The sequence below is a fragment of the Pempheris klunzingeri genome, chromosome 14 (assembly GCF_042242105.1).
Source record: "Pempheris klunzingeri isolate RE-2024b chromosome 14, fPemKlu1.hap1, whole genome shotgun sequence".
Classification (NCBI taxonomy): domain Eukaryota; kingdom Metazoa; phylum Chordata; class Actinopteri; order Acropomatiformes; family Pempheridae; genus Pempheris; species Pempheris klunzingeri.
The window spans coordinates 8,893,716-9,137,065 of record NC_092025.1 but is presented as its reverse complement, the minus strand read 5'-3'; the positions used below and the strand labels follow the sequence as shown (position 1 = coordinate 9,137,065).

General features: G+C 41.7%; 18 protein-coding genes across 24 annotated transcripts; 8 read left to right on the top strand and 10 right to left on the bottom strand.

Annotated features, from left to right (window-relative positions):
• Window positions 1-12,389: 12,389 nt before the first annotated feature.
• rtn2b (reticulon 2b) lies at window positions 12,390-19,627 on the bottom strand. Its single transcript, XM_070844187.1, has 7 exons — window positions 19,552-19,627; window positions 17,842-18,049; window positions 17,551-17,689; window positions 16,788-16,857; window positions 16,609-16,655; window positions 15,794-15,852; window positions 12,390-15,693 (listed from the first exon to the last, which is right to left on the bottom strand). Exons 1-7 carry the CDS (start codon window positions 19,562-19,564, stop codon window positions 15,585-15,587), a joined length of 645 nt encoding a protein of 214 aa, XP_070700288.1. The 5' UTR covers window positions 19,565-19,627; the 3' UTR covers window positions 12,390-15,584.
• Window positions 19,628-21,527: 1,900 nt separating this feature from the next.
• Window positions 21,528-27,045, top strand: ppm1nb (protein phosphatase, Mg2+/Mn2+ dependent, 1Nb (putative)). Its single transcript, XM_070843447.1, has 6 exons — window positions 21,528-22,282; window positions 22,610-23,181; window positions 25,436-25,553; window positions 26,204-26,318; window positions 26,412-26,475; window positions 26,566-27,045. Exons 1-6 carry the CDS (start codon window positions 21,877-21,879, stop codon window positions 26,581-26,583), a joined length of 1,293 nt encoding a protein of 430 aa, XP_070699548.1. The 5' UTR covers window positions 21,528-21,876; the 3' UTR covers window positions 26,584-27,045.
• Window positions 27,046-28,888: 1,843 nt separating this feature from the next.
• On the bottom strand, window positions 28,889-30,309 carry kcnk12l (potassium channel, subfamily K, member 12 like). Its single transcript, XM_070844160.1, has 3 exons — window positions 30,012-30,309; window positions 29,354-29,898; window positions 28,889-29,278 (listed from the first exon to the last, which is right to left on the bottom strand). The coding sequence occupies exons 1-3, from the start codon at window positions 30,307-30,309 to the stop codon at window positions 28,889-28,891; spliced, it is 1,233 nt and encodes a 410-aa protein (XP_070700261.1).
• A 2,426-nt stretch (window positions 30,310-32,735) lies between these two features.
• Window positions 32,736-36,434, bottom strand: itpkca (inositol-trisphosphate 3-kinase Ca). Its single transcript, XM_070844054.1, has 7 exons — window positions 36,348-36,434; window positions 34,660-34,759; window positions 34,317-34,530; window positions 33,930-34,134; window positions 33,650-33,751; window positions 33,498-33,569; window positions 32,736-33,424 (listed from the first exon to the last, which is right to left on the bottom strand). The coding sequence occupies exons 2-7, from the start codon at window positions 34,706-34,708 to the stop codon at window positions 33,218-33,220; spliced, it is 849 nt and encodes a 282-aa protein (XP_070700155.1). The 5' UTR covers window positions 34,709-34,759; window positions 36,348-36,434; the 3' UTR covers window positions 32,736-33,217.
• ccdc61 (coiled-coil domain containing 61) lies at window positions 35,711-41,749 on the top strand. 2 transcript variants are annotated; one of them, XM_070844053.1, is made up of 13 exons: window positions 35,711-35,902; window positions 37,160-37,317; window positions 37,408-37,490; window positions 38,368-38,528; window positions 38,654-38,806; window positions 38,904-39,111; window positions 39,216-39,298; window positions 39,432-39,652; window positions 39,745-39,823; window positions 39,916-40,113; window positions 40,196-40,229; window positions 40,342-40,408; window positions 40,520-41,749. In XM_070844053.1, the coding sequence occupies exons 2-13, from the start codon at window positions 37,170-37,172 to the stop codon at window positions 40,612-40,614; spliced, it is 1,530 nt and encodes a 509-aa protein (XP_070700154.1). In that variant the 5' UTR covers window positions 35,711-35,902; window positions 37,160-37,169; the 3' UTR covers window positions 40,615-41,749. The 2 variants fall into 2 exon arrangements, with proteins under 2 accessions (XP_070700154.1, XP_070700153.1); XM_070844052.1 differs by having other exon boundaries at window positions 39,216-39,316.
• A 690-nt stretch (window positions 41,750-42,439) lies between these two features.
• On the bottom strand, window positions 42,440-65,033 carry LOC139212763 (transcriptional regulator ATRX-like). Its single transcript, XM_070843294.1, has 35 exons — window positions 64,921-65,033; window positions 62,958-63,052; window positions 62,811-62,866; window positions 61,426-61,454; window positions 60,874-60,995; window positions 60,445-60,561; window positions 59,969-60,078; window positions 59,724-59,791; window positions 57,818-59,604; window positions 56,934-56,994; window positions 52,291-52,445; window positions 51,908-52,063; window positions 51,711-51,819; window positions 51,214-51,310; window positions 50,941-51,126; window positions 50,621-50,765; window positions 50,422-50,531; window positions 50,089-50,232; window positions 49,768-49,945; window positions 49,518-49,655; window positions 49,064-49,239; window positions 48,845-48,962; window positions 48,419-48,549; window positions 48,258-48,331; window positions 47,314-47,408; window positions 47,073-47,229; window positions 46,879-46,970; window positions 46,689-46,794; window positions 46,401-46,578; window positions 45,119-45,310; window positions 44,865-45,008; window positions 44,654-44,725; window positions 44,454-44,549; window positions 43,143-43,271; window positions 42,440-42,889 (listed from the first exon to the last, which is right to left on the bottom strand). Exons 1-35 carry the CDS (start codon window positions 64,938-64,940, stop codon window positions 42,803-42,805), a joined length of 5,730 nt encoding a protein of 1,909 aa, XP_070699395.1. The 5' UTR covers window positions 64,941-65,033; the 3' UTR covers window positions 42,440-42,802.
• A 2,982-nt stretch (window positions 65,034-68,015) lies between these two features.
• On the top strand, window positions 68,016-83,264 carry LOC139212961 (plastin-3-like). Of its 2 annotated transcripts, none has more exons than XM_070843546.1 (16): window positions 68,016-68,075; window positions 73,479-73,583; window positions 73,827-73,978; window positions 76,664-76,793; window positions 76,969-77,101; window positions 77,445-77,526; window positions 77,611-77,776; window positions 77,895-78,037; window positions 79,236-79,331; window positions 79,556-79,751; window positions 80,123-80,201; window positions 80,342-80,459; window positions 80,542-80,672; window positions 81,285-81,408; window positions 81,905-82,029; window positions 82,118-83,264. In XM_070843546.1, exons 2-16 carry the CDS (start codon window positions 73,523-73,525, stop codon window positions 82,248-82,250), a joined length of 1,869 nt encoding a protein of 622 aa, XP_070699647.1. In that variant the 5' UTR covers window positions 68,016-68,075; window positions 73,479-73,522; the 3' UTR covers window positions 82,251-83,264. The 2 variants fall into 2 exon arrangements, with proteins under 2 accessions (XP_070699647.1, XP_070699648.1); XM_070843547.1 differs by lacking the exon at window positions 68,016-68,075 and adding an exon at window positions 73,185-73,275.
• Window positions 83,265-88,797: 5,533 nt separating this feature from the next.
• Window positions 88,798-92,611, top strand: cnga2b (cyclic nucleotide gated channel subunit alpha 2b). The gene is made up of 6 exons (XM_070843800.1): window positions 88,798-88,898; window positions 88,991-89,101; window positions 89,933-90,109; window positions 90,209-90,316; window positions 90,449-90,555; window positions 91,122-92,611. Exons 1-6 carry the CDS (start codon window positions 88,798-88,800, stop codon window positions 92,609-92,611), a joined length of 2,094 nt encoding a protein of 697 aa, XP_070699901.1.
• A 2,081-nt stretch (window positions 92,612-94,692) lies between these two features.
• rraga (Ras-related GTP binding A) lies at window positions 94,693-98,646 on the bottom strand. Of its 2 annotated transcripts, none has more exons than XM_070843363.1 (10): window positions 98,487-98,646; window positions 98,029-98,154; window positions 96,965-97,064; window positions 96,794-96,860; window positions 96,454-96,676; window positions 95,927-96,022; window positions 95,721-95,843; window positions 95,518-95,609; window positions 95,308-95,423; window positions 94,693-95,215 (listed from the first exon to the last, which is right to left on the bottom strand). In XM_070843363.1, exons 2-10 carry the CDS (start codon window positions 98,053-98,055, stop codon window positions 95,112-95,114), a joined length of 948 nt encoding a protein of 315 aa, XP_070699464.1. In that variant the 5' UTR covers window positions 98,056-98,154; window positions 98,487-98,646; the 3' UTR covers window positions 94,693-95,111. The 2 variants fall into 2 exon arrangements, with proteins under 2 accessions (XP_070699464.1, XP_070699465.1); XM_070843364.1 differs by having other exon boundaries at window positions 98,574-98,639.
• Window positions 98,647-100,676: 2,030 nt separating this feature from the next.
• Window positions 100,677-103,736, bottom strand: LOC139212741 (charged multivesicular body protein 1b). Its single transcript, XM_070843264.1, has 8 exons — window positions 103,561-103,736; window positions 102,593-102,690; window positions 102,347-102,493; window positions 102,166-102,234; window positions 101,937-102,044; window positions 101,796-101,839; window positions 101,477-101,549; window positions 100,677-101,369 (listed from the first exon to the last, which is right to left on the bottom strand). The coding sequence occupies exons 1-8, from the start codon at window positions 103,574-103,576 to the stop codon at window positions 101,325-101,327; spliced, it is 600 nt and encodes a 199-aa protein (XP_070699365.1). The 5' UTR covers window positions 103,577-103,736; the 3' UTR covers window positions 100,677-101,324.
• A 3,253-nt stretch (window positions 103,737-106,989) lies between these two features.
• On the top strand, window positions 106,990-109,257 carry LOC139213350 (terminal nucleotidyltransferase 5C-like). Its single transcript, XM_070844027.1, has 2 exons — window positions 106,990-107,560; window positions 108,629-109,257. The coding sequence occupies exons 1-2, from the start codon at window positions 106,990-106,992 to the stop codon at window positions 109,255-109,257; spliced, it is 1,200 nt and encodes a 399-aa protein (XP_070700128.1).
• Window positions 109,258-112,640: 3,383 nt separating this feature from the next.
• Window positions 112,641-129,354, bottom strand: brwd3 (bromodomain and WD repeat domain containing 3). Of its 2 annotated transcripts, none has more exons than XM_070843313.1 (40): window positions 129,247-129,354; window positions 129,021-129,079; window positions 128,893-128,922; window positions 128,643-128,702; window positions 127,132-127,282; window positions 126,883-126,981; window positions 126,614-126,774; window positions 126,202-126,423; window positions 125,974-126,074; window positions 125,799-125,869; window positions 125,394-125,494; window positions 125,243-125,283; window positions 125,040-125,144; window positions 124,808-124,958; window positions 124,571-124,705; window positions 124,359-124,487; window positions 123,893-124,118; window positions 123,638-123,778; window positions 123,226-123,406; window positions 122,983-123,076; window positions 122,707-122,877; window positions 122,465-122,538; window positions 122,177-122,378; window positions 121,904-122,014; window positions 121,708-121,815; window positions 120,192-120,316; window positions 120,016-120,098; window positions 119,817-119,928; window positions 119,610-119,671; window positions 118,284-118,439; window positions 118,071-118,191; window positions 117,842-117,967; window positions 117,657-117,732; window positions 117,498-117,548; window positions 117,261-117,404; window positions 116,939-117,091; window positions 116,686-116,855; window positions 116,284-116,372; window positions 115,641-115,775; window positions 112,641-115,531 (listed from the first exon to the last, which is right to left on the bottom strand). In XM_070843313.1, exons 1-40 carry the CDS (start codon window positions 129,278-129,280, stop codon window positions 114,681-114,683), a joined length of 5,412 nt encoding a protein of 1,803 aa, XP_070699414.1. In that variant the 5' UTR covers window positions 129,281-129,354; the 3' UTR covers window positions 112,641-114,680. The 2 variants fall into 2 exon arrangements, with proteins under 2 accessions (XP_070699414.1, XP_070699415.1); XM_070843314.1 differs by having other exon boundaries at window positions 123,226-123,403.
• A 29,326-nt stretch (window positions 129,355-158,680) lies between these two features.
• npas2 (neuronal PAS domain protein 2) lies at window positions 158,681-173,578 on the top strand. The gene is made up of 21 exons (XM_070843180.1): window positions 158,681-158,801; window positions 160,205-160,261; window positions 161,306-161,460; window positions 161,591-161,682; window positions 162,084-162,173; window positions 162,697-162,817; window positions 164,047-164,160; window positions 164,338-164,456; window positions 165,577-165,659; window positions 165,758-165,864; window positions 166,034-166,181; window positions 166,287-166,371; window positions 166,477-166,603; window positions 168,942-169,039; window positions 169,164-169,250; window positions 169,640-169,822; window positions 170,493-170,801; window positions 171,223-171,407; window positions 171,517-171,609; window positions 171,708-171,918; window positions 173,174-173,578. The coding sequence occupies exons 1-21, from the start codon at window positions 158,746-158,748 to the stop codon at window positions 173,390-173,392; spliced, it is 2,739 nt and encodes a 912-aa protein (XP_070699281.1). The 5' UTR covers window positions 158,681-158,745; the 3' UTR covers window positions 173,393-173,578.
• A 4,731-nt stretch (window positions 173,579-178,309) lies between these two features.
• Window positions 178,310-184,456, bottom strand: radx (RPA1 related single stranded DNA binding protein). The gene is made up of 15 exons (XM_070843691.1): window positions 183,871-184,456; window positions 183,059-183,201; window positions 182,781-182,973; window positions 182,130-182,238; window positions 181,929-182,029; window positions 181,732-181,851; window positions 181,546-181,641; window positions 181,289-181,456; window positions 180,664-180,821; window positions 180,423-180,574; window positions 180,272-180,319; window positions 180,086-180,192; window positions 179,770-180,006; window positions 178,725-178,907; window positions 178,310-178,586 (listed from the first exon to the last, which is right to left on the bottom strand). The coding sequence occupies exons 1-15, from the start codon at window positions 184,454-184,456 to the stop codon at window positions 178,450-178,452; spliced, it is 2,538 nt and encodes an 845-aa protein (XP_070699792.1). The 3' UTR covers window positions 178,310-178,449.
• A 3,286-nt stretch (window positions 184,457-187,742) lies between these two features.
• On the top strand, window positions 187,743-202,083 carry tbc1d8b (TBC1 domain family member 8B). 2 transcript variants are annotated; one of them, XM_070844143.1, is made up of 21 exons: window positions 187,743-187,967; window positions 190,090-190,200; window positions 190,475-190,593; window positions 190,910-191,135; window positions 191,601-191,841; window positions 192,137-192,344; window positions 192,458-192,625; window positions 192,740-192,901; window positions 193,270-193,420; window positions 193,610-193,824; window positions 194,143-194,260; window positions 194,381-194,666; window positions 194,761-194,890; window positions 194,964-195,062; window positions 195,145-195,213; window positions 195,337-195,577; window positions 195,667-195,732; window positions 198,109-198,201; window positions 198,355-198,402; window positions 198,509-198,606; window positions 198,738-202,083. In XM_070844143.1, exons 1-21 carry the CDS (start codon window positions 187,841-187,843, stop codon window positions 199,176-199,178), a joined length of 3,417 nt encoding a protein of 1,138 aa, XP_070700244.1. In that variant the 5' UTR covers window positions 187,743-187,840; the 3' UTR covers window positions 199,179-202,083. The 2 variants fall into 2 exon arrangements, with proteins under 2 accessions (XP_070700244.1, XP_070700245.1); XM_070844144.1 differs by lacking the exon at window positions 198,109-198,201.
• Window positions 202,084-206,712: 4,629 nt separating this feature from the next.
• On the bottom strand, window positions 206,713-209,533 carry gja2 (gap junction protein, alpha 2). The gene is made up of 2 exons (XM_070843184.1): window positions 209,459-209,533; window positions 206,713-208,068 (listed from the first exon to the last, which is right to left on the bottom strand). The coding sequence occupies exon 2, from the start codon at window positions 208,014-208,016 to the stop codon at window positions 206,946-206,948; it is 1,071 nt and encodes a 356-aa protein (XP_070699285.1). The 5' UTR covers window positions 208,017-208,068; window positions 209,459-209,533; the 3' UTR covers window positions 206,713-206,945.
• Window positions 209,534-212,545: 3,012 nt separating this feature from the next.
• Window positions 212,546-215,491, bottom strand: gjb1a (gap junction protein beta 1a). The gene is made up of 2 exons (XM_070843423.1): window positions 215,324-215,491; window positions 212,546-213,282 (listed from the first exon to the last, which is right to left on the bottom strand). Exons 1-2 carry the CDS (start codon window positions 215,349-215,351, stop codon window positions 212,546-212,548), a joined length of 765 nt encoding a protein of 254 aa, XP_070699524.1. The 5' UTR covers window positions 215,352-215,491.
• Window positions 215,492-221,041: 5,550 nt separating this feature from the next.
• Window positions 221,042-241,011, top strand: ophn1 (oligophrenin 1). Of its 2 annotated transcripts, XM_070843700.1 has the most exons (24): window positions 221,042-221,571; window positions 222,602-222,697; window positions 223,153-223,214; window positions 224,000-224,071; window positions 225,436-225,537; window positions 225,634-225,744; window positions 225,926-226,030; window positions 226,133-226,250; window positions 226,341-226,441; window positions 226,554-226,645; window positions 227,853-227,931; window positions 230,607-230,640; window positions 230,827-230,889; window positions 231,510-231,584; window positions 232,667-232,751; window positions 233,259-233,317; window positions 234,410-234,515; window positions 234,669-234,828; window positions 235,205-235,352; window positions 236,185-236,493; window positions 237,213-237,360; window positions 238,855-238,905; window positions 239,727-239,775; window positions 239,893-241,011. In XM_070843700.1, exons 1-24 carry the CDS (start codon window positions 221,418-221,420, stop codon window positions 239,896-239,898), a joined length of 2,385 nt encoding a protein of 794 aa, XP_070699801.1. In that variant the 5' UTR covers window positions 221,042-221,417; the 3' UTR covers window positions 239,899-241,011. The 2 variants fall into 2 exon arrangements, with proteins under 2 accessions (XP_070699801.1, XP_070699802.1); XM_070843701.1 differs by lacking the exon at window positions 222,602-222,697.
• The last annotated feature ends 2,339 nt before the right edge of the window (window positions 241,012-243,350 follow it).

Below are 243,350 nucleotides of genomic sequence, written 5' to 3'. Positions count from 1 at the left end.
ACTAGTTTGTGTGTGTAGAGACTAACTAAAGATCATGTTTTATGTGCTGTCTCTGCCTTACTACATGGCCTGCCAATTTGTTTAGCATTACTAATGTCTTTCCGTGGAGTGGAGGCCCTGGGGGCTCACAAATCATATGTGGATGTCATAGAAGAAAGTTGTTTTTGTTCATTTCCACAAAATCGGCTGCCTTCTGTATCACGTGACATCTGCAGATTTGAATTTGTTGATGTCGCCTACACTGGTATGTTTAAAAAGACCTCTGATTTCTAGATGGCTGAAATTCAAGAACGGTACAGATCCAAGTGAATCCATGAAATTCAGATGGTCACAGTTCTTTTTTCCAAAACTCAGTAGGCCACAGCAGTGGCACATAGGCTAATTTAAAAAAGGATTTATCTCACTGAGAAATCAAACTCACTCATGACTGATGACCTCTCCACACTGATTCATAGTCATTAAACGTATTGCACTACCTTTTGCAAAACTTTATAGCGCACCACCACATAATTTGTTTCCTACTAAAATATCTACCCTCTGTGTCCTGCCATGATGGGAGACTTGTGAGCTTGAGGACTTGACCACTGATGTTCCAGCAACGTCCTTTAAAACTGATTTCCCTGAGTGGGAACCTTAAGAGCATTTCTACTGTATGTCTTTGGCTCATCTTTTATCCCCAGGAGGGGGGGACGGAGAGAGGACAAGTTTAAGAGTCTGCATGTCCACTGTAACAGACTGGGTTTATCAAGCCGTCCGGCCTCGATATGCAAATGTCCTACAAAATTGAAGCTTGAAATAATTTAACTTCTGTTTAGCCTTTCTTAACACACGTGTGGCGTATTGACATAGGGGAAACATTTCAGGTTAGTTTTCCTCTCGAGTTGGCCACAAACACATTCTCCTGTCGTCCACCGGATTATAGTGGATGTGTTTGAGAATCTGCACTCTGGCACCAAACCAGGACTCTTGGGAGTTCAGAGAGCCATCAGCAGGGGCATTGTTTAAAGCAGGCTACAGTATGGCAGCCACCATACGCTGGCCTCCTGGTCACAATGTATTCTGTTACACAAAGAAATCATTCAAGAGTGCAGCCAGTACACCCGACCACAAATAATCACCAATGGACTAATTTCACTGCTCTGTAATCTGTAGAAACAAGACATGACTGTGTCACAGTTACAATCTGAGGCATTAATAGGATTATTGTCGCTTATCCATGTGTGCAAACTGCTTGCTCTAATTATGTTCACCAGTTCTTTTTAAAATTTAGCATCTATTACTTCCAGTGCTACAACAGTAAAATACATCATGTAGACAAATCAGGTTGTGACATACGTCACCTGCCGTTATTAAAACCTCCACTCTGTTTTTTTTATCCTTGGCACAGTGCTCGCTCACCAGAGGAGACAAACAATATTTAGTTGCACTCATTAAATCTTTAATAATTATTGTTTGAGTAGCTATAAATGATACACCCGGTGCTTTTTTTAAAAAAAAAAAAAATTTTCAAGCAGAGGAAAAAACAAAACATTAAATGTTTTCATTTTAGCGCTAATCAAGACATGTCCAACGTTGCAGGACGTACCAAGTACTGTGATTGAACTGAGTAGAGAGTGCTCTGTGTCTCTGGATTATGGAGCCCCGGTAGTTCAGGTGTCAATCTTGGGTTAAACTATCAGATATAAAGCTATAGAATTAAAGGAAGTTCAGTTTCTGTATGCAATCAGGTACACGGATAAGAAGTATTTTGCACATGCACCTCTTTACCAGACAGCATGGAGGAGATCAGTTTCTTTCAAGTACCAGTGTTTGTGAATACATGCCAACGTTAGTAGTATGGTCACATATACAATATTTGCTGCCAAATGCCAAATATTTGTTTAACTTGTATGTATAAATATGATGACGGTGTCTCACATAAGTATTTCTGACTAACAACTGATTTATAAGCCTGTATAAATGACTAACGTATCACTGTTGTATGCAGGGTCTTGTAGCCTGAAATAGAAGTGAAAAGATGCTTTAGGCCACTTTAATATTACAGTAACAGTCGTCAAAATGGGAATTAGCTATATTGTCCTCACTAATTATTGTTCGTGCAGTGAATAGGCTGCATTTCTCATAGTGAGATTTGATAATGCGCCACTGTAACTTGCAGGCAGAGAATTTGACCCTTATACTGCAATTCATGTTGTTTCAACTGTTGTTTCAAATGCTGTGCAGTACAATAGAACTAATTTATCTCCACTGACCGGAGCGTCCCGGTACAGGTACCACCTTAAGCGTCAGTTCACTCCAGTTACAACAACGTAACGCCATAGTTTTGGTTTTATGTGCCCAGGTTTTGTGATTTCCTTCTGAGATTTTTCTGCTAAAATATCTCGGGGTAATCTACAGAACTATTTCTCTGGCAGAATGAACTTCCAGTGATAAAACATTACAGTGCAGCTCACCCAAAGTAACCAGATCAATGTTTCTGTGAGGAGAGATTGCTCTGAATTTTCTCCAATGCAATTTGAGAGGACCTGTACGATGTACAATGTGCTGGGTTATTGGTAGACGCTACTACATGTAATGGAGGATATGTTTCTTTTTAATTTGGGTCAATTTACCCTTGAATGGGATTGTCCAAAATGAAGTATACAGTTGGCAATTTGTGAACCGCAAAACCTCATTTAGGTTGTTCAATTAAAAGTAAGGTTTTTAGGGCAGGCGTGCTGCAGACACCTTTTCCTTCTGGATTTCTCGTCACTTTCACATAAATGGAGAGAATAACAGGAAGCGCAGCAGCTGAGCCCCTCCTTGTGTTTGCTTCTATGCACTAAGACGGAAATTCCACTAATCAATATACTATTTTTGCTTGACTCGTCAGTTTACAGGCCCGCACCTGGATTAATGAAGTTCTTTTGTACTGTGACATTTTGTGTAGAAATCAGTCATCAATATCTTTACCTTTTGAGAAATGTCTTTCACTTTGGGTTGAGAAATACAACTAGTGCCTTAGATACATAGAAGAAATTCAGTTGTGTTCTTATTATTGTTTACTTATGGATGTAAGAACCTGTTTTGAGAATTATGTCGCTTTGTTTTTTTCACTGCATACTGTGTGTTAGGAGGACTCCGTCGTGCCATATTAACTTTTCTGCCCTTGTCACAACAGTTAATGACTCAGTATATTTGCAAACCGAGAGGCATTAGAGAACACACACAAAAAGACGAAGCTTGAATGAGTTTTGACGTAAAATGAAATAATCTCTACTTCACAGGTATCTGTCAGGGGTTTTGGTTTCTGTAGAATCACTGTTGTCCAAAGGACTGAAGAATTAACTTCAGCCTTACGTTGTCAATGAAAAGCACCTTGTGGTCATGTTTGTTTTTTGTATATACAGAAGAAAATGTTGCTGGAAGAAAAAAAAAAAAAAAAGAAATGTCAGTAACAACAGTGGAGCATTATTTTGTCAATCCTTTTTGAGATCCTTTAGTTCAATAAAGCACCTTAGCACCTGTGAGTTATTTTCTCTGGGGGTTTTTTAAGCTTGCCATTACTCACACTGCTCAGTCTCCGCTCCTCTTTGTGCTTCTATAAATGACATCATCTCTCGCTCCCCAACGCATAATGCTGCAAACCAACCCCACCTCCCCCAATCTAGTGCGCACATGTGGGACGCCGCACATGATGTAATTCAAAATCGTGCTTCCTCACTTCGCCTTATCTTCACTACTCTTTAGTATCCAAGAATGCTGTAACATTGAGCTGCTGCTGCTCCTCCTCCGGTCTCTCTGCGCCCTCTTCACCAGTCCTAGTTTGCTTTTGTTCCAGGACAGAAAGGCCCTCGCTCGCTCTCTCTCCCCTACAGCTCGTCTCCTTTGTGAATTCACTCCCCTCATGTCTCTCTCCCACTGTCTACCAGCTGGTAAAATTAAACGCTGAGTGTTTATGTCTGGCCCAAAGTCCCCACTCTCCGGCCCATTGACTGTCCCCATGGCAACAAGCTCATCTGGAGCTGCTGATGGAGGCTGTCTTCCTACAAGCTCTACCTGGTCACAGAAAGCGGAGGGAGAGGGACGCTGGTGGGCTGCGTTGGAGCTGAGAGTTTAACTGTGCGGCTCTGAAAGGCAGCAGAAAGACAGAATTAGCCGCTGGAATTGAAAATGGCCAATTATGCCCCGCTGCAGAACAGAGAGCTCCTCTGGCTTATAAGGACACACCACGCTGATGTGACCTTGACACTGTGTAGCTTGGGCTCCAGGTCCTCAAGACTCGCTTCCCCTGAAAGTCTCTATTTCAGCTGACCTCTCTGTCTTCTGTAGATCTTATCATGGTCGCAGCAGTTGTCGTCATTCTGACCTTGAAACTGGGCGTCTGAAAATACACAGCGGAGCTCACAAAAGTGAAGCAGCTCAGTAGTAATGATGTCAGCCAGCAAATTTGTTTTTAGACACTTGCGTTGAAGATCAGTGGGTTTGCTTTTTGCCTGTGACACAACAGTTTCCAAGGATACTTTTCACAACACACAAAGGAGTGAGCAGGCAGTGTAGAGGGATGCAGCGCTGATGCCTGTGCAAAAGAAACACTTTGATATTAACTCCCCATCAGAGGTGGGATCAGACTGTCACCATCACTGGGCAGAAGATATTCAAATAAGTGTCTGTGAGAAAAATAACAGATTGCTTTAACCTTCCTCCCCCTCTCTACTATTACACCAGCATCTGCTCCCTGTGGGGTCTGTTGTCAGGGCGATACCATGACCCTTGACCCTGCTGCTACAGTTTTAGGATTTGGGGGGAGCCACCGCCACGCCACGCGCTTCCTCACTCCTCATGCCACTGAGGTGTGCTGTGTTTAATTCATGATGAGCCCTTCTGCTATGCTGACCCTCGCTGAGCATCAGCATGCACTTTGCACTGGCTTCACAGTGACGTGTGTGAGTGATTAAGTGCTGAAGTAGGAGAGACAGAAAAAGCCTTGAACTGGAGCCAGATTCCAGTTTGGGGACAGTTGATCCACCACTAACACCACTAATCCCAGCCCCTCCAGAAAGGAATGATATTTGAACCAATGAAATGTTTAAATGGGTGAAAAACATCAATATTTCTCCCAAATAATCTTGAATCATATTTAGTAAACGCATAAACATACACTCCTAAATGAATAAAGCTGAAGCTGCTCCGTGCATTGAGGCTGTAAAGTAGTTTGAATGTCTGTCACCGGGCATTAGAGCAGGCAGCTTGATGAACTGCATTTTTAAAGGCATTTTGATCAACTCAAGAGGCTCTTGTCATAGTTCAGCAGCCATCAAAGGTAATCGAACAGTTAGAGGACACCACGAAGGGAGAGGGGGAGGGGAGAAAAAGGAGGAAGAAGTGGCTTTCAGGGGCGAGCTCAGAAGTCCCATCTTGTCCCATCTGCATCATAATTGAAATGTTATTTAGGATTCTCATCTCAGCACATTATTGATTTTTTTTCGTCCACCTCAACGGCTAAATCAAGTGGAATTGACCATCACACATTTTGCTTCTTTTTTTTCCCACCCCTGTCACCTTTTGTCCTCCAGATCCTTCAGTGTCCCACAATCAGAGTTTTACACATTACTGCTGATCGTCCAAAGCTTACTGTTCTGTGAGTTTAATGCATCTTAATCACAATTAATCCTAATCCCCTCAGTGGACAACGTGGAGCATATGCAAGCATATGGTCAAACAAAGCTAATTCAGCAGACATTACAACAGCAGCTAGTGCTCTACACACACAAAAGACAGAGGAACAACAATGGAGGGACACTGAAGGGTGGAGGGAGGTGAAGATGCAAAGTGAATGATTAGCGAGTAATTGAGTTTCAACATGCGGGACCTTCAATTGAACTAAATTCATCTGCAGCCACCCTATCCTTAATATACATGTTAAATGTGGCTGCACATGTGTTATCCGACGCAGACATGTCTATTCAGAGAACTGCACCTTTTAGTCAGTAGTTTGTAGTGTTTTAAAAGGGGACTTTTCAGTGCCACTTTCGTTTCTGCACAGTCAAAATGAAGCTGCAGCCAATGGGTGTTTAGCTTAGTTTAGCATAAACACTGGAAACAAATGGACACAGCTAGCCTAGCACCATCCAAAGGTGACAAAACCCGCCTACCAGCACATCTAAAGCTCCCTAATTACCCTTTTTGTATATTTTCTATACAAAAACCAAAATGTAGAAACTGGTTTGTGGATTTTGAGGGATTATGTCTTGGACTTCGTCTGGCTGGTTGAACTGGCTGAACCAACTGAAGTTATTGCTCTTATCTAACTCTCAGCAAGAAAGTCGATTTTGTATTTCGTGCCTAATTTTCAAGAATATTTGTCATAAGAATATGACATTTTTATTTTATTTATTTTAGATTTTTGACACAGCCTTAATATTTTCCGGGTGCTTGATCAGACAAGTTTGTTTATATGTCAGTTATCCCAATAGGTTATTTCATGAAGACCCAAGTTTATAATTCAGAGGTTTTCATTGTTCCTTGTTTTATGGCATCTGCATCACTCCATCTCATTTTTCAATAAAGAAAAATCTAACTTGGCTGAGATCCCCCTCCTTTCCTCCTTTCTAACAAGGAGGATAGTCCTTGAAGACATAATGACACATAGATCAGTTTGTATTCTCCAGAACAAACTGTGCTCTAATCAACAAAACTCTGTTGCAGGTTGAAAATGTGAAATGTCAAACCTCAAGAATGCACACACCCTCCCAAAACTCAAAAGAGTAACAGAAGAATAACTTCAGCATTCTTTGCCTGCTGCGTTGTGCACAGTGTGTCCTTAATAAATAAGTATCACATGTTCTACTGCTTTGAATGAACGCCTTTGACCCTGAACATTATGAGCATCGTGTTAATGTACAGCAGGCCCCTCAAACTCTGTCTTCCTCATGTTGATGTTTTTGTGGTTGTTGTACGCTGAGAGTGTCCCTACTGTGTCTCAGACCAGTCTCAAGCAGAGAGGTCAAACTCCATCGCCGTGGCCGGAGCTGTGATGGGCGCAGTCCTCGCTCTCTTCCTCATCGCTGTCTTCATCATCGTGATCCTCACTGCTCGCAAGGCCCCGCCACCAGCCTTCGCAGACAAAGTGTAAGTCTGACAAATAATTCATGCTGCAGAACATGCTCGGCTGGTTAATTAATGACACGATACCTTGTGAGGTTGACTGGAGCCCATGGGTGGGTTCAGGGAGTTGCTCCCTACTCCTGTGGAGAGTGCTGCAGCAGTGCGCGCCCTGGAGCAGGGAGGCTGCAGGACAAGGTTGAGGGGTGGCAGATAATTGCTATCTTGGCAGCAAGCCCTTGTCCTATTTAGTTCAGTCTGTTCCTATAGTGCACCAGCACTTGTGTTAATGTTAGAGCAAAGAAGAATAACTTTGAGGTTGAATCATATACAGCAGGAGCTGGGTCACACTCGGCCAGAGGAGTCCTGTGACTGACAGTAAATGCTTGCCGTGTTTTATGTGTCTCTATTGTGTGTATGCCCTGAAAAACTGGGACAGATGGTAAATTACAGGACCGAAGAGGATCTTTTATGTGCTGTACACATGAAACCTTACGGGTTTGTTTTAATAACTCTGCAGCCCACATTACAACATTAAAGTGTACTTTATGTGTCTGGTACTGCTGATCAACCTGCTGCCCCTCACATGCAAATCATTATTATAAACCTGTGGACCATATCTGCAGGGCTGCCGGTCGATCCCCTCATCCATCCCTGTTAGTAAGTCACTGAGCATGCTCAGTCCAGGGAAACACAATTACATGCATCTCACAGAAGAGCTGAATAAATATTATTCCTGTAGCATTTTACTCAGAATGCTAAATCCTCCCAAAATTTCATTTTAATAGCAAATAAGTCAATCATGTGTGAAAAGGGGAATGAAACTGATTGAGACAAGTTGCAGCTTATAATTGGGAAGCACAAAGCGAACAGTTGATAATCAGGCAGTGTCATACGTGGATTATTATTGGTCTATTTAAAGGATTTTGGGTTACTTCTTTCTGAAATCTCTTTCTCTCGCTCTCCTAAATAAAGCATTTGTTTCTTTACCCAAAACATATTGTTCTTCATGAAAATTGCCCATTACTTTCAGTGACAGCCCCCTCTTCTTGCTGTGCGTGCCTCAGTGACTTTCAAACCGGCCAATTATGTGACAGTGATAGTGATAATAGCCCACCTCCAGACACTGCTGAGCAGCAGAACACGGCATGAAATCAGGGGGAAAACGTTGGTGGTGCATGGGTGTGGGCCCTGCATCACTACACTGACACTACAGGACGGTGCATCTAGCCGAGCGCTGGTCTGTGGTCAAGGCCAGAGACGACAAACTTAGCATCTTAAGTGTGACCGTGGCTGGAAGTCCCAGTGGGATGAAGTGGGGGGGGGTGGGTGGGTGGACACAGGCCTCGTCCCTCTCCTTCATCGCACGGGGATGTGAGTGTAGGAAAGCGTGTCACTGAGAGCACTGACTGTAATCTCTTACCGCTGAGAATGAAAGAGAAAAGAGCAGCATCAAGTGATATACAGTGTTAGAAAATCAATGCCCGTCATGACACCATTTTATGAATGGCCAAGGTCAGAGTATAGGTTTAAGTTTAGTCATGTGATGTGTCTGTAACGAATGAGTAAGCGACTCTGACCGAAGCACCTTACTGTAATTTAAAGGAACTCACACAGTGAAGGATTTCAGAGCAGCTGTCAAAAATCCTCCCATTTACAATCATGTCTGATCACCCTTATATGTTGTCAAATATCCTAAAGCCCATTGGTTTAATGCCATTAGCATCCGTGGATATCGCTGCTTAAAGGGATACTCCACAGATTTATTATTGTATTTCCATTAAGTTTCAAGAGACAGATTTTCAAAATAATGGTGCAGCAGAGGCTGAACTATCCAGATTTTTATTCCTTAGAGTGGCTCAAGCCTTAAGGATCCTACATTTCCCATAATGCATGCAACTCAATAAAAAGAAACATTTGCCTCACAACGTGCTACTTAAAGCAGCCCCTCTCAATATTTTATCCAGTTTGCACTTTAAACTAGTCATTAAATGCTGCTTCTTTCAATCACGCAGTCTTCAGAAACTACTCTTCATTTCTCCGTCTCTTTCTCTGAAGGATTGACCTTCCTCCGACACACAAGCCTCCTCCTCCCTACGTTGGGAGAGCACCGGCTGTTCCTCTGGGTGTCCACGCATCACAAGTGGCCTGGCTCTGTCAGGTAAACCCCCACTCCCTTTTCTTAAGCCCTTTAATATCGCCTCAGTACTTTTAGCTGTATCTGAATCATCGCCGCACCACAAAGATGATGAGTATTGAGTCACAACAGGAAGTAATAACGACCTTTCATGTCATTATCTGTGTTTATGAAGCAGGAGGCCTAATGGCTGTACTCATTTAATATGTAGGATATTTAAATTTTAATCTGTGCTCTCAGCTAAATTTGACTTTTCATGAATTTGCACTTTTTTTTTTAATCTCACCCAGAAAGAAGCTGAAGGGAGAGAAAACTTTTCCTGTGTCTTCTCAGACGATGCTCTGACATGAGAAATCACATGAGAGGATGAAACTATTTGGTGTTTTCTTGTTCTGTTGCCATGAAGGAGCAGGAGCTGATTGTGAATGATTTCATCACACTATCTTTTTTTCTTTCCTCTTTCTTTTAACCTGCAGACCCGCAGGGCCGAGCGCAGGTACGAGTTGACTGACGGGCAGCATCCGCCTGCGACAAGGCCAGAACCCCCGGTGAGACAGAACCCCACCCAGCAGCTGTCCCGCCTGGAGTGGGTGTGTCATCAGAGTGGGACAGACCGGGTGTACATCAACCACCGGGAACACTATGTGTGACAGACATGCCGAACACAGTCCACCGAGCACACGTTAGTCCTTCACTCTGCCTGAGCAACATGGAGAGTACGGCCTTCCAGTGATTCACTGAGCCGTCCATCCTGAGGAGGAAACAGCTGGCAGCAGTAGAGGGCAACATCTCTCTTTGAAGCAGTTTTCACACATTTTCATTACGTTTTCCTCCATGTCGTTAAATGTTAAAGGAGCAGTTCAGCATTTTGTGAAAAGCACTTATTTGCTTTCTTGGGGGTTTAAGGAGATAGACCGATACCACTCTGATCTGTCTGGTCTGTCCATCAAATATGAAGCTTCAGTTTAGCTTAGCACTAAGAATGGAAACGGCGAGCTCGATCTGTTCAAATGTAACAAGATCCGCCACCTAAAAATCCAGCAGCCTCACAGTGATGACCTCCTTGAAGTCACTTTGCCCGTCCAAGACACAGCTCCCCGCCACATTAATCAATGGGGATGTAATATGTTAAGCTATAAGCTTTAGAGATGATGTAGTGATTTTTTTTAACCTTTGGACAGAGCCAGGCTAGCTGTGTCCATCTGCTTCCTGTCTTTGTGCTAAGCTAAGCTAACAGTCTCTTGGCCTCAGCGTCACTGTGCAGACATGAGAGTGCTATCAATCTTCTCATCTAGTTCTCAGCAAGAAAGCGAATCGGTGCATTTCCCAAAATGTCAAGCCATTCCTTTGATATGTTTTCCTTTGTAATTTCTGTTTTGCAAATATCTTGTATTTATCAGTATTTAGTGTTTGATAGCAGTTAGGATACCAAGATGATGCTTTAGAAATCGCTGCCTCCTAACCGGCTTGTGCACTATACCGCACATGAGTAGATGTAGATGGAAAACGAAATCCAAACTTTATTTTTCTTTTTCCCCTGACAGAGAAGCATAAATCTGAGACTCTCAAACGTATCAGTAGACCGAACCACGCCAGATCTGAACTGCTTAAGTCCATCGGGACCAAATGTACCAACTGCATCACAGACCATGAAGGGATTAATTAAGTCCCAGTTCTGTGACTTGCTGTTGTAATGATATGACACAATGCTTTTTGGCAGCAGAGACTTTAGATTTGTAAATGTGTAAATGTAGCCTCTGTCGTAACCTCTCACTAATCAGGGAAACAGTACATTACTGATGTCAGCACTTGTTTTGTGAGTGAAATACTGAATACTATTGAAGTGGATTACATACTTCATACGCCTGTAAAATATACATTGTCTGACTGTTGCCGTGATGAACTAAGTGTTTTGAGTGCCATATTGACATTTTGGGGGTTTTCCCTCTAAGTACATAGCATGCTGTAGTGTTAACATTTCTAGATTAGATGGTCATGAGCTCTTGTCTTGTTTGATTTATGTATTAAAATGCACATTGTCTGCAAATTTGCACCAGTGACAGAATGCCGTGGCGACAGTATTTATCTGCTCTCCCTCTGTGCAGAATCAGAAGAAAGTGTTGGGTAACCTCTTGAAAGCAAAAGGAGATGGAGGCTCTGAGTCATGACATGTGGAAACAAGAAGAGAAGTCCTTGAAGGTTTGAGAGAGAGTTTGCATTGACGTGTTTGAGGGAAATTCATCTCAAGGTCACAGTCACATTGCATCCACTGTGATTCTCACAAGAGAGACAAAAAAGCTGTTTCTATGACGGGGAACATTTTGTGCACGTGATGCAGTGTTTGAGCCGAAACCCACGTTGTATTGACACCACAGTGACGGTTAAAGTGTTTGTCAGGATTCATTTATTTCTTCAGATCAGTCAGTGCTCTGCGTTTCTCCGTCCTCTCGTGAAGGGGGAGCAGCTGACACTTTCCTAGAGCAACATCTAGTGGTGAAATATGTGGGTGCAGCCCCTGATTCACCATCACTGAATATCTAGAGAGTTAATGTGACCCTTGGCTGCTCTTTGTCAAAGAGAACTTCACTGTTTTTGATTTAAACTTGGTAATGTCCCTGTTGATTGTTGATATTAAGCCACAGTTGGGTATTTCACTTTAATTAAAACAAACCTAACCAAGGACTGTAAAGGGTTTTTTGAGTTTTTCCTTCCCGAAGAAGGAGGGTCATAAAGGGCAGGTGATGCCTCGGACTGATCCACCGGACTGATCCATTGGCCTCATCGACTGCTGGACTCTTTATTAGACTGTTTGTTTGCTTACACTTGTTTATTTCAGTGAACTTTGTAAAGCACTATGAGACACTCTGTTGTGATATTGGTCTATACAAATAAACTGAATTGAATTGAAATTGAATTGAATTGAATTAAAGCTGATATTCCTTTCTAAATGGAAATGCCTATATCACATTGACTAGTTGATGTCCATCACAATGGACAGTGCCACTGCCACCTTTCCTACTATGACTGTGAAAAGGGACTTTCACATTATCCTCAATGCAGTTAACACAAGAAACAGGTGACAAAGTGATAGAGGTGTACTTTTGGGGGGTAAAGACCACCAAGCAAACACACCTTCATTTTTAGTAAATAATTCTTTTTATTGGGGAGCAAAATAACAATAGGAAATAACGATAAAAAATAATAAATACTTATAGAAATAAGTCTAAAACAAAAGATAAAAGTGACAATCATCACAGAAAAAAAACAATGCAGGTTAAATCTTGTCATGCCTCACTAAAAGCATTTTTCTCTGGATCATGATTACACTTTTATTTTTATTTTACAGTTGAATTAAGTGACATACACCTAGAAAAAAGATCACAAGATGCCAATCAGTGGCCAAAAACTGATGATTGTACTGATACACATATTACTTTTAATATGTCATATCAGTTACTACATCATGCTTCTTGCATTAGAGCATCGGTAAATGTTCTGTTCACCCAAATTACAAAAAAAAACAAACATGTTTCCTCACTTCTAATTGTAGCAAGTCAGATAGTTTTGGTTATAGGTGTCAAAGTTTTGAAATATCTGTCACAGTGGAATTTCCTTTGTGTTGCTCACAGCTTTGAAAAATTACATTCAAAAAATTGTTAAATCTGTATAATCTATAGCTGTATTCATAGGGACTATTTTGCACCAAAGAAATAAAAGTCTTTCCTGAGGTAATAAAGCCAAAGCTATCTACAGATCTAGATACCACTAGAGGTAAGTTATAATTGGGGTGTACTGACCATTTTATTTTTCATTTTGAAACTACCGAAGCCCTCTTTGCCTGTCCCACTATCAAGGGTTCGAAGATTGTAATGTGAAATTACAGTAAATGACTTCAGTTCATTAAGACATGTTAGTGTGAGTGCAGCTGAGTTTTACGTTCTGAAACACCGACCGCCAGAGAGCACCACATGGTCACCAACATTAATCTGAGGCGCTAACAGTAGCTCGCTGGCTAACCAGCCACATTAAAACAGCTTACTGGCTCAGGTTTGGCAGCTATAACCAAACAGCTGTCGGAATAAAGGAGTAGTTCACCTATAATTTAACCTTTTGTCACTGTCTAGTCAATCTCATGTCAGTTGAAGTCCTGGTAATTTCGAGCCTATGTTCTTACACAGCCAACGCTGTTCTTTCAGCAGATGTCACTGTGTGTGTGTGTGTGTGTGTGTATGTGTGTGTGTGCGTGTGTGCGTGTGTGTGGGGGTCAGACAAAGTTTGAACATCCTCATGAACTTAACTCGTGCAGCACCGTCCAAGTGCTCTGCAGCTGCAGCCGGTTTAAAGTACGTTAAACAATGAATAAAACATTTGGTTGATTTGGAAAATGTTGCATTGGAGTTGTGCCAGCAACCATGTGTATCGAAATGCAAACATCAGATCCTCCCCGGAGGTATCAGGTTGTTATTTTGTGGACTGACAAAAATATCAAAGAGAAACGTCTTGAGTGAGGTGCACTTTTCTTGACCCTATGGGAGTCATCTCCATCATTCTACCTTCAGGATGTTGACTTTGCTGGAAAAGTTCTGAAACTGCACTGGAGACAGAATATGGAATTTAATTCCTAAAGTGGATATTTTTGTATTTGTCACTGACTTCCGCCTCCTTGTCACGCTCTTCCTCAAGCACTTTTCTCTTCACAAGCTGTCAGCGGCATGTTGTGATGCTGCCTCATTTGTTAGTTTGTGTTTTTGGAGGTGAGACATGGCCTCACAAGTTGAGTCCACTGACCCATTTTTTTGTCTCATTCCTTTATGTAAGTACCTGGTTTTGTGTCTAATGTCCGAAAAATATTTCACAATTGTAGATTTCAGTTTTATCTACTGAAATGTCCTCTGAGGACAGGTCATAGTGCAGCCAGTTCACAGAGTTATGCAGCTGAAACAGGGTGTAGGTGTTGTGTCCTCATTAAAACAGTTCTACTTACGTGATTTGTTATAGATGTGCTAGATGTGAGACTAAAACAAATGAGAGCAAATGAAGACGATCCTAATAACAACACATTAGCATTTCTTATTTCATCGTTCCAAGAGTGTTTGCAACAGCAGCTTGAGAAATACGAGACAAATGCATTCTGGAAAGCTTAAAGCGGCTATATTTACTTGTATGTGAAAGCTCATAGTTGTGATCCCACAACACCCAGCTTACCTCGGCTCTACAGAGCATTTTAGCATCTTTCTGCTCATTGTTTTGGTTTTTCAGCCTGCTTAACTTAACTGTTTAGCTCACTCTCACTTTCAAAGCCTCTTTTTTCGCCCGCAGTACAGTTTAAAACCACTGGACACTACCTGTCCAGCCAGGACAGGTAGCAGCCAGCTGGAGACCATAGTGGAGCATTAATCTGCTAAAGATCAAGGTTTCCCTCAAGGAGTCGGTGGTGAGCAAAACACAGGGCGACTATTGGACATTCATTCACAGAAATATGACTCCAAATGAATGCTTTGCCTGCTGGATATGTCATGTGTCACTATAGCAATTTAAAAGGTGATAATACTGGCCAAAGACTATGTTATTGCAGGTTTACACTAACAGTTAAAATATGAAAAAAAAAATGCTGCTGTTTGTGCCATTTGTGTCTGCCACTTGTTAAGAGTTGTTTTGGAGCTACACCTGCTGTACCTTTAATCACTAAAGTGCCCCCAGAGCAGCAGGAAGTCACTGTTTGTACCTGATTGAATACAATTAGCACGAAGAGCAGAGGACAGTGCTCTCATTATTTCTCATATAAGTCTCATAAAAGTTGTAGGGAGTTGCTGCTGAGAAAGCTTTTACTAATACTTAGGTTACTTAGGTAACAGAGCAAGCACCAAACCATTAATGTTAATTAACAGCAGGCGATGTTCATGTCAGGTCTGTTCTGTCCAGCTAATGATAAATGATACTAAATAATGAAAGCAGCAATAATGCCTCATTGTTTCCTTATGCATAATTCTGCTGCTCAGCAGGAACACAGTGCTCACTAGTTGTGTAAAAATAGACCTGTTATCAAAGAAAAAAAATAACAGTGATATTCTGTGCCGTCCCTGCTTAGAGTAGATGACTGCGTGAACTGGTTAGATTTATACTCTGCCCACAGAGAGCATCTCAGTAAATAAAATTCTTCTCCTCATACTCTCCCTCTCCCTCCCCCTGAGTGAATGGTAGCTTTGTTTCAGCTGTCAGGGTCGATTAAATCGTGCTCCCATAAACAAACATCATGGCTGAGAAATGGAAATGTGCTGCCCCTCCAGCAGCCCCACAGAGGATGTACCATTCCAACATTTTCCAAATCCCAAATCCTGGGTGCTTTTAAGGTGCGACCAACATGTTACTTGGACTTTGCTTTCTGTTTCTGGGCAGGTGCAGCTGCTAGTGCAGGTTTTGGGGCGGGTTCAGGGGCCGGAGAAGGTCTCACTGACTCGTACAGACTGAGGCACCTGCAACAAAACACGACACAAGGTAAAAAGACGAAGGGTTAGAAATGTTTATATTTTAAGAGCCCCTAAAAGAACATTATATAAGGAGTAGGTTACTTACTGGTTTCTGATTTTCTTTACAAATGCTTTGACCGCTCTAATAATCCTCCTTATCCGCACCTGCCACCAAAACAACAGACAGGTCAGTGCATTGAGCTGTGTTGAGCTTCTGTTTCTCTGACATCATAGATGGTTCAATAAAATATGTGTTTGATATTTTATCAGCATAAGAGATTCCGTATTTCCTGAGCTTCCAAAAGGGAAACATTGTCACATTTTATGTGGATGTCCAATCAGCATTGTTACTCATAGGTAATTAAATACCTCAGTGTGTGCAATATTCCCCCTGCTGTAAAATCTGTTGTACTTCCTGTCAGCGCTGTCATTAAGTCACCAAAGACCAGGAAGAACTACAGGCTCTGTCAGCTCGGCTAATCAGCCTGTTCTGCTGCAGCGAATATCAGCATGAGTCTTCATTTTTGTAGTTTCTTAGCTGTGTGTGTCCGATGTTAAGCCCACGAGAGCAGAACGCACAGCATTTGGGGGTAGGAAGTTAGAAACTTGCGTTGTATTATGGTAGATGTAGGCACTGCCTGCACGGTTCCACGAGCAGACTAACTCAGCTGTCTTGGTCAATGCAGAACATACTGAGGTATTTCTTTTATGTCTTAGTGGACTACGTTTACCATCAGCATTGACTGGACATCCACATAAAAGTTTTCCTTTAAGTTTACGCCCTCATATATCCAATTACTAAGTGTGAACTGATTAGTCATTTTATCATATTTTTTTAATATCATTACTAGTTTATAGTTGATCTTTTTTCTGCTTGAGTAAGTGTTGCAGTTTTATCATGACAAAAAATTAAACTCTCACCTGTTGCTTTTTGTAGAACAGAGGAATGGAGAAAACAAGGATCACAGCTGTTAAAGACAAAGGAGAAAATATTTCTGTTAGTTCAGTACTATCATACAGGTTTATTCTAATTTGACTGAAGTTAGTTTCTTTGAAGTTGGTTCAGAAAACAACCCTGAATCTCTTTTGGAAGAACTCACCCGCTATCACCAGAGTAAGTCCGTTGGTTAGGATGCCAACATATGTCAGCAGATACAGGAGCACAACAAACTGAAAAGGAAGAGCACAGATAAAATGTTGAATCATCCACTAATACCGTATCAACAAGTATCTCTACGATATGAAGGGATTGACTATACTGTCGATCCCACTGCGAATCAACACCCCCTCTGTGCAGCTCTGGGCACCTTTTACCTTTGTTGATCCACACCAAACAAAAAAAAAACAACACATGTCCATGCAAGCTGATAACACACCACCTGCCCAGTGTTGTGGTAGCAGGTAGTGTGGAGCGTAGCCTTTTAATTCAATTTCAATTCAATTTATTTGTATAGCCCAATATCACAACAGAGTGTCTCATAGTGCTTTACAAAGTTCACTGAAATAAACAAGTGTAAGCGAACAAACAATCTAATAAAGAGTCCAGCAGTCGATGAGGCCAATGGATCAGTCCGGTGGATCAGTCCGAGGCATCACCTGCCCTTTATGACCCTCCTTCTTCGGGAAGGAAAAACTCAAAAAACCCAGTGGGAAAAGAGAAACCTCCGGGAGCACCACAGTGAAGGAGAGATCCAGCTCCCAAGGACGGACAGGCTGTAGCCTTGGACAGACGCACATCCATTGGCTGACAGAACTAACACCTTAATTCTTTGGCCTTTGATTAACATTATGGGCTTTCATCACTCTTTCAGGTTTAATGAATCATTTGGTGCTTTGTCATGATTTTCATCATCACACTCTGACCTTAATAGAGTCGACCAGGCTGTCGATGAAAAGCAAGCGTTTGATCTCTCTGACGGCAAATGCGATCAGCAGCACCACCTCCTCTACCAGTATCACTGTCTCCTTATCCGTCAGAGAGCTGTCGTTATCCAGATATGACCTGCGGACAGGGACACAAACGAACATAAAGAGCTTCGTGCTGAAGTGATGCAAGCGCAACATGATTGAAAGTGAAGGTGCAGCAGCATCCAGTATGGGCTTGACATTAGATGAGCAAATCAAGAATGTCTAGCTTAGCATTGATGGACACACTGGAAGGGGTGGACCCCGGGGTTCCAGCGCAGCAGCTCCAGCAGTTTATAGTAGAGACGGAGGGGGAAGGTGACACACATGACACCCAAGCAGACGTGGGAGAGTACGGTGATGGCGCTGAGCTGGAACACGCTGGCCAGGCTGACCACCAGCCCCGTGAACAACACACCGGTCCTCCTCATGTTCCTCCAGTACACCAGGTCCACAACTGCAACAAGAAGACGGCCACATGTTAGACACACAAATGAGGAGTGTTGAACAGAGGGTAACTGCACTGAAACTTTCTCATTAACACAATATGCATGTGCGGAGGTAATGTGAGCAGCTCTGACACGCGTCCTTCCTTGATTTCTACATTTAAACTTTCAACCGCTCTGCTTTGTGGCAAGTGTTTTTATGGCTCTGTGCTTGTATGGTGGCTCACATGTTCACGTCACTGTGTGTTTTTCAAGAGGCTCAGACTTTATTTCACATGGTTTTCATATCAGTTTTCAGAACCTCTGTGAAAGTGACACCACTTCAAAATGCAGAGAGTGTTTGTGATGCTCACCCCTCATTCAAACCGCCCGGATCATCTTCTTAACTTCCTCTATTTATTACAAACAAACCTGCTACCCAGCTGCCTATATGATATGAATCAAACACATGCTGTGTCGTTCTGTGTAAATGTATCTGGGACGAGAAAAGTCAAGACTGACTTAAGGATGACGAAGAAGCAGGGGCAAAGCTGAGTACATCATGGAGAGGGCATTTGTTAATCTTTTCAGTGTTAACACACAGATTAATGGGACTAACCTATGAGAAAAAACTTTCCTTATATTTTCAAATACACCTTGAGCAGTAGCAGCTGTTTTCTTGCCAAAACAGAAATTTTTCGGGAAAAAAAGATGCCTCTGAATGTGTGCATTGCTTTTAATAAAGCACTTTGGACATTTCTGAATGAATAATAAATAAAGCAATTATTACACTATGAGTCACAGTATGACATTAGATCTTCACACACCAAAACATGAAATGAGCCTCCTAACTCCAGCGATAATCTCAAGGTAATTATCTGATTAAAACAAACACTCAGGAGTCTTACACCGCAACACAGACACACACAGACACACACAACAACAAGTTGTCTTCCATAAGACAATTTACCAGCAACAGAGTCAGGCACTCACACATAAATAAATAAATCAGCAACTGTTTTCATGCTTGTCAGGTTTCCAAAGAAACATATAAGAGAGCATTTTTTAGGTTGTCTTATTTAATTGCACATTTGGAAAGGACTCTGGTGAGGCAGAGGCAGAGATACTCATACTTATGCTGTTAGACACATGAAGTCATTTTCCAAGCATGACATAATAACCATAACCGAACTCTGAGTCAAGTCCTAATGGCAAAAATTAAAACAGAATCTAAGAAATAGCCCTGACAAGTAAAACACTTATCAATCTTCTTTTCTTATGGGACAAGTTGGACCTTTAGGAATGAAACAAACAACTTTCAATCAGCAATAGGGTCTCATTTAGTTGAGCCCCATTCTGTCCACCTGTCCCCCAAATGAAAGACATGCTGCACTCAGTATGTCACTGCTCATCTTGTCTGCATTCACAACTGCTCAGCTGAAGGGAAATAAACAGTTTCTGTCGCCCTCCACCTGGCAGCTGACCGTCTGCTCCTGTTCACTTTACTTAAAGCTGTCACCATTTATTTTCTTACGTTTGGTGGCCATTTCAGCGGCGGTCCTGCTTGCTCCCTTCTATTCCTTGTGCTTCCACTGCTGGCTTGCACTCTGAGCTTTTTTTGGCCTCCTCAGCTCCGTCAGCAATATAAGGCCTGGCTGGCCTAATTTTATCCTGTATTGGATACCCCCTGATTCACACACACACGCACACACACACAAATTGGGAACCTGAGACATCAGCATGTACATGTCTTCAGAGACTCTCCTGGTTCCTCAGTCAGTAGATGGCCCGACCTGCACGGCACATTAGTGAGAAACAGCTTCTAGTGTCAAACTCGCCACCAATTGGGATCAATAAGAACAAAATCACTGCCAAACGCTGCACTCTAGACTAATTAATTTATAATAGAGCCTGAATCACTGCTAGAAACACAGAATATTTACTTTAGTTATCGCATCTTAAATGCATGCCACAAAGATGTTTTTCTCTGCAGGGCTCCTTTCATTTCTGCTCCTTGCGAGTGTCTCAGATGACATTTTCAGAGTCAGACAGACCAAAACCTGGAACCACAAATACCTCACAGTCTGAAAATGCTCCACTATAACTCACACTTTATAGCTGTTCAGATACTGAGTCATTTTTGTCTAAAAGCTACAGTTCTATTTATCTTAGAAGCAGATATTACAATGTTGCAGGCAGATGTCTATGGCACATTACAGTCATATCCAATTGTTATTACAGGCACAATAGGCAACTGTATGGCACAGGCTGTTGTGGAGGATGTAATGTTGCTACAGTATGACATGTCTGCTCGAACTCCTGCACAGCTGTTTAGCTGCACATTTTGCGGCTGTGAATAAAGATGTCAATGTGCCCTTCAAAATAACACTTTCTGAAGGTGTGGGAATGTACCATACCCTCCTGGGTGCTAAGAGCATGCACAAACACAGAGGTTTGTCTGTGTGACAAGCCGCTTTAACACCATCCTGGCGAGTGAATTTAATCAAACATTCAGCAGTAAACAGTTTCTCCGTCCTTTCCTGCCTGGTCACAGTAGCATGAGAGAATTACAGAGGGTGGAGATGTGATCCCGGCTGACTCCACAGATTTAAGCAGTCATTTGGGGAATGGAGCCAAACCAAACAGCTCTATCTCATGTTGTGGTGACGTGTGTAATCATGGAAAACCAAAATCGTTTCTGCGTGTTCAAAATGAAATAAACAGTTAAGACACACAGCAATCTTTCCATTTCCTTTATCTCTATTGAATTAGTTTCAAAAAATACTTTTTTCTGGCCTGAACCTACATATACGTATGTGGCTCATACTATTGATTTCTTTGACATTTATCTTAAAAGGAGCATAAACTTAGTACCAGTAATTTTACGCCCATGATTAATAACCACATCCAGATTATAAAAGGATTTTGCTTTATTACCACATTATATAGTCATCAGAAATTTATTACATGAAAAGAAAACCGGAGGAGCCATTAAACTGTTGAATGTATCATTACATCATTTCATTACAAAACCTACAAGCTAATTATTCCATTGCATCAAATACATTGATGTAGATACATTGAGTCCTTTTATAATATTGCAGCTCTGATTTCAGGTTTTAATGGTCAGATGACTAATCGCGAATCACTGCAGATGTGCTCTGTCACCATGTTTAATGCATGCAAGTGGAATCATCATCTGTGTGCATAATCAAAATAAACTCTTTCTTCCTCAGTGTCTCTTCCTCCCACGTCAGTCCAACACTCTGTGTGCTAAATGGCCGACAGCCCTGTAATCTGCAGCACTGACAGCGCATAATCCCAACCGATCAAAGGTTGAGATTACCAAACAAGTGGGAGGGGCAGAGCTGCAGATAGGAGGACGCTGAGAGAGGGTGAGCTCAGATATGACAGTGACTATGCAAGCTGAGCAGGGATTGGTGCACACAAATAGCCAGCCAATCACAGCGGAGGCAGGGAAAAACAACAAGGCAAAGGGAGAGCTGGTGAAAGAAGGAAGAGCGATGAAAAAGCGAGGGAGAAGGTGAAATCACAGCAGCACAGAGGAGAGACCAAACAAGGAGGAGGAGAAGGATGAGTGGAGGAGAGAGCACTGATCAGTGAGGTCTCCAGAGAGGGAGAGAGGCGAGGAAGGAGATGAGCAGGGAGAGGGGGGTGAGCAGCCAGCACTGAGAACATCCATCAGCTCAGGCAGCCATGCTCTGAGCCCTGGAGCAGCAGGGCTACGCAGATACTGCACAGGCCCACCATCAGGCCTATCTCAGCCCCCCATCCCAGCCACAACCACCAGGGCAGGGATAAAAGAAGATTCTCCTCACATCAGCTGCGCACAAGAGCCATGAGGACAGCCAGGAAGGGCAGCGTGGAGATGCCTGCGTTTATGCGGCAGCTGGTGAAGGAGACAGAGAAGAGGGTCAGCTCTTTCTTCAAAGGGGGCCGTGGAGGAGCAGCAGAGGGAGAGCAGCCAGGGGAGGGGGAGAAGGAGGAGGTCATCCCCAGCCCTTACCTGGACCGGCCGGTCCTCGACAAGCTAATGGAGGAAGGATGCGCCCGTTGGGGCCTCACCTACGCCCTGGGAAGCATGCAGGGCTGGAGGGCCAACATGGAGGACTTCCACAACTGTGTGCCACAGCTGGGTGGAGAGCTGGCCGACTGGAGCTTCTTCGCAGTGTTCGATGGTCATGCAGGCAGCACAGTGGCACAGCACTGCTCCCAGCACCTCCTGGGTCACATCCTGGCCACAGGTAAAAGATATGCAACCCAAAATGAATTAGATTAGTATAAAAGATGTTAAGTGTTGTTACACTTTATTGATTAATTGTAGTGGTGTTCAGCTTTCTTTGAGATATTCTGATCTTAAAACTGGGTTCTTGCTGGAGAAAATGTTCATATTACATGATTGATTGAGATGATTTTTTCCCCCATTATCAGACATCAATACCATGAGTGGTTACTATTATATATTATATATTATATAAATATCTATCCTGTTCTATGTAATGATGTGTTTTTATGAGGTGCCAGATCCAGAAAACACCAAGTATTTCAGCATTATATGTTTGTGCACACAGGTGGAATGGGACCAGAGGACGACCCTGGAAGGGTGAAAGGAGCCATCATCGAAGGCTTCCTGCAAACAGACAAGCACCTTCACTCTGTGGCACGTCGAGAAGGCTGGGAGAGAGGTGGCACCACTGTGGTGGCCACTCTCATCTCACCGTATTACATCTACTTCGCCAACTGTGGTGACTCAAGGGCCATGCTGTGCCGGTCGGGCCAAGTTTGCTTCTCCACCGAGGACCACAAACCTTACAGCCCTCTGGAGAAAGAGCGCATCGAGAGCGCAGGTGGCTCTGTGACCATCCAACGGATCAACGGCTCCCTGGCAGTGTCCCGTGCTCTGGGGGACTTCAGCTACAAGGGGGCAGAGAACCGGTCGCCCACCCAGCAGATGGTGTCACCAGAGCCAGAGGTGTATGTGGTGGAGCGCTCGCCTGCAGATGAGTTCCTGGTGCTCGCCTGCGATGGGGTGTGGGATACCATCAGCAACGAGGAGCTGTGCGCCTTCATCCACAACCGGCTGTGTGTCTGCACTGACCTGAGGGACGTCTGCACTCAAGTCATTGACCTCTGTCTCTATAAGGTCAGAACCTGCTGTGTAAAACCAATGTTTTCTTAATACCTTTGAATAACAAAGCGGTCCAGCACCTCATGCATGTCTACAGTAGTTAAAATGGCTAATCCTTTTAAGTGATTATAACCTGAAAACACAGTTTTAGTGCAAAACGGTGTTATACAATTTTTAATGTGTTGTGGATTTTATGTAATAACATAATCCTTTAAACTATGACTGTGTTGAGTTGGTTTGGCTTGGTCTAAAGGCTGCTGGGTCGGCCTACTTCTTGCGAAAAGGCCTCAGCCTTATTAAAGTAACTCAAGGACAGTTTCCATTTGATTAATCGTGCACTAGTCAATCATGATCAATCTTCTATATGACTTTAATTCAGGCTTTCGAAAACTTACCACAGTCACTTTTCTTAAATGTAACTTTTAAAACCCAACAGCTTAGATTAGACAGGAGTTAGAGAAGGAACATTTAGTAGGATGGGCAGATCTACAAAAGTGTTTGACATAACAATCATTGTATCTTGATACGAGAGTGTGAAGTTCAACAGGATTGTGCTTTATTCTCTCTTTTTTCTTGGTTTGAAGACTTATTAGTCTGGTTATTTCGTTCTACACACAAATTACTTGATCATAAAGATAGTAGGTGAATCTATGTAATATCGTGGTATTAGGTTGCCATTTTGTTTGTATATGTGCATGGTCGCTGGTGCTGTGATGAAAAAGAAGAAGAAGAGAAAATCGTTGGTAAAATCTTAATAAAGCAATACTGAAATATTATCACCTTGAATGAAGGGTATGCAACGCATTTTAGAGGATTTTTCTAATATTTATTGATGTTCTCATAATGTTAAACTGAAAAGGGTGAGAGAGGCTGTCAGTCAGCGGTTGTGTAGAGAAGAAACAAGAGACCTGGCCTCGGAGCTGTGGTGGTGACAGCTGGTCGTCTCATCACTGTCGTGGTCCTCTAGTTGTTAGTCATGTCCATGTGTTGTGTGGGAGAGGCTTTGGGGTAAAGACTGAGAGGAGGAGTGGGATATTTTTGGTTGAATACCATCAACTGCCATTTGGTGCTGGGCAAGTAGTTGCTGAAAATGACACCAATGAGAGCAGTGAGATTTAACAAGAATGGTTCGGGTTGAAACAAAGAGCTGAAAGGTGCTAAAACGCTCCGTCTGGGTGAGATAAAGTCTGGAGTCAGGCGATTATTCTCTGTTGGTGCATCACAATGAATGACCTCTTTTACACAGTAGTCCTTTGTTAACATAAAAATGTCAACCAAAGCTTCACATCCGTGCCCACATGAAGGCGAAGGTCTAAAAGCGAACCGGAGAATAGCACCTCTGGCTGTAATAACGCATTTAGACTGAAAAAGATGCTCTGACTTCTGCTCGAGGTTCATTTCGGTCTCAGTTAGACTGTGGCTGCTGTTCATGGTATAATAGTGTGACAGACCACCTTAAAATAGACTGCAGGGGTGTCAGAACAGGTTATGTGGGATTATTCTGGGTTCCTGTGAGGACTCATTTCAGCCACTCTCACTCGGAGAGTGTCAGATGGTTTATATTCACGAACATGGAATTGCTCATCCTACCGTCCTCATACATAAAGAGTCATTTCAAAGCAGTGAGGGAGAACAATTCTTCCACTATAGTCAGCTCCACTCATATCATAGTTACTAGATTTTAGGGTGTTTAGTGAAGGTCGTTTTTCTCTATACAGCAATCTGTAGCATGAGGGAATTAGCTTGTCAAAACGACTTAAGCTTTTCAGCTGAAAAGCTTTATGTGTTATGTTGTGCCCATTATCTAACTGATGCATGGTCTACTACCTTAATAAGCAAAAGAAATTGTCAGTAAACTCATCCCCCGTTTAAAACCGGGACTCACAGACCCTCAAGGTGATTCATAAAAGAAATTGGGTTTATCTTATTTTCTATAGAGTGAAAATAGCACATCAGGACAAACATGGGCCACATGTGCACACACTAACAGCCATGCTGCACTCTGTTTGGCCATCATGTCCATCATGCCACTCTGTTGCGTAACAGGGCTTCAGCCTGGATATGCAGAATGACCTCAAAATGTCAACGCGTCTTCCACACTCCATTTCCATTTGCTTGTTCCGCTGCCTCTGTGTGACACTGGTGCGCCAACCTTGAGGTGAAAATGATCTATTTCTGAAAGTGTTCACCCAGGATGAAATAATGTTTTATCTGCTGCAATTTGTGAGGTCAGCCATCATCGCTCACCTCTGCTGACTTCCCTCCACAGGGGAGTTTGGACAACATCAGCATCATCCTGCTGTGCTTCCCTGGAGCCCCCCAGCTGTCAGCAGAGGCATTACACCAGGAGGCTGAGCTGGAGGACCTGTTGGAGTCCAAAGTAGCAGGTGTGTGTTCGTTTAATCATGTTAGACGACTGTCATATTAGGCATTTGGGGACTTTTTGTTAAAAAGCCTTATGGGGACTGTGTGCCTCTAAAAGTTTACTGCAAAGACCAAAATCAACTATGATTTGATCCTACTGACTTCAACAAACATTGTCTGTGTAGCCAAAGCATGACAGATCTTATTGCACTGTGCCATTGACCTCCTTTATTGTCCAAAAACTATTAAAACACATCCGTTATCTATATTGTTGCACTGCATAACATCGCCCCTCATTATTGTGAGCACACACACTTTTGTTTTATTTCAATCTCAGACAGTGTCCTCCTGCTGTAAATACTCACTACAACACCAAATGTGTATTAATCCGCAACTCAAAATAGTCCCCAACAAATACACTATTTACTCCTCTTTGAATCGTGTTTGTTAAAATCTACATTTCTGTTTTGGAGATTACTTTTTTTAAATCAAACTATATTTATGTGTGACCTATTTTTATTTGGCTTGGAGCTGAAATTATTGCGAGATGGACTATAGCCATATAGCAAGAATGTAGAGTAACTCCAGGCTCACTCTTTAAGCTGCACGTAAAATTCAAAAACTTTCCAAATGTGCTCATAAGTTTGTTTCTACGTTTTTGCTCTTTTGACAGAGATTTACGATGAGCTGTGTGCCAGGGGGGAGGAACCTGATCTGCTGTCTGTCCTCACAGTCCTCGCCTCCACTGTCATCCCTGGATTACCACCAGGTGGAGGCATACAGAGCAAGTAAGAGACACAAAATGGGCGCTGGTGTGTATCAGTGTGAGCGTCTAGAGCCTGTGCTGGGAAATGACACCATGTTTGTTCTGTGTGTTGCAGGAGGAACTGCATTATTTCTGCTTACTATCAACAAAGAGAGGCACACAGCCCCACAGTACCAAACGTGAGCACACATCAGTCCCATTCTAACCATTATTTCCTCCACTGTGTCCAGTATATTCACCATTATTTTTTCCATCATCTGTCTGTCCAGGGCCTGGGAGGCTCCTGAGAAGTCCGGCGGGATTCTGTGCCCAAGGATCGATGGAGTGGCTGTAATTAATGTCAATATAAAACTGTTTTCTTCGTGTGTGCAATTTGACAAAAAGGGAGATGATTAACAGACAGGGATGTTTGTTTACATCATACCAGCAAGCTGCATCTTGTCTTGACAAATACAATGCAAATAGTTCTAATAAAGTCTGATACATTTTATATTTATACAAGAGGGACATTTTGTAAAACTTACTCAGAGAAACTGATCCAGCAACAAACCTCTGCCTCATATTCAGTCAACAGAAGATGCAGATGATCGTTTCAAATGGCAGTCTGTAAAAATGACTAACAAGCATCTGTAAAGTTGTACCTTTTTATTGGATAAATAAAGTAAGGAACGTGTCTGTATGTGGGATTATATTTCTAAATGGAGTTAATAGAAGAATAGATTTAATAGAATAATAATTTAAATTTTTTTCACTTTCCTCTCCAGGAAAGAAAAATGTGTTGACTGAAATGGAGTCAGTGTTAGCCAAAACCTAGTGTGTGATAACATTCATTTGTTCCAACAGTGCTAACAGCTGGCCAGCTGTTGGGCAAATTTGTCAAATTTATCTCACGGTCAAAAGTGACAGGCAAATAAACATTGGTTAGATATTTAATTCTAGCAATTAAATTTCAACACAAACGCTTACACTCAATCAATAAAAATACATTTCAAACATAATCTAAACTCCTTTGAAGACCTGTTTACTTTTACAAATTGTTTTCTATTTCAGACATGTAGAATAAATGATGTTATTTGTTAAAATAATTTGATAGATAATCATCAAATGAGCAACACAGCATACTGTGGTTTGATTGTGACCAAAAGTTGAACTCAAAGTATCCAAAAATTGGCCAAATACCCTAAAGGTTTTATCTATCAATCAAAATATATTTTACACAAGGTTCTACATTTTGCAATTCTTTCTATATATAATAACCATGTTTCTAGACACATTCTTCAATGCAGTGTATGTGAAATGTGTTTTTCCATGAGTTGGATGATCTGTACTGTGCTGCCTTATTCATCTTTTGTATCGCTGATCAAACAAACACCATCAAGACGGGTCAGTCTCAGGACGGGTTTCATTGCATTGTTACATTGTTTTGGCAAGTAATTTTCTGTGTATAGACATTTCATGTTAAAAGTCATGACTGTTTTAAAACCTTAATAAAGAATATTTGACTGACGATGTGCTGTATTTTATCCACAACAGCTCACTAAAGAACTATTCTTCACAGTGTTTTGACATTAGTAACAGTGAAGATAGTTCACCAAGGGTGACCGCTGGAGGAAAATGGATGATTTTGTCTTCTGAAAAGATCTCTGAGGAGGAAGATTTTCTCCTCACACTCATCATCTGAAGCACTGATGAAAACCTGCGCCACAGAATGACACAGCATGGATTAAAATGGGGTTTCTTGCATAGTAAAGGATCTCCTCCAGCTAGACGAGGAGAGCCTGAATCTCGTTCTCCGCTCTGTTGATGTGGTCCTGCGACTATCTGTACGACACTTATTGACATAAGGACGTCCTCCGCAGGCCACGTTTGATTAGATGTGCTCCATTGAAAACCCTGGATCTCAGCGCTCTTTCATGATTACTATGAATTTCAATGATGTGCATTGATGAAACAAGATGGGCGACTTGTGAGCAATCACCAAATTAAAATGTCTCTTTTTCTGTGCTCGTGAGCTCCTGTAGTGTGTTTAAGAAGCTCTGTTTAATGACAACGATTCCTAATTCAAACGTTTTACATATGCAGTTAATTATCCGAGAGGTGACTGTAGATACTGTGTTTATGCCTGTAAGCTCACTAATACTGACTACCACCTCACATACAACCATGTTTATTGAGGGGCCTAAGGAGCCTGTGTAGCTCTCTTAAATCAGCAGTCTCTTTTAAGTGGTCCTTTACTGCTTCTTTCATCTGATTGCTTTTGTATGAGCCAATCACTTCAGGACATCAGACCCCTCTTCACAGTGATGCTGAATTCTTTAAATCCTGTTCATCTCTTTGCTCTCTTTCTCTACACACAACAAAATATAATCAATTATTTGACGTCCTGAATCCATGCTGGAGGTCTGCCTCTATCTGCATAGACTTCCACTGAAATTCCAATTAAAGGAAAATTATTCTACTCTCAGAATGAATTTTTTCATACTGAGTGGTCAAATGATTGTCTTGAAATTACCCAGTCAGGAAACTGGTTGGATTAGGGCTCCAGTATAGAGAACCCAAAGCAATATACACAAGAATAACATCTTAGCAGTGCTACCTATCCACACTGGTTTCCTGTAATCGATTATTCATAATGGCCAAGGCCCCCACACCACCGGAGAATCCATTTTGATGGCTGTAGCTCTGCCGTGGGCCCTGATGAGCTGTTTCACTCAACTGCTTCTGCAGCAGTGCCAGAGACACCTTATTGGACACCATGAACTCATTGACAGAGATCATCTCTCCTGACAGACGACGGCCCACATACACCCCATCAGCCACCGCACCTGCATCTGTCTCACTGTCACACACTGTCTCCACTGAACCATCCGTGTAGCGGTGTCTTCCTGCGGGGTAATGGGATGAGACAGGCTGCACAGCGTTGCGTTTTAAGCGTTTTTGCTTGAGGTGTGCAGGCAGACGCCTCTGGTTGTGATTTTTGTTCTGGAGGCAGGGGCAGCAGAGCCACGAGCGCCCAGGTGTAGAGCAGGAGCAGGGCTGATGGCGCCCCGAGCAGACCAGCTTACCCACGATCCAGGTGAGTGTTTGCTTGATGACAATGGAAATGACATTGAAAAGTGAGTAGATACAACACACCCCCATTAAGATGAAGAGGCAGTTCCAGAGCCGGTAGGCCTCCTGGGACTCATACTGCTGTCTCTGACTGCTCACCAGGTCCCCGAAGCCGATGGTGCTGAAGGCCACAAAACAGAAGTAGAGGGAGTCCACGTAGCTCCAGTTCTCCATGGAGCTGTACAGAGTGGAGGCACTGCACGCAATCACCACAGACGCTACACCCAGGATCAGCATCACGTAATAGACTGACGGTTTCCAGCCTTCCAGGCTGTCCTCCTCGCCAGACGACTCCTCCCTGCTCGACACTACCCCGACTCCAGCACACCTCAGCCGACGCTCATGAAACCAGCGCATGATGTAAGCTAACATTGTGATGATCCTCTCCAGGAAGAGGTTAAAGAAGAGGATGGTGGCAGCACAGCCAATGAGACCGTAGAAGATTAAGAATATTTTTCCAGCTATGGTTGCTGGTGTGGTCATGCCAAAGCCTGGAGAAGAGAGAATAAAAGGTTAAAAGGTCAAGACTGACAGACAGTACAGAGAGTCATCTAAGAACTTTAAAATTAGCATTTCAGAAAAACCAAAAAACTTCAAGACTTACCTATAGTGGAGATCACAGTGCCAACAAAGTAGAAAGCTCCAGAGAAGTCCCAGCGGGGCCTCAACGTGTCCACTCTGATCCCAGCCCCATTTGCCTCCTCGTACTGCCGCAGCAGAGTGTGCAGAGCACCCAGGTTGATCCGGTATCTCTGGGTGAAGTTGTCCAGCTGCTGCTTCCAGAGGCGGCGGGCGCGCAGCTCAAAGGGATGTTCCAGGGCTGAGAAGATGGCCGCCCCGCACAGCAGGTAGAGCAGGATGAGCCCAGCCAGCAGGCAGAAACGGGCGTTGTCTTCATTCATGGGTGCCCTCGGGCAGCAGCAGCAGCCACCGGCGGCAGCCCTCCTCTGAGCCATGAGCACAGCAGCAGATACACCTCTCCTCCGCCTCCGCCAGTGCTGCCAAGTCACACACTCACAGTCTGTGTTGCAGGCATCACCCGCCAGACAACACACATGTACTGGCCATATAAAGCACTATACATTTGGAGGTTACTGAGGGCTGTAATATAGCCTGTAAGAAAACAAAAGAGACATACATTGGCAATATGTTTGCTATACTGTAAACATTTGCAATTCTATTTTTTAAATAAAAAATGATTGCAACCACTAAAATCTGAGCAAAACACATTAAGCTTTGGTTAAATCAGTATAACATAAAGACATTCATGATGAGAAAGCACTACACTCTAGATAACATTTTAGTCAGCAGTAGTTAATGGCATCTAATCCACACAGAGATCAAATAGTCAAAGTTTAAAGTAAGAAAACCACATAGTACCTGGTCTCGTTGACAGCAGTGTCCGTTCCCAGAGCGCTGCTGGTCTGCTGTGCTCGTTCCATGGATCTGCTGAACAATGCCCAGCGCAAGGAAGCCTCTTGACTTTTTTTTTTTTGAGCACACTGAAAGGCTGTCTGATGTTTCATCTGTCACACACTGACATCATCATCCTCTGCCCTCCCCCTCCGTCTTTGAGCACACCCTGACTGGTGCAGTCATCTCTTTATTTCAAAATCCACTATTCCTCTTTTTTTTTTTGTCTGCATCACAGCTCAGTGTATCATCACCTTGAAGTGCTACAAGTGACAAAAAGTTTGCTCTGTATAATTGGTCCTTTAATTGCTCCTTCAATGAGTTTCAAGTCTGGGTTCAAGTAGAGCATCAGCCTCGGCTCTCCTCTGCCACTGACATTAATGTTTAGTCATGGCCTAAACATTAGAGAGGCATCATGACCAGGAACTATCCAGTTTGCTCAGAGGCCAGCAGATAAGACTGTGGTCGTACTGTGCAGCTTGCAGCCCCTCTCAGAGGGCTTTTTGTTGTTGCTGCAGACTGTGTGGGAGGATTTGCTGGGCATGACTTTCAGTTTTTCTGTCTGTTCATTCCTTTAATCTCATCTGGTGCTGCAGGTAAGGGCAGGGGTTCCCTCTGCCTGCCGTCTGATGGCTGAATGACACGAGCGGACAGGTGCGGAGGACAGAGAGCACATCTGCCTTCATCTCACCAGTCAGCCTTACATCTGGTGTTTACCTTGACAGAGTGTCTAATATTCCGATCCACTCAGGCTCACAGCGCTGCATATCAGTCACTTTGACATGCTGAAATGGCTGGAAATGTATGTAAGTACATCAATATGCACTGATATCAATCAGGGCTTTGCTTTCTGAATAACTGTACAATGGATTTAACAATATCCAATAACTAAATAATGAAATATAACAGTATGTTGTAAAAGGCTTCACAGTATGTAACACAAAAAATATTTGTATGTATAATCCAGGATTTAGACTACTAAAAAATTAAGATGTTACAATTCACTTTTCCCTCACAACTAATTTTAACATCCAATTAACTAAAACACATTTATTCATTTATTTATTTGGTTTATTTAGGGAAAGAGCATGTTGACAAACCATGTTATTAATGCATCTCAAATCATTCTGCAATTTACCAAGCACATTTTTTCTTTTATATTTAATTTTCATGCTGAAGTCACTGAGGTGTCAGGTTCAGGCAGGATAAATAAGGGTGAGTCACACAAATTTTCATACTCCAAGTGACACTTTATAATGGCATAAACTCAGGGGACTTTTTTTTTTAATGATGCAAGTATAAATACTGCAGAACTCTACCCTGCTGCCTTTGGGCCTTAGGTTTGACTTGCAGATGAAAAAGAGTCTACAGCTGATGTCTGATGTCTGCATGCTAACATGCTCACTGTCCCAATGCTAACTAGTTTTGATGCTTAGCAGGTATAATGTTCACAGCATGCTAACATTTGACAAATTAAAATGTTGACCCGTTAATGGTGCTAGATGAAACCAAACTTCATAGCGGTCCAATAATTGTCGAGACATTTCGCTCAAACATCAAGCTCATGGTGGTACTAGAGGCAGGGATCACCAAAGTCATTAGGATTCATCTTCAGGGGACCATGAACGCCTGCACAAACTTGTGGGCCAGACTGTCTAGTAGTTTTGGAGATATTTCACGTCTCTATTGAAGTCTCAAAGTTCGGGATTCTTTTATCTGTGAAATTTAATCCTTGCTCTGCTGCATAAATGGTGAAATTATTTCACAATGTAACGTGAGAACAGAATATAAAATATCATATTAATACTGTGTGATGCATTTAAATAAAGCATTTAAAACTTGTCAAATAATGATGATAATAGTGAGGCGAACAATGAAAGAAATGCAGGAAATAAATCCACTTATTTGAGCGTCATAGTTTCAGCACCATTTTAATGACACAGTGTGACATTTAAACTACTGTTTATCTCAAGCCAGGGGGGGCAGCTGTATCTTTAGCTTATAATTTGTAGTGCAGAGTGTTTCCTGAAATAATGAGAGGGTCATGTCAAGACAGTAGGGTCAGAAAATGGAAGAGTGCTTCGCTCTTACAGGGTAATCTCAGTGTTACTGTCACTGCAGTACAGGTGAGCATTCACTGGTCAAGCTTTACACTTTTTGATGCTGTGGGCCTAATAAATTTAAATCTGTCATTTGATTAATTTGATAACAGATTTTGTAAAAAATGTGTTGTCATTGTAATCAATTACAACCTCGATTTTTTTCCAATAAGAAGTTCATTCCCACAGTTCTAATAATGGAACTGATTCGGAGGTCGGAACATCTGCAGTCATTCTGCACTTCTGAGTGTTGAAGGAAGGATTTAGAGTGTATTCCCACACATGTACTGAGAGGCGTTCAGGTCAGTGGCAGCATGTTGGCCAGTATATCAATGAGGTTGTCCAGACCCCACAGGTAGCCGTCTTCTCGATTGCCCTCTACCCAGGGAGCGCGGTGGTCCACGTTGAGGTGAGGCGGCAAGGCCACTGTCTTTCCAAAGTCAATCATCCAAACTCCTGTTCTGCCGGTCCAGTCGTGCACAAACAGTAAGGAACTGCCCACGACCTGCAGGGACACAGCTGTTAGCAAGAGTTTCACATCAGCTTCACATTCATAGCATCAGCTTTAACTGTCCCACCTCATGTGCTCTGAAGAAGTCTGACTCCTCCAAGACGTGCCGCAGTTGTTTCAGCCGCCTCAGATATCCCCACTGAAGGGAAAGACAAAACATTTACGAGAGGGGAAAGAAAAATCTACAAGTGAGTGAAGGTCAGCGAAGGTCACACTCACCACGATGTTTGTATTGGACTCAACAAATTTGTCAAATGCTTCCATCACTTGGTCTCTACTTTTGGTCCTTTTGAAGTTTGTGTCACATTCTTCATTTGCCTTCTACACAGGAAATGTACAGATTACAGCATTATAACGCAAAAGATGCAGCTATTAGACCATGAACACAAACATTCACTACTGCAAAAAACAAACTCTTTTTAAAAAGATTTTCAACCAAGTATCATTTATTCCATATATGTCTGACACAGCCTACTTTGACGAGAACTGTGAAACGTACCCCGAATCCTTCGATGCGGAAGCCCAGAGTTGTTGTGGAGCTCAGCGTCTCCCTCCACTGCATGTACCTGGTCTTCAGCACCGCCCGCTGGGCTCGTTCTTGCACCGTTGGAGCCTCTGGGTCCACAGCCACCATCTTCTCATACATGTCGTGACGAGGCTGAGGCCGTTCCCGGGCCATCAGCAGCTCCTGCTCGAGGTATGTGCTGTGAGGGACATCGACTCAATGTCTTTATTACTCAAGTTTATCAAATATCATCATAACTGTGAAAAAACAAAATTCCATAGAGGTACATATTGCTTTGGCATAAGACCCAAGAATATATTTGAATGTCATTTCTTGATATAAGGCCTTTTTGAGAATCAGCGTTGCCCCGTTTAAACTCACCGGCTGCCCATCTTGCAGTCCATGATGGCAGGAGTGTTGAAATGGGTCAGCAAGTTATCCATCATGTTGTAATCCTGCTCGTCCCGCTGCACCACACCATAGTAAGCTGGGACAAAGGGCCTCAGGACGTCCTCCATCAGTCTGAGGTAGCACTGCTGCTCCCCCTCACAAAACCTCTTCAGCAGTGTACCATAATCCCCAACATGAAAGCTCCCTGTGGAGACGAGTAAGGGAAAAGACAGACACACAAGACAGCTTAAAAACTGCACTTATTCTATTGCTTTATCAGAATTTAACCCGCTGAGGCGCAAAATGAAAGACAAGTGAGGCCAGATAAACAAACCTGCATGTCCGACCACCTGCAGCCACTGCTGAGGTTTCTTGGGAGTCATAGGAAGGAGAGATGAAGTCCTGCAACTTTTGTGCTTCTTCCATGCGGAGCTCTGCATCAGGAGGGCAAAAAAAACCTCAGTTAGTCATTCTTCAGCACGCACACACTCCAGGACACACTCCTCTGCTGTGTTTTTCTGCTTCTTCACAGAGGCAGAAAGGACCTCAGACTTCAGACTCAGTCACTCGAATTTTTGCCTCATGGGCAAACAACGTCTCCGTGGAAACGGCCCGTCACCAAGACTGACTAAAGACGTGCAGAAGAGAGGGCTCTGATCTTATGCAACAGGTTTATCAAACATTTACAGGAAGCACTTGTTTTCTACTTTTATTAACCACTTAACCAAACAGTGCAAGGCTGAACACACAGATGTTGACGATGAAAATATGGAAGCTGGTTCCACGTTTTAAAATTATGGCTACTGTAGTTACTTTCCAGATCAAGATTTTACAGAGACAATAGGTGATCAGGTTATGAAATATGATTTACTGTCAGAGATTAAACTATCCAAAAAATAAATAAAGCAGTTTAAATTAGCTCCACTTCACCCAGCTACAACAGTAAAATGCTGCTTACAAATTAATACAAGAGTCCATTAATCAAGACAGATGTAATTTATTTTTTTTGCATAATGAGTTCTTTTACTTATTTATTTTTTAAGCACAATTTGCATTTTTCTGCAGCAAAGAAGATGTTCAGCAGTGGATATATAAACAGTCACAGAATATCTTCCTGCATTGAGTACTTTTTCTTTTGATACATTTTTTCTGAGTATATGTATATGCTTTTACCTAACATTTTGGTTTTTTTCATGCATTTTCACAGTATGGTATCAGCATTAGTTCACATTAGTAAATATTATTCCTCCACCATCTCATGCCCCCTCATGCGGTGGCTGCAGTGTCAGTTCTCTGCCTGTGGGGGGCAGCAGCTCGCCGGAGCGCCGTCGAGCCTCCGTCCGCTGCGGCAGAAGAAGCAGCAGCGGAGGGAAGAAGAAGAATTTAACGGTTCCCGGTTGTTGAACCGCTCTGGTCTCCGCCGGGAGATTTACTAAAGTGTTTTGGCTGTTTTGTCTCATCAGTCCGGCTGCTAGTTGCTTCATCTGCTCCCTCTGGCCAACACACCGCGATGTTTTTCCAACGAGTAGCTATGTGCTGACAACTTAGCTCATTACGGACCAGTACTGCAGCCAGAGGTAATGTGTCTGCTTGTTTGGCGTTTATTCGCACACTGAATGACATTCAGTGATTCACACACGGACAGCTTGGTTAACTAGCCAAACCAACTATCTTTGGAGAAGCAGTGCTAACTATAATAACTAGCGACAGTGTCCATGCTAACTGACTAGCTAACCTAAGCTAGCGTTGGTCAGTGGACGTTAGAGCAAAGATGTCAACTCTTGCTAGCTGACAAAGAGGCAGAAGATAACATATAACATTGGCTTCATTTCTTAAGTTTTATTTCACAGAGCCGACCCTCAAACTCATGTGTTGTTAACTAGCTAAACAAGCAACACCACCGCCGTCTGTAATGTTTTATGCGCAGGTAACGTTACAGTGAAAGCTGATGTGGAGTCACGGGAGAAAGTGAAGTCAAGCGCGAAACCTGACGCAGCGAAAGAGACACAATCAGTAACTTACCCCTTAAAATATGACTTAAGACATCAGCTCAGCAGTCCCCGACATATGGTTTCTGCCCACCAACCCGAACTTTTTTCCAATAAAAAACGATGACACCTTTAGAAATGGGCTCCGTCTGCTCGCTACCGCCCCCCGCGGTGTGTTTTGATGGAGACAGACTGAGTGAAGAGCAACCAGATCATCCATTAGGACGTGTTTAAAATAACTGTGCTAATGGAAGTGGCAGTCAGGTCACCCCCGAGGTGTAATATCTAAAGCTAATGTTTTATGTTTTACAACCAGGCTTCTGTGATACTGTCTGTAATGTAAACACAAACTTAACACACTTCCCGTTAAACAGTCCCGTGAGCAGAAACAAGTGTTCTGCATTACCCACGTTACTGATAATGTGGCTTTTGGGTTGTTGCTCTCTGTCCATGATCCCATGAACATGAAAACTACTCTAAAACTTGCATTATTTAGTGGCTGATTTTTACAAATTACAGTTGCACTTGTTAACATCATTAAACTGTAGGGAATCGGGTTCAGATTTGCCCAAATTGTCAAAACATTTGATTTGATCTTGATGGCTGGATCTTAATCCAGAGCCCCCAGTACACTATGAGACCTGTGCTGACATTTGAGCTTAATGTTGAGCTTCCCTGTTCTCTTTGCAGACTTTGCCAGATGCAAAAATAGTTTTCTTGGTTTGTTCCTGGCGTCAGATGCATGTGTCTCCATGAGCTTGCCATAATATTACCCAGCTGTAGAAGAGGAGTTAGTTATTCCAGTTTGCTCGTAATTGTTAGTGATAATTCGCCTCTCCTGCACAGACCCAGAGCGATGGAGGAGGGCTCTGAGCTGATGGAGGACATTGTGTTTCGAGGAGTGGAGTTTTCTGTGAAGGTAGAGGTGGACAAGGGCTTGCTGATAGTTGAAATCTCAGACGCCATGACGGCAGATCAGTGGAGGGGGGACTTTGATCCAGCATGTAAGTAGCATACATTCATCATAGGTAAAATATCACACAAATAGTCTCACTCACACTATTGCAATTCATTTTTTTGGTCTTTTTTTTCAGACATAGAGGACCTCACTCGTAAAACTGGCAACTTCAAGCAGTTCCCCATTTTCTGTAGCATGTTGGAATCAGCTGTTAGAAAGGTATGTTTGAAGGTGCACCCAGATAGAATGGGGAAAAAAACCCGGTGCCACAAATACAAAGTCAATAGAAAGATGTGAACAGACAGATTTGCTCGAGGCTGTGTGAGCTAAGCCGAGACTCACTCATTCGAGCTCAATGTTTCCACTTGAGTGAAAAATCCACAGTTATCCAGAGCTGTCCTGCTCTCTTTTCCATTAATGCACAGGAACAGGGGCCAAAAGGAGAGAGCCTGGGGGGAAATAACAGAAACGACTGGGAATTTATATACATTCAGAAATTGGCCCCAGCTGAACTGTTATATATATATATATATACACACACACACACACACACACACACAGACGTGCGTGTGTGCTGTTAAATACACAATCAAATTATCCCAAAACAACAACAGATCACATTTGATTCAAGAGAAATATACAGAGAAGAAAATGATGAATGCAAATTGGATGGTAAACACATTTTAATTGCACCTGTAAGGGATAATGGACAGCGAGCCGGTCATCGTTGCAGAGTGAACCCTGACAGAGTGATGCAGGACTCATCGTGAAGGGGTTCGTTTTACAATAATGGCTGCTGCTCTTTGTACATTATCCTGCTTATTACACAGCTTTGTGCTAAAGAAATCAATTTTATCATCATCATTTAAAAATGATTTTAGAAGTAACAGACAGTAGAATGCCATAATTGATCGATTAGAATAGAGTATTCAACAAAGCCATGTAGTAAGAAAAAGTAAAACATAAAATCAGTCAAATCAACCCGCCTTAAAAACATTTATAGTCTGTTATAAGCTTTAGTTTTTTTCCCAAGTTGATGGCCATGAAGTGTATTTTATTTCTGATGCCGCACAGTGAACTTGAGCTTTTTCTGCAGATGAGTGATTCTGTTACGCTGGACCTCTTGACCTACGCCGACCTGGAGCTGCTGCGTAACAGAAAAGCAGGAGTGGTTAGTCGTCCTCGCGGCCACCAGCAGTCATCCGCTCTCACTGCCAAAAGATACCTGATCCTCATATACACTGTGGAGTTTGACAGGTTCGTTTACGTGGTTATATACTGTACTAAACATAATCTTGTTTGGTGATACTGTCCTTTGGGCACATATTTACTTTGTCAGTATTTTGGTTCTGTCAGTGGAAAAATCTATTTTGTATTTGTAGGATACACTACCCTTTACCCCTGCCCTATGTGGGTAAGCCTGACCCAGCTGCCCTGCAGAAGGAAGTCAGAGCTCTGAGAGCGGAGCTCAGCACCGTCACCTCTCATGGAGTTAACAAATCTGCAGAGCTAGAAATACAGCGCCTGCGAGCGGAGTAGGTTGCATTTAATGTCCATCCTGTGACAAATATGAAGGGAGGTGGGATTGTTTTTCTAAAGACTTATTTTGACATCTCCTCTCCTGTTTTCAAGGCTCGCTGCAGTGAAAGAAGAGAAGGAGGCCATGGCTAAAGTACTGGAGCGACTGCAGGTCAGTGGAAGTGGTTCCACACCTGGACGGGAGGACTGGAGGGTCAGAGACGTGGTCAGGACGCTCGAGGAGCAGCTTGTCAAGGAGAGGGCCAAAAACCAACGCTCAGCGAGCAAGAGGTGCCAGGAGCAGCGACTCTTAGTGGAGCAGGTGGACCTCTTCTGCTTCTCTCTGTCAACTGAAAAAGAAGATTTGTGTCGTTTCCTTCTCTGGTTTTAACTTTTTTTTTTCTTTTTTCCCCCTGTCCTGGTTAGTTTGAGGAGCTGAGAGCGTCAGAGTGCGCTCTCCGTGTTCGTGTCAAGAGTCTCACGAATGAACTGGCGTTGCTACGGAGAGGGTTAGACAATCTAAGCGTGTACTATATCTTTACTTCCTCTCTCTTTCATTCAGTCATTTAAAACGTGCAGTAAACATTTGAAACCTGAATCTCATGTACCTACTCAGCGCACACCCTCTTTGTGTGTCTGCAGCAGAGTGACTCCCGTCTCCGGGCACGCCAGCTCACGGGTCGACGGGGAAATCTACCGCTCCCTCTCCCGTGAGAGGAGGTCTGGGTACGGGATGGTCAGGGCTCGCTCGGGATCCAGAGAACGCATGGAGGACAGAGGCCGACGGTCGGAGGACAGAGGAAGAAGAGCGGACTCTTCAGGACCACGAGCTCGCATACCCAGACCGTCACCTTCTCCCCCTGGTACTGGCTTCGCTAATGATGTTGCTGTCGTTAATTTCTAATATTCTAAATTTCGTGTTTAGATCCCAATGTTCCCACCTATCATCTTGCAGGGTCCCGGGCACCACGCTTTGACCCAACTGCTTACATCCAGGACAGACAGCGCAGGCTGAAAGAGGCAGAACTCAAAAAGTTGGTTTTCCATCCTTTATGGGCATTTTGACAGCATGGTGTTCAACGTATTAGCTGTCGAACTATAGTTCTAACCGTGTCTTCTGTGTCAGACAGAGGAAGGTACGGAGGGACATGCTGACGTCACCCGTCCTCCCTGAGAGGGGTCGTTCCCGTTCCAGAGAGGCCTTCCCTCAGATGGTTCGCTCCGGCAGCAGAGGCAGGAGTTTATCTGTGGAGCGCAGAGGGAGCAGGAACTCATCTGACAGCTCCTTAGTGGATATGGAGGAAATGGCCAAAACTCTCTTCAGGTGATGGGATCACTGTGGATAGATTTTTTTTCTGTTTCTGTTGTTTTTAGCTGGTAATTCTAACGTGTTTGTCTGTGTTTAGGGGAAGAAAACAGACTTACAATGGACCCAGTGCGGTGAGTGTAATGGTGACTTCATGTAACTCTGGTACACTGTTTACTGCTGTTCTCTGTGTATGTGAAGGATAAAGGTGGAGTTATTCTATAACGTGTGTGTGTGCTTTTCTAGTCTAGAGGCAGCCTTTTGACCAGGAAGCCATTATGCAGTACTCCAACACGCAGAATGAAAGACAAAGGTAACTCTTCACAAGCCTTTCACGTTTTTGCTGCAGTGCTTTTAATTACAGGAAACTAAAAACGTAGCCGCCACGCAACATAAAGTTAGAACTTTACGTCTCCAACCCCAGACAGCTCCGTGGATACAGGTGCCGAGCTGTCGGAGATTGACGCCAGGCTGCAGGCGCTCCAGGAATACATGAGGGACTTGGATACAGGACACTAATAGGACCACTCAGCGACGTGTTCCTAGACGACCGCACGGTGTGGCGCTCAGGCCGTCTTTGATTTTCTCCTCACAGACTGAGGAAGACGTCAAGCTTGACGTGAGCGACAGGTTTACCAGCGTGTTCAGTATACGTTCATGTAAGAGACTAAAACTCCTCCTGGACTTCAGGAAACTACAGCCATCACTGTGAAGGACTCATTTTTGTGGACTGAATTTATTATTATTTTTTTAATATACCAAGTTTTTACTAATTAACTTAAAATATGACTTTGTCTGGGTGTTTAGTGGTTTCTTTTCATTTTCACACCTCACCAAACCAAACAAATTAGTTAAATGGATGTAAAACTTGGCAGTACCTCAGCCCGTAAATAATTTATTTGAATCCTTTACTCGCTTGTTGATGTTTTTTCTGTCCTTTTTTTTATTTTATTTAAAAAGTAGATCTGATTGGCATTATGAGTCGTGTTCTCTTCATGGGGTTTTCTCCACACTTCCTCTAGACTCATTTACGTCAAGCAGACTATCTTAAAAATGTCTGTGGGAGTGAATGTGATTGTGTGGCAGTAGATCAACATACGACGGTTAAACCTGTGACTGACTTTAGTCTCCTCTGCCCAGTGCATGCTGGGATACACTCCAGCTCCTGTACTCAGCCAATTCATTCCAGCCAAACGTCTGCAATTTTCCCTCCGCGTGTTCTCTGACTCTGAACTAAACGCAGCATTGTAAGCATTATTGTTCAAACCATTATATGACCTTTAACCCGCTGATACACAAGTGTTGCGTTTCCTACTGTACTTGAACCCATTTGTGTGTGTGAACCCGATTTACGTTACAAACCCATGCGTAGACAATGCTAATCTTGGATAACATTTGTGTAAGGGAACAACACGCATTAACCATAAGTTGTTTTGGACGGACTACAGATGTTTGTATTTAAATGTACACACTGTGGTGATCATGCATGCAAGTGTATGAGCACTGACACCTTTTTTATGATGTGAAAGTGAAACTTTTGCCAAATTTTGTACAAAACTGCTATACATGTTTGTGCACAGAGACTGTTAATCTAATTTTTCCCCAATCTAATGCCTTTTATACCACCTAAAAATATAATTTATAAGAAACATAATATCTGTGTGTGTATTTTATGATCCTCTTCAGGCCGGTACAGTTTTGTACTCACTGTCTTTTGCATTAGTGTCAGTTGACATGGAGCCTGAAGAAAGCCTTGAAGGGTTTCCACTGCTGCAGCTGGCTTGTTTTCATTAATTAACAAATCAACCTCTGGGCACTGAGGCTTCCTCTCAGGGGAACAACTCTGGGTCTGAACAGCTGCTCTATTTCTACTGGGGAGGGAGACCTGAACACGCCTCATGTTTGTTTATGCCATGAAGAGATTTAAGGCAGCACACACTGACCCTGTAGGACGATACATATGCCCAAAATACACCATTTCAGAGGAGGATGCTCTTGAAAAGATACTAAACTATTTTCCCTTACAAAAGGTTACAAATTCATTGTACTGCATAAATCCTACAGGACTCCTTCACAGCGGAAACATACTCCCTGAGGGACTTTTTTTTCATAAGGGTTTATTTTCTATAAATCAGTGAGGAGATATTCCCATCATTAACAGTTCTCTTCTAGCACACTAATAACATCTTTTCTCTAAACACGTTATGGCCTGAATCTTGCTGATGGTTCACAAACGTACAAAAATAACACAAACCTATTTGTTATTTTGTTGATTTATTGCAAAATTATGACAACTGGTAGCAAACATATAAAGTGTTAAATCATAATCCAATAGCAAAACATATCAAGGCTAGATATAGTCTTAAGGCATGTAACAGTAAACCTCCGGTGTGAAAAAATGTTTGGTGTGAAGCAGCTGAAGAGCTACCCAAATTTTTCTAACTCTATGAAGGACTGCTGCGTAAGTTAAAGTGCCTGAACGCTGCTCTAATTGAGTTCTGGAAATCCAGAGGAATGGAAATAGGAAATCTAAAACATCTTATTATTGGCAGCTGTTGCGTTGTTTTACTGCTGTGGGAGTGTAGTGCACTCTTTGTTTATTGGAAGAACATACATTCAATCCACTGGCGATGGCATCAGGTCCCTCTAGCGTGACGAAGGATAAAGGCATTCCTTCATTTCCCCACGAAAAACAGGATTCTTCTATTCAAGTCTGTCCGGGCTGGTTCACAGTGTTCATGGTCATCACTTGAGTTCTTCGACTGTTCAGTATGGCCTGAATCCTGAGTGTGAGCTGAGGAGGGACGTCATGGAAACATGAGCATGGCTCTACATATCTATACATCTACATATCTACACACACACACACACACACACACACACACACACACACACACACACACACACACACACACACACACACACACACACACACACACACACACACACACACACACACACACACACACACACACACACACACACACACACACACACACACACACACACACACACACACACACACACACACACACGAAATGACTTACTGAATGCTGCTTTGCGAGAACGTCCTGATAAATGGCCTGTCGACGTTCCTGCTCCTTCTCGTCAAACTGTTTCCAAACCATGGCTTTGGTCTTCACCGTGTGCTCAGGCAGCTCAGGATACTGCTGCCTCTGTAACAGGAAGAAATAAATGTTTACGCACGAGAGGCGAAAACAATATTATGAACATTAACAGTAGAAACATAAGCTTGATATTAGCCCTCCTCTGTATTTGTCACCTAAGTATTGTGCTGCGACACATTTAATATCTCCACAGAAATGCATTCAAATTCTCATGTGCTGAGTTTGATTCACTTCAGTTGCTGTAATAACACCCATTAAACCTTCCCAATTGTTTATGTGGTTAATGCTATGTATGTGTATGTGCTGATTTATATTCTGAAAATCTCATAAAAACACACATGCTACAAAAGCGGTGATCTCTCTACTTTCCACTGCTGGAGGAAGATTTGGGCATTATGATAATATATACCGCGAGACGATATAAGACTGTCAACCATCAGACGTTTTGCATTGGTGGCTCTCCATCTAATATCCCACGGCTTTATTAGACCACTGGGTGCAGCTTTACTTAATGACTTTGCTGGATTTTTACATAATCTTTGCATCACTGTGCCTGTTTTTGTCAGTTATTTAGTTTTTTGGATTATGCAAAAATGGATGCTACTGTCTGTTTATTTTATCCATTCATTTACAACCAATTGATGTTCCAGAAAGTATACTATTTCCCTATATATATGGATAATTTGATATAAGAATACACATATACGTTCATATTAGGGCAGCTTCTAAAGATTATTTGAATTTTTGACTAACCAGCCATATTTTTCTGTTAATTGATTTGTCTATAAAACAGTGAAAATGCTCAACACAATCACAAAGCCTGTGGTTTTAAAGAAAAGCAATAAAATCTTATATCCTAATCAAACCGAAACCTTTATGCTTAACTTTCTTACTTAACTTACTTCAACAGTTATTTGATTATCCAAATACATCAAAACACAGCAGGTCAAAGAAAGCCCAGTAATCTGCTCAGTAACATTCATTCTGAACAAATCAGCTCCACCTTTTGCACTTTTGCTGCCTGCCTCCAAAGCTGCTGCTCTTTATCACAGTGAATGTGAGAAAATGTCGTCATGATTATTTCAGCATAATAATATAACTTAAAAAATTAAAAACAACATCGATTTACGATAATGAACCGACTCGTTATTTGAAAAGCACACTGTAGGAGCAGGTCAACTTAAATGCTTAAATTTCCCGCATCCCCATGAGACCTTTAATGCCACTCACCAATCGTGCCATGTAGTCGTTGATGGTGTGAGACGGCAACCTGTGCAGCGCCAGGAAAGCCGCCGATACATTTGCTCTGCTCTTGTTAAGCAACTCCTGCAGAGACAGTTTTTTTTATGTTACATGTTGTATGAAACACAAACATAACCGGCAGCAGCTGTAAGCAAAGGTTTCACAGAATAAAGTTGATGTATTCATACCAATAGCTCCTCGTTGGTCAACATTTCCAGGTTGTTCTGCACGGAGCCGCCTGGAGGCGTGGCTGTGTTCGACTGGGGCCAAAACAAACACATTTACATACAGGAAACACATAGAATGATAATGTAAAACACTGCGAGGGGAATCTAAGGCGTGTGACTGAACTACACAGAGCTCATGGGAATTTGTGCTTTGCAGTGCACAGCTCTTTACCTCGGCCTCGTACTCGGCCCAGGCAGCTTTGCGGTCCGCCTCACTCAGCTCCTCCTCCTCTTTATGGTCCAGTAGGGATTCATGCTCGTGGAAAGACACTATGTGGTCTTTAAACGTTTGTAAGAGCTCTGCCAGGATCTTATCCTGAGAGACACATACAGGAGGTCATTTAGTGCTGCTAATTCCTCATGAATGTCTCTATGTTTGTGGCATCAAAGCAGAAACCTGAAACTAAATAGAGAAGGTGACGTCACCTTTGGCAAAACAGAGTTGGTTCTTTTGCTCTTCTTAGAGTTTGGACCATCCAGCAGGTCGGGCTCAAACATGTAGAGTTCAGTCAGTTCAAACAGGGTGAAGTGTCTCTCAATCTGTTGCTGGTCCACCACTCTGTAGGACAGCGACTGCTTGGTCACCTGACGGTCATAGATCTTCTCCTCCATGGTGCCCTGGAGATGAAAAGAACAGCAATAATGAAACAGGACTGAACGTTTTGCAGGTTCAGTAAAAACACAGCAGATCCAGGATATCCACATCCAATACCTTAATATATTTATTCATTTCATTCTTTTTGGTCGTCCAAAGTTCCTCCCTGTCTTACAAAAACACCGTGGCTCCCTGTCCACTGATAATTGATAACTGACCTTTCATAGAAACCTTTCATTAGATGAACAAATTACAAAAGTTGTTCACTATTTTTTCATCAAGTGAGGAGCCCTGCAGAAATCAGGACATTTCTTTCCCGTCCTGATCTCACGCTTTTATCTCCTCTCGGCTTGATTACTGTAACTCGTTGTATTCAGTATTCAGCCAAAAAAAAACAATCTCACACCATCAGCTGATACAAAACGTAAGTGGTTTTATTATTACCATTATTGTTCTTATCTTTATTATTGTCTATTTTATTTACATCATTATTTATTTCGTATTATCTTAAGTGTCTGATATGATTCGTCTGTCCTGAAATGTTGTTAATCCTAGTTTAACCATGTAAAGCACTTTGTAACTTTGTCTTTGAGTGCTGTATAAATAAAGTTTATCATTATTCATTAACACACTATAAAGAAATGAAGGCCGTGGTATTTGGTTTTTGGACATACACAACATGTGACCTGCAAAGAGCCCTCTGAACTTCTCACATTGTTTTATTGGAATATTTCTTACTGACTACAAAAAGCATTTCTCCAGAAAAAAAGGTATCGAAGAAAGCCAAAACGAAATATACAGAAATGTATGCAGCAGATGTTAACGTCTGTGCCCCCATTCCATCATTTCATTTATTTAATCCCCTAATTCATCAGTCAGTGGTACCTGTTCACACACATCAGAAGCCTTACATTCTGTCCCAAAAACACACAAAGCTGCCATAAAGTAGTGTCAGTTGGTTATTTATGTACAGTGGATGACGGCAGTAATCATGGTAAAAATCCTATTTACACAAAACTTATGTACATCAGCTCTTGTTATAATAAAGATGAAGAGTTTTTGCTTTTACATAAACTCGTTTTCTTTGATATTAATGAGGACCAGTGAGCTTACCTGAGCCAAGAAGCGGTACACGAACACATGCTTCAGCTGACCGAAGCGGTACACCCTGTATATGCTCTGTACGTCATATGAGGGATTCCACGAGGCATCGAAGATGATGACCCTGTTTGCGGCAACAAGGTTTATGCCGAGCGAGCCGGCTCTCGTTGAGATGAGAAACAATCGGCCCCTAAAATAAAGACAATAAAAATAAAGATCAATCATGACGCTGTCAAAGCATTCTGCCCTGATCTTATTCCGGTATAATCAGTGTAGAAAGATCAAAATAACAGTCAGTACCGAACATTGACAGCATTATTGAACAGCTCTGTCCATTTTTTCCTCAACGGAGCAGTGGTGGAACCATCAAGACGATAGTAATCAACGTTTTTAATCCAGCAGCCGGCTGTGAGAACAATGAAGTGGAAAAATCAAAAGTGAAGTACCATCGATTCCGTCATTGATATTTTCTTAGCAATGAACAGAATACCTTTGAATGACGATGAGTCTCTGGCACTATGAGAGGCCTCGAGGAAATCCTCAATTAGGTCTAATGTGATCAAAGACTGACTGAACACAAGCCTAAAAACACAAAAATGGATTTGGTTAGGTGTGATGACCAGTCAGCATCTCAATCGAGCACTTTGAGTGTTTTCTGTGCTCCGGATCACAGGAGAAACATACACTTTATCCCCCAGGTCTTCAGCCATTCTGAGGATCTCAAACAAGAGAACCATTTTCCCTGAGTGCTCCATGATTTTGGCGTCCCTCTCCGACAGCATATTCTTGAACCAGCCCGCATCTAAGCTCGGAGACGTCCAGCTGATGTTTGCTTTCTCTCCTACACAGAATACACCACAGGATAAACTGTATTAGTGTGCAAACTACAAGGTCGGAGTATTAGTGACACGTGCAGCTGTAATACCTTCTGCTGCTGGAGTGCCTTTGGACACATCAACACTAACCGCCGCACCACTGCCACTGTTATTTCCTTCTTGTCCTTCAGTCTCTCTCAGTCCACTACATGAGGCACAAACAGTGTATAAGAAAATGTGCAGCTTTAATGAGAATCAAATGAACTTAAATAATTTGTAAAGGATAGCTACTCAGCTCTATTTTTACATATTTTGGATTCAAAATTACTCGTAGGTACAGATGGCTGGAATTCGATCATTTGAGGCAACTTCAAAGTACGATCACTCACAGTGCTTGTTTTTGCCACTCACAGGCTCAGATTCTTATTTCTATCTGACAGCATTATAGAAAGGATCCATACACAAATAGAGCCGTAAGATTATTTTTGTTTAACCAGAAATTGTTGTTAGACTGCTCAGTTTGAAGCCACCAGATTCCATTGACAAAAGCAGAAATTTTACCTCGCAGAACAGGGAAGTTGCTGATCTACCGTTGCCATGATCGGTTAGCTTGTTTGCGTTATTGTGTGACTAGAGTGTTTTAAAGAGTTAGTCTGAATTCAAACTAACGTGTTAAAACACCAAGGTCACTGTGGCTTGACTAGAAACTCCCTCGTTCTGCAAGGCAAAATTACTGTTTTTGTCAGTGGAATCTGGTGGCTTTGAAGAGAGCAATATAAGAGCTGTTATAAAATAAGGATCCTACTGGTCTTTCTCTGTAGGGATTGTTTCTGTAATGTTATCAGACACTCAGAATAACAATCTGCGCCTATCAGCAGCAAAAAAAGGCACTTTTAGTGGAGGTACTTTGATGGACGAGGTGTAATCCACAGATTACAGATTACAGTGAGGTGATCTGATGTGAAAAGCGTTTTCTATCTACCATTTCGATCCCAAAATATGTAAAAGAGGACTTATCCTTTAAGACAGACTGTGATTATGAACATAGTCTTACCTCTCAGCCACAGTGTTTTCTTCATTTCCGAGAAGAGCTGCTGCTTGAACTTGTTTCTTCCTTTCAAAATATCCCTGTTATTAAAATTCAGTTAGAAAACTTCACATTATGTCAGACTGATGAGGAATCAACATGCGTTCAAGGTGATTTTTTTTTTGTACCTTATTTTCTCTGCTGATGGAGCTGAGCTGCAGGCACCACGGATGAGTCCAAATTCGGCCAAGCACCTGGAAGTCCTTGAACAGGTTCGCTCCGGTCCTCATCTTTGCTGTGTTAATCACAGAGCCCTGACCTGCAAATACAAACAGATGGTTTACAATTTAAGGATGAAATGTATCATGTATACAGTTATCGACAGTGTCTACAGGAGCATGTGAATAAGCTATGAAAAAGGAGAAAATGTATATTTTTGACAATTAAAAACAATGATTGTCAATAACACAGCTTTGGAAAAACTTCCAAAAGAAGCTGTGACAAATGTATCATGTTCTACAAGTTTTGATTGATTGATTTTAGCATATTATGTTCCTCTATAATTACTGTATATGTACATTTCTGACCGCAACAATGTGACGAGAGGCTGTTACCAGTGAAGTGGTCGAGGTAGTAGCGATACAGCTGATACTGAAGTGGGGTAACCCTCACTGCCAACACATACTCGTGTTTGGGAGGCAGAAACTGAGTCAGCTCTGAGTAATCTCGTCTCTGAGAAAAAGGAAAAAAGGGTGTAAGAGCTAGAAGACAACACCAAACTGTATTGTGCACATACACAGGAAGCCTGCAACTGGCAGTATTTACTATTTTACCTGCACACATCCGGCCAACATGGCATGAAGAACATGTGCTCGCTTCTTCATGACTCGGACGTCTTTCGGCGTGGAGTCAGCACACTGGCCGTTCTGTATGGGGTTGATGAAGCGGTTTCGGAATTCGCACAGCGAGCCCAGAAGATTCTTCTTGATGAAATTGACCATGCAGTGATCTGAGGGAAGAGTTTGGTTTTAAAATGAAATATCTGCCACAACGTCACGCCTTCACTTAATTCACTCCTTTAGATCTAAAACAATCAAAATCAAAGCCAGTCAATGTCAAACTCTGTCCACCAACCTCAACAACAAACAGTAAATGATCTCATGGCCACTCATACTCAGGTCTAGGTTTAACATTTATTAAGTAGGTTCACCGACATGTTTTGGTAAACAAATATTTATCTGAGCGACAGAAAGTTATCACAAAGTTCACGGTGGAGTTCAGACTTACACTCAATCAGGTTGTTTTGCAGCGGCGTGCCAGTTAGCACTACTCTTCTCCTGGTCTTAATGGCGTTCAGCGCTTTGGAGATATTGGAGTTTTCATTGCGCAGGATGTGCCCCTCGTCACAAACCACAAAGTCTGGACCTGGGAAACAAAGAGAGAGAAAAAAGCTGCAGATTGAAACCGTTTCAATAAGCGAACCAATGACAACTTAAAACATTTTAATAACATCATGCCATTCCAAAGTTTACTGTACCTGGATCCACCAGTATGCTTTTAAATGCTGTCTTCCATTCCTCATTTTTGATTTTCTGTGCTAGTGACAGGATGCGGTACATCTCGTACCCCATTATCATAACTCCTCCTTCTCTCTGCCAGGCCTGCAGAGCTCTGAGTCGGTCAAGAGGATACTTTATTGTGGCCAGTTCTGCAACCTGTCGTACATAATTTTGTGTTTTTGAAAAGTAACCACATACTGTATGTACATGTTTGTTTGTATATGTTGAGCAAAGACATAAAGCATCTGAAGTGAAACCTTTAGTATTGTTTAAGATCACACTTGAATTGCTTTGCATACCTTTACTTTATCCTGTCCCATGTCCTCTTGCCATTTCTTGAACTCGACGATCCAGTTGAGGATTGTATTCAGTGGGCACACGACCAGAGCTGTTCTGAATTTCAGGTTCTTTGACAGCAGCACAGTGTGGAGGAAAGTTACCACCTAGAAAATAAAAGAGCAATGAACATGAAAGCATAGTGAACTGACCAACAGACAATAAAGCATAGTTTAAGATGGGTGATGTGCAGACAACAAGCACAAAGATCTTTGATTTAGTCCGACTAGCAGAAACTAAAAGTGTTTGTCTTGGAGAATGTTGGCAGAGGTGGATTTGTGTGTGTGTGTGTTCACCTGCAGAGTCTTTCCCAAGCCCATGCAGTGTGCCAATACACAGCCGGACCCAGGAGAAGAGTTGGCCTTCTTCACAGATTCACAACAACTGTCCCAAATAAACTGGACGCCTGTTGGAGGATGCAGAGAACGATATAACGTTGTGGGGTAGCGAAGCAATGTCCTCCTCAGTGTGAGCGGAAAGAGAGCACAAACTCACCGTCCACCTGGTGAGGCTTCAGTCTCACCACCAGGTTCGTGTGCACCTGAACAAGAGGCTCCTTGGTCACCTCGTCCTGATCCAGAATCAGCTTGGTGGTGACGGGACACACCACCTGAGAGGCCTCATCCTCTACAACAATTATCTAGAAAAGAACGCCAGAGAGTCAGCATTTTACTCCTTTGCTCCACCCCTTAGAAACCCCCAAATGACCTTATTGTCATTTATCAACAGGTATATAGCCTGTTATGAACACGGCCACAGGAAACATCCGCAGGGTGAAGTTTAACGGTCAGTTGAACCTGCCGTATATACAGTACCTCTCTCCTGTCCTCCATCTGTTGTTCCCTATTTGCCAGGCGTTTGCATCTCTCCTCCTCCTCTCTGAGGGCTTCCTGCGTCTCTTGACGAAGGTTCGCGTCCTCGATGATTTTGCGGATCTTTTTACGTCCTCTGGGGGTGCTTTTACTGTCGCTCAGCTCAGCTTCATCCTCTTCATCACTCTCCTCAAATACAGAAATATCCAACAAACAATATCAGGGATGAGCAGCAACAAGAATGATAAACCACTTCATTATAACATCAGCTGCTACCTTTTCGCTGCTGGAGTCAGACAACCAAATGCAAGGCACTGGTTTCTTCTTTAGGTAACTACGGGGTGCCTCCTTCTCTTTAGGGGATGACCTGGACCTAAAAAGAGGACAGAATCAGAGTACATGCACATAGAATAAACTGAAATCTGAATACTGAAGTACTAACACTGCAGTGTATTAGATAGATAAAAACAGATAGAACTTGTGTTTTTTGTTGAATATTTTCTAACAGCAGGATGACTGTAACATGATCATCCAGCAGAAAAATGTGGCTAAAGGCAATTTTGTTTTTGTAAATTTAATATTGATCTGTGCTTGATCCATACTGCTTGTTTTGTCGTTTATTGATTGTTAATGTCATTTCTCAGTGTGTCCAGTAAAACCAGGGGAGGCAGATTTTAGTATAAGACATATTAAAATCTAAAATCAGAACAAAGACATCAATGTTTTCCTTTTAACGTTTTAGTTTTTGAAGTTATCAGCTGAAAGGGATGTACCTTTTGAGTCCGACCTCAGCATCCTCATCCTCTGACTGACTCAGCTCCTCGCTCATCGCAAGATCCTCCGTCTCCAACTCATCGATGCCGGCATCACCTTCGCTATCAGCTTGACAGAAATCACAGTCAGTACATTAGAGCAGAGTAGGTACGCCGTGCTCAGGCAGACCAGCTTCTGGTGTCACAGGTGTCCTTACAGCTCAGGTGTTTGCTGCTGGCTCTTTTCTTGCCCTCCGCTGCGGCCTTGTCACTTGATGTTCCCTCGTCTAAACTTAGTTTGTGGCGGAGAAGATGGTGCCTGCTGTCGGGCCCTTCAGGCTTGGTGCCAGACGGTTTTGCAGCAGAGCCTTCCCCTGCAGCAGACACATACGGTCATGTCCCCCTTTTATAACCCACAAAAGGCGCCTCACCACAGCAACACCATGTTGTTACCACTTTGGTTGTAAAGTACAAATGATTAATAGGATTAATATAGTATTGATTAATAGGACTAAATCTAAAAATGAATACTTGTGCTTATAAATTAAAGCTGCACAAGCAGAGGGCTAAAAATGTGCTACTTTAAAAGAAAAAGACTTACCATTTTCATCTGTTCCATTGTCTTCAGAGACTTGTTTGAACTCCTTGTCACCCTCCGACCCAGATTCATCCTCCTGCGTTTCCTCATCCGAAGAGAATTCGTCGTAGGAGGAGTAGTTGGCTTTGATTTGGGCCAATAGCATTTTCTTAGCGATTCTTTCAAAAGTAGAAAAGAAGGAAAAGGTGCCTGAAGTTGATTTCATGATCATTAACATTGTCTTCAGCTGGATATTGTTATACTTAGAGGCAAAATCACAATAAAGTCATTATATAATTATACCAGATAGACAGAGATACTTAATAATGTTCAATATAGTTTAACAAATAACAAACGTGGTGCTGGTTAAGAGCTGAGAGTCCTTCATTAATTCTAACTCTTCACTGAGTCAGCTCTCTAGGTCTGCTAGTGAAGTCACAGGCCAAATTTAGAGGGAACTGCCACCACACTGGAAGACTTAACATTCAAAATAATTGCAGAGAAAATTAAGATAAAAATGAGGCTGAGACACTTTTTTAGAGTAAGAGTTTATTACAACAAGTATTCTTCACAGAGAAAACAGACATATTCTTAGTTTATTCTCCTTTGGGAAATGGGGAGGAATACTTTTGGTTGTTTTTTTTCCCCAAAAAAACGTTTTTTTTTGCTGGTCTTTTTTTTCCCCTCAAGTATAAATAAAACTGACATTGGTTTCCAGTTTTTCCAATCATGACTGCACACATTTAAAAAGCTCCAGCTTTTCCAACACAATCAGAGCTGCTTGCAAGGCTACATACTCCTCTGGTACTACCAGCCAATTAACATAACGTTAAAAGACGAAGAAAACCACGTGGGACACAAAAACTGCAAATTACGAACAAAATCTGTACATAAATATTTACTCAGAATTAAACTGTTTTTCATCGTTTAAGTTTAAGAAATGAGGAGCTTTTGCAGTAGTTTTAACCAGAATACAGTTGATGAAACATGATGTTTTTAAACGGTAAAACATTTATGGCATCAATACCATATTGTGTTTTGACCACTCATTAATACTTCAACATGCATTTCCTCACACGGGCTATAATTACCCATGATTCCCAGGAGTAAAACAGCTCACATGGGACACGTGTCCGGCTTGAGTTTGTCTACTCTCCACTCCACTGTCCAGCCCACATTCACCCTTTCGCACCAAGCAACCTGCACTACGCACACGGGTCCGATCCTGATCTCGAAGTGGGTTGTCAATGCAGGTCACTGAACTTATAACCATCTTTTTTTTTTACTGACATCAGATCCAACGACCAATGAGCATTTACTGTAAAGGTCGTATTTACAATATAGTAATGCAGCAGCAGAAACAGACCAGAGCCTTGGATCTCGTTTGACATTCGTTCTTGATCTCGTTTCATATGGAGGAAAAGGACGTGACAGCAAAAGCAGAAAAACACTGAAGAAAATAGACATACTGCCACACATGAATTTGGCATGGTTGCCATTGGTAATCGCATGCTGTGTGGTTTTCAAAGGAATAGACTAATACTTGACACGTTTTAGCCCACTAACTACAAACAATGTAAACTTTACATTTCTGCTGACCATTTCTCTAAAGATAAAGTTGTGCTATCATTACAGCTGGAAACAGACTTTAGAAAAAACAACTTGCTGCCGATAGGAGGCTACAATATCCCAGATTTAAGTGATAGGCAGCACTGCATTCACTGCTGTGCTGTCAGAAAATCCGACCTGGAAAGAAACATGAGAGACAGACATGTAGGTCATTAAAGGCACAACGTGAATTTTGGTCGCTTCTTGCATTACAGTGGTTATTGTTTCACAACCCACTCTCAATTCTCAGAAATACAACTTTCTCTGTAACACTAGAAAGCACTGAGCTGGACGGCTTTTAAACACAAATGGATTTTATCTGCATTACTTCAGAAAGAAAAACGACAGCTGGATAACCTGTCAAAGCAGGATTTAAATCTCTGTAAGCTGAAATATGGAAAAGCTGAAAAAAATAATAAATAAATCATAAAGCCACAGCATGCTTTAGAAAATGGTCAGCACAATGTGTAATGTATACTGTGTATAGAAAGTGGGGTAAAACATACAAAATCACTCATATGGTTCAAATGAATGTTCACAGTGAGGTCAGCGTATTGTCAAGGAGCACGTTTTAAGAACCGGATACAGTGGCCCATGATGGAGCCCATTCTATCCAATGAAAGCTGCTCATTGGGCGCATATGGCACACAGGCCACCGAGGCTTTCTCTGGTTGAGCCGGTCAAATGCCTACACATACAAATGGCAGGAAAACCATATATTGATGCAGCTTTTCAGGGCTTTTTGGGGTACTACTGGCCAAAGAGTAATCAGAATGTATGTGACAGTAGATTTTCCTTCATTGTTTTATTATGCTTTGTGCGGGAAAAGTCTTTATAGGTCAGAGCACGTTTATATGACCTCCAGTTTTGATGCAGCACAAACCCTGCGCTGTTCCTCACAAAATCTCATCCACCTCCATTGTACTAGGGTGGTGTCAAAAATCTCAGACAGATACCTCAAAACCTCAACAGATAAAAGTGAGGCAGTGTGCATTGCAAGATAGTATTAAAAAAGTATAGTAGTGGCCTCCTTTTTGGTAGGCGACAAATCCTGAAAAGCACACCTCAGTCCTCTAACCTCTACTGTAGCATAATGCAAATATGCATGTTCCCAAGCTCCAGCAGCACGGTCTTTTTTTAAAATATATTATAAAAGTAAAAAATATAGACAAGACCTAAGGTCAGTGAAGCATAAGCAAGTAACAGGAACAGTAGCAGCAACATGATCGTATCAATAAATATCATAGATAGACGGGAAAGCTGAACAACTGCTCCACCCATTACAGCCCAAACACTTACAACGGGACTAATATAGTCTTTTCATGGAGATAATTTGGGGAAGCAGCACCTGGGTCTCGTGTTTTCAACTTTTATTTGAGACTCTTGACATAGTCGATGAAGCCAGTAATACACTGAGGCAAACATAATTCAACAGTACAAATGAGCACTCAAGCCATCCAGTGAGTGTCGATCTGCTGTAAAGCCTGAACTGAACTGCATCAGGTGTGACTGAACGAGTGTCAGGACAGCTATCTGTAGTTTCAGGAACTAAAATACTAAATATACTTCTTTTAAAGGCAACTCCAAGGCTAGTCATTTACATGTGAATCCATTTCAAAACTGCATACCATAAAATGTCTTATTTATAATGGTAGCCAATTGGAGCCTTGATGTTGATGTCTTAAATACACCACTACAAGGCACCATTTCACATTCACAGAAGCTGTGTCAATTGACATGCACCACAAATTTCATCCATCAAATTGGCCGTTAACACAGACATCTACCATGATTTACACAATAGGGGGGGGGGGGGGCTTACAACTGCTCCAGTTTTTGATAGTTGGACAGTGAGAGTAGCCCTACAACAAATCCTGAGATTTACAGACGTTTAAGACACCATCGTTATTAGAGAAATAATGCATCAACACTGGCATCAAGTACAAGCCCGTTCATGAAAATGCAGCCGTACATGAAGCTTGAGTCACGCGTGGTAGAAGAGTTACTGAATATATCTTGAGGCCAAAACTAACAGGGACTTTTAACAGAAAGGACATTTTATGCATAAAACAACTCAAAAGCTGAATGACATGAAGCCTAAGTATTTACAAAGCCAGGTATATCATATTTGACATTTCAGCAAACAATCTCTTAGCCATCTTATCATAATTGGCGAAAAATGACATCGTCACACCATAACGTGTGTCAATGTGGGGTTCGTTTTAGAGCAGAATATCAAATAGATGCTTTTTAAGGTGAAGGATAGATGTTTGCTTAAAACTCTGCAAGCCTTGACAACCATAAATGAACACAAAGCATGGCACACAATTAATAATAACTTATGGAGATTGAAAGAAAAACTTTTTTTTCCTCTTAAATAGAAATGCAGATAGTCTGGAAGGCATGTTTCAAACTTTATACTTCACCAGTAAATAACAATACTCCAGTCACTTAAGTTAACAGTGCTGCTCAATGGAGGACAACAGATCTTTGTGCATTGTGTAATAACACAGAAGAGTACACTGAAGGTCAAAACTTTATAAATGTTATGTTAAGACAACTGAAAAGAAACCTGTAAGGCAAAAGAAGCGTCATTCACTGCTGAAAAGTTTGTTCCCTCTTTGAGAGCAAAGTAGGTTAACTGTGAGCTTTCCCTTTTGTGTAAGTTTAGTATGCAAGTATAGTGCAAGAAAGAATAATAATAAAAATCTTCATTAAAATGTATCTCTAGTATTTACATGTATACTTAATTGCAAATTATATAAAACACAGACAAGCAGAAGACGTTGCTCATGACTCAAAGGCCTGTTCTAAGCCAGGTCCAGTCTCACCGGGTCATAATGTGCGCTCTGTGCTTCACAGTGTAGCTCTAGGAGGTGTATTTGATTGCAGGGGCTCTGCTGCAGCTACGTTTTGGTCTTGTTCGAATTGACTGCAATTGATTCTTAATGACGCGGGTGTTGCTAGATTTTGTACAGAGGTGAGGGTTCGAGGCTGCAGCCTTTCTTCCACTCCTGGGGTGTTTTACAAACTCTACATCCAGGCTTTTTGAACCATACCTATTTTCTGGATCATCATCATCTTCTGCTGCCCACGAGGGCCCAGACTGCTCCTCATCTCCTACAAAGACGACAAATTAGAAACAGAAATTGTTTAATTAAACAAGTTGTGTTGTTTCCGCAGAGAAATAACACCCATGATCAAAGAACAGCTGAACTGTAAGCCACATTGTACTGACATGTCAAGAGAAACTACCTATCTATTATTCTGAAGGAGACATACACGTTTGGTCACAGAATTGACAACCTAAGGCAGCGGTCCTCTGATGAGCATCAATCTGTCCACCATGTACTACACAGGTTACATCACTATCTGAATACATTTCACATGAATCTTGATACCTTCACTGGCGTCAGAGTACGCGTTTATTTATCGTTAATGATTCATGCACCTTTGTCACAGCAGACTATCTGACTTGTCATGCGTAGGTGAACTACTGACATTTACTATAGCCCCCTAACAGCAATGACTAACAGCAAATATTACAAAAGGATAACTCCAGAATTTTTAAACCTGGGCCCTATTTTATCATATCTGGGGTTAGTAATGACTAGTGGGTACAAACATTTTTGGAAGTGGCCCACTAGCTCGTCTCCATCAGCAGCTGAGAATAGGCAGCAAACAGGCTGCAGTGGCTTTAGTGGCTGCAAAGTATTCCTTCAGGGCAATTGCGCCCGATCAAAGTAGACCCACTACATGTGCTTGTCTTTGCCTCTGACAGCATCAGATTGTTATTCGAGGTGTCTGACGACATTACAGAGAGGATCACTATAGAGACAGATTCGTACGATCCTCTTTGGTGGGTTTGAATAGCACGATACAAGTCACTTTACACAAGCTTTGTTGGTCTACTGTTGTCTCAATCAGTTACTGTAAGACTCACCCGATGACTGGTGGAAGGCTGCTGCCCCCAGTAAGGCCACGTCATCAGTGATTGGCTTCATCTTCTGATCACTTCCGTCACTCGCGGAGTCATCATCACGTTCATCTTCGCTTGATGAAGATGGCGATGACATTGCCTCCTGGTGAGATTTAGTCTCAGACTTCCTGGCCTGCATCCTCCCACCTTCGTCGTCTCTCTTGACGAGGTGAGGCTTCCCTATTGACCTCACCGTGTTCAAGTGTTGTATTTGCTTCTGCGAGTGTTGATCATCACTAGAGGAATCTGTCCCACTTTCCCTACGAGACTTAACTCTTCTGTCACTCGACTCAGACTCTGTGGTGTGGTCCAGCATCTTCCGTTTGCGTCGCATCTTCTCCGGTGACATCGGGGTGTTCTTGGCGAGCCAAAAGAGACGTTTCTTGGCAACCTTATTTGATGGTTTCCCACCATCCTCATCACTCTGGGGTTCGTCAGAGCTTTGTGATATAGCTGCTCGCTCAAGCAGAGCTGCAGGGACTTCATCTGAGTCAGAGTCATCTCTCGCTCTGCTCAGACCTTGTTCTTCAGCGTTTTTGGTAGGTACTGCGCTGGGGGTTTCCTCAGGGTCTGAGTCACTGTCACTGTCTGCTGCTGAAAGAGACGTTTTGACCTTGACATCACTTGGTCGGCGCAAAGGTGTTGTCTTCACACGAGGCGATCGTCTGTTGCCTTGTTCCTCTTCTACGTGCACAGATGCACTAGAGTTGTCATTGCTCATCTTGCTGTCAGCTTTAGCACCTACAACACCAGCCTCTTCATCTTTTGATACATCATTTCCATCTGACTTCAGGTCCTCCTCCATCTTCTGGGAATTAGAGGATGGTTCCTGCTCCATAGGTACAGGTGTAAGTTTTATGACTAGTTTTTTTGTCATGTTGACGCCACTTTCAGAGGGTTTCAGGCCAATCTTTTGTGCTCTCTGTCTAGCTTCATGTGAACCCGGATCCATGTCTTCGCCAGGGCAGTCAAGTGCACTTCTCCCATCTGTGAAGCCCTTGGAGTCCGAATCATCATCATCTTCCAAATGTTCGACTGCCAATTTCTGCAAGTCATCTAAGCATCTTTCATCGGAGATATCCAGCTCCGCGTCCACATCTACGTCTACGTCTGGGTCCGCGTCTGCTACAGGACGTGTATCAAAGCCATCACTGAGGAACCTCTCCCAACAGTTTGTGACATTCAAGTCACTGAATTCTTCCTTAAGGCTATCCTCGAGCGCTACCAGTGATTTTCGCAAGCCTTTAAGTACAGACAAAAAAGAGTTCAGATATAGACTGCGAACACCAGGTGATTGTTTGTTTGTTGTCACAGAGTGAATAAAATTGACAAATGTTCGGTTCAAGATGTTTGTTGAGTCCACTAAATGTTTGGCCTTTTTGGTAATATCCTTGGAAATCTGCAGTGTGTTGTAGTTGAACACCACATTACCATCCATGCCAGTGTGATCCCATTTGTCTGAAGGAATGTTTTGCGGCAAGTGTGGCAACATGTTGTAAAGTCCAGATTTCTCTGGCTCGACTCGGTTTCTCCTGCGCTGCTGATGCCACAGACTCTCCATGTTCTCAAGGACGCTGTCACAGGCCATCACCAGGTCAAAAAGGGGCTCCGGGCTACACACATAGCAGTACCACTTGCTCTCCAAGATGCCAGATAGCTCCTTCCTTCCCAGATTTCTTAGAATACATTTCTTGCAGAAGGCATTACTGCAGAAGTCACAACAGATCAAGTTCCCTCCTTCGGCACACCACCTGCATAAGGGGGAAAAAACAAAAAAGAAGAGATAATACAGTTTATAAAAGCATAGTACAAAGAAAGTTAAGAAAATTGTTTATAGATCAGTAAAACCACTACATACAACATTTCCTACCTGCATTGCTCATCCATTCCATCCCCGTCCTTGCTGATGTCGTCACTTGAGTAATACTTGTAGCAAGACTGACAAAAACAACACATTCACGGGACGAGTTACAGACAGCTTAGACCTAATATATATATATATATAAACTTAATTTCATAAAACCAAACACCTGAAAGAACAGTTGTGCTGTAGATGGCAGATGACACACTGATTGTTTGTTGATTGATTTGTTTCTGATAAATAAGCAGACTAACCTTGCAGATCAGTACTTTCAGGACTGGATGTCGATAGAAGGTGTCTCTCTGGAAGTGGTTGACTTGTCGGCCGCATGCAGTGCAACTGACAATTCCCATGTGTTCAACTCCTGTGAAAGCACACCAGTGTCATTAGCAACAAAGTGGTCATAATTATGACTGAATGGCTTCCTTAAAAAGATGTGAAACTGCACTGTTCAATCTAAACTCAAATCCCTGAAAGATGTCCATGAGCAAGACCGCTTGACAAAAATTTAGCACATGACAAAAACTGACCATTAGCAGTATAGAGTGGGAGTGGAGCACTTGGATCAGCTTTTTTTTTTTTTTTTTACAATATTAGACCATCAGTGATCACTGGAGAGGGAACTTATTCTCAGTCTCTTTTCTCTACAAGCAATCAATCGATGAGAACCACAACAAGTGCCTTCTGATGATGAGCAATGTTATGACAATATCCAACAGTCATGACTGACCTCCACGTCTTCTTGAAAAGTCTTTCCGCAGTACGCCTGATTTTCGGCTGCGAAACTCCGGACCCCTGAAGTCATCTCGTCCATTGTCCACAGGTTCAGGCCTCACCAGCGCAGTGCCTGTGGGAGCAAAACACACCGCCGATAAAATCGAAGGTATTCCATCATTAAATATCTACAGACTTATTGCACCCTGATATAAGACAAAGTACCAAATTAATAACAACTGCATTGTTTCAGCCTAAGTCTGAAAGACTAAAAACACATACAGGTACTAGAGAACTTAACAAAGACAATGGACAAACTCTTAGCAATCAGTAGACCCAAAATGTTCTGGCCTGAAATTCACATTATTTGCACTGCAGTTTGTGAGGAAAAGGTTTTGAGTCAGAGTGAACAAAGGAAGCATAATACAGAAACATTGAGACCTACCTTTTGGCAATCTAGTGATATCAAGGTGACCATTTGTGTTGAAGAATAAATCTAAGTCTTCACTTGCATTTGAATCCCCAGATTCATCCAGTCCAGAGTGCTTTATGACAACAGATGGTTTTCTGTAATATCAGTGAAACAGGAAAAAATGTAAGTCCAAGAACATTAAGAACGTTTCCCACAGGTTGGCAGTCCTGGAGGAAGAGTGCTAATATTAAAGTATAGGTTAAAAGCACTTCAGAATCAGAATTATTGTCATCATACAGCAAAGTACAATGAAATTCCATCTGACATTCCAACAAGACAATAAATAGAAATATAAGAATATAAAAATAGGAAAAAGAAATACATATATATATATAAATACATATATACACATAGACAAGTAGCAGAAATTGGTAGCAGTATAACAGTATTTACAATATGTACAGAGCAGTGCAATGACAGCATTTGAAAAAGTGAATATAGTGATTAGTGTGTGGATCATGTGGATCATTTCATACCATGGTGTTTTATCTGTGTTTGCAAGGCAGTAATGAAATGGTCACTCACCTCCTTGAGTATTTGGTATCCACTCCTGCCTACAAAGCAAGACAGTTTATTAGTTTAGTTGTCACTGGAAATAATCAGTGTCACTTTTGGTGTTGAAACTATCACAGTAACGTCCCAAGGGGTACATGAGTCTTGTGAATAAGAGTTTAGAACACAACAATGTTTTTTCAAAAAGACCGAATGCTGGAAGCAAACAAACTGTTGTATTTCTTGTATGCGGCCAGTGTTAAAAGACCACACTGCATTATGTTGAATGGCGCTGCATTTTTAGTATTTTGTATTTGGCTAGGTGCACTGTTCTGCCAGATCATGTGTTTCATCACTTGTCACCTCTAACTGCATGACACCTCAAGAACAACACTGACTTCAACACTCCTATTGATGTACAGTGATATAACACACCTGTGTGATGTATACAAGAGCACAGACATTTGTATGCTTATTTTTCAACAGCCCAATACTAATGGCACAAGATTTAATCAGTGTAGATATCCACAGTAAATAATGACAATGCATGTCACTCAAATTATATGTTGCAGGTGGAAAACATACCGACTGTCTTTAGATACCTGTGAAGAGCATTAATCAGCTAAAATAATAGACCCTCATACATGCAAGGTGTTGCCGGGGGACTCATGCTGTTAAGAATCAGATATTAATCTTAACTTTTCCTTCTTTCATTATTGCCATAACTCATACAGGCCATCTCTGATTCACAGATCAACTAATTTAAAAACAAGAAGAGGAAAAGAAACTGCGTTGTTCTGCAAAATGTATTGCATTTATTCAACAGAACTTCTTTTCCCCCTTAGTGAACAGTGGCAAAGGAAATATAACATGGTTCAAACCAATTGCCAGCTGTGACCATGCTGTGGATTTTACTTTGGAATAGGAAAAAGAGGAAAATTACAAAACAAAGATTTGTGTTAAATGAACTGATTAAGGTGCTTTTTGTTTTACTTCAGATGATTTCTAAGCTGGCAATAAGACTTCTAGTCAAGTCATCATTGTATTAAAATGAAGGCAACTGAAAAAGTTTAATACCCTGGTTTGTTGGTAATGTTTCGTGCATTAGCCATCAGTTCATTCATAAACATTAACTAAATACATTATTATCCACTTTTCTGATGTAACCTTTGCATGGCGAGTATCAACTTATGACAAAACTTGTTTGATGCATTATATGACAAAAGCGCTTCACTTCTGTTTAGTCTTACTTTAAAAGTTATTCGCTTTTGCTGCCATAAGTGCTGTAACGAAATACCAAATGTGACGTTAAAAGTTAAAAGAAAAACTTTTACTGTTTAAAAGGTCACTGGCACCATTGGTGTCAGTGTGTAAAACTTAGTAAGGGATATGGCAAAGCACCAAGAAGGTTCGGCTACCTCTGTCGCAGCATGACCCGTTGAGTTTCCGACAGAACAGCTCTGGTTTGGTAGACCTGTGAACAGAAGATCAGTTTAAAATATGTATAAAACATGTAAACATGATGAGAATTTTTACATCACCTGATGAATCGAAAAAAAACCTACCATCAGCACCCTCTGGTGTGCCATTGCTGTCCTCAACAGCCGAATGAGCCAAGTACTCGTGCAGTTTGTTGACTAATACATTCAGCTTGCTGGTGCTACAGTCAAGAAAAAACATAACATTACATGGTTATGTTACACCTAACCGTCATTAAATGATAACAAATAATACATTTTGTTAGCAATATGAAGTGAAGAGTCTGTAAAACATCAATTCAAACCCCATTCAACATACATCTCAACTTTTAAAGTAGTAGATTTCCCTTATAATAAGGAAAGATAACATCATGTATCATATTGTATTACTTTTCATCTTTCCAGGAAGAATGATGAATGAAACCTCACAAGACTGTCCCATCCCAAAGGCCCCAACAAATGCTGCCAAGCAACGCAGCGTCCAATCTAATTTGCAGGACACAACCAACTCTAAAGCTCTCTGTGTCCACTGTGGCACAGACCGTCACAGATGGAGCACATTGTTCACTACAGTAATTTTCCAAAAAGCGCCAGGGGGAAAACAAACAAAACATTCTGTGAGGAAGCGAGAAGTCAACAAGTGTTTACCAGAAGAACATCATCATAAACCAAACACGGCTACGCACGCTGCCCAACAATTACTCAACGCTGAGGATGCATTGATCGAGGATATGGTCTGCCCCTCCCTGAGGGATGTCTCGATGAAGAGAATAGCTGTCTTGCGATACCTCCATATATCTGTGCCCCATTTTGATGAGCTGCTGCGTTGCATCCACCTGCACATACAGCGCAGGAGGACCCTTGCTGCAACGTTAAGGTGCTGAAAAAAGCATTGCTGGTAGCTACAGATTACAGATTGTTGCTGAGGTGAGTCAGACGATATGGAAGGCTCTGAGAAAGGATGTCTAGGGTCCTGGCAGTACAGTCATTAGGAGCTGCACAAGTGATGGGCCTGAATCAGAATTGGTTTATTGAAAAGAGAAAAATGCACCGATAAGCGACAAACATTGTGAATACAAAAACCTTATAATATTGCTGACACATATGTTGTTTATCTCAAATAAAAACAAAACCTGGGGGTATCTCGGTAACGGGTCATAAAAGGGTTTGTATACGTGAACCTACTACTCCAATTACCTCCGTCTTCAAATGAAAACCTCAGTATGTTCTCAGTTACAAAAATTCAGAGGTGCATGACCTAGAACTGCAGAAACGTACAGAGCATGAAGTGACAGCATCATTTTTGACAAACACTAGAGACAGTGTGTTGACCATAAACCTAGTTTTAGGTGGGTTATGATCCACACCCTACAGCTCTTATTGCATCATGTAGGTATAGTTCAAAGCCCCTTTTATAGATGATGACATTTGCAATGTTCAGTTTTTCTTGTCTTTAGGTCCATTTGGAAGTTAATAACTGCAGTGCTTATACTGAAGTTATATGAACAGGGTGGATAAATGATGACACTAATGCAACAGTAACACCATTACACTGCTTTCGTTTCAGCAACATAAGCAAAACGGTTTGTTTGTTTTTTACATTTCAAAACAGATTTACTAACAGTGAGGCAAAAGTCACAGTTATGAAGTTTTCATCCAGAATGAACATAAGACAAAGCATTTACACAGACAACACAAAAAGCAGTACGATAGCTTACATATAATGTCGCATAAAAGCTAAGTAACATTAATGTTGACTAAAGCACTGCCTGTATATTTTGAGCTAGGCTAACGGTAGCTAAGTTTCGCTCAGCTCATCTTAGCTTACCTAATTTTCATTATAACAATAACTACTTAGATCGTTAACCCTCACATGATATGTTAGTTACTTACTTTAAGTTTGTAGCAAACTAGAAATCACTAAACTAGAAACATTATTATTTGCAGCATCACTGCAGTTAGCTGTTAGCTCAGACAGCTAGCTGGTGGCTAAGCTAGCCCGCCGTTACGCTCTCCAGTAAACAATCGCATTTAGCTCCGCAGTTTTTACCTCAATGTCGCTGCAGACATGTCGCAAAGCAGGTGAACAACCGAAGTATCCAAGTTCTTATAATCTTATGATACCGATATATTTTGGTAAAAACATGGCGCTCAGTCCGAGCTCTGCATCCCTTGACAGCCAGTGAATGAGCCCCTGCTCTTTTTCTTCACTATTTTTAATGCGCTTTACCTTCACTGGTTACCTGATGGGCAATGCTGCCACCTGCTGCCCCGGAGGGGGAACCACATACTACACATTAATATGTGCATTAACATGCCAATCACATATTACACATATTAACAGCAGTCTTATTTGATCCATTGTTCTCACGTTTAATGTTACATTATTTAGTATGAATTTTTGCATATCCTCCATTTAGCTCTCATTACCTCCCCTATGTCTCATTTTACAAGCAACATATTTCACTGACTGCTCTTTCACCGTCCATCCTCTTGTTATGACCCATCCTCTACTGCTATACAATCTTTGTTTCTTAAACTGCCTTTGCATTTTGTTGAATGAAATAGTGACATAAACTTTATTTGTTTCAACTGCTTCCACCCTGTGAAGTATCATCAGCATTGTTTCCACTGTATATACCAACGTGTTTTCTCTTTTCTGATCTCTACTTTCATCCCAGAAACAGAGCCATTTACCTCTCTGGTCAACAGATCCTCGTCACAGCTATTGTTTCTTTTTAAAATGTGTCTTTTTTGATTATATGTTTTGGCCGTGAGTGACCAAAAATGTAAAGCCTGCCATGTATACCATTGCACCATACATTTATGGCTTTCATCAAGGCAGTGTGCATATTTCACTGCAAAGAACCAGCACTGATGGATGGTTGGATATCAATAATATATTAGCACACCGTCCTTGAGCCACTACTCTTCTTATTATGACTGCAAACTGATTTCAGTTTTGCTGACCTCGTTGGTCTTAACATTTTGGCTTTTTTGGGGCCTAGATGACTTAAGTGTTTTCAAGATGACATGAGTAAAAACTGGAGATGGTTTAATGACTTTCAGAATCAGAATCAGATTTAGTGGATAAGTATGTGTACACAGACGAGGAAGTTAACTTTGCTTTTCCCACTGCTCTCATGTACTTTTACAGAAATAGAGATACAGCAAAAACAAGGCCAACAAAGCTGAACAGTTCTAAACATAAGCATTTAACTGCAATATGAATACGTAAATGTATATAAGAAAATATATTTGTAAAATCAACAATGACAAGTGAGAACAAGAATGCAGAGTGCAAAGATGGGATGATTATGTACACTTTATTTTATAAACATGAGGTAGGTGGATTTGACAGGATATGACTGTTTGCAGCATATACAGTATATGCAAAGTGCTAAAATTTGTATTTGAAAATTTGTTTTAAAAAAACTGTGCTTGTAAACTACAAAATATCACATATCATATCATGTAAAGTTACAGGGTTATTGCACTAAAATATTGACAGTGTGCAGTTTTCTGTATCTTCATCATCATGGCTTATGTGTAAAATTGGCTATTATTGATGCATGATTGATGCACAAGTGATTTGTTGGCATGCATGCTATTCTTGCAATTACCACTGAAGCGTGGCCTCACGATATCAAAAATTAAAACATTAGCTATTTAACCAGCTGTGTGTCAGAAAGATGATATCTTATGTTTAATGCATGCTGCCTTTTATATTTGTTATTTTGGTCTTTTTGTAAACCTAACCAAATAGCCTAAATGAAATCAAACTGTGACTGAAAACTGAGAAAAATAAAATAAAACTTGAATCTGATTCTTTGGGGTGAAATTCCTGTAAATAAACCATTCAGCCACCACACCCACATCAATCCAAAGAGGAGTTTATCGTTCTTCATACTGTGCAACAGGACCAGGGGAAAATAGCTGAATAGCAGCCGTCTAGCCATTTGCAGCGAAGTGCAAATAAACACTCCAAATTTTTAATCTAAAGGGGACATATTATACAAAATTACTTTTTATCGTCAATTCAACACAAATACGTGTCCCAAATGTTTCTACAAACCCTAAAACTGTGAGAAAAGACCATCCTCTCTTTTATTCACCTGCTCCATGTTGCTCAGCTAATGTGTGTCCCCTTCAGAGCTGGCAGACATGGATGTATTAAGACAACTGAACACAGCGTTTGAAGGCGAGGTTCATTCCTAAGAAAACTGCTTAGTGGTGCATGAAGTCAAAAAGTTCAACTGCCTAGTTATAAAATTACCTGGATCTTCGGCATTGTTGGGATAGTGGAGCATGTGCACTTGGGTTTCAGGTCTAACTTCCTGATAACCCTCCCATAATGAATGGGAATAAAATGATTTAATCGTGTGGCTCTTCTTGACTTCCCAAATCAGACTGAATGGATCAAATAATGATGGTGAAACTAATAATTTCACAGGTGTTGTGACTCTTAAAAAATGTATCAGTTGATGGTTCACAATGGTATGTCTATGGAAAAAAATGTTTTTGGGCCTGATGGCATCACATGACGGATGCCATTGTTGCAATTGCATGGTCTGGAAACTATGTAAAATTAGCATCAAAGCCTGGCGCACTTCCTGGTGGCTTGATGGCAGAGATGATGCTGGAGTTGATGGGAGATGCCTTTTCAGAGAGTTGACCAATCAGAGCCAACTACGCTCTCTGATGTAGGGGCCTTAAAGAGACAGGTGCTAAAACTGAGAGCGAAAAAGAGCAACACACTGTGTGCACAGTATGAGCAAAATGATGTGCTTTTTGAACATTGCAACATGTAAACACACTCTAGTAAGACCCCACAAATACAAGTATGAACCTGCAAATTAGCATAACGTGTCTCCTTTAATGACTCCTGTATAGTTTCTACTTTTATTTTTATTCTATATACTTTTCTGCATTAATCAGTACTTATTTCTGCTCTAACACATGATGAATTTGCTTGATTTTATTATTTAAAATACCTCAGTGGTAGTATCAGTAGTAGTAGTAGTACTAGTAGTAGTAGTAGTAGTAGTACCACTGGTGTGGCACTGACAGCCCTCCATACTGTCTGGAGGTGACGTGAGGAACGGGGCGTGGCTAACATTCCTCCCTCAGCGCACTACTTTGTCTCTACGTGGAGGAGGCAGGACTGCGAGCTGGACGCTGTCTGGGATTTCAGCCGCACCGACAGTGAGTACCAATTTCCTGGCAACTTCTAGACCAAGAGCTACTTACGGCTAGAGTTTGTCTCAGTAGCTTCTGCTAAAAATAACAGCCGTACCCTAATCTTTCATCCCTGTGATAGCCTCCGTCCACAGGGGTGGATTTGTAGGAGTGAACAGGGAGAGTTTCCTGCCCATAAAAGTTGCATGTCTGTCGCTAGCCGGCTAGCGTTAGCTACACCTTCACTGTAGCCTATTCATCCTCACGGCGCTGGATAGGTCCTAGAAATACTTTAATTTGGGAGAGGATAACTTTTAGTGGAAGAGCTACCACTCACTCTAACTAACTTCAGTATCTCAACATGAGTGTTAACTTAATTACTGTGTGTGCTTTGAAAAATGTACACATGGTCCATGTTTTATGAGAGGTTTTGGGAATATCATATTTGTGTTTGTGAGTAAGAAAGAAAGGTTTGTTTCTTTACTACGCCGTCACTCCCCGGAGGAAGGTGGAGTCTGAACTAATGTTTAAAAATGGCCCTTAAATACTGTAAACACACTCACACTTACAGTGTACACAAGATGCAGCCTATTGTGATGGGTCATATACAGTGTTAGGTGTCTGTAACCGCACTGTTTGCTCTTCTGATGACTGACTGACATTTCTGATAAATAGATAAGTTGATGTTGAATAGATCTACCCCTCCCTCCCTCTCTGTGCCACATGTCTTTGAAATAGCATGAGGCATTGACACAGTGGAGTTTGATCCTCTAAAAGACGATCCTTCCTTTATTCAAGTGGCTGTTACACTGTCTTGTGAAAGGTTGCTGAATGCTTTTAACACTGAAATGAGGCAGCCCAGGTTTGTTTTCTTGCTCTCATGTAAAACAGTGGTCCATGTGAATGTGTTTATTGCCCTGAGTGATTTACCAGATTTCTCCTGTAGAGCCATACGGGGCTGCAACGCACAAACATCTGGGATCCCGATTGCGGATCACTGCTGGGACAGCGTTGAACGACAAGACTGTGTGATACTATCAGAAAGACCCACATTTGAACTTAGATATATATATAAATATTGTGGCCTGGAACAAGAGGTGTGTTGTGGATACAGTCACTCATCAGCTGTCCTTTTCTTTGCATCACTGCCGTTGATTCCTGACAACACAGTCCAGTGTTTCTCGCTCTCTGGCCTTGGATCAGGCCTTGTTTTGCTTGTGCGGCAACATACTTTGATAGTGATGTTGCGAAAGATGTTTAATTTTTAAAGACAAACAGCTGAAGTAAAGTTTCGATTGTTCAATGCATTTCACTTTCAGTGGGCGCACACACAAGGTTCTACAACCTTGTGTGTGCGCCCACTGAAAGTGTTTTAACTGTAGACATGACATGCTTGATGATATCTCTGTAAGGACAAACCAGACAGTCCAGAAGGAGGAGGGTGTGTGCTTAGGGTTTGTCTCCGCCCTAACACACACACACGCACAAACACACACACTCTCCCCCCTCTGAATGAACAGGTTGCCCCACTTTCTGCACTGTCTGGATTTTAAACAGGTGCCTTCGCTTGTTATTTAAAGCAGTGAAAGTGATCAAGTTACTCATTAGCTGCACTCGTTTTTACTCATTTTGGAGTACTCTCCAGCTTGGTAGTTTTGTAACTTTAAATGATGTCAGCTGCATCTGTTTTTTTACAGCTAATTTCAATTAAAAAGCCCCCTCATCGAGGCTCTACGATGCCTTAAATGTGTTACTGTGTGAATAGAAAAAGTTCTAATGTCAGTCTGCATTGAAATACTCATAGTGATAGATTTTTTTTCCTGTATGGGGATGAATTGTGTAAAATTTGTATCTAGTGAAACACGACTGCTGATTTATGGCCATGCAAATTTATTATGTACCTAAGTTGAAGACAGGATAACATTACAGTGGATTGCATCAGCTGCTATTGTTTACTATACTTCTACATCTGCACCAAAATACACTAGTGTAATCATTAGTGTAGTCATTAACCTCCACAAGGGGAGTCTCGGCGTGTTATGGGGGGGTCGGGGTCAACAGAGGGGTTAACAGCCCCACAGCATGGAGGGATACGGTGTCTTCCTTGAGAGCAGACATCATCTTTAGGCTGCATGAGGAAAAATGTAGTATTTCACAATTTTTATGCCTTGATCATGTGGTATTTATTTTTTGTTGAGTAATTGCAGGCTGTAGGTGTGGTTCTTAACCTATAGCAGAACAACCTGTCTGATTCAGCAGTCAGTAACCTGTCTAATGACATTCTCAAGTGATGGTTGGTCCTGTGTTAACACCTTTGTTTTCTTCTACCTGCTGCATAATTTACTCCAGCCTTTCATTTGGTGAAAAGTAGTGGACTTTAGAGTGAAAGTTGTAAAGAGTAGCTGCTCATGGTGTAAAATATTGTCAGGGGACCATTTCATTTGAATATTTCCATGATGATTCACCATATACCCTAGCTTTGTGAGCTCTTATAACACCCCTAAACCCAGCCCAGGGCGTTCTGCTTTCAGCTGGACATGATGTCAGAGCTGTGCAGACTCCACAAACAGAGTTTGTTGTCGTCACCTCCTCCTTACCTGTCAGTGTGGCTGTGCTTATCTTATCCACACAGCCTGAAGAGGAAATAAATGGCTGGTGTTATAGACTGTTTGGTGTCTGTGAGTCAGTTTGCCTCACATCTGCAGGCGATTGTGACTGAGTAAAAATGTCCATGTTCTTGCAGACTATGTTGGGTGTGTGCATATGAACTTGACCACACTTGGGAAGGGTGCCCAGTCTATTTGTGTGCCTCACATTTCCCATGTAACTGTGTGGAAGAAACACTGGCAGGGTGGGGTGTATCGGCTCCACACATTTAACTCAGCCATCTGGGAACAGCCCTCCGCTTTAAATTGACAGAAAGATTCATCAAAGGCGATTGTAAACGGCGTCAATGTGCTGTTTTTGGCTCGACAATTAAAGCTGGTGCTTGGAAGGAAATTCTTGTGTATGGGTGATATGTAGTTGGAAAACTGAGCAAGAAAACCCAGAGGGTGACTTGAACGAGCGAGGCTGCAAAGCAAATCCAGTTGCGCTTGTTTTGCTACTGCTAGATATCATGTGACCTGGATGACTGAAAACCGTCACAGGCACGGTATGAAGAGGCTTTTTTGGGGTATTTTGAATTCCTCTTAATTTCAGTTAAAAATTGTGCAGTTTGGGAAATCTGTTCCCAATATAAATTTTTTAGTCGCAAGTACGGCAGCATCTTTCTGATCTATTAAAACTCTGAAAACAAGCGCTGACATTTCACTAGTAGAAAAGTGTTGATTTGCTTTAAGGCAACATGACACACCCCATTTAGGAGCTTGCAGTTGCGTTTACTTGTTGAAGAGTGCACAAATTTTCTCTTCTGCCGATGCACACAGTCCAGCTGTCAAAGACAGCAACTGTCTGTGGAGCCTGACACTCTGAACTCATTTTCTAGCGTTACACAGGATTTATTGCCGTGGTTTGTGATGGCCATTACAAACCCTCTATTCTTCTGTGCCACCAGTGATAGGTCTCACATTTGTCTGCTGCCATCTGTGCCCTTGCTCCATGTACTTAACCCCTCTTCTGTTTCCACTCTCCCCCTGTCGAGGGTGTGACGGGGGCTGGCAAAGGACGTAATGTTTGTCGGGCCTTATTGTAGCTGGGCTGACTTCAGCAACCACATTTCACATCCTTTTGGAGAAAAGTTAAATATAGCAACACTGGCATCGTCATTTTTCCTAATCGTTTAGTCAGGACTTTGCGCTTGCCTTGATTTAGAAGAAAAACACTCTGTTCTGTGATTCACGGAGGGGCATTTAAAAGTATCTCTGTTAATGTCTCTGCTGATTACAGTGATACATCTGACCTTGTTGTTGTTATCTAGAACCAGTTTTCTGCTGCATTGGGCTTTTGAATCTAAGTAATGATTTTGAAGGGCATTGTGTAGTTATATCATCACTTTGTTTTGCTTGTAAAAATAGTGTTACAGGAACTGAGTCACATTTTCAGAGACCACGTGGCTGCTGTTGAATCATCTCTCATGAACACTATTAATAGTTTCATTCATGGAAGAGGATGCACACTTTCTGGACGTTTGTCCATTGTTTGTCTGTCTGAATGTGTGCCTGTGAGGCTGCTGTGGCACAGAAAGGCTACTGTAGATGGCTGAAATCACTGAGAGAAATTCACCAAATCAGGCAGAATTAATTCTACCACTTATTACTCTTAATCAGATGGATTATGATCCTTTTGACAGTCCACTGTTCCCTAATATGGTTTTACAAATGCAGCACAGTGGAAACCAGAATTGCCCAGGATTTCTGACTAACGCACTGTTAAAATCAACAATCTGTACTTTAAATCAGGAAATGGGAACACTTTTCTGTCTGGAAAAGTCTGTGCTCCTGAGTTACCCGCAGTATAAACCTCATCTTTGTTTTGTGAACACTTGTGTTCGAGAGGAATGCCATCATACCAGTTTAGCCTCGGAGAGGGAGGCAGTACACCCTGCTCACCTCTCAGTAACTGAAGCTCAATCTGCCCAGGCCTCACGCATTCCTCCGCCACTACCGAACGGGAAGGAGGTACTCGGAGGAATTCCTTATTTTCAGTGGTTTTCAGATGGTTGCGTTGCCTCAGAGGAGTTCAGGAACACAGTGTTTCTTCAGTGGAGCAAAATGACTCAGATTGAGTCTCGCTGGCTGTACTGTGATACGATTTTGAATAAATCTTTCTATCCTCTGGGTGAGGACACTTTTCTCTGCTAAAATGCCAAGATAGAACCCAAACAGCTTCATGATAAAGCAGCATGAAAATGAATTTAATTTATAGAGCAGATAAAAAGGGATTATAGTAAAAAATGGTCAGTTTTAGAAGATTTGTCAGAAAGGGTTGTATAAATCATCTAATCCCCTAAAGGCTGAAGTAGTCTCAGCTTCTCTGGCAGTGTTTTTTTTTTACAGCATAGGCTCATTGCTATACAATGGAACTGACAGGAAATGACTTTGATTATGGGTGAGAGACGTGCTGGGAAAAGGAAAAGAGCTAAAGGGAGCAACTAAAGAGAACTGTAGATAGGATCAGCAGGGGCAGGGATCAGCAGGGATCAGTCGGGCAAATGAGGTACTACTTTGATAGTTTTCAGACCTGACAGAAGAGGGGGAGTAACTTCTGTTCTGTCTGTGGATGAAAGGTAACTTCTCCTTTGGCAAGGAGGCAGAAACGCTGAGACTGGTCTGTGGTCTCTGGACCCAGAAAGCTGCAGGAGTCTGGATTAGTTTCAAGGGCTGAGAGGAGGTTCATGGGGAGGGTGATGTAGATGGAGTTCCCCTCAAGTCTCCTGTCCTGTCGTTTCAAGACCCCGTTGCTGATTTGGTGTTCTTTTCCTCTCTACAGTCCCACCTTTCTCTGGCTGACCCCCTCAGGTCAATCACAGAAAAATGTCTGGAAAAATAACAAAGGAGGAGATGGAGGAGATGAGAGAGATATTTGGGAAAATTGGTGAGTAAAAGCCATGTTACCATGACAATATGTTATTATTTAGACACTGTAATAATTACGTGGGCAAAATATTTGCTTTATTTACTTTTAATATCACCTTTATATCACTTCTGATGGGTCTTTATTATTAATTCTGACATTTTGTCTACCAAGTGGCGAATAAGAACTATACCTCACAGTGTAAATTAAACCTGTTTGAGCCATATGTCCTGGTGTCTAATGATTCTTTTGGGGTTTCTGTAGATCTGGACAATGATGGACATATCTGTGATTATGAACTCCATGAGCTCCTCAAAGACGCCGGCCATGCCCTACCTGGATACATGGTTCGAGAGATCATCCAGAAACTCGATCGCAACAAGGACAATAAGATCAGCTTTGAAGAGTTTTTGTCGGTACGTTAAGAGGAGCTCAGAACGGCTCGTGCTGTCAAGCCTTTCGTACTGTGAGTCGGTCTTTGTTTTCCGCTCTCCCTGAAAGCACCTCGCCCTCCCGGATAAGGCCGCTATGCAAAGCAACTTTTAGCAGCTATATGCACAACAAGACATGCACGAGTTTAACAGCCTTGACAAACCACACACATGCACACACACACACACACACACACACACACACAGACACATACTCAGGGAACGTGGAAGTGAGGTCAGCAAAGTGGTGTGAGTTCCAGTATTTAGTTTCAGTGGTGATGAGGGAGCAGTGTTTTAGGGAGAGCAGTCATTCACAGGGGCAGCTTCTGGTACAGGAGTGCGAGGGTCAAAAACATGTGTTTCACCTTTTCTATGATCCTGTTTCAGGTTATGTGGCTGCTTAGTTGGTCATTAGCAACTTTAACGCTGACTGTCTGTTCTTACAATTGTTCTATACAATTTGTGGAGGTAATCACTCTTGGCCCAAGGATCATCTGATTGATCAGCTGATTTGAGTTGCAGCCTGTCATGCTGTGTTCATGTGCTGGCGGGAAGGGAGGACATCAGTGACTTCCAAGTCGGCTGCTAAATCGCATTGTTCCATTGTGTTAGAGAGGTGTGTCTGCACTCTGCGCTTTGATGAACACCGCTTTATAAAATATCTTCTTATAAATGCCAACAACCTAGATTAAATGCATGTAGAATTAATGTGAATATCCTCTTTTTCTCCTGTTAAGCTAAACTAAATAGCTTTTTGCTAACTGGCAGCATTAATGGAAATCCTTATCGTCTGCACATGGTCATGACTCTCTTGTTGTGGTTACTTTTTGTACCAAGAGAGACCAAAAATGCCAGCTGGCAGCCTGTGACCTTGTGTGTGTTTGTGGTAAAATGTGCTGTTCTTTTTAAACCAGTCTCCCAATGCCAGGCTGAATAGCTCATTGTGGTCACACCAACGCCTGTGGGGCTGAGGTCACTGATGGAGCAGCGATAACTTCAGGTTCAGGAAATATCCCACATATTAGCATAGAATACGTATTGTCAGATCAGCTTTGCCCAAGGCCGCTCGCATTACTGCACTACTGATAAGCTACACACAGTGTGGACTGATACCACAGAACTCTCTATGGTCACATTAGTCATGATTTCATGTTTAGAGATAATTATTTAATGCTGGGATGTGGGGACGAGTCTGAGGGTGGTGTTAGTGTGGAGGATGATAACAGCTTTGGTCTTGGTGGTTTCTGTTAACGGTAATAACTGCAATAGAGTGGCACACTCCCACTCTACACTGTAATACCTGGATGTGTAGTGAATGCACAGTCTCATGTTAAATCATCACAGTGTACTTAAACACACAACACAACACCGGTTGTTATTATGAGCCCATCAGCCCGATCTTTCATATTAATAAACAGACCATTTCCTCTGTATTGTAAAGCTCACTTACAAGTCTAGATGTTCACTGCATCTTCTCAGCCCTTTAGCTGGCAGGTCGGCTTCATGTTTTCATGCCAGTGAGGAGAAAGTCGAGCTGTGCTGCTGTATCTGCCGAGTGGCCTCGGCTGTCATGGTGGCTAACAGGAGCTCAACAAGGGATGCAAACAGCTGTAAAAGGAGAGAAGATGATTGAGGCTTTTGCACAGAAGTATGACTGAAACTAAGGATTCTTTTTTTTTTTTAAACCACTGATTGATCTATTTATTTTTGGTTAAAGTTGAAATTTCTAAAAAAAATAATGACACATACCCACCATGAGTGATTTATGGTGGCAAAAATGATCTGTTAGAAATAGATTCACCAGAATCATGGTGTGATAAGACAACTGTGGTTGATCTGGTTGTGATTTCTTAGAATAGATTTACAGATATTTACTCCCAGCGGACACTTAATTAGATACACCTGTACAAGCCAATGCAATCTAATACAACAGCTCTGCCATAAAGTCGACTTTTATGACGTCTAAAATTAACACTCTCATAAAGGTCTTATTTAAATAACATGTTTTAGCATTGAGGTCATAGTCCTCAATGGTGTGTGCTGGTCTGCATTATATTCAAAGGTGTTTCTAGTTCTCTAGAAATAGTATTTCTAATTTTTAAATATTTCTAATAGGGAGGATAAAAAATTTGAAACACCTTTCAGTACAGTATAGTCCATTACAACAGCACTTTAACTATGACCCCAGTCATAAACATATAATTACATTTGATATTTGTTGCAAAGCTGGTATAATTAAATTGCATTAGATTGGACAGGTGTGGCCACTGGGTGGAGATTCAGATTATGATGAGTTCAGATAATCTGGTGATGATTTCTTTGTTTAAACTAATGCGACGCTAACGCTACCAACAGGCTACAACTGAACCCTTGGCAGAAAACTACAATAAACTGCAGAAGGCAGTTTTGTTCATTATTAATGACACAAGTAATGTCGAATCAGTTAATTAAAAAATGTTTGATTACTGTTTATGTAAACATCAAAAATGATTAATTAACTGGCCAAATCAATGAATTAGTTGACTTCTACGAAGCAATCACTTATCCACAAATCGAAATGTACATATCTACATGTCTTAAATATTCCATAAATTTCAGCCTAAAACAATAACGTAGGACATGAAGGACAAGAGATAATTTGTCTCTGAGTGTCTTTTGGTCTGGTTTTAGATCATCCAGGAGCTGAGGGGCAGTGAAATAGCAAAAACCTTCCGCAAGGTGATCAACAGAAAAGAAGGCATCCTGGCTATTGGAGGGACGTCTGAGCTGTCAAGCGAAGGCACACAACACTCGTTCTCTGGTAAGACACACACTCACACACACACACACACACACACACACTGGCACTGTCTCTTCCTCTTTCCAGTCGCTGCTGATGTTTGTCATTACCTGTTGATTTTGTACCTTCATGATCCACTGAAATGAGTCATTACGATCGCCTTTTAACTGATGCCTCTATATGGTCATCGTTACAGAGGAGGAGCGATACGCCTTTGTGAACTGGATCAACACTGCCCTGGAAAAAGACCCTGACTGCCAACATGTCCTGCCCATGGATCCCAACACAGACTCTCTCTTCACGTCTGTCGGAGACGGTATAGTTCTCTGGTGAGACTTCCTGTTTTCACTTCAAGCCAGCAACACTACTCCCCTCCCTCGCCGAGATACCCGCTCTAAAAACAAATGTCAAATACCTGACTGTCAGTGCACTTTTTACTGTGATCACATTCTGGCTGGAAAAAAGACAAATATGAGCCTGTTTTGGTGAATATTAATCAACCGTAACAACATTCCTCTTTGCATTGCAGAGGCGATATTAATACTAATACAAAAGTATCTACTACATTCATTGAAAAATAATCAGAAATAATTACATATTGTTCCAGATCAATGTTGCTTTTTAGATACTTCATCAAATGATTGATAAAATGTCATGTTTGGTTATGCACAGCAAAATGATCAACCTGTCAGTGCCAGACACTATCGACGAGCGGACCATAAATAAGAAGAAGCTGACACCGTTTACAATACAGGTCAGTTAAATACTCAACATGCTTCTCTTACTTCTCCTTTTTTTTATGTGGATTTTCCAGCAGCTGATGATTTGTACCTTACAGGAGAATCTGAACCTGGCCCTGAACTCAGCCTCTGCTATTGGGTGCCATGTGGTGAACATTGGTGCTTTAGACCTGAAAGAAGGGAAGCCCCATCTGGTGCTGGGCCTGCTGTGGCAGATCATCAAAATCGGGCTGTTTGCAGACATCGAGCTCAGCAGAAATGAAGGTACAGGGCGTAGCTGATAGGTCCGTTACAGAACGCGTATTTGAGCTGGTGTTCCTATCACCAGGGTTTCCTGGTCTGTTGTCAAGTTGATTAACTGGTCATTAACACCCCTTGACAGCGCTGGCGGCATTGCTGAGAGACGGGGAAACCCTGGAGGACCTGATGAAGCTGTCTCCAGAAGAGCTGCTGCTACGCTGGGCAAACTTTCACCTGGAGAACGCTGGCTGGCAAAAAATCAACAACTTCAGCTCTGACATTAAGGTCGGCCTACACACTAACATTTTGAGGTTTTTGTCTGTAGGTTAGTTTTTGTCACCCATTCTTCACCTGTTTGTTTCCACGCACCAACACAGGTGTCTATCAGCACTCTGGGCAGACACTGCATGTTTGTGTTTGCACAAACTGACTCAAATATCCGCCTCCACTGCTCCACAAATAGGATTGAATGGGTCGTGTCTCTGTCTGGCTAACACTGGCAAGGTGTCTAATGTGTATGTAAGCACATGAAATGTGCATATTTTTGGTTAATAAGGCAAAAAGTACTTGAATTTTTTTATTACTAAAAAAGCTCAGATGATTAAAAGCAATTACTGGCAGACGTACAGTATTTGTTGGCTGGAAAATGTCATTACACTGTGACTGGCGCTCCATAAATCACCCAGACAGGTATGCGAGCTGCACCTGTGTTTGTACCGGTCTGGTTATAGATAGATAGATAGAAATACTTTATTGATCCCCGAGGGGAAATTCTGGTGCTACAGCAGCAAAAGAGCAAAAGCGAGTAAAAGTGACCACCACCATGAATACAACATAAATAAGCAGATAAATTGATAAAAAGATTAAAACCAAAGTGCGAGTTAAATAAAATAAAATAAAATAAAAACTATAGTGCACATTAAAGAACAGAAATACATATTTGTTAAATAGCAGAGGGTGCTGAAAGCTCTCTGCCAGCCAGAGTTGACTAGTTAAAAAGTATCATCTGTGGTTTTTCCCATGCTGTCTCTTATACGTTCAGATCAGAAGTTTTCTGAGTTACTTTGCCTTTTTTTTTTCATCTGCAGTCTAATTCTATGAAAGGTCATTTTAAAATTCAGCATTTGTTTTTAATGTATAATTTCATATCTTGTACTTAATATCTGCCAAATATAGGGAAAATCTAATATCTAATCTAATCATATAGGGTAAATGCAGTACTACACATTTGGAGAAACCAAAAACATCTAAATACTTTATTTAATCAGGTAATGAGCCAAAATACAAAACACTCACAGGCTGCACCAAGTTGTCAATACTTCACTTATCTATAATATATCTACTACTATATATAATGTCTTTATCTATACTATTGCCTCACTCTGAATATAGCTATCGTAATGAGATTACAATCATGTTACACAGTGGATTTTCTTATATGTTCATCATTAGAAATCATAAATTTTTGTTTGTTATTTTCCAGGACTCAAGGGCTTATTTCCACCTCCTGAATCAAATCTCTCCGAAAGGCACAGAGGAAGACCAGCCACGCATCGACATCAACATGGCAGGCTTCAGCGTAAGCACCTCCACAGCTGAGTATCGTCACCACATGGCAACAGCTGCACAGTGTGTCTGATCAGAGCGTGTGTGTGTCTGTGTGTGTCTGTGTGTGTCTGTGTGTGTCTGTGTGTGTCTGTGTGTGTGTGTGTGTGTGTGTGTGTCTGTGTGTGTCTGTGTGTGTCTGTGTGTGTCTGTGTGTGTCTGTGTGTGTCTGTGTGTGTCTGTGTGTGTGTTGTTCAGGAGAAAGACGACATGAAGAGGGCAGAGGCCATGCTGCAGCAGGCCGACCGGCTCGGCTGTCGACAGTTTGTCACCCCAGCTGACGTCGTCAGTGGAAACCCCAAACTCAACCTTGCCTTTGTGGCCAATCTGTTCAACAAATATCCAGCCCTGACCAAACCTGAGAATGAGGACATTGACTGGGGACTGTTGGAAGGTGGGTGTGGAGAGCAGATTGTGGATTATTAACCTCTCATTTTTTCACATATCTCCCACTATCCATGTCCGCCACCATCATGAAGATAGCATGGAGGTCAGAAAAAATATCTGGAATTAATGATAAAGAGTTTAACACTCAAACTAGTCTGCATTTTCAGAATGAATGAAAGTAGATTTTCAGGGTGTTAAACAGCCTGAGCAGAACCAGCTCTGAATAAACATGTTTTTTGTTTGCTAACTAACCGGCCTGTGAGCTTATTTTAACATAGAAACTAATTTTATTACTAGAATGTGACAAAAAGTCACTCCTAACTTTGGCTCCTACAGGACACATTGTTTAATTAAATCCCATGATCCTTTGCTGTCTAGGTGAGACACGAGAAGAGAGGACGTTCAGAAACTGGATGAACTCTCTGGGGGTGAACCCACATGTCAATCATCTGTATGGGTGCGTGCCACAAACACAACACAAGGACCGTCGCTAATGTCACTCCTGTGTAGAACTGCCACCTGCAGAGTAGATCTCATATTTTCCTCTTTACATCTTACTTAATGTTAATGATTATCAAACACAACTTTGTCTTCTAGAGACCTACAGGATGCCATGGTCATCCTTCAGCTCTATGAGAAGATTAAAGTGGTCGTCGACTGGAACAACAAGGTCAACAAGCCTCCGTACCCCAAGCTGGGAACCAACATGAAAAAGGTAGATCAGAGTCCTTTTAAGCCAGCCAAGGAAAAGAAAATGTTTTAGTTCTTTGTCCAACTAACTCATTTTGTGCCCTCAGCTGGAGAATTGTAACTATGCAGTGGAACTGGGCAAACAAGCCAAGTTCTCCCTGGTTGGCATCGGCGGGCAGGACCTGAACGATGGCAACGCTACCCTGACTCTGGCAGTGGTGTGGCAGCTGATGAGAAGGTGAAACGGGGCTTCACTTCCAAATAGAAATACATTTAATTCTTTTAAAATATAAAGAACTAAAAATGACAAATGAGGCTCCTTAAAAGTATTTTCTGAGACCAGCAGACATAAAAGTAGATCACTATCAAGGAAGCAGTCTGCTTCTCTGCCAAAAAAAAGAATCAAAATACTCATAATATTTGATGCTAAATGAATACGGCTGCCTGAGTATTTACTGTAAACACTCTCCATGCTCGTACTTGGTAACCTCCATTTCATGCCAGTGGTGTTGTTAATGTGTGTGCTCCTTCAAATCAAGGCCACATTTCCATAAACTCAGTCTGCCTCCCCGTCACAAAGAATGTGTGTTGACATATTTAGTGGTTCCCCGTACTTGATACGCTTTGTGTGAGAGTTCCCAAGGTTTGAGTGACCCAGAAATCACAACAATTCAGAGGTCCAGGCTGCTTGACAAGACCATGTGTATTTCAAGTTAGTTTGTTTGTTCTTAAAATGCAAAACAAATGGTCCAGTATTAATTTCTTCATTTTTGGTCAAGTTCCAAAGATCATTAAACTGGAGTGCTCGGGTCACACACATAACAAACACACTGCTTCTCCACTCTTTCAGATATACGTTGAATGTACTGGAGGACCTGGGTGATGGACAGAAAGTAAATGATGACATCATTGTAAAGTGGGTGAACAAAACATTGGCAGAAGCTGGAAAATCAACCAAGATCTCAAGCTTTAAGGTGAACCTCTTTATTACATTTCTGTGAAAATAACTATGTAGATTAATTTAAGATAACTTCATATGGAACTTATAAAAGAGACATGTCACTAAACAATCTAATCTGGGAGGTCTTTTCAGCTCTTTCTAAAGTTTTAACCACATCTCACAGTCGGTGAATGGTGCTAGCTCAGATGTTATTTCGTAACTGAAGTGTCCGTCATGTGCTAACACATGGTCGTACGTGAGGGGGGACTTCAGTGTCTAATTTTTTGGAGCCTGCTCGCTTATGAAGACCATGAGATGCGGTTGAAAGCTAAGAAAGAGCTAGTAAGCAGAACTATCCAGCTCAAATGACTTAGTTCCACATACTGTTCCCAGGTCAAGACTGAACTTAGAAAATGGGAAAGATGAGTTTTTACATTTTTATTGTATCAAAACGCCAAAATCTGTGAAAGGCACTAAAGTTCCCCGTCAACCCGTGTGTCAGACCCTTACTTTGTGCCTCTCGTGATCAGGACAAGGAGATCAGCAGCAGTTTGGCAGTACTGGAACTGATAGACGCCATCCAGCCTGGCAGCATCAGCTACGAGCTGGTAAAAACCAGCAGCCTCTCCGAAGAGGACAAGCTGGAGAACGCCAAGTAAGACTGTCTACTGCAAAAAGAAAGAGAAGCAGCAATTACTTTGGTAACCATGTGTTACACGAGTTAACCTCTTTGTCATTTCCAGGTATGCCGTCTCTATGGCGAGGAAGATCGGAGCCCGCGTCTATGCTCTCCCAGAAGACCTTGTGGAGGTCAAGCCCAAATTGGTGATGACAGTCTTTGCCTGCTTGATGGGTCGGGGGATGAAGCGAGCCTGAGAGACTGGCTGGGATCGTTGTGATGCTTACTTAACTCGTACCCACAAGCGTTTTGAAAGAGCTCCCCCAATTGAAGGAATTAAAGTGAAATTTTTTTTTTTTGAATGAGAATAACGATGAAGTCAAAATCAGAAATTTGCATGTATCCCTGCCTTTTTTTAGGTGTTAACTGAAGATTAATGTCCTCTTATTTAAAGCGAGTCCACATTAGTAAAACTTCCAAAGAGATGGGTCTCTTGTTACAGAGGACAACATGTTACTTTCAATATGCAGAACTCTCGATTAATGTATAAGAATGCTGTTTTGTTTTTTTGTTTTTTAAGCAAGTATGCATATTTCCAGCTGCAGCTGCAAGGTTGTTTACATATTTTTACTCAGACTGATAAGTAAATTATATCCTTGACTAAGCAACACACATTCCTGAATACCATACTTATGAATAAATGCTTGACAAGGCAAAAAAAAAGAAAAAAAAAAAGTCAGAGGCAGGATGTTTAGGTGGAGCACACATTTGGAAGAAGAAAAAAAGAAGAAACCACCCAAACATTGCGTCTCACTTAATGAAGTACAAGCATGTCTTAATAACTGGCACCATAAACTTCTACTTATCTGTCTACAGAAGCCATACGGTCAAATTATAGTTGTGACCAGCCCGATGTGCTGTCTGTATTCTTGTACTCGTCATTTGTTTGTTTCTTGGGATTATTACATGAGGTAAATGCTGTTATTGGGGGTGTCTAGTCTTTGTTGTATTGGGCGTCTGTCTTTTTTTTTGTCTGTTACATTGGATGAGGAGCAGGCTGACTGGACTCTCCTGGCTTCTGCTGTGCCTTCCTCTCGTCTCGAAGACGACTTGTACTCTTTCCCTTTTTCTTTTGTATCCAACATTACCAAATATAAACAGTTACTTCATTCCTGGTAGTTTCTCGAAAAAGGCCAAATTGTACTTGGTCTAGTGTTCATCTCTACTCTCAAGTGCTTTACTTGTAACAATAAATATGACTTTGAAAACTGCTCAACTGTTTTTATCTTTTGTAGTTTCTTAAAAAGGCAGTTGATCGCACCTCTCATTTTGCCCTTGTTATCCCAAGTAGGACTCTAATCATAAATGGGTTCTTACAGTATTTTCTTTTCAAATATCAAACTATGTTTATTCCTGATTGAAAAAACTTACAAGTAAGGTTGTATTTCATGACATAAATCTGAGGATGTTTTGAATAAATGCTCTTTGGGAAGAATTCTACGTCTCATTAGATAAACTAACTTTCATTTTGCTGATAAAACACCATTAAAACAACAATACTATAGAAGAATGAAAATTAAAGTCTAAGATGAGACAAATGTCATTATTTAATACTCTAATGATACTAGTGTTCTGCCAATGGGACTGACCGATCTGTGGTTTTAGTAGGCATCCTATCTCAAACAGCACCCTCACTGATAAAATAAATGTGGTGGACAGAATAATGGAAACTGTTGATATAACACCATGCAATTAAACAGCACCACTGACAGCAGCCCTCAAAATGACTAGAAAGTTGAATCCACACTTGACACATTATAACCCTCATGAAGGTGGGATGAAGTGCAGGACTGTTAGATTAGACTGCAGTAAATTTAACTAGATGTATGGCTACATTTAATAGAACAGTTCAACACGCTTAAGGTTTAAGGCTGTTTAGCTTAGCTTAGCTTAGCTTAGCTTAGCCTAGCCTAGCTTAGTTTAGCTTGGCGTTAAGACTGGAAATGGGTAGCTTGGCTATGTACTCACCTACAAGCACCTACAAATTAACACGTTTTATCATCTGCATTTATCATTTTATCATTAACGGAAAAGCTCCAGGCTGTAGTTTTAGGGGTGCTAGTAGCTATGAGCCGGGCGCAGTGTCACTGGGGGGTTGCCAGGCAACCAGTGAGTACCAAGCAGAGGCAGGCTAGCAGTTGCCCCCTGCTTCCAGTCTTTATGCTAAGCTAGGCTAACAGGCTGCTGGTTGCAGCTTCATATTCACCTCACAGACAGTAAAGTAGTGTCAATCTTCTCATCTAAAGCGAAGTCTTGGCAAGAGAACGAGTAAGTGTAAATCCCAAAAGTTGGACAACCTGCTGGATGAAAACCCTAGACACTTTTATGATCCCAGCTTTGACATAATTTTGTTTTTTACTACCGCCTGCTTCTCCTTTCTCTTATCTCAGTTTCTGATGAATGGCACCTATATATATTTTGTTGTTAGTCTTTCCTCCCCCTGCTGCTTGTTAGTGCCTAACTGTCAAGTCTACCAAAGAGGAAATGCACTGGGGCTGAGCACAATCATTTAACATTTCTGCAAACACGTAAATTAAAGTAAGTACAAAGTAAGTTGTAATGATGTTTCCATGTTAATAAGAGATTTTTCTGTTGCCACATGTGATCTATGTACTCTCTTGTTTATGGGGAGGATTTTCTTCACAGTCCACCGATAGTCTTGCAGTACATCAGGGGACAGCGGTGGCAGATTGTAGTTTACTGTTCACTGGTCTGAATCACAGTCAGATCTGAAGTCCTCTGGGCTTCGCTCCCTGAAGGGTCTCTCAGTAAGACTCCAGCCCTCTTGTTTTCCAGTGATCTGATTAAAGCTGAGACTGTCGGAGAGCTGGATGATGAGGAGGCCGTCTCCTGTGGCCTTCATCGTCTGGATTTTCAAGCTCCATTTGCATCAGAGAGTGTGTCTGTGTGGTGTTGGACAGAGAGTTTGGATTTATAGCAGGTACCGTGAAATCACACGAGACCATTATAACATCAAGAGTTGATTAAAAATCCCAAACACATTCCTGAAATGATTTTTATCAGCAACAGAAGTTGCGAGAGGAAGAGGGAGAGGAAGATTGGGCAACAACTAGTCCGTAGTAAAAAGGTTTCAGGAAAAAAAATCAATTGTTCAAATTTTCCAAATGATGACCTGGGTAATAGAATCAGCTAAGTAAATGTAATGTTAGTAGCCTCATGTTACACAAAATATCAAACCAACCTATTCAGACCTTTACTTATGTAAATGTACTCTCAAGCACAAGTGAGTACAAGTACAAGTCCTGCATTCAAAATCCTAAGTAGTAGTGTTTTTTATTTTATATTACACTGTTTTATTTATTTATTTAAAATAGTTGATAGTTTGACCTGAAACAGTTATTTCGATTGAATCATGTGAGAAGTTTAGATGGGAAATCTTTTTTGGACCTGCTAACAATTAATAAACATCTGCAACATGACAAGAAGCCACAAGTAGATGCTGATTTAAGGGGTTATAAGCTAAAGACTAGTTTAAACTTTAGCAATGTGTTGTATATTATCTGAGAAATACCTAATAATTATATCTGTCAAATAAATGTAGTGCAGTAAGAAGCTTCATATTTCAGTCTAAAGTTTGGTTGAGAAGAGCTATGAAGTAGCACAGATTGAAAATATTTATATAAAGTAATTAATTAAAATAAAAAAATTTATTAAATTCTTTTTTTTCCTCATCAATCTACACACAATACTCCATAATGACAAAGTGAAAAAAGTTTTTTAGAAATTTTTGTACATGTATTAAAAATAAAAAACTGAAATATCACATGTACATAAGTATTCACACCCTTTGCTATGACACTCAAAACTGAGCTCAGGTACATCCTGTTTCCACTGATCGTCCTTGAGATGTTTCTACAACTTGACTGGAGTCCACCTGTGGTAAATTCAATTGATTGGACTTGATTTGGAAAGGCACACACCTGTCTATATAAGGTCCCACAGCTGACAGTGCATGTCAGAGCAGAAACCAAGCCATGAAGTCAAAGGAATTGTCTGTAGACCTCCGAGACAGGATTGTATCGAGGCACAGATCTGGGGAAGGGTACAGAAAAATTTCTGCAGCATTGAAGGTCCCGAAGAGCACAGTGGCCTCCATCATTCGTAAATGGAAGAAGTTCAGAACCACCAGGACTCTTCCTAGAGCTGGCCGCCCGTCCAAACTGAGCAATCGGGGGAGAAGGGCCTTGGTCAGGGAGGTGACCAAGATGGTGACCCGATGGTCACTCTGACAGAGCTCCAGCGTTACTCTGAGGAAATGGGAGAACCTTCCAGAAGGACAACCATCTCTGCAGCACAGCACTCCACCAATCAGGCCTTTATGGTAGAGTGGCCAGACGGAAGCCTCTCCTCAGTAAAAGGCACATGACAGCCCGCTTGGAGTTTGCCAAAAGGCACCTAAACGACTCTCAGACCATGAGAAACAAGATTCTCTGGTCTGATGAAACCAAGATAGAACTATTTGGCCTGAATGCCAAGCGTCACGTCTGGAGGAAACCAGGCACTGCTCATCACCTGGCAAATACCATCCCTACGGTGAAGCATGGTGGTGGCAGCATCATGCTGTGGGGATGTTTTTCAGCAGCAGGAACTGGGAGACTAGTCAGGATAGAGGGAAAGATGAATGCAGCAAAGTACAGAGACATCCTGGATGAAAACCTGCTCTAGAGCGCTCAGGATCTCAGACTGGGGCGACGGTTCACCTTCCAACAGGACAACGACCCGAAGCACACAGCCAAGATAACGAAGGAGTGGCTTCGGGACAAGTCTGTGAATGTCCTTGAGTGGCCCAGCCAGAGCCCAGACTTGAACCCCATTGAACATTTCTGGAAAGACCTGAAAATAGCTGTGCAGCGACACTCCCCATCTAACCTGACAGAGCTTGAGAGGATCTGCAGAGAAGAATGGGAAAAATGCCCCAAATGCATCATACCCAAGAAGATTTGAGGCTGTAATCGCTGCCAAAGGTGCCTCAACAAAGTACTGAATAAAGGGTGTGAATACTTATGTACATATATTTCAGTTTTTTATTTTTAATACATTTGCAAAAATTTCTAAAAAAACTTTTTTCACTTTGTCATTATGGGGTATTGTGTGTAGATTGATGAAGGAAAAAAGAATTTAATCCATTTTGGAATAAGGCTGTAACATAACAAAATGTGGAAAAAGTGAAGGGGTCTGAATACTTTCCATACCCACTGTATACTAAAACAACAAATTAATTGTCTGCTTGCTTTGTGATGTTTCTCCCTTTTCTCCAGTGTCAGAAACGTGTGGAGCAAAGACACTGCCAGGAGCTTTTCCCAGAGGACGCTCATATCTGGGCTCTTAACCATTCACAGATTTCCCCGCCATGCATCCCAACCTGCCAGCACCCTGAGGGGACTCACTTCAAGACGAAGCTCATAGACGAGGCTCGTGTTGCAGGAACGGGACTTGTGATTGGAGTGTTGGATGCAGTTAGATTTTTCCTTTCATAACATCCACTGTGGGCACCGAGGATGGACTGGCCGGGAAAGAGCTGCTCTGGGTGTGTCCGTGTGAAGTCACCATCAGGATTTTATTGGAGTGACTGAAGGAAAACTAAATGTGAGAATAATTTATTTTTCCTCTTATTCTGTTTTTGGCAAATATAATTCTAATTTATCAAGAATAAAGATTTTTTTGTGGAGCAGTGAAGTTTAATATTGATTTAAAAAAAAAAAAAATGTGTTATTTGATTTTTACAGCAGTGTGTGTTGCTAGTGAAACAAATAGAAGCTCCATCTCACGGTGTATCAAAGAAAGCCTATAATTACATAATGTTTGCATGCAATCTTGTTACCACTTAATTTAAATTCTATTTAGTTATTAATTAGTTTGTTTGTCTTTTTTAGGTTAAGTTAATTTCCTATTAATAACTATGTAGTTTGGCACTTATTGGAAAATAAAATTGTATTACTTTTTCATTGATGATTGGCAATGTTACTGCCAATGTAAATAATCCGATAATTAGTGCTGAATTACAATACTCTTTCTGGGAAACTTTCTACAAAATAATTGGGAAATGAATGCACACAAAATACTTTTCCATTGTCCTTATTTTGCTCGGTGAACCCAGTGGCTCTCGGCGGTCATGTCACACACATGACACACTTGGTTTCAGGCAGCTCTCTGGTTTCCTAAGTGATGCGGCTCCTGAGGGAGAGCAGCTGATTGGCTCACTAAGCCACAGGGCTTCAGGCCAACTGTGTGTGTGTTTTCGCTAATGATCCGCCAATTAGACATGCAATGCCAACAGTTGCTTAAAGACCTCATCACCTGTCTGCACTGGAGGGGGTGAACGTTTGTCACTACCCTCACGCTTTGGTGAGTTGGGGGGGGGGGGCTCTACTTTTTGTGGATTTTTAGATGAACTTCATGTCAAAGTTGTTTTTCACACAAAGCAGTATCCGTATCATGTCGGTGAGTTTCTGTTGCAGTTGCAACAGTCACCACAGCAACCAGCTGTTGTGCGACAGGCCAGGTGAGGGACCGTGGCAGACTGTCCCAGTCGTCCCCCACCCAGTGTCCCCTGACTAATCTGTCCTACGCACCATAAACACTCCCAGAGACTCCCTGTCAACTATAAACACTTTCCTCTGCTGCCACGGTGTCACTGCAGGAAAAGTAAACTAAAACATGTTCAACACTCCCTGCTGCACACAGAACAGGAGGCTGTAATGTGAGTGCGGATCTGACCTGAAGATGACAGGCCAGGCGGCGGAGAGAGACAGGTCGCCACACAACCTGTCAGTGAAGACCACCTTGGAGGAGGAGATCGAGAGAGCCGAGAGTATTCTTAGCAGGTGAAACAAGTATTAAGTCATGCGTTAGGACGTGTTCGACAAGGCATGTGATGCACAGAGAGGTGAACGTTCACGTGTGTCTCATCTCTCAGGGTGCCATCTGTTTGCGATGACACGTCCTCAGAGCTGCAGAGAGTCGCTGCTCTCGACCCTCACAGAGGCAACTCCAGAAACTCTTTTCAAAGGATCGGAGCAATCTCAAGGTAACAACCCAGAACATCCCAGCTGTGGCACGTCAGCATCCTCCGCAAAGCTTTTAGCTCAGGACTGTTTTCTTCAGACAAAATTCAAAATAGGCTCAGAAAGTGTCTTGTTCAATCCTTTTTGAGGTCACAGGCTGGATAAACGCACACACTCAAACTCACATCAGGCCTCTCTGATCAACAGGTTGGCTGTATTAGGCAGGTGAAACGCTGAATTTTAAAAATAATTCTGTGTGATTGAATAAAACTTCGCTACTTCTTACCCATCATTTAATGAAAACCAAGTGAATGAAATAAAGTTTATAGACAGAAAGTTTCTAGCCCATTTTGGCAGGTGATTTGTCCAGTTTCTCCGATTAAACAGTTTGTAGTTTTTGATGTTTTCCCCTAACAATTTAACATGTTTTAAAGCTTACTTTAAACCAATTAATGTGTCAAATTAATTGTCTTCAGCAGACTAATCTCACCAAATCAGACTGTAGTCAGGCTAATCAGTGCTGGTGTCTTGATATTAACCTGACTGGTTTTGGTCAAAAAAAAGTGTGTTGCACATATCACAAACATGTTGTTAGTGATTTTTCCTTCTCTGTCTGTCGTCCACTGTCTGGTTTTGTGACACAGACGCTGACAGCTGTAGATGTGTTTGTGCTGGAGGAATAGTTCTTTTGATGTTTTCGATTTAGCTACTTGTTTTCATTTTCATATGTGCTCAAAAAGTTCATTAAACTCTTACGAGGTGTTAACAAACTAAATTACCAGAAAGTCCAGCTCTGATTCACACGTCACGTTTGAAGAGCTCGTGTGTTTCTTGTGTGTGTGTGTGTGCGTCAGACTGGTGGGCCTGGTGGTGAGACTGAGGGAATGGGCACACAGGAGTCTGCTGGAGGAGGAGGAGCGACCAGACTCCTTCCTGGAGCGCTTTCGGGGCCCTGAGCTGAGAACGGCCCCCAGCCGCATCAGCAACACGCAGCCGGATGCCAATGGCAACAATGCCAAAGGGATCTTTAGGTATGCCTGCCTGCGTGTCACCCTGAACCATTACTATGCACTTTGTTATGCACTAGATACACTGATTGTCCAAGTGTGTTATCTCTCTCACACTTTCAGAAAAAAGTGGGATTTGTTCGTGGTGTCCCCGTCCGATAACGCCTACTACCGCTGGTTATTTGTTATCGCCACGGCAGTGCTCTACAACTGGTTCCTTGTTGTGGCGAGGTAAAAACACCACAGTTGTTACTGCTGCTGGGTGCCTGCAGCCTCCAGAGATGGGTGATGGATGTAGTGAATGGGTGCACCGTCCACTTGTCAAACTAGAGCAGTAAATCATGTTTCTTTTCCCCTCCACAGAGCATGCTTTGACAAGTTACAGGTGGGGAACTACATCTGCTGGCTGGTGTTGGACTACCTCTCTGACTTTGTGTACTTAATGGACACTTGCGTCCGTCTTCGCACAGGTAACCTTTTTCATAATGTAGTTGTATTACACAACAGAAGTGTTGAACCTTAAGGGCCCCATATAGTGCGTATTTCTTACGATTGTTCAAAGATTGTTATGTTTGTGGAAAAATGTGACAATCCAGGTGGAAATTGGAATAGACAGCTCATTAGCCAATGATGTGATGATGGTAAATATACACAGCATTAAGGAGGTGTATTGAGTCTATGTTTAAACTCCATTATCTGATATTATGACATGACGAGCACAAGCTATTGCCCTGAAAGTAGCAAACTTTTTACAGATCCAGCAGAAATGAAGCAACATTAGCATTTGTTTTGAGTTACAATTCTGGAGACCAAAAAATTGCTAGTCTTATGTTCACTCTCTTTTAGCTCTGTTTTTGGTCTCTACCAACTCCTGAGGGGAATATCTGGCTCTTGAGCAACTAAATGCTCCACTATGTTGGCCAGCTAGTCGCTAACTGTGTGTGCAGCTTTATGTTAGTTCATCCACAGTTCAGCTTCATCTCTGAACTGAGCTGAGAGAAGACTGTTCACCTGCATTTCATGTTTCTTGTCTCAGGGTTCCTGGAACAAGGTTTGCTGGTGAAGGACCATGCCAAGCTCAGAGACAGCTACGTCCGAACGTTACAGTTCAAGCTGGACGTGGTTTCCATCCTGCCCACTGACCTGGCGTACATCTCCACCGGCATCCACACACCACAGCTCAGGTTCAACCGCCTGCTGCGCTTCCCACGCATGTTTGAATTCTTTGACCGCACTGAGACACGCACCAACTACCCCAACATCTTCCGTATCGGCAACTTGGTGCTCTACATCCTGGTCATCATTCACTGGAACGCCTGCATCTATTACGCCATATCCAAGTCTTTGGGATTTGGCTCAGACACATGGGTGTTTCCAAACATCTCCAAACCTGAGTATTCCTCCCTGACCCGGAGTTACGTCTACTGTCTGTACTGGTCGACTCTCACTCTGACCACTATTGGAGAGATGCCTGCACCCGTGCGAGATGAAGAGTACCTATTTGTGGTGTTCGATTTTCTTGTTGGGGTACTCATCTTTGCCACAATTGTGGGAAACGTTGGCTCCATGATCGCCAACATGAATGCCACGCGTGCCGAGTTTCAAGCTCGGATTGATGCCATCAAACACTACATGCACTTCCGCAAAGTCAGCAAAGAACTGGAGACGCGTGTCATTAAATGGTTTGACTACCTCTGGACCAACAAGAAAGCAGTAGACGAGCAGGAAGTGCTGAAGAACTTGCCAAACAAACTGCGTGCTGAAATTGCTATCAATGTACACCTGGAGACCCTGAAGAAAGTACGCATTTTTCAGGACTGTGAGGCAGGACTGCTGGTGGAGCTCGTGCTCAAACTTCGCCCACAGGTCTTCAGTCCGGGGGACTACATCTGCAGAAAAGGGGACATAGGAAAGGAGATGTACATCATTAAAGAGGGGAAGCTGGCTGTGGTGGCTGATGACGGGGTAACACAGTACGCTCTCCTCACCGCTGGCAGCTGCTTTGGGGAAATCAGCATTCTGAACATAAAAGGTAGTAAAATGGGAAACCGTCGGACAGCCAACATTCGCAGCTTGGGCTACTCTGATCTCTTCTGCCTCTCTAAGGACGACTTGATGGAGGCGGTGATCGAGTATCCAGATGCTAAGACTGTGCTGGAGGAGAGGGGCAGGGAGATCCTGATGAAGGAGGGTCTGCTGGATGAGAACGCAGAGAGCGGCGGGCTGCAGAAAGAGGACACAGAGGAGAAGGTGGAGCGGCTGGAGTGCTCCCTGGACACCCTTCAGACTCGCTTCGCCCGTCTGCTCAGCGAATACACACACACCCAGCAGCGGCTGAAGCAGCGCATCACTCTGCTGGAGCGACAGCTGAATCAAACAGACTGCGGTGCGGACGCAAGAGATGATGCGGATACAGATGCAGAGACCAGCGACACAGACCCTGGGCCTTTCGCCCACACAGATGGGTCACCACGTCTGAACAATGCTTCAGTAGAGAACAAAAAGAGCCCAACATCAAAACATTAAACTGAGGAGATTTTAGATCCCAGATCTCCTGAAAATACTCAGACCCATGAAAAGTATATCAAAACCTCATGGCATCCTTTATAACTGTTTGATCATTTTAGCTAAGTGTAAAGAGATGTCTGCGCGTCAATAAACACGGTCTTTGAGTTCTTTTCTATGCCAAAAGCAGTGAGCTGAATGTGTGTTTTGATCTCAGTATGGAGAACATGTTTGTGATGAGAGAGAAAAGAAACTAGAATGCATTAAAAACCTGCAAATGAAGTTTAAACGTCACTTTTTAGACGTCAGACTTGTCAGAGTTCAGAGTCACTTGTAAACATCTTTTGTTCAGTTGCGTCAGCGGAGGGATTCAGTTCTCTGTTCAGTTCACATGTTGTATATTACGCTCTGGCCCCGTACACCTCGTCTCTTGCTGCTCCTCCTGGGGAAAAAGTCCGGGGAGAGACGGTGGAGGGTGATTTGCGGAGTTCACATACACAAACATGATTATTTTTCCAGTGTGGTCCTTGTGTTCCAGGTTAGATTCTACTCAGGCAAACTATGATGATTGTCAGAACCGTCTTTTTAAATTTTCTCACCTACTTTGGCTTTTGTGGGACATTTAAGGAGAGTTCTTGCATTAAAAAAAATTTCAGCTGTGGAGATGTGACTCACTTGCTATTTGCAGATGTTTCTTTTTTTTCCAGCTGTGCCACAAATGGGCTTCAATTTAGTACAGTTTTTATTCGCTATAAAATTCATTTTCCTTTTATATTAGAATGAGAAAGCCACTTCGTCTCTGATTGCATTTAGTTACTCCCATTTCTATTATGCAGAGTCACTCTCTGGAGCGGGAGACTGGGGATTTTCCAGTTATTCAGCTCCTGCATTCCAGGATACAACTCAGCCACATGAGCAGTGTCAATAAGTGCAGCTGGAACAATGCCCCTGCAGCAGAGCCGGCTGTAATAACGTGGTAATGAGAGCATATCGCCTGAAGGAGAAGGGTGAGATCAAGTGCCGTGGACAAATCTCAAGTTACTGTACCTGCCATTTGCTGATCAAACAGCATGAATACATCTGATGTGTCCCTTTTGTATCACGTTAGAGACACCAAACCTGTCAACAGTACGTGCCAATCCTGGACTTAATGAAATCAAATTACCAGCTAACATTAGTGATTTCTAAATGTGAGCTAAATTTGAACAATTAATACACTTTGGGATTTCTAAGTTGCATATAACCATTATTTCAGTGATTGTATTTCACTGTAACGCTTGATTAAAGATAAATATATTATTGAAATGCGGTTTAAACTGTTTTTATGAAATGTGGATCTTCTAATCTTCTAAAATTATTTTACTTTACAACTACATTTGCCCCAGTTTAGGCTCAAAAAATGTTTTGATATAAATGAAGTGCAGAAATGACGAGAGGCTTGTGTGTTGTCTTAACTTTCAGGGATTAAGAATGACAATCTTCCATTTCATATGGGCTGCAAATATCAAAGCAGGTCTAGCCTGTGCTGATGTTAGATTGAAAGATGAACTGAAATACTTTCCTCCGGTCACAGCAGTGCATGTGTGATTTACAGCCAGTTTACCTGCAGCACAGCTCAGTTTCAGTGTTTAATGGGTAAAGATCATTAGAGCCTTGATGCTTTATCTTGTAGCCTGAATGAATGTTTAATATTATAGAGAAAGAGTTAAGCTTGAGATAAAATGAGCTGATTATGTTGTGATTGTGACGTGCCGCTCCATCTGCACATACACTAGTCGACTCCATGCTACTCACTCAACAGGTGCACTGAACTGTCCTGTACCCCCGTCCCCACTCTGTCCCTAACACACACACACTCTCACACACACCAAGCATTTGCCACCACATGTCATGTGTAGAGAACAACTGATGTAGTGTGTCAAAGCCTTATGGCCAGAGACGCTGCAGTAAATAGAGAGGACAACATGGACCATCAGGAAGTAAATACTGTATGCACTAATATGTATGTACCATAAACATGATGTTTGTGTAAATGCTGATCAGGTGGTGACCACTGTCAAAAGAAAAAAAAGAAAACAGAAAAAACACATTACAAATTATATTTTTCTGAATATAACTATATTGTTCGTACTTTCAAAGTGTAACAGCTTACAAACTGTATTTGAAAATCAAACAGTATCTGCTGCTTCTCATTTGGGGATAACATCCCCCGACCACTGGGATTCACTACATGGAGTGAATGAATCTACTGTATAAGACAAAGTGTGACAGCAAAGGTAGCCCCCTTCTATAGCTATTCATTTTGCTTTATGTGTCGAGTTAGGGCAAGTATTTCAACAAGAGTGCTGAAGACCAAGACACTTATGATCGCTGTAGAAGAAAAGAAAAAAATGATTTTTCCCGTGATAACTGTGATTGAACGTGAAGATACAGAGGAAACAGTGCAGGGCTGCTCATATGTGACGGAGCTGCAGTCTGTGGACTGATTGGCTGAGAGTATCCATCGGGACGAAGGCACCGGCTAGCGCATTCGCATGTGCAGGCTGTGCTTGGGTCCATCCACCCGCTCCAACTTCTCAAAGTGTTTCCTAGCATTACGGATATTGATGAGAGTGGCTGCAGAAGCTGGAAAAGCGGAGACATGGATTTTTATTAGGCTGATTTGGGTTCCTTCTACCGTACATTCACTGCAGGGAAACGTCATCCTCACTACTTACGGATGGAGGGGTCCGACATGATGACCATGACATATGTGTTGGAGGTGAAGACGTCAATGAAGGCCGCGAAGTTGGAGTTCCTTACTTCCATGCTTTGGAAAGAGGCTGCAAGTTTACTGGGATGAAAAAGAAATAAAAATTCAGGAACGGTATAAAAAATCTGCAGGTGATGTGAAGGTTGAAGGAGACGCTTCTGAAGAGTGAACTTACCTACAGCTGAGTTTGAACTGTTTGATAATGTTACTGATTTTCTCAAAGCGGTGAGCATCACGCTGCTCTTTGCACTGATAATGGGAGATCACCTGCATTTACAAAAACACCAAGCAAAACGACAACAACAAAAAGACTTTCATTAATAGATCTGGACTTTCTGCCTCAGACGCTGTGGTGCCAGAGGAAGTGCTCGCTCTCACCAGGAAGGTCGCTCTCTCGAACAGGAGGACTTCATCTGCCTCTATGATCTGCGCAAAATTTCTCAGGTTTGTCTCCAGCTGCTGGACGTTCGGGATGAGCTGGTACACTATGCTGGACCAGGCCTGAGAAGACATTTAACAGTGTTTCTTACGGCGCCGGCTTTGTTACCCGACATCTGAACATGCAGCCAGTCAAGTGTCCCGACCTTATACAGGGTTTCATCCCAGATTGATGTCCTGAAGCACGTGCAAGCCAGAGGTCTGGACAGTCTCTTCAAATCTTCCTCACGCTCCTTAAAGATCTGTAAAGACAGTCACATGGACGGAACGGAAGCAATATTTGATTTTAGTCTCAGGCTCAATGCCACTAACACATGAATAAAGAAACTGATCACACAAATGGGGAGATTAGTTGAAGAAGATGTAAGCAGACTCATGGCAATTAAAAATAATATAATACAGTAGTATCTTTAAATTCATCTTCTGATTTTTATTGACTGGCTCATTTGTCACAGTTATGACTTCATTGTGTTATTTGTATGTAATGAAGCATTAATCTAATAAATGAATGAATGACATGCTGGTGAAAAATCTGTCATGATTGCCCATTTTGAGTAAAAATGACCCCAGTAAAATTCTACCACTACAAAGACAGTAGCAGCATAACTGTCTAAATGTATGTGCCTCAGAGAGGAAAATCAACTCAAAATGAAATAACCACTGTTAAGCTCACCAAGTCTCTCTGGTCCTCCTGCACCAGATCCATTTTGTGAACGAGGCAGAACACTTTCGCATCGGGGGAGTTCTGCAGGATGGCCTCCAGACACGACTGGTAGTAGTGCATGTCTTTCTCCAGCTCACGGCTCTCAACGTCGAACACATAAATAAGCACCTCTACATTTCGGAAAATGTTGTCCCTCTGGCTGGTGAAGTAGTTCTCCATGAATGTGTCCTGTCTGATGGGTGAAGGAAGCACAGAGGAACATCTCACAGAGGGTCTCAGAACAGGGGAAAAGACTCTGACTGGTCAAAGCTGGGCCAAATATGGCCAACGATGAAGAAATGCACTTTACCCTCCACAGTCCCACAGGTTCAGAACCAGATTGCCAAGAAACCGTACATGGGAGTGCTCCACGTCAACTACATTTAACAAAGGATGAAAACATTTTTAAAGATGAGATTAAACAGACACCCAGCATCAAAAATGCATCTTCATGTAGCACCTTCCTCTAAAGTGCTCTTACTTGTAGCTCCAAGGCGGCGTGTGTCTCGAGCGATGTAGTTGGCAAAGATGATTGATCTCATACTGGTCTTTCCAGACCCACTTTTTCCCATCAGTAACACCTGGAATCACAAATGCAACAGATAAGACCATCATAGAAGGTCAAAGCCTATCCTCTCCTCTACTCCTCTGACCAGCGGTGGAAGAAATGTTCAGACTCTTTACTCAAAGCTGGAGTGTGTCACTTTTGCATATAAATTAATGTCTGTATCACTGAAGTCTATCACTGCCAGGTAAAACTCTCTGTATTTCGCAGTATATCAAAGTTTTTAAGATTTGGTGTCTGGTGTGACATTCCCACGCTGTTGTCACACATTTTACATCAATCTAAATCAATTTAATTGATTTACCAATAAAATCTGTCAAATTGAAAGTTACTCTTAAATCAGAATCAGAATCAGCTTTTATTGGCCAAGTATGTGAACACATACAAGGAATCTGACGTCTACTGTACTTGCATATAAATAGAGAAGAATGGAGACAAGAACAGCAAAGCTGAACAAAGTAAAAACACATTTTTACAAAAAAAAACTATGACAAAGAGTGTGAAGATGACAGCAGTGCAATGTTGCAGAGTAGAAGCAAAGACGCTGGAAAACTCCAACATATCTAATAAGTCTGTGATTATTAACCATAAACTCCTCTTCAGGTTGTTAAAATCATCAAAGTCATGGACAGAATGAAACTAATGAAGAGTAATATACACTAGAGGTGCAGAGTAGAAGTGGGGACTTTCCTACAATGTTGTTATTAAGTCCTGGGTCAATGGTTTGACTCCCTGTGACTCCTGATTTATGTTTATTATGGGATGGATCTAAAATACCAAATACTGCATATCAAAATGGGTCTGACTACAGTCTCCTGGATCAGTTTAAGGCTGTAATAAACAGTGAAATCTCCTAGTTTAAAAGACTGAGCACATATATTAAATGGAGGAACTGGAGTAATATAGAAGCCCACTAAAGTAAATGTACTCCACCACTGCTTGTGATGCTACACAGAATCAATGATTAGGCCCTGCCTCACCTTTTTCTTCATTGCTGTGCTTGACATCCCCCTCAGCAGACACGATGTAGAGTATTTCTGTGAGCTGAAAGTCAGATGACTTTAGTCTGTGTCAGCAGCAGCAGCTCTCCTCTTCCTCTCCTTCAGCTGAGGATCAAACACAAATATTTTCACCTAGCTGTCACTCAGTTAATGTTAGCTCTACTGAAGCAGAAATAACCACACTGGACACGTTTCGATGCTCACACGACGAACAAGCCAAGCAGGTGTAACCAGTCCTGGGCTAATTAAACTCACATATAAAATACAAACAGTTTACTGACCCTAATGAAACTCCTTCCTCTGTTCCGGAATAACACCAATGCTAATGCTAAGCTAGCTAACACGACAGCTAGTTAAACGTCAGGTAGCTTAGCTAAGCTAAACAGCTAGCTAGCTAGCTAGCTGAGCTAAATTTCGGTAGTGTGTCGTCTACTTACCCCGACTGGGTAGGACTGCTGCTTAAACTCAAGCAGTGTTAACCTGTATCTTTTATTTGTTTTAAAGAATACGGTTGTAAACATTACTCGGTAGAAGAAGGCAGTGGAGTCAAGATCAGCTGCTTCCTGTTTACGCCAAAGTCACATGATGAGCCTCGCGGACAGTCGATCACTGATCAAATATGTAGTTCAGTTCGATAGTCCTGCACACACATCTAAGTCTAATGTCTGGAGATAAAGTTAGAGAAAGTCTGCGGTCAGAGCGATTTTGGAAGCACTTATAAAGATATTTAATAGGCAAAACACAGGAAAAATGTCTTCTTCCTTTTAAAATAGTTTTAAAAATCCTATTAGTGCATCTAAGTGTTCAGGGAAGAGTACTGCGACCAAACCAGTAGACCAGCACTGGGATGTGATTGTGGTTGTGAGGCACATAGAGACCACAGTAACACTTGGAAATAATCATGATGGAAGAACACAAAATCACAGCGTATTCAGCATATTCAACTCACAGGTCATTTTTTCACAGGTCAAAAGCTGCTGCCTTCATCCATAGTGGACATATTTATGAAAATATCAAGGCTCATTTATTGGTTATTATACAACACAGGGCTGTAAAATGGAAATAGAAGTTGTCGTCCCTCCCTAGATATTTAAATCTAAATAAAATAAAACAACATATACAGTTACTTATATACACATATCTATACATCTACATACCCAGAAAGTAATTCTGTTTTTTTAATTTGCTTCTGGGGAGATGTAAACATCATCAGATAATTCAACCATGAAACTGCCAAGAAAAAAAATCATCTTTGACTGTTATTAGAAATACCGTTATTAATTGTAAAACCACACAAATACTGTTTACAAACGGGCATTGATAAATATTTTAGTATTAGAGAATAATGTGGTATTGCAGTTCTTCATATTGACCATCAGAGGTCAGTGAACAGTCATGATTATGGAGCTCTCTGCTGTCTGATCGTAAAACCGGATACCGAACTCAAAGATGGCGCCCACTCTGATCTCATTTTGTTTTATTTTGAAAGTGTCCACCGGAAGTGTCGTCATGGAATTGTTTTGTTTTGTTTATTTCTTTGCAAATTAAAAAACAACAACATGCATGTGTCAGGTGTTATGGGCTAGATAAAACATAGTAAATACGTTTAAGTTATATACTACACGTTTAGCAGCTCAATCTATTCTGTTGCATTTCCTTACATTCATGAAAAAAAAAGTTTTGAAAAAAAAAATATTTATAATACAACAGTTTTTGTTGTGCGCTGCAGACATCATAAAAACTTAACAGCACAGCTTTGCATATTAATAAAATATAAACCCTAACTAATATATTCTTTTGCAAGAAATAACAGTATAAGGTCAGCGCCAAAATATGTGTAAAGTTGTTTCACCATCAATCATAGAAAGTGTCTGGATAGTCTGTCAAAGGAAAGAGACCACTAGTGGGCCAACATGCAAGATTTTGCACATATGTGTTAATGTTTTCACCTACTTTATCTATACTGTTTACATGGACCGTCCTCACCCGGCACACTCATATAAGCAGATATGATGACAAATCCCAGAAGAGAAGAGAAGTCAGATGTGCTTTTGTGACACGGACATGGACATTTTAGACCCCACAGTGACGGAGTCGTCCTGATTTTATCTGCATGCTGTGAAGCAGAAAATCAAAAATCTGGTTTGAAGGACTTCCCCTGGATAGGAACTATGCTTAGCAAGAGGGAGACAGACGGCAGAGAGAGAGCAACTCCTTTGCCTTGATAGTGGCAGATAAGAGAAGTCAATGATGCAGTCAGAAATACTCTGCATTTGGAAACCTTACACTAATCTTCTTTATATGATTCTATCACATATGATTCTATCACATTTTCAACATTTCTTACCAATGCTTAATACAGGATATACATTTAGTCTCAGCTGATTGGTTTTGCCTCTCTGAGGTTGTTCATTAGTTTGGAGTATCACACTTGTGCTATAAATATTGATACGTACATAAAGTTGATAAATGAGACCCTGAGTGTGTGACAGCTACTGGTGCCAACATAGAGCCATACAGTACGTGACTTTGTTTTGTAGTTCACATTTAAACTAGGGACGGACAAGAGATTTAAATGAAATTAAATTGATGAGAATGATAAATGAATTTATGGAAAAGGCAAAGAGTTAAAAGTATTATAAAACTTTATTGTTTTCTTCCTGTGTGTAATCTCCAAAGTGTAACCTCCTTCCCAAACGATCAGCGACAACACTTAGGATGATTGGCTAACACATGGGCAAATTATCCAATGTTTTCCTCCCAAACATTTGTCAGAAGTAAAACATAAACTCAGCAGTAAAGGGGAAGGTCTTTCACACTCTGATACGGAGAAAAGAAAATGCATACATGTTTTCTGCAATCATGCACATATGAACCGACAATTGAATTCTATACTCCAAAACCCAAACCTTATCCTTCAGCCAAAGTATATTAAATCAGCCTATAAATACAGGGTAATAACTGCTGCGCTCCATATTATTAAAATATATGGAGTTCTTAAGTATACATTGCATCTTCCTCATTAAATGTGTATATTTAAGAAATGCATACACTTTCCATCACCAGCAACTCTGTTAGTTTACATAATCCAGAGGTTATTAGAAAACACCAACAGGGGCCGTTACCTGCGAAATCAACAATGGTACAAACACAGCTCGACAAAGAACACGAGACGTAAAGGGGAGAAAAGACATGATGTAGATTAAAAGGTGTTTGGGAGTAATATTCAGGTAGTGTGCACGCGTTCTACGGCTCTGAGAAACGGCGCCAGTGCTTTACACTTCCTCTCTGAGTCTGGCGAGTCGCTGAGACAGTTCATCCTTTGAACAAGAAGGAGCAGAGACAGGCGTTAGTGAGGAAGATGAAGACGAGAGGAGAATCCATCTATTGAACTTGTAACAAATACTACTTAAGTGTGCATGTGTACCTGTTCTGCAGAGGCCACGCTGGTGCCCACTGATCCCATCTGTCCCTGAGGGAGCTCCATGTTCAGGTCCAATCTAAACACAGGATTAGTCAGTGACTTTGCTTGCATTATCCTGAACATTATATCATATAATTATATGATCATTATAACAGTGTCTATAAAGATTCCTCAAATAAGTGTCAACAAAAATTATTTGAAATAACAACCACAGATTACACTTTAATCTCGGCCCGTAACGCAAGACTGCGTACGATACACCTACATATGTGATTTTAAATTATTTCACAAGGAACATCGGGACAGGAAATGAAAAGGTTACCCTGCTTCATCGGCCATTTCGTGCAGCAAAGAGTCCACTTGGTTCTGAAACACACATTATGTTTACAGTGAACATGTTTGTCTTTAAAAACACAACGTCAGACGACAAGAGCGAGTAGAAGAGCGGAGCGGAGAAATGGACCTGTGGTGTTGTGAGTGTTGTGGTGCTGCTCATGGTGTCCTCCATCTGGGCTGTCTGAACATCCAGAGTTTCAAACTGATGTTCAAATTTGTCCATGAGACCTGAAATCTGACACAAAAAAAGGGGATTGAAATAATATTTTATAACTCAGAGGAATTTATTACCCACTGCTGTAGTATTGTGTTGTTTCTGCTAAAAAGAAATATGGAAGACAATATTATGTCGCTACCTTTTCCAGATTCATACTCTTCAGAGTGGAATCCATGCCCTTCACCACTCCAGCCATAGATTTTGTGACCTGAGAGATAAAACACCATCACTGACACTTTGGAAACCACCATACCTACAAACAAGCTGTAAGTGAAGTTCTAGGCGTATGACAGCGTGCAGTGGTCCAGTGTTCATTGTACCTGGTTCATTGTAACTGCAGTTTGGACCCTTGCTGCCACCGCATCCACCCGAGCGCTCATCCTGAGGAAGTTCACAGACTGGTTCTTCTGTCTGATGGCGTTCTCTGCGTGGATCCTCGCCACTTCCATATTGCCCTTCTGGATGGCCTGGAGACAACACATTAAATAAAGCGGTCCGGCAACAATCTTGTGCTGCCAACACATTCATAGTGTGTTCAAATATGTTTATGACTGGTTTCAACTTACTTTCTTGACTTTAGCCTTCTCTACTTTTTCCTCTTTGTCACATTTCTTGGAACTTCTTTGGAGTTCTTTGGCAGCAAACTTTAAATTGAAGAGATTCTCTGTGACACGAGGTTAAAGAAGAACAAAAGCCAGACAAAAAGCAACGACCAATCCTGGACGTTCTATTGCTGGGGATGACTCTGAAAACGGTTTAGAGTGACTGTTCCTGGATGAAACAGTTGTGGGAGGGCTTGACATACAAGTAGGCCTAAACCTCTGTTCTTATGTGTTGCTCTCTCATCCCAGATCCTGCCAATGATCATTGGAAATGCATTCGATCAAGAGTTCAATGTGTTTTGCTCTTTTCTGAAGGACAACAAAAATTTAAATCTGTGATCAGTGCATTCTTACCAATTGTCATTCCTTAAAGGGTTAACTATTTGAAATATCTGGCATTTGGTCTGCTATTTACAGTCATTAAGAATTACCACAGATATACTGAATGGACAAGCCGTTAAAAAAACACAGGTTATGTCACTGGTGTTCTTTGAAGTATCCTTCTTGTTGCGTTTAATGCAGTTCCCGTGAAAGCATCATGGCGTTGTGTTAAATTCAAGACAGCTAGAAGAAGACCCCCTGATGAAACGGGGGGAAAGGTAAAGACGTCAGTGATTTACTTTCTTATTTGGACTAATGATGAACACCCCGACTGAGTGTCACTTCTAGCCATTAGCCAAGCAGCTAAGGCCTACAGTCCAGTTTTGGCCCATTTTACGACGCCTGGGAGTGACTAGGACAGGTCCAGGGTGGTAAACAAGGCAGCAATTGTACCTTTGGGGAATATCTGGGCTTCTCAGCAATGTTTCCGATGGCTGTCACACATAAATCTCACCAGTCTCGTCGTGTTGTTATGCTCCGTCTTTGAGCCCTCATACTGACGTTACACCACAGGCTTACGTCCCTTTCCCACCGCTTATTTAAAAGGATACTTTCCATGCTTGGCATTTTAAGGCGACTCTTCGCGAATCCAACGGGTCCACGGACACTCAGCAGCGAAAAAAGCGGTTAAACACAGCAAAACTTAGCAGTGAAACTTGAGCCTTTCGGGTATCGGTCTTCGCCTTCTTCCGCACTTCCTGGTGTCTTACCAAAATATGAGCTACGTCAGCGTCACGTGGTGGCGGTATTCCACCCAACGTCACTCGGGAGCTGCCCCCCCCCCCTTTCCTCCTCCTCCTGAAATGTGAATGAAAAGAAGCAAAAAAAAAAAAAACAACCGTAACATTAAAACACGACACTTTTAACGTTTTAACGCGGGTTATTATTGTTCTGTGAGTGAACACAGTCGGATAAAAGTGGATGTGGCGGTGTACCGGAGCAGCAGTGGGCGGTGAAGGCGGCTGATTGATGATTAGATTTACGGTGTGGATCACGGCGGGCAGAGAAGAGGATGACTCACTCCGTCTGATGTGATGTTCACCCCGCAACAGCTCGGCAGTGCGGTGGCACGCCGGTAGTTCAGCCTGACGCGTCGCCGTGTTCCCCTCTCTCTCTAATAAAAGTCAAACTTTATCAAACTGCCCAGACGCGTTTTGACGGCGCTGACACAGCTTGTTTGTTTCAAACTTGAGCGGCCGTCGCTCGGTTGTCAGGGAGAGACGGAGCGTCGTGATTTACCGTAAATTTCGTGACGCCTGATTGCCATGGAAACAGAGCTCCTGCGCTGAGAGGAAACTGTCCGTGTTAAGTTCAGCATCAACCTCTCCGGCGGGGTCGGACAAACCTGTTGGATATCTCACTGTGTTTTTCCTTCTCCCCTGCTGCTGCTCTGGCTCCACTTTCCATTTTTAATTCAACCACAAACCAGGTGAGTTTTTAAAACTGCGCGGCTGTTGTATTATTGTGTCTCATTGTGGCAAAACGCAGTTAATGTTCCAGTTTGTCCTCCTCCAGTATATTCCCTAGTTTCTCCCTAAAAGGTTAGCCTGTCCATTCACCGGGACCTGCTGTCAGTATTAATGTAGCGTGAAATACAGACTGGGCTCATTTTGAACTAAGTGGTGATTTAGTGAGTTGATGCATTTTGAGTTCAGGGGACATCACCATGTAATGGCTGTAGTGAAACACAACCAAAGTAGCCTGTGCAAGATGTCATAGGAGTGTTTAAAATGTCCACCAACGTGTGTGCGTCCAGATCACGACAATCTATAAGCTGAATAATATAGCCTGCAATATGCTTCAATCCATTTACCAGGCTGATTGGTCTCACGTTTAATGAATTGCACAGCCCCAAACCACCTTAAGTGGTGCATTTTGTGTCGACTGTGCGCACAGGGGAAGGATCCGGGAGAGCCAACCAGTGATGCTTCATTCAGGGGCTGTATGACTCATATAGTCTTATCTATAAAGAAGCCAAGTGGCAGGAGAGCAGTCCTGCTGCAGGACCGAGCTGATGTAACCCCAGAGATGCACTAGAGGCTGCTGTGGGCCATGCTTCCCTTTGCCCGGAGTTACAGCCACTGACTGACTGCATCCACACTCTGATGGCCACCCAGTGCCAACACAGGCTGAGGATGAAGTTGGCTGTCCATACACTGTGCACGCAGCTGATCAAGTGCATCACATGGCCAGGGCAATTTGAAATCAATACAAATGATCACTGTCATTATCTTTGAGGTGTTTACATTAAAGCAGCTACATGGAGTTTTTTAAATGATTGTCTCAATTTAATACAGATGCCTCTATGTGATAAGCTTACAAGTCCATCAGCGAAAGGACTTATTCTTAATATTTGTACCCTGGTCACAATCTTTTTTTTCCTCAGTTCACAAAGTCAAGTCCTACTTTGCTTCTGATTGGCTCATTTCATTCCCCATGCCCAAACCTAACCAATCAGGTGTTTGATATCAAGGTGGCTATGATTTGATTAACAATGTTTCACGCTCATTCACCATTTGACTTTGCCATCCTAGGAGAAACAGTTTGGCTCTCGGGTCTGATTCTGCATAAAATCAAGCTAAGAGCTGATTTTAAAAAGATTTTCCTTTGGCAAAGTTTCACTATAAATTGTATGTAGCGAATTAAAAGGATTTCTCTTTGGAGAATTTTAATGTTGTAATTTTGTGGTTATACAGGGGCTGAGAAAAGCGATCTTATTCAACAGAAGATCTATTCTCTAATTGATTTGTCTCACAGAAGAAAAAAAAATCTTTAATCTCCTTCTCCTTTTCAGACATCTATACCTATTTTAGCTGGATGAAATAAACCCATCACCAATCAACAGCATGCTGCTTATTACCAACATTATGCAGTCTAAAGTATAACTGCAGCATTACAGGCTCCGTCTTCAGAGGAGGAGAGCTCATACATAGAGGTGCAATATAAACAGACTCATCCAGCCGGACCCTCGTAGATCTAGTAACCAGGTTGTCCCTGCAGCTGACAGCCAGTGAAAGATGACTATTTATCTAGTGTGACCAACATGTGAAATGACATGAGAAACAGTCTGTGACATTCATAATACTTCTGGGAGTGCATTGAATCACTGTCAGAAAAAAAAACCCCAACTCCCTTTCAAAACTCACAATGCATCGTGGGAAGGGTTGTTGGAGTAGGCACATTTATTTCATTTTACAGCTCAACCAGACACACTTTACTGATTTGTTATTAGTGATATTTGAAGCAAATATTGATAATTACAACACCCGTGTTGCATAATATTCGGTCGTGATCTGTTTAGTGTGAGAACACATTTTTATTTGCACGATCCAGATACACTTGTTGCTTGTTGAATGGTAGCTTATGTTCAACCAAGCCATTCAGCTGACTTCACCATGTGTCACGATGCTGTTCCCCCCCAGTGGTAACACATCACACAAGTTCTCTGTGCCCTCTTTGATTACGCTGCTCCACTTTATGCTAAATGTGGAAGAAAATCAGAGCATTGACTGTGTTTCAAATCTAGGTGATAAAACAGTGTCACATAGCTTAAGACATCCTGCGATCAGAGAGGACTGAAGGGCGAGAACGTCTCTGGCAAAAGCCTGTGGCACAGTTATTCGTATTTGTTTGACTGCACTTGTACATTTGAGACCTTCGGGAGCAGAGGAAAACAAAAGAGCAAATGCTACGTCTTTGAAGGTCTAGACATTCAAGCAAACAAATGAGTGAGAAACATGCTAAAGGATGAGGATATAGACGACATGTGAAGGAAAAAAAGCTTTTTTCTGTGTCCATTATCATTTGAGAATGAAGGTGGATTACGTTATTCTAAGAAAATAAAAAAACATTTCTTAGGTTGTATTATGTTTTCTACTCTGTTCTACTGCTTCAGTCTTCAGTCTGGACGTAATTCCTCTCATGAGACTTTAGCCATGATGTGATACACATGTCAGACCTCTATTTCACAGGTGAGGGTGATGGAGATTCAAACAGAGAAGAGATTCCACAACTTGACCCTCGAGCAAGTCCAAGCTCTAGACAAGGTCTTGACTGAGGTAATACCCATCCACGGACGAGGAAATTTTCCTACGCTGCAGGTGAGAGCAAAGGACATCATCCGTGTGGTGAAGGATCGACTGGTCGAAAGAGACATCCAGGTGAAAGACATACGGCTGAACGGAGCGACGGCCAGCCACGTCCTGGTGAGGGACAACGGCCTGGGCTACAGGGACTTGGACATCATTTTTGGAGTGGAGCTGCCGAGGCAGGAGGACCTGCAAGTGATTAAGGAGGTGGTGCTCGGCAGCCTGCGAGACCTGCTCCCTTGTGGAGTTAACAGACGCAAGATCACCTGCCTGACCATGAAGGAGGCCTACGTGCAAAAGATGGTGAAAGTTTTCAATGAGCATGACAGATGGAGCCTCATCTCGCTTTCTAACAACAGAGCTAAAACCGTGGGGCTCCGATTCGTCAGTTCGCTTCGAAGACAGTTTGAGTTCAGTGTGGATTCCTTCCAGATAATATTAGATCGCATGCTGGAGGCTTACTGGGAGACTGAGAGGAGACAAGGAGGAAAGCTGGCATTGAACGCTGGGAATTTGTCTAAAAGAGACAATGAGAATGAAAACAAAGAGCCAGAGCATTCGAGCATTCCTCTGGAGGTAGAAGCGGATATTGAAAAGGACTCTGCAATGGCAAGCGGTGGAGAGATGCAGTGCCAGGATGAGGCGGTTTCTGTGCTTGAAAAAGAGCTTCCACATGCAGAGGTAGAGCATGCAGATGGAAAGCATGAGGAAGAGGAGGTGTTAGAAGCCGAGAGCGTTAACCTGCAGCAGGAGGAGGAGGTGGATGGCATAGAGGATGTTCAGTCAGAGGAGGACATTGTGTTTGAGCTATGTGAAGAAAATGGAGAGGAGAAAGGGCAGTTTCACGGTCCTTATCCTTTAGTTTCGTCCCCTAAAAGTTTATTTCCAGATGTGAGGGACCCGCTGATGGCACCTACATGTTTAAAGCTGCAGAGTAATGAAGAGCTGTCTGCGTCTCAAGCTTCCCAGCTGGTAGAAAAGTCTGCGCCACAGGAAAAAGTCCCCTGTGAAGAAATCGCTCAGTTCAAAGTAGACTCTGTAATCTGCAGGACTGAGAATACCTCGAGCCTACAGGATCCACATCATGAATTTTCCTTTCCTCCTCCAGCTAAGAAAACGTGCAGCACATCGCAGGACATTGTGCCGGACTATTGCCCCTCACCAAAATTGCAAAGAAAAATGTCACGGAAGATGATCAGTAAGCCTGAGAAATGGTCTTTATTGACTGATTTGTCAGATCTTACAACACAGCTCTTTCCGCCCATAGAAATCCCTAAACCCCTTCAGCCGAAGCCTCCTCTGCAGGACAGCGCTCAAGCTCAGCCGGAGGCCTCGGGCACCCTTTCAGCTCCCACATACAGTCCAGCCAGTACAGCTCAGGATGGGGCTGGCTCTAGTGAAACCGTAGAACAAACCGTTAAGCCAAAACACTCGAAGAAGCCTCCTGATTCAGACACTCAAAGCCGCACACGGGCAGCAAATGTAACCTCTCAGCCTCTGACGAATGAGCAAAAACCTGAGCTGGCAGTCACTGTGCCGAAAAGCAGCGGGGCGAGCTCTTGGGCCGGGGCAGCGGGGGAGCCCACCATCACTGTCGAAGCAGAGTGCATGTATGGAGACTTTGAACAGGCGATGGACCACCTCCGCCACCGCCTCATCGCCACCCACAACCCAGAGGAGATTCGAGGAGGGGGCCTGCTGAAATACAGCGACCTGCTGGTGAGGAACTTCAGACCGGCCAGCGAGACAGAGATCAAGTCCTTGGAGCGATACATGTGCTCCCGCTTCTTCATAGACTTCCCTGACGTAAGCGAGCAGCGACGGAAGATCGAGGCCTACCTGCAGTGCCATTTCATCGGCAACGAGGAGGCGAGCAAGTACGACTACCTGATGACCCTGCGGCGTGTGATAGATGAAAGCACGGTGTGTTTGATGGGACACGAGAGGAGGCAGACGCTCAATATGATCACAGTCCTGGCTCTGAGGGTCCTGGGCGAGCAGAACGCCATCCCCAACACGGCCAACGTCACCTGCTTCTACCAGCCGGCTCCGTACATGGCGGAGCCCATTTACAGCAGCTACTTCATCACCCAGGCCCAGCCCCCGCTCGTCTACCACCCCTACCCTCTACATGTGCACATGCAGACTGGCCTGGTGTAGCTACAGTGACGTGCCCACAGGGAGGCATGCGGGCTGCTTTCAGCATGGTGCTCTGCAAGCACAGGCACAAATGGAAGTTTTAACAACAGGCAACCACGGGCACAGTGTTGTTTAACGCTTTGAAATCCCTCCTGCTTATGACATGAAAGATCACGAAAGTTCAGAACTGAAAGGGATCTGGAGGCAAAGCATGTCACCCTTTCAAGATGAACACTTTTGAAAGGATTGAAAACGCTAAGAGCCCACTTTTCAGAGAGCTTGTTGAGAGGATTTCATTGAAGTGGAGGGACTTTGTTTAAGGCTGTTCTGGCTCAGCTTTGGCAAATCTCTTTACTGGTCCCCCTCCTCGGTTGAGGAGGATGTTGTTATGTGAAAATCTTTTATGGCTAGAAGATAAACTTCTCTAACATATAAAATCTATAGCACCTGCTGAATCTATGAAACACCCATCCTTGCTTTGGTTATAGTTTGAATAATGATAATTCCTTAACGTTTCTGGGGGATTAAAACCCCATATAGCTGTTTTGTGAATCATCAGTCTCTGTGGAGTAAATTTCAGCACGTGGCTGTACCTGTGTACTCACTGTATAGAAATAGGACACCTTTTACAGAGGGCATACATTAGACAAAAGTTGCTGTGGTATTTCCATGATATTGTAAGTTCTATATTTGTGATGTAAACACCTAATTTCAAAGGTAGGAATGAGATTTGAGGCCATTAGGGACTGTATGAAGAAGAATGAGGTGATTATGTTAAGGGTTATTAAAGCCCCTGAAACTACCTTCAACTAGTATTTCTCTTAACATGACATATCCATGGTAAAAATAAGCAACAGTAAGAGTTAAAGTTTGGATGAAATATCTTTATGTGTTGTTCATGTACCGTTCAAGAGTTCAACGCTCACACAAACTTGCACAAAGAGAAATATGAAAATCTCTCATGAAATAACCAAAACTGTCCAAACCTGGGCAGAAAAATATGTGTTTTTATAAGACCTCATCTCTCATAATAAGAAAAAAGCAGATTGAGAAAATGTTTTCAGGCCCAAGACCTCATTTGTGTACGTATTGACTAGACTGCAACAAAAAGCTGAAAATTATCAAAGAAAAGAAAAGAAAGAAAATGACCCCGTCTTTTTTTTGACCTCCTCACTTGTCCCTGAAAATATTAAACCAAACTCAGCCTTGCCCTGATCCCAGTCAGTAACAGAAGTTATGGTCTTAGGGAGCGTTCAGACGTGCTTTTGCATTGTGATCATTTTTAGTGCTAGAAGTTATAAACCAGGAATTGTTGCCATATCTCCCTGAATGCACCCTGCAGTTAATTAAATCAATTCTCCTTTTCCATGTCAGAGAAGCAGCACAAGGATTTGCCTCCCTGTGGCATTATAAAGAAAACCTTGGCTGTCTTGTTGTGAATTTTAAAGAAAATTTTAGTCCACAAATCTAGAGCTGAAAATGCAGGATGAGCATGTTGAATTCTTTTCCGTCGCCAACAGGGATAAATAGACTTTCTGTGTGTGTTACAGTTGTTTGTCGTAGTGGACGTGGTGAATGTCAGTTCCGTCAGGGTTTTGCCTGCAATTGTGAGCAAAAATGTTCCTTCACATCTGAATTATTCAGTCTGCGATGCAGCCAGCAGTTATTGCACTCTGTCCCTGTGTGTTTGTTCATTGTGTATGCATAGCTACAGTACATGTTCTCAGTATTTCCAAAAGAAGACCATTTAAGCACAGGTTAGGATGTGTGGGCTGAGACCGAAGCACAATGTACATGCACATAGCTGTTGTTGAGTAATAAAGGTGTTTCTGACATGCTCGTGAATCTCCAACTGAATATCGAAGAATCTCAAATACTGTGTGCGGTAGTGCCCTATGTAGCTTTAAAGTGACGTATCTATCTTGAAACTTTGGGTATGTTGTGTATCATTAAGGAGCTGTTTCACCAGTAGAGAAGTTAAAATATTCCTGTCATGATATCTTGTTGTGTTATTGTGCCAATAAATACAACACAACCACTCTGTGTCTGGACTCCTCCATTGCCGGCCTGAGTTCTACCGTTTTATTTTCACTAAGTTGCAAGGCCAGTCATTTGTATAACTGTCTGTGCATGCAATTAAAATTCGGTTATGTAGCATGATCACATATCCGGGGTTGTTATGAGTTCAACTAGATTGTAACTTATGATCAAATGAAGGTTTCACAAAGATTTAAAAGTCACCTTTGAGAAACGTGTTCATCCACGTCTAAGATGAGAAAGACGAGTGCTTACATTTTCAGTCACTTTCAAAAACAAGCTGTTTTTTTTCCCGATTTTTACAAACGCATCACAAGTTGACTTTCAATCAGGCCAGTTTGGATTTAAAGAGCTGCTGTTTTCAGCCAATCCAGTACATTTTTATTATAGTTAAAGTTAGCTGCATTTATTTCAAAGCAAGTGAGGGACAATTACAGTAATAGCCTGTCTTGTACATGAACAGGAAAATGCTACTTCGATGTGGAATCTCCTGAAGACTGATGGGTATGATTATAGTTCCGAAATTATTTATAGAGATCATTCACATGATTTGGATTTTCCTCTGCTGATCTGCCCAATTATGTGATGAGAAACACCAGCGTCACTTGTCTATTGCCTATAAAATTTATGCATACATACAGGCTGTAATCTTAATCCTGAGTCTATTTTTAATCCTAATGAAATAAAGTTTTGGTTATTTGTTTGGCAAACACAATCCTCAGCTGACCATGTTTGACTGCCCAAACCCAGCACTCAGATCATCTGCTCTCTGGTGTTCCCACGATTGTGAAAACCTTTTTAATGTCCCAATTCAGTCACTTATTATGAGCACTAGAGAATTCAAACAAGGTCACCTTTTCTTTTCATTTGTTTTTAATACCAATTTGCACGTGACACACTTCGCTTTGCCCTCTTGGCATCCTTTAACGCCACCTTTACCTCTTTATACATTGATCCATTTTAATTCCCATCATCCTCCAGAACCTCTGCAGTTTCTAGGTGTGGCAGAGCGTGGTGCGTCACAGCTCAACCTTGTTTGTTCCTCGTCTGACTCACCCCAGATTTCAGTGCATCAGTGCACTTATGCAGTCACAAATGCTACAGTCAGGTTTACGACCGTCTTATCACGGTCGATAGAGAGTCCCAGTATTCTGTAACTCTTGGATCTTTGCCTCCGGTGCATGTTTACGACCCTACGATGATAAACACTGCAGATAACTTGGCAACAGCTCTTCCTGATCGAAGTCATAAAATCATCAAGGAGCGAGACCACAAACATCTGGATATCTTTCAGCAAATCGTTTGAAATACATTTTAAACGTCAGACCACAATAAACAACTTAGTTTTAATTAATCTTTTTTTTTTTTATTAAAAAAGAAAACACATACAATCAAAACAATGTGTATAAAAGACAGTCACATATTCCACCTACAGTAGATTTTATTCTTGTATTTGTCATCAACTAATCTGATGCTTTGAGGCAAGACTAAGAGCCATCTACTATATGAAAATAAGATTCCAAAATATGAATCTTAGTCTTCTCACACTCACCCAGAATAATTCAAAACGCCAGTTAATGCTGCCGCTCGGAGCACCCTGTATGCTGATTTGTGTGTTTTATCTCTGAGAACCTGGCAAAAAAAGAAAAAAAAAACCCAAAAAAGAGAAAACAAAATAACCTCAGAGGCCTCTCTCTTACGTCAGCGACCACACAGAGGCAGAGTGATGAGGAGGTGGGTTTGGATTAGAGCACCTGGTGTTGAAATGAGAGTTTGTGAGTCAGCTTTCCTGATTTCTCCCACCTGGACTCCAATGATTTACCAACCAACCGACTGCAGGCGCTTTAAAGTTTAACATTATTGGTGCGACATAAAAAGGATGCGTCCATTTTGACGAAATGTCACAAGATTTCAGAAAGACGGCCGGAGATCGCTCATCGTAAAACTACACAGTGATTCTGATTGTAGGACATCATGGGAGAAGCAGTCGTGTGTGCGATTCATCTACTCAAAGCTAGAAAATATATGGTTAGAAACATGGAGGGAACAACAGACTAACGAAGAGTTTCTCCCTGGTTGCTACCTTTGCTTTAGGCCAAAACAAAGCATGATTAAGACTGCCAATCAGATGAGACCTTCAGCTTCATCATACACAGGTTGAAAGAGGTTTCTAGTCATATCCTGTTTACTTGTTAAAAAAAATTATTTTAAACATTCTAAACACAAAACTCATGAGTTTTCATCTTCCTTCTCTTTCTCTAATGTCTTTTATTACTCAGCTGCCACGTGTAGTAGATAAATGTGCAAATATTTCCTCTCTCGTCACTATCAGCGTACGAAATAGTTCAACCAAATATAATACAATAGAGAAATAAATATTTCTGTGGAAGAGAGCAGGCCAGGGACCCTTTGCTTTTGCACATGCTGGGTGGAGAAGGTGTGATGGAAGCGACCACGAGTGGATGCCGGCCCGATCCATCAGGGAGTACAACAGTACAAATACAAACAGGATGCAGTGGCTTTTTTTACCCAAGACAAAAATAATAATAAGAAAAACCACCCAATTCTTAATCAAACACCAGTATCGAACTGCTGAAAAACAGTCAACACCGCCAAGAGAGAAGCTGGGAAAATATTTAACATTCACAGGCTGAGGGTGTCGAGTGGTCCGACAAGTCCGCTGTAGGATCTGTGGCGTATTACTACGGTGCTGTATTCCACTGTGATTCCTCAGTATTGCTAGCGCCCAAACTACGCTCGTCTTGACTCCAGCCACAGAAAGAACAAAATCTGACGGATGCGAGCTCTGAAAACTAAGGCTTGTGGTTGTGAGGAAAAACCAAGTACCAAAGAAGTTGACATCAGTGACCGTAAGTGATACTGTATGTTTCACAGTGGCCGTGATTGAACTGGTGACCACTAGCAAGACGAGCTTTGTTAAATCACTCGTTCTGAAAAACAAAAGAAAAAGCACCATTTTTTGGCATCTTCACGTCCGTCTTTGGTGACCAGGGGTAAGAAGAGTTGTGGGAGGGCCGACCGGAGCAGAGAGGGAGGATATAGTGTTTAGTACTGGACGTGAAACGCACAAGACGAGGAGGAGAAGAGCAGTGCCGTGTCTCGAAGGCTCCTCCAGTGAGCAGTAAGGCCGAGGTGAGTTAGTCCAGTTGGAGTGTTGAACAGCAGCTCCGTCGACCAGGGAAGGAAACTCCTTGGCAACATTTCATGAGCACCAGCTATCAGTTTGAGAGTCATAAGCAGTCTCAGATAAAAAGAAAAACCATATCTTTATATATATATACTTTTTTATATATACACTTGTACAAAAAAAAAAAAAAAGAAAAAAAATCCCTGAAGTATTACTCATGTTTAACAGTTTTTATTGAGGTTTGAAAAGGGGTGACGTGTCAGTGGCTCCAGCCCATGAGGTGGCTGACACGAGCTTTCTCAGTCATTTTGCGTACCCGTCCAGAGCGGGACATACCCAGGTTCAGGGGGTCTTCCTTTGACCCATGGCCGTCGTCCTCCGAGTCGTCCCTGTACAGAACTGTCCTGCGGCCCTGGTTTCGCGTGTTGACCCGTCGAGACTTGCACTGGCTGCCTCTCAGACTGCCAGCTGCTGCTGCTGCAGCCCCTCTCTGCACCTCTGAGCTGTCCTCTTCCTCCTCTTCCTCTTCCTCCTCCTCCTCGGGTTCCTCTTCCTCATCAGGCTCCTCCTCTTCCTCTTCCTCCTCATCTTCTTCTTCTCTTACATCCATCTGTTGTTGTTGTTGTTGTTGTTGTTGCTGTTGCTGCTGCTGCTGCGGCTGTTGCTCCTCCTCTTCCTCCTCCTCCTCTTCTTCCTCCTCCTCCTCTTCTTCCTCTTCTGCTTCTTCCTCATCCTCCTCATCTTCCTCCTGTTCTACCGGCAGCTGCACTCGTGCTCTTTTAGGTCTCTGCACTACGTCCCCTCCTCCCTTGTGTCTCCTTTTCCCTGAGGCCGCCACCTTGCCCTTGGCTGAGAGGCGTACTGACAGGCAGGGGGCTTTGCTGTAGTCGTGGTCTCCCCCTTCCACGTACTTCTCCATCTCAGAATCGGAGCTGTTGTCGCTGTCCGACGATGACGAGGAAGATGAGGACGATGAGGTGGATGATGAATCCGATGAGGAGCTGTTGGATCCGGATGCCTCGCCGTCGTCATCGTCATCATCGGATTGCGGCGCCTCTTGCTTGCGCCGTTGTCTGGAGCCGTTACTCAGGTGCACGTTCCGCTGGAGCCCTGGTGCAGCACAAGAGGACAAAGGTTCATCTCTGCACCGCGACTTTAACGGCACGTTATACTGAAAGCTGGCGACACACTTTAGTTAGACTAGATTTGCTTGTGATACCTGACTTCTTCACTGGAGTTGCTTGGCTGCGGGTCACACGATGCAGCTCTTGGTTCCTGCTCTGGCTGCTCGTCCCTGAACTTGGGGAAGAAGGCTGGGCGTCCTCTTCCTCTGCTACACTGCTGCTTTGCTGAGCTAAAGAATTGACGCAGGGCTAATTAGTCATTGATCATATTACATTTCACAGTACCTCAGTAGTACGGTGCAATATATTGGATCTCCAGTAACAACATAATTAGACCACTGGTGAAAATTGTGTTACGGTCTTAAAACACATTATTTACTTTGACAACATGATGAATTTAAATGTGTCAATAAAATCCGTGTTGTTCTGCTGTCAGAATGTGTGCCCACAACAGTAAAACACCACAGGGAAACGCTTAATACAACACTACAACTCATCGGTTGTCCACAGTAACAAACTTTACAAGCAATCTGCTCATGCCCACATAAAACTGGTGCAGAAGGACTTGCAGCCCTCTCACTCATCTGAATGTGGGGGTGCCAACACAGGGAGCTTTACGCCATTACAATTTTGGAAGAGAAATTGCCTCCTCACTTCCAAAACTGTTGCGAACAACAATCAACAGCAAGATCCTGCACATCGCAGTGAAAATACTTGGACACAACAGTGCAGTCATACCCTGATATGGTCTCTGAGAACGATTCTTCGTTGAGGTCTGGGATTTTTTCGGCTTTGACACCTTCCCTGACTTGTGCTTCCCTTTAGGGCTGGACATATGGAAACGGAGACAAGAAGCATTTCAGAATAATTAACTTCGTTATACAACAGCAGGATGTCTGCAACTTTCATCAGGTTGAATTTAGGACTGATTTCTCAGGAGGAATAACACTGAAGAACACTGACCATAATTTCAGTATTTCTAAAGCTGAATGTAAATTGTAGAGATCAAATTAAGAGATAGAGGATTTTGGAGCACATTTGAGACATGTGAGCAGCAGACACCCTGTGAACTCTGGAATGACAAAGATTATTCACTAATGTCGAGTGTCATGTGAAGGGCTTGTGAATGAGGCTCAGTACCTGGGGGATGGACTGGGAGGCGGGGAGCTGCCTCCATTGTGCAATCTGTCCCTGTAGCTGAGTCTCTGACGAGAGCGCCGTTCGTTCTGCATGGCAGACTTGTGGTCGGACATGAGGGGGATGATGTGTTTTTCAAAATAGGCCGACAGGCTGAGGGTCATGGTGTAGATCTAGACATAAAACAAGAAAGTCGTAATGAAACTACTGGACTGGACTAATGGTGGTTACAGTGATCCCAGGGGTGCTGCTTCACCTGTGATTTCTTGTTAGGTGTGTATGCTTTGGAGTTGCTGAAAATGAGGCGCACGTCTTTGGCAAACTCCATTGGGCTTTCATAATTCCCTGCAACCAGCGTCTCTGACACTGTGCCCAGATCCATGGGAGTGTCGATGATGTCTCGATAGTCCTGAACAAAACGAGGAAGAGAGCAAAAATGTTCTTGAACACAGAGATTCGTTTTAATTTCACTTCTACACCCGAGGCATACATGTCTAACATTATTTCCGGTTGTGGAAAGTGTTTTCTGGCACCAGCGGCCCTATAGCTGCTAGTTGTTCCAGGTTGTTTTTTTTTACCGGATACTCGAAGAGATCCACGGGCTGTCTGAACGGTTCGGAATCTGGTGAGGCAATCATTCGCCGCATCAGCTCTTTGCACTGACTTCGCCACGCTTTCACATCCAAAACCACACCACGCTTCTTAGAATTGGGGTCGGCTCCCTGGCAGAGAGAGAATTAACTGGAGTCAGACTGGAGCTACTGCAGGTGACTTTGACTCAGGTGATTCTGACGCTGTACTCCAGACGCTCTTACCCGATGTCCTGTGGATGTTCCGGGAGTGTCAGAGTCCACATCCAGCTCAGCCTGCACAGGAACAAACACAAACCCAATTTACTATGTTCAGCAAAAAAAAAAAAACAATCTAAAGAAAACAGTCACCATGATATTAAACAAAAAAAAATCCTCAAAAACCTCAGCCTCTCCTCCACTGCTGATCTCAGACTTCAGTTTGTGGTACAGGTCCAAGATGTCTGTGCAGCTCTGGTCCCTGAAGGAGACAAAGGGCCATGGATTCAGACACGTGTAGGAGTGCTGATCCACTGCTGAGGTGTGTGTGAGAATGAGGTGGCTGTAACATGAACTCTGTGGAGTCTTACCCGATGTAGTGCAGAAGAACGTCAGTAACCACCTTGGCACTTGCTACAATGGGGCTCTGGGGTTCGTTGAAAGTGCGGGCGTTGTGTTCAATGTAGCGCACCTCCCACATTAATGCCGAGATCCGCCTGCAGCAGAGAAGAACATCCACACGTGAAGCTCAGAGGTTAACACTGGTGCATCATGACTTTAAGATAAAATGTGTGCGTGGGGTTGTGTGTGCCGCTCCACCTGTAGAAGCGGTTCTCCAGTCGTCTGCGGATAGTGCTGAGGTCGGTGGGGTACGCCACCGCAGTGCAGTACAGTGGGTAGTCCCGCAGATTTACTGGTGACGCGAATGCCTTGGCTACCTCTGTGGGCGAAGACAAACAAGATGGCAGGTATGAACAAGGTCGGACTTTTCCTCGCACCGACAAAACGTTATCAACCTTTGTGGTGGCTCACCCAGTGTAAGAAGCTGATCGATGCCATGGATGACTCTTTCACATTCTTCATCCCGTGTGTGAGCCCCCCATTCTCCTTCCTGAGGTTCGTAGAGCAGAGCCTTGAGCTCCTCCTCCGCCACCTCCACGCCATCACCAACCTGCTCTGGCAACGCAGCTGGTGGAGCCACAAAATGTGTCAGAAAATGAAGCGGTGTTCAGCAAAAAACACACTGAATTACAGATAATTATACGCCTCAAAATCTCTTAGTTCGATCTCAAGCATTAAAATGCAATAAAAACACAAACATGCATGTTTAAGTGACAAAACAGTTTTTCATTTTCACTATTCTGCTACCGACATATAATGAGAGAATAAATCTGCACTGACGGAGTAATATTTTCAGCAATGATGAAATGAATTGACAGCCTGTTACATTTAAAACATAAATGGGCTCCCATGCTGTATAATTATGTCAAAAAGGAAACAGTGTTACATGAAAAGGAGAAGCAAGTGGTTTCAAATCCTGGGCTATGGTCATAAGGTCTGTTAGCTGTTAGAATAAGTAGCCACCATTATGAACAACCTGCAGTCTCCAAATGCTAAAAATAATTAGCCCTTTTTGACATGGCCATCTTTAATGGAGGAGACATTGTTTCCTGCTTTAGCAACGTGTTAAATCCAGGGTGTTTTCAACCTACTGATTTGCTGGTCGCAGCAAAAAAATACAGGCAAAAAAAAAAAAAAAAAAGAAAAGAAAAATTGAACAAACTACGGTTCTTTTTTTGTTTGTTTTGTTTTTATATAAATTTAATTCCTGTGGTGTTCTCTTATATCCATCTTATTGGTCTGTAGTTGATTAAACTGAATACACGTTTTGGAATTCTGATTTTATTTTCCTTTTAAGATGCTTGATTGGTCTGTATTGATACAGTTTATATTTTACGACATTATGATGTATGCTTGTATTATTATCTCTCTCAGAACAATGTCTTTTCTGAACACAAGCTCTCGTTGATATACAAATATTTTACTTTGCTTTAGCTTTGGTATATTCAAACCAGTGTTGTTCTAAAAGAAGAAGCTTTAAAATGGACTTTTGGAATTCAAGTAGAGGAAATGTTTCACAATTAAATGTCATTTTGAGAGTAGAATTCTTAAATAACTGCATATATGGTATGCTGGTATATTATACAGTATGCTTATTTATCTGCAGTTCTTACGGGGTTTGAACCTTTTAACACATTTTCACTGTAATCTAACAAACAATCACATTAAAAAAAAAGTAATTACACAGATTTATAACCAAGTGAAACTCTAGCATTAATATTATATATTAATACCAACCTTCCTCAGGAATAGGCTCCATGTCCCAGGGACTCATTTTCTCCTGCTCACCATTATCCCACCTAATTAAGCAGTAAAACAAACATTCATTATTTATTAATCCACACAATGTGACATTACAATCACTTTTTTGATTTAATAGACAGCTCTGTTGATTCCTTATGTGAGATAGGAGTGCTCCTCCAGCAGCCACAAACACAGACGTACTTCACTGTGTAGCACTGAAACAGGCTATCTGGATACTCTGGCTGCAGGGGCTCCTGGTCCTCCACAGAGCCGAACCACCAGGCGTCATCAATGATGCTGCGGAACCTCATACCTGAAGTGCAGACGGGACCAAGCGTAAGTGAAGGACTGTCCGCAACGATGAACACGGGCAGTAAACGCATCACTTCAAGAGACTAACCTGGCTGCCAATTGTGCTCTTTAGCCTCGTTGTAAAACTGCTGCAGTACCAGAAAATCTATGACGTCAGGCATGTCGTGGTACCTTTAGAGTGTGGGAATGAAAAAGTAGTGAAATGATTGAAGTTTATGCCGATTATGTTGTACTGTACCATGTGTACTGCGTGTAAATGCTCACTTTAAGGAGAAAGAGTCATTGGTCATCTTCCCTGAGACTGGGTCCAAGAAAGCCAATTTTAGGCAGCAGAGGGTGGGAGGTCCCACTTCATATTTAATTCCCACCACTTTCACAGATTCCTGGTCCTGAAGGAGCAGAAGAAAATCCACAAAAAGGTAAGACTCAGGATGAGCCAACAAGATTAGGAATAGAACTTTTCAACAATACCAATGAGAGAAAAATGAAGACAACAACAGTTTGGGAGAAGAGTCTAGGCTGTACTTAGGCACAGCAGTGCTTTTAGATAAACAATGACAAGGATTTCAAGGCTGACATTTTGTCGGTATGTTTATCATGTCCACCACCTTAGATCAATCAATCAATCTTTATTTATATAGCGCCGATTCATAACAGCGTTATCTCAAGACGCTTTACATAAAGAGCAGGTCTAGACCAAACTCTTTAATTAAGAGAGAGACCCAACGATTCAGGAATTCAAAATTAAGGATTCAAGAATCCCCACATGAGCAGCATCAGATATTATATTAGGCAACATTGGCAGGAAAAACTCCCCTTTAACGGGAAGAAACCTCGAACAGAACCAGGCTCAGAGGTGGGCGGCTTTCTGTCGGGGTCCGTGTTGGGTGGAGGTTGGACAGAGAGAGAGAGAGAGAGAGAGAGAGAGAGAGAGAGAGAGAGAGAGAGAGAAAACAAACAGCAACTAATATACTAACAGCAACTATAGCACTGACAATAGGAATGTGACTGATAAATTAGCAATATGGTAGCATTGATCAGATCGGTGTGTTATCATGCTGACGTATGCTGCTTAGCACCGAGTACAGCAGGCTGACGGAAAATCATTTGTTTTAAGAAATTAGAATTATTAGAAATACTGATCTTTTGACCACATGGTGGCGCTACATGAGTATCTGTACCATATTTCAAGGCAATCATTTCAATAGTTTAAGAGATATTTCACTCAAAGCCACAACCCAACCTCATGACGGCACTAGAGGAAAAGTTAGGAGATCATCAGGTCATTAGGATTCAAGCTCTGGACACCTTGGATATCTTTCATGGCAATCCACCCCATAGTTGTGTGGATATTACAGTCTGGACCAAACTTATGGACCAACAGAACCGATATTGCTTTCTCCAGAGCCAAAAAAACCTAAATGACTCTGTTGCATACTGCTATGAAGTGACATACGACTTGTTTAGATATGTTGCGTGAAGGGAGCGCTTAACCTAATAAACCTGCATCTCAGTGTATAGCATCATTTACTAGTTTTTGCCGATACAGACGTGAACTGTGCAGTTCAGCTGTTAACAGGGGTGGAAATGGGACTTGTTTGTGAGGAGGGCTGAGAGCTCTGGCCAGCTGCAGTGGAAAGTGGGCATGACTGTCGGACTACCGGTTTCAGAAAGTTAAAAGTATTGGCTGCTATTTTCACACTCTTCGAGCAGCTTGTCTAATGGAGCATGTATAAGGGCCTGTACACAACACTGGCTTTTAAATGTCACTGTGACTCACCCTGAGATCAAGTCTGTTCCACGGCTGTTTCTGAGGGTTGATGCTGTAGGCCTTGGCCCTGCGGACAGCCCGGACGTAGGCCTGATGGCCCTGTTTGAAGTAGATGAGCTGGAGGGGGGCAGGACAACCACGATCAAAATGCATATAATGCAATATAATGCATTTCTCTGTGTGATATTAGAATGACACTCCTTACCTCGTCTCCCATTTGTGGAACAAAAGGAGAGCGATGTGGGATGGTCTCCATTATCCATGATGGTGGCAACCACTCCTCTGCATCAAGCCCCGCCAGGGAGGACTTGGGTTTCTATGTGTATATATAGTTTGTTAGAAAAAAATGTTTTTCTCCTTTATGATGTATTCAGGCCACAGTTAGTAGAGAGCTTTCAAAACCGGGACCACAACTAATGCTCTCCACAAAGTCATGGTTCCACTTTGAGCACAGGAGCTGCAGGTCATGTAAGCTCACCTGTTTGGTCTCCTTGGGCTTCTTCCTCTTCTCCCTCTTCTCGCTCTCCTTCTTCTTGGCCTCCTTTGCCTTGTCATCGCCTTCTTCCTCCTCAGAGCTGCTGTAACCTTGGGCCTGAACGGGCCTTCTGGTTGGTCGCTTCGGTGGCTGGAGGTTGATGCCAGCATCGGCTGTCCAATCAGAATATTCACTAGAGGAGTCACTGAGAATGAAAGAAGGGGGCTGTTAGTTGGGTGGTAATGTCCACATCTTCATACGTAAAGCACTGGTCACTCAAAAGGTATTTACCTGGAGCTGCTTTCACTCTGCCACTGAGCTTCACCATCAGAGGAGGCCTCGCTTTGCTCCACCCGTTCTGCTGCCTGTCAACAGATGACAGTGTTTTTATTTTCAGATGGTTAAAATGCCAGTTTTGTTACTGAATAAAATAAATCTTTTCCAACATTTAATTTCAAAATATCTCTCTAAAATATACAATGAAAATCTGCGAGGTCATGTTTGGTTGTGTGGAGTCCAAAGCCTGAATGTACCTCTCCTTCACTGTCAGAGTCCATCTGACTTTCAGAATTGTGTCGGTTGCCGGGATTCCGACTTCTGGTCCCTGGACGGCGGACTTGAGCTGAGCGGGTCTGATAGGCGTGGCGCTGCTGCTTTTTCTTGGCCGGCCGCAGGGAGCGCAGGCGTGAGGTCAGCAGATCGCTCTGCACGTTGCAGAAGAAGGGCGAGAGGTGAGAGCAGGAATGAATTGATATGGACGGTACCTTTGAAACTTTATGAAAGCAACTGTGAAGTGAAGAATAACGTACCTTGGGTGCACAGGTCACTGGTTTCTTCCTTCTCTCTGCGTTGTATAGAGAACACTCCAGGTCGCCTTTGGCTTGTCTGCACTGCTCCGAAACTCTAGTAAAATTTAGATAAAGTTTTATAAAATTAATTACTTTAATTACTTAATTACTATAAAAACCTTTATACAGACTGTTTTGTTTAAAAATCTAACCTGCTCTCTGTGGCACTCTTACATTTAATGAAAGTGCCCCCATCTGCCTCACCTGAATGTACCGTGCGGCACTTCATTGACCATCACTCTGCGGCTCCAGGCCAGCAGGTCCCTCTCAGTGGCCACTTGACTACGCAGGGCATTATGCTGCATCTGCCACACCCCGTCCACCTGCCCGCTTCTGCGTGGTCCGGCAGCCGCAGGGGAAGCCTCCATGTCTGCTGTATCCTCTGCTAAAAATACGAAGAAATTTGTTTGTTACGCCAATGTGTTACTTGGGAGAGATGGCTTTTTTGGTAACATTCAGCTATTGAAATCTAGTATCTACACAATGCTAATGTTTTACAATAAATTTCAAACTTTTACAGCCATAATTTAAGGCAAACTGAACACATTAAACAATATCACATAAAACACGAAATCGCACAAAATCATTAGCTTGTGCAACATAAAGTAAAGCATACCCTCTGCCTCTTCAGCCTGTTCTTCAACGTTCTGACGTTCGTCCTGCTCATTCTGCAACTGTCTGATGAGATTGTCCAACAGGCTCTCTCTGTTTTCTGCCGTTTGCTGGCCAAGTACCTGCTCAACCAACTCTCCATCACCTAAGCAACGAAAAAAAAACAGATCTAGGCTCAAACTCTGCCAATTATATTTCCTAAGTTTGAACCTGTGCAGGCATTCTGAAAAAGTATGAGTGATGAAGGATCAGGCTTTACTGTTAGCCATGTATCCTAGCTGGGGTATCAGCTGGTCCTCCATGCAGTTCTCTCTTCCTGGGACCAGGCGCTGGTAGTGAGGAGGGTGAGGATTCCCATCAACATCCACCAGGAAGGGTGGAGGCATAAGGTGTGGGGCTTGCTGCGTCTGCTCATCCAGCACGTAGTTATTGGAGTCACGAATAAGAGGTCGGTAGTCCGTGTGGAAGAACATCTGGTCAGGAATCTGGCGGGGAATCAAGAGCACATTTGGGTTGATAATGACAGAGCTTCTTCATGGATATTAATGATCTTCACATCAGCATTGATCCTTAATGACAGTTTGGCTTAAATTCAGATCTTACATGCTGCTTAAATGCACTGATTCTGAATGTTGTTTCTTTAAAAAAATATATTTAAAAAAAGGAAGTGATAAGAGCGATTGTTACTGGTAAATGTGTTTTAACCAACAGTTCTGAGCCGTTACCTTCTCATATGGTCTGCTGCAGCCTAAGCCAAAGATGAGCAAATGGCCGTGTGAGTCAGTGCAGGCAAAGTGCTGCCCGTCAGCTGAGAACTTACAGTCAAAAATAGCACCATGGCCTTGCCCTTCAATCTGGAAACAAATATGTTCATATGAACTCAGTGATGACATAAAAAAACACTACTGGTGGGTGATTCTCATTGATCATCAATTACCATGTTGAAGAAGTTGCGGATCTTGACTCCTTTGCTCAGGTCCCAGATGTAAATGTTGCCATCGTGGCCGGCAGACAGCATGATGCGGGAGTCAAATGGGTGAGCCTCCAGGACAAACACCTCATCGTCATGACCCTTGAGGAGAGCGCGAGCACAAACATTCATGACGGTCAGTTTGCTTCACTCATTTCTTTTTAAAGGAGCTGCGCGGTAGAAATGTCAGCTGTGGTCACTCACAGATAAAACGTGCAGCAGCTGTCCAGTGGTTGTGCTCCACACTTTGAGCAGGTAGTTTGACACTGCTGTAATGACGGTCCTGTCCGCACGGTCCCAGGCCACCATGGTCACCACCAGCTTGGTTTTATCATCCCCATTAGCAACAGCACTCCTGGAGGAAAATATGAAAATATGAAACACTAAAGCAATTTACGGAGTCAGAAAAAGCATAATTAAACTAAAACTGTCTTACCCCGGCAGCCTGGCAGCTATGTCTAAAGTGATGCTCTTCCATGCTTGTTGCTGGTATCTCCAGATCCTGGCTGTGCCGTCCCGACTGCCACTCACAAACCTAAGGCTAGATACACGTACACATTGAACTGTCAGTCTTGAAAAATAAAAAAAACACACAAAAACAGTTTGAAGTCTTCGTAGATCTCAGAAAAGCACACTCACCTGTCACTGTTATTGCTAAACTGAACAACTACAACTTTATCCTGAAAATACAAAGACATGACAGACATTCAATTTACTTGTTCAAATGCAGTTTAAAAGAGACAAACAGAGTAGGACAAGAATGATGCAGCTACTGCGTTTTGTTTCTTACCGTGTGAGCATCCATCTCAGACACCTTCATAGGAGTATCAGCACCGAGGTAGTAGACCCTGATCATGTGATCAGTGCCACCAGCAGCCATAAACATACCACCTATTAACAGTGAATATAGATTAAATGGAAGGCACACATTCAGTCTATGACAACATCGGCATATCCACATTATCTCATTCTTTTGCCATCTATATGTTAGTTATATCTGCCCAGTGAATCTTTAAACTATCAAAATGTTTCACATTTTGGAGCAAACTTAGAGCAAATTACATTCCAAATAAGTCTCAATGTTGTCTGCCATTCAAACTAAATGCTACAAGAGTAAAAAAAAAAATCCAGACAGAATAGATTTGTTAGTTTTCGTACATCTGGAAAATGCAAGCAGGCGGGGTGAAGCACTTACCACTACTGAAGGACGAAGTGGAGACCTGCACTCCTGGACGTGACCGCTCAACAAACTTGACTGGTTGATCACTGAGGAAAGACGGCAAAACACAAAAGCTGTAGTTCGTTCCGAGTAAAAAAGAGCAACTTTGGTAGAGCTAAAAATTCTACGACAAAGAGTTTCAAACTCTTACTTGAATTTCATGCTCATCGAGTGCCACTTCCAGAAACACACCATGCCGTCTGCGCCGGTGGAGGCTAGGTACCGTGTGGTCCCTTTGACGGCCGGACAAAACTATGGGGACAGAAAGTCAGTGTTATAGTAACAGGCAAGGAGCGACGAAGATTTACAACAATACTACAATGGCAAAGAACTGGTGCAGAATGAGTGTGTCAGGCTAATATAGGTCATTCAGTCTCACCTGTATGGATGTGATGGAGGCACCGTGGGCCTGCAGAACAGTGATGGGTGCACAGGTACGTAGGCACCACACTCTGATGGCTTTGTCGCAGCTCGCTGAGGCAAGGAGGGTATTCTCATGGTTGACGGCCATGTCACAGATCTCTGCTGAGTGACCGCGGAGCGTTGACAGGAGTCGGCCGTCATCTGTGGCCCAGATTTTTACCAGGCAGTCATCAGAGCCCTAAAGCGCAGAGGACATCGTCAATAAATAAATAAAGACAGTTTCATTGGGCACTACCTTCAACCATTGTCACAAAACAAACAGCAATTTGCGTTATTGTGATTTGCATTTTAGCTTTTGCAACATTTGAATAGTTTACTCAACTGTGAGTTGACACTACAGATAAAGTTGCACAGAAATCAGCACTTACCGTAAATATCCGACGACCGGTGCGGTCAAAGGCTACACAGTAGACTGAAGAGAGGTGGCCGAGGATACGTTTGTGTATCTTCATGTGTTGGTAGGAGGAAGAAGGCAGAGCCTGGCTGAAACGGGCTGTGCCTGTGGCCTGGCGAGCACTTATGATGGACACTTGATATAACGACATACAAGAATGATTAGTGGAAGCAACACACTGATAAGCAGACGGCAGACTAAAATCAATTAGTCTAGGTGTTTAAAAAAAAAAGTTTCACACACCAACATTGGGAGGATCTCCACTGCTGACTGGAGGTTCTGGTGGACGCCCTCGGTGGAGTGCGGCGACAGCTGAGCCACTGCATACTTTGTGGCTACAGCCTAAATTACACAAGTAGTAAATTAAAAGATATGTGAAAATGAATAATTATGGATTTATAAACAGCAACAAACATCTAACAATTACAACAATGCTGATATGTGCACGGTCCATAATTCCAGAAGAGGTGGATGGGGGAGAGAAATACTCACTTTTGGTGGTACGTAGCAAAGACTGTCTTCCCAGCCCCAAAAGGGTTTGGACTCCTGGGACACTAGGTGGGATCTCCTTCTCTATGAGCGGGCCTATCCGTTGGCAGACACGGAGCAGATAGTCCGCAGGAATGTGCTGGTTCAAAGCCACCTGCAGGAGTCACAAACAGTTAATACAAAGTAATATGACAAATACATAAGAAGCATTTGATAGCAAACACTAATACATTGTCATCTGAGCTACATACTCAAAAATTGCTTGGCCAAAAAAGTAAAAAGTTCAAAAAAAGTGATAGAAACTCCAGCTTTGTTAAAGAGATTAAGCAGCCAGACAGCACTGCACAATTTTACCTGACTGATACCGGATTTTTGAGGCCAATACCGATGGATATTTTTAAGTTTTTCAAAAAGTGATGATAATAAATCAGCAGACAATCATTTTGATACACATGACATAATAATCATTTTGATCCCTTAAATTATTATCATTTTATTAAGAACAGCGACCATAGTATGTACGGATTGGAACACTATAATTGAGACACTTTCTAAAGAACAACAAATAGACAGATGTACACCAATATAAAAGCTAATGTTGCCCCATGATTTGACCCAACCAATTAGTCTAGCTTTCTTCAAAAGTCACATTTTTTCATTTGTTAAAGAAAACAAAACTCCAAACACCTCTCGTTAATTTACATCCATCTGTGGCATCTCTTGGTGTAAAAAGTCAAAATTTCAGTGATCATCTAAACCAGTTTCTATTCGTTTTCAATTGTCTCTCTGAATTTCTATGAATTCCATCATGAGACTGTAACACAATATTGTCAAAAAAGTGCTTTAAACATGACATCATAGTGAAAAATAAACATCATGTCGACTTTCTGTAATTTAAATTAATCGTAAAATTGCTCAAACATAAATTCTATGAGAAAATCCAAACATCACTGTAGTAAAACACAAGTGTATTATCATCTGCATATTACAAAATCACTATTTTTGTTTGATCTTTAATATCTATGAATTTATTCGGTTTACATTAACTGATTATCTGTAGCATGGTTTTGTTAAGGATCGAGTTGAAAAACAATCGTGAAAGAGAGGGAGGGAGATGAGAAGAGATGGGCGGGGCAGATAAGGTCACAGCCAATCAATGAGCCTCTTACTATTCTTCCGGTTCGCTCGCAAACATGACTGTGATTTCATTGGCTCCAAGAAAAGACAGACAGCTCTCTGGCTCCAGTTCAGCCTATCACTGGCCGCCCTCGTCTCTATTCGCCTCCTATTAGCCCACACAATAGCTAAGCCTGTATGTACTTATTTACCAATAGGCCTGCACTAAAATAAATGTTTAAATGTGTTATAATAAATATAAACACGCTACCACCGCGTCTGTTCAGGATGGCTAATTTAATTAAAAGTACAGAGCCCCTTACAAGGCAATTGTCGATTAAATTAGAAGTCATACGCCTGAATTGATAAAAAAGTTAATTGTGACATTTCACACTCACCCAGTCTTGGAAGGTCCGTTTGTATTTCTTTCCGTCCCAACTCCATCGTTCAGGGACCAACTAAAGTTAAAAGTCAAGCAGTTAGAAACACAAAAACCCGCCGGTTCCGCCGCCGCTCGGCAACACACCACTTTTAACAAACTAGAGCCAGAAATTTACTGAAAAAAAGTTTCCTTATATAGCGGCGAGATAGGAGGCATCACGGAAACCACAGACGAGAATAAAGACAGAAAGGTCCAGCTGAACCTACCTCATACTGCTCCAGCTCCTCAACCAGGGTCTAACAACACACAGACACAGTTAGCGTTAGCTGCTAGCTACTTACTACGCGGTCTATACCCAGTGTGAGTAAATATTACACTTGTTCTAAGGTGTTACCTGTGCTGCCTTTTTACAGGGTCCCGACTGCAGAAATCTGGCAATAAGGTAATAAAGTTCTGGGGAAAAAAGGAGGAGTATTAGCTTGGTACCCACTAATGTTACTATTGAGACGAGCTAACGTTAAGCTAGCTAGCTTTGGGTTGCACTCGGTTACTTAGCTCGCTGCAAACTGTCTAAACGCTAAATATTTTGGTCGCGGTTCAAAGGGACGCTCGGCACTCACCAGCCTCGGTTTCCGAACACTGTTCTCTTGCCATCACTTGATGAGACAGGCGACATTAAGACAAACTGATGTTTTAGCTTGCTCGTTAGCCGCCGGCTAGCTAACAGCGGCTAGGTGTGTGTAGCTAAAACAGGCTAGTGAATGGCCTCCTCCTTTCTCAAGTTGTTCCCAGACCACCTGGTGCTTTGTGTTAGCGCCCTCCAGTGAAACAATGCAACACCAGACGGGTTGTTTCTCGGCCGAAAATAAATAAATATGGTGAGTATTTGAATATTCAAGCTGAAATAAACAACATTCAGGCCAACTATTTCAGACAGAATGTTGGGGTCATAGTCACCATTAAACAGCCTGATACACATTTACATTTCACTGCTTTTGTTTTGTGTAAATTCAAGACAGGTAAAAAAAAAAAAAAGACATTTATAGGAATTCTTCTTATTATTATTTACTACAAGATGGGGGAGAAAATTCCTTTCTGTACCTTAAGGTTAACAACATGTTTATAGCATGATGTTGTCATATATGTGTTGGGGAACTCTTACTCTCTTTTATTGTATATTTTATTTCCATGTTTCCATCATTATACCAAGGCAAACATCCTTGTAATGTGAAAACTTACTTGGCAATAAACCTAATGCTGATTCTGATTCTACAGATCTCTATATATTTGGACACACATAGTTGTCAGAAAGGTGTACTGTTGACTCATTTTCTATTATACAAAAACTGTGTTCCTGTTTAACACTAGGCCAGTATTTGGAGGCCGTCAGTGGAGAGCTAGCATCTGGGTTTCATTTTGGAGCTGGCTTCCTTGACCTTAATGGCAACAAAGAAAAGCTGCGGGGTAGATTGTAACGTGGTAAATCATAAATTTCCAAGCTCAACTGCAGAAATAAAAAATCACCCCTGCCAAAGGTTTTATCTAAAATCTTCTCATCTGTAGAATGAGGGATAAATGCATTTATCCCTCATCCTACAGACTGGGGTACCAACAGGCTCCAGAGTGAATAGACTTTAAGCAGGAAGCTATTTCCTGGTTGCAGCGTAATTATTACATGATCTATGTAAATGATGGAAATGAATAAAGGTTGCATGACTGCACCATGGTAATAAATTCATTTTTGGACATCACAAACACACACTTAGTCTCTAAGATCACCTTTCACAGTTAACTAGGAGTAAAAAATTATAACCATTTCCATTTTTTTTTAGTTAATTATGGTAATTATTCTAATTGCAGAAGATGTGATTTGCGACCAGACTTAATCTCATGTGCTAAGCTTATGGATGACATGAGTCATAAAATGTCATAGGGAACAACATTGCTGCATGTCATATAGGCCATGCAGGAGTTTCCAGTAGACTTTACAAGGACATCAAAGATGATGCACTACAATACATGGTCCAACAGTATAACATTATTTTGTGGTCTATTACATTGGATCATTTGTGATTAAATATATATTTAAATGATTACAAGTAACATCATGACTTAAGCATCATGGACTTTCTGTGTTTTAGATTAATTGGATGTTGCAAAATTATTACAATAAAAATGTTACAGTGCACCTACTAGGAACCTTATTACAGTTTTAATCTTGTTAGAGTGGATGGATATGCATTGAAATCTGTTTATAAGATGCAACTACAGTTACAAAAAACATTTTCCTCTTTGCTTTACCATCAACAAATGTCTTTTTTTTTTGTACACCGTCAAAGCTGAAAATGTCAGTAGATTTAGATGTAGTTTTGAAAACATCTTCGTTAGTAATCGATACAATGTTTATTACATACTGATGCATTTGAATGGCACATCCTTCATAGTAATGATATGTAATCCACAAAAACAAAACTTCACGTAAGTCCGCTAAGAGCCCCAGTCTGTCTGGTGTGACACTAATTACTGCAATAAAGATGCAGTCTGCACACCACAAAAGCCAGCAATTCCTTGAAAATTGCAACCTGACAGAACAATTGAATGAGCTACATTTGCACAGTTTTTTTTGTTTCACAGGCATTAATTTGCTTAAAAAACAGCCATGGAAACCTTGAGCACATGTCTGAGTCTCGACTAACAACCAAGGTGATGTCACTTGTTATTTGGAAAACCTATGTCCTGTCCTATGTCCTATGATCCATTTCTATGCCTTTTTCTGATACTGACCAAAAAAAGGTGCAACATCTTGTAACCTCTTGACCTTGTACTTGTGGTCCACAAAAGGAAAGGGGGGGGGGGGGGGTGTTGGCTCCACGAAACTGGAGCTTTGATGTTTTTTGCGTAAATAAAATAAATTCTGAGATATTAAGCATAAAGGATTGGTCATTCTTGCTTTTCCTGCTTTTTAAAAATGTAAAAATATTTAACTCAAAAATAATTTTGGATACTAATGGCCTTTTCGGCTCAGCTCTGAATGTAGTACTAATGTCTGCATTTCAGAGATAGGAGGTGGGGAGCAGTTACCTGAATAAATAGTAAGTTGGCCTCTCATATCCCAGATGTTTTGCCGGTTGAAGGCCACAAACTTGCCAGTAGACTCCACAGAAGTGTCTTTATTTTCAGAGCTGCCCTCCTTCACCTGTTCTCACTACTGATTGGAGATACAGTCACCTACACTCATGCAGCATGTGCACAAACTAGCATTTCAAACTCAGTAGATAACAAGGCCTTTGGGTGCAAGACGGCCCAATCTGAATTTCTTTTTTTTTTTTCAAGAGAGATCCCTCAAGGGTTTTCTGTTAAATAACCACCAACGGCTCCTTTAATTTCAAGAGCACTTTAAATTAAGACTTAACTAATTGCTTCTTTAAATGGTGAAAGATTTATGGATTGCACTTTTTTCCTTCTCCTTAAAGGAGTACTCCGCTCTGTCAGTTTACTAGTCATGGGGAATACCACTTCAGTAGTGTAAAGTCTGTGTCAGCTTTGGCACATTTGAGAAAAGTGACAGTAACAGAAAACCCACAGCTTGAGGTGTGAAAACCACGGTGAAGACATAGACAACAAGGAAGTGACAGTATGAGAAGTGTGGGATGTTTTTGGAGATTGAAGCACACTAAAAGCATGTCTATCAGGACCCACACAGTGTTTGTTTAAACTGCTGTAATTGCTAATTTAGCAGACAATCCTAAACATGAAACTTTTTTTTTTTACACATCTATTAATTGATTTTAGTAAGCTATGTAGAAATACTCCAGAGCACACACACAAAAACAACAAATGCACAGGAATAAAATGACAATAAAAAAACACTGGCGGTAACACAAAAGAAGAAAAGTGATGTGATAAATTAAGTTAACCTGTTTAAGTTAACCCATTAACCATTCAATATTATTTTTCCATCAGCCAGATTTTCTGAAAGAATCCCTCTGTGTTTGACACAGTGAATCTAATTTTCTGTAGATGTAATAAATTTCCTAATCCCTTCAGCCACACATCAAACGTTGGGAACTTCTCAGATTTCCAGAAGTGTAACAGCAGTTTTCTGGCTGGCAGCGTGGACAGACGGATCACCCAGGCTTCATACCTACACTTCACTCTATCTGGCTCAACCACTCCAGATAGCGCTGGAGGTTACAGGGGCAGAGGAAACTCCTTTTGACTGTATTTGACTGTATATATGTAAGAAAAGCTCACATCATGCAAGAGCAATCAGAAGCCCCGTGGCTCATCTGAAGCCTCGGCTCACAACAAGACATTTAGAGCACATGCGGTCGACCATTAAAATCACCACCTGGTTAGCAAATGACAGCATGTCAGAGCCGCTGTTTGTTAAGCAAATTTAATCTTTCATGGAGTATGTGTGGTATGTCAACAATCAGAATTTACAGCTGTTGACCTCTGACTGTTATGAAAGACTAAAGCACGATCTTGGCAAAAGCAAAATCAAAAGAAACAAGGTCACTCCTCTAGTTTGAACCACACTAAAAACGCACACTGATAATGGAACTTTTTTTTTTATTTGAAGTGGTATTTGTGGTTCTTTTCTAAATGAGGTAATTCAAGTGCTGTCCCTGGGGGGTGATTCAAGAACCTAACTTAAGTACAATTTTGAGGTACTTTGAACATTACTATTTTATTCCACTGTGTACGTTCCACTCTACATTTCAGTGGGAAATATGGTACTTTTTTACTTTTATGTCACAACTACAGTTCAGCTACTTTCCAGATTAAAGTTTGTATCTACAAAACATATAACTTCTAAAATGTGAAGCAACATTATAGATTATACTACCCAGAATATTTTTAGTATATATAGGTATATTTACATTTACATGCATATATGCACACACACTAACACCCAGTAAGGATCACTTTAAGTGCATCTTTTCACTTGGAATGGAGCATTTTTACATAGAGGCATATTTTTTTTTTAGGTTTTTCAAAAAATGCCAATAATAAACCAGCTGACAATCATTTTGTTACACATGACATGATCATTTTTGATCCCTTAAACTATCATTATTTTTTAAGAACAGCGACCTAATCTGTGGTGTGTGCAGATTGGAACAACAAATACATATAACACATTTCTGCACTGTAATTTCTTCTCACCAATATAAAAGCGTATGTTTTACAACTTCACAGTTTCAAAGATGTGAACACACTTTCACTGAGCTGCACTGATTGACCTATAGGTGGCGCTACAGCGCGTGTTGTCTTGCTGTATTATGTAAAATTTGGGAGGCGGGGGGGGGCAGGCTGACGCATCTCTGCACTTCACCTGTCTTTACATTCTCAGAGTTTCTCTGATCAGCACACGTCCACGTAGACCGACATGTGATGATCTGCTCCATAAGCGCTGCTGCCTCTGAAAGCTTGAGTCAGGGAGCAAAATGACTCAGAACAAATCACAGCACATCAGCCGACTGTACATGCAAGGAGCCATGTTCACTGCTTTGTGACCTGTTGATTCTTTGTGCGATCAGCCAATTACAACAAAGCCTTTTTAAATAGTCATAAAAGGGTACTAGTAAAGCCCTGTCAGCGCTTTCACACACACACACACACACACACACACACACACACACACACCCACACACACACACACACACACACACACACACACACACAGCATGCTCACATAACTTTATTTAGTATATAGTCCAGTGGGCGGGACTGTGAGTGTGGACGCGCTGTGGCTGCAGAAAGCTCATCATTCAGGCTTCATCCGTGTGTGCGGACAGGATACACACTCACACTCACTCGCTCACTCACTGGCTCACACACACAGGCAGTGATCAGTCAAATGAGAGTGTGAAATGTGAGGTGTGTGTGTGTGTGTGTGCCGGACCATGATCATCTCCTCAGCGGGCTCTAACCTCCATCACTCCGGGTTATTAATCAGACTGAGCCGGCGGCGCAGCTCCATCTCTGGGTAACTTTTCTTTGGAATATAGGACGTCGGTTTTTTGTTTTTTTTAAATCTTTAATTTTTTGGTGTGTTAAAGCCCCTTTTCACTACACGGTTCCTCCTGGACTCTTCTGACCCGCAGGATAAGGTGAGTTTCCGTGTTTGTGTTGTCGGTCCCCACTGTCCGTTACTCCTGTTAGCTAACACTAACGATAACAAAATGTTCAAACTCTTTAGCACGTAGGAAAAGAAAACACCCTCTTCGTTTACCCCACAGTCTCCCCCAAGTCTTTACTCCACTGAATTTAAAAATGCCGTGGAAACGTAGGCAATACACGTTTTATTTTATCAGTGCGTAACACTCAGACTGTCACACAAGCTAACGCATGTCAAAATAAGACTGAACTTAGCTAACGTTACCTGCGTTAGCTAACAGCCACACATAACATAGTTCTAAACATCTCTGTAACATGACATTCTCTGTGTGACATTAACTTTTATACCCTGTAAATGAAGTGCTGTTGAGCTGTGATGAAGTTTTGCATGTGTTGGCACAGTCACTCACACTAATCAGGTGTTGGTCTGAGGCTCATGTTTACACTGGGGGATTAAAACAGAATAGAAAATAAGCCTGAATAAATGAGGCAGAAGCTAAATGTAATAGGGTTACTTGTGCATGTAGGGACAAATAGGCTACTTGTATTTCACTATAACTGAGTGAGAGAGGCTGGATTATGTGATTATGCAAGACGCCCAATTGTCAGGTCAGAGTTTGACAAGCTTCCTGACTCCTGAGGTTGAGGGATCTTATGTTAAAAAAAAAACAACCCATAAAACAACCCAAAAACAATGATGCGATAAATGCAAATCTTGTAAATCATGTTATTGTCCGATTGTCAAATGAGTATTCTGCATCTTCATCCACGTATGCTCATGCTGAGGCTTGGACCATTTTGCCGGCGTGCTGCGCCAGTGCTGAGGTCGCCCAGCAGACATGAATAGTGATGAGGATGTGTGCTGACAGCTGAGTGGGACAGGATGGGCTGTTCCATGACTGACTGAACTGGGGTGTTCGCCTCACCATATGCTCCTTTTTACATCATGCTGCAAAACATTTGAGCCATCCTCATGACACATACCACCTTCTGCTCCCTTTAGCTAAATTACAGAACAGTCACTAAATCCATTAAACACATAAATCTGAATTTACATAACTTGGTATATTCCATTTTGGTGTAAAGTCTGCCCCCTATAGAAACTGAGGTCAGGAGTTAATTATGATCCTTTCTGTGCTATAGTTACCCCCTACTGACAGCTATCTCACTCACTGTATGGAAACCCATTTCCACCACTCATAAAAGTGGCAAGTTTCTCATAATTATGGGGTAAAAATAAAAGCAGAGCAATAAACTACATTTATTGAACTGGAGAGATAATCAATCCTTTACCACATCCCTCATAAATAAACTGAGAAAAGTCAAGAAATTCAACCAGTCAAGCAGCCCACAGTCCAGTCCAGAGGTCCAGCAGCACAAAGTTGTAGTCACGTCGTAATTATGAGCAGAGTGAACGTGTACTAAGTGTCCATGCCTGGGCAGTTGCTGCTCGCGTTTAACGTTAACCTAGAAACTCAGAGGGACGGTTTGAGGGTATCAGGTTGTGGGGTTTAACAGTTTATAGTGCTGTTCACCTGATACGTGGACTGTAGTGAGGTGGATGTACAGAGAGTATGGGGGAAACCCAACGCATTATCCGGTTAGTGTAGATATAAAGGGTTAACGTTTAAGTGGGTACTTCTTGTAAACATTGTTTTTAATGAAAGAGTTTGATGTCGGTTATTATTATGAGATTCTGTACCGTAAATCTACTTTAGTATGTATTTCTTTGCTATATAATAAATAAGAGTTTGTCACAACTGTGATTTATCGCATAACCTCAAGAAGTGTGACTTGATATCTCACAATTATCTCTAATAATCCCATTGCTATGACTATGCATTTCACAATTGTGAAAATATTTTGTATAATTAGCTCGCTCCACACCCACTACGTCACAATCCCTTTGCCTTTTTTCTCTTTCCCTTACTTTCGTGCCATTATTTCTATTCCCACTCATCTCTGCTGCCTGTTTATGTGCAAAGAATATCAGTTTACCGCATTGAATTTCCACTTTTGGAGTCGTCCGAGCAAGAGGCCTAATGGAGATTTCTTTTCTGAGACACAACTGTGATCATTGGTGTTGTGTTTTTGCTTAAGCAGTACGGTGTCTGGGTTTTTGTGTCTCTTTGCTGAAACTCTGCGTCAGTGAAGGTTAGTTAACTGATGACACACAGCCTCGTCTCTGATGTTACAGAGCATGTTGTGGGGAAAGTAGGTTACTGGGCCATGTCCTGCAAGCTTAAACTGAATGCTAGTCTGAATATTGCTAGAGCTGCTTAGTGTGACTGGGCATGCACAAATGGCGTTGGCCTGTGCTACAGCAAAGGGATCATTTCCACCTTCTGTCTCTTTAAGAAAACAGAGCGGCGCTCTATATAGAATAAATGTTGAATGTACAACCCATGTTGATTCACCTCAAACACACATGAAATGGAGAGAAATCTGACAACAGGCTTGCTCACGTCACAGGTGGCAAATTACTAAGTCCTACTTACCTTAACCATCAGTGGTCTTATCTCTTTGTGTATGAGCAGCCTACTTTTAGTATTCATCTTGTGTTAATATTCAAATGTACTTACTCACATTGACATCAGTGTTTTTTCTTCTGTTAGAAATAAAAATGTTTTGCTGGTGTTGCTGAAGAGACAAGTGGCTGAGTGCCATTTTCTTTCTAAACTTGGAGTTTGTTTCTCTAAGATTATTTAAAACCTTTGGAATCATGCTGCAAGAGTTAGTTAAGTATTATGTGAAAACTCCCATATTACCTGTACATGCAGTCCTCTGTCCTTGCTTCCTGTGCGGCACCTACAGCTTCTATTAGGTGTTTGTCTTGTGAACACTCGGCTATGACAAAGAGATTTGGCATTTGCTATCACAGTGTTTTCCTCGTTCATATATTAAAATTTAATTTCTATTCTGTAAAAAACTATACCTTTTATTTATTCAGGTTAGTTCCACAGAGATGAGTCACCCTGTATACAAGGAATACGTGACCTAAACATCAAAGGCATGATTAGTTAGACAGAGCAACAGTGAAAACATTTCATAGTAGGTAATGAAATAGAAAAAGCCGGGTGAGATAAGAAGTACTCTGACTAGATTAGACAGGTATTTAAAGTATTTATCATTTCCATCAGACCCAGGCGAGTTTTCCATGCTCCCCAACAATAGTTCCCGTTTTAAGTGTTCTAAATGCCATCCATCCAGCTCTTTGAGACAGACTGTACTTTTCCAAGGAGAGCAACTAACTCCAGGAATACTTTGTACCACGCAAGTGAAGATGGGACAGATTGTGACAATTGGATGTTGAGGAAAACAGAACAAAACCAATGTTCCCAAACACAAACCATCTTTGTCATTATAGTCGAATGTCATCCTGAGGTTATTCTATCAACTACAGGTATATGGAGCATACATTCAACAAACAACTGACTACAGTAGGTGCTGAAGTAGTGCAAAATTGTGTGTCACATTTAGTTTTCTCACTAAATGGCTTCAAGGTCTCAAGGCATTGCTTTCTGCCCACAGTCTCAGAGTCTCCTTTTGCTTTTGTAGAAGCCAATTCTCAATAGTTGTTTCTACCCGATTTGTAAAAAGGCAAAAACACAAGACATACAGCATAAAACTAAACAATAAAACCCCGACATCCAAAATAGCATCTCCACCAATTAAATAAGAAACACCCACATCAGAACACAAGAACAATGCGATGGTCAATTTCATCAGAAGTCTGTGACCCTATTCCATAATAGAGTCCTGACCTGACTGATTTATAGCGGAAGGCTGCTCCACAACATGGCACCAATGGGGAAAAAAGGGAGCTTCTGGCAACATTTCCTCGAGACACTTAACATGAACTCAAACAGGCAAACATGCTGGTCCCTTCAATAACATTGCTATAAAAAGGATGGCGTGGCGTGACGAAGTTTATGGCATCACTATCATTCTTGAGCTTAAAGAATATCAAATAAATACAGATGCAGGGATGAAATTCTCATTTGACCTTTCATTAGCACATACTCTGAGCGTGTCCAAGGCTGAATAGAGCTTTTAGAATGAGTATTAGGGATGTGGACTTCAAGCCAAAATACTATTCGATAGTCACTGTGAACTATTCGAAGATTATTCGATAAATGATGATAGATATGTCCGGTTGTGAAGATCAGCTGGATGAAATGGGACAACGGAAAATCAGAGACTGTTTGAGCTCACATCTACAAAGACCTGGCTTCATCTCAGCGCCCCGGATCAATCTACTGCTCCCGACAGGTGTACTACCAGGTGCTGGTAAAAACTAAGGAAAATATACCTCTTAAAACAAAATTCTAGCCATATAAACCATTCAGTTTTTTATAATTTAACAAATATTCGAAGATCGTGACCCATCCTTAATGAGAATAGCTAAAATTATAGTACAAAAATATGAACAAGCTCAAAAATTATGAGTATGATCTTCTGGAAGCAACCATCTCCTATGGAATATATGGAATGCACCTCTTGAAATTAGAAAAAATTAAATGCACATTAATTGGAGCAACACAGTTATTCATCAAATGAAACAAGATTGCCTACACACTCCTCTTAACGAAGGCTTTTTTTAATTTCATGGTTTCATTAGAAGAAATTGATGAAGGTCCACGAGTGCCGGAAGGTTTTTATGGCTCTGAAAAATGGGAGGAATCCTGATCAAATATTATCTGTGTTTATGGAGCTTAAAAATGTTACCATCAAGGCAGGTAGATTAATAATGTTTTTATTGAAAAGTAAGCTACTTCATTTCAATTAATATAAACCCTGTTAATTCACGTATACAGACTGTTAGCAGACTGGCTACACCTAAAGCGCGCTGTGTTGTGTGAGTCACAGGCAAAACAAAATGGCAAGCTTTTGTTTTGGGGTTGAGTTTTTGGATCCAGAGTGGCACTGTGAAACTTTTTTACTGAGTTTATGTGACATGTAACCCACCCCCTATCTACAGATTACAGAACACTATGTAAGGGATAAAGTGTCAATGCAACAGCCTGCTGGTACTAGTTAGATAAATGCTGACATTTCCTGCACATCGGCAGTTTCATTAAAAAAACCGTATGAGTCATTTTTGTGTAAAAGGGCTGTGCACACCTCACATAAAAACTATAAATAGTCCAGAAGACTGCCCTGTTTTAATGTTTGTAGAGCTGATCTCCGTGGCGTGTGTGCCCCACCTCACGCCTGGTGTAGCCACTTTCATTGATTAGAGTGGAAGCATATTGTCGAAGCAGCCGCTTGCAAACTGTCTGCATTTGTTATATGTTCAATGTAGCCTGCCTGTTAGACCTACATATTGTTAAGTAAAATAAAACTGAATAAAAACTATGAAAGATTAATGCCTGTCTGACTTCTAACAATTTAATTACAGTGTGCTTCTGCCGACTTGAAATCAAATCATTTCCATTTGCTATAGGTCTTTTCTCAGACTCTGGGAAATAAAATAGAATAAAAACTCTTTGAAAACAATGAAACTAAAACCTATTGCTGGCTCATATCTTTTTATTTCTTATTTTCAATGAATAATTATTAATTATAAGACTTCAGCAGATTTCACGGTACCAAGTACCAGATAACATATCCTGATTTATCTATTTATTAATTTTTTTCGAGATCTTTCTCTGTTGGTGCTTTGGGAGTAGCTAAGGAGCTGGGTGGTGGGCTTTATGTGGATGGGCAAATCATAAAGTCCTGAAAGGACCCCTCCAGACGTGTTTGAAGACGTAGAAAAATACTTTGCTTTAAATTACATCTTCACTTTCTTCTCCTTTAAACAAATCCAGGATGTATGAATATATCCAAATGTCTCCTGCCTCACTGAGCGTGTGTGTGCTCACTGGAGGTTTTATGTTTTCCCATCACACTTGTGTAAGATCCATGTTGGATCACATTGTCTTCTAAAGTCTGTGATGCCACCGTGTACACATTTTAAACTCAGGTTCAAGGTGAAAGGAAGAAGAAACTTTCATCCTTCAGCAGATCAATGTGAAAATAGCCTTCAAGTGAAGGTCAAACATCCAAGTGATGTAATAAGGAAAACACATTTGTGAGTGGAGGGGGGGTTTTAACTGCTTTATGTTACTAACGTCACTAATGTTGCTATGCTTTACATCTCAGTTGATGTTTTGGAGATGCCCAGGTACAAACCAATGACAGCCTCCTTCACTACACTATACTGGTGAATAGTTGGTGGATCTACAATGAGGAGATATGTGCTTGTTTAGAGGCCCTGAGGAAAGCATGTACAGAGACACACATGCTGATCACTAACATCATACATGCACATTTCGCTCCATTCTGCACTATTCTGATGCCAGCCCTGGTAATCTTGACGTCATTTAGCCATTGGAACTACAGTATGTTGCACATGACTCCTGAGACTATGGCTGGTATTCATGTCACCCTCTTTAACCTTGTAACTATGACAGACAAAATGTTCAGCTCCAGTTATATAACCGCCTGTACAGACGTCATCGCCCTTGCTGCTGTCGCTGATCTCTTGCTCCAAAGCACACAGTCATTGTCCTCAGTAGCTTCAGGCTCAGATCCACTGGGGCATGATTAAGACATTTAGCTGCTTTTTGAGAAAAAAAAGTTCCCTTCTTCTGACTTTAAGACTTACCACATTGTGTGAATTTGCTTTTTATTTGTCGCATGAAACGAGTGGCATTACTCAAGATAAATATCTGAACATTACGTGTTCAACTTTTTCAAAGACGGCACAGACAGTACTACACTAGGATCTCTATTAAACACATTTAGGCCAGTGACCTGGAATTTTCTGAGTGGCTTTTAAGGTATTCTCTTTAAAGAAATTAGTTAAGCCACTATTTTAGTACTCAATGTCTACTTGAGTCATTTTTTTTCCTGTCTCTGAGTTAATGTTCTTATTTGGAGACCCTGTCTATTGTATATAGCTGATTCACGGGACAGGTTCAGCTTCAATCTTTCTTTTCACAACAAAAGGTCACGTTCAAGAATCGGGTGTGGCTACACTTTGTATTCCAGATGAAGGGGAAAAAAATGGTTTCACAATAAGTGAGGGCCCGGCCCCTGTGTGTGTGTGTGTGTGTGTGTGAGTGAGTGAGTGTGTGACCTAGATGTGATTCAGATCTTTAGCTGAGGGTGTTGCCTGCATGTGGATCACAACGCGGTTTGTTTAGGTGGAGTAAAATACACAGCACGGCCGGACGACCGTAAAGCGAGGACGTCAGGTCTGATGCTGACGTGGGAAGAGTTCTACTAAAGGGATCTCTTGTTCCTTTGACGCTCAGTAGGTCATGTAATGTCAAAAGGCAAAACCTGGTCAACAGATCAGGGCAGATGTCAGAACTCAGGCAGCACTGTGACAATTGAATTTCAGGTTGGGTCCAGAAAAAACAATAAGAGAAACCTGAATTATTCATATTTAGATTGATTCTATGGATGGATGCTCTGGCATAAACAGTATAGCGTACAGGTTCTCCTATTCGCTGGGGATTTCTGCGATTTACAGTATATTGAGCATCTATTGCTGTATTTAGTTGATGTATGTATCTCATAAGAACACACAGAACAGACTGTTGTACTTTCTGTAGGGAAACTGTCCCCCTGTCCGCATTGGGGTCAGAGGTTAGGGGCTCTCACAGACGTGGAGGTGATTTAAGGGCTTGCTCAAGGACACTTAAGCAGGGTGAATGAATCATTACCGCAGTGAAGCGTGGTTTCTACACTGACTACGCCAATCTGCTGCCCTGTTAGTACGAGCTGTTATCCTGGATAATGTGTGCACACAGCTCCATTCACAGAGATTGTGGTTTTTTTCCAAGCACCCAAATTAGCCGTATTTCACTGTCCTTTAATGAGATGTGCAGCATTAACCGAGTGTACCGACGCTCACTGAATGGGAAAACTGGTGTGATTATTTATTTCTTTTCTGGACGACTAATGATCCAGCCTTTTATCATTAAAAATGTAGATGTTATTAACCCACTTTCTCAGTCAGGCATCTATTGTGATTATATGTGAACTCATTTTTTTCCTCCCATTAAGAGGCCCTCGGGTGAAAAAAGATGCCATCTACAGCTGATTTTGTGTCCCATAGTTCAACTAAAATGTTAATTACCTTGAAAGATACATGAAAAATTAATGAGTAGCTGTCAATAAACGTCTACTCTTTCAATCTGGAAATGAAACATATCTACAGTACTGTACCTTTGCTTTCTGTGGATTAAATATGAGACAGAATGTTGATTTGGTCACAGTGCAATTTAATATTCAGCTATTTGTTTAGTCAAAGAGATGAATGCTTTTTATTACACCCTGAGAAACCTGAACCTAACAAGAGAGACGTGTGTGTGCTTTCAGAGGGAAGCTTAGGAAATGTGGACAGCAGCGTTTCATAACAAGGAAAATGAAATAGCAATAGATAGGAATGGAGACATAAGGTCATTTTTTCCATGGACTGCCTGCGAAGGGCTACTTGAGTTCACTTCAGAGTCTGTGCATAAGAGAGTGGCTGGTGACTTTACTAACATTCACTGATGAATTCATAATGACGGTATCATTATATTTATTACCGTCAGCTCAAAATGTTTCTTTGGGGGCATTGTTAAAAGAATCAGTTCCCTTCCACGGCCAGGAATTTAATCAAAGATGTAACCTACGATCGGAGCTTGAGGCAGTGGTACAAAGAAAGAGCTGCATTGCCCTTTCCACCCGTGCCCTAGAATTGTGACCCACATATTTGCTCACACACTGCCTTAGGTAATTGCATCTTTTTTCTGAGCAGCAGCAGACAATGACAGGCCGGGAATAATTTGGTGATTCATTTAGATTTGTTGAAAGAATATAATGATGAGGAAATTTGAGAGTAGATCTACCTGGTTTGTTTTATAGGACTGCGTTCTCATTGAAAGGATGCGGCCACCCACAGTGAGTCTGTGCTGTGTGGTGAATATGTAATTACAAGGCACTCTGTTTGAAGTTTCACCAAAATCATTGGCAAATGTTGTTGTATAAGCATAAAAAGTAAACAGAGAATAAGTGAAAGACTACATAAAATGTGCAGTTAGACTGAGTAGGATTGAGCTCACTGCACCCAAAAATTATATAACTAATTAGCATTAATTTAGTCTATAAAATGTCCACCACAATTTAAGAGCCTTGAAATAATGTCTTGAAGTTTACTATTTGTAAAGAATATTCTATAGTCACAGTGTTGTGGCTTGCTAGTTTACTTAAATGATGAACTGATCACTGTTTTTTATCGACAGTTTATTTCACGTAGGATTTCAGCACAAAAACATACAATTTAAGTACATCATTCAGGTGGTGGTGACATAAGAGCAGTTATAAGGAGCACGGGGACGGGATGTGTTGTTTCCTTAGTGCACAGCAGGTGAGGATGTGTTAAACTCCACTGTGACAGGATTGTCGAGCGGGTAGGGCTCAGTGAGTGCAAGGGTTCAGCTGTTGCCCAGGGGAGGATTAGTGTGAAGCTGCTGTTCGGTTGAGACGGACAGCGCTCGTGGGAAAGCACTGCCGAGGAGGGGCATGATGTCTTTTTGTTTTTTCTTTACCGACTGATGCCTTTTTCCATTGGCTACTCAATGGAAGAAAATGCTGTTATGGCCGAGATTGTCCCAAATAGTGCCTCTGGTGGGTTTTTTTTTCTCTCCATTTTCCTGTCTTCCTGTGTGGTTGGATAAGGTCTGAAGGTGCACCCAATGCTGCTCCATCCACACTGAATTACATGGTGCAAAGTGTCCTGGACCTGAACATTGTGTAACTTCAAACCATCCAACAGTGAGAATGGACTGAAGAATGGTTATGTAAAAATGAGACACCATTTCCTATAATAAAGTGATTTTCTTCACTTGCTGCAGGAAGAACATCTGCTGCTGATGTGATGCTCTTATTTTTCTGGGAGAAGACACAGCGCAGCAATGTCAGCCTTTCCACTTTAAGTTTTTTACCATTTGCTTGTTATTGCCAAGTATCTAAAACAAGGATTTAGTTGTGTTATCTACACTGGATTATGAGATTGTAAACTTATTCTTATTTTATCTATTTATGTTTTAAGGGCTCACTGCTGCATCTAGTGTCCTTAGGATCTGTTCTTTATTAATGTCTTTTGACCCATTCACCATCTGAAATACAATGTAATATTACTTTAAGTAACAAATCTGCCGCAGTAAATCATCCCTTTAGCCCAGTAATAGATTGTTTATCACTGCAGTGTATTGAGAGGGTTTATGTTGTTAAGTATGAGGCAAGAAAACAGTGAAGGTGGTTGCCTGCCACTTTATTAATATTCATTACACTGACAAATGGGTTTCTGTTGTCTGTATGAAAAATCTCCTAGACCTGAAGAAAATGGAAACCAGGGGCTTTATGGACATAGCTGCCTTGGTTGGGGGAAAGTAGACACCACACATTGTTACCATGGGAACACAGAGCGAACAGCAGTGCCACAGTCTAATTAATGACAGTCAGTGCTTCAGCAGAGGGCCACGATGACATCATCAATACCAGTATCACAGATGTAGCTAGAGGCAATACGGCCTAATGTTCGAGTGATTATGAAAATAGTCCAGTTTTTCGCTGAAAGCAGTCTGGACAAAGTTAGTGGATGTAAAGCACCCAATACTGAGCATTTATTATGTAGTGAGGTCTGCTTATGAGCACTAAATGTCATCTCATCATCCAATATCATGACCTACATAAAAGAGCGGAACTAATCTCTATGTAGGCGGATGGTGAATAATGCAGTAAAATGTGGGAGATCTTTATGAATCTTAGATGTCTCACACTTGTTGGTCGCTGGCATGGCAACAATTTATCTCACAATGATTCGATATCAACACTCTTGCATTGTTCATTTTCTTATCCGTCATTCATTAGTTGACTTAATTTGACATTAATTATTAGTTATCTTATATAAGTGCCAGCTGTTCCTGCATTAATATGCAATTAAGTCCATTTGAGTTATTCAAAGATATCACTTTGGAGGTACAGCATGTTATATGAGATATTTTATGTAACAAGAGTTAGAGTCTACATCCATGCAAGTGAAGCTGTGCTTTGGCACAGCAGTGCTTGGAGCTAAATGCTAATATCAGCATGCTAACATCTAATTTAATTAATTTATTTGTAAGGAAAATGCATATTAATCAACATTTCTGTAAAAGTGCCAGTGTTAGTCAGCTGGCTAATGTTCAACTGCAGTGGCAAAATATTTTCAAACCAATTAGGTGATGGATCAAATTTACAGACAGATGCCAGATGCTTTAAAAAGACCAACAAAATAGCCATTCTCAAGATTGTGCGCAAGCCATGCAAAGCAACAGGGAACAGCAAAACATTGGTGCAATAATACAGCAACAATATCCACTATTCAGTACATGTAGCATCATGCAAGCAACATACAACAATCATAGTGATCTTGATAAAATGCTGATGTTTAACAAGCTAATATTTAACAGGTTTAATGTCCACTATCTTAGTTTAGCATGTTAGCATGCTAACATTTGCTAATTAGCTCGAAACACAAAATGCTGCAGGGGATTATGGGTATGTCAGTCATTTTAATCTGATGATGGCACTAAATAAAAAGTCATTTTGGCATTTTTAACTGTGTATCGACGATAGTAACTATTACAATTTATCATTAAGGGACATGAAAGGCAATTCATCCACTATAGTTGTGATATTTCACTCAGTGCCACAGACGTGAATCGTGGTGGCACTAAAGGAAAAGCCTGGGTCAAGTCAGTCATCATCAAAGTCAACCATTACCAAGTGTGGGCCAACACTGAGGAGCGACTGTCCAACACTGCCATCTGCACAGCCGTGACACTAGTGTTGCAAAAATACCCCAGTGTAATCTTTGTAATTCACACAGTGTGACTGCGGTAGAGCGGTGTGTCCCATCCTTGTGAAAGGAACTTATTTGCCAGGTATGGACACTTCTATATGGACTCCATGAAAGGCCACAGTAGGAAGTCTTTGTACTATAAAATGTTCATGTGAGAGCTTTAGAAATCATCAGGCCATTGAAGAACATTAATTTCCTCTATGGCAGGCCAAGCGTCACATGTGCATTGTTGGAGCTTGTGGGGGGAAAAATTGACAGGGAAGTATTATGAGACAATTCAAACCTGGTACAATTACTTTGCTAGAACTGTTGGTAAGGAATCCTAAAATGTGGCACAGAAAAAACCCCACAATAATTTTTGATCTTTTGTCTTTCTCATCTTTTTAGTATTGTTTGGAGTAAAGCAATCGCAGGCTAGACCGGTGGGAAATACATGTGTGCTGTGTGCTGTTTATTTATTTGTGGACGTTGAAGGTCAGAGTCTTAGACAACTCGACAGTTATTTCTTCACCCTCTGTATATTTCATTTCTGTGAAGCACATTGTATTGCATCCATCTGTATCAAATGGCTGTATAGGTTGAACGTATCGTGTCAACTTTAATTTTCAAGATCTTAGAACATTATAAACCATATCAGATCTCGCCATCAGACTTCTTACTTCGTGCATCGCCACATTTAAAGATCAAAGCTGTGTTCAGAATTTAATGAAGCCTGTTTCTATGATTGAGAATATTTAAGTCTTAATTGTAGTTTATTTAGCAGATTAAACCACACACTCTTCAAAATCTGCATGTTGCGTCATGATGGAGTCAAAAAAGACCATTATTAGAGTGAGTTATTACTGATTTTTCCCCCGCTGCGTTCATGTAAGAATATTTTGCTATTACACAGTGAGTACAGTGTTGCAGTGACTTGTGTTGAGGTGACTTTATGGTTATCAAAATGAAAGAGACTGTAGTCTAGTGTAAGAATTTTTGGATAAAAACTGAAGCCTCAATAAATAATTAGGGTCCATTATAACCCAACCATGATAATGATTTTAATTTAACTGAATACATCTAGCTAACTGTGCCAACATGGCTTACATTACATTAAATAAACATTACAAAAAATAAACCTTTTCTAGTATGTTCAATGTAAATGTAGAAAAATCTGATTTCTTCCTCATGGCAGCCAGCAAATATAAATAAATGTTGGTAGAGGTACGGTAGAGTAGCTCATACAAAAACTGAGGCATCTGCTACACAAAGCCCAGGTAAGTAATCACAAAGCGCTGAAATATAAATGACGACTGTTATTTACTTGCAAACAACATTTATCTCTGCATGTATGCTTTTCAGATCAGCCCACAAACAAGGAAACATCTGAGCGTTGCTTTGGTGGAGCCCCAGGGTTGATCCTGACATTAGAAAAAGTGTTAATAGTAACATGTTGGACACTTGTTGCAGGCATACTGACACTTGGGCAGTGATTTCATACTCACTAGGACAGAAACGCCTTTCCAACTGACTGAATGGAATAGCTCTGTTTCTGCAGGCTTGGTTTACGCTGGTTAACAGCATATTTTGGATTGTGTCTTTGTCTGGCTTTAGTCACCACAACTTTATAACTCATGTTTTGATGATTTCCATCAACAATTTGTCAATTTGGGGGAGTATACTAACAGTCACCATTCCTGTTGCGTTTTTTTAACGGGGTGTATGCCATGATTCACCTGACTTAAGTGTCTTTCAGACATGAGCGAAACTGGAACAACCAGTGTGATCACACAGTAGGAGATCTGCACTGAATGGGCCAACATTGGGACGTGAATGTGGCCAATGTAGTGAGGGGTCTCAGTGGTGTGTGGTGGCTCCTGCTGTGTCAGATCTGGATAAACATGCTTGAATGTCTCAACCAGTACAGAGCAGAGGAAGAACAATTTCCTGTCCTTTACTGGACAACATAATTAATAAGTATGCTTTTGTTGCTTGGTTAGAAGTTCAGCAGGCCCTACTTGCAGGACTAAGCTCACGTCACAAGTCAGGTGACTGTTTGTAGAGCTGCCTCAAACTCTGCACCTGCTGTGGATCAGCCACAGAGAGGAGTGGTGACGCAGTGCAAATTTGCCACTCAACTCAGTTAACACTGACTGAAAACAGTTAACTGCTATCACCTTAATATAAAAGGTGCCACTCCGAGTCACTATGCTGTGCGGCTGTGGTCCCGTGTCTCACAAGCTTATTAAAATGGCATCATACTGATAGTGGCCTCACATCATCATAAACTAGATCAGTCATCGAAATCCAGTGTACTACAACAGCTGCAGTCTGACTCAGCTGTGGGAAAGCGTGAGTCATTTCATGAAGATGCCCATTGAGACAAGAGGTCTGCAGACTCTGTCTCAAGCTCATGCACGTCTGGAGGCAATTACGAATCATAAAAATGTTGAATAACGAGGCAGCCTTTTGGTTGTCTAAGACTTTGAAATCATGTACCCACAGATTTCGTTTCTGTTTTAAAGGTAATGTTGGAAAAAGGGTTGATATTTGATATTTCTTTACACTACATGCTACAACTTCATTTCAATTCATAATTTACTGCATGAACTTCAAAGGGATCCAGATAATTTCAGTCTTAAACTGATTTTCTGCAAGTGTTCAAAGAGCCAGCTCGCACTCTTAGGCCAACAGTTGCCCTCTACATTATGAGAAGCTCTATTTATCTAATTGGGAACATTCATTTAATGCTTTCTGAAGCCATAGACTGACTTGCCAAAGCAGTCGATTCTCATTTGTTCTGTCGTCTGCACTCTTGACTCACATGACAACTGTCCTGCATCACAAGATCTTCTATCATCAGTGATACTCTTCTGTGCAACCTGAACCTCCAGAGTTAAGAGGAAATTATGATGTGAGATTCTTATCTAAGAGACTGGCTGCACCAAAGAAAGAGCTACAAAATTACGTCATAACATATAGCACTGAGGCTTTGTCTAAATATCACGCAAACAAAAGTACACGTTTCTTATCAGAAGTCTGTCTGACATGGCTCAGTTAAAACAGGCCAGAAAGTGTGATGATCATGATTCACAAACATCTTAGCAGCTGGTGTCCTGATGGATCAGTGGCATTAGAGTCATTGCATGGAGAGTGATGTTCTCAGTTTGAATCACACTGTGGACCTTTGCTGCATGTGACCCCCCCCCTAACTGGACTATTAATGTCCCCAGAGAATGAATCTCAATAACAATTCTTCTGGTCCCACCATGAGGTTCACATTGGTTCACTATTGGATGGATTACCATGGCGCCTGGCACACAACATGCATGTCCCTCTCAGGATGAATTCTAATCTCTTCGGTGATTCCCTGACTTTTAATCGAGCACCATCTTCAAGTCCGGATTTGAGTTTGTTTGTCGTTTATGACTAAATTGCTTCAAAACTATTGGCATTCCCATCATCCTGTGCTGTACTTTGTGTTCGTCGCTAATTAGCAAATGTTAGCTTGCCAACACACTTGACTAAGATGGTGAGCACTCTAAACATTGTACCTGCTAAACATTTAAATGTTGTCATTGTGAGCATGTTGCTGTGCTAGCATTAGCATTTAGCTCAAAGCACGGCTGTGCCTAAGTGCAGCCCCACAGACCTGCTAGCATGGCCGGAGACTCTTAGTGTTTTCCTACTGCAAACAGAAAAAATGGCAAAAGTAATTAAAACAGAAGCAAACAATAGCTTAGCACTAATAAATCAAGTGTTATTTCCCATTAAAAAATGCTGTTAGGTGTTAAAAGTTTAAATATAATTCAAAATGTGGTTTGATGATTTGTTTATGAACAATAAACAGACATTAGACTGCTTTAAAATGCTCCACCAGGGTTAACTAGTGTAGAAATGCCCTTCTGTTTTGTTAAGCAGCTCTCCAGACTTTGAAAATGAAGACTGTAAAAAGACTCTGGTCAAATATTTGGGCAACTAACTTTCCAAGATTACAATTGCTCCTGTTCAGATTTTGTTCTTTAATCAGCAAAAGCACAGGCTCACACTCAGGTTTGTCATATAAATTACAAAAGAACAATTAACGTCCATCATCTACCTACTGAAAGTCCATTATCACAGCCAAATGAGGTCTATGATCAACAGTAGGTGGTTCCTGTCTTAACGGTCCTAATCAAATTCAGGACTTGTCTACAATTGTTGCCGTTCTCTGTAGACTATGTGGAGACAGGACAATTAGATTAACTGTGGAATGATTAACATACTGATAATTATGACAATCAAATACTGACAAGGTTATTGAGAGTCTAAAGTTGAACCACCTTATTATCTCAAAATAGCATCTCTTCGTAAACACACGGTCTTAAATGCTCACTTGAGTTGTTTTAATGTTTTAAAAGTTTAAAAACAGGCCGGTATACGTCTGCATCTGTAGCCATCTGTGTGATCATTTGACAGAAGCAAAACATTTGGAGCTGGTCCATTATGAGCCCTTGAAATTAGTCATGCAGACTGCTGACCCACATTTGGGACTTCGGCTGAGGAAAAAGGCAACCAGGAAGTTGTAAAAAAAACAAGCAAAAAAAAAAAAAACATAGGAAGTGGGGAAGTACTTGAGGGGAGACACAAAAGCCTTCAGCTTCTTGTTTTGCTCATGGATTTGTACGGCCTAGGTTTGTTTTTTTCCCCCCCCCAGACTTAAATAAATGGTTTATAAACTTATAAATAGGGTCAGACAGGCTAATCTGCTCTTGTTGGCAGGAGGAAGACACCCTCAGCTCTTCTATATGTGGTTCACCTCCACACTGTGGACTGACAGCACCCAAAGGTCAATTAATGCACATTCTTCACCACACCGGCCCCTTTGCTTTTCCTCTCTGGATCTAAACTAAAAGACTAAAGGCTACCAGGCATGCCACCATGACCAAGTGGTATTATTAGTCTGCACTCCAGACCGTACCACTCACGTTACAAACACACATTACACACACATAGACGCGTAAATGTCAAAATGACATTTTGTGGGCTGCTATTAAGCATTAAGCACGTGTTAAAGATTACAACCTGCCCCCCACTGCCGGTCCCTACAGGTTTTCTTTGGGTTGTGCTCTTGCACAGCCGACTGCTTATGCTGCTGCCGTCGTTAGCCGAGTATTGAGCTACCAGCTGACCTACTTTCTGCGCTCTCAGCCACTCGGTCCTGTTTACAAGCCACTGCCAGCGGAGGATGTGGAGTACGGTGCCTGGAAAATACACGGACACAGCCCGCAACTAACAGACATCACGAGTGGGACATTTGGTCGTGTGTTGCTCATTGATTAGGACATCCAGAGCCACAAACAGCTCACCGGCGATTAATAACAGCGCGTTATTAACTTAGGCGTTGTTATGCAATTTAACGCTTTCGGTGCTCTCGCCTGGTCAGTCAAGACGCTGCTAGTTGCGCTCGGCTGCTATGCCGTAGTTTATAATAAAAAATGACCGGATTGCTTAAAGTTGAGCGTGGATCTGTGTTTCTGCCGGAGACCCCTTGTCAAGGTACGTGGGATTTAATTCAAGCTTTTATTTTGGCGTCACTCACTGACACACCAGCGCAAAATGCTGTCACGTCGCCGCCGTCACCGCCGCCACTGTTTAAAACATCAAAGTTCATGAGTGGCCTCTTTCCTGATTAAAGTCGACTGCATGATTAACCCCGTTCATGTTTAACCCGCTTCATCCTGTTCTAGGAGACCCTCGGTGTGTAGGCTGGAGCTATATTCTGGTCCATATCGGCAGCGTTACATATACTCAGCGCTCTTGAACGCCGCTTACATGTTTTCGGCTCACAGTCATCAAGTGCCCTGGTTACACGGTTCAAATAACCTATTTTTCCCCCCTTGTGCCACTGCTGATGACATTAATGGCAAACCACGGAAGGGATTTTCGTCATTGTCTCCTCTAAGACGCCACATAGCAAAATGTTAAATGTCACATGAGGGAAAAAAAAAAAAAAAAAAGACAAATCCTTAAATAATTTCTAAGCAGAGTTAGGTCAGGCTGATGTTACCCAACCTGGCAGCTTTAAGTCTGCTGGAGTTCACATTTCTCTGACTAACCCGCTGTTTTCTCGTTCACGGGGCATTTTGGGGCTTCTCATTTGCAGTTGACATGGTTTACTTTTGGAGAGAGGGAGATTTCCTCTGTTTGACCCCAGCCAGAGTGTGACAGAATTACTTATTTACCATGTGCACAGTGGGAAGGCAGAGGGTCACTGAGTGCACTCATTGGACTTCCCACAGCTTTCATATGCAGGTATATAACCAATAAAAGTGCTTCCCGTTTTCACATCACACATGGGGAACTTAATATACACCAGAAAACAGATTTTTTTATTATTATTTTCAAATGTAAACATTGATCAACGTGTTTTAACATGTTATTGTAACTTGAATAGATTTTTTAAAAAGCATTTTGGTGTTTTCTTTATGTTTTTAAGTCCAGCAGACATGTTTGTTATCACATAGATGTTGGACATATCTGTGAGGTTTTAAGTTTTTAAATCTATATTTTAATATTTAATTAAGATAACCATGTATGGGGAAATACTCTTAAGTGAATTAAGGCTAAATCAGCACAAATATTATTTCTGATTACATTCGGTCAAAGATAAAGCAACCAGACCTAGATACATGTTAAAACAAACCTTTCCAGATCGGCTGAAACTAAGCTTGTCCAGGCCCAGTTAATGTTTACCTGACAGCTTGAGCCGTCGGCTCAAAACCAGATGCAGGTGGAGGTGGTCAGGCGATGTAAACTTTTACACAAGCAGACAGTAGCGGCCACTTCCTCAGACTCTAGGGCTGGATTAACAAGTAGCTTAAATTCATCAATCGGCACAAGAGCACCAAAAACACTGTGAGGTCTCTGGCTGGAATACAGCAGTATATTTGTCTACTAGTCCTCTCTTGATAACATAAATGGCCATTGGTGGATTTATTGTGGTGTTCCAGCTACCGTTCTCAAATGTCAAAAGGGATAGCTGATGACCGTATGAACTGTTGCTCTTTGATTTATCATGGATGGATACAGCCAACAACAATAAAGAGTTATTGTGATGATTAATATTTATTTCATTGTGAGCTTTCAGTCTGGGGCTCTTTGCTCATATGTAGTCCAGCACATTTGTGTTTGAAGTGCACGTCTCCTACTTGTATGTCATTACAGCTGCGTATTGCCTTGCTACATAATTTATTAACCATTAATGAAGTCATTATTTACAACATACACAGTGTTAAGTGTGCCATGAGCAGTACAGATTTCTAGAGGTTTGCTCATGGTCTGAAGTGGTTTTGTGTATTTTTTCTGGTTTTGATAATCAGACATGGCCTGTAGCTCACATTTAGAGTTTCTGTTTCTGTTTTGATGTGGAGATACTGGCTGAGTTTCAACTTTTTTAGTTGGGTTATATCAACGGTGTTAGTCATCTACACTGACCATTTCTGCTTTGCAGATTTAAAGCTTGAAGTGAGTGAGATTGAGTGTACATTGATTAAGTGTGGATAATCAATTGAGAAACTGATTATGGATGGGAATGTTTTTTTTTTTTTTTGGTGATTCAGCAGATTTAATCACCAGAGAAATGTAGCTGTTTCATCACGTTGGTGCAAAAATCCAGTCCTACCATGAAGCAGTCCTGCTAGGTGATCGGTAACATTTCCTGTAATGTTCAGAAATATTAAACGGAGAGCTACCACGGTATGATCACGGTATGTTGTAAATTGTATTGAATAGTCTAATAAACCCTGATAAAATCTCTCCTGTTGAATAATTTCTAATCTGGGTCCTTTCAGATGCAAGATAATACTGTAAGACTTCGCTGTAATTTGTCAAATGCCTACACAGAGATACACAGATCTTGTCCTGTTTGATACAAGTCAACATAGTAGGTTTTCTTTAGTCGTTGGGCTTACAGTAGATTAGAGATAAACTACACTGTTGTATGGTTTACCCGGTAAACACCATCTGCTAAAGCAGTTTGAAGCAGTATGAGGAAGAAAGTCTGGGTTTTGCTCTTCAGGCTTTTGAAAGATCGTAAATCAGAGAACAATGTCTGAAGCTTTCTGTGCAGCCGGGATCTTAACATTGCGCTCAGTGTGGACATGTTGTCCCTGCCTGCTGAAGCTCATAGGCTCTGCCGGTCACACCCCAGTCGCTGATGTCAAACAGGTATTTTGTCTTTGACAGCTTCTAGGAAAAATCTGCCGTCAAAGTCTCTCATCCATGCCCAGGCCTTCTGCAGGCCACTATTATCATAAACTTACTGACAGCATCAAAAATGGCCTGTTAGTTTCAGAGCTATTATCCATCATTAACTAAGAGCCGCACACTGGTTGTTGGTAATCCGTAAATGAGATCTGTCAGATAACGTGATGGTGTTGTAGTATCTCAGACAGTTTTAGTTTGAACTAAAAATTGCTGTGTTTAAATACCAGCCACGGTCTATGTGTGAAACGAGAAAGAGGCAAAGGTGGAGAGGGGAAAAGGGTTCGTCAGATGTTCTTTTTTTTGCAGTTGAGGATTATATCTTCAGCAGAAAGCTTGCTGTCTAAAGTATGGATGTGACACTGGCTCACTTTTTGGTTGTTACTTATACAAAATGCTGAATGCATCCTTTCAATGTGCTAGTGCTGTTTGTTCCAGCAGACCCAGTGAGTACACTTAAATATATAAACTGACGACACTATATCCCTTAACTCTGTTATTCTTACATTGTGTGTCCTCTGTGGATGGTTATGTGCAATAAGAAAATCATTTATACGCAGAGTAACACTCTCCGTCCCTTTTACAGCCTGTTTACATACAGTTTGGTCATGAACTTGAACGTCAACGTACTGACTTGTGTCATGAGTTCAGGTTGCTAGTTGAAGGCGTTGAATACCCGAGGGCACAAGTGTAACCAGACTCTGGTGTTTTTTAGCTGTTAACCTCACTAGGTGTGGTTTAACCTCAATACATTCAAAGAATGCAGGCTGATTTGTGAGGCTTCATTTTACACAGCTTTGCAGTGTGATGTATATATATATATATGTGTAAGTTAAAGCAGCTTAAAATCCTTCTTGATGCACTAAAAATTGCATAATTTTAATTTTCCAAATAGACATTTTACACAGTGAAGTAGATTAAAGTATTAATTAGTTCGTTATTTGTTGCGTGTATAGGAAATTTGTCCTTCTCTTTTAATTAACGTGCACCTCAGTCATTTTATTACTGTATCAATAATTCAGGAACTTATTTTTTGGAGTAAGGTGGCTTCAGTCTTGCGCACTGTAAAACACTGTAGTCTATCCTAACCGTAGTTTGTAGTAAGAGCGGATAGCACTGCAGAAATGATGTTTCTGATTAAGCATTAGTGTCTAGCAAATTAGCAAATGGTTTTCCAGCTAAACATGAAAAGGTTTTCCAGCTAAACATGAGAAGAATGTCAAGACCAATCTGGGAAGCATAGAAATTGCAATGACCCATTAAGTAATAGCTCGGACTTTCTGTAACATTTTCAAATTTGAGTCATCTGTGGTTCAGTTCAGTTCTGCTTTCCGTTCTCATGTGTTTGTGTTTGGACATGGGGCAGTGGAGGGAAGGAGGAAACGTCGGTTTGTTTACATTGATTAAGACTCCAGTGTGACTCAGATGAATTGGTCTGCAGGACTACCAAGTTGTTTGAGCTGAAGGAGGAGTGGCAGCATCATAGAGGGTTTGTGAGATGTCAGCTTGTTAAAATGTTAACTGATATCCTCAACATGTGTTTAGTCAGCTAAAGTGAAGATTAGGGAAAGACTGGGGAGATGGCAGAACAGTTAAGGCAGAGTTAACATTATTCAGTATAAAACACTTGTTAATAATGAGGTTAAGACTTTTCATGGTTCAAACTTGCTGTCAAGGGACGGGATGTGAATCTGTGTTCCACTCAAACACTTTGTATGTCCATCCATGTTACTTCCTGCACTGGAGCTAAATGCTGTCAGTTCAAAATAGAACACCAAATTAGTCGTATACAAACATAATCTATTGAGGACTTGGTGGAGCAGCGCATTGATTTTTTGGCAAAAGCCCTTCACTTTGATGAGTAACAGAGAAAATATGTATGTGTGTGTGTAAATCAGTATGTGCTTGAATTGCAGAGTAATGATGAAGGAACCGAAAAGAAACCGTGGCTAAATAATTGAACGTGTCTACTGAAGAGGATTTCTGAATCTTGAGGGATTTTACTGTGAAACAGATACATGAAGCGTGGAGAGTAGCGGGTTTCATGATACAGCACGGGACAAGGAAGCAAATCAGAAAACACTGATGCTGCTATGTGTTGAATCAGAAAGAAGAAGAGGAACATATAAGCATGACAAGACTGTGGAGCAGTGCCTGGTTTTAAAGCATAAAACAGTGTTTAGATTTTACATGAAGTAGCCTTAGATCAAAGACTTGTGGTCATATTAACTGATGTAGATCGTAGCATTTGTGAGAGGCTTTTTTCACAGTCTTTGAATTTGAAAAACTTTGTGAAAGCAGGTATGTCATAATTTCAATCATATATTGAGGCTAACTAGACACAAACTGTGATACGAACTGCTGGTCCATTGACGTTATCTGCAGTTACATGGAGAAAATGTAACAGTGGTAATAATGTTTTTCAGAAAGACGTGGCTATTTAGTCGTCCATCCATCTATCCATCCATCCATTCAGCCGTCTATTAGCTATACCTGCTTGTCCTTGAGGGTGGCAGAGGGGCTGGAGCCAATCACAGCTGACATTTGAGGAGAGGCGGGCTACCGCTCGCGAGTTAATCACAGGGCTGACACACAGAGACAGATAACCATTCCCGCTCACGCTCACATATTTACATTTTTCTAAGGCCCACAGCGTTGGTGAGCAAATGGTCATTTTGGCTGGTGATTATTGACTGGTGCTTATAGACCAGCCGTGTACAGTGGTGTGTTCCTACATGCTATGGGAGTAGAGAAAGAGAAGTTGATTAGGAATAACTCCATTTCAGTATTATTTACTCCTCTTCCATCACAAAAAGGTTTACACAAAGACTAAGCACAGGTTTCTAATGTTTTGAGTAGTTAATTATTCAGGGTTGCATCACATCACTCTTAAATTTCCATGAAAGTATTCCCCCTCAGACAATGGGGTCTCATCTTAATTGAAAATGATGGAAAATGCAATAACTGGTTTCCCCTGAGGCGTCTTGTGTACATCGCTCAGTGTGCATGTGGAATAAAGCCCACAACTGTAATCACAATCTGGATATAGTTGATATAAAATGTCAAATATTTCCAGACCACAAAACCACAGAGCTAATTTAATCAAGGTTAAAGGAAAGAAGTGTGTGTTGTTTTCCGAGTGGAAACACTGCTGTAAACAGTGATGGTGGCTGGGAATCAAATAATAACTCGTCATCACTGATTGTTTTAGAACACATAATAAAGCATGCTTTTCAGTGTAGACTTCATGTAGGCAATGTATTAATATGTGTAATTGAACGCAGTTGTGTGCTGTGTCATTGCAGCCAGCCATGGCTCCAGTCTGTTATAATAGACTTGTCTGCTCCATGTTGTTTAAGCTTGCCTTGTACAGAGGATGTGAAAGAGGTGGCTGTTCCACACTCGCTTTTTTTTATGCGGGGTTATCAAAAGAGGTTTCTGCTTCAGACGTTTTTCTAGGTCAGGGGAGCTCCTCCTGTGAAAAAAACACTTCTTTAGTGATGAGGCACTGTTCCCAGGTAGTAACTGAATGTTGTTAATGCGCTTTACATTTTATTATTAATGATTATCCAGCATAACACATGAAGTCCTCGTAGGCAAAAGGACATTTTCTTTTTTACAGGTGGACAGAGGAAGAAAATACCTGCTTATTTTAACATGAGTTTATGCAACACAGCTTTCATCCACAGCAAAATGCCCACTCTCAGGATGTAGTAATGAGTTTTGTCTGTTTTCACAGGATTTGGAGTTTCTTTGGAGGACTCGAGGAGGAGGCGGGCAGCTGGTCCGCGATAGGTTTTTTCCAAAAGAGTGTTCAGACGAGATCAGCGCGAATGGGACTTATAAGACTTCAGAAAGGGCCTGGTTGGGAAAGGGAGTGACTATGGACAACCTTTCTGACTTCGGTGGCCCCTGTCCGTCCTCCCACAGGGAATGGGAGTGAGTATCAAAACAAGCTCGCTTCACTTTGGGATCATATTTCTGCTCCATATACAGTACTGTATATCTACTCATTCCATACTGTGAAGGTACATTTAATTGGACATACATCGTCTGAATAGTTCCACTGTCTTGTTCGGTTGGATGATCATAGATGATATGAAAGTGATACAGCGTTTGTGATTTTCTCTTTAAAATCCCCCAGTTCTTCTTTCTCTCTTCCTCCACCACTAGTTCAGGGTAAAATGGTCGCCATACATTCATCAGTTGAACACTAGCAGAAATCTGTCTGAAAAATGTGCACGCACATGATTCTTTTCACAGCTGCTGCACAATTGTTCATTGTGCTGCACAGATCTGTTGTTATTTCTGCAAAATAAGTGGTGGTTATAGAAAGGAAGGAAGTCGGAAAAGCCATTTTTAAATCAAACTTTGGCAAAGTTACGGTTAAAGAGAAACTGAGGAGAATGTGAGTTGACTGTGTATTAAGGAATAAGATGAAAGGGGACAAGTGCATGAGTGACAGTGATTTCTAAGAAGGATTCAGCCGACTCTGATTTCATTTTTATTCATCTGTAAGCTGAACATATACATCTCACGGTGCCACCTGCAAAGAAGAGGACATTTCTCACTGATGGCACCAGAGCACTTATATCTGCAAAGAGCAACGAAGCGTTTTAATGAATCGCTGGGGTGCTTCATTAATATTGATCTAGCAAAGCCAAGAGTTACACTGGCTGTTGTTGTTCCAATGTTGAACTTGGAATACAATCCTCCTATTTCTGGTTTACCTGCAGTTTTTTATGATGTACTGTAGCTCATACCCCTTTATCTCCTCTTCCATCTTCAAAAGCTTTATACAGCACAGTTCATATAGCATAGCATCACCTGCCTGTTGTATGCTCCGGCCGCACAGGTTATGAATATAACCCCATAAAACACAATTTGCCACAATCACAATCTCTAACAAATACCACCATGCGTATACTGCCTCATTGCAACTGATAAATAAAAACTGGAATGTTATTGCAATATGTGAATGTAAAATATACAGAGTTCTGCAACCTGAACCAAAAGCTAGATTTCATCCATCACTGGCTGTAAGCTTGCCAGGCTAATGCTACACTCTTCTTCTTCTTCTTCTCTACATGCAAGACATGACATGCATGGATTCAGACCATTGACACAGTGTGACATAAACCAAAAATACATATACAGACCAGGACGTTTACATGCCCCGGTGTCCTGTTAAATATGGAACAAAAACAAGGCACTTCTTCTGGGTTACCAGGTTATTTGAACAGTCATGGCGCTGACGGTGGAGAGCGCAAGTGGGTGTAGCCATTGGGATCACAGTTTGTCTCTTTTAAAGTGCATTTACCTTGTCCGCCTCTGTTTTCCAGCACCAACAGCTGTGTGGACGATGTAGTGGATGAAGATGAGAAAGACAGGGCAAAAAGGTACGCCTCCTCAGTGCACATGCATATGTTTGTGTGTCTGTCCGTGTGGACTGGTGTCTGGCAGTGTATATGGACAGAACATGAAGGGTTGAAGTCATTTAGTCACAACTTTAGTAAATGAATTTGTGCTTTCTGTCTCTGCTCCATCAGTAAGGGGGGGTGAAAACATGCATCTTTGGTGGTCATATTAAAATAAACCTGAAGCTTGAATGTCACATAATGGTTAAATGAAGAGAATTACAGTTCGTCCGAGCGTAAGTGTAGATTAGAAAAGAGTCATAATTCAGGGAAAAATACATTCACAAGTGATGATTACATTCTGTCACCTCTTGCTCCTGTGTGCTTTCAGCTGTCTAATTTAATGCAATATTCCGCACAGTGTCTGTAATGCCAGATCAGTCTAAATTAAATTCGCCATCCCAAGTCACAAACTTACTTCTTTTTCCAATTAAATTTAAGACAAGCTAACACACACACAGTCCCAAGGCTGCTATGGATAACGTGACAGCAGTGGGGCAACATTAACATTCATTCGGAGTCGTGTTTTTGGTCACCTGTTGAATATAAACCATTTTCTCCCTCTCGTCGTCACCACCAAATCCTGAGACAAATATCTCAGTCAGCTGGTTGTCTGCGTGCTGTCTGGTGTGCAGCAGGTAGTGTATAGTAGGTTTGCTGACAACAGCTGCCTGCTACAGCTGAATTATGGTGTTGATTAGAGCCGTGACACTTTGACCTAATTGTGTTGAATTCTTTCTCATGTTCTGTCTTTCTTTCATAATGATTTCATAATAAGAATGAACTCAATCTCGTCTAGTTTTCATGACTTAGCCCTCTCTTCCTTCTTCCTCTCTCACTGTTCAACAGCAGTCTATTATTAACACTTCTCATTCTTCTATCTGTCTGCAACTGTGTCCTTGCACTGTTGCTAGGTTTTGTTTGGGAAAGTGATGTACCGTCTGAGCAGGATAAATACACCTTGATTGGCGTCCACTCGCATTTCCACTGATTTATAATTGCATTCTCGTGTGTTGACCGCTGCAGGGCATCTCGTAACAAATCGGAAAAGAAAAGAAGAGACCAATTCAATGTGCTCATCAAGGAGCTATGCACCATGCTGCAGGGTCAAGGACATCCTCGCAAGATGGACAAGTCCACCATATTGCAGAGAACTATTGACTTCTTGCAGAAACAGAAAGGTGGGGAAATGTTGCACGGTTTATGTACAGCATGTCTTCTTAACAGACGTGCTATTATTTCAGTCATTAACTAACACACTTCTTCTCAGGCAGATTTAACAGACGTAATCCTCGTCCTTGTCCTTTTCAGACATCACCGCACAGAATGAAACCTGCGATGTGAGACAGGACTGGAAGCCTTCGTTCCTCAGTAATGAGGAGTTCACTCAGCTAATGCTGGAGGTAAAGCACAGGAGGACGTGTTTGCAGAACAGCCCAGTTCAATTACGCTCCGACACTGACTGATATTGACAATAAAGAAAGGAAACATTCTCCCTGAAATGCCCGTTGAGAGCCGGGCGAGATGACATGGGGACAATTCGATTTTCAGCTGAATGATGTTTTCACTGTTGCTGCTATTCCTACTGTGTTAGCAGTGGAGGAGGCACTTTGAGGCAAATAGGGCACAAAAAGTAAATAACAGCACATCAGCATCACATGTCATTCTAAGTTTAAACTGCATTTTACTACCACAGACGACGATTATCTGTGACAGTGTAAGACAATGTAATTTCATTCACGCCGTACTGTAATACCTGTCTAACCTCCTTGTTAAAGTACCCTCTGTCTCTCTCTTCTCTCAGGCTCTAGATGGTTTCTTGGTAGCATTAACCACAGATGGCAATATCATATACGTATCTGACAGTGTGTCTTCACTTATTGGCCATTTACCGGTAAGTGAGAAGGCTTAAATAAGTTACTCTTTATTTATTCTCTTCCTAACACTGCGTTGTTTTGTCGCTGTGCCTTGTATTCATACATTTTGCTAACTTCAGCTTTGGGTTCATTCTTTCCAAACACATTTGTACGTCCACAGCATGTTGCCACCTGAGTATAAACGTTTTAACGATATTTATTGGCCAGTATTTGACTCGTACTGACAAATTAACATCTGCAATTCATCTAATCTGATCCAGGACATGTTGGAAGGTGATTTTTTTTAGTTTGGTTTTTGTTTCCAAAGCTCATTTACAAGAGATAGTTATACCACATCAAGATTTCAGTTCATGGCTCCTGCTGTAACTTCTTACATGTTATTTAATGAATGATAATGAATAATAGATTAAATCTATTTCTGTGTGTGGCTCTGAGTGTATCAGCACCTCAGAAACAGAGATGTCCTCCAGTGTGTGATGATTGTGTCACCTGTGATATGGCCAAAAGACTGACCATCGCACATCTATCCTTTTGCACCAGTCAGATATGGTGGACCAAAATATCTTGAATTTCCTCCCGGAGCGGGAACACGGCGAGGTGTATAAGCTGCTATCATCCCACATGCTGATGACTGACCCCATTGCTTCTGACTTCCTTGACAGTGAGTATCCTACTGGGTGGCCTCTCTGGCACGTCTGGCTCCCGTCTGCCTCTAACACCACACTGCGTCTGGTCGTCTCCCACACTGGGAGGTCAGAAGTGCGGCATGCGGGAGAAACGCTGTATACATATCAGTCAGTTGTAATTGTTCACCTGTAGCTCAAAAATCTGGACATTTAACTTGAAGCTTGCACATATCAAGCTAGTTGCTGAATTGGGACCTAAGGTTTATTGGATTGCTGATTAGTGTGTATCTATGTTTAGCCTTTTAGCTAATAATAGGAGCTAGCTTAGTATCATAGTTAAGTCTTTAAATCACTGTTATGTTAGCACAGTAATCCAAAGCAATGTAGTATCTGGGGCTCAAGACACTGACCTTAATCCTGTGTTACTATTGGGCTTTTCTGAGGAACTGAGATGATGATGAATGTCTCAGCTGATCCTTAGAAGCCTAAATAACAAACTGTGACCAGCACATCCTGGGCACATTTCAAAAGGGACGTCTATCTTTTGTCCTGCTCACATGAAAAGGATTGGCTGGCTTTTTTGGCTAAAATGACCGCTGGATGCCGGATGCTGAATCACGTTATGCAATTTTTTAATTTCATTTTCAGCCATGAGCTGAGCTCACATAAAAGGCAACCGGCGCCCAAACCACCTATGCTTGTCCACACTAAGGGTTTTGATTTTTGAGCTTCTGTATAAGTGCTGGAAATATCTGCACACTTCTATTGTACGTTCTCAGGAAATTCAAACGTCTTGTCAAGGTCAAAGCGTTCCATTAGTAAGTTTCTCCATCGGAGAGTTCACATTGGAGAGCATCTGAAGCTCAAAGTGCATTTGTTATGCTGTCAAGCTATAAATCTGGTTCTTTGATTCCCAGCGGACAAAGGAATGTATCATTGACTGTATCATAATATTACATAAGCATTATGCTGTAACCCTTTATTTGATATGAGCCCTTTCTTTCTCCTCAGGCTGTTTGAATACTTAAAAGTGAACACTGTCACATCTTTTGAAGTATGATGAATACAGGGTTTCATATGAATTATACTCTTTTCTGCTGCATAAAAATTAGATCTCACTTAAGATTGCCATTTCCACTGTGTCATACAAAACACCAACAAGATAAGGAGGCACTGCAGAGCTGAGACAGTTTGTTGCACAGATGCACATATACCGTTTTATGAATCAGCTGTTAACCTTGAAAATATGCTGCTGTTATTTCAGGTGAGGCGCATATTGAATTTTGCTGTCATCTAGCCAGAGGTAACATTGATCCAAAGGAGCCGCCTGTGTATGAGTACGTCAAGTTTGTCGGAGATTTCAAGTTTCATAACAATGGTAAGAGCTTTTATTTTCTATCTATTGTGAATTTAGTAAAAGTGCGTCCATCAAGCCTCTTAATTCAGCATTAGTTTAACAAACTGATCGGGGGAAACAAAGGGGGAAAAAAGAAAGTAGTTATTTTTCAAAATGAAGACAGAGGTTACAGCCAACTGTATGCCCTCCGTCACACAGTGCCTACATCTTCTTGTAACGGGCTTGAACTGACGTTACCAAGAAGCCTGCAGTCATCGCTGGAGGAGCAGGTCTGCCTCATCGCTACTGTACGACTAGTCACTCCGCAATTTCTAAAGGTGAGGCCGGCTTGGATCTTAAAACACATCAGTTTGCGTTGCATGTGTGTTACATCATTAGTTTCAATCAGGGGGCACAGGAACCAGTAATAATCTGAATCTACATGACAGCAATGAGCTACAGCCCACGGCGTGACGGGATGCTTTTGTCTCAGGGATCATGCATTTTGGTTCTACATGTCAAGAACTCTCTGCATCTTATTGATGTAATCGTCTAACCCCTAAGGTGCTCTGCCAGTTGAAATTTTGACACTTGGCAAGTTACTGAAGTAAATTAAAGATGCTTCATGATGCCATGTTAGCTTTAAGGTCTCTAGAAATAAGCTCAGAGAAGTCCACAAACTGAAGACTTTATAGGTTTATTTTTTCCTGGAGAAAACATGATTAGTCTCTTTATCATGATTTTTGAACCTTTTGCCGTTTTTCTGCCTTAAATGTGCTGGAGCTCAGAGCAAAAGGTGCCAGAAGAGCTAGACCTATTGGACAGGCTTCAACTCCCCCCCCAGTACTTCTTCAAAAATGTAAAAGACAGTGATTACGCTCATTTGCCAGATGGAATGACTGTAATAGTGAAGTCTGGACCATATGGCAAGGAACATCCTTTTCCCTCAGATTCTCAGACACTAGAGAAAGCCTTTGCACATACTGGTTTTAATCTGCAGTTTTTGAATTCTACACTTCACGTATTTTTCTTCCACGACGAGCTTCAGTTTCCATAAGCTTTTGTTCACAATGTACTTCAGTGTTCAAGATCGCAGCTCTCAGGCAATACTCAGAGCATGCAAACGTTGTTGGCTGTGACACTAACAGATGTGATTACAAGATGATTCCGTGTAAGAAAAGTGTCTGGCACTGTTGCTGTCATGCCAAGCTTTCAGTAAGAATTTAATTTCTCCTACAAAAATGATAAAATGAAGTCATGTGATGATTAAATGATTAAACCAACTTGACTTTTACGTATGATCAGAGCGGATGGTTTGAAAACAAGAAATGAGGCACAACTTCCTGCTTCCTGTGAGAGTAGCTGAATGTCGTGCTTCCTTTCTCCCAGCTACCTCGGCCAAAAGAAAATACAAGACTGTGGCTTTCTCACTCTGCCACCTTCTTTGTTTTTGTTTAGGATTTGTGTAACGTGGACGATCCTTGTGATGAATTCACATCCAGACACAGTCTTGAATGGAAGTTCCTGTTTTTAGATCACAGGTAAAATCATTTTATGATTCTTTCTGTTGATCAGCAGTGTGGATGTTTTGATAAGAGTTTGTCTTTCTTACATGCTTATCATGTGTTCTTTGTTTCAGAGCTTCACCAATCATAGGCTACTTACCCTTCGAGGTTCTTGGAACTTCAGGCTATGATTACTACCATGTGGATGACTTGGAGCTGATAGCTCAGTGTCATAAACAGCGTAAGTAACTCTGTCGTCTCCGTCTATCGCTCCTCTCTTATCAACCACCTTCATCACCTACAGATCCAGGAATCCATCTCTGTAAAATAGGTCATCTGCTGCCCTACTGCACAGAGAACGCCTTGACCTGTGACACCTGAACATGGCGCTGCCTGTTTTCTCTCCTCAGTAATGCAGTTCGGAAAGGGTAAATCCTGCTACTATCGCTTCCTGACCAAAGGTCAGCAGTGGATTTGGCTGCAGACACACTACTACATCACTTACCACCAGTGGAATTCCAAGCCTGAGTTCATCGTCTGCACTCACACTGTTGTCAGGTGAGTCTGACTGGTTTAATGGTGGGCACGCGGAGCTTGTTTGTTTAGATGAAGGTTAAGTTAGATGGACACTCGTCTCACATGCTCTTTCTATGTGATTCACAGTTATGCTGAAGTGCGAGCTGAAAGGAGGAGAGCTTTCGGCTTTGAGGAGCTGTCTCCACCTGAGATAGCCCCCTCTTCGGTGAAGGTAAGAGTTATGGGCCCTTCCTTCCAGTATGTGTTGTTTACAAGGACACACTTCATGTCAGCTTAGAATCCGACCCTCTGTGCTGAACATGCCTCTGTGTTCCAGGCTCAGGAGCTGTACTTGGACATCTGCTCCACACTGGACCCTCCACGGGACAGGAACAGCGGTGCACGTTCGGTATCCTCCCACAGCTCCCGGAAGTCCTCCCACACAGCAATGTCGGACTCTGCATGTGAGTCATCCTCTGCTCCCTAAAGTGCTAACTCAGTGAACAGCAGGTCAGCATGTACCACGGTCCTGCACCTGTATGGCTGCAACTGTTTATCCATCCATCCTCCATCCATTGTCTATACTGCTTATCATTAAGGGTAGTGGATGGGCTGGAGCCGATCCCAGCTGACTATGGGTGAGAGGTGGGGTACATCCTGGATTGGTCGCCAGTCAATCACAGGGCCAACACATAGACACAGACAACCGTTCACGCTCACACTCACACCTACGGGAAATTTAGAGTCACCAATTAACCTAACCTGCATGTCTTTGGACTGTGGGAGGAAGCCGGAGTACCCGGAGAAAACCCACGCAAGCAAGAACATGCAAACTCCACACATAAAGGTTCAAGGTTCAAACCAGCCAACGGATTCAGAAAAAGTAGGATTCTCTGCTGTTGATAAATTATAGACAGTGAAATAATGTGGCTCCTGCAGTGATGATGCTCAGACTCTCAGTGGGTCACAATAGCAGAGAGATGGTAGGTCGTACTTTTGTAAATTCAGAATAAAATCTGAGATCTGAAACGACTTTGTGGAGAGAGGTAAAACGTCTGTAACTAAGCAGAGCAGAAGTCAAGTCAACCTACCTGAACATATGTGGGTGACAGTGTATCTATCTATGTATCAAGGCTTACTTTAGCCCGGCCTGTTGGTTTGAGCCTCCAGTCTCTCTGACTTCAGCTGCTCTTCCACCCACTGTCTAATGTACCACCACACTTCACTTCCATCTGCATGTTTATGAACTATACACCGCGGCACATTCATTACAACAGCCCTTTGTAAACAAAGCTGCTGCTCCAGTCTCCCTTTAACCCACACATGCATACACTTTCATTATTATTAACATATCATTGTTTTTGTCATTTTGCGTCGGCTACGATTTAAAATCATCTTCTGAATGCATCACAGTTTGTGGGTTTAAGTCAGAGGCAGAATGAGGTGGCAATCTAGAGCCAGTGAATCAGCAGTGTTGTTATACAATCAGAGAAGGGATGCATTTCATGAGTGGTTCTACCTTTAGCTCAGAAAGGCTTTAGTTACTCTGTTTAGGAAGAAATGCTCCTTTAAGGAGGAGACTGCACTTTCTTGTTTCAGTAAATTTGAAAAGGAACTCCACTGGTTATCACACCAAAGTGTGTTTAGAGGTTTTGTGGAGTCCTGTTTCATAAGTGAGAAAACCACCTTTTGTGGCTCCACATGGAGCTGTGTGAAGTACAGTAAAGTGCCTCAAGTGACGTCACTTGCTACAGTAGCCGCTACTAGCATAGCACACCCAAATCTCCGACTAAACTGTTGGTGACATGATCTCTGCTAAAAGAGAATAACCTGGAGGTTTTAGGTCACACAAAACCTTTTAAAATATCTTAAATTCAACAAAAAACTGTGTTACATGTATATACAGTAAACATAGGTACAGTTTATTGTAAAATTTAAAAAAAAAGGTGACTATGAACACAAAAATAGAATATAATACTAAAATAGCATCATACAGTACAGTGTTTCCTTAGAACTACTGAATACTATTTTGTGAATTTATATGATCATCAATTTAGCCAATAAATATTATTATGAAACAGTTCGTGAGGCAGTAATTCCCAAAATAATGGTTGTAAAAATAAAAATACGAAACAAAAATAGAATTAATTAGAATTAAATGAATGCTATGCTCATTGCAGTATTATTAACCCATTAAAAATCTCATTTGGTTGCTTATTTTTTCACTAAGAGGCCTGATACTGTTAAAAGTTGTGCGTTTTTATGACAAAAAGCACAAGGGCAGTACTGTCCTTTACTGCCATATCTCTGAATAAAGGGGACTACTGACTACGAACAAAAAATGGATTTAGTTATGTTGTGTTACTTGAGCAAGTGCAAAGGAGTGTGTTTTTCCCGTCCCTGAGTCTTGCCTGCAGTCCTCTTCTCAGGCGGCAAGGCAAAAGTAGGGTTTTGAAAAGTGACGGGGACATGTTATGCCCTTGTAACAGCGTCTATGAAAAGATCTGTATTGGGAGGATATAAAGCAAACATTTTGAGATTTTGAAAAAAATATTTGCAGCCAAAAAGATCCTTATACAAGAAATATCACTTTTGCACACAGAAGTTGTTCTTGCAGTGACCAGGGAATGACCGACAGATGAAATGATACATTAGAAACTCACTCATGAAACGAGCAGAACACGAGTCTTTGTATCTTCGCTTTGTTGTCATTACCAGCTGTTGTTTGACATATACATATGATCCAACTGAGCACATCCTCAGTCTTCTGAGCACGGAGGTGATAACTTGTCTGTTCTGCAGCAGCTAACTCCTACACGGAGGCCTGCACACCATCATGGCAGTCTGCTTCTATCGGGACAGAGAAGACATCTGCCAGACTTCAGCCTAGTAGTTCAAAGGTCAGTCAATGCAATGTCCACATGTGTCCGTCTGTCACTGGAGATGAAGTGGTCAGTGTGAAACAACAGAACAAAGTAGACGCAGTGTTGTTAAAATGTAAAACCTTGTCGTTTTTCCCCGTAGAATTTGGCACAAAGACAAAATTCCTTTGACCTCGTTCCCCAAATGAGCCTCCCCCTTTCTCCTACCTGCAGCAAGCACTCCGCCATGGTTAGTGTTTAGACTTCTTCTCCTGCCTGTTGCCTTCCTCTCCTCTCTTTTCTGTACAATATCTTATTGTTATGACTGTTGCTGCTGTATGTGTTTATATCATTTGCTGCTTGTGCCCACTGTGCCTCCAGGCCTAGTTATAAGATTGTATCATAAAACCAAGTGAGAATGACAGTAGAACTATCAATATTATACCTGAAATGTGTGTTTTTGTTGTAGCCTTCCACATAGTCCTTGTATTGCTCAAAGAAATCACTCAGCTGTATAATTTTTAGCCTATTTTGCAGAAAAAAAGAAAAACATATTAAAGTACAAAAGAAAACTGCCAAGCTTTTCTCATGTCTGTTCCCAACTGCTTTTTTTGGATCGTGTCTTTCCAGCAAACGCAGCAGCAGCAACAACAGCAGCAGCAGCAGTCATCCATGTATCAGCTACAGCAGCCTCAGCTCTGTGTAATGAACCAGCTGAAGGAGCAGCTGGAGGAGAGGACGCGCATTCTGCAAGCTGACATTAAGACGCAGCAGCAGGAGCTGCACGACATTAAGGAGAAGCTTCACCTCGCTAATCTCCAGGTAACACGCCCACGTGGATAAAAGAAGATATACACAGCGCTGCGAAATATTATCCACTACATCTCAGAACTTTTATTTTGAAGAGAAAAGACAGAGAGTTTTGTTTTTTTGTTTTTGGAAACACTGAATTTCTTAAAGAAAAAAATAGATTTTCACAGGCTTTAATCTAGACATAAAACATTACTAGGGATTTAAATATCAGCTGTCAGGGCGCAGCAACATCAGGCTTAAGCTCACAGTAACTAACCCCTCATAGCGATGGTGGAATGGCCCCACCAAGAGGCCAGAACTAACCAGTTCAGCCTGTATTGACATGACTCACATCATGCACAGAGAGGAGACTGTGGGAGTGCTGCAGCATTCCCATAACAGAGACAAGTTGTAAAATGTAGTTGCCTCCTGGGTGTGAAGGTGACATGACATAAGCTGCGATTTGAAAAACACATCTTGTTGCAGCAGGTTAATAGATAGCTAATCAGAACTGATCGCCCTTTGCTTATCGTTTGCCAATCTTACCTCACCTAAATATAGAAGTATATATTTCTAAAAGATATGCAGAATAGCGTGCCTGTGCTATAATAAATAGAAATTTGAGGGAAAAAAAACTTTTTTTTTTTTTTTTTTAGCAAATGAAGGATAAATGTATATTTTCTGTGTATGTGTGCGGTAGATGTTGTTACAGCAGCCTATCCACAATGACTTTGGCCAGGCCCAGCAGCAGCAGCAGCAGCAGCAGCAGCAGCAGCAGCAGCAGCAGCAGCAGCAGCAGCAGCAGCAGCAGCAGCAGCAGCAACAGCAGCAGCAACAGCAGCAGCAGCAGCAGCAGCAGCAGCAGCAGCAGGGTTCAGGCAGGCCGGCCCAACAGAGCCAGTCAGGGGTGATCAGGCAGCTCTCAGGCCACCCTAAACCATCGTCCTGCAGGGCCCACAGTTCGTCCCCTCACTCCCTCCTGAGAGAGAACAGCTCGCCCTCAACACAGGTACAGAGCTGTGCGAGCGCAAAACCTAAATCTGAAGATGACAAAAGTGTCAGACAACTGTACACATGCAGCTGATTGGAAAGCTGTCCTGTAAAGGGACTGAATTAAGTAAAATTGAATCATTAGCGGTTAATGACTTGTAGCCTACTTCAGCGCTCTCAGCACAACAGGGGGCGAGTTATGGACTCAGCGGTTAATATCAATGACTTATTGACAGGCAGAAACATCACAGCAGGTGGTAGCTCAGTGTGGTTCGTGCTTGTTTGCATTGAAGCAAAGAGAGACAGACACAGAAACCTGAATCCTGCATCATCAAGATGACTGATGGAATCCAATAATCGCCTCCGTTTTTGCTTCCGCCTTATTATTCGATTTGACTGGTGGGTTTAAAAAGCGGAGTATTTCTTTCATTTCATCGTAGGCCCAGAAGAGGATCGCGCGAAGCGGGCCGGCACAGTCGGTGAGCGTTCCGGTGCAGACGAACACGAGCGTGACGATGCCGTTCTACAGCAACCCCATGATGTTCTCTCAGACCAACACCAGGTCTCTGCAGGACGCAAACCAAAGACACACAGACAGCGAGTTCAGCCAAGATGGTCAACTACGGTGAGAGCCCTACAAAAAAAAAAAAAGTCTCTTTCACGTTCACATGATTTAATTTTTTTCCCATCCTGCGCACTGAATTCTTGCAGTAACAGATTTTGTTTCCCTCCAGCATGCTCCTCAACCAGCCAATGCAGACGCTGGTTCCCACTAGCAGTGTCACCTCGCAGCCTTCCCAGTGCAACATGGGCATCTCCCAAACCATGTGAGGGCTATAAGAAACTCACACACACACACACACACACACTAATCTGCTTGCATGGTGTTGTTTCATATTGTGCATCCGTTGTGCCCTCCACACAGATACACATTGCAGGAGCAGGTCATCGCCCCTTCGTTCTCCATGCAGCAGGTCAACTGCAACGCCGTCCTCGTGCCCTCCCCGGTCTTCACGTCCCCCATCATGATCCCACACAACAGTTTCATCACAAACCAGTCCCAGTCAGCCTACCATGCTCAGCCTCAGGCTTCTCAGCACTCCCTGCAGCTACAGCAGCCCCAGCAGTTCTTTCAGGTACGACACCCGCCTGCTCGGTAGTGACGCAGCAGTTTTAGTCACTGGCTGTACAACTCTTGAGGCATATTTTTGACTTGAATTACAGGTAATTTGTGATGTTGCATAACACTGCTCAGTGTGAACCCCCAGTGCTTTATGTTTACTGATTTATGATTATTTTAGGCGTTACACTGCACCCCAATCCCTAGTTACCACAGCAACAAGCTACCGTGCAGTTCCCACAGGCCGTTAGACATGAGAGCAGAGTTATTTTCAATCACTCTAATGCCTCGGCTTCGTAACAAAGCTGTGATGTGATCTAAAATTCATTAGAGCAGATTTTAAAGCTGTTACACTGAAATATTTCCTCCAGATGTGTTCATAATCTTTGTCCAGAAGGGACAACGCAAGCGGCCAAGAAAAACGCGCCGTAGATGAACAGTGTTAGTCAGCCGAACAGTTTATAAGTAGCTTAAATCCCTCCACACACCAAAGAGAAGTATATTACATCAGTATATTTGGAGAGTCGCACTGTGGAGTCACTTCAGAGGTCACAGATGCTTTAGTCTCTCCTGTCATCACAAACAAAAAAGGGTCCTAAAAGGAATAAGGGGCTGTACCAAAATTATTGGGTGTTGCTTATGCATTTTCTCTTTCTTTTTTTTTTTCATAGCCCAAATTTGTATTTTATTTCACCAGTTTCTTACGAGAATTACTGTAAAAAAATAAAATCAAATACATAAAGATTTAGTAGTTACATCAGAAACATTACTTTTGGGTGCTGCCACGGAGCATAAAGGTGCCTTTCTACCTCGTGCTGAGGACAACAATCCAGTTTCTTGACGTGGTTATTCCAGGTTAGCAGGGATTGTTGGGGGACTGTTTCTTCAGTGGAGGGGAGGGTTTAATACAAATATCTAAAACCCTTGGGAGGGTCTTGCTTTAATTAAAAAGTCAAACATAAGGCTCAGGTAAATATTACACGCTATGATTGTTATCTCTCACTAGGACGTGATGGCCGGATTGATGTTTTAAATAAGAAATAAAGTTGAGTCATACTGATGGTGGTACAGGTGTTAAATTCATGCCTGTCATGGTTACAAGCCTCCTCAGGTACTGCAGACTTGTTCTTTCTCCCAGATAGTACAGACAGTTGTTCTGCATCTCATTTGAGGGCCAAGCTGGCAACAGCTCAAGATAGATTTCACAGATAAAAGTGAAAGGTTTCTGCCAGCTGGCCAGAGTACTTTCATATTCTCTTTTGTGTCTGCAGATGACTCAAGGACTTGTGCACGGTGGATCTACTCCAACATTCTTACACACCGCTAATGTCCCGCAGCAAAGCACTGTGGGATACATCCAGCAGCAGCCGCAAACGCAGCAAGTGCCACAAGCACAACAGCAACAGGCGCAACAGCAGCAAAGGCAATACCAACATTCCCAAAACCAGACTGGCAGTGTTTCAGACTTCAGAAATATGCTGACTCGGTAGCGCCGTGGACTGTGCGAGAGCGCCGAGGTCTCCCTCCGTGCGGCCCGCCGCGTCGGCGGCAACACGCCGTGGCATTTGGAAGTGAAACTTGACGTCAAGCTCTGCAGCAGAAATTCTGGAGAGCGAAAAATTGCTTCTAGTGACCTTACCTTTGATGTGAAGCTGCACGTTCAGAAGGAAAACAGAAGCTGCACCGGTCTGACGTCACCTGCAGGGTCTGAGGAGCCGGGTCCTTCATCCCCGGCCCACAGGACACCCAGCCAGAACAAGTGGATTATCAAAGCCCTCATTAAGACGCCACTTTCACATGTTTCCATGTGGGAGTTTTTCATCCAACAAAGAGAGTTTCCTTCCAAGTGTGTGTTTGCACTTTGGTACGGTCCCCTACCCAAGAAGCAGAGGATTTATTTTTGCCCATGAATTAATCTTCGATTTTCCTCACTAATAACGGCTCAATAGTGAGATTGTTTTCCAAACCTACAGCTCGACACCCCCTCCCCAGTGGCATCAAATCATCAGATTTCTTGCTCCAGTGGAAATACTTCATGTCATAAAGGGATCTGTAAACACGGGAACTCTACATCAAAAGTGTGTTTCAGTTGGCAGATGTCAGACATCGCTCCCATTTTGTCCCCAAAACAATGACGTACTTGCAGGTGTGTGTTCATGGCAAGTCACTTTTGAGGAGCTTTATTTTGGTGAGACGACGATCGTATCCAAAATCAGGTTTGGTAAGAATTTAGATTTAACACACCACACTGGGAAGCTGGGGAGGGAATTAGAGAGGTCTATCTAGATTTTTAAAGCCTCAGTCTGGGACTGAAGAAGGGGCGCCACAGCTGTCTCACCATCTCTCACTGAGAGCGACAACACAGCTCTGAAGTCCTGATTTTAGATGCTTTTGATGAGCTCTGCAGCATGAGTCCCTGGGTGATAAACAAGCTACCAGACGGGGGAAAAAATTTGTGCCTTTAACCACGGTACGCTCATGGTGCGGTCTGATGGTTTTCGTCTGATTACGGCTTTAAAAATCCAGCTCAGGTCCATTTGGAATACAAAGTTATATTTTCATAGGTCATAATTTATTATTTTCCACATCAGATTTCAACAAAAGACATCTAGATTTGTAATGGATATATTACAGATTTATAGTGGATGCTTTTTGCAACCTTTACATCAGTAGGTCCAAACTATTTTGAACACTCTCTTTAAAGATAGCATCTAATAAGATTCATTTGAATATTTACTGAAACCCTAATTAAGTCCTTTTGTGTTTATTTATTACATACACATTTTGGGGGGAAAATATGGGTTAGGGTTAAGAAACAAGTTTTATACCCAAAAGTTAAGATTGATTTTATGTGTTCATTCAGACATTGGAAAGTCAACACTGGTCTTCATGTCTCACCCCACCTGGGTTAAAGGTTGAACAGAGCACCACCACTGGTCTGCATGTGGCTCACCGTGGTTTTCCAATTTACTGCTGCAGAGGTGTACGCTTGGTGATTTGAACATCTTGGAAACAGTGAGAAAGTCAATGGGAGAGGTTCTACCTGCCGCCTGGACGTTTCTGAACAGTATTACCCTGTTAACTCTTCTCTGGTCATTCATTCATTTTGACAAAATGTCCGCTCCGACCCCGACCTAGTAAACAACAACACACTGCTTCCGTCTATGAATGTGATCTCATAGGAAAACAAAAATATTGCCAGCAGATATTGTTTAATTTCCCACTGAGAATAAAGTTACCTCGGCTGTGGTATTTTGTAAAATGTCATACAGCTGCTGTGATTAAAAAAAAAAGCCACAATATTTGACATTATTTTTAGTACTGAACACTGATTGTTCACACATCTGGAAGTTGCTGGAGTCGCTTGCGGAGACAGTCCTGTCAGCATTTCAACACGTTACAATCTTGTCGTCTTCATACTGTGCTGGTTCTAACTTCTTCAACGACAATCCATCATATTTTTGGAGAGACACTGTTAATTTGGTGAAGGAAATCTTTCTGCGACACATTCAACTGCTAATCGGCTCCGGTAACGGCACTCCTACCTCAAAGCAGAACTTAATGTAAAAGGTAAGCGGACGTAAACATATTTGATTGCCGCCGTTGTAATGCTGCGTTTAAAGACGGCGCTGACAGTCTGCAGCACAGCGATGGTTTGGAGTGTGTTGATGAAGCCTGACTAGCAGTTGAACAACATCCAGGAAGAGACGACACTAACGAGCATATACACGCATCTCTTTTCTTAATGACAATCAGTAAACTGTACAGAAACTGCCTGTGCCAGAGTCTGGCTTCATGATTTAGATTTTAAAATCCTCTACCTATAAATTTGTTCTGGGTCGTCCCCAGATTAAAAAAAAAAAAAAAAAAACTTTCAGGAAAAACTAAAGTGTTTCCTGAAATTCTCACTGTGGAACTCGTGCTACACACATCACTATAAAAAGCAGCCCTTCGTGCTCAATGCGACAGTTCGGCCCCAGCTGCACACATTCAAGTCAGCTACATCATTCAAGAGTGGTGCTGTTCGCGGTGGACGACGAGACGCTGACTGTCAGAACACTTTCAACATGTACGTTCAGTGCCGTTTTACACTTTCCTATGTGCAATGTCGATTTGAAAAAGAAGAATGTTAATTTATACTGTTTTAAATGTTTCAGAACAGATGTACGATGTATATAGAGGTGTATAATAAGCCATTGTACCGTGTAAATTATATGGAAGTATTTTTTTAATGAATATGTCCTCACATTCCTTCAGTCGATGATCAGCTGTATCTTTTTTTTTTTTTTTTTTTTTAAAGATACAATATGTGTCCAGTGAAGAGTATGATTACAATGTTCACACAGGACTTTGTCTGCATGGGAATGTGGTGCAGAGTGTCAGTTTTTTCCTAAATATGACAACATAACACAGGAACTCTGGAGTGAAGACTCATGTTTCACTATGATTGTGAAAGAAAAAGAGTAAATGAAGAATTTGAGTCTTTATGTCCCTGTCAAGCAGAATTTCAGACACTTTTGGAGTCACATCAGGGTGACAGCTTCCCAGCTGTGGTAAAAAAAAGTCTATAAGAGTCTATAAAGTCTATAAAGAGTCTATAAAAGAGCCAAAACAGAAGTGAACCCGCAAAAAGACATTTCTTTTTGTTCAGTTTAATGGGTTTTAGTTTTTTAGCTTTTATGAAAAAGTGCAATTGTACATCATCATGAAAATCTATATTTTAGATGGCTGAGGGAAGTCTCAGTCTCCCTTTATGTATTTCTATACGTCCACATTTGGTACAGCATCAGTAAAGTGACTGCCCACTCATGCTCAGATCAGCCAGCAACTCAGAGGTGCCATAGATGACTATATTTTTACTTTCCTTCATTACTCAGTTTTAGTTAAACTACTGAAAGAAATCTAAAAGTCAGTTTTAGAACATTCTTTTAAATCAGTTGCAGTGAAATTTGTCCTGAAGGTTGTTGTTGTTTTTTTCATGTGAACACATCATTCAGAGGAGATTCTGGTCCACGTCTGTCTACAGAATAACTGTTCTTTGCCTTGCAAAGGTGTTTGAGGAAAATTCTGCTCATTAAATTGTGAGTGAGTCATGTTGACATAGTTCATGCGTCGTGCTCCAGTTGTGGGTTCAGCCCGCCAGATGTTTGGATCCAAGTGTGATTTTTTTTTTTTTTTTTTTTTAATTTCTTCACAGAAGTTGTAAATAATCCATCTGCTCAGTCGGTACAGTTTTTCTTTGTGTTCAAGTTAAAGTGCCCCCCCCCCACCAACATTTCCCACCCCCATCTTTCAGAATGTTCTCGTCTTCATGAGTTTTTCACTGAGTGTCGCTGTTTTTGAAGGCATGTGATTTTTATCACATTTAACTTGTACTTTTCTGATTTGTAAAATAATGACTGACACCTTAAGTGTGAGAGTGGGCAGTCAGATCAATGCTTTCTGTGTGAGATTTGCCAGGACACGAACAAAACAAACCTGGTTCACAGCCATTTCTGCAGTTTCAGTGCAACAAACATTGAATATATTGTAAAATAGAATGTAAAAAAAAAAGTTTAGACTATATAGTTGTTTATTTTATATGTCTAATAGATTACATATGTATGTTACATGATTTTAAAATTAAAGTAATTTTGTAACAGATAATGAAGTGTCTTATTAGAGGCGGTGAGGCTTTTTTTTGCGTTCAAGTTGGTGTTGCAGTCACTTGTACGGCTTGTTTTCTTTCTGTATTTACCATCAAAATAAGCTTTAAAAATATCGTTAACATTGTTTTAAAAGAAATTAACAAATTAAGTTTACATTCTAAAATATCTTGATATTAATTATGTTATATTGAATTATTTATAAATCAACCTGGATATTGTGAAATATTTGAAAATAAATATTTTTAAACATATGTACTGTTATTCTGAGCAAACTGTTTACATGGAAGAGTATTTATGTGCAGACTGTTTTCTCCGCTGTGTGTCGTTAGTGCAAAAAGCCTTATTTTCATTTAATCTATGAAAAGGAGGCTCAGGACATGAAGGGAAAGAGGCTTGAGTTTAGATCAAATATTGCGCAGCAGGTTTTTAACTCTAGAAAGTCGTCTCTCACATGATGCTCGTCAGCTAACTTTAAACTGTGGTTGTTCATCGTGGGTTCATTATCAGACTTACAGCACAGCACTTAATACTTTGTGCTATTGACTTAACTGTGATTCATTTGATGGCATCCATCCAAAATACCGTTACCATCTCAATAGTGCACATCTGCAGTGATGATTTCCTGGTCAGTGGAGTTAAAACCAGCAGTGTGTTGGAAACTGGCCTCTATCTGTGACCTCAGAAACATCTGTGGCTCACAGGAAATACACAGTTGCATTCAGACGGTAATAAAATATGCAATTTTATGTGACATTTACTGTACATGTGAAACAGGTAATCAGAGAATTTACAAGTATCAGATCTACCTAGAATACAGCTTTTTAATTACATGATTACTGTATGCTGATAATAATGACAAGATATTCTCACAGCACTGAACGGTTGCTCTTCTGTACCTCCTAGTCGAGAGAAACCTCAGTCACTCTGTACACCTTGTTGACCAGGACTTCCACCTCATCTCCGCCCAGGTGACAAAGGTCCAAGATGCACACGACATGCATGTCCTCCAGCTCACCGGCCGTCACTAAGACCTCCTCTGCAGGACACAAAATCCACACAGCAGCATCACCTGTCACACTCATCCTAAACACGATGCCATGTATTAGTGTCAAAAGGCTCCCCAGGCCTGCTGGAAGAGCGTGACTGTTTCCTGGATGGATGCTGTGGTGGCTACCTGGCTCAGGAAGTGTCGCTTCGCCGCGGTTGGCCGTGTCACTGAGAGGGCAGAGGAAGCCCAACGAAAGGCAGGACAGCATTGTGTTGCCATGTGGATGCTGAGGAAGACCAACAGCCCTCGGCTCATCTGAGCTCACAACAGGGAAATACGCAGCATCAACGGCTATCTGCTTGTTTATACCTGTCAGGAAGATTAAAAACAAGACGATTGGAAACTGATGATCGTGATCGTCGGTACCGTTCTTTGCCAACAATCTCAAAACATTGACACAGACATCATTTTTTTATGGTGTTAGCTTTCAGCTCAGACTGAAGGCACACCTACCTGATGATGTGTGCCGTCTCATAGGGTTATTCTGTGCTCATTCAGAAGGTATTAAAAAGAAGTGTTATGTTTTTAAAGGCAGCTGTTGGAAGACGACGCCATGTTTAAATACGTAACTTGCTGAAAATGGATCAGAGGGCGTACAATAAGAGGCTGTGCAGCTTTGTTTCCACGGACAGTGACTCACTGATGACGTAAAGGAAATTTAATAAGAACATAAAAGGTCAGCTAGCTGCTGTAGGTCTGCACTTATGCAGGACTAAACGAATTACACAACAATTTTCGTCCACTTGAGAGCTTTTCACAAGGAAGACAAAAACCAAGGCCGACGTCCTCTGGATGATTCAGACACAAGAGGATGTTCTGACACAAACAGAGGCTGAAATGGTTTGTGCATCATGGTAAATGGTCTGTATTTGTATAGCACCATTCTAGTTATTTTAACTACTCAAAGCGCTTTACATGACATCCTCATTCACCCATTCACACATCATTCATACAGGAGGAATGTAATTTTTGGAGGAGACTATTCTTTCATACTCATTCACACACTGAAGCCATGCTTCAGGAGCAAGTTGGGGTTCAGTGTCTTGCCCAAGGACACTTCGACATGTTGACCCATAGGAGCTGGGGATCGAACCCCTGACCTTCTGATTGAGGGATGACCCACTCTACCACTGAGCCACAGATCAGAGTAATTCTTAGAATAAAACTTTACCCAATATTGTTACTTGGTAGTATCCTGGACAGGCTGCAGGAGGGATGGTGTCAGTGGTTTGCTCCGGTGTCCACCGCACTGGCTGGAGGTTACCCCTCTGCAGGAGGACGTCCCTCTCGTCAAACGTGAACCTCCGAGAGAGGCTCTCCTGGTACAGACCGCCTTGACACAAATGTTCAGACACTTCTTGTCGTTGCTTCATCCAACCGCTGCTTTCCCAAGATAACACATCGGAGTCTGGTGGAAACAAATACATCAGTGAATCAGAACACATGAGAGGCACTGCTTTTGTAACGCTGCAGCTCCAGTCGTGCACCTTGATTTTGATTTTGCAGTGGCAGGTGGCAGTCCACATCCTGAGCCTCAGATTCAGAGTCACTCTCTTCTCCTTCTCCCCCCTCTGTGTTTTTATGTCGAGTCCTCCTGTAGGAACACCGACAAATGAGCTCAGGGTGGCTGAGGTGGTTTACTGATGAACACTACCAATCTGAATCTTAAGCACCTTTTTGCTGACACGCAACCACGATTCAAGAAGGTCTGCGCCGCTTCTCTGGAAAACATGTTGATTCGTTACATTTGATTTAACAAATTAAATGTAGGCTGATGATTCAGTATCAGGCTCACAAATCTGATAGTCAGGAGTCAGATCATACCTGGTTTGAATTCTTCTTTTCCTTCTGCTCGGTGATATTTTCTCAGCGGAGGCAGACGTTAAGCTGGCCAACAAAGTCTGTTCAGTTGTTGAAGGATCAATGTGTGTGTCTGCTGCGGCTTCCTCACTTGCTGCAGTAGAAACATCTGGCCCCTGCAGGAATCCAGTTGACCCATTTTACAGTTTTAGTGGTTGCTACTCTTGGAAAGATGCTTTGAAATAGGTGTGCAGAAGTACATTACCTCTTTATCTTCTGCTACGCGAGACTGTGGGGTCTTTGGGCTTTTCATGTAGCGCACTGCCGTGATCTGTCCTTGTATTGCAAGTTTTTTATGTTCCCTGTATTGCAGGGTCTCTAACTCGCTCTTCAAGTCAGCCACAGAAACCAGAGGAGCTGGAGCTGAAGACGGAGCATAAAAGGTTTTAAAATAATAAAAGTCTGCATGGACAATAAAACCAACCAACCTGTGAGATGCAGGACGTTAGATACAGGGTATCCTGTACTCTACAGGCTAAATAAATGACTCGTCTATAAATTCTTCTTATGGGTGGCTTGAAAGATGAACTTTCAAATAAAGCATACAGACTCCCTGTAGCTATGCATTAAGATACAGACAGAGCAGATGTACAGTACAAGTGATTTATCTGGTGCACACTGCACTGCACTATATCTTGTGGCAGGTCTGCAGGAGAACGCTGACGCAGATTCGATTCCTGCCACCCACAAGAGAACCGAGCGAATCTCATTATGGTTCAGTACTGAAGTGGAGTTCATCATTTCACCCCCCGAAATTCTAAAAATGTAAACTGGATGTTTTATCTGAGGTTAATCAGGTGCGTTAAGAAGAGACTGTGTTTTTCCCTCACCTGAGGCATCTGCCATTGACTGGCCACATTTCTGTGGAGGATGAGGGTAGCAATAATGACCGCCAACAGCAGTCTTCTGTAGGACAACGTTGTCCTTCAGAGTTTTGGTCCACTGGATGAAGCTCTTCACTTTGGGGTCGCTCACATATGGCTGACCTTTGTGGTGGCCTGTTGTGGAGACACAGGATACAGTTTAGTCCCAACTGCAGTGGCCGATACATTACCACATATACGTAGATTGTTACAGCAGTGCGAACCTGTGATGAACGTCTCTGTCTCGCAGCTGCTGGTCAGGTAGGGCAACGAGCCCTCCACTTGACAAACTCTCATCTGAGTGCACACCAGGTAGGTCACTGTGGAAGACATGATGGCGTACGATACAAACTAAGAGAAAGTGCTAACAGGTGTGGCAGCAGAGCTTGAGGACAGAAGCTAATACCTACTTGGACATATACGACCAAAGATTTCTGGTTGAGAAGAGGAAAACACCTCCAGGATGAAGGGGTGGTCAGATGTTCCGTCCACTGCGTGGATCCAGCGATACGTCCAGTATTTTTCTGGACCTAAAAGGTGAATAAGTTCAGTCACTGATAACTATCTTAAAATCTCAATTTAAATTAAATTATTCAAAATGTCTCACCCTTGTTCCCTTTGCTCTTGACTCTTTCAACACGACCAACAAATGTTACCAAACCAATGACATCACATGCAGCATTGTTGGATAAGTTTTCTAACTCTGACCTGTAAGATACAAACAAAACAAGAGGCCACGTCATTACAATACACCTCTAGTACTAGATAAGTAGACTAACTGTAGATCTGATAAATACCAATTATTTACCTGGTGGTGAAATGGTAGGAAACCTCAGGCAGTCCCCACTGAGGCAGCACACACTTTGGTGAGACCACGGTGATGAGCGAAGCTGGGTTGCGAGGGTTCAGGCAGATTTCTGGGGAAAACACATATGAACACACACACATATTATAGAGAGTTTAGGCTAAGGGTATACAGTGGTTCACCAGATTTATCAGACAACCCACAAATAAGTCAGGACAAATCTACACAAAAGCTTTTAGAGCACTTTTCAAAACATGGAAATTTGTACTTTCATTTTCCAAAATATTTAGCCTTTATAGAAACCCAGTTAATATCAAATCCTGCAGAAGAAATAGCTGAAATATTCAAAGGCCAAACAAATTCTTGTGACTAACCCTCTGTAAAAGCAGATTTTAATTGTGCATCCAAATTGCAGAATCATAATACTGAAAAAAGTTGCAGTTATGTGATTTATTTTAAATATATGATAGATAGATAGATAGATAGATAGATAGATAGATAGATAGATAGATAGATAGATAGATAGATAGATAGTGTCTCTACTGCAGGATAATGTGATTGGCCACATATCATAGAATCCGTGAAACTTTTTCAGACCAAATAAAGTACTTAACTTCAAAATGCAAGACTGTGGGTCAGTAGTTCTGTACATACCTACAGAGTTAAAGGACTTCATTCTGTGATGGTCCATTTGCGGGTGTGACCGGTTTGAATAACTCTGCTTCAGGGTGTAATTTTGGAGGTACAACACCGTGCCTACATTCAGTAACTGGTAAAACTCTGGACAAAGTTCGTTCCAAAGCACGAGAGACATCGTCCCACTCTGGTCAGCAACTTCAAAGTAAGCCTGAAACATGACAAAGTGAGAGTCACGACATAACAGTGAAACATTACTATGAGAGTCTCCAGATTCTTGGGAAGTTGAAACTCACCTGGTAGGGGTAATCAATCTTAAGCCCAAACTTCCCATAATACCGTAATCTGGATTTGTGTATTATCTTCACCAGGAGAGGGAGAGATTTCCACGTGTTTTTAAAGGCTGACTCCAGACTACAAAGAAGAGTAATCTTTGACACTGTTGAAAAGGAGACATTGTAGATAACAGATCATCAGAATTTGTACTTTAGTGGCCAGAGGTACTGCAAAATAAAGATAAAATGAATATTGTAAAGGAGAAGCATGACAGGGTGCAGCGGATGGTTTAGACAACAACTGTGTACAGTTTAGTTTACAAACTATGCGACTAGTCCACGTTGAAGATAAACTATTAATATCATATTGGTTTTATGACGTCAGACTAGATACATGTTGCGTAGATTTGTGGGTATTGCCATCTTGAAATGCTTAAATACAATACTTAAAATCTTAAATACATCTTTTCTGGGTCTCCAGTACCTAAATTACTTTAAATCATGCTCTGAAGTGAAGTGAGCAAAGTCTCTTGTCTGCTTGGTTATCATAATTGTGCTGAAAGGATTAGTCCAGTAATCCATCGACAAGATATTTACAAACAGAGCCGATCATTAATCATTTATCAAGCGAAAAAAAAACCAAATTTAAGGATTTGCTGCCTTTCTCTGTTTTACCTCATTATAGACATGTTCGTTTTGTGGTTTAAACAGTTGATCAGACAGTTGTTGGGTCAAACATGTTGTGACATTTGCCTGAATCCTTCAGCCCCAGCCCTTTAAATGGTAACCCATGTAAATAGATCAGTGTGTGACAGAGGGTCAGAGTATCTCACCGTCCAGCACTGTGTCAGATGAGGGAGACCCTGAGGTCCAGATCTCTCCCTCTGGGTCGTCGTTGTTCCACAGAGACAGGTAATGTTTGCGGCTCACCTGAAGAGGGACATCACTTAGCAGCACCACGCTCCTCTCCATGCCGTGTTTGACCAGCATGGGCAGGGAAGTGACATCCTTAACGCGGGGCAGGACAGCAGACCTCCCTGCGCCGCATGTGAGCTTTTCAATGCAAATGTAGCCATGCCCCAGTCTCCTCTCGTTGTACACATACGAGCACTGAGTGATGCTGATGTCGGCCCCGGTCCTCAGGGTGTTTGTGTGCACCAGCTGGTTTAAACTAGGGTGAACAAAGCATTTGGCTCGCCACACTCCGTCAGTGACCGTCACATCGTAGTTGAAGGTGTCGATCTGCTCCTGCTGCCCCTCAGATAAATACCTCTGAAGGGCGATGACAGCGACAGGAGCCGCCTCCTCCCTGCTCAGTTTCAGACACTGTGTGGAGGATAACCGCTCCAGCGTCCTCTGGAGGAACGACGCTTGACAAACACCAGTCACCATCGAGGAACAAGACGAGTTATCCTCCATTGTGGACACTTTAATTCAACTAGTTACCTGCTGGGTAGCCGGTGTGTCGCTGCTGGCACCGGATACTCTCATGTCAACATTAGCTTGTTGGCTAACTAACTTCTTCTTAGAATCATCACCTAGCCACAAAAAAACAACTTTGAACTCACTCAAAGAAACCAGCGGTAACTACAGATACATGGGGGTATACTTATCTTCCAACAGCTAGTTTACCATACAATATATATTATTTCTCGGTGTTTCTGGAGGAGATAACGTTACTTAGCTAACGAAGTGACAGTTAAGGCTAGCTAACGTTACAAAGAACGCGGGTGCTGTTTGATTGCGTCACTATTTGCCTTAAACACCAAAAAGTGCGCAGAGAGAAAGAAACCCGCACTGAGTCTATGTTGTATGTCTACTGTTAGCATGCCGGATACTCGGCGCTCAGTCCGACCTAAAAACTATCCGGCTAATGTGCGAAGGAAACTAATATTTTTAAATTCCGCGCTAAACAGAGCAGGGTGACGTCATCAACGCGACGAGTGGTCGTAGGGAGACAAGGGACATCTGAGGGACAGTTATTTACATGGGTCAGTGATCATGATACTGCATCTTATTTATGAAACCCAAAGACACAAAGGGTTAAAAACACTCAGCATTGAATAGACAACGTTAATTACACGTGAAAAGCAATAGTTAAATTTATTGTAATTTACAGTATAAATAATGACATGTCATAAAGAGCACTACAAGGTTTTTGGCTCAATGGATTTAAAAACCTTTTCATTTGGCCACTTGGGGGCAGCAAAAATCACAGTGTAACAGCAACAACACACATAATCACCTGATAATAATCACCCAGTTCATGTTGATGCATATCAAGTAAGGGCAAAAAAAAGGAAGTGAAGAAAGGAGCAAGTGTCAAATCATCACATTTTCCAGTCTTGCTCATTTTGATCAATAATGACAAAGTATTGCTGACAGCAGTGGGTTGAACTAAAGGAAACTTCAAGAATGCCAATCACAGCAGCTCCTGTCCTAAGAAACAGACAGATTATCGAGCCCAGACCTCAGTTGAAACTTCTACAGCTTGCTGTCATCGCTACAGTTCAAACATGCTAGCATTTAACTGTGTTTCAAAATGCCGTTTACCCAAAGACAAAAATGTACAGTTTCCTAAACGTATGTAAACAGCAGCCCAAACATATATATAAAGCATCCCACATTTATACAAGACCACAATGCATATGTATGGCATATGTTGTGTTGTGTAAGTATTTTATGCAGTTTGTGGCGCTGCAGTGAGAGACAAGTTTATTGTTTTTTGCACTGTAAAAGAATCAAGGAGCCGTCTGAGAGCTCAAACAGGACCTCTGCTGTCCAAATAAGGTTACTGTTAACTAACCTCCTCACTCGGGAGTTTCACTTCCTCCTCACTTTTAGTTTTCTCACACAGTATACGGTCAAAACTATTTCCACATAATTGTGTTAATTTATTTTTTTATGGTTCTTTCCTGGTTTGGGCTAGGCCCCTTTGTGCCAATTAAGGGACATCTTAATGCTGCAGCATATGAAACGTTCAAACTCTGAGGCAGCTCTGTGGAGCTATTATTTAGCCATCATCAACTGTAACATTTTTGCTGTGCATCAGACTGTAGTGGCCTTAAGCAGCTCCTTCAGTGACAGACTGATACACCCTAAGTGTAAGAAGGAGCGCTTCCGCAGGTCCTTCGTCCCGACTGCAGTCAGACTGTACAATGCTGTATTATAGTCTGCCGCACCAATCATAATCACAACCACCACCTATGCACTTTATTAGTCATTGCATAAACTGTGCAATAATTCACATCCCATTCCACCTCACCCTGTTGTTGTTTTTTCTGTAATTATTGTTTATATAATTGTTTCTTTTGTGTATATAGGTTTTTCCTCTGTATATATTATATTATTGCTATTTAATTTTCTATTTCTTTAACTGTGTGCTTTTGTCTGTCGTCTTGAGCTGCTGTAACAGCAAACTTTCCCCACTGAGGGATCAATAAACAATATCTAATCTAATCTAATCTAATCTAATTTATTTCACTAAGTCACCGTGCTTCTTCCATGCAGTCAACATTAATCTGTGCTACTCACTCCACCACTATTAGTTGGTAACAGTACAGTTATTCATATGGCTGAAAAACAGTCTACAGCTTCCTGGCCAGTGAATCAGACACCCTGGTACACTCATTTCCTCCTGTGAAGCAACAACCACTCTGGCATTACAGACTGAATGGAGTTCAGCTGTAAGTCATGTTCACTGCAGCCATGTTTAGTATTACACACTATGTCCTTTTATCTTGTCCAGTTTTATCTCACGTTTGTAGATCAGATAGCATCATTATGATGTGACTGAGCGTACTATTAGTGTTTACATTACACTTAAGACCCACCAGGTATTTCACCACTTCACACAAGGCAGTTTCCAGAAATAGGTTTAATTGGTCCTTAAGAAGGCTTTAGACAGTGCCAAACAATGTGATAATGAATATTGGCCCAGTCGTTTAGATAGGGGCAGCGCCGCTATCCAGATGTTTCTGATAGGAGAATGCTCTGCTCTGCCATTACCTCCCCAATATGCCTTGTCGTCTTGTCAGGTAATAAAAATCTTTGGTCTGTAAGATACCAGCTATAGATCTTTTAATGTACTTATTTCAACAATAACAGTATAAACACCATACCATTCAGGCAATGTGCAAAAGTTTTTACATTAAAAGGAAATATACATGGAAATATATATGGTGAGATGATTACAAAACCAAGAACTCAGGCAAAGATTTAAGCATAAAGCAAATACAGTCACAAATTAACTAAAAAAATAAAAATGAAATGTGCATTTTGCCAATGTTCTGCATATAGCCTATGTGTTAGGCATCTATTAGGAGCCTTTAAAGTATTTTATTCAATGTTTCAAACTTTCTTTATGTATTTATCATATAATGTGTACCTTTCTCTGTAATCTGATTTTTTTTGTGACAAATTTAATCCCAAAATAAGTATTTGCCCTATGTGTATTTAAATAAAAAAATGTAGTACGTGCAGCTTGTGTAAAGAAACTGCTTATGAATGAAAGATTAGCAAGTATAAAATAAAGTAATAAATTATCCAATTATTCAGCAGTTTTTTTTCCTACTTCATTCATGAAATTGCTGGTCCAAGAGAATGAATTCCCCAAGGACCGCCTTCTCCTCAGAAACTACAATCCCAGCATGCCTTGCGACTCTGGCAGCATTTCTTGTCGACGTGGGAAGGGAGGGATCCGGACACAAACAAATGTCCACGGGTTTTTATGTCGGGCCACGTTAACAGATAACCGTGACATGTCAGGTGGATTTGAGAGGTAACTCCGAGACATTTTAAAACATGTGGCTCAAACCTGAAGAGATTCTGCTGAAAAACGCCTTCAAATTGTGGGTCACCGAGAAGGATAACGAGTATTTCGTCCTGCAAAGGAGACGGGGGTACGGAGAAGGTGGAGGCGGGCTGACAGGTAACGTTAGCGGTCATGTTATCATCGCCTCCCCATGTGTGGGACAGCTGCTGCGGCCAAAACCACGTCCAGAAAACAAGTTCTGAACGGGTTAACTCGGCATACGTCTGCATAGCTGCTGTGCTGTGTGCCGTGTGTAGGGCGGGTGCTGCTGTCGAGCCCATTATAGGGGCAAAACCTCATAGCAACAGGTATGTAAGGAAAGTGTCCGAATAACAGCAGTCCGCTGATGCAACGGGCAGCTGTTCGTCTCGTTGACACACCGGTCTGCAAGAGAGCAGCTCTCTTTGGTGCAGGTGTCGCTGGGAAGAGGTCTTATTCGAGTTGACAGGGGAGGTTTGCACAGGGGGGAAGTCGGATTTAGCTGCCCTGAGCCTGTGGTTATGCTGCAGGATGCACACAGGCCTGAAAACTTTAGGCGACATTAGGTCACACCGTTAGAGCCCCGGGGCAGGTTAGTCAGTTTGGGAATATTTGCACCACTTTCTGCCCCAGGATTGAAATACAACAGTAAACCCTAGATTTTCTAAGGTCTCTGCAATGTCAGGGACTGCTGCTCCCTGGACGATAAATGTGTCAGCGACTCTGTGGTGACATTGATGCTTAGTTGAGTTGTCACACTGTAATTTAGGTTATATCATAGCTGTGCTGAAAGGGGATGTAGTATTTTTGGCATGGAGAGAAAACCCTGGCTGTAGTTTTTACAGTCTGCAGCTAATGATTGGTTTCACTATTGATTAATCTGTTTGTTATTACCAAGAGTTCAAAACCCAAAGTTACTGAATTTGCAATGATTTTAAGTTGAAAAGGGCAGCAAATCCTCTCATTTGAGAAGCCAAAGCAAGTTAATATCTTGCATTTTTCCCTTTTAAATTACTTTATTAATTCTAAAAGTGGTTGTTGACTAAATGAATCATCAACTAATCATTTGAACACTACCACAGATATTTTGTAGAGCTGGTATAACAGCTTTTCCTGTTTTCCTGTTACGTAAATGTGAATGTGAACGTATATATCAATGACATGAAAACATAGTAACTGGACAGGAATGTTATTAGCAGGAAGGAACAGTCATTGTTATGTTGTACCACTGCATATTGATTATTAGGTATTCATTTGATTGATTCTTGTTGATTTTATTTCTTAATTTCATGTTGAACTGTATTAATTGGTTGTATCATTTCCTTGCTGTAAGCCAAATAATCCTCGAGGGAGAATAACTGGACTTAAACTCACAGTTTTAGGACGGAGTATTTCACATTCAACGTTACGACATCTTTGTCACCAATACACATGCACCACCAATGATTGTAGCCTACAGTTTCTAACTACATGTCACAGTGCAACGGTGGTAAGGTAATTAATAGATAATTAATGATAATGAATGGTTTTCTAGCTGAAGACGACAGGACTGATGGCGGGTTTAATGATAGTGGAGGTTAAATACTACCTGACTGTACATGTAGCCTGCTGCACTTGAAGCTCTCTCCAGCACAAAAGCCTTTTATGCCAATTATCCTTTTCATGTGTTTTAGTCTGTCATCTTCTGTGCGATGTTGTCCTACACCGATGAGAACATAAATTACGTGAACTGTGCTTGATCCTGCCCAGCTGCTGCGCTCGGAGAACGTGTGCAGAGCTGATCCAGGTTCAGCAGCAGACCAGTCTAATGCTGATGCAGTGCATGAGTGGGGTTGCACAGCGACCTTGTTAATTATTCATGGAGGGCATGTCTGAGAGAAGTGTAAAGGTAACAGATCTGCTAATTTTAGTTGTATGACGCGAGGGATGTGTCATTTCTACACCGTCTGTCCACAAGAATAAATAAAAGATAGATTTGAAAGGTATTTTGATACACTCACTAACACCAGGCAGTCGCTGACTTAGCTTAAGTTATTCATATTTTCTCAAATGGCCAATGTTTATCAGCAAACACAGCAGTTAAACAGCCTCTTAACAAACAGTGAATCGGCCTCCAAAGAAAGGTATTTCTTCTCGTTCTTAGTTTCTTGATATCATTTACAAATCTGATATTTGTCCTTCTGATTTTCACAGGCGCCACGTGGCTGAAGGTCATGTGTATCAGTTTTGGTTGAAAATATCGATGCACTGTATGTTACAGGCCTCCTCGTGGGAACTCTGGATACCGTGTTGGACTCCACGTCCAAGGTTGCTCCCTACCGCATCCTACACCACACGCCAGACTCACAAGTGTATTGGTCGATAGCATGCGGTACGTCACTGTGTTTTTATCTTGGTCATTTCAGGCATAGTCATAGTCGAGTCACATGTTGGAAATCACATTTACTGTTCATGTACTGAAGTCCAGCAAAATTCAGTCAGAACCAGCAATGAAGCCAATATTCCCAAAGTTAAAGTTAAAAGATTTTATAGTAAAATTCGTTTAGCTTTAAAACAAGTCTATTTTTCTTGAGAGACTAAAAAAAACAAATTGTGTTATTTGGCGTCAGTTTTTATAACCTTTTTCTCTCTTGATGGTGGGTCAGGTGTCACCAAAGAGGAGATTGTTCAGCACTGGGATTGGCTGCAGCAGAACATCATGAGGACGCTGTCTGTGTTTGACTCCAGTGAAGACATCACCAGCTTTGTACAGGGCAAGATTAGAGTAAGACATCCTTTTTTTTTTTTCTCTTTTCTTTTTTTTTTTTTTACCGGAGACTCAGAACATCCCACACATCCAATATTTTAACACAACAATGTCTCAGAAGGGCTCTAATCACACTGCTAGAAGATACTGTGTATGATAATGGCCTCCTAATTGTTGTAAAATGTTGTTGACTGTCACTTTCATTTCTCTGGCCACGTCGCCTTTCAGATTACATGCAGTCATCTTTTCCTGTGTTGATAAAAAAGTATTGATTCGAACAGCTTTAAGGGAGTATCACCCTCGGTCTGCAGTAACACGATGTTTGATGTGTCAGGGTCTTATCGCGGAGGAAGGGAAGACTTCCCTGGTGCTGGAGGACGACCCAGAGAAGTTCCGAGAGGCACTTTTGAGATTTGAGAAGTGGTTCGAGCTGCCACCGGAGGAAAAGCTGGTCACATATTACTCATGCAGCTACTGGAGAGGCAAAGTGCCCTGCCAGGGCTGGCTCTACCTCAGCACAAACTTTCTGTGCTTCTATTCATACCTGCTGGGATCTGAGGGTAAGTCTGCTTTGTGCCATTTAATAGCATGAGCTGCCATTTGTCTTGTTAATGCTGATTGGTGGTCAAGCTGGCTGTGGCAGCCGCCGACAGCCACTGCAGCGGGCTCTTATAGCCTGGAAGGAACACTCTTTGAACATTTTTTTCATTTGAAAATAGCTCTAGGTAATGACAGCTTCCATTATTGATAAAAAGCCATTATAACAGACCCTACAGTACAGGCAGCCTTGAAAAGCAGTGTGGATGACAGATTACACAGAATTTCATGACGCTGAGTGACATTTAAATAATTTTCATAATGATGATATGAAAATCTTCACTTTTTGTTTTTAATTTAGACATTTTTAATAATTGCAATGCATTTCAGAGAAAAAATAATAACACTCATTCATTCAAGATACTTGTCCTCGCAGCTGTGAGCCTTTATCCCTGACTTCATTTTGATTTATTGTGATGACCCCGCAGTGAAACTGGTCATCTCCTGGGATGAGATCTGGAGGCTGGAGAAAACCTCCAACGTTATTCTGACAGAGAGCATCCACGTCTTGGCTCACAGGGAGGATCACTACTTCTCCATGCTGCTGCACCTCAACGAAACATTTCTTATCATGGAGCAGCTGGCCGACTACTCTATCAAGCGTCTTTTTGATAAAGAGGCGTTCCAGAGAGAGCCAGCGCTCTCCGACCCCCTACAAATTACCAAGAGGTACTGTGTGTCTGCTACACGGACACAGCTTTACATGATCCTGTTAGTGCTGGCTGCCAACTTGAAGAACCAGCGTGAATATAAAGTCTGAGTCGAGTCAAATAGCATTTGTGTTTGTTTTAACCTTCCCGGAGAGGCAGGTAGGTCCTACATGGCACTACCTTTGCCAAGTATTTATCAACTTACTTACTTAACAGTGTGAGACTGTTGTGCATTGGAGGCTGCTGAAAGCCTGTTCTTTGAAAACTTAAACGTTGCACTCTGCTCATGACTTTCTTCTTCACCTCCCCCACAGAGGCCTAGAAGCACACGCAAAGAGCGAGCAGTTCCGGACGTTTTTCAGGCTTCCCAGAGAGGAGAACCTGTTAGAGGTGCATGAGAGCTTCCTGTGGGTGCCCTTCAGCCATTTTAATACTCTTGGCAAGATCTGCCTGTCTGAGAACTACCTGTGTTTCGCCAGCCAGGACGGCAGCCAATGCCATATCATCATTCCAATGCGAGAGGTAAAGTGAGACAAAGGCGGCAATACTGGCCAATCACGTACTGTCTCAGGTAGCACCCTGCATACTGATGAATAGCTGAGATATGGCGTTGTGGTGTGCCAACGTTCTTTCAGGTTGTTAATGTTGAGAAGCCAGACTCCAGCAGCAGGGCTTTAACGGTGTGCGTGCGAGGCAAGAGGGCGCTGCGTTTCTCTGAGGTGCGGGACTACCAGCGGCTGGCCAACACAATCCGCAGCAGGTGTGGGATTAGTGCCAGCCCTCAGCACTCTGCTTCATCAGAGGTAACACGTTTTAACTCTTGTTTTATTTGTGCCACTGTGCTCTTTACGTACTGATAATTCTGTAGTTTGCTGTAGTTTCTGACAATGGAAAACAACGATGTATTTATCACTAAGGCCATACGAGGCGAGTGCCAGTCACTCATCAACCACTTTGAGGACAACCCAGAGGACGTAACACTGATGGTGGGACAGAAAGACAGCAGCAAGGCCGTGAGCACAGAGGCTCTCATGACTGTTTTCCACCCCCAGGATGTTGAAAACCTTGACCCCAAAATGGTAAATATCAGAATTTAGTAAAAAATAAGAACATAATGCCATCTGCATTTTATGAAAAAACTTCACTTTCACTCACAAAATGTGATTGGATTACCTTGATATAATTATAATGCACCAGAACCTTAAGCTGAAGCTTGCATCAGTTCAGAAATACAAGAAGCTTTTGTGTGTGTGTGGTGTGTGTGTGTGTGTGTGTGTGTGTGTGTGTGTGTGTGTGTGTGTGTGTGTGTGTGTGTGTGTGTGTGTGTGTGTGTGTGTGTGTGTGTGTGTGTGTGTGTGTGTGTGTGTGTGTGTGTGTGTGTGTGTGTGTGTGTGTGTGTGTGTGTGTGTGTGTGTGTGTGTGTGTGTGCTATCTGTGTGACTGACAGCTTAAAGAAAAGATGAAGGAGCAGTCTTGGAACATCCATTTCTCCGAATATGGCCGTGGCACGAGTATGTTCTTCACCAGGAAGACACGAGACTTGATTGTCCGTGGTGTTCCCGAGGCCTTGAGAGGAGAGCTGTGGATGCTTTTTTCAGGTATTTATACAGCAGAAACTGCGTACAGCATGGGGTATGCAGTGTCAGTGATTTGACAATGAAGCCTTGCATGATTCAAAGTGTTAAGTAATCAAGTGCCCACTGAACATAAATAATTAAGTAAAACATGTTTGGTGTGGGATCTCGGCTGCATCTGTTTCTGGACTGACTGTGGTCCTGCCTCTGTAGGAGCTGTCAACGACATGGCCACTCACCCCGGTTATTACACTGAGCTGGTTGAGCAGTCCCTGGGCACAAGCACTTTGGCTACAGATGAGATCGAGAGAGACTTACACCGTTCTCTGCCAGAGCACCCTGCCTTTCAGAGTGACACAGGGATCTCCGCTCTACGCAGAGTCCTTACTGCCTATGCATCCAGGAACCCTAAAATCGGCTACTGCCAGGTACTTTGATTTCTTTCGGTTCGTTCTTTCGCAGAAGATCCCTATTTGACAGCAATAACAAACACTCAAAAGCTCTTAGAGGCTTTGAGTGAAGTGCAGGAATTGGCCTGCAATCACAGAAAAAATATATAAATATGCACACAAAAAGTATCCAGCCAGTTTGCTCTCATGAGCGTTCTTTATCTTATTTGTAATGGTAAATTAGTTAACTTATGTTTATGCTGTTATAGGTGAGGTGACGGTTATGGTAAACAATTATGGGCTTATACTTACTACTGAAGTAATCTGTCTTGTTGCGTGTCTTCGTTTACTTTTCAGGCCATGAACATTCTCACCTCAGTCCTCCTGCTTTACGCCAAAGAAGAGGAGGCTTTCTGGCTCTTAGTGGCTGTCTGTGAGAGGATGTTGCCAGATTACTTCAATCGGCGAATTATTGGTGAGTGGCAAAGCGAAGGGCGCCATTCTTATGCTGTTTCTGCTCATCATTTGACATAAAATTTGAATAATCAATGATGAGGTGGTTGTCTAAAAAAAAAAGTCGCCAATCTTTCCTCAGGTGCTTTGGTTGACCAGGCGGTGTTCGAGGACCTGATTCGAGAAAACCTCCCCCAGCTGGTGGAGCACATGACGGACCTGAGTTTCTTCTCGTCCGTGTCCTTGTCCTGGTTTCTCACTCTCTTCATCAGCGTCCTGCCCATAGAGAGCGCAGTGAATGTGGTGGACTGTTTCTTCTACGACGGCATAAAAGCCATTCTGCAGCTCGGCCTGGCGGTGCTGGACTACAACATGGAGGCTCTGATCAGCTGCCACGACGACGCCGAGGCTGTCACCATCCTCAACAAGTGTGTGTGAATACAAGCAGAGCAGCTTGAATGTATTTTTGATATGATCTCCATGTAAATTAGTGTCTCTCTTTTTCTGACGGCACTATTTCAGATTCTTTGACAGTGTGACAAACAAAGACAGTCCTTTGCCTCCAACAGTGCAGCAAGCCTCAGTGGGCAATAACGATAAATCATCCCACTTCAGCGTGGATATCAGTGAACTGATTCGAGAGGCCTATGAGGTACTGCAGGATTTCGGTCTTATTCACTGAAGTGAGTGTTGTGGTTGGTTTAACTCGGTGCGCTTTGTTTCAGAAATATGGAAATATCCGTTCAGAGGAAGTCGAGAGCTCACGGAAAAGAAACAAACTGCATGTGATCCAGACGCTGGAGGATACAACCAAACAGAATGTCGTAAGTGGCCTTTGAGTTAACAGTAGTTAGTGTAATTGCTTTGTTACTGTGGTTTTAAGTATGAGAGGAAATTTATTTTCAGATTCGGGTGGTGTCTCAGGAAGTCAGATTCAATGCCTCACAGCTTGATGAGCTTTATAACTTGTTCAAAGTGAGTAAAAGACATGATATATTACCTTCAGTGTCATAGTACAAAAATGTCAACAGACGTAATAATAAAAAAAAAAAAACGAGGAATAGGCATGTCATGTTTTTCTTTGTCTCCTGTTTTCAGAGGCAGCATTTCCTCTGCTGCTACTGGACAATCAAGAGTCCAGCTCTGCTCCATCATGACCCCAGTCTGGCCTATTTGGAGCAGTACCAGTTGGGTTTCCAACAGTTCAGCGTGCTCTTCTCCCTGCTGGAGCCCTGGGCTTTCTGCAGCGTCAAGAGTGCCCTGTCCCTCTGGATGTTCCGCCTGATTGATGAGAACCAGGACGGCCTCATCAACTTTAAGGAGTTCTGCTGCGCCCTTGGTGAGTTCACTCGATCTCTGCTCTCCACTAATGGAGCCGTTAACCTCGGTATCCTCACCGCTATAATTTAAATGTTGCTTCTCCCGCAGACATTTTGTACTGCGGATCTTTCACGAATAAGCTGAAATTCCTCTTCAAGTTGCACCTGCCACCAGGTGAGTGATAAAACCAACATCAACAGTCTACATGATCCACTAACCCAGTGTGTAATCTGAGCCACTGAGACCCATCTCTCTCACAGCATATCCACAGTGATGATATAGTCGTGCAGGTTCAGAGTTCAAGTGCTGCAAATGTTTTCAGACTGGATTCTTTACAGTCTTCAAATTCTACCTAATGCCATCATGAGACAAGAATAACACAGATACAGCAGGCACACAGAGGTAGCCTGAAGTAAAACACAAGGTCAGATAGAGTTACATCGGTCTGAGGCTGACAGGATTAGAAATGTATGAGTTGTCATTTCAATAAACCACTCCATAACTCAGCATTTGTGGAGTAAGCACACTGTCTGGGGGAGAAAACTGTCCTTGAATGTGTGGCTCTTGTCTGCATGATGTGGCAGTGTGTGCTTGAAGGCAGGGGTAAGAATAGTCCACATTGGGTGAAATAACTTTGCCATGGCAACGATGGGTGTGAGGAGCTGTGAGGGCATTTTACAGTGGGCTAGTTTCGCCACAAAGAGGATCTGTGGTGAGGCAGAACTGCTCAAATTACAACTGACAGCTTCGCGGCAGAAGGGCACTGAGTCACCGTTTGTGATTTGCCCGGCTAGTGAACATCAAGCAGAAAAGCTTGTTTTATGTCTCACGGAGAGTGCAGATTGCTTCAGCACCAAGGACAGGTCCCACGGTTTTGGAGGGTGCGAGGGCTGTTTGATAAGTGGGTTGGCAGTCTTGTGATATCATTTTACCTGGACAGTAATATTTCTATGCGCAGTGTAAACACATACACAGAGTAATGAAGCAGACCTTTTGTGGTTTGCTTCTTGTGTATATGAGTTCTGTCGGATCAAATCAACATATTTGATCACAAGACAAAAGCACATGCTCATTGTTTTGTTTGATTCAAATTTCCACTGTTGTCATTGCTTTGTTTGACATCTCGGCGCTGTGCATCGTGGGTTTTTTTTCCCCTCGAGCATATTCTGCAAAGTTGTGTACTTACAGAAAGTGTGAAGAGCGAGCCAAAAAAGTCATCCAGAGGGACTTCAAACGCTTGTTGATTTCACAGTGGTACCGCCCTGAGCCCTCATGGACTGAGCGGGAGCCCACATCAAAGTCTGACATGGGAACTGGGCCAAATGCACCATTGATCAAGGAAATGAAGTCATGCGCTATTTTAGAGCTGAGACTCTGCAGGTTTGCCAGTCCAAGCACACAGTACAGCAGCTGTATTCACTCATCAGCTTCATTTAGGAGGGACAGCACAGTGACATCATCCGTGTTGTAATTGGTCACAGGGACAATGAAATGTCTTGTTGTACCTTTTTAACTTATTGCTACATCTCTGCTGAACCCTGCGGCGTTCTGCATACGCCACAGTGTGAAATGGTGTTTCTGAATATTACAGATAGGAGTGCTAAAAATGTTAATGCAAGGACTGAGAGGATTGATTAGTGGAGCATGAACATGATAGCACACGGAGAATGGGCTGTTACATTACGCTGTATCTTGTGTGTGACTTGAGATTTAGTTTAAATGTTTTCACAGCCAAACTGTAGTTAGAAGGTGATCGTTGGATGTATTGGTGGCTCAAGGGAAAGGCCAGATTTTGATCCTCTGGAGAGTGTTCAATTAATCTGCCCATTTGATGATAATTTAGATATTAGGTGGAAACTAAAAGGTCAGCACAGTCATTTAAGGCAGATTGTGTTCTTGAGTCTTGAATATTAGCAACAGATTTCATGGCAGCGATGTACCAAACGACTAACATGGCACTCCGCAGGCTGTGCCACTAATGCACCGCAAAGCTATTGGGCAAATATAATGACGCTGCTGGCCCGGGAGGGTAATTGTTTAATCCAGCAGTGCAAACTGACACGCATGCATGCACACATACAGACATTGGTGGGGGTTGGAGCAGCAAGTACAGCACATGTGAAATAATTTTTAGAAACGCCTTATTTTATGTACAACAGTATTTTGCATGGATGTCTGTTGAATTTATTTAGTCTTTCATATGAATGTTTCTTTATACTATTATAATGATACTGTACATAACAATCAGTTACCAGTTTATTACCCCCTAATGTAAACAAATGATTAGAAACACAATGCAGGTCAATACAACTATATCACTAACTACAGCATAAGCAACATGACCTCAGAGTTAGTACTTTGACACGTTGCCAATAAAAACTTCACAGAAGTACAATCTATTGCAGGAGATTAGACTCTAACTAATAAACTGGTAACTCAGTGTATATGGACATCTGTGTGTCTCCTTAATGAAATTTCATCTACATTGCTCATGTAGCTCCTCTGTCTCTTTATCTTCCCCTCAGTGCACTCACAGTCGATCTCTTCTAGCTTTCACAGGTAGTCCTTTGCACTTAAAGGAGCAAAAAATCCTGCACTTTATTCCAGTGACTGAAGACTCTTCTCACTTGAGTAGACTCGCTGGTTAGCCTCTTTACTCTTTATTTTCCTCTGAAACCTTCCTGCTAAATTCTGTCATAATTCTGTCTTGACGCTTACCTTATTTCTCCCGGTGCAATGATTGTTTTTGGAGCATTTCTCTGTACAGTTTGTTCACATGCTGCGTTTGTATTTCAGCATTCGATCTTCCTGAAGATGGTGTTATAAGAAAAAGCCCTGAGAGAGGTAGGATTTCATTTATATTGCTCAATGACACTCCACAGCTAAAACAACAACTTGCAAATGTCTTAGTGCTGTGTGGTATTGTAGAGTTTGTGTGTGAAATTGACAGGAAGAGGAAAAGTGGACCTGCAGGCTTACCTGAAACAATGGCAAAATGAAATACTTAAGAAAGAGGAAACAATCAAGGACCTACCCCGAATTAACCAGGTAATTCAGTCCATGTTGGGTTTATTTTCTTCCTGTAGTGGCTAAAAAAATCTTCTAAAATGACCTGTGTGATGTGTCAGACTATCTGGAGATGTATAACATGTGCTTATTATAATAATTTTTTATCTTAGACTCAGTTCATCCAGTTCTCCAAGACCATGTACAACATTTTCCATGGCGATCCAGAGGAGGAATCTCTGTATCGAGCCGTGGCCCACGTCACCAGCCTCCTCCTGAGGATGGAGGAGGTGGGACGGAGGCTGCAGGAGCCGAGCAGCCCCCCTGAGTCAGCAAAGCCTGCCAACGCCGCTGCTGCTGCTGCTGCAGAGGAGGAGTCTTCACCCGAAGAAGCTTCCACAACCCCGGAGAGCTCCTACACCTCCGGCTCCCACAGCAGTCAGGATGCAGGGCCTGACCTCTCCGAGACGGAGTGGTCGTTTTCATTCGAGCAGGTCCTGGCCTCTCTGCTCAACGAGCCGGCCATAGTCAGCTTCTTTGAGAGGCCTGTGGACGTTCATGCTAAACTGGGACATGCTAAAGTTGCCCAGCTGAAGCCAAAGGCAAATAAATGAAAGGATTCAGAAGTGAATTGCTACTTTGCTTCTGATTCAAACCCAGAAGTCACCATTCCTTTCTCCGCTTGGATAGGGCAGTGGGTTGTGGTGAGGCAGACAGTGAGGTTTCTGTTGAAGTGGAGGAGACAAGTGGAGGAGACATCAGACACATCAGCGTGTGTGTGTGTGTGTGTGTGTGTGTGAGAGAGAGTGTGTGCACGTGGCTGGCTTGGAAGTTCAGGCAGCAACGATGGCTGATGAAACAAATAAGGCACAACATCTTTAAGACACTGCTGAGAGAGTCCACTGACCGACACCTTCAGTGCATTTTCATGTTAGGCCTCGTTGCAAACACGCTGTAGGCTGCCGTTCCTCATATCTGATTATGCATCTCAACCTCGGTGATGAAATTCAGTCCCTCATGTAGCCTCAGTTTGTTTTGAGTCTAAATTAATTACTCCTCCCCGTACATGGAGCACATACAGTATAGTTTTGTATTGTATAATGGACATTAAGTAGTGTCCCCGATGTCATGCTGAGGCACATCTCCACAAGAAACGAAGTGATACTCCACAGGAAGACCCTCCTTCTGGATATCTCGATGCATTTCCTCTGTCAGATTACTCGTCACCGCTGTAGTGAAACAAACCGTAAATACTGTTGTGTCTCCTGTTCTTGGGCTGCGTTAGTGTTGTTCTGTAAACGTCAACCTATTGTGAGAAACACCAGCTTTCCAGTTGATGCAGGCTCAGAATAAAGAGTAGTGCAGTCAGTAAGGAGAACCGGTTGTGCTGTCCCTGGAAGCCATATATTGATTTCAGAGATGATCTGAATGAGGATGTCAGATACATTTTATTGAGAGCATTGATGATTCAATTGTGGTGTTACACTTTTGCAATACTATTCAAGAGAGGAGGCCGTACTGCCACAGCACACTCATCTGTCTCATCCCTCCAACAGCAGCACACGCAGTAGGAATATTATAGCATGACTTCAAGTGTGTCATACTGGAAACTGTCTGTAAATGTAAAAGCACGAGAATTTCACAGTGCTGCTCTAGAGAAATCTCCTGCGTCCGCTTCTGAAAACGTGCCGTTAGGATCGTCACAGTGCAATTGGTCAATGTGCTGTCTGCTTCTGTCCGTCATACTGTATATGTAGGATGTTATGCTCTAGTGTAAGTGCAGCATTTTGTACATAGAGTACAGTTCAATAGCCGTCTGATTATTGTATTTATGAGGCTTGTATTGAAAATGTAAGATAGAGCTAGTGGACTGTGGTGGACACAACTTAAACCTTTTGAAGGACATTTTGTTTTATTAAATCTCAGGGTGTAATTTGTGTAAAATAAAAGGGAGAAAAGGGATATTTTTTCGACCTGGGACATATAAAGTATATGGATTATACATAGCTTACAAATGCCTGTAACATTAAAATATGTGGAGCATGTGTAGCATAGTCACAGGATCTCCCACATTTACGCTAACAGCAACTATTACTGCTCACTACAGAAAGCCGGGCCTACAGTGTTTCAGTTGTTTTCATTTTATCTGTGCAATTTGTGCTCATTTTCTTTCTTTTCGCCTCTATCTGCAGTGAACCATTTGCACAGTTGTTTGAGATTCACACGTTGTAGATATTCCTGTATCTCGGCCAGATCTCAAAGGCGTTGGATACCAAAAGGTCGCGACCACTTCAGCTGCAGCTTGTCATCTCCAGGGGCCAAATTCACAGATTTATAGAGCTCTCTGCTTCAGTAGAAGAAAAAAAATAAGCTTTTTAAAAGCTCGTTATTGAAGTGCAATTCTCTGTTTCCTATGCTGTTATTATTTTGCATGTTTGGTGTTATTTTCTTTATCAAGGACTAATTTTTTTCACTTCTAGGACCAATCTGAAATGTATTTCTTGGTGTAACTATTGGGTTAATTGACAGGGATTGTTGAAGTTGTTCATACTCGTTGGAAATAAGCGTTTTACAAACAACCATTACTCATTGGAAGTGAAAAGGCAAGTTTGTCACTGTTTACATGACTGATGTAAGAAAAACAACAACACATATATATTGCCACTATTTAAATCCAAAGTTCGATCGGTGTCTTCAGTGTAGTACCTAAAGCCATAACAAAGCAGTACTGGGCCTGGGGCTTCAGGAGCTGCGTATCTGATCATATAGCAACCTTTTAAACAGAATCGTAGTTTAAACCACACCTGACCATGGTCTGAGTATTTCAGTACGACTGTTCCCCGGCAGTTTCCCGCTGCATCCACAACATTCCCCAAACCTCCAAAAATGATTAGAAAATGCAAACATCCTCTTCTCTCATGCAAAAACTGTGTTGCTGTCTTTTGAGGGTTTCATGTCAGTTTTTTGCATGCTTATTGTATTTCTGATTATTTGATTATACCTTAAAGATTAGAAACCACACAAAAAGACATGTTTGCTGTCAAGACTTCATTTGTTGATCTTTATGGACGGGATTTAGACCTTCTAATGCTCAGTAATTTCCTAACTCCTAACTGCCGGCATTGCTTATGGAAAATGGCACTTTAGATGATTTTTTTTTTTTTTTTTAGCTCAAAATAGTTTGTGGTTTCCTCTTGGTGTGGAAATAAATCAAATGAGACTATTTAGGAACAGAGGAGGGAAAATCAGAGGGTTGGAAATCTTCATCCTCATGGCACGCTGTCAGTTTTGCCATTAAGCCTCAGAGTGTACAAAGTAGGCATGGATAATGCTCCAGCTCCTGCATTAGTATATGGTTAACCGAGTCCTTATATGTGCAAATGTATTCTACTGCCTTTATAGACTGTAGCTTTTGATTGAAAGCTTGTTTTGCTAAGTATGTGAAGCACATATGTTTCTGTTTACTTGCTTGATTATGATTTATTTTTTACCTCCATGCAAAGGTGCCAGAATAAAGAGTGATGATTCTATGAACAATAAAGTTTGGGTCATTGAGTATCACCTTAGATTACACACACACACACACACACACACAAACATGACCTGAAGTGTGACTCTTGACATGTTAACTGTAATTGTTTATGTGTAGTTTAAGGGTCGTAAGCTTCAGCCCGTTTGGCTTATCTGTCAGCGAGTCATGCTTATATTTGTCTCTGCATCTGAATCATTAAGGGGTTTGCATGTAGGATTTAACTGTATAACAAGCAATAGGTCATGGATGGATAACCAAACTGTGAGAACCAGAGGTTTAAGCCAAAATTCCTTTTGAAAACCTTCATCACAGCAAAGAAAGTAAAGTATGTCAATTATAATATTAGGTAGAGGAACACTAATTTAATTTTCTTCTACAATATCTGATTACAGGTATATTTACTCATTTTATGAAATCAGTATCATGTCCATGTTCATGCTGTAATGGATTTTTTGCTCAATGCCTCAAATTATGTTGAGTAACGTTAAACCTGCAATTACCTGCAATTCTTTTGGCAACTTGCAGACAGTGGAATCAAGTTGTGACATTACATCTACATAATTACCTTTATATAGAGAACATGTTGGCACTTATTTACACACAACAGTTACGGAGCAACGTTGTCATTCACTGGAGTCACATCTGCATCCACCTGGCTGATATTTGCTCTTGTTTAGCTCTGGTTTTGGTCCCCACCATCTTCTGAGACAGACAGCGTAACAATGAGCTGAAACTCATTGTGAAACTGAGGGGAGCTTCAGATTCAGGAGATAATTATCAGAAGATTCATCACAACAGGTTGCACCTTTCATATAACCACATTCTGTTCACATTGGCAATTGGTACATTGTTATGAAAAATATCGATTACAGCTGATAAAAATTCAGAGGGAGCAGTTATGACCCAATAAATGCTTACTGTCTTTGTCATAGTTATTATGAGAGAGGCTCCAGACTTCACCCACAAGTCTGGAAATTGTTTTCCTCCTCACAACAGCTGAGTAACCCCCCCCCCACCACCACTACCTACAAACAATAAATACCTAGAGCCCCTGACGTGTTTCCTGTCCAGATCTGGGCCTCATTTAGCGCTCCGACTTACAGTAAGTATGACAATTTGAAGGGATGAATCCCGGCATTAGGTTAAAATGGTTATGTGGTAATGCATTTGGAAGATGACAGCACCACAGCCAGTAAGTGAGACTTTTAAAAGCTTTTAAAACATCACTGTGCTCTGTGATGAAAGGACAATATACCGACATTACTCGCTCACTTTCTGACTTTTTACACCACATATATGGAAAAAGGATGTAAGTGGTTCAGTAATCAATTTTTCAAAAAAAAAAAAAAAAGATTTTTTGTTCCTAATCTAGATAATGTGTGGACCGAACAATTCTTCTTTGTCATTATTGTAGGGTTAGGGTTACTCTTTTCCATTAGTGGGTCATATTTTGACCTGAATTCCTCACTGGCAAACTCATCTGCAACAAAAATAGAAGCTTTATAGAATGACAACAACATGGGACCATATGCGCACAGTAAATAATCATTAACAGTGAAATGTACCTTTGTGGACTCGTCCAAAAGCGTGCTCCCTGTCTGTCTGATTTACGAGCGGCAGTGTGACTCAGTGACGGATGGCTGCTGTTTGTCACTCGTACTATTCTGGCTCAGAGATTTGGTTGCATATGGTTGTAACCCAGAGTTCACAACCTTAACCCGCATCACCTGTTCAGTTTTCAGCCTTGTGAAGAGACTTCAGGCCGCTCTGGAGCTTTGAAGGTTCTCATCTCGGTTCATAACTGTAATCAAAACCAATGGAGGCCTAAAGCATTCCTCCTAAATCCTGGACAGACTACCACCATTTTGCAGAAACACAGCTTCATCAGTCACAGCCAACAAGTGTTTACAGTATTCGACTGAATGAACGAATGAAGCTATCGCTGTTATTCATAATCATCATTCATATTCAGTGAATAGATGATACACTACACTGTCATTAACTTGTCATCTTGTTTAACAATTGTGTTCAAACCAGCCGTTGGCCTGTCATTTCAAATATCAGTACCGCTTTACAGTTTGATGCACAGCAAGCCTCTCTGTCTGCACTTGGGCTACATTGTTGGCTACAACTTATTATCACTGCTGATGCAGGAGAAGGAACTTTTGGTCCCCTACCCCCCGTTTCACCCAAGTGTGCATGGGAGCTATTTATAGCAGCAGTGAGGACGTCTTTGAAGCATAGCTCTCACCAGTGTATGGTGGTATGTGTTTGGTAAATGGGTCCATTCACATCACTCAGTCTGTTTGTGTTTGCTGCAGCTTGTGGAAACCAAGCAGTTAAGATGGCAGCCTCAGGCATAAAATAAGCAGGAGAATCAACATCACAGAACAACACAGAGACAGTTAATCACATGCATACAGTAGTACTGTTTGTACCAGGCACAAAGCCTGTGTTTATTACAATATAACGTCATCAAATTTTGATGTTGTGGTACAGCTTGAAAAATAAACGATTAAATAAAACTGACTCATTCAGACCAGGACAAATAGATATTATTCAAAATATCATGCCCGCGCCTCTTTTTGAGGGATAGAAAACCACAGATTCGATAGAAGTGCTGGAATTACAATTTGAACAAGTTTGTAAGCAGTTCTTTTGTACTGAACAAACCTTCCCTTAACAGATACGTCTAATAATTATTGTGCGACTGAGCCTGAACTTGAGTGTTCACAATACTTTGGTAGATTAAGGCTGATCAGAGCTTTTTTGCCCCTTCAGTCTCCCCCCATTCAAGTGGAACAGTGCCCAACACAGTGGCCAGCCATCGCTCATCCAGACATTTTTTGTATATTTGATCGACTCACCAGGTAACGTTGTCTGAGGCTGAGTGTTGTCCTTAATTAACACCAACTATCACCAGCATCGTGTGGCTGAGAGCTTTGCTTATTAATATGGTTCTTTCTAGATTTATATTCAGCATAATTGAAATGACCAAAGCTATGTTCTGTCATTTGAAATTTGCTGTTTCCAGCCTGTTACACGACAGCATTTTTTTGTTTTCTTGGCACAAGAAAATCTTCAGCTAATCTCTACTCACAGTAGTCTCTCCACAAAGGGGCGTGGCCTTGCCACTTGAAGATACATGATGCCCATCTGGTCCCTTTGAAACAAGACTTGTTGCTGATTGGCTCCCTCATGTAAGGGTTACCAACTCCCATCCAATCAGGTGAGAGAATAGCGTTTGAGCAGACGTGACAGAAGCTAATATCTGAATGTTTTGTGCACTAAGCTTTGATAATGAGAAAAAGAGAGGAGAGAGAACAGCTTGGCATTGTTTAGTGAATGTGTTTATTTTGCCATCCTGGACAATAGAAGGCAATAATCATCAGCATAATAAACACCAACACACACCTACATTATAGGTGTATACTCTATTATTGTAATAATGGTCAGTTTTTTGGTTCATGCAACATTATGCTCATCTTTTGAGTAAACTCAGGGCACTTAAACTCAAACAAGGCAGTTTTTCATATATAGTTCAAATATGCTGGCAATAAAAAAGTATGTACTTGCGCAGTTAACAGTTTACAGTTAATTTAATCAATAAACATTCTTTTTCGACTCTGAGGTGAATATAAACCATTTTCTAGTCTAAAGTCTAAATCTGCTGAAATTATTCAAATGAAACAATGCTGAAACATCAATCATCTTATAAGAGCTTTATGCGAACATAGTCTGGTTCAGAAGCTGTGGCATTTGCTGATCCGTGGGATGAATAATACATTTCTACAGCTGCAGATTTTATTTACATCAGACAGTGACAGACAGGTATGACGCAAAGAAAAAGCTGCATGTGAGCAGAAGGAAGGCTGCCGGGGTATATCTGTGACATTTTTATGACAGGTGAAGGAGAAATGGACGGTATTTTTAGCCTCTCGGTGAGCGCAGCAGATCTGATGCCTGACTTTAAACATGAATACCGACACAACGCTCCTTTGCTGCACATCGCAAATATGTAAATGGTGTTGTTTGTGTATTTCCACATATCTACTTTTTGTAGAAAATTGAAATAAACATAATAAAACTTAATAAAAGCAAATGTTCAGTGGAAAATGTTTCTGTAAAGATAACAGCATCTGAGAATTCTCATGGTAAACTATGTTACTTAGTTTTAATTGTGTCCTTTCTAGAGTTGATTAATGGATTGTGCATGCTCCACATTTACAACCAACAGTAACCAAAAGCACTTAGTAGTAAAAGTTCATTTCTCTAACACGCCTAAGTGGCTGACAACAATACTTTCTCTTATTTGGCATCTTTTTCATTCATCTCACAGTTTTATTTTAAGTGAATTGCTTGTAAACAAAATATCTGCATTCAGTAACCTGCATTCCTCTCACATACAAGTATAGAAGTTGATTAATTTCAAAACTACTGAGCGAAGCCAAAACTGATCTGAGCATTAATCCATCTGCAGGCCAACGTTTCAGAAAATGTAGGAGCAGATTTCTAGAGAGTTTTTTGGTGCAGAAAAAAAAGCGATGGTGGAGGATAGTTGACCATTTGATACCGATTAAGACTTCAATGCAGTTTAAAGCCAGTTTGTAATGAACTGAATTGAATTTAAAAGCCCTGTGAGTTGGACAGTTCTCCAAAAACACATATTTTGCACTCAGTACTTGTTACAAGTGTACAAATCTGTCCTTGTGCACTTGGAAATCTTGAAGTTGATTACAGCTATAATCACATTAGTGTTCACTCAGTAGTTTTGTCCTTAACAGTCTTCCATATTTTCACATGCTGATGCATGTTGTTCCTGAGTCTTGGTTGAAAACACAGAAGGTCCTTAGATCTTCAGGTCATCCAGCCTGCTCTTGTTATTGCTGTGCTTGCTTGACTGACTGTTTCGGCGCAGATTTTCAACAGGCATCTCAAAGACCGGGCTAGAGGTTTTCCTCTCCTTCACATCATCTCCCTCTGCTTTACCTTTTCTCTCCACGGCCATATTGTCTCTGTTCTGCTTGTAAACCACTTTGCTGTTGTAGGGGCTGTAAGCAGAGTTCGGCTCTGCCATGCCATATTTTGAGTCCGTAGCGAAAGGTTCAGGCACTGCAGGATGACCAGTGAAGTAGTTATAGTTCGGGATGAAGGGCATGACCGCCTCAGTTAGGGCTTTGGGAGCCTCGATGGCAGCCTGGGATCGTCTGTAACGAAGGCCTTGGTGGCACTTTGTGAAACCTAGATGGTACATTTCCACCAGGTTGAGCAGCAGGGAGATGCAGGCCACGGCGAGCATGAAGAGGATGAAGACTGTCTTCTCAGTGGGTCGGGAGATGTAGCAGTTCACCATATTAGGACAAGGCCAGCGGTCACAGGTGTACATCGGCTTGAGCTCAAAACCATACAGGAAGTATTGGGCCACAATAAAGGCCACTTCAAAGAGGGTCTTGAAGATAATGTTCAAGACGTAGGTTCGCAGCAGTGCGCCTTGCAAACGCACGTGGCCCTGGTTGTCTTTAACTGGGGCCTTCTTGCCCTTGCTGCCATGTAACTGCTGTTGCTTTTCGCTCTGGTTGGCGAGGTCTTTCTCTTTCTGTTTCTCCTTTTCCTCCATGCGGACCAGATGAAGGACGTGGCCCAGATAAATGAGAGTCGGAGTAGAGACGAAGATGATCTGCATCACCCAGAAACGTATGTGAGAGATGGGGAAGGTCTTGTCATAGCAGACGTTCTGACAACCGGGCTGCTTGGTGTCACACGTAAAGCCGGACTGCTCGTCTCCCCACACTTTCTCGGCAGCGGCTCCCAGCACCAGGATGCGGAAGATGAACAACACTGTCAGCCAGACTTTGCCCACAACGGTGGAGTGTTCCTGGGCACTCTCCAGGAGCTTCCCCAACAAGTTCCAGTCCCCCATGCTGGCTCACAAATATAGACTATAGTTTTATTGACAAAACCACAAGAGACACCTGTGAGGAGAGGGAAAAATGCAGAGATTAAATGAGCAAGCATCCTTCTTTTTCTTTTTTCTCTTTTTTTGAACTTCATGAACCTTCCAAAAATACACAGCAGCAATAAATTATTCTTTGAGCACTCGGGGGAGCATAAATAATCTGTGAGGACAACACTGGTATTCTATTAGCTTTTAAGTTGATATGGCAAACTTGTTTGAAAACAGTTGGCTATTTATGCATTCTACCATTAGCTTCATTTGGAGTTCTGTTTGTGCTGATGAAATTAAGTCCAATGTTCACCTTCCTTTAGCTCTGTTTTTGGTCTCCACCATCTCATGAGGGAAATATCAGGCTCTTTACCTGCTAAATGCACCACCACGTTTGACTAGCTTGTCACTAACTTTGCGTGTCTGTAGTTTGGTGTTGGGCACGTTATATATAATAAGTTTAGCAGCAGGAAGCTGAAAACAGCTTCCTGCTGCGACCGAGAATGAACAAAAACTGTAAAATTGTTGGCTGAGAAATCAAAACAATGGGCTAATAGAGGCTAAAATGCTTTGTAGAGATGCTTGCTGTGGGTGCATTGATACACATCACACATTGTCATTATGAAAAATGATTCTGGCAGCTTTAAAAATTTGAAACAAAGGGTCACGGCAGAATCGTATTTTATTTTATTTATATATATATATATATATGTAATCACATTCAATCCAATAAGCAGATGGAATCAAAAACAGTAAAGTTACAGTGCAGTTGTGCAACTCATGATCTTCCTTGTATAGATACTATTAGAAATGTGGTATTTGCTTTTGCTACTGACATAGTTTGCTTCATACTTCACAACCAAAGGCCACTGAAACCCAGACCCACCAATAGAAACATTGATTAATCATGAATTCCCTGTTTGTATTCCCAAAGCTTGTGCTGCTGAAAAGGGCCAGGACACAGCTGACGTTGTGTGAGAGAAAGCCCTGGAGCAGGCTTGGAAGCCTCTTCGCCTGGACAAGGATCTTGTGACACAGTACCCAACAGTGCTCGTTGAATCCAGAATTAGGTGTCTAGTTTAGATTTCAAGGCATATTGGTTACAACATAGCAAAAATTTACTTTAAAAATAGTTGTACTTGTCCTTTAGAAATAGGGTATGGCAATCAGAAGTAGACAGACTGTGAATCTGAGCACCTGTTTGAAATACATGAAGACTGTCAGCCAGGAGCGAAAGGTTGTGTACTCACAGCTGAATGTCCTCATTCATTCATTTATGCTATTATACTACTATAGGTGTAATTTATAGAATACTTCACAAAAGGCCAAATTACTTTCAGAGCTGTAATCAGTTTTTTGATTGTTGAAAAAGACTTTCAAAATAATGATCTTGAGTTTCTTCATTAATAAAGACATACCTGATAATGTTCATCTCCTGCAGACGTGCAGATCCAGAATCACTTGTTGACTGAGGCTCTTCAGCTCACAACGAGGCCATGTTCTCCAGAACTACTGAAGAAACTGCAGCGCCAAGATAAACCTCTCTGAGATAGTTCCCACTGGAGGCTCTGTGATCCCGCCTGTTACCCTCCCACTCTGACCTGATCAATGCCCAATGTTCAGCTAAACCCCTGTCTGGTCCCAGAGTGAGCACAGAGCACAAACATTCCTGCTTGTAGAAAATTATAAAACCCTCAGTTAAGAGGTGTTTAAGTTCAACAGAGTGGCAGCTCAGGGGACCAGTCAGGATGCAGGTTAGTCGTACATGTCAGTGTGCTCTAAATATAATTCATGTTGAAGGGAGTGGCTTTGTTGTCCCCCTCATGGTGATCTGACCGTTGACTGTGTGGAGGAGCGTCAGACCCTGCAGAGCCTCGCTCAGTGCTGCAGTGAGCGTTACTGCTTGTTGAAGGACTGACAAGCTTTGTGCAAGGGGGCAATACATCCAGAGAAAGTTATACAAACTTGATCCTGTTCTTTAGACTAAAAGTTTAGCTAAACTTGCTCTTGGGCAGAACACACAACAGCTCTTGAGTACAGTTTTGATGTATTTCTCTTGTACTTAAGTATTTCCACCTTCTGCTATCAACTGTGCTTTAACTATGTCAGAGGAAAATATTACATTTATACGACACCTGTTGTTACATTTCTGGTTCAAATTTAATTCAAAACATACAATCAGCCAAAACATACACAGTAAACAACAATGGTGCTAAATAGTACTAAAAGTGGTTCTTTGGCAAGTAATCATATGGGAACCACTTTTAATGCTATGTAGTATCTTTAATTTCTAAAGGTGCTACATAGCAATGTCATGCCCAGTGAAATTTTGTGTGTGTATCTTGCATCAATTTAGATTACACTGTCAAAGTGTATAAAAATGATATAAATTTAGACACATCTTGTCATTAAAATATTGATTTAACTGCATCAGTAGCCTTGCCCCACATTAAACAGTAATATATAACACTTTGAAAGAACCCATTGTACATATTGAGTACTTCTATTTGTGGTACTTCAGCACATTTTGATGATGATGTTGCTTCTGCACTTTAACGTTTTTTTTTTACATTCTATCATACTGATTTTAAAGAAATATATATATATATGTGTATATATATCTAAAATATTTTTTTCTCATTTCACTGATTTCAACAACAAGCCTGATCTGATCAAACAAGACAACGGCTGATTCATAACGGCGGAGCAGTGTTGTTGCTGACTTTTTAAACAACACAATTATTGATAATTCCCTATAAAAAAAAATCCCCAGTGTCCTTCCGGTGAACTTTTAGGAAGAAATCCTTTCAACAACACGTGTGTAGGCTGGACAAAGATGTCCTACAAGTAATATGAACTTTGCTCACACACAGTCACCACTAACACTGATCACAGGCAGCAATAACAGATTGGAGGAATTTGTTTTTGGTACAGTGCTGCCAATATACTTCTCGTCAGTCTGAACTCTATAGATGGTGTGTGTTGACGTGTTCCATAAAAAGATAAGTGTCCTCGTGGTCGGTCACGGTAGGTCCAGCTGTCCGTGGGGTCAGCCATTGTCACCCACACACTGACCCCTTACATGGCGAGGCTATTGATAACCCAAACCCTGCACTCTGGCCTTCAGGAAGAGAACTTAATCAGCCTGAGACGTTTTCTCACAGGTGGCATCACGGCTCCAAGGAGCTCTCATCCAAAGATGGTGACGGAGCCACTAAACGCGTGGTAAAGCCTTATTCACCTTTTTTTTGGCTGTTTTTTCGCTGCTCCCAGTCACATTGCTGACAGCTGAGGAGGTTCACAAAGTGGCACCGCTGTGACTGCAGCTTAATTTGCTCTTGCAGATAACTGCTGCTCTCTGGTGAGCTGAGGCATCACATGAACTATTTCCACTTAGTCAGGAAATCCCATCAAAATATGCCAGATCAACGTCAACCTATTAAATGATGGAAAACTAGTGTTGGACAATATTAAGAAGCCACAAATATTTTGCATGAGTCATTTCAACATGTGTAATAGTTTCTTTATGAATTTGTGAATCCCATGAATTGGGACTTTGTGAGAAAACCTAGTAAAAATCAGACAATTACACAAACTCTGGTTGATTTTATTTTCTATATATTATTTATATTTATTCTGCTGTGTACTGACAATATATGAACATCCAGCTTCAAAATGAACGAGTTTAAATAACATGCTTAGCAATCAGTAGTAAACCTCAGGAAAAAAAGTTTGCAATTCAAGTTTTTGTGGGGCAAGTCATTGCTTTGTTTAGCCTGAATCTGAAGGAATCATTTAACCACAAAAGTAAAGAATCTGTATTAAACAAACACCATATCATTTAACATTTATGAAATACATCATGTTTGCCATGTATTAGTATAACATCTCACTAATAACAGCTGAGGAAATCCTCCAGTTCATTAGAGTCAGTGGTGATTCAGGCAAAAGCATGACAGTTGTGATCATGTTTGGTGTAAATAATTGAATATCATAAATTAAATGCCCAAAATATCACTAAATCGAATTTCCTGCAAACTTTTCAGACAGAATGTTTGAGGAATATCTTTATTTTTTCAGACCAAATCAAAATCAAAACAAGTTCAAGACAATATAAAAGGGCTAAAATGTGGCGCGTTTGAATACTACTTCATAAGACGTTACTTAATTGATCTTTATTTGGTCTAAAATCAAGCTATTATAATATTGGGTCAGTACAAAGTGCTGCTGTATACAGTCTTTTGGTTCATGCCAGAAAGCGCTGATCTTGAATTCGGAAAGAACTTGAGATAATGCTACGTGTATATTGCACGTTGGTGTGAAACATGACTGAACACGTGTTTTGTCACTGAGCTTGTAAACCAGTAGATGAATCATCGCCATCTCAAAGTGCGATGTACAGTGTTTCTATGCACCTCACTTACAAGTTAAATTAATGGCTGTTACCTGGAGCTAAAGTAACTCATATGTTCCTTTGCGCAGGCGTGAATGGATTTTGTGTTTTGTTAGTACGAACAGAGCTTTTGTTGGATCCAAGCCCCCATAGTCGAGTCTCCAGCATTGTGCAAATGCTTACCGCAGGCCTTCCCCACCAAGAAGACCACCTCTGCAATGTTGAGCAGAATACAAACCCCTGACACAGCCAGCATGAACACGGTGAAGACAGTCTTCTCTGTGGGCCTCGACACGAAGCAGTCCACCGTGTTGGGGCAGGGGTACGAGTCACACTTCACCAGGCGGATCATCTTGTAACCAGGGTAGATCATGTAAAACACATACATGAAGGTGACCTCAAAGATAATGCGGAACAACAGGCTGATGACGTATGTCCACCAGAGAGCGCCTGTGATTTTCATCTTCTGGGTCTTTATCTGCTCCAGGTCTTTGGGGTTGGTCCGCCCTGACAGTTTGTAGAGCCTCTTGTCGACATGGCGGCGGTGGGCCACGTGCATGGCTACCAGCAGGGCGGGAGTGGAGACCAAGATGAGCTGGAGCGCCCAGAGGCGGATGTGGGAGATGGGGAAGAAGTGGTCGTAGCAGACACTGTTGCACCCCGGCTGCTGGGTGTTGCAGGTGAAGCCGGACTTCTCGTCGCCCCACACGCTCTCTGCTGCGACCACCAGAACCAGGATGCGGAAAATGAACAGGACGGAGAGCCAAATGCGGCCGATGCCTGTGGAATGTCTGTTCACGCCGCTGATGACAGCATAAAATGATGCCCAGTTCATCTTTGGTTCCGGGTCTGATGGAGAAAGTGCAAAAACCACATCAGAGGGTCAACAGCTGAGAGAATATTGTGCTGAATATACTTGTCTTTTTATGATTTAAGTTTTTCCAACACATAAAGAACATAATGCAACACAGGACAAAACAAACTAAGAGTGAATCATTGAGGAGCAGGTAACAGAAGAAGCATCTAGGCACAGGAAAATAGCTGAGGAAAATAAACCCAACACAAACCAGTTAAAGTACAAATAAAATTCAACATGAATACAATATTTTCACAATAGAAACAAGAGTATTTCCTTCCTGTTGTGTCTTCCTTTATATAAATTACAAAATTAAAACCAAGCTTCATGGAATTTGAAAATTAGTCCTTGTGGTTAGTGTTTCAAAAGAGTCAAAGTTCGTCATGCGTTTGAACTTTGAGCAGCAAAATCTGGCTTTGTCTGAATCCTTCACTAGCAAAGCACAATTCTTAAATCACCAATAAAGTCTGCAAGTGCAAATCCACGAGCCTCCTAATGTCCCTGAATAAACACAGCTGGAGAGGCTCTGGTGCCGGTTTACGACACCACTCTCTCCAATACTTTTGATCACTCATTTCCAAAAAAGAGGAGCAAAGCGATATTTCCACATTCAATGAATAAAAGCAGCTTGCTCATTTTCACATTTCCATCAGCAATTCTGATCTACAGGTATCATATTTCAGAATTTAACTGGTGTGTAAAATCATTTTGTGGTTTGTAAAGTTGCCGACTGCGTCTCTAACTGACCACCCAGCATCAGCCACCATGTTTTCCCATTGCATCTTCTCCTGTTATTTGAATTAAAATCCCTCTACCAAATATTTCTCAATTTATTACCAATACCACACAAAGTGTTGGCCATGATTTTATACATGAGTGTGTGCTTTCACTTCATGCGTTATAACTTCCAGACTCTTTCTGCAGCTCCCGATTGGTTTATACCTTCAAAAAATATTTGGTCTGTCCAAATGATTAACGGATATTATTTTCTTATTAATCTGACATAACCTTTGTGCTGAAGGTATCACAGCAGTTAATGTTACCATGATGATCATTAAATGAAAAAAAAACATACACCTATAGATATTTAGAGAATACTTTCAATTAAAAATATATTATACTCATAAAATCATACTTTGTAGTAGTAGTGCTATAGTTTAGCTTATACTTTTGGTATTTTTTAACGTATACTTTTGTTTTTTTTAACAGAGATTAATCAGAGCTGAAATGATTGTATCTTTAATACATTAGTTGGTCGACAGAAATTCAACAACTATTTTGATAATAGAATGATCTTTTAAGCCATTTTCCAAGCAAATTGCCAAGTTCTCAATAGTTCCAGCTCCTCAATAGTGGGGATTTGCTGCCTTTCTTGGTTTTATGCGATAAGATGAATATCTGTGGCTTTTGGACTGTTGGTTACCTGGTTACTGTTGGTAAAAAAAAAAATATTTGAAGAGATCACCTTGAGGAGTGTGAGATGGACATTTTTCAGTATTTAATGCTTAAGTGATAATTTAAGTGTAACAGAGTAATTGAGAAAATAAGCTGCAGAACAATCGATGATGAAAATAATTGTTAGGTTTAGCAGCACATTAATAGCATCGCAGAACAAGTGGTCACTCCAGCCTCACAGTAAAGAGGATGCAGAGGTTCAATTTCCAACCCTCGATTGTCTATCTATCTAGTCCAGCGATGTCCATGGACTAAAGAGAATGTATTTAAAAAGAAGCTGGAAACATCCTCAAATATTGAGAAATAAACTCAAAAATGCAATTTAAGTCTTAGTGCAAAGTTAGTCATTTAAAGGTGGGACAATTTGGTCCCAGCAGCAGCTATGAAATTAGTATACTAGAGCGAGATAAGGTTAGAACACTTCAAATTAAATAAGTTAATCATAGGTTTTTAAAGTCCAGAATTCATTTCAAGCCGAAAAATCATCCAAAATGTTTCTCTGCTCTGTTCTGATACTTGTTGTCCTGTGTTCCTGGCATGTTTAAATTTCCAGACCAGTATAGATGGCAGAGTTGTTACCCGGCTCAGCAGGAGGTGTAAGAGGCATAGGAGGCAGCGTAGAGGACAATGTTGACCCACTGGTTTGGCATGGATGTGAGTCCAGAGAAGAAGGACGCCTCTCTGCCCCTCTCTGCAGTTGGCAGGCCACTTAAGAGTGCAACACTGAAGTCTGGCACCATGCGTCATGTGACATGCTTTCACTAGTCGCCATGGTGTAGCATGCAAAGTGGGCATCTGCACCCAACATAACGGTGACTGAAATACTCTTCAACTCTTGGCAGGATGATAATTTGTGGTCCAAAAGTGTATTGGGGTGCATTAGAGAAGGAATCCTTTGGTTCTAAAGTCATGACGATTCAGAGAATATGAAGAGTTTACTTAAACTTTACTTTGTAACCAGCTGAATAGCTGCAGATAAACCTGATTGAAGGACCGCAATACTTTTTAATTTGAATATCATCACAAGAAAGGCAAATTTTTTTGGATGAAATGTCCAAAAAAACACAACTTACTTGCTGGAGTGTCACTGCTTTTATTTGTAACTCTAGCTGTATATGCACGTATATATTATATATATAAAGTTAAGACTTTTACATTGTACATGTATAAATCTTTGTTAAAGCCTTTTCCAAACCCTTCAGAGTTAAGACATAACATAATGAACTCCTCAGAAGCACAGTTTTAGCCAGCTAAACACACTGAAAACAAACTTATTTTTCAGCTACATGATAACAAATTTAGAACTGAAGCAGACTTACCTTCAGATGTAGTTTGGAGTAAAGCACATCCAGAAACATTTACGTTGAGTTACGTTTTTTTTCAGTCTGTGACTGTGAACAAGAGTATCAGAGCACCATGACTTTGCATTGCTAATGATTTCTCTCACACTAGCCACTGCCCTGCACTGGAGAGGTCATATGCTTCTGTGCACAATATTTGCATACAATAGCCCCATTTACAGAGGCCAAACAAACAGCTTCAGAATTCAGATCAAACGTTTTAATTTCTGCCCAGCTGAGGAATCTGTGTGGGGACCGCAGTCTGTCGTCCTGTCCTTTTTGTGCTCTGCTCTGCAGAGGAAGTGGAGGGTGTTTTTGACGCAATGTGGAGTAAAACATAAAGGTCTAAAACAAAGAATGACCCATGAAATCTAAAGATAAGAGAACAAGAGTTTATTATCACAATAATCGGCCTCTCATCCAGTTATTATCTTCAGCCTTTACATCCACATTGTTGCTGCCCGCCTAATATTTAACCGCTGATTCAATCTGCTCTCTCTGTACTCTATGAGACCACATTCTGACGTACAGTACTATACAGAACTCCACTGCTTATTCTGATTAAAATCTGCAGGCGCATGGAGGCATTTCCACAAAATACACAAAAGCATCTTTTGAAAATTACTTTTCTTATTTTCACCTGTAGAACAACACAGAGCCCCTATGGGATCACCTAAAAAATATTTAGCTCGATGAGCTTTGTTTAACCAGAAATTCTCACCAAGATAAGGAAGTTTTATACAAGAGAGACTTGAGATCATGCGTACATACAACATCACAGCAAGGGTAGTGACAGCAGCGTGAGCATACAGGACACCTTCATAACCATGTGTCAATAGTTCATAGTGGATTGTGAAGTTTTGTCTGTTATTAAAGGAGATACAAGTCAGTTTAAATCCAGTTTGAATTTTTAAAGTTTTGAGGTGTTCAACGTGATGGTATCAACCCAAAATACTAAATATAAATGCACCACTGTATCTATTAGATTTCCAATAAAACGTTGTATCTTAATAGGATCTGAATAGAGTAGGTCTAGATAATGTCAAAGCAGACTGTAACCTGATGAAGGTTTGCAACAAAGCCAACAGCAATAAGATGGTATCATCAGCATAAAAATTGACATCGTAATGTTGTAATAGCATGGGCAGCGGTATTGATCCCTGTGGGACACCTCTCTCAACCATGTGGACTTGGGTATTGGCAACAACAGGATGAACTCTACTAGAAAGTTGTGATTAGAACCAGCAGTAAGAAGAACTATCAAAACCAATGAAAAGCTATTACGATCGACAGTATCAAATGCCTTGTAAAGATCTATAAGGAGTGCAGTATAATGTTGTTATGTTATGTTGTGCAACTATAAATGAATGAGGGAGAGAATTATGAACATTTTTAAAATAGGTAAAATATTTTGATCTGTGCAGGAGATGTTGTCATGCTTTGTTTTCCTGTGTGGGCTCCTGAATGAGACTGAGAAACTCACAGGCAGCAAAAAATAACATTTTCATGCCAATAAATTCTTCAAACAACAAAAATTATCTGATTTCAATCTCTGGGATCGGTTTAGTCATTCTATGTTGTCAATATCATTAATGTTTTAGTCACCTGTTTTATCATATCATTGTCAAATAGCAAATGTCATAGTAGTGTCAAATAGTGTTTCTGTTTGACTCTTTTTCTCTCAGTTCCCTTGAGAGCGTGGGAAGAAAAATCTGCTAACATACTTATGGTCACCTACCATTTTGGGACAAAAAACAGTCCCCCACAAAGAAAAATTTAAAGTTAGGATATCCCCAAGAACAAGAATGTCCTCCTTAGTGCATCAGTGTGTACTTCTGTGCGAATATAATCCCTGGAAACCACCATCTGTCAAGTCAAGTTAAGTCAAATTTTATTTATAGACTGTTGTCCAAAATTACAATGTGCCTCGGGGGGCTTTACAGTCTCTACAGTTTATGCTGCTGTCTGTCCGTAGACATCTGCTATTCATTCGGATGAGGAAAAACTCGCCCAAAAGAGCAACAGAGATCCTTTCCCAGGATCAGGCGTGTGCCGATAGACCCGAGGTGGTGCTCAAGCACCTGCTGTTTTGGCGTCTGGCTAAAGTGCCCTCTTTGTAACACAGACATGCAATCCATGTCATGTGTACAGAGCAGAGCACAGAGTACAGAGCAAAATCACAATGAAATATATAAATATACAAAATATTATAGAATACACCCAGAAGGACACTGAGTAACTTCAGATGAACCAAACAGACCTGAGACACACAACCTCCTCTCCTCCTCAGAGACCTGGAGGAGGACCTAAGCCACATAAAAAGAGGAAGAGGGAAAGATAGAAGAAGACAAACTCACACAACTTGGAGGCTTTTGGGAACAGAAACAAAAACAGAGGGTTAGAGAAGTGCAGCAATAATTAAAAAGTTTACAGTTTCTTCTCATCTGCAGGACAAACGTGGACTTTAAGTGTCAGGGTTAACCCTCTAGTGCATGAATTATTACTTGGATTACTTAAAATTGCTTAAATAATAGAAATATTTGAAAAAATTGAGGGGGTAATGTAATATACATTATATTACATTACATACATATAACATACAATTTGGGATATCGCAATTCCTAAAATTATGATTTATGATCAAGGTCAGTGTGGGACATATGGCATCAATGTGATTTTACTATTTTGCAAAAAATCTAAACTGGTTTTAATGGTGACAATTAAAACCAGACAAACCCCACAATTTTTACAATGTACTATTCCATTTTTTCTCAAAGGAATTTTGCCTAAATATTGAGCAGTTTGTCAGCTTTGGGATCCCTCAGACCTTCTCAGTGTAACATGTCCATGGAAAAAGGAGGAGCTGCTTATTTGTTTATTTGTCCTAAAACAGTAAAGGGCCCCATTGTCACTTAACTTATCAGTAAAACATGGATTTTGTATTACTGCATTTTAGTAACACTGACACTAAGTAATACAGTTAGAATCAGTTGCATATATTGTGAATGCTGTAACACTCACGAAGGGCGATACAGTGACACATAACTGTGTGATTTTAGTTGCTCTTCTGCCTGTCAGAGAGAAGTTCTCAGCACTAATAATTATATAAAAACACTTCCATGGGATCTAAGATGATTTGATATCTTTACTGACCTGTTCACCTGTTGACCTGTGCAACATCTCTTACTCTCCTGAAGGTGTTTTTGTAAACAGAGGACAGAGGAGAGGTTTCAAAGGTTGTATTTCTGACCTTTGGGCATGGCTGCAACTTCTGATAAACTGATCAAGTATCAGTTCCTGGCACAGATATCCTGTCCTGAGCATAAAGCATTTTAAACTCTGTGTATGTGTGTGCGTGTGCGTGTGTGTGTCCTGCTACAGCTCAGTCTAAAGGATGACATCTGGAGGCCATTGATGGTTATTGCAACATTTCAATGATAATCCTCTTCCATGTTAAAGTGACACAGACCGCAGTTTGTTCAGTGGATCAAGTGCTGCACCTGAACACGGGCTTCTCAGGACAGAAACATGTCTGCACACGTGTCAAGATAGCGAGTGATTATAGGTGGTTCATAATATTTGTCATCAGACAATGATCAACAGGACAGACATATTTTCACATTTCCTCCATGTGTTACTCACCTGAGTCAAGTGGCCTTTATTGAGCTTTAATACTATTTTCCATCGCTATTTGTGTCACAGTTTCATGTGTGCACTGATGTTCAGTTTAAATATCTTGCAGGATTACTGTAGCCGTGTGCTGTAAAGGACACTTCAGTGCTTGTGTAAGCTAAATCTGCTGAAGCTGCCTGCGCAGCACAGACCAGTGATATCATGGTGCTTAATCTTGAATGCAGGAACACACCCAGTAGTCACATGCAGGAGTGACCTGACTCACTATGAAAATATCACACGGTTCTCACAACATGTTTAGGAGCCCACACACAATGCGTTCATTCTGGTGTGTCCGTATCATGAATTTCTCTGAACTTAGAATAGTTTTCCTTCGGCACACAGTGCTACTGTCACTTTGATAAAAGGTCAGTACAAAGAGCCTCACTCAAGACCATCTCAGTGGCGTTGGTGTGGTTCTCCACCTACATCTGTCCAGTTTCCAGCCATAAAACCTACTTCTCTAACCTTTAGGCCAGCTGTTCCCAACTACTCAGGCTTGTGAATCCTGAAGACAAAGCAATCTCTACCTGCAACACCTCATCACTGGTAACATGTACAGTATGTAGATTTGTCCGGTTCACCCAAAAAGCTTGTCCCCCACTTTATCCGATTATTATATTATCATTTAGTTTTTCTTCTTCTTCATTCTTTCTTTCTTTCTTTTTTTCTTTTATATGACATATTATATTTTTCATGGTATCTGACAGTGAATAGGAGGAAACAAAATACAAGTCATTCATACGACCACACATTTACTCAGATTGCATAGTTTTGTGCATCGGCCTTTGTGTTTTTATACAGCGGCTGCATCACCTATTCATTTATTGAAAACATATACATAGACATATGCAAACATAATTATTAAAGAGATATATAATTGCTTTTACTTTTTTTTTTTTTTTAATTAAATTCACATTTCCCTATTGTTCTAACAGATTTTTTGGCACATTTAGGAGTGAAGAATCCCAACTTTTTCGACAGATTTCCGACAGCACATGAACGCCGCACGGTAGGCACACTCGCTCCCACTGATGACTATGTGCAGCAGCCCCTTTAAGAGCGTCCTGGGTGTGGAAAGGGGGAAGTTTTAGTGAGTCCACAGCCAGCTGGATACGTCCCATTCAGCTTTGTGTCACACTCTTTGCAAAGACGTGAGACTTAAAGATGTGTTTGAGACCCCTGTTGGAATAAATATACACTTACTGACACGCATGCATTGGTTTAATAGCGCGCTGTTGACTTTCCAAACAAAAAGTCGGTACAGGACAGAAGGAGGTTTGGCGGAAGTGGGAAACATTTCGGAATGGGACGCGTCCAAACGGACTCTCAGCCGCTCTTCTAATCACGACGCTGCAACAAGGAAAAAGTGGCAAAGAGGGGCAGGATACAATTAAATTACAGTTTGAACTGTGCATCCGACGAGGAAAAGAGGGAGGTGAAGCCGGACCGTGACTCCTCGCTGTTTAGCGCACTTAAGAAGCGAGCGGGCCGCCGCAGGCTCCCACGGACCGCACGGATCCTGCTTCTCTGCACACATGAGCGTGTGGAGTCTCCTCCACGGAGCGGCGATGAGCGGCGTGTGGTAGACGAGCGTAGGCTGCGTGGCTCCCTAAAACACATCCGCCGTGTCTGTTGTGTGAAAGCCAGTCGCCCAGAAGATGGGGCACCCTCCTCTGGAGTTCAGCGACTGTTATCTGGACAGTCCGGACTTCAGGGAGACTCTCAAGTGCTACGAACTGGAGCTGGAGAGGTCGAGCAAATTCCTCAAAGAGCTGATAAAAGATGGCAACAGTGTGATCAATGCAATCAAAGGTAGGGGTGCTCTAATGGGATCTCCCTTGGTTTTGAGTCTGTTGTTCTGCACATTGCATGTGGATGTAAATGAGTGATGAGGCTTGACAGGGGATCAGCACCAGTGGGGCCTGTTCAGGGGCCTACAGGATCACTGTGGGTGGCTGGGAGAGGCGCATTCAGGGAGGTGCTAGTGCTCCCCTGGGAGAGCACCAAACAGCCTGCAGTGACAGAGCCGTGGATCTGATGCAGATGTGCAGGGTGACTCTGTTGGTCTCCAAACAGCACAACAGCTGGCTGCAGAGAGGGGACGGTCCCACAGTGACAGTGTGCATGTGTGTGTTTGGGTCTGCGTGGCACCACTGAGGGGGAAACACTGTTTGTTTTTGTTGTTCTTTTTTGACTCTCCAAGATGATCCCATGATCATCTTTTCACCTCGATGAACAGAAACTGTCATTGTAGGTACTGTGGTGGTGCTGCTGCAGAGGGGCGGGGGTCCTACTGTATATTCAGCTCAGATGATGGCCAGAGGTCACGAGTGCCCCCTTTTATAAAAAGGCACAATTAAACCAAGAAACCAAAATAAACAAATTAAACTGAAGGCACAGTTTGTGGATGGAAAAAGCATGTGAAACGGTAGAGGGGGAAAAAGAGGGGTTTCAGAGGCGGGGGGGTTAGAATATGATCCTGGAGATGGGAGCCAGGCTCGTCAGGCAAAGTGCTCCACAGTATTGATCTGACAGGCTCCGATTTGTTTTGATAATAAAAACCCAGACACAGCGTCAGATAATTGGAATCATAGGCCGCACGCTGGCTGCTGCCGTGCTGCTGGATCCTACCAGAGATGTCTTTCATACCCAAGACTTTCCTATCAGAGAAAAAAGAAAAACACACAGTTCAATAGTCCTGGACTGCACTTAGAGTCACGAGTGTAGTGTTGAATTTAAAGCATAAAGGCTTGTGTGTTGCACTTAATGCTAGTTGTGGCACTTGGAGCTCCATTCAGATGTTTCAAAAAACACTGCATTTTGTTTTTTGTTTTTTTTATAGGCTATTCTTTGGCTGTGCAGAAGTTCTCCCAGACTCTTAGCTTGTTCCAGTTCGACTTCATCGGAGACTCCCTGACAGATGACGAGATTAACATCGGTGAGATGATACAGACGCTCTTCTTAACGCACACTTTATGTTTGCTGACTATTAAAGTCAGGACTTTTTGGAGAGCGTGCAGAACATTTCATTTCTGATCCCACCACATTTTGGTTTATGGAAAAGTTCAGATTTTACAATCACTGTCCATTATTGCAAAAAGACTTCCTCTACGTGACTTCAGTGCAGAAGAACATTTTTGGCAGCCACTTGGTTCCTCGTAAACCTGACTGAGAAAATGTGAAACAGAAACTTCAGCCTTAGAGCTTAATGATGCATGTATTTAAAAAAATAGCTGGAAATATTATCATCATTGTCTCTTCCTATGCACATTTGTACACAGTGGAGGAAATGTGTCATGCATTTTTTTTTGTTTTTTTCCTGTGTCACACACTTAAGATAAAAATGTGTTAGGTCTTTATTCCGGTCATCATCTTTCATGTTTTCGTCCTCAGCTCAGTCGTTCCAGGAGTTTGCTGGACTCCTGCAGGAAGTGGAGCACGACAGGATGATGCTGGTGGGTTATCCGCTTCCTTCATGCTGACCCTGCATCCTATTCACCCGCTCGTTAGATAAGAAGGCGCAGAAACTGCATTAACATATCCTGCACTAAACATTAGACCACTTGGAGGGAAACACCCTGTCAGGGGAACCAGACAAATTAGCTTTCTGCTGGTTATGATGCAAAATGAACCTATTTTTGTTGTGTAGCTGACGCTCCATCTGTCTCTATTAACTGAAATATGTTATCACAAGACGCATCCACATCCTAGATACTGTGTGTGTGTGGCCTCGTGTGTGTGCTTGGAAAGATGAATGCTGTTCATTATTTTGCTATCAGTTCCTTTCTTTGTTTCCTCATTCTTTGTGTTGTTAATGTTACCATATTTCCTTTTTTATCACTTCTGCTGCTGTTATTTTACACTTTTCTACACTATAAATAATGCCACAGATTTGATTCCCAAGTGTTGTCATTGAACCCATTTTTAAACCCATTTTCATCATTTGTATTGTTATTGCGCACACAAGTTTTCCAAGCCCCAAGAGTTTTCCTCCTGCCTGACGCTTCAGCAATCAAGGCACCACTTTAGGAGCAGCCGTTCCTGTCAGACTGGGTTTTCTGGATGCTGATCTGTTTTTAAAGCTGGTTATGACACTCAAGAGATATACTTCCAAACTCTTTTCAATATGTTTTTTGGCCCACAGATAACCCAGTTTACCTAAAAATGTACTTGTGTGAAAGAGCATGTCTCATTTATGGCATTTATGTGTGTAACGGCCTTTCTGTGTTTGCCTGTCCAGGTTCAGAATGCCTCCGATCTGCTTATCAAGCCGCTGGAGAAGTTCAGAAAGGAGCAAATAGGAGTAACAAAAGTGAGTGTGTTCACTGATTCCTCGGCTCAGTAGGTGAAATGCAGCTGTTTCCACGGACATGTCATTGTGCAACCTATTCAACATCTTCCTGAGCTGCACAAACAGGATGTTATAAAGCTACTTCCCTAAATCTTTTGACGAACACATGTGTATGCGTGTCAAATATTTACCCATCAATGAACACTAAGATACATGTGAGCCTCTTCTTCAGCAGCACCTCCTGAGTGCTCCAACATTTTACTTTGCTTTTAAAGTCATCAGGAACCTCTGTGGGATATCACCTTGATTACTCAGCATGACATTTGGCTTTGTGTCCCGTCGCGGTGATCGAGAGATTTTAGTTTTTTCCCCCTCAGTGTATTTATTAGCCAACCACTTTCCGTAATTACTGCTACTCTGCTGCTATTAATTTAATTCACTAACAGAATTGGAATATACATGAAACATGCGGTCCTAAGTGACGCAGAAAATTAATTTATGTTGAAAACATATTCCAACATCATTTCATTGCCAATAGTGTTTTTTGATTGTTCCAGTGATTAAATGTAACATTCAGACGCACATGTTTTTTTGCCCATTTTTAAAACCGTAAATAATCAACAAATATATGTATTGATTAAGAAAATCTGGGTTTCCCCCATTTAAATCAGATTTAAATTCTATGTTTAATAACTATTTTTAGGTCAGGTTTGTGGTCGTAATGATGCTATACCTTTTGGAGTGGCAGATACTGAATGTTTCACCATTTATCCAACACTTAGCTTTTCCTTTTTACAATTTATCCAATGCATTTGGCCAACTATTTCAACCGTTATCCATTTAATTATTTATTTGAATTGTCAAGTCATTACTTTGAGGTAGTTGTTTCCACACACACACACACACACACACACACACACTCAAACGTTGTACATGGTGATCAGATGTCACATTTGGCCCAATAAATGGCTGTATTTTTTTCAACTAAAATCATGATTTCTGTTTTTTCAAATAAGTTGAGCTACTCTATAATTTTTCCATTCATTGGCTGGATGGATATATCTGCAAATAATTTATCACTTATTGCAGATGTGTCTCATAGTCTGGCCACCAATATGCTCTGAACAGTGTTTTCCAACTGTAAATATCCTGCTTGGTACATGTGTTCCTCAATGTTTTTTTTTAAATGTAAAACGACTGAATGTTGGCCAAGATTATCAACTTTATTGAAGACCACTGAACATTATGGAAGCCTGTCTGTCTGGTATTAGTTTCAGAGTAAACACCATTTGTCTTTCAGTTAAGCAATGCCAGATACAGTCTTAGCTGGTGGTTCAATCTCACCACTGTCTTTCATTTCCACATCTAACACATCTGTCCTGCAGGAAAAGAAGAAGAAGTTTGAGAAAGAGAGTGAAAAATATTACTCCCAGGTAGACAAACACCTGAATCTTTCTGCCAAGAAGAAAGAAAGCCAACTTCAAGAGGTGAAGTACAACAAGGATTATAGTGAAATGTACAAATAAGAGCGGGATTAAAATTTTTTTGAAATGTCCTTTTTTTTTTTTTTTTCTTCGCTACAGGCTGATGAAATCCTTGATAAAGAGCGAGTGAACTTCTACGAATCGTCAGTGGAGTACGTGTACCAGATCCACCAGGTGCAGGACAGGAAGAAGTTTGATGTGGTGGAGCCTGTGAGTGCTGCCTGTGGTCTCCCATCTTACTCTTTGCTGCCACACACATTTAAAGAGCTGGAAGAAATATACAGTACAGTGTAGAAGAAAAAAACTTGATGATAGACAAAAAAAAAAAAAAGTAATTCATTTGTTTTGTGGGTTCTCGACTCAATTATATAATTCATGCTTTGCTGGCCAGGTGCTGGCGTTCCTTCATAGCGTTTTAACCCTCAACAACCTGACAGTGGAGATGACTCAGGACTTCATGCCTTACAAGCAAGAACTGCAGCTCAGCTTGCAGAACGTAAGTGGTGTTACTGGAAACAAATGACGCCATTGGCGGGATTTAATATCCTTTAATCGGACGTCCATTAGATTCTAAAGTGCTGTCTGGTTTTGCCTGCAGACCAGAAACAACTACGAGAGCACTCGGGAGGAGATGGAGGAGCTGATGAAGAGAATGAAACACCCATCCCAGATCTGTAAAATGCCGATGGAAGGTTATCTGCACTGCCAGGAGAAGTGTAAGTGTGTGAGATGGTTATACAGGAGCTTGATGCTTGAACAGGCTCTTGCTTTGAACAGGCCTGTCCTGTTTTTCTTTTCCCAAACAGGGGCCTTGGGCGTGTCATGGGTCAAATATTATTGCAAGTATCACAAGGATGGAAGACTGCTGGTCATGGTGCCGTGTGAACAGAAGCCTACAACTAAACAGGTGCTTCACTTCGTATGAACCACTCAAAGGCACAGACGAACATTTATATGCCTGTAATAGTTGGACACCTTCAATACACCGACCATTTCCAACTTTGTCTGTTTCCCTGCAGGGCCCCACGCAGCTGACACTGAAATCCTGCGTCCGCCGGAAGACGGAGTCCATAGACAAACGCTTCTGCTTTGACGTGGAAACTAACGAGAGGTTAGCGCAGGCAAATCTTGAGAAACTGTGAGATGTGGCAACGCGAAAAGCCTTGTGGGATAAACAGGTTCAGGCGGCGAGGTGAACAGGTGGCTCACAAGGACATAGTGTGAGGGCTAAATGGACCGTAGCCCAAACAATCCCCAAGCGGCGGGCCGCGACAGATGGCAAACTCTGTGATTTCAGGGGAGGGAACACAACAAGCCTCATATTTATATAAGCAAGCCGTTCAGCACAACATTTCAATCGACATTTGAGCCGCAGGCAGCTCTGTCGTATTCAGGTTTTTTGAAATTGGTGGAAATACTTGGAGTGTCGTCAGGGTGTTTTTTAAAGGTTTAAAAGCAGCTTGAATCATGTATTACGTGCTTGAAAGCGCCTCTGAATGTTGAGCAACTATTTTGTGGCAGTGTGTTAACGGCACAACAACATGATGAGGGGCTGGCTGTTTGATAAACTGCAGGTGGCAGTGCTGTGTAGTGCAGGAGATAATGTTGTCGGCTCAAGAAGTTTTAAGGCAAGTCATCTGTCCGTGCGTGTCCTTGAAATGCTCCCGTGCTAGTGCCTGACCCTGACCTTTGACCTGTATTACATTCCTCTGCTTTTAACATCCCAGACCATTACTTTGCTTCTTCATCCCACTCTGCAGCAGGGAGTCTGTTTCAGGTGTATAGAAACATCACTGGATCTATTTACACCAGGGCTATCTATTTGACTGTTAGAGTTGTTAGAAAAGTTCTTTTTCATGCTTTTTGTAGTTAGTTGATTAGTGCAGTTGGCAGAAAGAGCTTTAAACTCGTAACACAGTTGTGTTAGTTAACAATTGATTCAGTAGCCCACAAGCTGCAAAATTTGGCACCACATTTTGTTGCTTCTGCAGCAGACAGATTGCACCAATGGACTTTCATCCGCTCTTCATGCTTGTCTTATTCATCTGCGTTTATACCTCCCTTCTTTACCACATGGGGTTTTTATAAGTTACTTCAAAGACACTGAAAGCCCCTCTTCTTGCGGTGTTCTTGCTATTTTGTCCACCCTGTTTTGCTTGAAAGATTTGCAAGATCTGTGATGTGTTACAGCTCAAACAACCAGCTAAATGTTTAAATTCACAGCCGATGGATACTGCAGCATTCTGTAGCATCCTGCGACTGAATCATTTAATCGCAGCGTTTGCGTCTTTTAATGGCATTTGTTATTGTTTCCATAGAAACTCACCCGTCACTTTCCAGGCTCTTTCGGAGGGAGACAGGAAGTTGTGGATGGAGGCCATGGATGGAAAAGAGCCTGTGAGTTCATTTCTCGTCTCATTGAGGATTATTCTGTTGCTAGATATAATGTTTGTGAAAACTGCCTCACTGCCAAAATATCTGCTGCTGACTCCAGCTCCCAACGCCAGTTCCCAAATCCAATCTGCAGATCAGAGGCTATCCAAGCCTGATTTCCTTTTTTGTTTTTCTGGTGGAATAAAATCTTTTTTAAATGTTGGCAGGTAGTTAAATATGTAATCACAACTTTTTAATTGGATTGCGCCAATTTAGATGCGCTTTACCTTCGCAAATTCAGTCTGTTGAAACCTGAAGAGGGAAACAACAACAAATGAGAGAGAAAGTTTGTTGAGCAGTGTGCTGTTTTGAATGGTGTTTATCCATTTGTTTTAAAGAAACATTATCATTGCCGTATTCTTTATCAAATCCATCACGTAATGCTCATGACAGCCCATATTTGTTAAGCACTGCTGAAGGTACAGCGATCTCATTATGCTTCAGTATTTCAGATATGTGAGAGATGGTATGAAGCTTCTTAGGACATGTGACTAAATGTGACTAAATGGTCACACCTGGTTAATCGTACTAGATCTGATCAGCCAAACCTTGCTGCTCGAGTGGTCAGTCTCTGTGTTCAGCAGTTTTAAGGCGATGAAATACCAAAATGCCTCACTAGCAGAATTTAAGACTTTGCTAATTCCTCTTTTGGTTGTAGCTTTAGACAGTGTTTTGTCTCTCAGTTTTGCTCCCACTCTGCAGTTCGGACAGGTTTAGTGGCAGATGCCGTGTGAATCGTGAACAAATAAACCAACACAACCAGAGGATGTGAAAATAACACTAGGCACACTTTTCAGTGCCCTCTTCCTGTGCAACTTCCTCATTGACTTCTGTATATTAAGAGCATTTCACAAGAGCTTTACCACCCACTTCGCCGAAATATTGTCAAGCGGAGATCCACTGCAGTGTCCTGCTACAGCCAGGTCTGCAGCGTCTCGGAGCTTTCAGACCGGACGGAGACCAACTGTGTGGCGTTCTGTCAGAATAATCTCCACTCTCCACAGGGACTTTATCGACTTTATTACACTCTGAGTGCCTTTTAGCCTTTTGAATAGCTGAAATATACATTGCAGCACAGCCTCTTCCCCTCAGCCACATAGACACTGTGCATCAGCCTATATAGGCAAACTGCGGTGCAGTATATGCATACTGTGTTTCACCTGAAGGATGTTTTTATGCATCCTGTCCACATCTTTTGAAACGTCCTCACACTCTGCTGTCTTACTGTTAGTCTCTTGAACTTTACTTTAAAGGCATGTTTACTGTACAGTGTTAATATGATACTTCAGAAAGTACAGTTTCCCTATCATCAGGCCCTTACCGACTTTAGTCGTTCAACAATATTAACTGGTAACTGCGTAATAGATTAACTGTTATGTCATTTTTTTCTAGCAAAAATGACATGACGCCAATTATCGACCGGTTCCAACTTCTCACTCACACTGCATGTCATCCATAATGTCAGATTTTCGTCAGATCGGTTTTGTGCCCATAATAAACATCCCCAGGACCTCTGGAAGCCACACCAGACTGATGTGTCTCCACAGGCAGCCAGCTGGTCCATCATAGTCCATAAGTCTCTGTTTCGGCAAATTTGTCACCTCTCCAAACCAAGAAGTGGTTGACGTGCCAAAATGACACATGGAACACTACACTTAGAGATCACTTCAAGGCCCCAGCTTGTGCAGTTTCCAACGCAATGTTTAGTAAGTTAAGACTATTTGGCATTAAAGTGTCGGAAAAAAAGAGAAAAATGCTCCTCTCCAAACTTGCCTAAGCAAATAGCACATTTTGGCCATTTTCTGTTGGGCCTCTGAAATGAAAACAGTCGTTGAAATATTGGGGGGAAAAAGCTCAGTAATTACTTTCACTGATGGTAGTTTCATTATCTCTGCATCCATAGACCACATTTCTCCTTTCTGAGACATAGTTACCATATTGTTTGTCAATTAAAGTATCTCAATATAGTTATGTTACTTGAGTTAAAAAAAAAACAGAAATTGAAGTAGTAGTATTTTTATTCTCAGTTCTATTTCAGTAACAGTAACAGAATGCGACAGTGACGGTTCACACCACTCGTCCTTTAGCTGTACCGTCTGTAGCTGGCCCTGACCTCTTACATCCATTATTAGTCAGGAGGGCAACAAAATGAAAATGAAATCAGCTATTTTGGGTGTGGAATCAGACAAAGCTTTGATGCATATGGTAACTATGCCTGTTGTCATGCCCTGGTTTTTATATCGTGCCAAACTGCTCCCAGGAGTAAACTGAATACTTTTCATTTGTTTGGTTGTTTTTGATTCAGGAAGCTTTCCTGATTTCCACCAGCTCACAAATGCATGCAGTCTCCTCCTCCTCCTCCTCCTCCTCCTCCTCCTCACTCTTCTCTCTCTGTTTCCATTGTTATAATTTTCATGTAATGTGAATCTGCTCATAAACTCAGAAGCTGTCACTGTATCATTTAAAGTTGGCTCCAGTGGAGCAGCTTTGTGTGCTCCTGCCGTCATCAAGTTTCAATTCTAAAAAAGACGCGTACATAAATCACGCTGAAATATCCCAGGCCTGTCACAGATTTGTTTTTTTTCCATGTTTTACAGTCTTTAATTTTTTTTTTTTTTTTTTACATTTTTTCATTTCAGATCTATCATTCCCCAATTCACAAGCAAGCTGAAAGTAAGTCAGTCATTACCCTCAAAGTCTTAAATTATGGTGTTGATGTTATGAGATGTAGACGGTAACGGTGTGATGTCTCACTTAGCATCTCATCTTACGGAGTGGATCCATAATCACGTTTTAGCAATTACAGGTGGTAAAATGGTGTTGAATCTGCTCATTCTTTTGTCTTTTTCATCTCCTCAGTGGAGCTGAATGAAATTGGATTCAAGTTTGTGCGAAAGTGCATCAACTACATTGAAGCGAAAGGTAAAAAGTCTTCATTGGAGGTTTATCCCAGCTGTCTTCTGTTAGATGCCCTGAGGGGGGCGCAGTTGAGTCATAAGTCTGTAGGCCGCACTCAAGGGAAAAAATGTTACCATTGATCATAAATGAAATGATAGTCTATTTCAGATTATACAGGCCTTTTAATCGTTGTACCTTTATCCCACCCTATTAAAGACTGTCTGCCTGATTTTTGTTATTATTTATGATGAATATTTCTTTAACAAAAATCCCGCTCTAAATTCCTTTAAGCCCACTTTAAAACCCAATATCTCAAATCTACAGTCAAGTCTGATGTAACCTTGTACTTCCACAGTCCCAATATATTTCTCCAGCAGAGTGATTCATCTCACAAAAACGAAATTAAATAATTAAATACACCATCCATAAACATGTAACTTGACTCGTGATCCAAACATGGAGCACTGCTCAGTCTCAAACTAAGTAGTTAAGTCAAGTGTTCATAATCAGGAAAGAACATCTGCATCACCACTGTGGATCATGCAGGCTCTGAGGAGACACATGTGGTATATTTCCACTGCTCTGTATTTGTCCAGATGACACTCCCTTTTCTCTCGTCTTACCTCCCCCTCTCCTCCTTGCAGGAGTCACACAAGAAGGAGTGTACAGAACAGTTGGCAGCAACATCCAAGTGCAGAGGCTTTTAAATACCTTCTTTGGTAAGGAAATAAGCCTGTGAACATGTTCTACATCTGTCAGTCCACTGTGCGTCCTCCACTGGGCGGGCCTGCCCTACTGTACAACACAACAGGTTCTGCCACCTTTTTGTGAAGCTTGGGTTTATGAATAACGTGGAGATATCAGGTCGCTGACTTTCAGTGCTCCTGCTGTGGAGGACTCTGCCTCCAAGTGGCTATAAATTATATTTTTGATAAAACAATGGATCAAATGACTGCATAATGTGAAAGGTGTCACTTTTTCTGCCAAATCCATAGAGAATAATGATCGTACTCTGCTGTTTCTTGCAGCACAACTGAGCTTTTAACTCACTGATTTGATTTTCCGGCTTCACTTCAATGCTGTGGTTCACTGTCACCACCCTCATCAGTTTGGGCTGCAGCAGGCAGCTGTTTTCAGTAAAGGGAAAAAAAAAAAAAGATCTAAAAACCCACTGAACGCTACCTGCCCAACACCAAACGGCAGACAAACAAAGTTAGCGACCAGTTGATGAACGTAGCGAAGCATTTAACAGCTAAAGAGGCAGATATTTCCCTCAGGAATCTGTGGAGGCAGAGCGAAGGTGTCCACAAACGCGGCTCCAAATGAACACTAATGCTGCTCTGTATCTGCTGGATGTGTAAAAAGGCAAACTGACATTTCAAAATATGTGTTTTTACAGCTTGTGTTTGCTGCTCCCAAGTGATCAGTTATTGAGAAATCGGTTATTGCAAGTTTAAATGATATTTACTTTCACAGCAGATATTTTGACTTGTCATAGCAGGAAACGGTGTTCCTTAATAATATGAATTCTATTTAAGTGTCCCTGTAAGCCATGACAGTGAACCACAATGCACAATACCAGGACCCTGAACCTGTAGCAGCGTAATGGAACTCGGCCATCACTGATTTTATGATTTACACCTGTGCTTTTCCATGCTGTGACATGTCAAGATAACCTCCATGAAAACAGCCTATTCTTAAATCTGGTGGCTTTCAGTGTTGTGTTCATGGGATTCCTCATAATGGTGTCCAATATTTTCTTGTTTTTCTTGCTTATTTGTTTTGTTTTTCTCCATCATAGACCCCACAAACCCTGGAGATGTGGATCTCCAATGCAACGACTTGGACATTAAAACCATCACAAGTGCACTGAAGTTTTATTTAAGGTGTGTGTGTGTGTGTCTGTCTGTCTGTCTGTCTGTCTGTCTGTCTGTCTGTCCGCGTGACACAACATTAATTTGTGGAACATACTCTATAACACTGTGTAGCTCCAGATCTGCGGCTATTTACTTAATTGCTGTAATGTTCAAATCTGAATGAAGGCTCTTTATTTAGTCTCTAAGATACATTAAATGAAATTATGATATAACAATGATAATTGCTGAACTGTTAACTTGGTCAAAAGTCTGAGTCATTAGAATTATTTTTTTTGGATTCTTAGTACAAAATAAATTCCAAAAATATGCTTGATTGTCGTGTGCATCCAGATTCACATTAAAACAACTTATTATTCAAATAACAAATGCAGCTTTGGAGGTTGTGCTCTCTGAGTGCTTTCTAGTGGAATATGTAATGAGTGAGAGCTGCTTTTTGTTTTCTGATGTAGTGAGCTATTTCGCCCTGCAAGCTTGCACTTTTTCTTTTTCCTTACGCATATTTGTATTTACCTGCAGGAGCTTGTCTGAACCTCTGATGACCTACAATCTACACAGAGACCTCATGTGTGCTGCAAGTAAGAGCGTTTTGGAAATTATCCTGAGCTAATATTAGGAAGTTTGTGTTTGTTTGGTCATGTCTGGAACTGTCTCACACTCGTGTTTTCCCCCAAAATCCAAAGGTCTGCTGCAACATTCCCACGCAAAACAACGTAGCATTAGGAAGGTTGCAAGTTGATAGGTGTTTTTCCCTAAAACGTAACCTCACCTGTTAGCAAACAGGAGAAAAAGAACGATTTCTCTCCTGCATCCATTTATATTCATGTTACACTTCCAGTCTACATAGTTTGACGAAATGTAAAATCATGTGTGCATGGATTGTACTGTGTGCACTCGTAGCTTCAATGTTGTCTTCTCTTGGTTTTGATATAATGAATATATTACTATAGATTACCATATATTATTATATATTACACTGAAGTGACACAGTCTTCTAAGCTTAATTGTCTTGTGTTATCTATTAAGAACAGGATCAATGTTCAGGTTATGTTTGTATAGAGTTCAGATCATCTCCTCACATACTTTGGGCAGTAATTGGGAATTTGCTGTGAATGCTTTAACATGGATGGGCTTTGAATTTCTGAGTGCCAGATACATTAAAGACATTTGTACGTAAATACCGTGCAGGAAGCAGGTTCAGGAGTTTAACAAGCAGCACAAGGTCCGTCTGGAAGACAGCGACATAAATCTGAGTTCCCCTGTTTGTTTTCATCTGTCACCGAACATCACTGTAAAACAGAAGACAGGGAGTTTAAAAGCATCAGCCTCATTCTGTCAGGATGTTGCAGTAAGACAACTGGTGGCTTCACTTTCCTGGAAACGTCATTCACTAGTTGAATGGGGGCTTCTCATTATATAGACTTGCCATACTTTCTCTGATTAGTCTCATGCTATACGACCGTGCCCTACTCCATGTGGTCATTTTCTTACCTACCTTATTTCCATGCAAAGACGCATCATGGATGTTTATTCTCAAGCTGGTATCTTGCACAACATAATTACGATTTGAATCTACAAATGCTGCTGATTAACTGTCCATCTTTAATTAACTTCCTCTGTGCTGTTATCTCAGATTTCTCAGTTCGATAACTTTGTTCTTTGCTTCACAGAGTCGGATAATCTGGACTTTCGACTGAGTGAAATTCATTCACTTACGTACAAGCTACCAGAGAAGAATCGGGAGATGCTGGAGATGCTTATTAAACACTTGGTCAAGTAAGTGCGAGCGTGTGCTCTTGTGATATACTGTTTTTACAGCTCCCAGGACCTTTTGCTCTGTCTCTCTCTCTGAAATGAGCTAATGTGTCACTGCTCTGTGCAGACAGTTTAGTTACATTTTATTCAGCCCAGCTTGGTGTTTGTTGACAGTGTGTGCAGTCACAGTGGAGATAACCTAATGACTCCCTCAAACATGGCCGTTATCTTCGGACCCACGTTGATGAGGGCGAAGGAAGAGACTGTGGCGGCCATGTTGGATATCAAGTTCCAAAATATTGTCGTTGAGATTCTGATCGAAGACTACAAAAAGGTACGTTTTCTTTGTCGGTCTGAGACAAAAACTTTTTTGTGAATATGTTTTATTTACAAAGCTGGTTGTAGCTTCACACTTAATATAGACATGTGAGAGGTGTCAATCTTCGCATCTGACTCTCAGCAAGAAGGAGAATATTGTATTTCCCAAAATGTTTTATTATAATGTTTCTTAGTGGGATTTTGTGCAGTAGAGGCATTTCTTAGGCCACATAACTGAAAGTGTTCTTTAAAAAATGGCGCAAATAATTGTATTATTTTATATAATATTTTTCCTGCTCCTCCTCATGTATTTCATTTCATGCATTCCATGAAGTTACAGACTCTATGTATACTGTCTGAAAAAGTGTCCCTTTTTTTTTTTGTGACCACAGATCTTCAGTTGTATGCCGGAGGACAGCACCGCCCCACCTGTCCCTCCCCCGCGGATCATCCCGAGGAAGCGGCAACCCATCACAATCTCCAAGAGGCCGCCTCGTGTTTATCAAGCTCTTAGTCACGACCACTTTCAGCACACAGAGAGTAATTATCAGCCTCCCTTGGCTTGATTGTCATCATCATCCTCACCATTATCCCATCCTGCCTGTGCTGAACGTACAGTAGATTATTGTTAATGCTGTTTTGAAATATTCAAGAAACATTTGTCTTGCAACACACCTGCAGGGCGGTTTCTTAACATTTTCTAAAGTACAGAAAATTGTGATTAACCTAGTGTGCATGCGTTTGTGTGTCCATCAAATACCACGCCAAACAATGATGACATATTCCTTAACGTTCATTTGTTTGTCAAAGAGTGCCATATTAATATTATTCATTGTTTTTCTTTATTCTTTATTGCCTTATCCTTTATTGTTGATGGGAAACTCCACTGGAGCTTTTTTATTAAGTACAAATAAACTACTCTAACATTTTTATCTCACATTAGTCTTTTTCTTCAGTGCCTCTGGCTAAATCATGTCATTTTCTGTCTGTTTAAACCCGTTGTTAAGTGGGTGTGTCTCCATCCTCTCATACACTGTGGCAGAGAAATCTGGAGCACCTGCTGCTCCTCCTCCCTGTGTTGTTCAACTGTTCTTAACTTAATACTTGCTATGGACAAAACCAGTGAAGTGCTGTGCCAGTAGCTGTGTTACTAATTTAACTTGCATATTATGGGACCTTCAGTTCATTTTGCCTGCCCTTTGCATGTTTCTTTTTTTCTTAATCTTGCACATTGAATATAATTTGTACTATTTCATAGAGGAAACCATTTACATTTGACTTAGGGCTGAATGTCACATTTAGCTGTAGCTGTTGAGTTCACTCCACCTAGTCAGTCCTTTGTACTAATCATTATGTTGATTCTTTGTACCAGATGGCCAGAACGACAGCTCGATTATGGAAGGGGAAGTCTCAATGAGCCCCGTTCCCCTGCAGCGGACAAAGCCTGTAAGCGGTGTCCCACAACCTCCAAAGGAACCTCCTCCGAGACAAGCATTGATGCCCAGACCTACTAACCGCCAGGAGAGACACTCAGACTTTGACACTGGCAAGATGGACGACACGAGGCAAAGGCCAGATTCTTCCTCAGCGGCAAATGGGGAGTCTGGGGTCTATGTGAGCAGAGTACAGTCCTTCCCGAGCAGAAGACCTCCTCCGAAGGGCACATCAGGCAACAGAGAAGGTATGACGAACCCTCTGTGTTAATGTTGCTGAAATATTAAATCCTTAAATCATATTTTTTTTTATCTTCAGCTAAAAATAAATGAATAAAGGTTTTATATCTTAAAAAAAAACAATTAAGGGATGTAATGTAACGTAAAAAGGGGACGTTGTGATGCTTTGCTCAGATATTGAGGAGCATGAAAATCCAGCTGGCTCTTGAGAACCACATCTTGTTTTCCACTTCAGTACATGTGGCTTCATCCAAAACCCCTTTCCTTCCTGCTGATTTGTTGTCCGTATTGTTGTTGTTTGTTTGTTGTTGCAGTTGAGGTAATGATGCATGGGGCTGCTTTTGTTGCTCTTTATCACAAAGGCTGCATGTCCAGCGGCTTTATTCTTGCTTTTAGTTTGCAATTAGTCATCTGTAACTAGTTTTCCACCATATCATTTGTGCCTAAACAAATAAAGGCTTGGTTCAGATGGACAGTGTTACTAGGAAATAGGTAACCAGCGGAAAATCAAATGGGTCTTATGTAAGCACTTCCGCGAAGAGCTTGATTGCAAACAGAAATCTTTGCTGATTTGTAGGATTCTAATTGAGTTATTTGCCCAAGAAACTGGCTATCTAAGATGGCTTGAACTCTCTGCATAGAAGATCCATATTGTAGTAACCCATCACAGCCTTGTTCGTTCTCTTGCATCGTTGCATGGAGCTTTAGTATTGTTTATGTTTCCCAGGAGATTCTGAGGGGTTGACGAGAACGAGGTCCACGGAGAAGCACGCCATCTGTAGACCCCCAGTCAGGCCTCCTGAGCCTCCCTGCAGAAGCCCCGCTCCACAGAAGCCCCCGAGCGCAGCCAGCAGCGAGGGCACGGTCACATCCTAGTAAGTGCTCCTAAGAGATACAAAAGTCTGTCACCACCTTTTTTGTGGACACTTTCAGGTATGCAAATGCAGACAAGGTCAAGAAGTCCGTTAAATATTTAACTACTAGATCTGTTGTTTTTACTAAAAACAGTAGAGCTCCCAATTTAAGCTCAAAATAACTAAGAAGTGCAAATTTCAGTGTGTCAGAATCAGCAGCCCTCGGCACATTCGTGGCTTTGACGATTTAAACTGTTAGATCAAAGAATGGACATGTTGCCTGGTTCGCTGAATCAGACCTTCTGTTGCCGATATCAGTGTCACAATTGAATGACATGAGCACAATGAAACCTCAGATCCACCATGTGATGGTGGTGTCATCATGATGTCGCGTCATCTCCGAATCGCTGGGATGATGAGGACTGTGATGAGGCTGAGAGCAGCCGAGGCGATGATTATTTTCGACTGTGGATTCTGTTATGTCAAGATTAGTAAAAAGGCGATAATCACTGCCATTCTATTAACACTGGACGTCTTGTATGTGAAGGTGGCTGCTCGTTGAAGAGTTATCACCTCACCCTGCAGTACTCATCAGCTATGTGCAGAATTGTAGCATCTTTCAGCGAATTGTTTTGGTTTTATGGTCTACAAATGTACGTTACGTTTTGGTTTACTGGCATTGCTTTCATCAGCATTGTTTCCAGGTGTAGCAAGGATCTGATTTCAGCGGACAAATCTGTAGAAACCCACTGTACACACTGCCTGACCAAGTTAGCGGCCAGCTGGTGAACCAGATATTTCTCAGGATGTGTAAATAAGCAGCTGTTTGCTAACAAGCTCCCCATATCAAGTTAAAAGGTGATGGAGTCAACATTGTGTTGCTCTGCTCTCCCCGAGTGGCCAAACACAGGTTACAGGTCGAAGTTATTTATCTTATCTTGTTTTAACAAAGTTGTCCTCTCATGGAAATTGCTAAATTAGCTTGTTATCTTGTCACGAAAAGGCCCTTTAACAAGATAGTTAGCCTATTATCACAAGAAAAGCACTTTATCTTGAGATAACAAGCTAATTAATTTGATCCTGGGATAACAGAAAACACCTGTTTCAGGAGACATTTTGACTTGTACAAGACAAGCACAGGTGTAACTAATAATATTAACAACGGCTCAGGTCCATTAAGTGTTTCATTGAGCTTTTCCAGTGAGCCAGCATGCACGGTATCAGTGCACAGTATCCTGCAATAACATGTCAATATGTCTGCCTTGAAAAAGGTCTGTAAAAACCACAGCTGCTCTTGGCTTTCGTAGGTAAGTACCTCACAAATGTAACACCCAAAAATTGGTGGCAGCTATATGTGTAGACAGTGGGGTATTAAAAAGATAAGGCACAATACGTGCTGACTGTTGGATCACACCGGATTTACTAAAGAATTCTCAAATATAAGATGAATCATATGGTTGCTCATCAAAAATATCAACATGTTGGTGTTCTTCTTCTTCTACTTCTTTTCCGCAGTGTTGCCTCTAAAACAAAGTTTTTTGAAAATGCGTCTAAGCAAGTTGGCAGGTATGTAAAAGCCATTTTTTTGCCTGAGGTTCAGTTTGTTCAGGACACCAATCAGACATGCCTGTTTTTACAGAAGGTGAAAATAACCAGAATGACTCTTATTTGTAATGGCAGTTAAAAAAAAAAAAAATCAATTTCTAATTTCGGTTAATAACAGAATAAATGTTATTATAAAGAACTAATTAAGCAGTTTAGTGCCTCCATTACATGAGTCTTTTTGCTCATGTTAACCTGATGACGGAAACACTTCTGCTCTTTTATGATTTGCTTGGATGGTCCTTGCCTTCCTCCATGTGGAGGCAGTAAAGAAAGTGCCCGTAAATGAAGAATGTCTGAGTGGGAAGAGCTCGTGGGAGTTTTATCAAAGAGAGTTTGTGTGCTGACATATAAAGCTCTTGTGTGGCCTTTGATTGTTATCCCACAGCTGAAGACGCTGGACCTTTTTAAACGAACTGTTCGTTAACAACAAAGTTTTTAAAACATGGAATAATACGAACGTTGTATAGTATAGTATAGTATAGTATAATATAGCATAGTGCACAGGTGGTTGTACAGTGTAACAGACACAAAATACATACAAAATACAAATACGTTACAAAATAACGTATGTTTTCTACTTGCATCACAGTGCTACAAAAACTGATATCATGCAGTCTGATACAGATTACGATCAATACTTTATTTGACCCATCTCACACAGTGTGAGAGATCATTACCACGCTTTGCATGGGGGCCTTAAGGCAGATCATGGGTGGCCTGGTCGTTTGGAGCTGAAACCATAAATGGATCTGTAATTACAATGTTTTTCTCTCCTAATTTAGTCCACCGACCTCTCCATCACCAACAGGAGTGACAAATGTAAAAAAAGAGGTAAGATACTGTCATTTTGTAATTGATTCAGTATTTTCAGTATTTTTTTTTTTTTGTCACAGAGTAACAGACTCGAGTCTTTTTACTTGTTTTTTGATGCTTGTTTTGTTTCCCCAGAATTAATGTTAAGGTCACTCAGACCACATCATGTGACGTCTTCATGCGCTGTTGGATGGACTTCAAGCTGCAAGTGAACTCTGTCAATCTTGATCTTATCTGATAGACGGAAGAAACGGCGCTCCTTAAAACTGAAGGGCTGCATTTGATTCCATTTGATTTATGATAATGAAGCCGGTTACTTTATTCATTAAAGTAAGTCAGTGTCTGGCCATTATTCCAAAGTTAGGATGGGGTAACAGTATTGTTTTCCCCTCGTTTCATACCAACTGACAATTGTGACAAATAATTTTGTAATGTTTAGTCAGTTTACGGTGTTTCATTTTATTGGAGGGAACTAACAGCCGTAACTGGTTATAGCAGCTTACTTAGGCGTCATCACTCATTAGCATTGTAGAATAGATCCTCCAAAGAAGATTAAAATGGTCTTAATCAGTTTAATCTTTGATCATTTGAAAATGTGAAATATTAGTCTTAGAGCTAACTTCTAGATTTTATGAAAGGGACCATATAATGGTCTGTACAAGAAGTGGATGAAGCAAATTCATTCTAAGGTACATCTGTAGAGTAATTATTTCTGTGGATTCTAGTTGGTCCATTCAAAAAGAAAATTTAGATCGAATTTTGAATCATGTATGTCAGTTGAGACATGACATGTCATTCAAACACAAGTCACTTTTTAAGGGGCATTACAAAAAGTATTTTGCTATAAAGAGCACTCCAGTCAATGTAGTTTAGATTTACATAATGAATATAATGCTAGTGTAATGGGGAATTATTAAATCAGTTCATTAGTGTCCATCTGCACACTTCTTCTTATCACATGTACCTAATGTGGGTACTGTAGGTCAGGTTATACAGGAGTGTCCTCAAAGTTTACCAGAATGTGTTGCACCTGAACTGAATTGTTGGGATTAAAGAAGCAGGAATCAAAACTAGTTACAATATGTGAAAATAACACTCCAATTGTTTTTTTTTAAATGGCTTTTATTTTTATATTTCTTTGTTCTTAAAATGATTATTATGTTAGTTTTACACTTTTTTTTGTTTGATAACCCAACTTGAAAATTCAGGTTTTTGTCTGGTTGCAAAAAGCTAAATAAACATGAAGAGTTCTTAACGTGACTTATAAGTATTTTTTCTTGTTTTTAAAGAGCTCTGTGTTTCCATTCACTGTAGCAGCTCTGTGTTACTGCATGAAGTTTTAATCCCGTCTCCTCTCAGTCTGTGCGCCGACAGTTACAGTTACAGTATCCTTAAAAGATTAATCACTCCTTAATTATCTTATCTGTAATAGTTCAAAATATTTAGTTCTGTATAAACTGTGAGTGCATGAGGAGTTTGCCAAACATAAGAAATTTAAGCAGTGTGTATCATCTCATTGCAGCTTAATTTCAGAGACGTTTTAATGTAATGAAACGACTCTCTCAGACCTTTGGTGTTCAGGTGTACGTACTGAGGCATCCAGTTGGCAGTTCAACATGTATGTCACTGGTTGGACTGGCCTTTTGATTTCCATTTTATACCTCGTATTGTTTGGACCTAAAGTAGGAGTCTGCCTACGCTGGATCTTAGCGTTTTTATTTTTGTTTCGATTTAGCCCCCATGGATGAGCATGTATAGTGTACGGACAGCTGAGCTATGCCAGGGGCTGAGAGGAGAGGGGTACAAAGAAGGGGGGTTAGTCCAGAGAAGATAAAGGGGGTCTGGTTGAGAGGTGAGAGCATGTATGATGATATGTGTGTATTTGGGTGTGGGTGTTTATGTGTGTGTAGTGATATATGCATGTGCCAGACTATCACCTCAACTGCATGTATGTATTTATGCACTGTATGTGTTGTTGGTGGAATTATATTGGCATCAAAATGATTAATGTAAGAACAAAACCAATACTTTCCTGAACCAATTTTCTTGATACTGTTTGGTCTTGTGTTTTTTTGTTTTTTTTTCCCCCACCTGAGTGATTTAATGTGTATCTATCATCTACATTATCATATACATATCCATGTACAGAGTCAGAATGCATGGTTGTTATTGCCTACTTGATTACATGTTAGACATTGGATCTTCTATTGAATCTTTTGAATTTTAGCATCATCGGACATGTAGAATGTATTTAAATATATTTTTTGCCAGGACAGATGATTAGAGTTGAGGTTGAGGTCAGCTGTCCATTTGTTGGTTGGTATGGTGATTGTAATTTTACAAGCAATGAGGGTTTGACATAAGTCAGATTTGTAGGATTCAATATGGCTTTCCAAGACTCATATACCTGAATGTGTTGAGAGGTACAAGTATTTGGTAGGGTGAATTGTACTTGCAGCTGATCGCAGTTAATGAGGAGCCTCCCATTAGACGTGTCATTCCATGTTTTCTCCAGACGGGAATGAACAGTGGTTTGTTGTTAGTTAGTTCTGTGTCTAACTGTAATACCTTGTGTCTGTTGGCTAATGTCTTACATACTGTAGCAGAGCAGATATGAAATATTAATAAAAACTGGGAGCCTCTAAGCCACCTAATGATTTATGGCATTGTGAGGTGGATAGTTTAATTCTGATAACTGTGTTTGAGGGCTAGCTGTGGTCGGGGATCATCCAACTGGAAGCATGTAAATACGGGGATAATAATGAGGCCCAACAATGACCCCTGTGGAATCCCAAATAATAATATCTACAAAGAATTAATTACTGCCCACTTTATGTCATGAAGATCTTTGATTGGGGAGATGTGCCAGTTTTAATAAAATTTTTCATCCTTGGTATGACATTTTAAAACATCACAAAAGAGGACTAAGAGCCATGCAAGGCTGTAACGGGGACAGTGGTGCTTTGAAAAAATGCATGCTAACCTACCTACCTGTCTACATCTTAGTTTAGCTTTTTTTGCTAATTAGCTATAGAGACAACTTAAAAGTGAGGCTGAGGGGGATTTTGCAGGTATTTAGTCAAAAATAAAGCATTGGACACACATTTTGATGTGATGATGGCACCACCGAGAAAGTCTGGGGATCATCAAAGTTATTACAATTCATCCAGAGAGGAACATGAATGGCTATACTAAATATCAAGGCCACCCACCCAACAGTGGATGAGACATTTCACTCAGCCACAAATGTAAACCAACTGGTGGCACTTGAGGCAAAGTCAGAGGATCATCAAAGTCAGAAAGGATTTATCCTCTGGAATACAGTTTTCTGTACAAAATTCCATGGCAATCTAACCAATCGTTGTGGTGAAAAGTGGTGAACCCACCAACGTTGCCATCCACAATCTTACAAAAACAATGTCAGCTTCTTCCATGCAGTACATGCTTTTGTTCTGCCTCTCTGTGTCTGCCTCCCTTTGGTGGTGAATACCTGAGGAAACCTCATGGAGCCATCTTACTATAAACATGATCTTTCCTAAAACTCGACCACACTGCCTTTGAGGAGCATAACCAATTTCAAGAAATAACTGAAA

Coding starts and splice junctions, on each gene's coding strand:
- rtn2b (XM_070844187.1), bottom strand. Junction 17,690..17,841: donor CCCGGGGTCCACCCCTTCCA/GTGTGTCCATCA, acceptor CCCTGTCCGCAG/GTCATATCTGGATAACGACA. Junction 16,656..16,787: donor ACTTACTCTGGTGATAGCGG/GTGAGTTCTTCC, acceptor TGTCTTTAACAG/CTGTGATCCTTGTTTTCTCC.
- ppm1nb (XM_070843447.1), top strand. CDS start 21,877: ATGAGGACAGCCAGGAAGGGCAGCGTGGAGATGCCTGCGTTTATGCGG. Junction 25,554..26,203: donor GTTGGAGTCCAAAGTAGCAG/GTGTGTGTTCGT, acceptor CTCTTTTGACAG/AGATTTACGATGAGCTGTGT. Junction 26,319..26,411: donor GGTGGAGGCATACAGAGCAA/GTAAGAGACACA, acceptor TGTGTGTTGCAG/GAGGAACTGCATTATTTCTG.
- kcnk12l (XM_070844160.1), bottom strand. CDS start 30,309: ATGAATGAAGACAACGCCCGTTTCTGCCTGCTGGCTGGGCTCATCCTG. Junction 29,899..30,011: donor CACTGTGATCTCCACTATAG/GTAAGTCTTGAA, acceptor TCTCTTCTCCAG/GCTTTGGCATGACCACACCA. Junction 29,279..29,353: donor CCTGGATCGTGGGTAAGCTG/GTCTGCTCGGGG, acceptor CCCTGCCTCCAG/AACAAAAATCACAACCAGAG.
- itpkca (XM_070844054.1), bottom strand. CDS start 34,708: ATGACTCCCAAGAAACCTCAGCAGTGGCTGCAGGTGGTCGGACATGCA. Junction 34,135..34,316: donor GACTGCAAGATGGGCAGCCG/GTGAGTTTAAAC, acceptor TGTCCCTCACAG/CACATACCTCGAGCAGGAGC. Junction 33,425..33,497: donor ACTTCTTCAGAGCACATGAG/GTGGGACAGTTA, acceptor GTGTCCCTGCAG/GTCGTGGGCAGTTCCTTACT.
- ccdc61 (XM_070844052.1), top strand. CDS start 37,170: ATGGAGGAGGGCTCTGAGCTGATGGAGGACATTGTGTTTCGAGGAGTG. Junction 38,807..38,903: donor ATACAGCGCCTGCGAGCGGA/GTAGGTTGCATT, acceptor CCTGTTTTCAAG/GCTCGCTGCAGTGAAAGAAG. Junction 40,409..40,519: donor ACGCAGAATGAAAGACAAAG/GTAACTCTTCAC, acceptor CTCCAACCCCAG/ACAGCTCCGTGGATACAGGT.
- LOC139212763 (XM_070843294.1), bottom strand. CDS start 64,940: ATGTCTGCAGCGACATTGAG. Junction 60,562..60,873: donor TATCACTAGATTGCCAAAAG/GTAGGTCTCAAT, acceptor TTGCTCCCACAG/GCACTGCGCTGGTGAGGCCT. Junction 43,272..44,453: donor ACGACTACATGGCACGATTG/GTGAGTGGCATT, acceptor TTCCTGTTACAG/AGGCAGCAGTATCCTGAGCT.
- LOC139212961 (XM_070843546.1), top strand. CDS start 73,523: ATGTCTGGAAAAATAACAAAGGAGGAGATGGAGGAGATGAGAGAGATA. Junction 79,332..79,555: donor TCAACATGGCAGGCTTCAGC/GTAAGCACCTCC, acceptor TGTGTTGTTCAG/GAGAAAGACGACATGAAGAG. Junction 82,030..82,117: donor GACAAGCTGGAGAACGCCAA/GTAAGACTGTCT, acceptor TGTCATTTCCAG/GTATGCCGTCTCTATGGCGA.
- cnga2b (XM_070843800.1), top strand. CDS start 88,798: ATGACAGGCCAGGCGGCGGAGAGAGACAGGTCGCCACACAACCTGTCA. Junction 89,102..89,932: donor AGGATCGGAGCAATCTCAAG/GTAACAACCCAG, acceptor TGTGTGCGTCAG/ACTGGTGGGCCTGGTGGTGA. Junction 90,317..90,448: donor TGGTTCCTTGTTGTGGCGAG/GTAAAAACACCA, acceptor TCCCCTCCACAG/AGCATGCTTTGACAAGTTAC.
- rraga (XM_070843363.1), bottom strand. CDS start 98,055: ATGTCAAGCACAGCAATGAAGAAAAAG. Junction 95,844..95,926: donor GGGATGAAACCCTGTATAAG/GTCGGGACACTT, acceptor ATGTCTTCTCAG/GCCTGGTCCAGCATAGTGTA. Junction 95,424..95,517: donor CAGTTCAAACTCAGCTGTAG/GTAAGTTCACTC, acceptor TTTTCATCCCAG/TAAACTTGCAGCCTCTTTCC.
- LOC139212741 (XM_070843264.1), bottom strand. Junction 102,235..102,346: donor CTGCAGTTACAATGAACCAG/GTACAATGAACA, acceptor TTTATCTCTCAG/GTCACAAAATCTATGGCTGG. Junction 101,550..101,795: donor GAAATGGCCGATGAAGCAGG/GTAACCTTTTCA, acceptor TCCTGTGTTTAG/ATTGGACCTGAACATGGAGC.
- LOC139213350 (XM_070844027.1), top strand. CDS start 106,990: ATGGAGATTCAAACAGAGAAGAGATTCCACAACTTGACCCTCGAGCAA. Junction 107,561..108,628: donor TCGCATGCTGGAGGCTTACT/GGGAGACTGAGA, acceptor AGCTGGCAGTCA/CTGTGCCGAAAAGCAGCGGG.
- brwd3 (XM_070843313.1), bottom strand. CDS start 129,280: ATGGCAAGAGAACAGTGTTCGGAAACCGAGGCTG. Junction 126,075..126,201: donor CCTCCATCACATCCATACAG/GTGAGACTGAAT, acceptor CTGTCCCCATAG/TTTTGTCCGGCCGTCAAAGG. Junction 124,959..125,039: donor ATAGCTGCCAGGCTGCCGGG/GTAAGACAGTTT, acceptor ATTTTCCTCCAG/GAGTGCTGTTGCTAATGGGG.
- npas2 (XM_070843180.1), top strand. CDS start 158,746: ATGGACAACCTTTCTGACTTCGGTGGCCCCTGTCCGTCCTCCCACAGG. Junction 160,262..161,305: donor GAGAAAGACAGGGCAAAAAG/GTACGCCTCCTC, acceptor TGACCGCTGCAG/GGCATCTCGTAACAAATCGG. Junction 165,660..165,757: donor TTCCTGTTTTTAGATCACAG/GTAAAATCATTT, acceptor TCTTTGTTTCAG/AGCTTCACCAATCATAGGCT.
- radx (XM_070843691.1), bottom strand. CDS start 184,456: ATGGAGGATAACTCGTCTTGTTCCTCGATGGTGACTGGTGTTTGTCAA. Junction 181,642..181,731: donor CTTTGGTCGTATATGTCCAA/GTAGGTATTAGC, acceptor TGTCTTCCACAG/TGACCTACCTGGTGTGCACT. Junction 178,587..178,724: donor AGCGACACTTCCTGAGCCAG/GTAGCCACCACA, acceptor TGTGTCCTGCAG/AGGAGGTCTTAGTGACGGCC.
- tbc1d8b (XM_070844143.1), top strand. CDS start 187,841: ATGTGGCTCAAACCTGAAGAGATTCTGCTGAAAAACGCCTTCAAATTG. Junction 195,733..198,108: donor CAAGTTGCACCTGCCACCAG/GTGAGTGATAAA, acceptor GATCTCTTCTAG/CTTTCACAGGTAGTCCTTTG. Junction 198,403..198,508: donor AAGAAAAAGCCCTGAGAGAG/GTAGGATTTCAT, acceptor TGAAATTGACAG/GAAGAGGAAAAGTGGACCTG.
- gja2 (XM_070843184.1), bottom strand. CDS start 208,016: ATGGGGGACTGGAACTTGTTGGGGAAGCTCCTGGAGAGTGCCCAGGAA.
- gjb1a (XM_070843423.1), bottom strand. CDS start 215,351: ATGCCTCTTACACCTCCTGCTGAGCCGG. Junction 213,283..215,323: donor TACACCTCCTGCTGAGCCGG/GTAACAACTCTG, acceptor TTTCTCCATCAG/ACCCGGAACCAAAGATGAAC.
- ophn1 (XM_070843700.1), top strand. CDS start 221,418: ATGGGGCACCCTCCTCTGGAGTTCAGCGACTGTTATCTGGACAGTCCG. Junction 230,890..231,509: donor CAACTACATTGAAGCGAAAG/GTAAAAAGTCTT, acceptor TCCTCCTTGCAG/GAGTCACACAAGAAGGAGTG. Junction 236,494..237,212: donor CACATCAGGCAACAGAGAAG/GTATGACGAACC, acceptor TATGTTTCCCAG/GAGATTCTGAGGGGTTGACG.